General features: G+C 45.4%; 5 protein-coding genes and 3 long non-coding RNA genes across 17 annotated transcripts in view; 3 read left to right on the forward strand and 5 right to left on the reverse strand.

The window, feature by feature from the left end:
* The first annotated feature begins 10,599 nt into the window (after positions 1-10,599).
* ADGRL1 (adhesion G protein-coupled receptor L1) lies at positions 10,600-141,273 on the forward strand. 5 transcript variants are annotated; one of them, XM_081181640.1, is made up of 24 exons: positions 10,603-11,810; positions 75,350-75,495; positions 84,594-84,810; positions 93,120-93,229; positions 105,334-105,351; positions 113,129-113,929; positions 115,638-115,952; positions 116,442-116,545; positions 116,670-116,855; positions 118,614-118,652; positions 120,033-120,216; positions 122,931-123,053; positions 123,191-123,396; positions 123,705-123,875; positions 124,294-124,503; positions 125,093-125,313; positions 126,071-126,137; positions 126,923-127,014; positions 129,314-129,482; positions 130,445-130,573; positions 130,717-130,813; positions 131,191-131,319; positions 131,823-131,840; positions 133,577-141,273. In XM_081181640.1, the coding sequence occupies exons 2-24, from the start codon at positions 75,426-75,428 to the stop codon at positions 134,353-134,355; spliced, it is 4,455 nt and encodes a 1,484-aa protein (XP_081037766.1). In that variant the 5' UTR covers positions 10,603-11,810; positions 75,350-75,425; the 3' UTR covers positions 134,356-141,273. The 5 variants fall into 5 exon arrangements, with proteins under 5 accessions (XP_081037769.1, XP_081037766.1, XP_081037767.1 ...); XM_081181641.1 differs by having other exon boundaries at positions 105,337-105,351; XM_081181644.1 differs by having other exon boundaries at positions 131,823-131,871; positions 133,577-133,796.
* LOC308580328 lies at positions 135,184-144,099 on the reverse strand. Its single transcript, XR_014004803.1, has 2 exons — positions 142,879-144,099; positions 135,184-135,947 (listed from the first exon to the last, which is right to left on the reverse strand). It is a non-coding gene; the product is annotated as an uncharacterized lncRNA (long non-coding RNA).
* Positions 144,100-163,697: 19,598 nt separating this feature from the next.
* Positions 163,698-209,820, forward strand: ADGRE5 (adhesion G protein-coupled receptor E5). Of its 2 annotated transcripts, XM_081185331.1 has the most exons (19): positions 163,698-163,848; positions 184,558-184,614; positions 186,920-186,976; positions 187,884-188,003; positions 188,884-189,018; positions 190,674-190,817; positions 193,842-193,888; positions 195,399-195,491; positions 198,505-198,673; positions 199,132-199,245; positions 200,446-200,675; positions 201,013-201,186; positions 202,850-203,041; positions 203,842-204,062; positions 205,077-205,143; positions 205,739-205,830; positions 206,142-206,310; positions 206,602-206,709; positions 207,464-209,820. In XM_081185331.1, exons 1-19 carry the CDS (start codon positions 163,812-163,814, stop codon positions 207,494-207,496), a joined length of 2,259 nt encoding a protein of 752 aa, XP_081041457.1. In that variant the 5' UTR covers positions 163,698-163,811; the 3' UTR covers positions 207,497-209,820. The 2 variants fall into 2 exon arrangements, with proteins under 2 accessions (XP_081041457.1, XP_081041458.1); XM_081185332.1 differs by lacking the exon at positions 188,884-189,018.
* A 556-nt stretch (positions 209,821-210,376) lies between these two features.
* On the reverse strand, positions 210,377-222,251 carry DDX39A (DExD-box helicase 39A). Its single transcript, XM_081185333.1, has 11 exons — positions 222,101-222,251; positions 218,376-218,586; positions 217,615-217,742; positions 217,267-217,359; positions 215,510-215,693; positions 214,981-215,099; positions 213,375-213,506; positions 213,175-213,284; positions 212,797-212,941; positions 212,301-212,448; positions 210,377-210,669 (listed from the first exon to the last, which is right to left on the reverse strand). The coding sequence occupies exons 2-11, from the start codon at positions 218,581-218,583 to the stop codon at positions 210,653-210,655; spliced, it is 1,284 nt and encodes a 427-aa protein (XP_081041459.1). The 5' UTR covers positions 218,584-218,586; positions 222,101-222,251; the 3' UTR covers positions 210,377-210,652.
* An 8,148-nt stretch (positions 222,252-230,399) lies between these two features.
* LOC308582033 (UPF0575 protein C19orf67 homolog) lies at positions 230,400-243,080 on the reverse strand. 5 transcript variants are annotated; one of them, XR_014005456.1, is made up of 8 exons: positions 241,112-241,266; positions 237,980-238,281; positions 236,860-237,004; positions 234,567-234,667; positions 233,367-233,552; positions 233,008-233,130; positions 230,625-231,129; positions 230,400-230,570 (listed from the first exon to the last, which is right to left on the reverse strand). XR_014005456.1 is itself a non-coding variant. In XM_081184843.1 (7 exons), exons 2-7 carry the CDS (start codon positions 238,255-238,257, stop codon positions 230,955-230,957), a joined length of 1,008 nt encoding a protein of 335 aa, XP_081040969.1. In that variant the 5' UTR covers positions 238,258-238,281; positions 241,780-243,080; the 3' UTR covers positions 230,400-230,954. The 5 variants fall into 5 exon arrangements, 4 of the variants coding, with proteins under 4 accessions (XP_081040969.1, XP_081040970.1, XP_081040967.1 ...); XM_081184843.1 differs by lacking the exon at positions 241,112-241,266 and adding an exon at positions 241,780-243,080 and having other exon boundaries at positions 230,400-231,129; XM_081184844.1 differs by having other exon boundaries at positions 230,400-231,129; positions 236,860-237,001; positions 241,112-241,285.
* On the forward strand, positions 239,995-254,554 carry LOC308582036. Its single transcript, XR_014005458.1, has 2 exons — positions 239,995-240,134; positions 254,339-254,554. It is a non-coding gene; the product is annotated as an uncharacterized lncRNA (long non-coding RNA).
* Positions 247,689-254,742, reverse strand: part of LOC308582035 — a 33,900-nt gene continuing 26,846 nt past the window's right edge. Inside the window, exon 2 of the long non-coding RNA XR_014005457.1 lies at positions 247,689-249,205. This is a non-coding gene — a long non-coding RNA (uncharacterized lncRNA). The remainder of the gene's footprint in view (positions 249,206-254,742) is intronic.
* PKN1 (protein kinase N1) overlaps positions 247,689-254,742 on the reverse strand; it is a 33,306-nt gene continuing 26,252 nt past the window's right edge. Inside the window, exon 21 of the mRNA XM_081184845.1 lies at positions 247,689-253,128. Within this exon, the coding sequence (XP_081040971.1) occupies positions 252,925-253,128 (204 nt within the window). The 3' untranslated portion in view covers positions 247,689-252,924. The remainder of the gene's footprint in view (positions 253,129-254,742) is intronic.

Genomic DNA, 254,742 nt, shown 5'->3' on the forward strand with positions numbered 1-254,742 from the left:
GCTGAATGCTTTTACTTTAGCTTTTATGCACCTGACCTCTTTCAAGCAAATCTATCCTCTAAATAAGCTGCTGCAGACAGACTTATAAACTAGCAGAACAGCAGTACAAGTCAAACAGCAATAGACAGAATGCAGGGCATTGGCATAATATTCTCATAAATGCAGTTCTCCAGCCATGTTCATAGTGCCAATTCAAAACAGATACGACACCCTCAACGCTTAAGAGGGGTGTGTGCAAAGTCCCTCCATAGAGCTGAGTTACTGCTCCCATGACCACTGTCAATTGGTTCAAACTCAACAAAGAGTATTTTGTGGCACCTTCAGCATACCCTCCAACATTTTTTCTATGAAAATGGTGACATCCCATTCCATAATGATAATTTTACTATTTATACCTCACACAACTTACTGAGGTGCCCCAGCCACTCTGGGCAGCTTCCAACATATATCAAAACATAATAAAACATTAAACTTTTTTTTTAAAAAAACCCTTCTCTTTACAGGATTCCCATCAGATGGCTCAGGGTTCGGATAACTCCATACCCTCCAATATTTCTCCAATGAAAATAGGGGCGTCACAAGGAAAAGTGGGACATTCTGGGATCAAATCAGAAATTCTGATTGCTTCTCTAAATCAGGTAAGGTAAAGGTAAAGGGACCCCTGATTTTTAAGTCCAGTCGCAAATGACTCTGGGGTTGTGGCGCTCATCTCGCTTTACCGGCGTTTGTCTGCATACAGCTTCCGGGTCATGTGGGCAGCATGACTAAGCCGCTAATGGCGAACCAGAGCAGCACACGGAAATGCCATTTACCTTCCCACCGGAGCGGTACCTATTTATCTACTTGCATTCTGACATGCTTTTGAACTGCTAGGTTGGCAGGAGCTGGGACCGAGCAACGGGAGCTCACCCCATTGTGGAGATTCGAAGCGCTGACCTTCCAATCAGCAAGCCCTAGGCTCTGTGGTTTAGACCACAGCACCACCCACATCCTTCTAAATCAGGTACCTCCTTGGAAAATAGGGACACTTGGAGGGTCTGCTTCAGGTGGGAGTCTACTAACAATTCCCACTAGCACAAGCTTGCGCAAGGACTTCCACTCACACAACAAGGCTTGCTCTTCTCTGTCCCGCCCTGCCCATGCCCCCCAAATTGGCTCTGGGGTGGGGTTGGGAGAACACCCAGAACCACACACAGTGGGGAGGAGGATTGAATCTTCTGGCAAGCTAAAATGTTTGCACTGACAGAACGATTGCCATAGCGCCATGCTGAAATCTGCCCTGAACAAATAACAGTTTTATGATGACATGCAATTTAGTGGACTAGAGTCCACTACATCAGATACAGCTGATGAAGTGGACTCTCATCCATTAAAGCTTGTGCCATAATAAAATTGTTAGTCTTTTAGGTGTCACCATAATGTTTTTTTATTTTATTTTTTTGCAACAGACCAATATGCCTGCCTCTCCAGAAATTGGTTCAAATTGCTGTTGTTGCCACCACCACCGATTAACTGGTTAACTGAATACTCAATTAAAAACTCAATACTCCATCATGTCAGCACAAACCCCTGGGACTCCATCCAAAGAGGAATTGCTTTTCCAGTCCTGGAGGGATTCTACGTGCTCATAGGGAGGCAGTCACCCACCCAACATAAACAGCTCCATCTATACCCGAGAGTTCCTGCTACGTAACTTATATCCTGTACAGCTTTCTGTACCACAATGCAGGAGAAACCCCAACTGGGAATACAATCACTTTTGCCTGTAGTTTTGGCCCTCTCCTCTGCCTCCATCAACTTCATGAGCACTCAAGACTGGTAAGAGTGTTTTCCCCAGTATGAATCATCTTGAACCCTGTGATCAGCGGGTGAGGCCTTGTTGGTGGCACTGCCATTGGAGGCTGCCCTGGTTGGCTTTTCAGTGGCAGTTCCCCATTTGTAGAATGCTCTCCCTAGTGGGGTGTGTATGTATCCCTCATTATTAACTTTCAGGAGGAATTTAAAAACATTTCTGTTTATTCAGGCATTTGATGGCTGAAAGACACTGTTCCTGGCAACCTTGAGGTCACTGGTTGAGATCAAGTTTTTAGCTCTTCTTAGAATGTTTTAAAACTTTTTAGATTATTATTTGGGGCTCCCCCCCACCCCCGTTAATGGGCATGGCAATTCAAATAGTGCATGCATGCTATATCTTGTGATTGACTACGCGGGTGGGGCTTACCTGAGTCCCCCCAATATTTTATTCAAGTTGGCACCCCTGGTAGCCAACAATCAAGCTTTTCAAGTCACAATTATACTGGCCAGGTCTCAGCAACGGCAATGGCAAAGAGCAAGGCTGTGATACACTGTAATATATTTCTTCAGGTGATTAATCTAAGTTAATTACAGTAGATCTTTGCTTTCTGTCCTAGTTGATTCTGTTACTGAAGTCACACATAGCGGGTCCCCCCGGCTATATTTCGGGGGCCATGTGCTTTGCCCAACCCCTTTGGCCTCAGATGAGAAAGTAGAGAGCTCCAATTCACCATCTTCCTCCTCCTCCTGTCCACAAGTTTCCTTTTTTTCAGGTGGGGATTATGTAATTATGACACTTTTCTATTTGGTTCAACAACTATGAAAATCTGATGTTGTAGCCAGCTAAATCATTGCATCATTGCAGGCATGGAACAACTTCCATGAGTAAAACAGAAATTACCATTCCTCTTTCCTCTGCTTGGATTTCCACTCACCTTCCAGAGCAGATTGGTGGGGCGGGGGGCATGGGTGGGAGGAGGAGTTCCATTGCACTTGTGGAACTCATTCTGCTTGCACAGGGACTTAATTGAATCCAGCCCCTGGTGTTAACACCAAGGAAATAAGAATGGAGGCAATGTTCACACATAACGAACATTCAGATTAAGAATGTAAAAATAGTGCTCATCAGGTCTTCCATAGGTTCATAAGATAATCTTGGCTATTAGATTCACGCCCTTTTTCTGAGACCCCCTTTCTGTTTGGCCCTTCACCCTTACGCAAGAATTGCTCTAGTCTCATAAGACCATATCTCACGTGGTGCATTTGCTCACTTCCTACCTGAATGTTCTCTCCCCAAATTTCCAGAATGTTGCTCTGTAGTAGCCACCTCTGGATCTCTTACCAGCACCCTTTCAGTCTCCACATTTCTAAGGCAGGCCACTGTGCCACATCAATACTTTCCAGTGTTTTAAGACTTATAATTAGGGCTGTCAGCCTGTTAGAGAACTGTTAGTTCATTACAATAATCAGTCCTTTAGCCGATCAGTTAATTAATTGATCGAATTTAAATAAATGTGCATATTACCAAAAAACCTCAATACAGATGTTTTTGAGATATTGACGGAAGCATGAGAGAGGTAACAATTGAATAAACAAAGATTGTGAGAAGGAAAGGTCATTGTTTATGTTTCCCACCCTTTACATTTCCAGAGGGGTAGCCATGTGAGTTTGCTGCAGCAAAAAACAACCAGGAGGCTAACATGCAGATCATGGAACAAGCTTACATTTATTTATGTATTTTTATTTGCAAAAAAATAAAATCATTCTATGCACCCTCAAGATTAAGAAAATAAATTGTCACGGCAGTGAACAGTATCAGATCAACAATAAAATTATAGTCATAGAACAAAGACAAAATAAATCACCAGTCAGTAGATCAGACTGATAGATTCACATAGCTGGATCACCTCCCTCCAGGGTAAACTGACCATACCCTGCTGGCTACATTCAATAAGCCAGGAGGGACAGTTATCAGGAGAGTAAATAATAGAGCACATTTACTGCAAGCATCTTCTGATGATATCAGGTCACATAAACCAATCCTACATAACAAGGAAAGATGTGATATTGCATGCCTTGCTAGGAGCTGCCAAAGCCATGGTGTCAAGATTGCTCCAAAGGTGAGCCATTGTACCTTCAAATTCTTACACAAATATGTGTCATAGTGCGCCTTCAAGGGTCCAGTGGTGTCTTCCAGGGACAACCATCTCCAGAGCACCCTCAAGGATGCAACAAAGTATGTCTTCTTTGCTATCCTCACTGTCACATGATGGTGCAATTACGAGCTCTAACCAGTGTTCGGTCAGTCTCAGAACAAGATTTCCACCACCTATGCTCTGGTTGCAATCCAGGCTGTTTTATTACCATAATAAATCATACCTTAATAAATTTGTTAGCCAAGAGACTCTTATTTTTTCTTTATAAGTTGAGCTAAGACACCAGAATCAAAATAGCATAATGTCTGTGCTCCCCTTCCCAACCCCCCCTGTGCTCTCAACTCACATTCTGCTAATTAAAACTTGCCCCACCAGTTAACCATTTTAAACTTTACTCTGATACATGTTTGATAATTCAAATTGCACTGAGGAACCTGCACCAAGTGTTTTGATACTTGATTGGAAAGGTTAAGGAAAGGCTAAGCAAAGGTGTGGCTTATGGAAAACTAGTATTGTATTCCAGGATTAATGAAAGGTATAAAGGTATAAAGGTAAAGGGCCCCTGTATGGTTAAGTCCAGTCAAAGGTGACTATGGGGTGTGGCGCTCATCTTGCTTCAGGCTGAGGGAGTCAGCGTTTGTCCACAGACAGCTTTCCGGGTCGTGTGGCCAGCATGACTAAACCACTTCTGGCGCAATGGAACACCATGACAGAAGCCAGAGCGCAAGGAAACGTCATTTACCTTCCCTCCGCAGTGGTACCTATTTATCTGCCTGCACTGGTGTGCTTTTGAACGCTAGGTTGGCAGAAGCTGGAACAAAGCAATGGGATCTCACCCCGTCATGTGAATTTGAACTGCCAACCTTCCAATCAGCAGGTCCAAGAGGCTCAGTGGTTTAGACCCCAGTGCCACTTGCATCCCCTCAAGGATGAATAAAGTGTTAATGAACATGTATGCACCCCAAGAGCCCTCTTAAAAGTCCATGAGAAAACAGTGGGATAATGATCTGCAAAAACAACCCAACTTAAGCAACACTATGGAATGCTGTTCCTGGCATTGAAGGTATTTGGTGAAGGAAAAAATTAATGTGCGTATTTGACTGTTTTCAGCTTTTAGTTTGATTTTGTGATGAATTTCTGCTGCTTTATTCTCCACATGGTTTATGTACACTGCTTACAAATGCTAATGATTAAGTGTTATATAAATGCCTTAAATAAATAATCAAAATGTTCATTTAATCCATCTGCTTTACATTGCTGGAAGACTTGTTCAGAGGGTTGTTCAACAACATGGACTTGGCAGAAGAGCAGCTTGGCCCTTTGGTAGAAGCTCAAGTTCAGCAGGCAAGGGCAGAAACCAATCAACAGAAGGATACTAAGTTTGAGAAATGAATGTAGAAGTGTTGAGAAATCCAAATATTTGTTTAAAAACCAAGGAGGACACAAACTCACCCAACCCTTTGGCATTATTCTTAAAAAAATTGGGCAAGATTCTCCTAATGAGCCCCATCAGCGGGTGCCTTGCACAAGGACTTCCGCTTGGGAAACAGGGCTTTCCCTTCCCCCTCTTTTCTTTCCCAGGCATTCCCCACAACATTGGTTCTGGGGGAGAACACATGGGGGGAGCAGAGAGATAGGATCATTCTATCTGGCAAGCAGAGATGTTTGTGCAGATGGAAAGACTGGAAGAACACAACATTGAACTCTATCCAACATGTTCTTTTGTAACAACATTCTTTGAGTAACTTGAGTGGTAACAGCTGTGACAGAAAGGTGGAGGTCATGCATGATGCATCTGTAGAGGCAGCCCGCCCCTAGGAAGGGTGGGGAACCTCAGGCTTAGGGGCCAAATAGTCCTCTAGGCCTCTCTAGCTCGTCCTCCTCTAATTCCCCCTTGAGTGCTTTTGGTCTAACTGGGATGTGCTTTTGAACCATTTGCCTCTTGCTTGCCCAGCTGTAGAGACCTCTGACTTGCAGGCCCAGAATTTAGCCTACCCTACAAAGGCAAGAGCTCCATCTATTGTTCTGCCCACTTTTGCCTCTGGGAGGAATTCAACATAGTACTCAGGAGACTGTCTAGTCAGCACAAGCTTGCGTGGCGAGTTCCCGCCCCCCACCAAGATAAATAAACACACGAGACACCATAATTAAGGTTAATTGGGCGAATTAGGCCACAACTTTATTGAATTCAGGAATGAGAGGCATTGGCTTAGGCATTGGTCCTAACGACTATCCGGCTCCAGCCCATTTGCTGGAGACACGGTGAAGGGTTAACACTGATTGGGGGAGTCTCCCGCCGAGGCACGTTGACTAGGAGCTCCCCCGGGTCACCGCTCTGGGGCGTGCCTTTGGCCCACACCTCCATAGGCTTCGGACAGGGCCATGCCCCCCGGAGTCCTTTAACGGACCACCCTTCGTTCACTGGGGGGAGGTGATGGCGTTCCTCCCCCCCATCCTCTTAACCCCTTCTTACCAATGCCTACCGCCAATGCCGAAGAGTTGTGACGAGTTGCTACGAGGTAGGCGAAAAACCAAAAGGCTGGAAATTGCCAATTGGAAAAAATTCCTACCATGCCCCTTGCGGCGACAGGCCGAAGCCCATAGCAAAGTCAGACCTACCTAAAGCCCAACTAAAGGGAGGGAGGGTGGGGAAACGTGGGGCTAGCCGGAGAAGAGAGGGCGAGCCCCCTCCGCTCCGGCCCTAAATAGGGCAAGCCACGCCCCCTCCAGCCAGCCGATTGGCTGGCCGGGAGGCGTGGCCGGACGGGATTCCCCTGCTCTCGCGGGGGCTGAGACCAGCCCCCGCTCACGTGGGGAAGGGCGTGATGCCCGCAACCCCACCTCCTGGGGCAGGCCCGGAAGTGGCTTTGCCAGACAAAATGATCTTTCTCTCCCCCCCCATGCTCTTCTGGGGTTTTCCCCCTGACACACACCAGCCAACTGGAGAAGGGCATGAGAGGAAGGGACAAAAATCCCCGTTGCAACAGCAGAAGACCTTGAAGACCTCTGGTTCCACCCACCATAAACATGCAACTCCCATAAGGGAATGTGACCTGTGGTCTCAGAATGTTTCTCCACTCCTGCCCTAGATTGAGGGATGTGTGTGAAGAGACTGTCCCAAAAGCTAAAGAGAATTCTGGAAGCTGGAGAGAGGCATGTAGGGGGGTGGGAAAGAAACAGAGAGGAGGGAGGAATTATTCCGAGAATGGGTGTGTGACAAGGGTTAGAGAGGCCTCATGTTTTGCAATCCAGGGTTGACAAAACACTCCTCCTCTCTGAGTGGACCACTGTCATCTCTAAGGAGTGATCTGCTTGGCTGAGCCACTGCAATAGCCTGCAAAGTGATACCACACAGCCAACATGTACTGCCAATAACTTATTCCCTTCAAAGGCTGTGGCATATTTACTCACATTGGCCTTAATCATCAATGTGCTCTGCCTGTCGATCTGCAAAATAGGAAAGCCTTTGAGGATCAGGGTAGATTGTCAATAAAGCTCCTGTCCCTTCTTCCCACTACAGAAGACACTGCAACAGTGTTCCCTCAGCAGAAACCATACAAGGCTACTGAAGTAACATCTGGATTCCACTGGTGAATTTCCCCTGCCACCAACTACATCTTGGAAAGGGGTAAGTTGAAACCGGTGGCACATGTCACAATAGCTCCCTCCTTGGCCAAAGCAGTAGCTGGATTTGCTGGGGCTTCCAGGTAATGGCACATACAGCTGTTGTGCATTCTCCTTTCCTTCTCCAGATTATACTACAGATGTGTTGCATCTTCTTTTAGCAAACCTGGTATTTATTGTGGGAAATACTAGCATAGAAGAATTGATTCCCCAAGACTACATAACCATGACTTAGCCCAGATCTTTGGAGGACAAAGTGTATTATGTGAGCATCTCGGATTCATTTTTTAAACAAAATGAATTTCTAACCCTTGTGGCAGCAGAGAAAAGCTTGAAAAGGTGAATCCAAATGACACAAAAAGGGATTGGTTTAGTGGAAAACCTGGACCGGATTTGTAAGCACTGGACCATAGAGAGAAAAGGACTTTGCCTCCAGCAAGCAGGAGGGAAAAAATGGTCTGGGTTTCTCTTGGTGGGAATGAACAATGATGATAAAAAAACTGGCATCATTTAGGTTGGCAAGGGAATTACAGGCAGCCCCAGTCCTGTGCATGTTTACTCAGAAGCAAATCATAGTGAGTTCAATTAGACATACTCCCAAGTAAATGTGCATGGGACTGTAGTCTTAAAGTGGAGATAATAAATGTTTTCAGACATTTTAGTTTTGGAAAGCATGTAAGAGAGATGGGCTGTCTGATCTTTCATTTATTCGTGCTATTGGATGGAACATTTAAAGAAGGGTTTTGTGCCTGTGTGTGTGTGTGTGACAAGTGCATGTGGGCAGGGTTAAATGGGTTTTACAAACACAAAGAGCTGCCTCAGAAAACCAGATTCAGCTTCCATATGCCACTTCTTTGTAGAGGTTTGCTGAGACTTCTAAAGCAGATAAGCCCTGATTAGAAACACAAGTAAAATGCCTCGAAACAATATTGGTGGAGGGGGGAAAAGAGAGATAATGAGTCGCACTATCCAAGACAGGGAGATGGATAGTGGTGTTGATTTTAAAATTCTCCCTATTTTGTCATCTTCTAGTTACAAATAACAATATTTCTTACAACTCATTTATGTGAGATGACGCTTAGCCCTCGGAAACTACCTTGCACTTTTCACTTCCTTGCTTCTAATTCTGCAGCCCTGCGGAGATACACCTGGGAACATACACAGTGAGACTTCTTTCCACATATATAGGCATAGTGTGGTGGCTTTGTTTTCTAATACAGGGATGGGGAGCCTGTGGCCCTCTAGATGGCGTTGGACTCTCAACTCCTATCAACCCCAGACAGCATTGGGCAGTGGTCAGGGATGATGGGAGTTCTAGTCCAACAACATCTGGTGAGTCACACCTCTTCTAATGTTGCTGCTCCCACCACCATGGCATTTGCTCCAGCCAAAATGACTCGAGGCATTTTCCTGGAGTAAATGGCAAGTAAGACATGCCCAGTCTTACTGAGCATGTGCCTCAGATGCAGACTCACTCCTCAGCATTGCCAGTTTAAGTAGCCCTGGAAGCAGAACTGGGATAGCTATGCAATTGCTACTGAGGGTACCTTTACCTTTTTATGGCAGATACAATAGCTCCTGTCTATCAATTGGACTGCAGCATATTTCCCCACAAAAATTACTAGTTACGTGTTTCTCAAATCTGTGCTTTATCTTGAGAGAGGCAATTTATAAAAGGGCAGGTAAGACACTCACTTCACACTCAGAGGTTAATAACTTCACCTTTCTCAGAGAGCTCCTGGGAGCATCTTGTTTGTCACTTGGCATCAACAATGTATACAAAATGGCACTGAATATGCCAGGGATTGAACTCTGGGACTCTCTGCATGCTGTGAGATACATAGCACCTTCCCATTTCTGTCCAGAGGACTTAAGGTTTGGGGAGCCAGTGCCCCCACAAGCATTGTTTAATGCGAGTTTCAGTAAACCCCAGTAAGCATGGACAACAGTCCGGAATGACAGGAAATGAAATCCAACAAGATCTAGAGGGACTATCAGGGATGGACTTGCGAAACATGCAAGCAACCACCAAAACTATTATGTATTAAAAAATGGTAAGCTAAGCCACAGGTTTCTGCAGTGGTGATACCTTTGTGCAGAAATTAAGAAGCTGTGAGTCTAGCTTTAGGCCAAACACCTTTGGGTTCATGGAGAGAAGTGTGGAACATGGAATTCTTCCTTTGGTCTGTCAGTGCTCCTGTTCTGCTGACAAGCAGGCACAATATGCACCAACCCTCCACTAGCTGCCATGCAATACTGCAGCACAAAGCAATTCGGAGAGGGTTTTCCTTTGTCCCTGCCTCTCACTCAGAGTCCCACAGCTTGTGAATTGGGAACAGGCCTTTCATTCTCTTGTTACCCACTTGAGTGTTTCAGCCAGGTAAAGGAACAAGCCCAGACCATATTTTGAACCTGCCACCTTCCCCTCCAAGCACATTTGCCTGAGTGTCCTCTAAGTCTAGCCAGGGTAAACCCAGTTCTTATGATTTGCTAGAAGTTAGCATTCACCTGGCTGGCTCCAGTCCTAAAGAGAAAGTCCGTCTCTCTCTTTTCCCCGCCCCCCCTTTAAATCCTGAAAGTCCAGTGTCATGGTGCCAGCCCACTCTGGCTCTCCCGCTTCACACCTGACCTGAGCCACGGTCCCTTCGCCGGCGGCGCGAGGTGGAAGTCCACTTCCCTCTCCCCTCCTTCCCCCGTTCACTTCCCGCTTCCATACCTCTCCAGTGCCGCGTTTTTGGCCTGGCTGGCCTTATCCCTCCTCATCCCTGCCGCGGACCTTCCCTCCGCTCCCCCATCTCTTTGCCCTGTTCTCCGGGCTTCCTCCCCTCCCCGCCGCGCCATTCCCGGCCGGATCTCCTCAAGATCTCTCCTTCTCCTCTGAATCCCCCCTCCTCGGTTCCGCTCCAGATTTTCCTCCCTGTGCGGATGCGTGCGTGTGCACCTCCCCTCGGCCTCCCAGGTGTATCCGTCCCTTCTGGAACCCGCTCCGCTTTTCCGTTCCTGCCTTCCCCAGCTCGGAGTGAAACTGGCTGGCCCGCCGCCGCGTGCGCAAAGTAGCAAGCTTCTCCCGCCACCCCCGGAGCATTCTCGCTGGAGGCTCCTGGCTCTGAGGCCCAGCATCTAGCCGAGGGCGCCGGACTAAGGAAGGGGGCTCGCCGCCGCCGCGGAGCGCCTCTGCGCGCCTTCACCTTCCTTTGGCGAGCGAGTCTGCCGGGAGGGGGCGCCCCAGCCAGAGGAAAGCGAACGGTTCCTTTGGCGAAGGGGAATCCGGCGGCAGGCGAGGCAGCCGAAGCCCTCACGCCGCCGAGAGGCACCGGGGGCCGCTGGGACGCTCGAGGGCGCAAGGCGAGGCCCGGCGGCCCGACCTCCTGAGGAGCACCGAGTCCCCCCCCCTCACCGCCCGGGGTTGGCGGGGAGCGCGCGTGTGCCTGTTTGTGTGCACCGAGGCGGGGGAAGCGCAGGAGAGGAGAGGAGCGACGAGCAGGCAGACGGAGCCCCCACCCCGCCGCCGCCGCCAGCGCGCGCGCGCGCGCGTGTGTGTGTGTGTGTGTGAGAGAGAGAGAGAGAGAGAGAGAGAGAGAGAGAGAGAGAGAGATCGGGGGTGAGGGTGGCTCTCGCTTCGCTTGCCTCCACCGTCTCCAAAATGCCCGGACTGCTTTCCACGGATGGATATATTTTAAGACTTCCTTTCGCATTGCTAGGCGAGGCGGTTCGCCGGCTGGAGGCGTCCGCCAGTGACATCTCATCGGGTGAAGGAGGGCTTTGATTTGGCCCCTTCTCTGCCTGCCTCCCTCCTCCTCCTCCTCCCCCCTCCCTTCTGCTATTTTGGGAGGGGGCGGCTGCAAACAAAAAAAATTTAAACCCCACCAAAATAAAAAGCCAACAAAAAGGGACGGCGCTTGATTTATAACAGAACGCCCCATCTCTCTCCCTTGTCCCTGCTCTTTAACTCGCCGTCCCTCCAGGGGCAAAACAATCCGAGATCAGGACGCGTCGTGGTTTTTGTGTGTGTGTATGTGTGAGTGTAGGGTGTGTGTGTGCGCGCCCCCCTTTCCACGTTTCTCTGAAATCGACGCCCCAAGGGGGAGCAATCGGAAGAAGATCGAGATCGCGCATCACGCATCCGATCGCCTCGTGTTTCCGAATACCTGAGGGGGCTCAAGCCCTGCCGTCCTGGCGGCGGGATGGATTAGGGATCCCTGAATGGAGGAACCCGACGGGGCTGGATCGCAGAAGGTAAAGACGAGGCTTGTCTTCTCAGGGGATTGCGCGTGGGGTTGGCGTGCTGGGGGGGGGGGGACTGGGCTGGCGAGCCTTGCCTATCTCCACCCCCACCCCACGGTTTCTCATCGATGACCCTTGCTGGCTTCGGACACCTGGCTAAATCGGACTGATGGCGAGGCTTTATTTGAGAGGCGGGAGGTGCTGGTGGCTTTGGCACAGGTTTCATTTTAAATTGGGGTGGTGGTGGTGTGTGAGAGGAAGTAGGAGGTGCAGTCTTTTTTATTATTTGTTTGGGAACCTGAGCTGTCCTCGCCTTGAGATCTGCCCGCTCCCCGGTGGTTTGGGTCTATGTTGGTGGACCTGATGTTTGGTTAGCGTTTCTCACAGACAGGCTTTCTTTGCGCTACAGAGACTTGGACGGGGGAGGGGGGGTATGATGCTGACTGGACTACGAGGCTGGGAGGAAGGGACCATTTCCTCCTCTTCTCCTCTCTCTCTCCCCCTCCGCATTTTCTCCGGAGATTTTGTGATCGGACAGGCTCTGCAAATGCGGAGGTCCTTTTTCCGCCCACGGATGAGGCGGACGCTTGTCCTCCGCTGGGTCTGCGTATTGCTCAAGACAAAGCCATCTGCAAAAATAAAATTAAAAAAAAAATTCCTTCCCTTCCCCTCGTCGCGGTTACTGCGGTATTCCTCCCCCCGCCACACACACACACAACAGCACGCCTTTTGTATATATGTGGCGGGGGTGGAGTTGGGGGGGGGGGTTGAGAAAAAGAGCCATTACCCTCCAAATACCGTAATGCACAAAGAGGAGGGAAGGGCTTTTTCTCCAGATCTTGTCTCTGTTCTTATCCTTGCCTCCCCACCCCTCCACTCCGGTCAATTTTGCTGCAGGAGGGGGGGGGGAGCCGGAACCAGGACAGGTTCGTGGTAGTAGCTGCCCCTTTGCCGTCCCCTGTAATGTTTTTCCCCTCCTCCAAATTTCCCTGATACGTGTCTTTATGTAACAGACACGCTTTATAGGAGGCGGAGGAGGAGGTGGCGGACACACATACACACACGTGCGCGCGCGCGCATATCCTTTTTCCCACGTACAGTTTCAAGATGGGAGGAGGATGCAGGCGGAATGGTTAATCAGGCGGGGGGGGGCGCATTGGCTTGCTGCGATGGCTCTTGGGCTTTGCCATCCACCCCCCTCGATGCCCACCCCGCCCCCGCAGCCGACGAGCATCTCGCTCTGGGGGCGGGCTGATGTGCCCCTTACTTCACCTCAGGCCAGGCCCTTCTGGAAGCAGCCCACCTTCGGGGCGGCTGGTGGGTCCCCTGAGCCGGGAATTTGTCTGGGAGTCCGATTCTGTGGCACCGGGGGCCCTGATCTCATTCTGCTCCCTCTAGTCAGGATGTTCTCTGAATCAATGGGCACCTTGTATAATGTCTCCCCGATTCCCACTGACCCATGTGAAGGAAAGAGCCGGCAAAGAATTCAGGGAGGGAGATAATCGAGAAGAAATGTACCTGATATTCTTAAATTACTGCATCCACAATCATATAACCATCCCACCCCCACCCCCCTCAACCATTCTCCACGAGTGTTGGCTATTCACATCTTTCCCTGCCAATAGCTTTCTGGTCTAAGGCTGCCTCCTATTTCAGAAGGACAGGAGATTCTTTTAAACTAGCATTATTTCCCAAAACCAGTATGGTGGAAAAAGCAGAATGGTTAGATTGATGATTGCTGCAAACCCAGTTAGATTTCAAATTCTTCCGAAGGGGTGGAAGGTGGAGGGAGGTGAACAGCTCCAGCCTTATTATGATAGGATGCTGGGAGCTCTTCCCTCAGTTGGGAAATAAACAGGCTGGGGAAAGATTTATTTATTTATTTATTTATTTACCATTGGGAAATAAGATGGATCGAGAAGGGGCTCTCTCTCTGTGTGTGTAGACACAGAACGATTAGCAAAAGGCGAGTGAGAAGAGATTGACAGATACAGACGTGGAAAGGGGGGGATGGGGGGAAGAGATGAAGGATGAACAGATGGATGGATGAAGGGGGAATGGATGATCAGATAAAGAACCTGTTAGTAATCGCTCCATCCTCCTCTCTTTTCTGCCTCTCCCCAAATTTATTGTCCATAAGGCCCTCCCTCCCGGACCAATTTCCTGTGGTTGCTTTCTGCTTTCAGCAGTGATTGAATGGTATATTCGCCCCCCCCCCCCGAATGTCTCTTCACAGTGCTGTCTCTCTTGGCAAAGGTGAGTCAAACGAGGAGCTGTAAAACATCTTTGGGGATAGCAGAATATGAGGGTTGTGTTGAAAGGAAGGAATTTCTAGCAGGAGACAGAAGTTGGCTTGGCTTGATGAAACCCTCTCATTTTGGCACTTGGAGAGGAAGAAAGGCAAGGCTGCTCAGCACACTGCTAAAGGTTTTAATTCTGCTCTGATTTTCCACCCCCCCTTTTTTTTGCCTGGGGAAGAGCCATAGTTCAGTGGTAGAGCATCTGCCTTGCATCCAGAAGGCCTCTGGTTCAGTCTGTGGCATTTCCAGGTAGGAGAAACCCCAGAGAACTCCTGCCAGCCAGTGTAGACAGTACTGAGCAGGATGAACCCCCCCTACCCAATGGTCTGACTCGGTCCTCTGTTTCCAGTCTTGCTCCTCATCTTAAATCATCTCTTCACAAAACAAGGAAATCATTGCTTGGACCGATAGAGTCTACTTGCAAGTCTCCACCTGCAAGTCTCTCGTTTGAGAGTGTCTCACAACATATTGTATATCAAATATCCATGCAGTTGAACCCCTGAGAATATTGGTAAAGAGAGGCACCAGTTCACTGCTGTTTGAGCATTCCTAGGGTAGTTAGAGGCAATGCAGTTCAGGAGATGCTTTAGAAGCTTTCAGAACATTTGTGTAGCAAAACAACAAACAAACAAACAAAAAACCCAGGGGAAAACCAAGAAAGACAAACACCCCTTCTAAAACCCTTCTGGAACAAGAATGATCGTGGGCTAGGCTTCACTGGTTGGATGACATCTGTCTGTCTCGAAAGACATATTGAGAAAAATTGTGGAATTTTCGTTTGGGTTTGGGAGATTTGGAATCCAGAACACCTGGGCTCCTTTTGAATTTCTTAACAGGCAGGCTGTTGCTATTGCCAATCTTTAATTGCAAACATCAGATGCGCTGGGGTTTAAGTGTACCTGGGAGTTGTGACTCCTAACCTGGAAGTTCTTCCCTCTAGTGTGATTCGATTGGCTGTATGGAGTCCCTGTGGGGTGAGGGAAAGTTACTACATTTATCATAAGATCCAGAGGTTCACCCTGTATAATTGAAAACTGGTTAAACCCTGAGCTCTATGATATTGGGTGGGGTGGGGGTGGGGCATGTTTTTGGAACAAAGGCTTGGGAAGTATTTTGCAAGTGTTGCTCAGAAAGTCCCAAACACTGAGTGAGCATCAAGAGGAAAACTATATTAATGGGTACCACTCATTGGAGGTTCAGAGGCAGCATGCTCTGAAAACTAGGAGCTGGAGTGTCCTCCTTGCGGTTATTATGGGACATAGGAAGCTGGAATAGATGGGCCTTTGGTCTGATGCAGCAGGGCTCTCTTCTTATGTTCTTGTGGGAATGAGACCTTCATTCTAGGTGCCCCCCAAATAGTAACAGGGTTTGCTTTTTTACCTCCCCCTTTGGATGTTAGGCTGCTGAGCTGCTTTTCTTTACCCATGTCTTGCTTGCATTGGCCTTATTTAAGAAAGTGATGGGACAGAGAGGTAGGATCATGTTATTTTTGTTATTTATTTAATTTCTAACTGCGCTTCGCCACAGGGCAAATTACAATATGAAAACACAAAAATACACATCATAGTAATACAAACATGCATACCATAATAACAAACAAAACAACCCCCCCCCCAATTTAAAAGGGCATAATTGTTTAATTAGCCAAAGGCCTAGGAGAAGAGGAATATTTTTGCCTGACATCTCAATATTTGTAATGAAAGGGCCAGGCAAGCCTCCCTAGGAAGAACATTCCACACTGCAGAAAAAGCTCATTATCATGTTACCACCTTCTGGGCCTCTCATGGAGGGGTACACAAAGAAGGGCCTCAGATGATGACCACAGGGTCCAGGCTGGCTCATATGGGGAGGGGTGGTCCTTGAGGTATTGCGGTCCTAAGCTGATGACTTGTCCTAAATACCTGGAGATCTTCTGGGGCAGGAATGCCAATCTGAATTGGGATGGGTAGTTCCAGCCATGAATTCCATGCCATGGGCCTGTAAGGCTCTACAGTGCCGGCCGTTATTCATGTTCAGTGACTCCGATAAGCTAGAGGGGCAAATTTTTAGGTTGGGCCTCATTATGTCAGAAAATATCTGTAATTGATATAAAATTGGTCATATTTCCTTTCCTTCTTTCCCCCTCTACTCAGGATGTATATTCCTTGAGATCAAAGATGGTCTCTTGCTGTGATAATATGGCACCAATTGGAAAGATAATCTAGGTGCAACTGAAATTCAAGTAATAATCCTAGCCCTTTTCATATCTGCAAACTCATTGAAAGCAGCCGATAAACATCCTAGTATGATGAGAGGAAGGGAGATTGTTTATACCTTTACAGTGTTTTTGGGAGCACATCCCTGGTTTTTGGAAGCCCCGTGTATTTATCAGATGCCTACAAAGCACATAGTACTTTTTACCCACCAGAAATCTAATGGAGGAAGATGAGTGAATCTCTTTTGTCCTGTAATATGGACAAGCATATGCCCACCCTCCTTACAAACCACATTTGCCGTGGCTTAATTGTACCCCAAGTACTGCAGCTACTTTTGAAGGTGCTTTGCTGGGCATAGGCCCCATTCTGTTAAATGAGTCCAGGGAGCTGTGTGTAAAGGGCCCTAAATGTTGTTTGCATGGAGGATGGGGATATATGGGCCCATATTATAAATTTTCAAATTCAGCTAGGATGTATCCTGCATCTAGTGTATAATATGTGCTATGTGCTTTGGAGACAAACAATAAATACATGGAAAATGATATTTTTAGATAGACTCTTTCCGGTGATAAGCATCCAACTTAGCATCCAGAGGCCAGGAAGATTTCATTTCCCCCCTTGAATATTGTAACACTGGAGGGTGTTTCCATGGATGCTATTTATTTCCCTTGGAGGTGTACAGTTTCTTTTTGGAATTGAAAATAGTGTTTGGATTGTGGAAAACAAGTCCTTTCCAAAGCCCCTATTTGCTAACTCCCATCTGGAAAGCAGCAGATTCTTTCACTTTTAGTAATATGGTCCAAAAATGGATTCCCCCAAGATTTCCTTTGTTCTAGTAGGGAGGAGTTCCATAACCCAAGTATATGAATGTATTGGGGTGGGGGTGAGAAAAATGCAGGCCTGAAGTAAGTGTCCCCTTCCATCTGATGCATGGATCCATTTTGCCCTCTGAAAACCATGCCTCCGTTTTTGTTGCAGCTGTGGAGTTTGCTGTATGTGGTAGGTACAAGCATAGTTCGTTTTTGTAGCTCGGTGCAAATGGACCCTGGCCCCAGTTTGGTGTGAGTTGGCTTCCCTTTTCAGGAGCCAATACAGCTGGGTCCCCCGGCCGATATAAATCAGCATTGCCTCTCTTAAATGAAAAGAAACTGTGCTGATGAACGCCAGCTGGAGGTGTGTAGCCTTTTGCCAAGCACCTTTGTGCTGCAGCCCCTGTGACGGGGCCTTCGCTTACGTGAGCCTGTGGCATTTGCCCGGAGCCAGTATCCTGTTATTTTTATAGAAGGCCATCTTCTGAAACTGACATCGCAGCACAAAAATGCCTCTGAGCAGGGAGCTCTTCAACCAAATCTAAATCAGCATCTCCCTGCATAGGCACAACCTTCCCTGAGAAACCTCACCAGCTCCTATAAGCCCAGGGGGTTGTGTGTGTGTGTGTGTGTGTGTGTGTGTCCGTCCAGAGCGACTGATGTGACAAGAAGAATTCCCTTCCATGCCTGATCATGTGGGATGCAGATTCCTACAGAGATGTCAGCCATTTGCAAGCCACCAAGTGTTTCCTTTGAGTTAAGGAGTTTGACTTTCCAAGAGAACAGAGACAGCAGTCTGGCATCTGATGGCTTGTTGTGCAGACAGACCATGGGATGCAGGCAGGGGAGGGGTAGGGAGCAATTATTTAAATAATAATAAAGTATTTTCTCTTCCGCCGTTCCTACAATGTGTGGGTGGCTTTTTCTTAGATTGTATATAGAAGAGGTTTTTATTTTAATGATTATTATTTAGCTGGGGAGCGTGTGGGCGTCTGCAGCCAATTTCTGAAGCTGCGCTACCTGTCTCGTGTTCAGCATGGGGGGGATATTTCCCCCGAGGGCCTTCTGCAGTGGCACTGAATATATTAGTGACTGCTCACACGCATGCCTACATGATGGTGTGTGAGTGCACGCACACACAAAAATGTGCAACTCCACCCATGTTCTCTTCAGCATACATGTGCTTGTGTACATGCCCTCCATCACTCATGTGTATACACTGTCTCTTTTGTCATGCACTTTCCTGTGATCAGCACAGCAGAGGAGTCTTTCCTTTTCCCCCCGTGTCAGCAAGTGCTTGGGGATTAGAAGAATATGCTGGGGATGATTAAGGGATGGCAATCTGCTTGGAGGTGATGCAGACAAATGGGAGGGAGGGGATAGCCTCATCCTCTTCTCCTCCCCTGTCCTGTCTGTTATCACCAGACAGTATCTAAGACCAACCTATCCATAGCCAGATCATCTGTTCTCATTGTCTTCATTTTTAGTCTTCTCTTGTAGTTTTCAACCATTGTGGTAGTGGGCTCCAAACTCCCATTCTTGGTTCCACACCCCAGATCTTTCAGCAGGGCTGGTGTTGTCTTCTGGCACCCTCGGGCAGCTGCTGGAGAAGTCCCATGCCCTGGCAGGGCCCACCATGGACCTTTGTACTCCACAATAACAATAACAACCCCAAACCTTTTTATTTTTGTTTTTTGCAGGCTTGAGTCAACTATTTTAATTTCCTGCAATGTACCAGTATAACGCCATGTCAGGGGCATTGTGGGAAATTTAAATGGAAGCAGCTGCCGGCAATGCCTGGAGTGCTGTTCAGAGTATTGTGGGGGTAGCTCTTGACCACGGCTGCCTGCCCTGGTGGAGCAGAACTGCAGCAAAAGTCTTCTGGAAGGAGAAGTGGTGGGGAGGTAATGGTGCCACCCGTGAGCTGTTTCTCACCCATGGCCCTCTCAGACCAGGAGGGGGCCTTCTCAAAGACACTCATAAATGCCTACCTGAACCTTAAGATGCTCTTTTGATCTCTAGTCTGGGTGCCCCCACTAAGTTAAATGGAGGGGGCCTGTCAGGGAGCAATAGCCCCCTAGCTATGGAATATTCTCCTCAGAGAGGCTCACCTGGTACCTTCTTTATGGTGAAAAATACATTTTTATTCACCCAAGGATTTTCATTGCATTTTGAATCTGAACTGTTTCGTGCTGGCCCTATTGCAGTGAAAGTTTTTTTTAACCCGTCTTTTGTTTTGTAATGTTTATTTTAATTCTTATATGTTGTATTTTTTACATTGATTTGTAAGTCACCCAGTGAATATTTATTGATGGGCTGCTATATAAATGCAACAAATAAATGAAAAACAGAGAGAGGAGGATAGAGGGACTATTACCTTCCTACAACGATGCATTTCACTGCGTCAGGTACCACTAAAGATATTTATGGCTGGCCATGGAAAGGATAGTGGTTAAGTTAGATCTTCCACTTCACTGCTTGACACATTGGTTAGGATCTACATTCAAATGAGTAAGGCTTCTGTAGTACTTTCTATCTCATATTTACACTTTTTTATCATATCAGTGATATTCACACGTAAGTACAAGGAGCATGAGAGGTTTCAATATGTGCTTTTGGTGTCAGTTTCCCTTTTGGCAAACCCGATCTGCCAATACCTATGTATCTTTGCATCTCTTCAGGCAAGCAAGAGGTTAACTTCCTGCAAAAGGATGATTAGTTAAGGTTGTTATTGCTCTAAGAAGAAGAAGAAAAGAATTATACTATTGCTTATTTGCATGTGTTGATTATCATGCATGCAAATGTGAAATTGCTTCTCGCCTAGCAGTGATATTGAGTTTAAAAATGCACCTGGTTCAGCTGAGTCAAAACTGGCCTGATGGAGGCCCCTAATGATGACTGAGCTGTAGGATATGGGTGAAACCTATTTAGTGTGGAATTCTAAATTCAGTCCTTCCTGCTTGCTTTGGGATCTCCATCAAAAAGAAGGGGAAGGAGAAGAAGAGGCAGAATAGAGGGATATGGTACCTATGGTCATTGCTGATCCAAGATGATCCTAGGGAGTGTTGTGCTACAAGTAGCCTTGGAGGATGCTTAGAGATGGTCTCAAAAGTTGCTATCTGTCACAAGCTGTTTCTAGTCCGTAGGGCAGTATGGTGAAGCTACCTTCCTTTTTGTAGGAAGTACTGCAGTTGGCCCACTGACATACCAAAGAAATGGAGCATAATAGAAGAGATACTTAAATATAAGGCCAATGAAAAATTACGGTAAGCCTACCAAACTTGTGACTTTCATGGTATGGTCTGAAGGCAGATGAGGCTCCCATCTTGCTGAAGCTAAGCAAGCCTGAGTCTAGCCTGTACTTAGGTGGGAGATCACCAAGGAGCTACATGTATACCACCTTGGAGGAAGAAACGAGGGATATAAAGTGTTAGGAAATCAATACAATGTGAATGTGATAATGAACATGAGACACCTGGATCAGACCAAAGGCCTCCTGGTCTAGCTTTCCCTCCTGTGGGAAATTAGGAATATCTTTTTGTCTCATCTATTTAGCAGATTTACGTACCACTTTGGGTGGAAATCTCTTGCCACAGTATTGTCCCAACAACACATTTACACTAAGTCACATGGAACCACATTTGCCATGTTATTGCCCATTCACTCGTTTTGGAGAGAAACATTTGGAGCTAATCACATCCTAAATGATCTGGTTTCATCAGTAAACTTGGCCACCTAGCTGCTCACTCCTAACTTCAGAACGTTTAGGAACAAGATGAAATGCACCAGCTCAAATACAGATCCTTGGGAGGCTCTTATTTCTTACACTATTCCACAGTGGGAAATAACAATCTATTCCTACCTTCTGCTTCCTGTTCTTTACTCAGTTGCCAATTCCTAAGAGGACTTCTCTTATTCCACAACTACAGTGGTACCTCAGTTTACAAACTTAATCTATTCCGGAAGTCCGTTCTTAAACCAAAGCCGTTCTTAAACTGAGGCGCGCTTTCCCTAATGAGGAATCCAGCCCTTCCACCATTCAGTTTCCATTCATAGACCAAGGTAAAGTTCGCCAACTGGAACACTATGTCCGGTTTTGCAGAGTTCGTATTTTGAATAGTTCGTAAACAGCACTGTTCTTAAACCAAGGTACCACTGCACTAAGTTTGGGCACTGGATCAGTCCTGTCCTATGAGCCTCCTACATCACCTCACCATGTGGCACAAAATTGCAATAAGTTGACGTGAAGGAGAATTAGTTGTCCATCAAATTTACTGGGTAACCCCAAGCGTGAGACAGTCATGAGGAATAAACATAGTATATATAACACAAAGTTGACTTGGTAGGATTGCAGTGTTATATAAGTGAACAATATAAATAATTGTCTTAAAAGTGCTTTCCTTTAAGAATCGAACGCTTTAAATTTCAAATTGTCTGTTCTACCCAGGCTTGCAGATTAATCCTATGCATGTTTACTCTCTTAAATCACTGGGTAATGGTTGAGGGCAGGGAGGAAAAGAGAGTTGGGCCATGCTGCTCACCTTTTCTAACAGACAGGAAAACAGAGTGAGGAGCTGGCATCAACTTAGGTTTTTTCTGAGTGATAGGAAGCCACTCCAGTTTGTTCACAGTCGCTCAGCTGCCAATTTCTCCTTGCCACTCACTCCCTTGGCTTGAGTGAGACTTAAGACTTTTTGCCCTGGACCTGAAGGGGGGGGGGCAGGCCAGCTGAGCCTAGCTGAGTCCAGCTCTGTTGCAGCTTGTAGCCACACAATGAAAGGGGGACGTGACAGTCCAGCTCATGGGTAGGCAGACTAAGGCCCGGGGGCCAGATCCGGCCCAATTGCCTTCTAAATCTGGCCCGCAGACAGTCCAGGAATCAGTGTGTTTTTACACACGTAGAATGTGTCCTTTTATTTAAAATGCATCTCTGGGTTATTTGTGAGGCATAGGAATTCATTCCCCCCCCCAAAAAATATAGTCCAGCCCCCCACAAGGTCTGAGGGACAGTGGACCGGCCCCCTGCTGAAAAAGTTTGCTGACCCCTGGTCCAGCTCATTTACACCTGGAGCTGCATGCTCAGCAGCACTGAGACTGACAGCAGCTCAGTCACTCGTGGGTGGGTATGGGGGAGAGAGAGCGAGAGAGAGAATGCAAAAACTCTCTGTCTGAGACTGGTGGCTCACCTCGCCTAATGGTAGGGCTGGATCTGAACTCAAAGAGCCCAACAAAGATAGTGGCGACAGGATTAGCTTTTTCAGAAGCCATGCTGATTTTTCTCCAGCGTGACTATATGCTTAATAATTTTTCCTTTATTAATGATTTCCACCAGGAGAAGGCATTGAGGTAAGTGGCCTATAATTTCAGAGACTCACACTTTTTCTTTACTTCTCACTAGCCCCACTACCTACCCAAGTCCCCCTGTTACATTGATTTTTACAGGCATATTCAGAAAGTGCAAGGTCAGCCTTGTCATTAAGCAGAGTGAATGGTTGCCTCAGGTGATGGACACAGGTGGAGTTGGGGGGTGGCACAACAGATTTGTGAGTGTGGTGTGGCCTTCCCTGCACCTTATAAGTTGGTCTGCTGTCCTGAGGTACAATGGAGGATGTTATCTCACTGTCAGTAAGATTTCACTGCCAGTCGAGTTGACTTCTGTATGTAGAATAGGGGAGGCCATCTTGCCCTTTGCCTCAGGCAGCTAAGTGTCTTGGTATAGGCCTGAGACAGTGAGATCACATTCCCAACTCTTTGCCGTTGTTCCACAATCTGCCTTGGGATGACACAATCTTTGGAGCTCAAATGGGCTCATATCATGGTTAAGGGATTGTCTTTCAACATATTGCTCTTTTCCCCCCAGTGTCTTATGGTGAGTAATGAAAAAGAGACTTACTATACCCTGAGATGTCCCTTAGCTGAGGAAAGAGGGCTCCCTGCAGAGTGAGGGGTCCTGTTTCCCTGGTACCCTAGCAGCAGGCAGGAATATTTTTCGGTATTTACATTTTTCTTTCAGCTTTCTTGCTTTCCCCAGGCTTGGGATAGCTCAGCTGAGCAGACATGCATGGCATTTTAGCAAAGGACCTGTTCTGCTGCCAAAGAAATGTTTGGGGACAGTAGCCACATACTTCTAGCCAGTGTACAGTGGCCGTGCTAGTACTGAGAGGTCACTGTGGCAGCTATGGACCTGACTCAGGCTGGCTTCAGCTGGACAAACTGCACAACATGGCCAGTAGTTCCACTCTTCAGAACAGAGATGGGAACCCCATGGCCCACCAGACCTTGTTGAACTCCAGCTCCCATCAGCCCTAGCTGTTCAAGCATGGCCAGTAGTCTGGGATGTTGGTTGTTGAAGTACTGCTTTAGATATGCCTTGCTTGAACATCTAAAGTGTGGGCATATGAAGGCAGCTTTCCATCTTTAAATGAAAACTCTCTTATAGCAATAAGATACTGTACATTCCAGAATTCTTCCTCTGTATCTCTGGCCCTTTCTTCGATGAAGGGAAGATATATTTCTGAATCTGTATTTTTAAAAATGAGTGAGCTTTTAAGAACTCTTCATGAATAGGGACTGGAAAAAAACAGGAATACATAAGGTGTTAGGAAAAAGGAACCAATATCTTGATCCTCCCACTGCGCCCCAAATTAGCATCTTATAAAAATGTTTAGTATCTTATTTGCAGGTAAAGTGGTAAGTAGATGTGTAACCTTCTACCTTGTGAAGGTTGTGTGCTGGTAATCTTATTAACCAGCCATGTTTTTAAACAGTCGTTTGGTAGCCATAGGAATTGCAGGCAAGCAGAAGAGCAAGGCTGGTTGGCGGAGGAGGAATGGAGCACTCTGTCCCTCCTCTGCATCCAGGATAGAAACCATGCAGGCAGTGAGAGGATGGAAGCCCCCTCCTGCATGCACAGCCCAGTCATACAGTGGGCCGTTGCAGGAGAGATGGAGCTCTATCCCTCCTTTGCCAGCCTACAGCAGGCTAAAAGTATTTCTTTACAGGCCAGTAACTTCTGGACTTATTCACAAGTTAACAGCCTCTATTTATGCCATGGAGGTAGTGGGAAGGCACATTCCTCCATAGCAGTGGGAAGGGAGATAAAAAGTGTGCAGAGCAATAAATGCATCTTTTGCTTTTGCACTGTAGGGTAAATTCCAGCCATGCAAAAGTTAGAGGTTTCCACACATACCCTCCATCTCACACAGTATTTTTATCCAGGCAAGCACCAGGCATTATCTCAGTTAAAGGAAACCTGCCAGCCAGGCTAAAGCAGTCAAGGAGGGCACAGAGCAGGACCAGTGAAGGATGTGGCCTGGGGATGGTGTGTGTGTCTGTATGGAGAGGCTTTCAGGGCTGCAAATGTCCTCCAGACCTCAAGTTTCCCTCTCCTGAATTAGGCCAACCCATTCCTTTGTTTTAGGGAAGACTATACTGCTTTTATTCCCTCCCCTTCTTTCAAGCAGCACATATGGTCATTGCCACACTGTGTTATCATTGTAACTCTGCGAGTTAAGTTAGGCTGAGGAGAGGGGGCAGTCCAGGTAAGTTTGACATCTGAGTGAGGATTTGAACCTGGGTCTCCTTGTTCCTAGTCCAGCACTCTAACCACTACACCACACCACATCCCTAGTTCACTGCATCAACCTCAGCTCAGAGAAGTGACTTAATTCATTTTTATAAAAAAAATTGTTTTGAGTCAAAGCTCTGCCCCCAAAAGTGCTCTGCCTAGCTCAGAATCTTATATCTAGCACTCTGGTCATTAGTTAGCTCAAGAAACATGTTCTTCTGGTTTAGGCTATCTCTGTATTTTAATATACAGATGAGTCTGACTAGAGAACAAAAGTTGCCAGTATAAATTCCTCCAAGGCCGATAGACGCCCATCAGGGTTGCGTGGGTTCTTTTGTATAAATACCTGCCCCAATCACACAGCATGACAGTGGCATCTTAGCAGCGATGCTGACAACTGTAAAGTCAATCTGATAGCTAATTATTGAAAAACACAAACAATTGCTTCTCATTTACCTTTTGTTGTTGTTCTCTTCACCCTCTCCACCTAACTTTTCCACCTTCCTTCCAATCCATCCCTTTCTCTTCCTCAGCAATCTTCCCGTCCATAGCTCCCACCCACTTCTCTGCAAAGGCTGCGGCTAATTGATAGGATAACTGGGCGCAGACGTGATTATGGCGATAATTGGTTGGAGCCAAGCTGGGGAGAAGAGCTCCAGTTTAATTTGGTCAGGGGCTCAGAGCGTTTGGTGGGGGGGGGAGTGTCCTAATTGAGTTTCTGACAAAGCAGCACATTCCCTTCCTGCTGCTGGGGGAGGGAAGACAAGGATGAGCACACTTGTTGTGTGATGTACACTAACTTTCTTTTGTCCTAGAAGGGTGTAAGTTGGAGCAAGAACAACAGAGCTGGAAACTCAGCTCTTTACCACTTTGATACCTTGTGATGCAACTGTAGGTTTTTGTTTTTTTTTTGCAGTGTTTGCCAGTATTTTGCTCCTCAGATTGTGCTGGACTCCGGCTCCCATCAGCGAATAGGAGGATGGGAGCCGTAGCACAAAACACGTCTGGAAGGCCTAACCTATGGCTCAACAGTTTACAGCTGGCAGCATTAGTTGCCAGTCTATAAACAAGTGAGCCGCTATTTTTCTGCAGGCCTGCTTTTGAGAAACGGGGGTGGGGGATCGACCTGCCATCCTGAAAGTGGCCTGTCCATGAAGCCACTTGCTGTATGGGAGAGCTTGCCCCCCACAGTACCCCCATGCCGCATGGCATCATGGATCGTAAGACCCAGGAGCCTTGGCTTCCTTGCCCATTGCCCCTCAGTGCTGGCCCTTCAGTGAACAGAGCCTTGCCTCCCGATCACCAGGACTGCAGGTGACACATACACATTTCACTCCACTCACACATGTGAGGCTGAGAGGGTCATTGACTGAAAACTGTAAAGCCAAGCTGTAAACATTGACTAAGTGCTCCCAGGACCGGTCCCTGCAGGAGCCATGTGGATTAATGAGCATTAATTAGCTCCTGCTTGCCTGTCACCAGGGGATCCCAACTCACCTTGCAGACAGGGCTGAATGTGCTCAGAGAGGCAGAGCGGAAAAGAGAACCTTTCAGCCGAGGCTCTGAGTTCTTTGCTTTCCTAGCCCCTCTCCACCCCCCACTGCTAACCTCCCACAGAGTGGCCTTGGCTTTCAGGACTTCTTAACTCCCTTGCCCCAGCTGCTATCTGTGCTTAGGAATTTGCTCCAGAGCAATAGGATCTGTTTCAAGCATACTATTTGATCTACTCTTAATTACAGTAGCTACCCAGCTTCAACTTGGACTTTTCACTAATTTTGTTGTACAGCAAGCTTCTGATCATGGCAAGATTGCTGGGAACATACTAAGTGCTAAATGTATTTCTGCAGTTGGTTTCTCCTAACTCCACTATGTTGGGCTGTGACCGAAGAATAATTGCTAATGCAAACTACCTCAAATGTGTGAGCACTGCAAGAAATCACAGGCTGCTTTGGCAAGTAATGCTCTCTTTTTTCATTAGTATGATATTTAGAAGAGGAGGAGAAGGAGATAGGACCTTAAGTCAGCATGTGCTCCTTTGCATGCAGGTCCCAGGTTCAATCATTGGCATCTCGTTAGAAGCATCAAGAAGCTCCTGATATGCAAGTCCTGGGGAGCTGCTGCTACTACTCAAGAGTGGAGAAGGTTGGTCTAGGGCAAGTGTTGGGAACCTTGGACCCTCCAAATGCTGCTGAGCAACAACTCCCATCAGTCCCACCAGCAACCATAGCCCATGGCTGTGGATGATGGAAACTGTAGTTCAGCAACACATAGAGGGCCAAAGTTTCCCCACAGCTGGGATGGTGAATAAAGCATCCATCTTTCTATGTCCAACTCCCTGTTTTGAATGAGAGTTTTCAGTCTTGGGGCATCGTCTTAAACTACAGAAGGATGCCATACCTTTTCTGATAAAGTTTTTTGTCTTTGTCATCCTTGCCTTTTGTCTTCAAACAAGACTTGCAAACGTAACTCGGGTTGCATATGTATGTTTGTGTGGGAGCGGCATCTTGTGACTAGCGTAAAGTCCTTACCAAAAAGACACAGTGAACTAAGGTCCTCCATATCTGAACTTTGCAAACATATAAATGGGGAGGTGAGGAAGCAATGGTGCTAGCAGTGTAAGAGCTTCAACCTTCCACATGTGTGCCTCTGGCTCCTCCCAGCAACAAGGGAAAGGGATGGAAAGCCATGTACTTGCAGGACCGCTGCTCCCATAGAGTCAAGCGAGTCTAAGACATTGCTCTCACACCACTTCTTCCCATCTCAGTCCTGTGCCAAGATGTGCTACCTCTTTCTGTTTCTTCTCCTAAGTGGTTTGCCAGTTGAGCTGACCCTGAGAAAGGGTGCCTTTGGGCACACAACAGAAGCTGCCCCCCCTCATTGAGACTGGGGTTTGAGCAAGCCAATGTTGTCGTTTCCCTGGTGTAAGGTGCAGATCTTGCAGTGAATATCAGTTTTCTCATCCTTGGGTTAACCTTTCCAGAGATGGACACTTTCCAAGGCTTGGGTTTTGCAAACTGATTTAGCCTGTTGGGCCACAGTGCCAGACTCTTTGGCTGTATCTGTCACAAAAGGCTGGAACTCTGCAGATGTGCAGCTATTTTCCAGCTTGCTTGGACTTTGGCTGGATGTCAGAGAGGGCAATTCTGGGAAGAGTCTGTTGCAATGCGTTCCTGACTTTCAATGGGATCCTTTCACTCTTAATAAGTTCACCCCCTTATTGTCAATAATATCATTCACTGCCGAGGCACAAGCAGAAGCAGAGATGTCATCTCTTCCAGCCCACTCCCCAGTGAAGTAATATTTCAGGGAAGTGATATTCCACAGCGATAGGAAAGTCTGAGGGCTAATTTGGACGAAGAACATGTTTAATTGGGGCATAGATGACAGTTACAGCTAAATTCTTCTTAATGAAAAGGCAAGGGGGGGGGGAGTTTTCACTTTTCTCTTGCTTAGCAAAGAGTTGTGATCTGCTACCACACATCCCCATAATCTCTCAGAAAAGAAGCCTCCTCTTTAAGCTGGCTGTGTATAGATTAGAAACCCATCGATCTGCTGGCTTCAACCCCCTTTGGTGCTTTGGAAAGCACCATAGCTCACAGGTGGAGTATCTGCTTTCCATGCAAAAGATCTCTGTTCAGTCCTCAGCACCTCCAGGTAGGGCTTGGGAGGAAAACCTTCCTGGAATGCCATTACCATACAATGTTGGCAGTACAGAGCTAGATGCACCAATGGTATGACTCTGCATAAGGCAGTTTCCTATGTTCCTTTGTAAGTTGAGAGAAAAGAATGGGTATTGGCAGAGGCATAGCGTGTGCGGGGGCATTGGCCTGGATGCAAAAAAAATTAGGGGCGCACCACTGCAATTGCCATCCCAGCCGGAGGTGCTCCCCTTCCCACATGCCTCACCTGAGCAGCATGCCAAGCAGCAGCTGGGAGAGGGCGAGCTCTTACATCCCTCAGCCGTGCAACATCCCCAACCAGTGGGAGACGCAGGTAGACAGCAAGCCTTGTGGTGGAGCCCCAGCCCAAGGAGGTGCACACACAGGTCCTGCTGCTCTTCCGCAGCTCCGTCCGGCAGTATGGAGTTAGGGGCTGCAATACTTGCCTTAGGGGGCAGAATACTTTCCTTGCCCTGGGTGCTGGCATCCCATGCTACGCCACTGGGTCTCAGGAACAGGGGTGTACAGGGGAGAAACAGCTGTGGGTTGTAGCTTGGAGGCAGCCCCCAGGCTGCTCAGTGAAAGCAGCTGGGTTAGTTAAATATTCCCAGTCTGATGATGGTTGGAGCGCGTTATGCTTTGCTCTGATTTACTTTCTCACATATACCAACAATCCACAAACAACTACTTTTAAAGTAAATTATACCCTGCTGTTGCCCCACCGCAAAGGAGTTGCTCAAAGCAGCTTACAAATGGAAACATAATATTTAGGCCAGACTCATGATACTTTAGCCATGCATTGTTTGGGCAGCTTGTGCAAGACGCTGGGTAGGTAATGGCAGAGCTTTCACACACACTTGTGATGCCCTGTGGATGATGTAAAGCTCATGGCTTCCTCCTTCCTAGCTGGACTGCCAACCCACCCTCCCCAAGTATGCAGGGCAGCTTTAAATGAAAGTGGTTCCTTCTGTCCACTGCAGAGCTTTCAAACAGTATTGACCTTCTGTTTCACTTTATTGACACTTCACTCCTGCTCTTTGGGGGCCAGGCGCTAGGCAGGTTAAAGAAGCAACTGCCTCTGGCCCCAAGTCAGCTGGATTATAAAATAAGGAAGGGGAATGATTTTTGTGCATGGTTACGGCCAGAGTGTGGAACAGAATCACAGATCATTAAAGTATGCTCAATGAAGTTTACAAGCAATGCTCTACAACGTGTGCCAATGGGCTCTGGGGTCATTTATAGCTACCACTTGCCCGCCTCAATCCCCAACTGGTTTTCGATGAATCAGAGCACCCAACAACCATCGCCTTTTCATTCTGACACAAAGCAGTGAGCAGGAAGTGCATCTCTGGCAAAAGTCATGGTTGGAAAGCCAGTGGCAACAAAGGAAATTCTCATACGTTCTGTGTCATGAAATTCCTGATAAAAGGGCCTTCGTTAGATTGTGAGCTACTTCAGCAGAGACCTGCTATTTTTATTTTTGTTTTATAAAGGGTTGGTAGAGTAGGAGGTTTGGTGCTACATAAATCATAAATGACCCTAACTCTCCCCCTAGTGAAAACGCTCTGATAGTTACAACAAGCCAGCGCTTGCAGCTTTCCACTACGGAGAGATGTAAACAAGGTTTGTAGTTAGGCTTGTCAATCAGTCTGTAGTTGTCTTTACTTGAGCATAAAAAAGGACATTTGTCACAAAGCTAGGAATGCTGTGTGTGTGTGTGTGTGTGTGTGTGTGTGTATGAGAGAGAGAGAGAATGAGAGAATGAATAACACTCTCTCTGCCCCTTTTCATCATGTACCCCATAGGCCAGAGTTACAAATCATGTGACTGTGCATTAATGTAGAGCGACACAGAACTGGAAAACAACCTACTGCTGTTGGCAATTGGTACAGCAGCTCCTGAAGCTAGCTAGCAGGCAAAGAGTTTGAATCTTACCATTGACCTAAATATGCCAGGGCAGTTGTGGTTACAGTGCCTTCAGATATGATGGCACCATTCACTAATTAGAGTCTCCTCAACAAGCAACAAAGGAACAAGAACCCAAAGCTCTGGATGTTTCCCCACTGCAACCCCCCACCCCCCACCCCCAATAATGAATTCGTTATTTAAAAGCAAGAAAGCAACCCTCATTATCATATCTAGAAAATTACCCCCGCTCCCCTGAACCGGCAATTTGCCTGCCATGCGGCTCCGCTCCGACTTGCCCATTAATTACAGGGATGAAAAATCATTTAGAAGCCAGGAAAGGAAACTAATTGGATCTTCCCCCCAGTAAGAATTAATGAGAGGCAGAGAAGATATAACAAGGTGGGATCCAGAATCCATAGTCATTGGAGAGGTTCAAGGTCTGGTTTACCCTGGATTCTTGCCTCCCTCCCATCCTTTTTCTGTGTGCTTCCTCTCTTACCAGACTTTGGGCTATAATTTCCCTGCCCTTACACTTCTAACAATGATTCCCCCTCCTTCTGTCCTGTGATCTTTACTAGCTGGCTCTCTCTCTCTCCCTCCCCCTGTGCATTCTCCATGTATCTACACCTGACACAAGTGTGGTTCTAGTTGTGTTCTCTCTGGAAAACAGTGGAGCGTTTAGGAACCTCAGAAACATCTCTGGAAGCTGTTTTATGTAGGAGTCTGGGCTCCTGGTTTGACCCCCCCCCCCATGCTAGGAGGAGGGAGTCCTCTCCAGTGGGGTGGAGTGCCACGCTGTCAAGAGTCTTGTGTCTTAATTGTATGCACGTGCGGCTAATCCTGCTCCTCACCCTGCTGAGATGACGCCTTGCATGTAAGGGGCTGCTTGCTCTGGGTATCTGGGTCTGTCATTTGTCTGCACTCTCACTACCAGAAGGAAATGGCTCCAGAGAGCCAGGTTATTCCCATTGTCTTCTCAGGGGCTTTGTTAGCCTCGTCCCCACACAAAAAGCCAGTGTAGCATGATGGGTAAAATGCCTGAATGGTGAACTGGCAGGCCCCCCAGTTCAAATCTCACCCCTGCTATTAACTCGGCAGGGTGCTCTTAGGCAAGCCATTCTCTCTCTCCTGCTCCTGTCAGCCCCGTCTGCAGTAAGTGAATAACTATACTGACCTGCCTTATAGGGCTGGTGCAAGATAATGCTCTCCAAAGTCCTTTGAACATTTGAAAGTGCTATATAAAGCATGTGAAGCACTGTTATTACTATAGGCTAGGCTGGAGATGCATCATCAGACCTCAGAGCAAAGCAAGCTTCATGGGAATGTGGCCAGGTGGCATCGGACAACTTTTGCTGCTTTGGAGCCCTGAGACCAAGGCATCACTATGAAAAGGCTGTGGTTCTGGGCCATGCTGCCCATGGATCTGTGAGCAGGCTTTTCTTTTAAATCAGCCTTCCCCAACATGGCGCCCTCCACTTGTTTTCAAACTACTGCTTCAATCAGCCCCAGATGGCAGGACTGTGGGCCATGATGGCTAGGAGTTGTGGGAGTTCTCAAAATTTATACTGGAGAAAGTTGGGGAAGTGTGTTTTGGATCTAAGCAACTCCGAAGCAGCTCAGTTACAATTAGAGGTGCAGTGCCGTGGCTCAGGGTATTGTTGTTAAGGCATGATACCTCTTCGTTTGTCTTAGAGGGAGCGATTTAAGTTGGCATTGCAGAAGGGTTTCCTCTTCCAGTTCTGCAGCCCTGAGCCAAACTGGGGGCCCTCATAGCTGCTTCTAAGTTTCAAACCAAATGCTCAGTAGGTCTCCCTGCTCCTGGATATCTCATGTGATGCCCAATTTGGCCCACCAAATTGTCATGGGAGATTTGGGCAGGGAACCATTACCTGCAAGGAGAGCTGCTACCTCTCCCTCTGTTCTGATTGCTCCCCTGTGCCCAGATCAGGTCAATGCATTAGAGGTGGCATAGCTCCCAGCTGTGTCCTGACCTTCATTGACAGGAAAGTGCTGATGAGTGGGAATCTGACACTGGGATCTCGGAGGGACAAGATTCATTTCACAGTCCATGCAGCCAGGCTATCTAATTTCCTTTGCCCTGTGCATCTCTTAAGTCGCTCCTTGGGGACCACTGGCTCCATGAGCCTGCAAGTCTGGGGCTTTCTGCTACCAGGCACTGTGGCTGGGCCTATGGACAGGTAAGCCATGGCAGAGAATAATCCAGCTCCTACGAAAAACAGCAGTGACTCAATCACGGAAGAGGCAGTGTGTGTGTGAGAGCACATGTAACGCTATGAATAGTGTTCTGATTCAGCTAGACGGACACAGGCCTCCCACATACAAAGGCAGGCAGGCAGGCATGTGACCATGCTCACAAATTAAAATACACACAGACTTTGTGAGCACTTCAGTTAATTTCAAAATGGATGCACTCGCCTGTATTGTTTGTGTCTAATCTGGAGATATTTCTGTGTGAGCATGCTTGCTATTTGGTTTTCTCTGCTTGGGTGCACGTGTGATGATATCGGTGATGTGGTAATTTGCGCACTTCCCAGCTTACGAGGTGTGTGCGTGTGTATGGGGCGGGGGCGGGGAATGCAAACTTCATTATATGTCTGTTGCAGATCAGAACATAGGCAGCAGCCTTGTACCAAGTCAGACTCTTGATCTACCTAGCTCACTATTGACTGACTGGCAGTGGCTCTGCAGGGTTTCAGATATGGAACATTCCCATCCCATCCCTACCTGGAGATGCCAGGGGTTGAACCTAGAACCTTCTGCACTCCAAGCAGATGCTCTACCACTGAACTGTGGCTCTTTCCCTAAAGGATGAATGTGAGAAGTAGAAATTGTCATCCCAAAGGTGTATAAATGTGTGTCTGTGTAAGATTATGATAGGACAAGCTGCATGAAGATGGATACAGGGAAAGAGGCACTTACCAGGTGTGTGGCTGAAGTATATTAGTATCATTGGGGGCTGTATGTATAAAAAACAAAAAGGAGCGTAAGAGAAACTTACTTTGTGTGTCTAGTTGCATACCTGAAGGTGTGTGTGAGACACTGAAGGTGTACCCAGTGGTCAGGGCATGCATTAATGGAGTCTGAGCAAGGCAAATTTATACTAAGCACACACATATGTGTGCTTTATGAAGCAGCTCATCGGCCTGTGGGTTGCTCTTCCAGCGTGAAACCGTTCCATCATTACAACCTCTGTAAATCTCTTATGATGGCACCTACCCTGTCACATAAGGGTGATCATGACCACTAAACTAGGCAGATTTCTTTCCTTCTTTCTTTTTTAATATAATTTTTATTAAGTACAAATTAGAAAACATACATATTTACAACAAAAGAAAAAGAAAATACATATAACCAAGGAAAAATACTTTGTCTCTTTTCATATTTACAGTTATTTATACCTCTATAAAATACTATTCACAATAAAGGAGTGAAATGAAAGATAAGATATCAGAAAAAAGAAAAAAAGAACAAAGAAAAAATAAAGAAGTAAAAGAAAAAGATCATAGGTGAAAATTTTTTTAAGTAGATAAGTATTCACTATACATAGGCAGATTTCTTTCTGCTTGGAATCCAGATCAATCCATTCCAGACCTTTGTAGAATTGGGAACATAGGAAGCTACCAGGCCTCTGATCCATCTAGGTGAGTCCTGTCCGCATTGACCAGCAGCAACTCTGCAGGGATTGAGGCACAGTATGTTCCCCATCCTACCCAGAGATCAAACCTGGGACCTTCTGCATGCAGATACTCTACCACTGAGCTACAGTTCTTCCCCTTGCTCCTTGTCACAATAATGGTCTAAAGCTCAAAGCAAGGTAAATGTAAGTCCTAGCCAAAACCCTCTCCCCTTGGGGCTCTTGCCTGGAAGAGCTGCTAGCTGGATGCATCTGTTTTGCCTGCCTGTGGGGTTTGAGGTGGCAAGGAGTGAAGACAATAAACAAAATGCCTCTTCCCTCCTTCTCCAAATACTAGGACTGTTGCCCACTTCAGGAAACATTAGTTGATTAATCACGGATTGACCAGTTAAATTTGCATGTGAGTTAAGGAATTGCCCCAAAGCAAGCAAACAAACAAAATGCAAATCCCCAAAGTGCTTGTTAGACTTCCTATCAGGTGTCATTTTTTAAAAAGAGGCATTCCTTCATGCACTCATGGCTGGTGGGGCAATGCAGGTGTGGGGCTGTGTTGTTCTCCTGGCTTCTCAACACTGTAAGTCACTGCTGCTTACCAGGAAGGAGAGGGGCAAGGCAGTGGGTAGCTTGGCCAACCCAATAGTCCTGCTGCTGCACTGTCACCATGCTGTGCTCCCCATTGCTTTGTCCCTCCCATTGTCTTGTCAGCTGCTGCTTCCTTCCTGTATGGGGAACGGGGATGGTATATGTAAATATATAAATGTGTGTGTGTGTGTGTATGTAGTGTGTGTGATGCTACTCACCTGCATGTCTTATAATTACATTCAATTAAAAAGAAACGTGTTGGTTGCGTGTGTGTTTTAAATTTAACCCCCCCCCCCACTTGCCTGATTAATCAGGGCATCTTTTTAGTCAATCAAAATAGTTTTAAATCAATTAAACGCTGCAGCCCTACTGCTAGCATGTCATCACCAGCACCTGCCACAGGTAGAATCATGGAGAGAGAAAGAGGAAGGGCAACTCCCAGGAATGACTGGTTAACACACAGGAAGGAAGGGCCTGTGCCCAACCAGTTTCCTTTGAGCAGGTGCCGATTCCCATTTCCTTTCCACAGAAAAACCAAAGAACAGCTTGACATGCCACACAGACAAAAGGAGATCAACATGCAACCTCCTGACTCACCACAAGTTGCCTTATAGGGACTTTGGCCATCTGCCCATCTACTTAGTACTCCACAACAGCAATGGCCAGTGTGGAGCTGCCCTCCTGACACAGGTGTCTACAGCTTACCTGGAAGGGGGTGGTGCACGATGGCGGCCACACAATCCATTGCTCCCATAATGCATGCATGCTGCCCCAGTCCCGCCCAAATGAGGTGCAGTGACACTGGTCTCGGGAGGGCAGTTCCGCTTCTCTGCCGCACCACACCAGCCCCTACTGCTCCAGGGACGATGTGAGCCCCAGCCAACATGTGAGCCCCAGCCAACATGGCTAGTGGTCAGGGATGATGGGAGCTGTAGCCCAACCACCTTTGGAGGCCACCTTGTTGGCATTCATCTGTCTCGGGAGACAATGGAGGAGTGTGCCTTTGATGGTTGAAGTCAAACAGTTGGAGAATTACAGCACCTGCTGTGGCTGTAGAAACAAATACGGGAGAGACATGTTTTGTTGCAACTGGGGCAGGAGAAGACGTCAGGTTGTGCTGCTGCAGGTGTAGCATGGTGTTTTTTTCCTCTCTCTGCTCCTCCCAGGAGGATGGAGGGCATCACACAGGCTGTTTCTGCTCTACTCAGACTGCCAGTAACTCCACAATGCCTTAGGCAGAGATCTTCCCCAGCACTGCTACTTGAGATCGTTCTGGGGGTGAACCAAGGACCTAAGGCACACGAAAAGCCTGTGCTGTGCCACTGAGCTATGGTCTCCAAGCAGTCACACTTAAAAAAATAATCATCATGCAACTGTTCAGATTATTTCTGTTCCCTTGTTTCTGAGCCTGCAGAATGACAGTATTCCAGCTTTTCTCCACAGCTAGTGGGGCTTGAACACTAAAGTAACAGATGACAAAATTATGAGAATTAACACCCCAGTGGGAGTAAGCTTAGTCCTGCTGATAAAATGCCTTTGAATTTGAGAGTGAAGCACTGAAATCTGTTGCCTTTATTGAGAAGTGAAATTTTATACAAGTGTTTTCAAAGAATGATAGGTTCTATGGGTAAGGTTATATTTGTGCCAGCTATTTTTCAATGCTTACTTGTTTTCGCCGACTCCCACGCATCCATGGCGAGAGCCTTGGAGGGTTTTGCACACACTGCGCCGGTGAGGTAGTCTGATTTGTTTCTTCTTCTTCTTCCAGCACTTCATTGCTTTCATATGGAACAATTATCTATTGCTCTTTGCTTCCTCTTTCCTACTGTAGGTCTGCAAATCAGTGGTGTACTTCAAAAGCCTCACTGGGTCTGTGTAAAGGGCAGAATTGTGTGTGCAGCATAATCAGGCAGGTCATTAAAGCAGCTTGACCGGCACAGACAATAGCTATTTTTTTCTGTCTAGGAAATTGAGCCAACAACTGTTTTTCAGAAGTCTTCTTTCACCTTTTCCCCAAAACGAGGACATTCCTCTTCTAGTTTCAGTGGCAGCCCCCATGTGTCCAGAGGCTAACTCGATAATACAACTCGGAAATAACAAAGCAGTTTATTTTGTGTGTGTGTGTGTGTGTTTTAAAAAGGTTCTTAAGTAGCAGCAAAGCTAAGAAAAGATGTAAATTCCTAATAACAGCTAAGGCAAAACAGCTATCAATCACTTTGCTGAAAGAAACCATTCATAGGGCATACTCCCACAGCTGGCAGAGCACTAAGATAGCTATCATCGGATGATACTTTCTGAAGCCTCATTTTGGTGATTCTTTGAAAAGCGAAGCAGGGGGAGGAATTTGCAAACACATCTAGCTAGATTTTATAACCAGACTGGCAAAATGAATATGCAAATACGCAAGAGTAGTCAATAATTTGCTTCTGTAATACATTTGTAGGTCTTGTGGGCATATCCAAGCATTAACAGCATCCCCAGTGCTATGTTACCAGGTAAAAGTCAGCTTGGACCAATAAGTTATTGTGGGTTTCTAAGCCTTCGCACCACCTGTCCTTATTCTGTATTCCAGCTCATCTCCCTGGTAAAACACTGACCTTCTTTAAAAAAAAAAAATCTTTATTTTCCCTTTCAAGAGCGATGTTGGTGATGTCTTTAAAAAAGCCAGTGTGCGCATGCAGGTACTATAATCCTGTTAGGTCTCTCAGCTCCCTTCTCTGTGTCTCTAGACATTAAATATCTGAGTGGGGATCAATGTATCTTGATTCTTCTCTTCACTGAAGTCAATGCACAAAATTCCTCTGCACTGCTTCCCTTCTGTTCTTCGGTGTAATCTCATACCAAGAGAGTAAATGCTGCTCAATGCGTTTGAGTTTTGGGTATTCCATGATAAACACAGGCAAAAGAACCATTGTGAGATTCTTCTTCTTGTTGTTTTAAAAAAAGAAGTACTTATTTCTGGTCACTTTACTAACACACCTGCTTCAGAAACCAGGGCAAGGCAGGTTACAGCAGAGTCCATGAACACACTATATAGGAAGCGGAAGCAAACCTTCAGCAATGTGTAATGAGAGGGAAGAGTAGGACTAAGGCAATTATTGGCCATTAGTGGGAGAACAGGGATGTTTCATGGACACAAAAATATACTCGTTTGCATTTGTGAAATACTACAGTGTATGTGTAGGTAAACTCTGAGGGAGCTGGGGAAGGTGGGTGGGAGTGGTGGCTGCAGATGGGGGAGTGGGATTGTGGATAGCAGGAGGCCTTTCCTCTAATCTCCAACTGAAGGTTGTGTATTGGACACAGAAGTAGAATCTTGGTGGGGACGGACTACCAGTAGCACATAACTCCAGTGCTTAAAAACTTGCACAGGTTGCCTATAAGATACTGGCCCAAGTTCAAGGTTCTTGTGTTAATTTACACGGCCCTTATATTCTACAAGGGATTCATTGGGCTGGTTTACTTCCCTTCCTTCCCTCTCACAGGCTACAGCCCCTGTTGTCGCAACCTGAAGTCCTGGTGCAGGGATGGGATACCTGTGGCCCCCCAGATATTGACAGCTGCCATCATCCCTGTTCATTGGCCTTGCTGATTGGGTTGGATGGGAGTTGGAGGCACATGTTACCATCCTCTGTTGTAATGGCCACCTGGGCCATGTCTTTGAGATAGTGGGAATAATATAGTTTAATGTGATGGGAATAGAAGGTACCAGGTCCAGTCTCTGACATACCTGGTTAAAAGTATCTCAGGTAGCAAAAGAGTCTAGAAAACTGCAGTCGGTCAGAGTAATAGTAAATGCTAAGTTAGGTGAGCTTGGCAGTACAGGGCATGAGTGTCATCTATCCACAGCCTCCTTGCCAATTAAAACTGAAAGGCAGGTTATGAATATTTTAAAGTAAATTAATAGAGCTCTGTTTGTTTATCTTCTTATTATTATTTTGAAATTTTAAAATTGTGGTGCAGGTAGACAGATGGATATAGAGTTAGACAGGTAGATATAGAGATATTTATTTTTGTGTTGCTTCAGTGTGCACCTTATGTGTTAAAGTCCCTTCATGACCAAAATCTCCTGGAAAGGAGAAGTCTGATGGATGTCTATTGAACAGAGACTAGGTTTGGACCTGGGGTTGTTTGGGACATTTTTAATGCTTTAAGCATGAACTCAGCTGGGAAACACCGGGCAATCTACTCTTAGCCACATAGAATCATAGAACTATAGAGTTGGAAGGGACATAGAGAGTCTCCTAGTCCAACCCCCTGCAATGCAGTCAGCTCTGTTCCAGTAAACTGGGAATAAAAGCGCATAGCCCTCATATGGTTGTATGCCACCTGTTGTATGCTACTCTGGAATCAATTTGGAAGAAGGGCAATTCAGAAATATTTTAAGTACGTAAATAAATGAAATGGTTTTTGTGAGAATGAGCTTTTAATAATAATAATAATAATAATAATAATAATAATAATAATAATAATAATAATATGTGCTCTACATGCTTACAGTCAAATAGAAGTGATTACTAATAAATTGGTGGTTCTTCCTCCAGGGTTTTGGATTGAGTAATTTTGGCTCCTTCCCAGCCTGTTAGCAAAGGTGTTACAAATAGGAGATTTTCCTTAGCCTCAACTGGTTTCTCATTATGGCACTATTTTTAGCTCCATAATGAGGCATACATGGCATTAAAAATACAATTGCAAAGTTGCCAAGCCAGGATCCCCCACCAAAGACTGACAGTCCTATGATGGCTCCCTCATACTGGGGGAATAATCCACACAAATGTCTCCTTATGCTATCATACGTACTAACACCTGATTTATTCTGACATAATTATGTTTCTACGTCTTCAAATATAGTTCTCAGGAGATGGGAGCGGATTTTTTGTTTGTTTGTTTGTTTTTTTAGTGAAAGAGCAGCTGGGAGAGGGTAGTGTTGACTCCTCTCCACTCCTGTTTCCCCCTGCAACCCTCCCCTGTTGCTTTTCTCAAAGCAGAGCACATTTCCAGTCACGAGGGCTATATCCAGTGCTCCATGCATGTAGTTCTGCTGGCACAATGGGAATTCCGTATGCTCTGTTCCGGAGGGCCCCCCAACCTCCCAGAGCCATTTTTCAGCTCAAAACAATCATCTCCTGCACCTCTTACTTTACATGTGTTTGGCAGCAATCTGTATTTTAAGAAATGGATCTACTGCCATTAGGTCAAGGGTGGTTTGTAGGGTGGAGTTGACCTCCCAACTGTGGCCACACTGCTGCTTACTGGGATGGTGTGGAGGTACATCAAGATGGCAGCGAGGTAGGAGCAGCATGGGCACACCATTAGGATTGCCATCTTGGGTGCACCTGTGTCACTCTGACCTCACCATCACCATGCTATCCCGGCAAGGAGCAGCGATCCCGCAGCACTGCTATACCCCACCAACAGCTGCTGCATCAAGTGCCATCTTGCCCTAATTCCCAGCAGTAAGTGGTAATGGATTCTTTGGAAGGGTCAGCCAGAGACGGATGGGAGACGTGTAGCTTGTTTTTCAAGGCTGGCAATCATGCATTCAGGAAGCCTGACTGGCTGCCCTTGTGTAGGCTTTCCTAAGAGGCAAGATGGACAGAACCACTTCAGGCAGCAAATGGAGGGGTGGAATAGGGGTACTCAACAAAGCACCCATCAATGAGTTAAAAACAAGAACAAAGCAAAATGAAAAACCCATCCTTCCAGCATGTTAGGCTCTAGCCTTCCTATAGACACATTAATTTAGCATGTTCAGCAAGGTTTTATTTACATCAGGGAGGGGGATTCTCCTCAATCCCTCACTCGCCGCCTGAAATGGTACAATCCAGAAACAGTGATGTGGCAGAGCTGCCAATGGTTTGTTTTGCCTCTCATGTCTGGTTCAACAAGAAGTTGGGAGCCAGTTTGCGCAAAAGCTTAGCTTGCAGGGAGTGGTCTGCTCATTGGAGCTGGTGTGCCATGCCAGTGAGGTATGCAAGATCTTGTGCCCCTCCTTCTGTTATCCAATAAATTTCAAGTTGCCATTCTCCATTTCACAGAAGGTGAATCAACGATCTCATCTCGGTTCATGCGTGGCACTGCTCATGCAAACCGATCGCTCATGGGCAGAGCTTTTGTGCAAGTTGGCCTCCAGCACCTCACTGGAATTAACTTTAGAGCTGCTGTCCTAAACATGCTTACCATGGGGAGTAAGCCCCATTAAACTCAGAGGGACTTAACGTTTCAATCAACATTCATAGGATTATGCTGTAAGTCTTTTCTGGACCCTGTTTTAAGAGCTGTTTAGCACATTGCGCCAATGAAGCACCAGCTTTGCCAGAATGTACTCTCAGAAGTAAGGAGCTGCAGCCAGTCCTGGCTTGCTGGTGAGTTTGCCTGGGTGATATACGAGATCACTATCTTCATAAGTTTCTGTTTGAAATACTGTATAGTCACATTTTTTAAAATAGTGCATAAGGTGGCTCTTTCCTCTTCAAAGGGGGTTGTTGTGCTCACCTGCCACTCCATCAGCACATGCCCTCTTCCTGAGCTTGGAAGCTGTGCTCAGGTTCATGTCTGATCGCCCCTCCATGATGTAGAGGCTGACTGGGTGTCCTGACACTGTCCGGTGGTAACTGGGCAGAGCAGAATTGAAGGTACCGTGGAGACTTCCGGGGTGGCGCCATCGGTAATGGCGGATTCCCTCTGATTCGGAGGGACTGGCTCTACGGAAAACGGGTCTGTTCCGCTACGGCGAAGCGGGGACCCTTTAAAAAATCACAGGCGGATGAAGCCTGTGACCATGGGACTCGGCGGGCACCTTTCGCGCCTCCTCAATTCGTAAAGGAACCCAATTACGGGCTCTGGAGCGAAGCGGGGCTAGTGGCGCGGTGCTGAGAGTCAACTGCTTCTTCCGTGGAGCGAAGCTGCACAGCCGTTGCCGGAGAGCGCTACCTTTTTCCTGGGACAATTTGGCTACAAAAACAACTACCAGTGAGCTGATCAAATTTGAACAATTGGACTTTAAACAACGATCTGTGAGTAGAATGGAAAATTGGATCAAGAAATTCTTCTTAATTTGGCACTGAAGCGGGAAGGTCTAAACAGGAAGTCAGCCTTCCGTTTCTTGTAGATAGATTAAAGCAAAGACATGGCAAACTAGAGTTTAGAAAATCGTTTGTAAAGGATCAACTTTCATCATCTAAAATTACTGAACCCCCTTCGGAAGCAGGAGAAGAGGGGGGATTTTTTCCGGATTGTTTAAACCTGCAGAAGAGAGTGTAAATAAAAGTAATTTTCCACCGTCTTGAACCTGGGAGCGGGGTGTCAGGACAGACCTTTTTGGGAAGTTCATTGACTATAGACAAATGTTTTTGACAGACAGTTAAAAGAAGAGAAACATAGTGATTCCATTGTTCTCTTTCGCATTTTAAAGGAACAAATATTGACAAAATATCTGAAAAAGGAAACTTTGTTGTAAGATCTGCTGTTAAAAAAAAGAAGAAGAAAAGAGATGGATACAAATAGAAGTTCTTCCCCTAGAGCAGGGGTCTGCAACCTTTAAGACAAAAAGAGCCACTTGGACCCGTTTCTGAAGGAAAAAAACCCTGGGAGCCGCAAAACCATTGCGACATTTAAAACAAATATATCTCCAGAGCCGCGATCTGACAGCGGGTGGGAAGGTGCCATCGGGACCAACGCACGCACCGCCCCCATGCGACGTCACAGCCAGTACAGCGCCTGCCACAGTGGGGAGTGTCGGGGCACACAATGCGCCTCCTCCCCTCGCTAGTATCTGCCCCGGAGCCGCGGTAAAGGTGTAAAAGAGCCACATGCGGCTCCGGAGCCGCGGGTTGCAGACCCCTGCCCTAGAGGGAGCTTGTGAAACTGTTATTAAATTTGAACTGGGGAGCTTCGAAGCTGCAATAGATTAAGATCGTGGGAACAGACTTCTGACCTTGCATAACAATGTACTCAGAGGCTCTGGTGTGTGCTTTCTGCAAGACAAGTGCTTTATTGGAACAGTTACATGAGAAGACGGATTTGATGACTGTTGCGATTAGAAATTTTGGACAGGTAGTGGGTATCTATATAGAACCCACCCAGGAATCAACTCAGGAGTGTGCTCTGACAGATCAGATGAGGGAGGAGGTTGTTGCTGGACCTCAGGTGGCAGAGATGGAGGGAGCTGTGGCCCAGCAGGAACATGAGTTGTTGGATCTGACAAATGAACTTGGAAAAAGCCAGATTTGGAGAGATAGAGTTTTGTTTGGCTTGGAGATGGGGGGCTGGATGGACCTCCCTATGCAGGGATGTCTTGACTTTTCAAGTCTGGCAATGGGCCGTGAGGAGTTTGGGGTTGTGGGGGTCCTCAACTCTGGAGGGACCTTGAAACATGCTTTTGAATACCACATGGAGTTCAGTGTGGACTATGGAAAAGGGGTTGATCTGTCGAGAAGGGACAAAAATACTGTCAAGTTGGAGTTTCCACGAGTGAAAGGATCAGGAGACAAAGTAAAGTACAGGTATAAATATGAAGAAGATCTGCGGAAGGGACATGGAAGAGACTTAAGGGCCTCGGACATAAGATTACCAAGTTAATGAACTAGATGGATGGGATAGAAAGGACTGACAAAACCCGGGACCAGGAGGAAAAGACGTTGGATGAAGATTGGAAGAAAGTTTTAAAATTTTTTATTTAGGATTGTTTTGTAAAGTTAATGAGTATTAGAAAAATGTTGGAATGAAATTATTTGGCTTTAGCAGAAATGTTAAAAAGAACTATGTAAGAATATGTTATGGTTATGAGAAATTGGTATAAATAAGATTTAAGTTTTAAGTTTTAGGGTTTTTTATAGTAAGATAAAGTTAAAGTAGATTAAGGTAATTTAATGACATAAGATTATGAAAAATGGGAAGGATTTGCTGTGATAATTAATAACTAGAATACAAAAAAGGGAGGTGTGAGGAGGTCGATGAAATAAGGTAATGACAGTTAAGGATTTGGGAAAATTGGATCTGTTTTTAAATTTTTGTGGTTTATTTTTGTTTTTTGATTTTGATGTGTTATGTGTTTTGTTTTTGTTGTTTGATTTTGATTTTTATCGATTTGTATTGTTTGATTGTTGTTTGTTTTTCTCTTGTTTTTTTCTTGTTTTTTTCTTTGTTTTTCTGTAATTTTAAAATTCTTAATAAATATCATTTTTTTAAAAAATGAAGGTACCGTGGAAACTGCATGGTTAGGAATGACAGATATCTTGAGGAATGTTAGAGCAGGAAAGATACTGTTTGGTTACTGCCAAGGGAAAAGCAGGGGTGGCAGCTGCATTGTAATGGATGCTAATTTTAAGGTTTGAGAGCAAGCCCTACAGTTCGAAATATTTCGAAATATTTGCATGCAGTGGCAGGGGACGTAAAAACAAAATGCATCTTGATTAATCTGCGTTGGAAAACCAAGCCACAAATGCGTTGCAGCTGCAAAGAGGGCGCTAGCATCAGTTGGCTATATTTGGGCATGGTCTGCCCAATAGGAATAGCTTAAGGGAGTCTTCTGGCCTTCGACAAGGCACTGGGTGAAGCCCGCATATTGTTTCTTGATCACCTGTGTACAAGAAGGGATGAATTCACAGTAGAAAAAGTGCAAAGGTAAGCAATTGCTGTGATTACAGGAATGGATCGTTTATCTTATGTGGGGAGATTAAAGAGCTTGCCCTGTTTGACTTAGAAAAAAGAAAGAACGGCTCAGTGAATATATAATAGTAACTTTTCTGTAATTATTTGCAAGGCTGCGCTGCGAAATTTTGTTGCCATCTAGTTGCTGCTTCAGGTGCGGCTCATGCCTTCTCCCAAGGCCTCCCTTCTTTCCCTGAACATTGCAATTGTAGAACTAGAGCCATGTTTTCAGGAAACTCCCCAAAGTTTCCAGGGAACTAACTGACCGTGTCAGATTTGTGGTTAGGAAGAAGCTTTCTCCTAGGCAAGACGGGCTTGTGGGTTGGCCCCAGAGAAGCTGCTTCTCCTTGCAGCACATGGCCTGGTTCAGTCACTTGGATCCCACAGACCTGTTTGCATTTTCACAATCCGCCCTGCACGGTTCTTGGTTTCTGCTAGTGGTGCACAACAATCCAGAGTGTGTAGGCTTATTTGTGAGGGTCTCGTGGTTGGGTGGCTATGGCGAGGGAACGTGATCTAGGCTTTTGTTTCTTTCAATCTAGGAACATTGGGAGCTACCTTATATCATGCCAGACTGTTTATTCATCTAGCACAGTATTGTTTTATTCTATTGGCAGCGGATCTCCAGGGGCTCAGGCATAGGTTTTGCTCCCTGCTCACATGGCAAGGATTGAACCTTCTGCATAGAAAGCCACTGAGCTTGTGGCCCCTCTCCTGTCATTCTGTGGTCTGCTGCAGGGATGGGGGTCAGGAATGATTGGAGGAGTTGTCCAACCACACCTGGAGGGCCCCAGGTTAGCCACCCCTGTTTCAGTCATTAATATTTGTACATTTTTGCTCTTTTTCTGCCTCGGAACATTTTGCCCTTGCCATCCATCACACCTTTCCTGCTGCAGGAGTCTCTCTCACACATGTACTCCGCGCTCCAGTAAACTGGGCATCAGAGGCGAGGACTCTGTGAGTTCTTTCTCATAGCAGCCAGACACAGGAAGTATTTTTCATTCTTTAGTTTCTCTCGAGAGCTGGTGGACTTGGCCTTCCCTATGTTCCCAGGCATGACAGGAATACAATGCACTGCTGAGAATCTAGAGCCCTTTGACTTCAGCCTCCTCTCAAAGAAATAATACAGTGTGCCGTCAACCCAGACTCAGACTCACACTCAAAGAACAGCAGACCTTGAAATAACCTAACAATGTAGAAAGGTCTGTGTTGAGGCTTAAGGAGGACTGTACACAAGGTTGGGAGAACATCAGTTGAGCTGAGGAAAACCTCCTCCTAGTTTTCGTTGTCATCGTCCTCCTCCTTCTTCCCTGCCCATCTGACTGAGTTGCTCCAGCAACAACATATCAGAACACTACACATTAAAAAGTGTACAGGGCTGCCTTCAGTTGTCTATGAAAGGTTGTATAATTATCTCTTTGACACCTGACTGGAGGATGTTCCATAAGGCAGGCATGACTACCAAGAAGGCCCTTTGCCTGGTTCCCCGTAACTTCACTTCCCACAGTAAGGGAACTGCCAGAAGGCCTTCGGAGCTGCACCTCAGCGTCCAGGCTGAATGATGGGAGCAGAGACACTCCTTCAGGCATACTGAGCCAAAGCTGTTCAGGGCTTTAAAGGTCAGCACCAACACTTTGAATTGTGCTTGGAAACATACTGGGAGCCAATGTAGGTCTTTCAGGAACAAAAGAAGCTGCCTGGTCCACCTAGCTCGGCCTTTCTTACTCTTGGGTCCCCAGATGTTGTTGGACCACAATTCCCATCATCCCTGACGACTGGCCCTGCTAGCTAGCGATGAAGGGAGTTGTAGTCCAACAACATCTGGGGTTGAGAAAGGCTGATCTAGCTCAATATTGTCTCTACTGACTGACAGCAGCTCTCCAGGGTTTCAGACATTCTGCATGCATTGAGCTATGGCCCTTCCCCTTGGAGTGCTCTGTAACGAGGATATTATAGGAACTGGAAAAATGATGGTAAGCACGATTGTATCTGGAGTGACTCGAGCACTTTAAGAGATGCATTATGCTGCTGCTTCCTACCTGGCCCTCACTCTGTATGCAGAGTATGTTTCAAGCAAAGAGAATACCATCCCCCCACCCTGCCTTCCCCCAGCCACCCCTTTCCCAGACAGTGCCAGATCACTCAGTTCCAGCTTTCAGAGAGCTGTAGGTCTTCTGTGGATTTATGATTCTAGTGCCTCCATGCAAATGAGCTATGAGCAAATGCCTTTTCTTGGCACAAGAACTAATCTGCGGTAGCACCATATCACCCACAACAATGGTACCACCGAGCTGACAAGGAAATTTAGCATCTGTTGTGTCCCAGCTCCATTTCGGCCTGTTAGTGAGAAACGCTCCTTCAGGCAGTGGTTCCAGCAAACATAAAATCAGCCTTCATGAGTGCCACAGAAAATGGAGAGGCTGCAGAACTGAAACGTGCAAGGAAATAGACCTGGCCCTGCCTTATTTTAAGCCTGAGCCCCTAGCTTCTGGCGCCCTCCTGCTATTGCCAGTGAACAACATTTTTTTTTAAGTGGCTTCGGTGAGCTGAGGATGTAAGCAGACATAATCTTTGCGTTTATAACCTACGTGAGGCAGGATGGTGGGATGTGAGAGAAAAGTAAGGGATATGATAAATAAGCTTCTTTTAGGTGTTCCGTCCCCCCCATGTGATTCACACTGTATGAGGGAGAGAGCATGGATGTGCTGACTGCCCCCCCATCATGTCCCTACGCCCTGGCCAAGCTGCCCTCCACACATTGGAAGACAAATGCCTGCAGTGAAGAGCCTTGCTGCATTTGGGGACGCTCCCAGTGTAATTTAGGCTTCCAGTGCATGGAGGTCAGCAGGGCTAGGCAGCAGGATAACCATGGAAGGGAAGGGGCCACCCCTACTCTGTCCCTACTCTCCCTCATGCAATTCTAATTTTTGAGGGGACTAACTGCCCCAATAGGCCTGTTGTGGAAATGGGGTTAAGCAGAGGAGAGGCACTGGAGTGTGCAAGCGGCAGGAGTCTTAAGGCGGTTCAGTAAAAGGCATTGCTGGGTTTTGAGGAGCTACTTGATAGAGGATCAGGAAGTGGACTGATGAAGAGGAAAAGGGAAAGTGGAGGAGGCCTGTTTCTGGCAGAGGAAGCAATGTGGGCAGGAAGACGCCCAGCACCCCCACATAAAGTGTTGCCACAGTGTGTGCAGTTCTGGTCACTCCATCTTGAAAAGGATATCAGAGAGCTGGGAAAGTGGCAATTCAATCAATCAGTCAAGGCTTTGGAATACCCTTTCTCCGAGGAAAGGCTAAAGAGTCTGGGGCTTTTTAGTTTTTGCTTTAGTTAAAAAAAAAGAAAAAGATGACTGAGCATAGACTTGACATTATATAATTATGAATGGTTTGGAGAGAGTAGCCCCCATCTTCCTCTCTCATAATATTAGGACAGACAAAATGAAGTACTTCACCCAGTGCATAATTAACTTATGAAATCCACTACACAAGATGTGATGGTGGTCATTATCTTAAATTGTTTTTTTAAAAAATATAGACAAATCCACCAGTGATGGTTCTTTTAACAGCTATTACCTATGTTATTTAAACCAAACCTCTTGTGCATTATTATTATTATTATTATTATTATTATTATTATTAATTACTATTACTATTATTTTTTCTAGTGTTCTTTGGGAGTATAGCTTTGGGTGCTGGGGACGAACAACATTACATTAAGTTAAGGGGCTATCCATCCCCTTCATGACTGATCCCACGGTCGTAGGCATGCATACTCAGAAGTAAGCCCTAAGTCATTCAGTTTGGTTTCCTCCCATGTAAAGGGTGCTTAGGATTGCACCCTTACAGAGCAATCCTAACTAGGGCCAGAGAAGATGGGAGTGCTGAAGTCGTTGCCACATCCCAAGACCTGCTAGCTCTTGCTAGTCAGGACAGAAGGAGATGGGGCAAGGTTGTTGTTGTTTTAGTTTCCATTTTACACTCTGCCAGCTCCAGGGCTAGCGCAGCAGAAGGCCTCAGGAGATCTACAGGGCATTGGATCTACAGAGAGTGTACATTGGGAGTGAGTAGGGACAGGAGTGGAGGATTGGACAGCTTTCAGCATAAGGACTAGAAATGTGGGGTTCATGCAGAGTTACAGAGACTCTAAAGAAGGCATATAGAAAGATGTGGTAGAGGCGAACAGCAATAAGCTTCACCCTCACTTTGAAACTTTGCAAGCATCCTGTCCTGTCCCCGCCCAGTCCCACCCAACCACCTACTGCCTCTGCCCCCCAATTTCTACCTGCAGCGCCACTGCCGTCTTAGCTCCCATACTGGCACTCCTAAATCCTGACCTGCTGGAGCCATTTTTAAGCCTGGGGTTAATTGATTTGAGACCATCCCTCTCTTTTGTCCTTTATTTACTACCTAAAATCTCATTAAAAATAAACACAATGGAAGCGGAAAGGAAAAGCTCAAGGGGCAAAGTAGCAACACCAGGCATTATGAAGCAGTGGATTAAAAAGAACACAGCAAAACAATTTCCTGATTCTTATGTAGCAGAGCAGAGCTGCAAAGCTTCCACCTAGGAGGGGAGCCATCCCAGTGTGAGACGCTGTTGCAATGACACCACAGCCTGCGCTTGCAGAGAGACCCAGACAATGGCGACTTCAAACCTTGCCCACAGACTGCAATTAAATCTCCAGATTCCCTTTCTGGATCTCAGTGTGTGTGAATTTCCCAACGCAAATGTCTGCCAGGAAGGGCCCTTCATGTATCTCAGAGGGACCGTGAGTCACTCAGCTCCCATGCATGTGGGCAAGATTACTTTTATCTCCTGGGCTGCCTTTAAACAAAATCCCATTCTGCTTGCTGCAGGGAGGCAGCCATTTGTTATATTTTATTTATTTTAAACCACTTCTGCACCGCCTTTCTCCTTTAACAAAAGCACTCACGGGAGCTAACAAAATTAAAAGTCAGATATAAACATAAAATCAACAATTGAACCACTAACATTAAAGCAACAACTACGATAGCAGCAAGAGCTTAAATACCAAAAATCAGCAAGGAGGCACGGGAGGAGGAGGAGGAGGAGGAGGAGGAAAAAAACTAACAGCATCAGAATCCGGCTAAGAGCCCCACCCCAAATGCAAGAAGAGGAGAGGAGAAGCAATGAGGTGACATTACCTTCCTGAGGAAGAACCTCCAGAGCAGGGATGGGGAATGTATATCCACACACCCTGATGTTGCTGGACAGTAACTCCCACCGTACCTGACTGCTGGCCCTGCTGGCTGGGGACTCATGGGAGTTGGAGTCCCACAGCATCTGGAGGGCCACAAGTCACCCGTCTCTACTCCAGAGGCTGGGTACCATGATTGAAAAGTCTGTGGTTCACTTCACGTCAGATGGCGGGTGAATACCAAGCAGGGCCTCAACAGAAGGCCAGAGGGAACAGGTGGGTTTGTATGGGAGGAGATGGTCCTTAAGAAAACTTGAACCCAGGTCACTGAAGCAGGGGTGCCAACTTGAATAAAATATTGGGGGCCCCTTGCATAATCGATCACATGATGTGGTTGGTGTACATTCTCCATTTGAATGGCAATGACCATCAACTTTTGGGGGGGCCTGGTCCCTTCAAATATTTTATTGGGAGGGGGTGAAGCCCCCTCAGCCCTAGGAGTTGGCTCCTATGAACTAAAGGTAAAAGCCAGCACCTTGAATTGGCTGTGGAAGCAACTAGGAAGCTGAATTGAAATAATAATAATAATAATAATAATAATAATAATAATAATAATAATAATAATAATAAGACAAACCTTGAGTGGAAGGGACACCTCTTACAGATCGAACTGCTATATATGGACTTGCATTAGCTCTGCTTGCTTAGGAGCCTGCTTTTCTCACAGTTGTGCCTTTGCCTCTGGATAGGCTCTGGCTGCTCTCTACGTCTGCAAAGGTTCTGGTTGCTGTGGCCCAGGGGTGGAGAATCCTTTCTCTGCCCAAGGGTCACATTCCCTCCTGGGCAACCTTCAAGGGGCCAGATCTCAGTGCTGGGCAAGGCCAGAGGCAAAAGTGGGCAGAGTAATGGGCATAAATTTAACCTTTACACAAAGTTAAATTTATGCCCATTGCTTTGCCCACTTTCGCCTCTAGAATAGGCTAGTTTCTGCGTGCACGCCATCCAGGACTGCAAAATGCATTATTGGGGTTTGGGGACACGTAGGCCAGTCAAAAACGTGCAAGGAGGGTAGTCAGGGTCCTGAGAGCCAGAATTTCCATCCTTCCTCTAACCCACCAAAGCACTAATCCAGAAAGGATCAAACATTGCCTGTGTATGATTCCTATGTCCCCCGCCCACGAGCCACTTGGAAAATGGCATTACCAGAGTCAAGACAGATCCATGCCAGTGGTCTGATCTCCTTTGTGCAATGTTAAAAAGCACCCTTTGGGACACTCAAGCCACTTCACAACACCTTGTGGGTGAAAGAAGCACCTCTCATCATCAGGGAAATGCCCTGTTAGTTTCTTGGGGGTAGGATAAAAATCCACATTCTAAGAAGGGCAGGCCATACAAACATGCAAGCTAGTGTGGTGTAGCAGTTAGAGTTTTGACTAGGACCTGGGAAACCAGGGTTCAAATCCCCAGTTAGCTGTGAAGCTCCCTGGGTGACCTTGAGCCAGTCACTGGCTCCCAGCCTACCTCACAGGTTTGTTGTGGGGACTAAATGAGGAAGTGGGGGCGACGCATCTTGAGCTCCTTGGAGAAAAAGGTGGGATATATAAAGAAATATATAAAGAAATAAGTCACACACTCCATGCAAGGGCTAAGAATCCAGCCTCCCTTCTCCACTAGCCCTCAAATATTTTCCCCAACCCACCTGCCAACCTACAGAAAATTCAGGGGAAATCCTGACTCTCAGTCTCATCATGCTCAGCCAGATTGTGCCTCTCCCACTCTAATCTAGCCCTTGAGATGGTTTTTAACATGCCAATAGGCTAATCAGTATTTATGCTGTCATCACTAGAGTCACAACTACTGTTTATGCCACCAGCTCTGTCAGTGGATCTGCTACCCAATTGCCCCATGCTTAATTTTAATTTCAGGTAGGAATAGCTGGTTGATGCAAACGTGGCACCTGCAAGCGGGATGAAGACTACATAGCTGACTTCTAATTTTACACGTTGTGGCTCTCCAATGTCCATCTTCCTAATGGCTTATTATTTAAGTAAAACAGAACCAAGTAGTTTGGGTTTTCTGAGTAACGAACGGCAAACATTTTTTATATTTAAAAATGGAAATTTTTTTTAGAGAAAAGGGAACAGAACACTGAGTCAAGCATATATGAAGAATACAAAATAGCAAGATTGCTTAGCTGAAGCTCTGATTTAGCTGCAGATGGAAAGTGCTATTGAATCAAAGCAAGGTACTTGCATGACGGTGTTTTTATTTGTTTGCTTTTTGGGGCAATCCATTCTTATGGAGCAGTAGTTCTTCTCCAAGAACAAGTTACAGTTTCTTTGAGGGGGGATACTGCATCATCCTCCCAAGCTGCTGCCATCAGCAAGAAAAACGACAACCCATAACCTGGATAGTGGAGTTTGTGTATGTATATATAGCCTCTTTGTGCACTTGATTGTAGTTCCGTTGTTGATGTGGCTGTTCATACTTCGCATCTTGCACTTTCATTATTTTGCCATGAAATGAAATGAAATGAGTATCTCATTTACTGCTCTTCCTTTATCACACAATCAAAAGAAAACATGAAGAGTAACAATTGGAGCAGCCCATATTTTACGCTGTGTTTTCCTCTCCCCGTTCCTCTAGCCACTCGTGGCTTGCAAAAATTGCATATTGCTGCTCTGTGATTCTCACCCTGTCGGTTGTTCTCAATGGATGATACTACCAGCATTAAAATGCTGCACTTTACACTTATTTCTGACCAGATTAATACATCCACTTATGAGTTGGCAAACCTTCTCCGGAGCTTGGCTACACATCCTGCTTTCTGGGATTACATCTTTCCCACTCATCTATCTTTTTATTTTTGTGCTCCTCGTACACATAGACTGTTCCTGGGCTGTTGTAATGAAGATGTTATTTGTTCTAGAATTAGAATTAGCACATTTTGATAGCTGTATTTGCACAGCGCATGCCAAACCTGTGCTTAAGGTTTGGCATATATTGTGCCAGGGAGCCGTCAAAATGAGATGTGAACAACACCAAACAGCGCACTTTCGTTCCAATCCTTGGCCATTGCCAGTCAGGCGTGTTTCTCTTGATGCCTAGAGCTGTCTGTTCAAATGAACTGTTAGCACTGCTTCAACTACTTTTAAGTCCCTAGCAGGGGAGTAATACCCTCATTGATGTCCTCTTTCCTCGTGTGTACATTCATATGGAAGGAGGGTCCATTCTTCCCGCTCACAGAAGTACCTCTGTTCTTTGTACAGAGGGTATGCCTACTTCCTCTGAGGGAATCTCTGGGATATTGCCATGCGACTTCACTGAAAGCTGTCCTACTTAGGAAAAAAATACCATACTCCCTAATACTGTGTACGGCTATTCTTAAAACATGTATGAGCAGTACCATAGTAATATATTCATGTCTGTTTGATAGCCTCGAGGGCAGAGATGGCCAATGTGGTGCCCTCAGTCGCATCAGTCCCACCCAGCATGGTCAATGGTCAAGGATGATGGAAAATGCAGTCCAGCAAGATCTGAAGGGCACCATAAGGAGAATTACTTGACACCATTTCGGCTATATTATTGTGACTGCATTCACAGGAAGCAATGGCTATTGTTTTCTCAGGTGTTTGGTTTAAGGTGCATTGGGCATGTTTGCACTCCTGTCTCAGTGACGCCTATGCTGACTTGGTCATGTTGGCAGGATGGAAGATTGCAGGATCCCCAAGGACATGCTCTGCGGGGAGCTGGTTTCTGGCACCAGGCCCATTGAAGGACCAACTCTGTGCTACAAAGATGTCTGAAGATGTCATGTGAAGGCTGGCAACATCAGCCATGCCATGTGGGAATGCCTTGCAGACAATTGCAGTGCCTAGAGGCAGACAGTCAGGTCATGCATCCATAACAGTGACCAGAAGAGGAATGACCACTGGAAGGAGTGCAGAGATGCAGGAGTGCAGACACACCATGATATATCTGCAGCAGCAGAACCGGACACCTTCAGCTGCCCCAGCTGCAATGAAACATGTCTCTCCCATATTGGTCTGCAGCCACAACAGGCATTCCAACACTTTGACTTCACCCGCAAAGGCACATTCCTTCATTGTCCCCTGAGACAGACGGATGCCAACCTAGCTGTCCAACCCAGCTGTGCAACAAGAAGTTTCAGGAGTATATCATGGCTGCTCAAACCATGCCTGTATTCCCACAACAACCTCATTTTGAAGGCTTGGCTTTGCTTGACCTTGTTCCAGCATGTCTTTCCTCAGCACCAAGAATCAAACAAGTGCCTCTCATGCTATGCTGAATGAAGACGTCTACATACGAACTACTAATGTAGTTCCCACATCAGTAAAAATAAAAACAATCCACAGATAGTTTTGGCAGGAAATAAATTTGGTGAGAAAATAGGAGGAAAAACTCCAGGTGTTTGGGAAAAAAGGGTTTATTACAGGCCCCAAGCATTTCAGAATGATCCTTCCTCAAGGGAAGGTTTTAAGTAGCAATTCTCACCAAGTTCATAAACCATTATAGCAACTAATTTACCAAATGAGTTACTGTAGTGGTTTATGTACTTGGTGAGAATTCCTACTTAAAACCTACCCCCGAGGAAGGATCATTATGAAAGACATAGCACCTGTAATATCCCCTTTTTCAAGCACCTGGGGTTTTTGTTCTCTTTTCCTCCCTGTTAGTGGTGTCTTCCTGGCGTACAGGTGGTTTTTCTATAATTTTGGGGGACCTGGACACATTTCTGTATTAAAGTTGAGTACGCAACAAGCCATCGTTAAAGTTGATGTCAGAGCAGATAGCGTTTCTAGAGGATAAACGACGATCTCTCTCCCCAACATGCCAAGACAGGATCAGCTTGACTGCTGTCGTACAAATGCCTAAATCCTACACTCAGTTAGGCATGTTTAAGCCCACTGAATATAATGAGCTTAAGCGTGCCTAAGATGGTGTTGGATCAGGGCCAATGACTCCAGGACAATGTCCGTATCCAAACTTGCTGAGTTTGTTGCACTTCTGCCATCTCGCCTTGCAGTTCTTCTGTCATCACAAGCAAGACCCTGAAGGGCTGGCAGAAATCTTGAGTCAGAAACAAAAGCCAGGCATTTTCCACCTAGTACCTCTTAGAAATTCCTTCTGTGTTGCTGGCATAAGCCATAGCCTGTTGGCTCTCTTGCTGCAAAATCTGCGAGCTAATAAAACACCTCGACAAGATTTTTCCACCTGTTCTAAACAAAAGATGGAAGAGCAGCCGTGCTGAGCACAACAGGTATCCATCCTTGATGTGGCTGCCCTATCAGTTTGTGCTTGTATAAACACAAACACACACGCTTCTTGGTGTCAGCATGTGTAAACATTGGAATTATGGCAGGACCTGCCTGCTTATCAAAAAAGCCCTTGAGGAGCTATATGGATAGATTGGATATGCCTCCTGCATTGCATGCAATAGCTAACTATCATGACATATAACGCTACTGGTGTAATTAAGTAAATCCTTGTATGGTAAAGGGGTTGTTGCAACTGCAAGGAACTGGAGGAGTGATTTGGTTCTACCTCCAGTGCGGTCCATAGGTGAAAGAGGAGGAGGTCTAGTAGCCCCAAGGAGGAGCACTCTGAGCCTGAGAGGAAACTGGTCACTCATCACAGCATCTCGCATTGGGTGGCCTACCTTACTGAGAACACTCCTCTATTTGAAGAACCGACAGTCCTCTCTTTGAATGCATCCTCTGTCTAGAGTGCAGTCCAGCCCCAGTCCATTTTAAAGAACTCTTAAGAAGAGAGAGCAACAGGACCCCGAAGAGTCATATCAGCAGTTAGGACACGATCAGCAGACTGAGGTCATCTGGTCACAAACGCCTGCACTATGGTGAGATGTGGGTTTCTGTTTAGATTATGGTAATTAGTTCTGTGTTTGCATCAATAGAAACCAGCCTGTGGACATTGGATGTAAGTCATGCTTTGGTGAAGCATTTTCTCTTTTCTGGCAATGCATAAATAAGTGGCTATCCTAAATCTCACAGTCAAGAGATCATCTGCTCTACAGCGACTGTGTGTGAATTCCTCCGTGTTCATGGGAGTCACCAAAGACCATAAAAGAACCCCACAACACACACCTTGACAAACGATCTGATCAAGTGACCATATAAAGCGACCTTCACTCCTTTTAATTTCCCTAAGGAGCCTGCTTTCACAGGGAATGTGTCTAGATTCCAAGAGGAATCAGCAGTGTGCATGTGAGCAAATGAATTATCCAGGGACACAATAATTCATGCTGATGAACCCTGAGCACAGTGATAAATCATCATGCTTGAGGGCACAGATGGTAATTGACGGTCAAAGGCCCTCTATCCCATACAAAAACTCATGCTCAAACCAATTAGGGTCACTTCACAAATAACTTTAAAAAATACACACAGAGAGACCTCATTGTCTGGAAACAAGTTTATACCTGTGTAAACTACTATGTGAGTTGCACAACTGTATGTCTTCTCTGATTATATATTTTTGGAAACCACATTGCTTTCCACATGTGCATAAATGTGCATAATTGTGCTTAGCTAAATTGTATTTAGTTATTTAGACAATTGCTATAGTTCTCCAGGGCAGTGTATATGGAGGTTCTGGGCTGTCCAGATGACAGAATCACCCCTCTTGGCCGCAGGAATTGCCGGAAGGAGGCATACAAAGCATCATTCTTCTCCCAGATGGGCTACCTTTCCAGGTTGATGAGCCCCATCGGCCCCTCATTTCCCTCTACAGCACATGCAGTGACCGCCTTATTGACTGTTGGTCCCACTGTTGGTCTCATCTGTACCACCCTCCATTATACAAGTGATCACAAGGTGGTTTCCAACATGATATGAAAACCGTATAAACAACAATTAAAACACAATCAGCAATAGAACGAGTCATCATGAAACACAGCAGCATCAAATAATACAGGGTCTTTGACAATCTCAATTAGTTTCCTCCAAAAGCACAGGAGAATAGTGTTTTATTTGGCAATGGAATGCCAACAAAAATGTCATCTTCCACAGGTGGGGCACCACAACAGTAGGCCTTGCCCCAGAAAGCTATGCTTACAGGAGGGACAATGAGCAGGCCCCCAGGATCTGGGCAAGCAGATGTGGGAGGAGGTGCTCTGACAAATAGCTGGGCCCCAGACCTTTTAAGTCTTTAAAAATTAACATTGACTTCTTAAATTGAGTCCAGTGCAGGCAACAAGTGCAGGTCCCCAGTGGCGTAGCGTGAGTTGTCAGCACCCGGGGCAAGGCAAGTAATTTGCGCCCCCTAACCCTAACCCCCAGATGGTGCGGCCGGGCCCCCCTGCACCCCCCACGCTACGCCACTGCAGGTCCCATAAAATGACTTCCTGCTGAAGCACCTGTCATTACTCAAGCAACAGCAATCTTCACTGGATGCAGTTTCTGGGCTGTCTTCAAGGGAAAGCCCATGCAGGGCACATTACAGTTATCTAGTCCCTAGGTGCAAAGACTGTCCTGTACCAGGAATAACCAAAGCTAGTGCACCAGCTAGAGATGGTCACAGAGACTCTTTGACAGCAAAACCACCTCTGCAGGAGTATTCTCAAACTATGAATCCACTCCTTCAAGCCATACACCCAGTTTCTAAATATGAGAGCCACTCATTAACATGCCTCTGTTTTGTTAGCAGACCTTGTAGCCTGGGTGAATTAGATTGGAATAATGATTTACAGTTTCTGGAGTTCAAAGGCTTTATTCATGCAGAAACTACTTACAGGGTATTGGGAGTTTAGCCCAACAACATTTGGAGGGGGCCACACTAGTCTGAATTCAGGATTAGGAATGTAATGTAATCTAAGTGTTAAACTAGGAGTTATATTTTCCTTGTGTGTGTTTTGTAGACCTTTTGCTTTCCTTTTGCTCCAGCATATTCCACGTCGTCTTTTGTAAACAGCATCCTTATTTTGCAGTAAATTGGTTTCTTAAAATGCTTCATCTGAAGCGAGCAAGCTATTCCTAAGGGCCCTGAGTACTCAGAGTGAATGAATCCTAAATACTTTGGATGGTTCTCAAGGAGTTCAGTGTTTAAGGTGCATTCCTCATTTCATCTGTCAAGCAACTCTACTAGTGGCAAAAGAGAAGCCTGATGGGCAGATTGACTGGATTAGACTTCTGGCAGCCAGGTTTAATTGCATGGGCTTCAGTGATCAAGGAAGCCACACTTTGAGTTCTGATTTCTCAAGAAAACATCGCGGCTAATAGTGTCATTTGTCTGTCAGAACAAGACCTGGGGCAGTTTATATATAAATTGCCACATAAGGGACCTTCAGTCTTGCCCCTAAAGATTTTGGGTCCAGTGTACATGTAGGTGCATGTGTGCGCCAGTCTGCCACCATTTCACATTATCTCTTCCAGGGTGGATTACAAAGTGAGAACAATTAAAAGAATGAAATCAATAATGCAACTAACCACAATAAAATTGCAGAGCTGTAAAAACATAAACCTGCAGCACGTAGCAGATAAAAGCCAAATGCAGCAGAGATGTTAAAAGGCATGGCTTATCTTTGACTTGTGCCAAAAAGACATAAGAGTTGATGCCAGGGAAACAGTTGTGCCCACTGAGACTGGTAGGGCAGAAGGCAGGGAGGAGGCAACAGTAGGTGGAGCCAATGACAGGTGGAGCCAGCAAATTCTCATTTTGTCCCACTCCCTGCTAAGTTCTACAAGGGCAAACCTAAGACTGGAGGAAGAGGTTGGCAGTGCCCTGTTGGCTCTAATGAACCAGCCTCCACTACCAGGCAAGCACCACAACCGAGAAGGTCCGCTCCCTGTTAGTTCTCCAGCAGACCCCACCTAATAATCACGGAAGGTGAGTCAGCCAGAAAAGAGCCACCAAATGTGATCTTAGCATGTGGGCAGATTGATGTGGTCCCCATATCTTAAGCCATATAAATCTAGGTAAGAACCAGGATTTTGAATTTAGCTTGGAAATGCACCATCAGTCAGTGGAGTGGTTTTACAACTCCTGTTGGTAACCTGACTATTGCATTCTGCACTAAGTGCCATTTCTAAGCAATCTTCAAAGGCATCCCCACATACAACACATTGCAGAAATCTAATGTGGAGGTTACCAGAGCAAGAAGAAACCGACGCCAGACTAGCTGCGTCCACCAAGTACGTTAACATAGCCATCAATGTTCACAGTCCTTGCTCCACCACGTCTAAATTTCAGCCAAGGGAGTGAGAACCGTGGGAGGAGATAGTGACAGAGCCAAGCGTAACTGGAGGAAACGTGCAAGGGCGGTTGCACTTGCTTAGGGTTAGTTTTATTGGGAGACGAAAGCTAAAGGGATGAACTAACACTGGCTTCCCCCATACTGATGCCCTCCAGCCCCAGCCACTGACAGGAAATCTGAGGTTTGGGAAAGGCTGAGCTAATGACTTCTATGGAAGAGGAATGTTTTAAAGAGGAATTTGAATCCATGGTGTGTGGAGGGAGAGAGGCATTAAATAATTGGGTGCTGGGATAGGTGAACCAAAGCACTCCCAGATGTTATAGAGTGTATGTAGGAAACCATGTGGGGCAGTTAGGGACTTTCTTGATGTCAGAGTCCCCCCCCCCCCATAATGATAACCACAAACCTAGAAGTGAACCTGTGAAGACCTAATTTTTTTTAAAAAAAATACCCCTGAACATGAGTTTTTGGGCTGCTGTGGGTTGTTATTCTTACATTTTATAATCCTCTGTGATGCCTAGAAAAGTTATTTTCTAGGGCGCCTCATAAATATATTGGACAAATGAATAAATTGCTCTTCCATTAGGCTTTGTTTTCTCCACAATTGATACGATAGAGCCTTATGGGAAAGGGTTAAGCAACTCTCTCTCTCTCTTTCTCTCTCCCCACTCCTTTGTCTCCTGATCACAGCCTCAGAGGCTCCTCTTCCTTTTTTAAAAAAAATAAATAAATCCAATCCATTAGGGGAAAGAGAAGTGCAACTTCATTTCATGTCTAGTTTGGTCCTTACAAGACTTGAGTCCCAGTGTGTAAAGTTAGGAACAACAAGAACAAATTATCTCCCACCCTATTGGGCTTCTTAATGAGCTATCGGTATTCAATGAATAGATCTTGGAATAATTTCCATAACGTGGTAGCATTGCACAATGTGTTTTTGTCACCAAAATGGGAAATAGAGTGTTAGGGCTTGTGTTAATAAAAAATGGGCTAGAAAACAATACAGAAAATATCCTTATTGCTGTGATCCAGCTCTGGCCATTAGCCTCACTCAAAACCTAGTGATCCTGGATATGGATGTCTATTCCTGTCCACATCCAGTGGGGCCCAACTGAGCACTGCAGTAGATTTTAAAATATGCATCCCAATGTGGATCTGTGCCTGCATCAGCTGTATAGATGTGTCCCTGCTGTGCTATGTGGTTATATCTTGCTGAATTGGAGTATTTTGAGATGGTGCACAACTCAGCCACTCTGCTTTAAAAAATGAAAGAAAAAGGGTGTAACAGAATTGGGAAAAGATCAGGCAAGAGCAATAAATATATATGCTCACACCAAGAAGTAAAAGCTAAAGGACACCCCTTTTGTTTAGAATAGAGACAACTAAGCTTGTAGCAGATTTTGGTGACATACATACAACATTATTCATGGAACTGAGTGGTTTCCTTTTTCATTTAATATCTATCCACCAGATATGGTGACAGGCAATTGTATAATTAGTTAAAAAGGGGCCAAGACAGAGTTGTGGAAGATGGTATCAGCAGCTGTTAACTACGATGGTTAGGGCACTCATTTTGTTGCAGATGCTGACCCTAAACATTAGGTTGTCAGAAGCTGCCATGATTGATAAGAACTAAACAATTCGGTTAGTATCCTTTGCTGTCAGGGGTGCCAGCTGGGTTCTCTGGAACCAGTACACTGAATGTGGATTGGGCCCTCTGACCCACTCACAAACAAGGACACAAAAGATTTGCATAACATTTGCATGTGCTGTGTCATATGCAAATTTGTATTCTCTTTTGCAGGTGAGTGGAGGGTCCAAAAATAAATCAGTGGCCATGCACATAATAAAATGTCTTGACAAGCAGAATGAGGATAGGGGAGCCTTTCCCCCATAATTATATTCCCATAGTAGAAAAGTCTTAAGCTGTTGAACTTCTGCCTGCCACACAGCTGTTAAGGTCACAAGAACCCTGCTTTCCCCCAATGCCAACCCAAAGCCTAGGCTGCAGTTCTGTAACCACTTACCTGGAAGCAAGCCCCACCTAACATACTTGAAGCTTCTGTGTAGACATGTACCGTATGTTAACTGCACAGTGAATTCTTAATGGATGTCTGTAAGTCCTGCACAGCAGGAAATATGCCTAAGCCTCTGTGCAAAGTTTTCACATTTTGCATTTGCTATTGGAAAGGGCTATTATTTTAACACCCACACCCACCTATTGTGCAGTAGGATTTGCAGATAGTAACTTACAGGGAGTGCTTGATCTCAGACGAACCCATCACAGGAAAGATGCATCCTGGTTGCTAGGGGGAGAAGAAGGGCAAACTATGGAGATATCGTGGACTACTTGAATATAAGAATGAAACAGGAAAAATGCACTAAATGGGAGGGGGAAACAGTAGCTTTTGAGGATCCCAAGAATTCCTATGGCCTGCTGTCCAAACAACTCACTTGTCAATCACAGTTCTGACTTCACTCATTGGCTAAAACCATTGACTGGCAGGAGCAGCCAAGCTGGCTTATATCACAAGAATTGTTTAGAAGGTTACCTGCACATTTTGCTTCATAACTTTCTTTCTAGGAGGGCTAGAGAATTGCCTTAAAAAAAAGAAAGCTCGGAGTCTTACCTTTCTGTTGGCTGAGAGTCCAGTATATCAGTATCCCTTGTACCAGATTGTTGGCAACCCTATTTTCTGCTATACACCTGTTTAAGTATGAGGCATGTTAGAGATAAAAATGAGGCTAGAGAGACCATTAGCCCGACACAGTAAGTGTGTGTGTGTATTCCAGCAATAATTATTCATGAATGGTCCAAGAGAAGACTCAGCCTGAACACTTTTGCCCAGGTATTTCAGTCTGTCAGTTGACTGGCAAAATGCAAGAATCTTGTTGTCAGAGCTGCTTCCAGATCCTAGCTCACAGAGGATCACACTAGCCAGCGTTCACTTTATAAAGACTTTATAAAAGTCTTTATTGAGTTACAGTTTCCATTCTCAAGCTGCCGCGTGCAGCTCTACGTCTTATGAGTTAGACCGGCGAAGCTCCGTCTGAGTCTCCGCCCCCTGTACACCAGCTTAATACCCTAGCCTTACTCCACCTTTTCCGCCTGACCGTTCTTCTCTGGGTCCCTCTGCCCCCCCCCCCCGTGGTCTCTTCCTTCCTGGACTCTTCTGACGCTGACCCCCCAGACCCTTCTGTCTCCTTGCGTCGGGCTTTAGGACCTGGCTCCCTTTCCGGGCTGCTTACTGCGCCACCTTCCGGTGCATTTGAACTTGGCGCGCGCGCCCAACCTCCCACTTTCCGCTTGACCGTTTCTTCGCTCCCCGATGGAGGTGTGGCCACTCCTGACTCATGCCCTCCCCCCTGCTGCGAGCTGCCAGAGCTCGATACCTGGCGCCCTTCCTCTCCACTGTGCTCTGTTGGTGACGCTGGTCCCGATTTCCAACTGCTGCCCTCTGAGCCCCCTCTGGACCCTTCTTCCTGGGGTGTCCCCCTATGCTCCCCCCTTGCTCTGGCCACTGGCGCTCCTTTCTGTGAATCTTCTGATTCACTGGAAAGACTCGGAGATCTCGGGTCGTCGTCATCACTCATCTTTTCTTCGGACTCCTCCCCCTCGCTCTCTGTTTCCTCCCTTGCCCTCGCCTCTGCTCCTGAACCCCTGACACTTGTTATTTACGTTCTGATTTCTAAGCTCCCTCCCTTCATAGTGGCATCAAATCTTCTAGCTTTCATCCAGAACAATGATGATTTTAACCAAGCTGCATGTTGATTCTGCTCTCTGATCAAGGTTAGGCAGCAGAGCACACATTGTGTACATACTTGCGCATTCTGTGGAATCCTAGTAAAAATAAAAACATACAGCTCTCATTGACACACATTGCAGTGGGTGGGTGGGGGAGACCTTTCTCCATATGACCCTGATGTCAGTGTCCCTATTCTGTTGACAGGTAACAACTAAGAGCTAAGCTCTGGCCTGCTTGTTTTCCTCTTGCTCCCTTGTATTGCCCAGTGAAATCCAGCAAGGATGGAAAGCACAGCTTGAGGAAACCCAGTACTCTGTGGGTGACAACTGTTGGTGGTTGATTCTGTGATCTGCCTTTACTTTGAAGCCTTATCTCCTTGCTAAAGGCTTGATGACCTGCATCCAATTTAAGACCTACATGCCAGGTAGATAAAGGGTTACACCTTAGCCGTGGCTCTAAGCTGTGTGAGGATAATTTATCAGCTGGCAAGTGCATTGGCTTATATTGATCCATGCACAGCCCCGTGCAAATAGAGTCAGAAGGAGCGAGAATTAGTCCCAGCATGATGGTGACATTACTGTTTCTATTACAGAGCAACCCTGTTTGTGCTCAGGGCCCTGCTGTGCTAGGCAGTGAGCAAATGCAGAACCAAAGGTAGTCTCTGCCCCAAAGTTCTCCCAATCCAGGTAGCCGAGGACAAAAACACCTTCTTAGGGTCACCGTGTTTCCACTGTGGCAGAGGATGGAGAGAGGCTAGAGTTTTTCAGCAACATGGACATCTCTCTGAACTGGGTGTTTGTGTGGTTATCTCAATTAATTCCTGGTGCAGACTATCCCAAATGCCATTCTGAATCTGTATTTCCCCCCTCAGCTAAGCTTCTGTGAATATTCCCCACAATAGATTTTATATAAAATTATATTCAAATATTTTCAAATGTGGATTTTAGGTTCCTCTCTGCCCCCCTCCTCGGTTGTCACATTTCTTTCTATTCCCTTCTGTGCTTTGTGCTTCTCAATTACAATTTGTAAATACTGAATCTGGTAGGAGCTTGCCTTAATTGCTTATTTCAGGGATGAGGAACCTGAGGCCCTCCAGATGTTAGAGGGCCTCCATTAGTTCGGTATGGCCAATGGTCAGGGATGGTGGGACTTGTGGTCCAGCAACTAGAGAACCACAGATTCCTTGCTCCTGTCTTACTGTTCTGAAGCCACAATACTCTTCAATATTCAGGAAGCACCCATATTGTTCCTAGATCTGTCCCCAAACACATTTTGTTAAAATTGGCTCTAGGGCACGACCTGCTTTCAGGGAATGAATGAAGGGCTGGGGGCGGGATGAGATACTTTTCTAGTAATCACTCTACTTTGAGATAAAAAGGTAGCTTTATATCACTCCATCAGGTGAGAGGCACATGTCCCATCTGTGAGACTCTGGGGACAATCCAGGGTCCCAATGTGGGGGAGACAAAACTGTAATCAAGTGAGAGGAAATATAGAGAAGTTGCCAAAAATGATTAAAGGGTTTTAGAGGATTTAAATAAGTGTGATTAAAAGAGCTCAGTTTGTCTAGAGCAGGAAGACTGGATATGCAGAGAGGCAGCCTGGGATCGTTGTAGTATGCAAACTTAACAGGTGAGCAGATGAATGGGGTTTTTAAATTTCTTTTTTCTTTTGCATAGAAAGGGTGGAGAATGTATCATGTGATGTGGGGAAAACAACACTAAGAACCTTTCCTGCCCTGAAGGGACTCTATAGGAGTACAAAATGTCACTACTCTTGTGGGAGGGGAAGAAGGAGAGAGCATCTGCAGCCACTGCTCATTTGCATAGGCTCATCTATTTAAATATAGACAACGGCTGTATTTTCTCCACAGCCATCCGCAAAAGCACTCACCAACAATGCCACGGTGACTTCCCCTCCTTGTTCTGCCAAGTGCCCCTTCCTAATGGATAACACAAGGCTAAGACAAGCTTTAGAGTTTGTTTGCCATTTTGTCTGAATCATCAAACTATCGCTTATCCTTTCCTTGCTGCAAACCAGGATCAACCCCTGATTTCCAATCTTGGTTTGCAGGGCAAGTTCAATTTGCTGGCTTGGACAAAATGGCAGACTATAAGAACATAAAAAGTATGTGTGTGTACTTCAACCACAGAACCTTACATTTGCAGAACCTTACATTTGTCCCTATTAAAATTCATTTTGTTAGTTTGGGCCCAGTTCTCCAATCTGTTTAGGTCATCTTGAATCCTGATTCTGTCTTCTGCTGCGGCATAAGCTGCTGCTCCCAGTTCGATGTCATTTGCAAATTTGATGTGCAAATCCTGCCCATCTAAGAAGTTGGGGCTGAGTACATGCCTGCCCCACTGTTTTATCCTCATAGCTAAGTGGAGATGCAAGCTTAGGCTTCCTTGGTCCTCATCCCAGTGTGCTACCCACTGCAGTCATTATGTGAGCTTAGTGCAGAATGAGGTTGCCTGAAAATCATGGACACCTGCTGGGTTCAGGTTGTGACGTGTGTCCTGATTCTCTGCCTCACAGCTGAAATTATTTCATATATTCTTTAGGCTGAACATTCTCCAGCTACTCCCATGGCCTGGGAGCTTTTCTGTTACTCCTGAAAAGCAAAGAACAAATTTGTGCTGACCATCAATGTTATCCTTTATTGCAATGTTCTGCTATTTGGAAATACAGCTTTGTCTTAATCCTAATTTTGTTGTCAATCACCCTATTCTTGTGCTGAAGCGTGTATCTCCCTTTGCTGGGGGGGGGGGAGATTCTGCCTCCCGACCCCACAATTATCTTGCCACCTACACTATGGATAAAGCACTGCTGTTGCCGAAACAATAGCACTTGGGTTGGTGCTGGCCAACCCAGTGATGTGCTGGGCAGGAGGCAAGAGTCAGGTAGAGGCTTCCACTGGGAGAGGAGCCAGTGCTCTTTCTGGCAAGAGATGATGCAAGATGGCCGTGGAGTCAGGGCGAGGCCAAAGTCAAAGTGTGCAGGACTGCGGACTGGCTAAGAGCATCCAGGCTGGTCATGGGCACTGACAGCAGCTGGTGCAGAGCACTGCTACCCAGTCGGCAGCTATTTACATTTTTAAAATAGTTTTAAATAATGAATGAATGAATGAGTAAGTAAGTAAGTAAAGCATGTGGAGTGCTGCCCCACCCCTGCAGCCTTGCATCTCGCACGTGATGGTGGGTCCTTGCAAGTCGCAGTGGCCTCTTACCTCCCAGCACACCGCTGCACCAGCTGCTGTTGGCAGCAGTAAGTATAAAATGTGGGGGTTTCAATCATCTTGAAAGGCCCCTGGTGTCATTTCGGAAAGTGGCCTCAGATGCTGAACGGCGAGGTGAATTGAATGAGTTGCAAGCTGAGGAAATAGCCATGTATTGCAGCAAGAATACACCCTCCGTACTGTACCAGTTTCTCCTGTTTCTCTTCCGCAGCTGGAAAGGGAATGCAGAAACCCTGAGTTCTATGCCAGCTGTCTGTCTGTGAGGGCTCTGTATTTCCTCCTAATAAAAACTGTGATTCTCCTTATGCAAAGCACAGGACACACCGAGGGGGAAGCAGCTTAATGCCAGGAGTTGCCAGGGCACCTTTGTATTTGGAAGAGGAATCCAGACTTCTGAATGCCAATAAATCCACTGGAGCTGGCCTCAGCGTTCCAGAGGACTCTCTCCCCCCCCCTCTTTTTTTATTTTTGCAGCTCTTTGCTCGGGGCATTGTGAGTTGCTGCTGTTCTAAAGTAGACTATAAGGGGGAGGTGGGACTTGACAGAATGGGGAAAATATTGTCCCCCTGTCAAATGACTTTAAGGGTACTTAATAATTAGTTTGTATCTTTCCCCATTTCCCCCAAATTAGAAACGTAATGCAGCCATTTGAAGAATCAAATATGACAGCTGAGTTAACTTGCTGCTTCTAAGCATAGTCCTAAAACAATGCTAGCCATAGAACCACAATGTATCAGTGCTTTTATGGTAGCAGGTTGATATTTAAAACATGAATATCCCCTACTGCCAGGTTTTGCTTTCAAAATGGAGCCATTCTGTGCACAAAATAGTTTCCAGCTTGAATAAATAGGTTGAAAGTAGGACTTTGATCAGTTTATTCCACAACCAATGTGCAGTGGTAGTTAATTTGATACACAGAACACAACTATCTTCCTACTGGGAAGCACCTTTCTTTCAAGGATAATACATTTTATTGGAGCCCCATTTGCAGGGAAACCAAAATGCTTGTTTACAAAACTATTGTACTACCAACCTTACTGTGTGCTTGTGAAACATGGACCACTTATAAATGCCATCTCCAACTCCTCAAAAGATTCCATCAGTGGTGTATCTGAATTTTTTTTATATATCGCTTGGGAAGACAGGCAGACAAATGTCAGTGTACTGGAAGAAGCAAAGATCACTAGTGTCGAAGCAATGATTCTTCAGCATTAACTTCGTTGGACTGGTCATGTTTTTCGGATGCCTGATTATCGTCTTCCAAAGCAACTACTCTATTCCAAACTTAATGCTGGTGGTCAACAAAAGAGGTTTAAAGACTCCCTCAAGGCAAATCTTTAAAATTGTAGTATAAACACCAACAATTGTGACCTGTGAGCGCTCCAATTGGAGAACAGCCTTTACCAAAGCTGACATGGACTTTGAAGAAGCACAAACTCAGGATGAAAGGGAGAAACAAGCTAAGAAGAAGGCAAACCCTTCCCATGATCAACTCCCGCTTGGAAACCTATGTCCCCACCATGGAAGGACGTATGGATCCAGAATTGGCCCCCACAGTCACTTACGGACTCACAATTATGACCATGTTCATGGAAGACAATCTTATTAGTCTATGAGTGATGGCCAAAAAAGAAAGAAGATTTTCTTGCAGCTCCAAAGTTGCAGGGGAAATGCAGTTCTTTACTTGGGTTGTGGGTCACTGTTGCAGTTTGGAGCAATGAAATGTGATTGTACCTATGGCTAGCGCATGTGATATTTATCTCCTGCTTTTCTTCCATGATGGAATACATCAAGGCAGTGTGCACAGGCACCAAAGTACTGAACAGTTTCAAGAGCTGCTTAGCTTCAGCAAGGTAACTGTATCATGAGCCTTGGGATCTACTCCTGATAAGCAGCACAACTCAGCTCCCCCACATTGACTGCACCACATTGTGACTCTAGCATGGCCTGCATAGGAGATTTTTCATTAAAATGGAAATTGATTGGCCTCAAGGCAAAGTGTGGAGAAGCCACCCAGCATTATCACCACCTTTTATTTAGACATGTGGGCAATTGACCTAACAGGTGATCAGCGGTAGGCTCATGACTAGATTGCAGAGGCACCAAGTCACATAGAATTATAGTGCTGGAAGAAGCTGGGGAGGACATCTACTCCAACCCATTGCTCAGCACAGGACCTGCAGTGCAGGGAGCTGTTACAGTATCCATGACAGGTGGCTGTCCAGCCTCTGCTTAAATACCCCCACTGAAGTTAGATTGGATAAGGGATGTAAAAAGAGAGGATGCTAATCCTGTGTGGAAATAGGTATTGGGCCAGGCAGGTGCTCCAAACATGGTAGCTGAGGCTAAGCTGTCAACCAAGCTGGAGAGAGAGGCCAACTGAATTCCTGTTCTGGGGCCCTTTGCTGCCTACAGAGCTGCCTAAGAACTTGAGACTTGAAAGCAAAGAGGTCTCTTCACATGCTGCTGCCTTTTCAGTCATGCTTAGGAACATAAGCCCCTGCCTTTTAAAATATTTGCCCATCTAGGCCAGTGTTGTCTGCTTTGAACGGCAGCAGCTCTCCAGGGTCTCGATCAAAGGCCTTTTTGATCATCTGCTACCTAGTCCTCTTTACTTTGTTCTTTGCCTGGGATTGGGACCTTCTATGTGCAAAGCATGTGCTCTGTCACTGAGCTACGGTTTCCCCCTCTCCTCCCAGGGACTTCCTTGCAAGGGCTGTATCATGGAAAGCAAATGGCTTGAGTCTGCTGTCTGCATGATGGGGAGAGAGGAGGCTTCCCTAATGGTCATGCAGCAATAAACAGGCATCGCATCCGTGGGTCCATCTTCCTACCGAGCCTTTTTCTGCTTTCGCCATCCAGACCCTACTCATCTTCCAAAGCTGAGAATAAAAGGCCCATTGTTTTTGTTCCAACTCCAGTGTTCAGTCACTGGATCACACTGCGCCAGCTACAGACACGCTACAAATGCCCTTTTGCTTCCCTTGTGTAATAATCTCTTCCAGGCCTACATCTGGCTGCTGTCTCACCCTGGTGTACATTACAGAGATATGTACATCGCCGCCCTCTTGGGGGTAATGCAATAATTTGGCAGTTTTAGATGTAATTAGGCAGTTTCTTAAGAAGCAGCGTCTTTTCCCAAGAGAGAAAGAGTGAGAGAGCAGCCTTGTGGAGAGATGATAAATCCATAATTAGGGAGGGTTTTTGAAGTGTCTTTAATGCACACAGCCCTGCCTGGGGAAGCGTACTCCTGGCCCTGCTTCACAAAGCCCAGAGCAAACAAGGTGAAGTGCTGCAGGACAAAGACATGGGACCCTGCTGAGGCTGGAGTTGGACAGCATTCTCTCAGTAGTGGGAAGGGGCAGCATGGGGGCAGCTTTCAGCCTGCTTGTTAAATCTCTAGCTTAAGCTGGGATTCTTTGGGTCAGTTTGCATGGTGAAGCGGGAAATTAACATGAAAGGCTCTGCAGGGGATAATCTCTCCCATCAGTTTGTGCTGACACAATTGCTGGGGAGTATTGTGTTGCAAGAAGCAAGGGAATGATGATGTGAGGTAGGGGAAAAGGGGGACCAGGCCTGAGAGAGGCACGAACCAGATGCAGCTGCAGGTATTTTCCTTATTGATTGTATATTCAAATGGGAGCGAACAAAAAAGTTTATAAAGTGCTCTGCACTTTAATAAAAGTGCTGCACAAATTGTGGCCATCATGATGATCAATAATACTTCTTTCCAGAGTAGTAAATTGGGTAAGTGCTAACTCCACATGGTACATGGTCATAAGAATGCTAACAGTTATTGAATTCTGATGACAATCAGAGTCACTGGTTGGTTGTGGACACGCTCCCTTACAGGAATAAATACCAGTAAGCATGGTTACATGGTGCTCTTCTGTCAACGCTGATAGTATGTGAACCAATTTGGTCACAGAAACACTGTTGTACGCCATGCAGCTAACCTTTTTTTAGCCTGAGGGCCACATTCATCCTTGACCAAACCTCCTGGAGGCTGCGCACCAATGATTGGTGTGGCCCCCTCACACCTCATATGTAGTTCAGTTTGTATCTTCTCTGCCTACCAGAGTTCTGTGTCCGCTTTAATTGTCTCCCCCTTTTTTTTGCCACTGCCAAAATTTGTGCAGAAGTTAGCCAACTCTGCCATACAGGTTGTAACTATTGTGCCCACAATCCTGATAAGAAGGTAGCCCCACCCATGGTGTATTACCAGTCTTACAGAGTAAAAATATATATGAGTATATGAGGCCTCAGGCAAGAGACTGCTATGCTTTGGGAAACAGGGAGAGTGGTGGGCACTCTCATCCATTGCAAAATTTTAAAAAGATGTAGTCTCCTGTGGGCAAGGTTTAGTAGAATACATTGTGCTGCAAAAGTTTAGCTTGAGCTTCTGTATTGCATATTTTGCAAAGTTGTTGTTGTTAATGAATGCTTGTTTTTGTATGGTCCTGCCTCCTTGGGCCTCAGTTGTGCCTCTTCATAGCAGGCTTTCTCAGGCTGGAGACCCATTTGCAGTTTTATTAGTCCAAGATGTTATTAGTCACTGCAATGGAGTATGGAAGGTGCCACTGAAGTGGGGATTATTTCTGCATCAACTGTTGTTCTGCCTGCATCCCATATTAAATTTGGGCGGTGTAGGGAACGTGGAGAGAATGGCTCTTGTTCAGGACACAGTGTTCCCTGGCTGTGATATATATGGTCCTATTTCACCCCATCTCTTGTCCTGCTCTGAGCTAAGCCATACTCTTTTATTCTATGAGGAAATTTACAACTGCTTGCTCATGTTGTGCCCTCAGCTTCCATGGGGAATCACTGTCTTGTTGCCAGAGACTCAGGCAAGGAAGCCAAGAGTGGGACAGCTGTATCTCTCTTCCCTCTGTGCAGTAGCTGTCAGCATCCCCTTCCAAGTTGGGGAAACTTGCAGGAGTCAAAATGCTCAGGAGGAAACACTCCTCCTGCTGTGATTGCAAGCACCCATCTGCAGCACTAGGGAGAATTCAACAGCAGGGGGCATGGGAGTCAGGGACCACTGGAAACAGCACTTTTATTTTATGTTTTCTTGTTCCCTTGCAGTTCATTAAAAATACCGAGTCCTTCATTGTGGCTCCCTCTGGAAAAGTGACATGCTTTTTCGTATCACATGTGCAGAACTCAAAACACAGAGGGTGTGTGCAAACAACTTGGGATGGGATGGGTCTAGTGTATAGACCCCAGGAGTCGTGACAGCTCCTATCCCCACTTCTCTGAAATCTGGTTCCCAAGCCTTTTCCCTGACACTCCCACAAGATGTCATTCCTCTTTCAGGTCAAGCTGTTCAAACCAAAAATTCCTATACAAGGCAGTGGATATTTTCCTTAGCTTGGCAATACAGTGTACACATTCCCATTATGAGTGGACATTTCCTTGTCCTTAACCTACAAATGAAATTGGCATTGTGGGTCAGAGCACAGGGGGTGGGCCAGAAGATGGAGAAGCTATTGTGTTTAATTCAGCAAAGGCCCCATTGTAGCTCAGCTGGGGGGCGAGTAGCAGCTGTCAGAGCATCTGTCTGCCAGCAGGGGCCTGTTATCAGGCTTGGCTATGGGGATTATGGCTGGGGAGTGGGTTGTTGTTTCTTCTGTGTCAAAAATACTTAATCCCATGTTTACACCCTTCTTTTGGTGAATAGAGACTACAGGACAGCCCAATAATGGAGCAAAACATCTCTCTATATGCCATTCCCCCCAGAGCTGGACCATGCCTGGTTCCTGCCCTCTGTTATCACCACACATTAAATTTCAGATCCCAGGGGTATGGGGCAGGAGAAATATATGAGCCTTGGGTAGGGACTGATCAAGTGTCACTTTAATATTTCCCTTTGACTGAAACAGCACCAGAAAGGCCTTCTGGCTGTGGGCACACTGGATTTCAGGCCCGTTTCCATGGCAACGTGGGTAGCCTAGTGGCCAGAGCAATATCCACCTCACATGAGATTTAGACTCACAGCCTTTGATGAAAGAGGACCACTGTTCAGTATTCATGCAAGAAAGTGTGAGCTGGGACTTCTGATTTCTTTCCCCAATTTATTAGCGTGGAGGGTGATGAACATTTCTTCCTTTATTTCAGTATGACCTCAGTACTTCCAAGGATAATGCATGCTAGGCTCACTCTATACTCAGTGCTCTCCAGTGCTGACTTATCCCACTGGGTTATGTGCTAGTTATGAGGGGAAAGATAACGGTGCATAGTAAGTTTAAAGCCTTTGCTGCCATTGCCTGTTACTGAATTGTATATTGAGATTGGGCCTGCAGAACATAAGGCCGCAAGACCAGAATGTGGCCCTGAGGGAGATTCCAAAGGCCTGTTTGAGGCCTGTGGAAGCAACCATGGCCTATGTAGGCCCACCACTGGTGGTGATGGGAGAATGCACAGATCATATTTTGTGTTGCTGTTCTCCTTAAGAGCCACATAATGGAATTGGTACCACTTTTTCCATCATGTTGCAGTCATGCATGGCTCAGCCTGCCTGCGTCTGATGTTCCCTCAGTGTGTGAATTGCTAGCAGTATATATTGTTACAACAAAACTCAACAAGGAGTAGAAAAGTAGAGGTAGTTGTCAGAAACACAACAACAGATGCTCAATGAAAAAAGGAGTTACAGATAAGGTGCAGAATGTGTACTTTGGAGTGCAGGGAGAAAAAAGGGGGATTTCAACCTTCCAAAAATTATCTGGAGTCACAGGTGAGGTAGCAACTATGGAATATACCAAATTATTCAGGACGGTAGGATCCCAGACAGACTGAGGGGGTGGAGAATCTTAAAGGATGTCTCTAAACTGGGTGGATGGACATTGGCATGTAACATTGAATGTAAATTAATGAAAAGTTATGCACAATGGGATTTAAAAAAAAAATCCTAGTCCTTTACAACACATGAACTAACCATGACTTTGCAGGAAAGAGAAACATAAACTTAAGCTGCACCAATTGTGAAAAAGGCAAATTCCATATTGGAAATTACAAGGAAAAGAGATTGAAAATAAAATAGCAAGTATCATAATATCTAAATCTGTGGTACTGTCAAACTTGAAATACTGTGCTTACTTCTGGTCATTTGTCTCAAACAAAGATAATGGAACTGAAAATGAAAAGCCAAATGACCAAGGGATCAGAACCTCTTTCCTATGATAGCTCAAGTGTCTGGGGTTGTTTGTTTTTTTTCCGTTTAGAAAAAAGGAAAAAGATGATGAAGGGGGACCTTATAGAAGTTTAGAAAATTATGGTGTGGCAAAAGTAATAGGTTTCCACATCATAGTTGAATTTGGGAGTCACCCAATGAAATTGATTGGCGGTAGATTCAGAACAGATAAAAGGAAGTGTTTGTGCAATTAACCTGTGAGCTTCACGGCCACAAATTGTGATGGATGCCATTATCTTAGATAGCTTTAAAAAGAATTTAGACAGTTCATGGAGGATGATAAAAGCCCTCCCCCACCTCCCCAAAAAAGTGATTTAAAAATGGGTACTGTTATTTCTGAGTTTGGACCCATCACACCAAAAATCAGGTGAACTCATGCCCAAGTCACATTTTGGTCCACCATCTTGATTCAAAATGGCACCCTGCATCCAAACTATGATGAAGACAGCTGCTCTCATCTTGGGAACCCTCATGCCAAGTTTGGCGATTATATCTCAAGAGATGTCCAAACACATAAGATAACAAAAAAACAAACAGGTAGACAAACCATTTTCTAAAATCTAGAATAGATGAACAACAGTTATAATGTAAGTCTCTTTGGGTCACCTTTGTGAGGAAAGTGGCTAACAAATAGCAATAGAAGTAATAATAAATGAAGCTTCTGCACACAGAAGTGTATCTCCATATTCCATATATGTTGTGGATAAACAACAAGGCAGCGACCTGTTGCCTTTGTACCCTGGAGGGGGGTGGGGTGGGGACGCTTCCTGGAAGCACTGTTGTTTTGTCCAGGGAGGCAAATTTTCAGGAGTGCAGGGAGAGGGTTGAGGAACAAGAGGACTGAGCATAGCTTTGAGAGGGAGTGGCAGAGAGAGAGACAGACAGGCAGACAGAGTCAAAGTCATGTTAGAGGAAAAAGAAAGCACTGTTGGGCACAAAAAGAAGGGCTGCAGTGTTCCAAGAGAAAACAAGTTGACAGAGAATAGGCTTGGAAAACACTGTGTTAAAATAAGTAACAAAAATGCCTTTTTATGGTTAACGAGGCAGTGTTATTTTCCTGAACTAATAAGAATGTAAGTGTAGCTGTCAGGGTGATTTGAATTGTGCCCCCCGCTTTAAACACTGCCCTGATGGGCCTAGTGGCTATTAACCTCCTCCTGCCCTGGCTCCAATTATCACTCATTGGGTCCGGTGTTTTGGGCCCGGGTGGGGAACCTCAGGCCCCCTCTAGCCAGTCCTCTGAACTCTCCTGAAGCCATGCCTCCTTCCCAAGGCATACCCCCTCTAGATAGGCCACCCCTCTCGTGTTGCAATCATAAACTTCCATTGGTTCTTTACTGTTCCTGTGCAGCTCTTTGCATGTTCGCGCCAAATATTTGTGCTTCCCCTTCTTGGACTGAAAGGGTTGTACTGTATGTAGGCTTGTGTAACTTTGCAGCAAGGCTGGCTTTAATACAAAGTTTTTGAAGCCATCACTTTGGAAAATTCCAGAAAGGGCATCATATTTCTGTCTCCATCTCTCTGTTGTCTTGGTTTAAATGAGCCCCAGTTCATAGTGGACGTCATTGTTGCTCGTGTGGGAAAGTGTGCATGGCTTTGCAGACATTGCAAGCATAGAGAGGCGGGCTGCAGCTGCAGGGTAAGTGGGGTTCTGAGAAAAGTAGGGTAGGATTAGAGTGGAGGATGCCTTCACATGCATATGGTTGGGAGCCATTTCAGGAAGGGCACTGAGAAAGATGCACCACCAAAGTGGGTTTACTTTTCATGCATGATGAAACAGCTGCTACTATGCTGCAGTCTGTGTGTGTGTGTTTACCAGCTCCTAAAATTAGTGGGGGTAAGGGGAGCTGTTCGACAGTGGAATTTGCTGCCAAGGAGTGTGGTGGAGTCTCCTTCTTTGGAGGTCTTTAAGCAGAGGCTTGACAACCATATGTCAGGAGTGCTCTGATGGTGTTTCCTGCTTGGCAGGGGGTTGGACTCGATGGCCCTTGTAGTCTATTCCAACTCTATGATTCTATGATTCTACCTGAACAGAGCCTGGGTATGGAGGACTCTGGGTTTTAAGGTACAGCGCAGAACAGGAATAGGGACACAGCTTTGGGCAGGTCTGTTTTGCAGCTCCTGGTGCATGCCGAAAATGAACCTATTTACCCTGGCCTTTGACAGTTAAAAGTAATTTGTTTTGTGGGACCCACCTCTTTTGGCTTTGGCTGGAACAGTTTTACTTAGTTGCAATTCTTTTCATAGAAAAAAACTTTTGTTTTTTTGTTTTATATTCTGTTGTCTCCTGTTATGGGGTCTTCCAGTGAAGGGCAGATAATAACTGATATATAAATAATTCCTTTCCTTTAAAATTTAAATGATGTATACTTTTTGAGGGAAGTGGCAACTTCATCACCTTATGGCCCTTTCTGTTAGAACCCCCTCTTCTAGAGAAAAGGCTTCCATGATTGTATGGGCAGAGGTAGATGTGTTGAGCTGTAGGGGCTTCCTAGGAAATACACTGAGTGGTGGTGGGCTGATTGGGACAACAACGTATGGGTCCTAGAGCAGGGAAGACAATGCAGAAGAGTTGTGACTTTTACTTGGGGCAAAGTAAGGGCAGAGGGTAAACACTGCTTCTGCTGCTAACCAGACTCAAGACTCTTCTTCTTTCTTCCACCAGGCCTGCTGTTGTGTCCTCCACTCTGGGATGACCAGAGTGGCTCCAGGTTGCTGACAGCTCCAGCATCGAGTGCAGCATGGCCCGGCTCATCCATGCCCTCTGGAGTCTCTGCATCACCACTGTCCTTGTCACCTCAGCTACCCAAGGTAAGGGGAGTTCAAGAGAGGCAGCCCTTGGAAGGCAAGACTTCTTCTTGAGTGAGTCCAGGCCTTGTGATTAATTGAGTCAAGCTTTTGTCTTGCTGCCACAGCAAGGCCAGGAGAAAACAAAACGAAACTCTCATTTGATACAAAATAGAAGTGAGCAATCCTGCAGTTCCCAGAATAAAACTTTTATTTTATTTTTTTCCAGAATAAGCAGTAAGATAATTTTTAGAACAGTATTTAACTGCTTCTGTTGAGCATGTCAAAATATTTTCTAATTAAGTACTGGAAACAGAAGTACTTTATTTAGAAATGTACGGTGCTTTGCAATTACAATTCCTGGCCTTGTCATAGATATATATTGGTGCGTAACCAAAAAGTGCTTCATGTTAAACCTTCCCACTAAGTAGAGGGCAATGCCCCTGAAAGGATTCCTGGGATTATGACTGGCTATATTTTGGTGTGCTTGTGAATCTTGATAGGATTCTTCCTGAACTTTTGGAGTAGGACATGATATGAACAAGTTAAAATTAAGAACCATGTAAAACGGGGTCAAATGTGGCCCTCCAGCAATCTCTATGCCCCTCAAGTATCTCCTCAAGCCTCAGCCCTTCCTCAAGCCACACCTGCACTACAAGCTCCTTGAGGGCCTTTTCCTGGCTGGAATGCATCCTTGAAAGGTGAAATTGCCTCTTCCTTGTCTGGATGGAGAGCAATGTGGGATGTATAGAAGTCTCAGACTTTTATGTGGCTGGAATATGGCCTCCTGTACGTAGGTAAAGAGACACGTCCTTTGCTCCGCCCACTTTTTGCCTCTGTCCCAGCCCACCATTGGGCATGTTTCTCCCCAGAAGGTTGCCTATAAAGGAAGGCAGCCCTCAGGCTGAAAAAGGTTCACCACCTGACACACATAATCTGAAGCTGCTACAGCTTTTGTCGGAGAGCTGTCACTGTAGTGTGGCTACTTACCCATTGCAAAAGGAAGTGGGGGAGAGAAATTTCATATGCATATTAAATGCAGATTTCAAAATATCTGTCATAATTTATGAAATACAATGCATCTCACTAAAGGTGACCCACCTGTCTGCTCTGTCTTACGTTCAGCTGCTAAATGTTGATAAGCAGCATCTCAGCAAATCGTGCCTCTCCCTTTTCCCTAGTCAAGGGTCAGAGTATCTTGGAACATCACCTGAATTGCCTTTTAGGGAACAGTTTATTTCTGATCATCAGGTGGATCAAACATAATCCACACTACTAAGCCGTCTACCTCCAGAGGGTCAAATATATGGGCCTCCAAAACACAAACTGAGGCAAGTCTAAAAATAAGTGGAAGTGGGGTTATTGATCAGTTTTGCTCTTGTTTTATTATGTATTTTGTGTTTACATTTTGTGTTTTTATCTTGTGAACCACCCTGTGATCTTCAGATGAAGGGCTGTATACAAATTAAATTTTTTTAAAAATTAAGTATTTGCCATAAGCTACTGTCTGTCCTGTGGGGAGGTTGCATGCTTTGCCCTCCCTGCACTTTGTTGTTGTTTTTTTGGTTGCATTTACCCATGAGCAATTGTGCATCCTGATCCTGAATGCATCTTACTGGTGCAGCCATCTTGACTTGTAAGTGGTACATAAAGTAATAAATAATAATACAATTCATCATTATCCTATACGTGCTGTTTGCTCAAAAGCAAGTGCCACCAATTCCAATGTGACTTGCTGTCCAGCTGTGTCACAAGTACAAAGCAAGAACACTTGGGGTCTCAAAGCAAGTCATTTCCCCAGACCAAATAAATCCGTAGTTTCCACTCCCACCCCAATTTTCTTCATTTCCTTCAACAATATCCCACATAACTCCTACCTTCAAAAGCCTCCCCCAGTTACTTAGTAATATATTTTCAAGCAATCTTACCCCCAATCAGAAACATAGTGAGCCACTTCTTCCTTTCATTTCCTTTCCCTTGCCTTGTGCAATGCATAGCTTGGCTTACTTGCTTGAATTGTCATGAGCTATTTGTTCTGCAAGCACATGGTTCGTGACAGGAGTGGGGAGCCTTTGCAGGGCAACTGTGACAGGGGCAACCCACCTGTCAATCACATTACATAATTATAACATCATATAAAGGCCACCTGTCAAAACCCAAAGATTGAGAACCTCTGCGCAAGGGGTGTCGCCAGCCATATGCTTTGCAAGCCTCCTTGTGCTTCTCCTTTCTACCTCAGATGTTGGAGGTGGAAAGAAGCTGCTGCACAGAGCAGTGTTGGCAGGGATATGACCTCCAGCAAAGGAGCTATCAGGAAGCTTCTTTAAGCTCCCAGTTGTTCCTTTGCAGAATCATGTTTTGCCTGTGGGCTGGAGGTTCCCCAAACCTAGTCTGTTGGGTTCACTAGTTTTTGCTTTGTGGAACACCATTCAGAGCAGAATGATAGGAACGAGACTGGAGCACGTAGATAGAAGTTCCTGCATTTGGGCAGAATGTTGGGACTAGATAGCCTTTTTTTACCTTTCCAGCTTTCTGATTCCATATATCTTTCGGTCACGGACACTCAGCCACAGCATTCCATGCAGTGAAACCACTTGCCTCTTAACCCTTTGGGTATATGGTTGCATTCCTGGCATAAATTTGTCAGCTTGTCCTGTTTAGTTTTGCTGGACAGGAAATGTTGACTGTAGGTGCAGCCCAGGAGGAAGAAGAATTTGTTAAAAGGGACTGGTCACATGTAAATTAGCATTGAAGGTGGTCAGTTCATTTTTTTAAACAGAATGTTCATCATTTTCTTTGAGAATGGAATGCTCCAGAATCACAGATGTGCCTTTTAAAAAGGGACAAGTTGCAACCCTCTTTGGAGATTTTGCAGATGTAACATTAGTTCTAAGAAACCATTTCCAGCCCGTGTACGAGATGTTAGTACCAATTTTATACAATGCCAGGAACTTATGACTTATCCCCACCCCCTTGAGAGCAGATGTCTCCCAATACTCTGCCACCTCTAAGGGTTTTTTTGGGGGGGTTGAGGGGATGGACTTTTTTTTTAATTGGATCCATGCAGCGCCATCTGTCCCACATTCTAATTTTAGAACCTGACTTGGAGGAAAATGGTGTTGGTTGGAGGTCTTGAGTCTCTTGCATTAGAGGCAATTTTGATATGCAATGAAAGGGTGTGCTTAGCTTTGGCCTTTCAGTAGTCTTTCAGATCCAAGTATCTCCTTCACCAAGGAAAAACACTGGTGTTTCATAGACTGTTAGCCTACCAGGCTGCATCCCAAGGGAAGACACAAAACTGCCAGCTTCCTTTTCGGTTTGTCCTGAGATTTTGGTTGACAGGCAGATGGGCAACTGAGTACTGCCTATTGTACCCACTAGAAGGCAGCTGTACTTAGGCACAGCTGCCTGCACTCATGTGAGAATTGCATGACCACACCCATAATCTCTCAACTAATCTATGTATCCTACCATAGGCCACCTTAAACTCAAATGTGCAAAGCCCCAGCACATCTAAACAGTGGTTAAAAATGCAAAGAAATTTAAAGAAGTCTTTCTGAAGATGCTCAAACTAATGTTGTGACAAAGGTACAGGGAAGAGTTTAAAAATTCGTGAGGGGAAGCCCAAAATTTTGTATATTCTATGCTTTTTAAAAAAAGAAAAGCTTGCAAAAAATGCACAAATAAAATCTGAATCCTATGAGGATCTATATGGATTGTGCGAATTTGCACATATTTGCTTGCTCTGCATTCTTTTCTTCTGCTCCTCATGACTTACATAAATTGCCTTTGCCAACTAGCCTTGCACTACAGTGCATTTGGATGTAGTCAAGAAATGAAGAGGATTGTGGGAAGTGAAATGACCTTGTTTTCTGTAACTAAGGTGATTGCCTATAGTTCTGTGGCCTGGATCCTAGATCATACTAAGCTCTTGGGTCTCTGTTCAACCTGAATGTTATAAGTTTATCAGTGGTGGGAGCTCATACACATAAATCAACGATTTGATTTAGACGCAGCTTCCTTATTCATGCCTGGGTGCATTTATCTTACCACCCCTGGGTTTGGAGAGAGTAGACTCTGCTAAAATAGCTCTTGATCTCTGTAACTTGGAGATTGCGAACATGCTGGCATTTGAGTTCAGCAGCAATATCTGTGCCTGGACAGTGCAGTTGCAAAATGTGGAATACTCACAGGCTATGGGTCTGCTTTTCTACATGCCTTTGCTGTCTAGCCTCAGCTTTTTGATGGTGAACTCAAGGAAGCATTATTTTTTAATCTTAATGCCCAATGTAGAAAATGTGGCCTTTACATATGATAGGCACATTTTGTTAAGGCCCTTCCAAGATCTGTTGAAGTCTTTTAGATCACGTTGTTGTTGTTAATCTATCCATCTTCCCAAAAGATGAAAGCACTTCAGTTTGAGGTCTCTGTATATTCATAATTTCTACCTACCTTGAGCCTTCTAGGCACAGGCAACTAAATAATGAAATCATAAACGTGTAGAAAAATCCTTCTGAAGCACTCTAAGAGTGCAGAGAACATGGGAACGCTGGTACACTTAATATCCAACCAGGGTTCCTGTTCCTCACATTCATCCCCACATTTTCTACCCATGCCCACATCATACCTGGCCATACTATTGGAGATTGCTGTATGAGAGGAGTGTTTGATCTCCCTCCTTCTTTCAGCAGGAAGCTCTAGCAGTCAAAGTCACTGGTGAAGCTCCCATAATGCACCTGGCCTCTCTTTAATCAGTGCTTTTCTGTCCCATGCTTCCCACTTCAAGGCACTATTGTGGCTGCTGCTTCTGGCGTTTCATCTCTCAGGCCCCTTTGTGTTCCCTCACTAGGGCAACTGCATAGCACTTGGGTCCAGCTTCAAAGCATCAGCCACATGGGTTTCAATAGGCAGGGGGTGGCTTTAAACAAAGCCAGTTTTCTTCACTAACCCATGGTTCATTGTATGGCTGAGCTTGGCAGTTTGGGTAGGGAGGGCCTAATGCCCATCATGATGCCCATCAGTAGACAGCCATATATTCATGTTCCTGCTTATGTGGTTAGAGTCAGGATGAAGAGGCCACTGGTACCCCAGGAGGAGCACTGGATTGGTCATTCTGAAACATATTGAAAAGAAATATTTTCATTCCCATTATTTTCTTCTTTTATCCTGCTAAATTCCAAATTGCTTCTGCCATCCAGTGCTGCCTGCCTGGTATACCTGTTTGCAAGATTCCTGTAACGCACCATTGAGAATCAGTGGGCATAGTAGCTGATAACTGCCCATTATAAGAGCATCTCCTTCATCTGAGTAGGTTTATGCTTTAGGTGTTAAATATTTTACCCCTGATAATTGCAGCTTCTCCACCACCCCTTCTGCCCAGTTCCACTAGGGACACATGTCCCTTGGTCCCTACCTTCGGGTGTCCACATACAAGGAATCTGTCTTGGTACTTTCCAAAGTAAACTTACCTCCTCAGTCCCAAGAATAGCCAGGTTTGCCCAGCTGCTAAAGTGGAGTGGTGTGTGGAGGAGCAGACAGACCGACAACTGATAAAAGGGCATAGAGGGGATGTAATGTCATTGCCCTCTTCAGACCCTATTGAGAAGAAGCAAGAGGTTGGGAGCTGTGGCAGCTAATAAAGTAAGGAGCTGGAAGCAAAGTTTTCCCCACAACACTGTGCCCCTGCGAATTACTCAATATGTTTAGGAAAGTCTCGGATCACACCTACAATTAGCTGCAACCAGCTGTCTGCCCTGAAACCAAATAGGTGCCATAGCCCCAGCTCATTGCAAACACGTCCAGATGCAGCTGGGAGACTCTTGGGGCTTTGTTCATGAGCCTATCCTGAGGCTGCCAGTGTGGGAAATCCATGGCTTTTGGCAGCCGTATTTTGGTTTCTACAATACTTACTGCCAAGGTCTGCTGTCCCTTCTTCATTTACTGTCCTCCATTCACGTATCCACTCTCGGCTGCCCTTTCTTGCTCTCTCAGCTCGTACCTTCTGTTGTCTGCTGGGCTCCCCCACCAACACCGCCTGAAACAACCACCAGCACTCGGGCTGTTACTAGTTAGTTACTCAGCTAATGGTTTAATTACAGACTCCCTCCACAGGGTCCTTCCATTAACCCAGCAAGGGGGAAGGAAAAATTACACAAAGAGCAGCTATGACATGCTTGCTTCCCAGTCCCCTCTCTAGCCTGCCTTTAAAGCCCTGAGTGCCACTAATGTATGTTCCCCACTAGGGGCTCTGACTCTTGCCCTTTGCAGCTGAAGTTACAGGTCTCTTGGCTGATTAGCTGCGACAAGCTAAGAGGCTATGTGAAGCCCGCAAGGAAGGCTTAGGTGTACCCACACATAAAACCGAGTGACTCCCCTTGCAGTTTTCTTCTAGCAGTGTACATTGGGTGTACATCCTTCCCACCATCTCCATTTGGGAGAGGCAAAGCTGATGTGCTACCCAATGTCACACAGATTATAATGGCAGAAAGAACACGTCAAAGCAAATGGAGCACAGGCCAAATTGAACGTTTGTCTCAGGGCATTGTCCCTGAAAGGCATGCCAGACAGCCTGAACATAGTTGCCAGTTCACACCTATGCTGTCCAGGTATGTGGCTGCTGTTTCACTGCCATCCTGGTCCTTCTGCCAGGTTCCAGGCCCTGCTACTTCAGCCCCTTGGTTAATAGTGAATGAGGGGTGTGGTGGTGCTGCTTCTTCTATTGCAGGCATTGCTCCTAGAAAATGAGGGGGGCATTTCTTCCCAGTTTAGCATGAGGAGGGAGCCATGTGGATAGAGAAATGCAGTGGTTGGGAGTGGGGCAGAGACAGCAGTAGGCCATTAAGTATGCATTTTTCAGCCAGCTCAAATTGTAGCTGGGGAACATACTACTAGGGTTGTAGGAAACCATAATGCAGTCGTTGCAGGTAGCTGTCCTTCCCAAACTGATGTTTGTAGCATGCAGTGACCATAAACAGTCACATCACTATTCTTCAGTCTCAAAGACCACAGCTGTAGGGAAGCCTGGCCCTAAGACTTTTATTTGTCTCAGGTGGCTAATCATCAAAGGCAGCTGATTGGCACAGACGCCCCACCGTCTCCTTCTGCTCACTCCTGCCACTGGGTTTGCTGCCCTTGTTTTCTGTCTACCTAGTTTTCTGTTTCCTACCAATCCCTCCAACTCACTTGCTGGTACTCCTGCTGCTCCCTCTACAGTAGAAAGCTTAGTCCAGGATGGGGCAGGATCCTTCATAGGAGGCGGAGCATGTGGAAGCCCCACTCCATGTAAGCGGGTGATGAGGAGAGGCCAGGATAGAGCACAGAGCAGCTTCCTGATTCCCTCCAGCCTCCTTTACAGTCACTCCCCTCACAGCTGTGCTCAGTTAACCACTCTGAGCTTTTGAGCATTTGCCAGGGAATAAGCCCCCATCCATGCCTTGACTTCGCCAACATGGAACTGCCAACCCTGAGGTAGAAAAGCTGAGGGAGATGAAGCCCTACCCCTTCTACAGCCAGTATGTTAAGAGGTTTGAGGGAACTTTCTTTTGGAATAGCATCATTTTTAATTGAAGGAGTGGAAAGAGTGTGTTTTCTTTAGTGAGGTGTGAGATTTCTGAGGAGACACCATGCACACTGCAGCTCAGTCTTTATGCTAGTTTGAAAGGAGAAGGAGGATCCTCTTGGACTGTTAGAGCAACTATTTTTTTAAAAAATGAGACAATTTAGGCTCAATTGAATTCAACAGGGTTTACATCTGAGTAGAGGATTGTGTTGGTAGGCCGCAATCTTAAATAAATGCACAGGCCAAGGTTGCAATCCAGCACCTCCTTATCTAGGCGTAAGCTCCATTGAACTCTTGAGTGGGCATGTAAAGTATTGTGCTGTAACTTCCATTGAGTTCAGTGGGATTTGCATCTGGTTAAACATGCTTAGATTTGCGCTGCTAAAGACGGATAGGTTAATTTATACCCACAGTACTGACTCTACCATTAGACAGAATGAGGGGGCTGTCTCAGGCTGCTGATTTAGGATGTCATGAAAAGGCAGCAAATTGTTAGTTATTTAATGCATTATTATTATTATTATTATTATTATTATTATTATTATTATTATTATATTTTTTACTGCTAGGGAGGGGGAGGGGGAGATGTGCATGTGGGATTTTCTGCCTCAGATGCCAAAATGCCCTTGACTAGCGGGGGTGAGGCATTTGCTGCTTTGCCTCAGGCAGTAAAATGTTGGTGGCTGGCCCTGGCTGTGCAGATGGATCCCAGTTGTCCTTTTTCTCCTTCTCATCCTTGTTCAGAGGGATCCAGGAGCCTGAGCTCTCAGCCCGGCAATCGTGCAGTATCCTTCCCATAATAGAAATGAGCAGAAAGCTCAACCATGAATCTTTCTAGAAACCTCCCTAATATCCATGTTCAGATCTCAGTTGGTCCCCCCCCCCTTGTTTACTTCCCATCTCCACCTCTCCAGTCTCGCAAAACCTTCCGGATTCAAAAGGATTGCAAAGAATTTTTCTCAGCACATTTCCCAGACCCTTTCCTCAGCTGCTGTCTCTAAAGTGGGTCACGGGTGGTGCAGGGAGCCAAGAGCTTTATGAAAAACATGTCTGGGTTTTTAAAGGCACATCTGCCTAAGTCTGTAGAGCTTACTCTGAATATGCAGCTCAGCTCAGCAAATGGGGGGGGGCAGATCTCTCTCTCTCTCTCTCTCCTCTTCTTGGGTAGTGTCTGGACAAGCACCCTTCCACATACAAAACATACACCAGACATGCCACAGTGGAGGTAGAAGGGAACCCAGAACCCCTGCTGTTGTTCTCCAAAGATTGACATGGAAAACAGAGACTTGGAAGTAGATTAACATGTTATAGGTCTTGCAGCATGTGTTGAAAATGCAACAGAAAAATAAGAAATCCTGATTTACTAGGTTCTCTTTGTACAAGACTGCAGAGTTGGAAAAACAACCCTGGAGTCCTGCTTTCCATGCTTTAGTCTCATAGTGTGTGCTGTGCATACCTAAGGATTGGTAGGAAACTGCAGTAGTCCATCAGGAGATAAACTGGAATTGCTTGATCGAGTGGCATAATAAGCCTGTAGCCCTGACCCTCTCATCTCCTATCTCAGCAGGTCTAAGCCGTGCTGGCTTACCCTTTGGTCTGGTTCGGCGGGAACTGGCATGTGAGGGCTACCCCATTGAGCTGCGTTGCCCAGGCAGTGATGTTATCATGGTGGAAAATGCCAACTATGGGCGTACGGATGACAAGATCTGTGATGCTGATCCCTTCCAGATGGAGAATGTCCAGTGCTATCTTCCAGATGCCTTCAAAATCATGTCCCAAAGGTAAGAGTAATTTCGTTGTCCCCGAAGGGGGCAATGACAATAAAGATATTATTATTATTATTATTATTATTATTATTATTATTATTATTATTATTATTCTCTGTATTTCAGTGGGGGGGTTGAGGAGGCATTTCCCTTCCCTAACTTCCTTCACCTTCAAATTGCTCCCAGGCCTGTTGTGTTCCTCCAAAGTCACTCTTGGGTTTTTTAAAATATGGGGTTGTGGCCACTGAGCTCCAGTAAGTTTCTTAACCCATTATGTCGTCCTTTGAGCTGCTATTTCGGATTGAACAGAGGGCGGGCAGGCTATAAAGGCCTGTAACAATAAAACAATAATAATAAGAAGAACAACAACAATTAATTGCTAGCTGTCCCAGTCTGCATCTGGCCCAGATTACCATCCAGCAGTCTACTGTCTGGTTCGCTCATTCCTCATCAGCAACTCCCTTGAGATTTCCAGAAGCAGCTTGCCTAGTGGGGCAGAGCCACAGCAGTGGCCTCCCCTTTACCGCAGGGGGGAGGGATAAGACAGCAGCCATATCAGGGCCATGTGGGTGCATTGGCAGGAGTGCGGCATTCACTCTGCCAGTATGCCCATTCAGCCCTGGCCTCGCTGCTGCCTCATCCCTCCCAGCAAGCAGCATCCATGTTGCTGTCAGGTGGGTAATGCCAGCACCTCTGCTCCATTGGATGAGCGTATTCTGAAGTTTTTCTTAGTGTGTGCAAACCACACTGATTTCCAGGGGAGTCTTTCCATCTAAAGATTTGCACTGGAATGCATAGGGAATGTATTTCTCAATATAACAGTCATGTCACAGCCTGAGCTTAATGTTATGTCACAGAACTGAGAAGCTTAGACTGAGTATTCTTCAAACCTTTTCACAGCAGTCATCCCTGAGTCTAGAAAATCTCTCTCTATCCCTTACCAAATACTACTAAAACAGAGGCACCATTTACCTAACTGAGTTGCCATATTTTGCTGGTCTCCAGGCCATCTACTGCTGTGGTACAGACAGGAATTCAAAAGGCGAAGTGTTTTCCAAACTTGAAAGAAATAGTGTTGAAACCCTTACCCCAGAATCTTTTGGTTAAGCAGTATAATACCTGAGATTTAACATGAATCATACTTTCACTTCAACCAACCCAGCAAAAATACATTTGCTGAATAAGCACCACCCAGGAAAGGTTGGGTTGTTGTTGTTACTTTGTGCTAAAGTCACCTTGAAAGAAGGCAGGCTTGGTTCCTTGGTAGTCCGTCCCACCCATAGGATTCATCCCTCACTTTTGCTTAGTGCGTCATGTGCTCTTGCGAATTTTACTTCCCTGCTGAGCAGGATTGGTTACCTGAATTATTTAAAGTTCTAATAGCAGTACTGTCACTAGCCATTTAAAAAATGATTTCATTTATTGTTAGTTAGTAGGATATAGTAAATAATGTTACTCAAGCACTTAGAATACAATTAAGTGCATCTACAGGCAGTTTTTCAGACACTCTACCGCTGTGACACCCCAGCGAGGAGGTGCCACTGTTTGCAGTGCATTCCATGACTGTTTAATGCAGCTGAAATGCAAGGCTGGCAACTTGTCATGAGACAAGTGAGAAACGAATTGGGCTGCACTTGTCATTCATTTTGCCTCCACAGAAACAAAGGGTGGTTTGGAACTGGTTGCAAAGTATGTAAGTGTAGACTCATTTGCTGTGGAACACTGAGAATCTGCTCTTTTATTTTTCATTTCTTTTACAGTTTTACTGAAGTCCTCATGTTGTTGTTGTTGTTGTTTTTAAAAAAACCTTGCATGTGGAGCATTTTTGCTAAATATGGATGCTGCTTCCGTTAGGGCAGCAACAGGTGCATCCTTCATTTGATACGATTCTTAGCTTCTCGTTTTGAGTAGGAAGCCATTTGTAGCTTATGTGTTGGTCCTGCTTAAGGGAAACTGTTACCACTGCGCATGCAAAAGAAACATGCATGTCCCTTAAAACAGCTCCTTGCACCAGTCCACCAAAGTGCTTTCTAAGGCAAAAATTTAGGATGCAGTTTAGGAGTTCTGGTGGGCCACCCATAGAAACCCTGCAAAAATTGGGGTAGCAGTGTGGATGTTGTGCTCTTGTCTGACCCTCTGGGATTGCAGCCTAAATGCAGGAGCAGATAAACTCCATGTGAAATGTGCATGTAGAGCCTTGGTAAGTACAGTGGTACCTCGGGTTACATATGCTTCAGGTTACATACGCTTCAGGTTACAGACTCCGCTAACCCAGAAATATTACCTCAGGTTAAGAACTTTGCTTCAGGATGAGAACAGAAATCATGCTCCGGCGGCATGGTGGCAGCAGCAGGAGGCCCCATTAGCTAAAGTGGTGCTTCGGGTTAAGAACAGTTTCAGGTTAAGAACGGACCTCCGGAACGAATTAAGTACTTAACCCGAGGTACCACTGTATGTAAAACAGAAGAATAACAGAGAATAGGGTGTGATATAAACCAGATTGTTACCTTTGAAGGGGGTGGGGTTAGAAGTTGCAATAAACACACATAATTCTACAATGACATGATATGGAATCTATTCATTTTTCCCTCCCCTCTTGTAAAAGCTTGCTGGGGACATTTGCCAAAAACCAAAGACTAGAGCTGGTGAAAGCACACTACATTCCTCAGGTACTGATTCATACAATGCTTTTAGGGGGCTTGCTTCATAGTGGCATGTAACACACACACACACACACACACACACACACACACACACACACACACACACCCTGCCCATCTGGCTGGGTTTCCCCAGCCACTCTGGGCAGCTCCCAACAGAAAATTAAAAGCACAATAAAATGTTGAACATTAAAAACTTCCCTAAACAGGGATGCCTTCAGATGTCTTCTAAAAGTCAGATAGTTGTTTATTTCCTTGACATCTGATGGGAGGGCGTTCCACAGGGTGGGCGCCACTACCGAGAAGGTTTTTATTTTGCTTAGCCTGCTTTGAATTGACAAGTTGAGACTGCTCATGCGCACAGGTTTGCCACTCACTTAGTGTAACATTTTGCACAGAATTGTGTCTAGACAATCTGGGCATGTGGTAAACTGGTCTGCAAAACCAGTCAATTAATACATAGGTTTTCCTCCAAAAAGGGTTTTTCATGGCTTAATCTAAGCCATATTTCATTAGGGTTCAGTTCCAGAAAACATGTTTTTGGAGCCAGGGCTCAGCCGTGGAGCAAATATAGTCATTATAACATGGGAAACAGTGACTCTGAGCATGTGCTCTCTACACATTTGGGAATATGGTCCCGGCTTTCAGGCAGCTTGATGCATGGCACCTCTGTATTTAGAAAGTAAACACTGGGGTAGTCTTCATGGTTTTGGAATGAAGAAGAATGAAGAATAAAGAATACTTGATTCATTATCCCCACATTAATCACCAGTTCTGGTGCAGTATCTTGATTGATTTTTACCTGCATGCCTTACACAGAAACATCTGCCTCTCTTTCACACACATACATTATTTGACTTAAGCAGCTGTGGCCTCTTGAACATCCCACTCCAAAAAATCCCATCTCACCTATTTTCACACAACTCTTCACCTTTCTAGATTGGCAGAGACCCTGTAGGCTGGTGAGTGGCTTCCTTTACTCCTACTCACTTTTGCTAGTGACTGGCTGCTCGCTAAGTTATTTCTCCTTTTTTGTGCTTCTATCAAAATCCATTGGTGAGTTTCTTCAACAGCAGCAGCAGTGGGCAATCAAGAATCCCCGAGAGCTTTGAGGATTGCTAGCAGATTTTTTAAATGCAAGCTAAATCTAATTGCCCTTAGCAGCAAAACTCACTAATGTTTTAAACAATATTCAATGTTTAATTTGTTACCAATACCATTAGCAAGGCATTTACATGCTGTTTGGATTTTCATTTCTGTTACCAAATATTATCTACTAATTATACAAGCAGAGTTTCTGCTGCTAAGCAGCTATATCTGCTGCCTAAACACCCATCTACAATCCATTTACACCACAGAGGAGACCAGTTGAAGTCAACAAATGAGTTGTAAACTGGGGGGGGAGGCCTCATAGTTGGGGGGGTGTTCATAGGTGGTACAGACCTGAACCCAGGGCATTTTAACCCCTGACTGAAACAAGGCCCTCAAGCGATGCCTGATGGATCAGACAGCTGTTCCATCCAGACCAGCACTGTTCCCCGCTGTGGCCAACAAGATACCTCTGGGAAGCCCCAAAGCAACCTGTTGTCCTTGTGTTCTGCTTGTGAGCTACCCAGTGACATCTAGTTGGCCACTCTAGGAAACAAGGTGTTGGATTAGATGGACTATTACTCTGATCCAGCAGGGCTCTTCTTAAGAATTTATATCAAGAGTTTGTGTCAAGATAAACCGCCCATTTGTTGTGGTCTACAAGGTGCTTGTATGTCAGTCCTATAGCTTTTGTTCCCAGGAAAGCAGCAAAAGCAGGATATTTAATGAGCCTCCCTGGTAGGTTGTCATGTATGACTGGGGAGTCATGTTTTCTTTGACAGGCTAATAGTTGTCCAGGCCTGGCTTAGTCCTATAAATTCCTTTCAGTGCCTTGGAACAAGTGGAGTAATAAGAAAAAATATTTGAATATGTACCTTTTTGCTTTCCCTAATTATGGAGCAACCACAACCAGGGACCATGCAGCTAAGATTCAAAACCAAACTAATTGTTCAGAATTACCGTATGATATGTTTCTTCCTAGCCTGTACCACTTCAAATTGTGGGTTGGCAATTACATGCTTGAATGCTCCAGCATTATTATTTTTTAAAACCCTTTCACATAGAAAATAAATGCATAAGTCAAAAGCCTGGCCTGGAATTCTTTTCCTTGGTGTGCCATCCTTCTCCATGTGTGGAATTTTTGTTACGGGGAAACAGCCAAACTTGCTGTTCCTCATCCCCTTTCCTCTCTCTGCATTCTGAAATGGCACAGTCCAAGGGGTGCTGTCACAAGTAGTACAGTCCATACTAGATGAACTTTTGTAGGAAGGTCTTTCAGGTCAGAGGGTGTGACTTCTAAGCAGGTTTAAGCCTTTGCACACTTAAATGCACGATTATACAATAAAAGGTTGAAAACCCCCCGTTATGTTTTAACACAATGAAGATTTGATCTGGTAGATGCCATGTTCCTAAATTACTAGCATTTTGAGGTTTCTGTGTTGATATGAACTACCATATTTACTTGAATCCAATGCTCACCTTTCTTGGCCAAATTACGTTGCAAAAATTAAGGTGCATGTTAGATTTGATGGAACATTTACATTCACCAGCAAATACTTTTTTTGTTTGTTTCAAGGTTCTGAAAATTGAGGTGTGCATTAGATTCAATGGCGCATTAGACTCGAGTAAATACGGTAATTGATATATGGATTAAACAGTTGAGAAAGTGGCAGAAAAGAGTGTGTCCAAAGAGTGTGCTAAAATCTTTTTAGCACAATTAGCCAAGTCTCTAGGTTTTTGGATGTGATATTTGCCATGAAGCCAGCTAAGAGTTTGAAGGGAGAGTTATAGAACAGGTAACAAGGACAGCTCAGGCAGGTTAGCATAAACTTTGATCCAGTGCAGGTTTGGCAAAATGACTTATTTTATAGTCATGATGCCTCCAAATAAACATGTTCATCTTATGCTGCAATTATTTTTCTTTCTCTCTCTTCAGAAGCTGAGCCATACTAAGTTGATAGGCAATTTTTCTGCCATTTCCAGTGCTAAGGAGAATACACTCTTTGCAGTGTAGTAGAAGTGAAAATTCCCAATTGGGATTGGTTTGATATGGTTAGCTTCATTCCTCTAATCTTACCTCAAATTCTATCACATTGGGTTAGTTCAGGAGTGATAATGGCCATTCATGCCGGACACTGTCCGTACGCACAACCCATGCTTACAATACATTTGTTTTTTGTTCACTGTTCCCCATGAAATACTGGTGTTTAGACAGCTGTTTTTGAGGACTCATAGTCTTCTGTTTCATGGGCGCAACATTCTGTGAGCCAAAAGATGAACCCAAAGTATTTATATTACTGCTTAAGATTTCAGAAACCTTTAAGTGGTGCCAAAGGTACTATATATTTTAATGAAGGTGCTGGATGCACAGTAGGTAAATGCCAAAAAAAGAAGGTTAGGTAGATGTCAAAGGTGCTGCTAGACAAACATTGAACAAATGTAGCTTGGATAAGACTTCAAGATAGGACCTGTTTTGTTCAGATCAATATATGAAACCTCCCACTCCTGAGCTTTTTGGCCTTTCCTGCCTGACAGTTTCCTAGTCTCCAGTGTTCCCTCCCTTTCATTTTTTAACCTGCCAACAGCATGATGTTTTGCCTGTCTCTAAATCCTGGGTGCAGTTTTCTCCTTTGTTCGTTTCCTTTCCCTTTGTATCTCCTCTGCCTCTTACCTGCATTAGTCTCTGTGTGTGCCTCCCCTGACCTGTTTCTCTCCCATTCTTGCTCGTCTGCCCACTGCCTGCTTTGTCTCCCTCATCCTTCAGCCACTGTACTTTAGGGCTCTCTTAACTCCCCAAACCTCAGTCTCCCTGCCTGCCCAACAAATACTGCCTGCTTCTCCTTTCCTGTCAACAGCATGTGTTCATTTGTTTTTGTTTTTTCTTACCAGATTGTACCCAAAGTTGCTTGCATTATAGCAAATGAATAATAATAAATATAAGGATCCAAAACATAATGGGTGGTGTCTGTGCATAATACTAAGCCAAACTATGGCTCCTCTCCCAGTCCTCTTGCTACTGTGAGCAAAGTTATGGTTTGGCTTAGTGTCCTGAATGGACACGAGCACCTGCCACAAATTCAAGAGCAAGCCTTGGTTGCAGCTCCTGGTTTGTCTGGAGTGAGACAAGCCCTGAGGCCGGGCTCAGATAACCATAGTTTAGTTCACAGCACAGCAGCAGGGGGACGCGGCAAGGAGCACAGCAGCCACAACTTTCTTTGAGCGCATAGCTCAAAGATAAGCCATGCAGTGGATGGGCATTCTGCACAGCACCATCTGAGAAAGTGACTAGCTATTGGGTGGGGCTCTACAGAGCTGGAAGCGCCAGCACCTCAACTCTCATCCATCCCACTTTGCTGACAAACTCCGCTTCAGTGAAGCAGGTGGTGGCTGTCCTGCCCCAGGGGCCTGAGTTGATACCGGCTCCAGTTGCTTTGGCAGCCGACAGCCCCTGGGAGTCCCCCTTCCAACCTCCCTTGCCTGTTGCATCAGCCTTTCAAGGGAGAGCAGGTGGCAGGAGCTAACGAAGTGGGAAATGGGGGGCAGTGCTTCTTAGCTCTACCTCTGGACCTAAGCAAGGGTGAGAGGCTAACAATTCTGCAACTGGCTGTTGAGAGGACTGTCTGATTAATCTGCCAGTTGTGATCTGGGTCAGTATTCTAAGAGAACATAAAAATAACCACCACATAGGGATTTCTGATTATGCAGGGGCCAGGTTATAATATTATCTGCCCCCCCTCCCCGCCACACACCCAAGGATTGACTCGCAGTGGTGGGCAAGTGCAAGTTTTCTTCCAGGATGGGATGTTACGGGGCACCATTACCTGGTGCCAGGGGAGGGAGTGCCAGAACCACATCTCACTGCTGCAAGACCGCATCCAGGTCTGAAGGTCTGCAAATCCTCAGTGATTATACGGGAGTTGTCACCTTGGGCGCTTGCACAAAAATGTATTTGATGTCGCCTTTGGGCAAACAGAGGAATATGGTTCACACTCACATTGGCGTCTGCAGACACTCATAAGATTATGGACATGTACGAAAACTGCAGGTTGTGAGTTTAGTTTGAATTTGAAGAGCCATGATTGCACATAAATAAGTCTGTCGGGTTAAAAGTCCCTAGGTTAAAAGAGTACTATAAAAAATAATACAATATACTGTAATAAAAAATATAAAGATACTGATATATACTGATACTGTAATATAATACAGTATCACAACAATCAAATGTTGGTGACAGTCTCTGGCCCCATAACCAGAGCTAACACAGGCACAGAGCTGTGTCTGACATCCAGCAAGTCTTCTGCGGACAAATCCTGGAATGGGGTTAGTAAAGGGCTTCCTGTGAGTGTATTTGGATTATCCGACTAGTAGTTGTGCCTGCTCACTGCTTGCATCAGCTTCATACCTGAGATTATAATCTGCACCCCAAACAAAATTGTGGTGCAGCAGTTTTTCAAAGCTTCTAGGAAGTATTTGCAATACAGTACTAAGTATCAATCAGTGCCACCTAGTGGTTTCCTTTAGAACTTCAGTTTGTGTCAGTAGCTTAACAACATGCCCTTCTTTCTTCTCTTTCAGGTGCAATAATCGGACACAGTGTGTCGTAGTGGCTGGCTCAGATGCTTTTCCAGACCCTTGCCCTGGCACCTACAAGTACCTGGAGGTCCAGTATGACTGTGTCCCCTACAGTGAGTCCATTTCTCATTGAACTCTGATGCTTCATCTTATTTCAGTTATTGCTCCAAATAAGATTCCCACCTGACCCAGGAAGGAGAGAGACTCCACAGACTGGCCCCCTAATACACACCCAGACATGGGAATAGGATGCACTTAGCGGAGACACCAGCTAGACCGGGAACTAACAGAGAACCCTGACGTTTTTGTCTCTTGTGCTGGAGAGGGGTTTCCAATGGCTAGAGTAGAAGTGGACTAAAATGCCAGGGTTCTGAGAAAAGAATTAATTCAAGTGGTTTGGGCCTTGATAACTGGGCAGAATGATTCCTGGTCTGTAATTCTAACTCGCCATGTTTGGCTGATCATTGCCTTAGTTTCTCTTTCTTTTCTTTCTGTACCTGAGCCCTAAGGAAAGAGGACCCCAAAAAGGCACAAGCTGGACCATCCATAAGCTTCCTCCATTTCAGCACCTGATGCTGATTTTAGCCAGGGTAGCTGCACCAGTAATAGGACTATTTCAGCATCTCTCCTCAACAACAACCAAAACCCTTGAAATTTTGAGCAACACAAATCCTCCACAGTAGCACAGACCCACAGGAGAGATACTATCACTATGTGTTTGAACCCCCAACATGATGGTGTATGCAAGGTGTCGGTGCTTGAAATACATGCTGTTTGTGTGCACTGTGTGTTTGCTTGTTTGTGATTGATGAGGATATGTGTGATTCTATAGCCTTTGGCTCATCCTTAGTATATGTACCTACTCGGTGCATCAAATGTGGACAATAGACATGTATATTAGTACTTAACATGTCGTGGATATATATGCATTGCGTCTGTGCATATATGGTCTGTATACCCATATGAATGGCACAGTGTATTTGTATGCACACTCAGATGTATGACCATCTTCATGCTTGTGTGCAGTGCATATGCACAAACTCGTGTGTGTGTGTGTGTGTGTGTGTGTGTGTGTGTGTGTACACATGCATGTTTCAGTGTCCTGAAATGTGCTTCAGGGTGGTTCTGTGAGCCTTTGCATTAGGCAGTTGGTAGCAGAGTTGATATCTCTTCCAAAAGCAAAAAGCACAGCATTCTAAAAGCTGTGGCTATTATTACGGGGCTAGGGCAACAATTCATGTTTTGAATGTTTGTGGGTAGGTCTTGTATGTAGACTGGTATGATTGTGTGTGTGTGTGTGTGTGTGTGTGTGTGTGTGTATACACCTCTGTTATAGAAGTATCTTTATGAATGCTCACATGGTATGGATGAATTCATGAGCACAGGGATATAGATGGCTCTGTCCTTCAGTGTGTGCATGTTTTTTTAGTGTGGCCATGTGCATTCTGAATGTGCTTGTGCCACAATTCCCATGTTTTTAAGCACAAACCCATCTGCACCAAGGCACCTGATATGGAATTTAGCACCAGCATTATTCCTTGGAAAGAAGGAAAATGGCATGTGGTGGGGGACAATCCTAAGAAAACCTCTCCGAAGAAAGCAGTTGATATGCAATTATTTTTCTCAAAACAATATGTGAATTTTGTTTGTTCAAGTCTTCTGTTCATAAACCGAGTGCAGCACTGAATTTGATTTTTCTGGCTTCTGAGATGAAACTAGGGAGTTGGTCACTACAGAGTACAAGTAGCAGGAAAATTGTTAATGTGGTGAAGGGCCTTTATCTCCTGGAGCCAATCTGCTTCATTCCTGTTGATGGAACAAGCCTGGTGCTATGGCTGCCACTCCCTAATCTGGTTTCGTATGTTAGCAAATTGCCATGTTAGGGGGGTTGCAAAGGTGTCTGTTATTTACAATTACAGTCTTTATTCGAAAAGATTACTCCCCATTTCCAAACAGCCGCACAAATCATAACTGAAATCCATTTCTCCTTATTGATGGCAATAGCATTTTGATCTGGCAAGCCTAAATGCAATCTACTGAAGGGCTAGGCTTGTGGTGTCTCTCCTCCCTGGGTCAGTTGCTCATATGCCCTCCTCCTTTCCTTCTCTTGTGTTGCTTGGAGTGTTTGGGAGGTTTGTTCCTTGCCTTTGGTGTCTTGCACACTCTCCGCTGGGTCTAGGGTCCATGTGGGTGGGTCAGCCTCACAGGGTGTGTCCCCTTCCCCTCTCCGCTAATGCCCCTTTGGTTTCTCCTCACAGACGAAGTGGAGCAGAGCAGGGCAGGCGTGGCCTCTTAACCTTTTAACCTTCATTCCTGCCCCTTTTCCTTCTAGCTACCAGGTGGCTTCGAAACAAATCAACACTCATCTCAGGGTGCAACCAGTCCTGACCCCTCACAGTTTAACAGCACTGGGGATACCCCAAACAAGCAAAGGGCACTAAAAGGCTGACCAGGATATCACCTGCATCGTGAAAGTGTCTGCGGGGAGAGGGAGGCAGGGATGGCATGGAGGATGTTGGGATCAGCTATTAGGGCAAATGGCCAGGAAGTGTAACTGACTATGGCAGAGCTGTTGACACTGAGGGTGCCTCTCTCAGTACAGGTTGCATATCAGCACATTGGCAATCTCATTCTTACGTTCCCATAGACATACACATGCACATGCTGATCCCCAGAACCATGTGAAAAGCTATGGACTTCCATGTCTGCATGTTTGACTAGTTTTGCAGGTGAGCATCCTCCTGCACCTGCGCATTGTCTCTCTTCCTCTCTCACACAGTTATATATACATGTGTGGATGTATGTGTGCATGTACATATATTACTCACATGCACATATATATGGTTGCAGTCAAACATAGGTGAACAAAACACTGCTCATGCAATGTGGCTTTCTTGGCACTCTCTCGCCCGCCCCCCCCCCCCCTTCATCTCTTGAAAAGCTTCTCCTGAGGACTGAGGGACCTTCTGGAAGGGTACATGATGGAGTATTGTTGTAGATGGGGAAATTAGAAGAATTTAACAGGGCTGCCTTGCACAAGCAGAAATTCCTTTTCTGTTCTCAACAAGACATCTCTGGATCCAAGCCGGAAGGACATTTGTATACATTGCCAGATATGTAAGCAGAGTTTGTGCTTGCTTGCATACTCTGTATTAACATAACCAGCTATATTTGTTCATATATATACAGTCATACATGTAAACCCTCTTTCCCAGACTCATAAGAACTTTCATTGGTCACATCCTGCCATTCACCCATGGTTTCATAAGCCATAGTTTGTGAATCTATGGATGGGTGCTATGGTCACTCACTCCTACCCTACCCTTGTCTCTTCAAGTAATGGCTTTGGTGTGGGAATCCTGGCTTGCATTAAGCCGTAATTCCTGGTTATGTCCAATACAGGGAACTCTGGTTTAATGTTCAGTAAACAGCTAGGCTAATAAGCCAGGATGGAGAAGTGCTTGTCCACAGTGAAGAAGGAGGACACATTCACAGTGCGTGTGTGCAGCTTTGTAAACCATGAAACTGTGGACAAATGTCTGAGCAAAGCCATTATGTCTTCACTTAAAATCCAGGATCATTTTCACTATTCATTATATGCATAGCTGAGATAAGAATGCTTTTCTGTCAGTGTGATAGGATAGTTAAGCCCACAGTGTGCTCCTATATCCTTTTGATTCAAATCTACTAAGGCTACATTCTCTTTCCAGCTTATTTGCATAGCTTCTTTCTTCTCCAGAAGAGACAGAAACCTTCTTTCTAGCTTTACCACACATTAAGAAATACATTATTTCCTCAACACTGGTAAATATTTGACATCAGTCTTAGTTACATCCAATGCTCTCCCTGCTCCTCGAGTCAGGACTCCTGGGTTTCAGTATGCAGGTGAAATGGAGCCAGAAGCAGGAAACAGTTAGCCCATTCTCAAATTGGCAATGGCTGAACTGAGGAGGAGTTTTCAGTAGTTCTTCACCTTTAATTAGCATAGACATGTTCCCAACTCACATCAGATAGGAGAAAGCATCACCCATCCTGGATGTATCCTGCTTTAATGCCGAACCAGGGTGGCAGTCGTCATAACCATGGTTGGACCTCTTTCATTGAAAAGTATCACGGCTGGGCATTTCATCCACAATGGTTTGTGCTGGATATGTAGCAGAACCTGAACTCAGCTCTTGCTACAGTCATACCTCACTCTGCCTCTGTGTTTCTGCTGCTCCCTGTTGGCTGCCCTTCCATGCTTCTTTAAGCAGGAGAGTGGTTTGATCCAGTGCTGTTGTCCTTGGGGGTCAGGGCTGGAGCAGGTGATGGAAGGGGAAAGCACAGGAAGCTGGAGACCCATGGGGAGAGGGGTGGATCACAGAGGGATGACAGAGGTGGGAGGGGCCTCTGTTGCCAGACCCTTTTGCTTCCTTCCTTTGCAGCTGCCTCTACTCTAACCAGACACTGATCTTCCTTCCTCAGGGTCCAATCTGACATGTGGAAAAACAAAACAATTCATTTAATGTGTCTGATTTTTGGTTTTGGATTTTTAAAAGTGAATTGTTATTATTGTGTCACTATTTTTCAAAACGCAACCTCCCTCTCCCCTCTCTTCTGCCAGCTCCTTTCCCCAGCTTTCCCTTCTCTTCTTTCACTCTGTTTTCTGCTGCTTGCTCTCTTTGCTTTTTCTTAGGCCAGGGTTGTTCTGGTTACCAGGGGTATCACCACTCACACTGGGAAATGGTTGCTTTTAGTGCCTGGATTCTCTTCTAAGAGTGAGTGGAGTTTAATGGGCTTTGCCAGGCAAACACCTCTGGAAATCAGACAAAGTAGTGGGGACATAGGCAGACCAGTCACTTGATGAATCTGAGTGTAGGTGCTTGAATGGAAACTCCAAGATCCAAACAGATATTTGGGGGCCAAGTCTTAGCCAGTCCCCCAAGCCTGACTGCAGCCTAAATAGATCTTACTAACTGTATCCATGCTGTGCAGATTTAGATTGTACAGATTTAGAAAAGGCCCACACTGTCAGCACTTATACACTACGAGGTTGGAAACAAGACAGATCATTTTTAGGGTGAAGCTAAGATATAATTTTTAAAGAGAAGTCATAGGAGGTTCGTTATTCTTGAGGCGAGCTTAGGTTCCTCCTCATTTTTCAGTTTGCATAAGAGACATATATTCTATCTATCAAGCCAAATAATGTATCCTGACCCTCTTGTCATGCTTTAGTCAGATTGCCCACTTTTTAAAAAAGCACCATAAGCACATGTATGTGTTTGGTTTGCTTTGTTTTTAATTGCAAAACATCCCAGACGGGTAGGGGGAGAAGCCTTGGTGAAATTATGCCAATCAGTACTGTCCACCACTGACTTTGGCAGGGTGGTTTGAGACAGTTATTGCTTCCTCTGTTGTGCACTTATTTCTTGTGCCACCAGTCAGGCAGGTTTTGCAGGTCTTCAAAACAATACAAAAGTGCAAAACCTTTCATATAGCTGTCAGAGGGGGAAACTGTTGGCTGCTGTCTAGCCCAGTGCAAACTAGTTTGGGATCAGATTCTTAAACAGTTTTAATCATCATGACTTCTCTCACAGCGACTTTGTGAAATGTCATCATTTTATAAGGTTGCAGAGAATGCCTTGTTAGAAGCTCCCCATCATTTTGGAGAGCTGCATTTCTGAAGATTTCTTGGTTGGAAGCCATGAAGTTTGAACAGGCTTGAAATTGGTTTAAATACAGAGGTGTAGATAGAGATGCCCATAGACATCGCTGGGCACAGCCAGGGGGAAACAGCAAGTCATTAGTGCTGCAAAACCATACTGAGGCATAGTATAGTTTGGCACTGATTAGGCTACGGCAAGAAATCTGTGTTCCATTTTGGGTGCTACTTTGAAAGGAAAATGAGAAAAAAAACGAGACGCTGTTCAGCATCCAAGGAGAATAATAAAGAGTGGAGTTATAAGGAAGTGCGAAGGAGCTGCATATAGCAGCCGCAAGAAGAAAAGATTAAATGGAACATTCTTAACGGTCTTCAAATATTTAAATTCAATATGTCAAATAGCAGTTGCAACTGCCAGTGAGGGTAGGCCAGAAATGAATGGTTCTAAGGAGGGCAGTAGAGCAGCTAAGTGTTGGAATAAATTTCAAAAGGAAGATATAGAGTCTCTTTCCTTGGGAGTGTTACAAAGTGGCTACATCAACATATATGGGCAACAATTTGGCACTCAGTGAATACTAGACTCTATTTAAAGACTTTTTGTCTTTGTTTATATGATAAACATTTATTCAAACTTCAGTATTTTTTTCCTCTGCCCACCTTCAGTGTTGGCATAATTGGAGGCCCTAGCTGTTCCTGCCCACGTTGCTGTGGCCCTGTTTCCTTGACTACATTCGTCATCTTTTGTGGATGTGGTCCCTCTTTCCCCTTGGTTTCCTCCCCACTCTTTCTCCTCCATCTCCTCTGCTGACTACGCTTCCAACTAGGGAGCCAGGGTGGTGTATGGCCTGCTGAGACGTGGCTCTCACAGAGCAGCCTCTGGGCCCAGCTAGCTTGAAAATTCTCTTGCTGACAGGACCAGCAAACTAACTGGGGCATCGTCACTGATTCTGCAACTCACATAAGACAAGATGCATATGTAGACCTCAGTTTCCCCCCAATTCTAAATGAAGAGAGCCTCTCATGCACACAGGAGACTGGTCTGTTTGTTCATTTGTATGAATTTGTGTGCTTCATATGTGGCTAATTCCAGAGTTGTTCATTCATTTGGGGGAAGAATACTTTAAAATGCAGTAGAATGCCCCCCCCCTTTTTTCCTTTTTGCTTGGATTAAATTTGTACATAGTTTGTTTCATCCTTATCCTAGGTTTGCATGGTGGGTCAGGCCCCATTCTTTAACTGGGACATCCAGTTAAAGAAGGTTAGGATTCTGAAACCTATTTTCTCTTAGGTGATTTAAGAGACCGCAAACCTAGCCAAACATCAACTGAAGTGCAGTGGATTCCTTTCTTTTTAAACAGGCCTTTCTTTTATTTCCCACTCATTTCCTTGGCCCTTGTGTTATACAGGCCTGACATGGACAATCTGTTTTCAAATTAGTCCAGAAAAAAGCCTGTCTGGCATCCATGACCCTGCTTGCTTCAGTTTCTCAATAAATCATAGTCTTATAGAGATTCATTTTTATACATACCCCCTAAAGCAATCCAGAGCCATTATCTCCTTTACATACATGGAGAGCTCAAGTACACATATGCTCATAAATGATGGTTATATGGTGACATTCTGGTAAATCATGAAATAAAGTTCTGGTCTTCTGAGACACAAAACGGCTTGCCTATTTAATTTTTCATTCCTTTACTCAGTCCAAATTATGTACAAGTCAGCACAAATCTGGTATCACTTGTATGTTTATTCTGACTCCTGGCATCAACTCCTTTTCTAACTTTCCAGGGTCTCACTGACCCGGACAAGAAAAATATTCTGTCTGGGTTCATTTTAATGTTAAGATGTCACCAAAGTCACAAAGTCCTTCAGAAACTGAATAAAATCCTCAAATCACAAATTTGTTTAAAACATTTTAAGGGTTTTAAAGAATACATTTTATTTCTTAGCTGCTGGGTATCATTTAATGGTAACCCTGAGTGTGAGAAATCCTCTGCTTCCCTGCAAATGGAGGATGAAGTTAACCCTTCATAATGAATACACACAACACCCTCAAAAGAGGATATGGGAGGCAGAGTTTGAGGATACCATGAGAGTCAAATAGTATATCCTCTTTAGATCTCTTTTCCAGTCATCTGGGGCCATGCAGTGTTCCCTGAAGTTTTCAATATAAAACACCACATATAAAATCCTGAGTTTTCTTCAGTGTTCTAAGATGGACTCATCAATGAACCATAACAGGAAATTATCAATAGCAAAATAATAGTAAGGATGTTGATTACTTTGCTTACCTCTGATGACTGGTAGGTGGACTGTATGCACACAGTAAAATTTGTATTAATGTACAAGGAATTTATTGGAATGCTCTTTTGTGCACTGGGCAATCATTCCATTTCCTTCCGGGGCTGTGCCAATTTTTCTGATCTTATCAAAGTTTGCTTTTTTCATGAATTCTGAGGAAACTTTCAACTAGGATTCTATGATTCTCTTCTAAATCAGCCTCCAGCAATCCTGCCCACTTGTACTACTATTGTTAACCCCAAATCAGCAGGAGCTCCACTATAATCTTCTTACATAAGAGCATAAGCAGAGACCTGAAGGAATATAGGGAGGAATTCAACACTGTGCTTTTCTGACCATCCATCAGTGCAAGCGCTTATGCTTTCCAGATGAAATTATTCCCCCCTCTCCTCCCCCCATGTGGTGCTCTGAGGGTTCTCTTGACCCCCCAGATTGGGGGAAAGCGTGGAGGGATAATAATAATAATAATAATAATAATAATAATAATAATAATAATAATAAATAATTCAAAAAATTATTTATACCCTGCCAATCTGGCTGGGCTTCCCCAGCCACTCTGGGCGGCTTCCAATCAAATATTAAAAACACAATAAAACATCAAACAGGAGAGGAGGGAAGCCTCAATGCACTAGCAGAATCTCTTCTGCTGTTTTCTGCTAGTATGCCAGGTTAGTTAAGTCCAGGCCAGACCAATGTTCCATTTAGTCTACCATTCTAAAGTGTTTTCTACTTAGGCCAGATGCTACCAGAATGCCCATAAGGGCTTGAAGGCAACAGCTCTTTGCCTGGCAATTTGTACTTGGTGGCTCACCACCACTGAACCTGAAGATTTATTTTAGTTATGATGGCCAATAGCCATTTATTTATCCTCCATGAATTTCTGTAATCTTCTAAAGCCATATTTACATCTGACATACTTTTATACCCCTTCTCAGGCTAGCTTACTGGAGCAAACCCATGTTACCCGTTCTACACAACAATGCACAGCTGTTCCATACAATCTGGATTGCAGTATGAGCCAGTTGTGTGTTGGCAACCGATAGATCACTGGTGGTTAGTGTGATTGTTGTGCCTGCAGCTGCACAGGTTTGGGAACAGTATGCTTTCACATCCTTCATTTTGCTTCTTATTTTGTGTTTGTGTTGTAACAATTGCTGCAGAGAGTGGAGGCATGTTGTTTCTAACATCTCCTTTTTTGTGCCTCTGCCAAATTTTGTTCATATAGTATTACCATGACACAATGTGGAGGACTGTGGAAGAACATTCAAAGTTACTGGGATCAGCAGAGCTTCTGTTTAAATTATCAATCAGTCGATCCCTCAGTCTCTACCACTTTTGGCCGGTTCTAGTAGCTCTGTCTAGTCCCACCAAAGCTTGGTTTTTGCTCATAGAAAGCATCCTGATCCTTCCAGTCACATATATGACGTAAATCCTGATCATGTCTGATCCCTGGAAAGTTCCTAAGAGCTGCCTGGAATATTTTATTTTTGCTTCTCTAAATTCCACTAGAATTCCAATAATGTAGCCAGTGTGGTGCTCTTCAGATATTTGTTGGACTACAGCTCCCATCATCCCTGACCATTGGCCATGCTGAATGGGACTGAGGAGAGTTGTTCAACAGCATCTAGAAGACACAGTATTGGCTACCCCTGCAGCAAGATACAGGCTTAGAAGTGCAATTTGTTGAGGAAATTTGTGGAGGAAAAGTAGAGTCTGTGGAGGAAAGTAGAGTCTGCCTTCTATCTTGGGCTCCTTGAGACAACTGGTATCTTGGACTCTATAATGGATAATGAAGGAGAATGCCTGCTCCAATTTTATCAACAAAATTGTGCAGTACCAAGCTAGACTGGAGTGATAAGATGGGAGGGTTGCTGTGGTTCAGCAGTTTATTCTCCATTACCAAAACCCCCCTCTTCTTTGGAGCAGAACTGAGAGAGGCCTGAATTTGGTGCTGGGCCAAAGAGACAGACCAGGGATGGTGTTATTTTGCGACTCCCCTGCTGCCCAGCAGCCTCCATGACTGGGCTGGCCAATGTGGTCATTGGTGACTTCAACATTAGGATTGCCATATTTCAACAAGTGGAAATCCGGACTGGGTTTTCCCTGACATTTTAAAAGTTTTCCGAAAATTCTGCCCAGATGCCATTTTTGAAGGGCAAATCCTGACTATGTCCAGGAAATTCTTATAACATCCATGCTGAGGATGCCTTGGGTCTAGTTCAGGATTTTGTGGTCTTCATGGCAACCATGGGACTGTCTCCAATAGTCATAAGTCTAACACACAGCAGGACATACCCTTTCCTCCAAATTGGGAGGGAGATTGTCTGGAAGTGGAGTGGATATTATCCCATTGCCATGATCCAGCCACTATCTAGTGAAGTTTCGTCTTGCAGCAAGTATTCCCGTCTGCAATAATGAGGGACCATATGATCTGTCCTCAGAGGTTGGTGGATCCTGATTGATTTTTTATAGCTCTGGGGGATTTGCCAATGGATAGAGCATTGCTTCACTGTGGAATGTTTGGAAGACTTGGGTCATCAACATGATCACTCCCAACACCTTCCCATTCCCTGGCGATGTACAGATTTTAACTGTTAAAAAACTTGTAGACAGTGTTGCAGAGCTGTATACATCAGTTTTTGTGCTTCACCACGGTCCCTAGTCAAACCAGCTTTGCAGGTTTTGAAAGCACTTTAAAATGTATCCTAAAATAATAAAGATAACCATAACAACACCCACAACAATAAGTAATAATAATAATGATGATGAAAAAAAGATGACTAATGGTTAAAAAGATAACTATGGTTAAAAAGGAATAAAAGGGCAATATACTTTAGGGGTAAAATTGACTAGACCAAAAACTTTGCAACATGGTCTAGTTCAGGCATAGGCAAGCTCGGCCCTACAGATGTTTTGGGACTACAACTCCCATCATCCCTAGCTAACAGGACCAGTGGTCAGGGATGATGGGAATTGTAGTTTCAAAACATCTGGAGGGCCAAGTTTGCCTATGCCTAGTCTAGCTGATTTCACTATTTGGGATTTGAATGGGATGTAGGGGAAATTGCTGTAAGAAACAGGAAAAATTGACTCCCACTCTGCTTCTCTTCATGGTATTTGTATAGTTGTAAAGATACTGGTTTTGGATCAGGACTAGTGGCATAGTAAAGGAAAAGACACTCATTTTGTTCCATATAAATAACTGGACACACCCAGAGAGAGCAATGCGAAGGACTACTTCCAGTGTCTTAAATAGTGGCATATTTTATTTTTGAAGAAGATGATGTGATTTGAAAAGCTATCTAATTGGGGATATAATCTGCATGTAATAGCAGTGGGGTCAGAGTTCATGATTTGTTCTGTATTCATAAAGTTCTAGGGGTCCAGTCCTTGAAGTCCCTAGTTTTTAGCACTCGAATTGACTTTTTTCCCTTAAGTGGCCCTGCAGAGCTGCTGCTAGTCAGTGTTGGACTGGCTCTGTTTAAGGCAGCACCTTATACATCAGCATTGACATCAACAGCTGCAAGTTACGTAACTGCTAGGGTAAAAGAAGGTAGTGAGATAAGGATATGTGTATTTATGAATATAGTACACAGTAATTATGAGTTGGAGCAAAGGAATAGAAACATGGGAGGATTTACAGATAGATAAATAGGCTGATTGATGTGGGAGTGAACTGGATAGGCAATGCATTTATGGTCATGATAGGTCAAGCCTTTCTTAGGGGGAAAAAGGTATTCTGGGATATTTTTCTTTTCAAACTCTTGCTCTTTTCCTTTCTCCCTTTTCTGCTTGCTCTCCCTGATCCTACCTTTCCCCCAACCCCACCTTCCTCCCTGCCAAAATGCTTTGAGCCAGCAACCAACCCCCTTTTGTGTTTTGTTCCTTTGTCGTCCTTTCTGGTTGGTTTTGATTTCTGACTTTTCTTCTGAAGGGCAATGTCGCCAGCACAAAATTAAAAAAACAACAACAAAAAACCCTCCAAAAACTGTAAACCTCAAACCGATCAGACGAAAAAAGAAATGAAAAGTACAACTACCACCACCAAACCCAACACGCTCTCTGCCTTGAAATGATTCCAAAGCGGGAGGGGCTGGTGTTTGTTGGGCTGGTGGGGGGAGGGGAGGGGAGATTTACAGTTTAAGAAAGAAAGAAAAAATTGTTTCTTTAGGGTGCGGGGAGAAACAAAAGCAATTTAATCTCTTTTCTCTTTTTTTCCTTCTTGCACCTTTTTTTTCCAATATATTTTTCTTCTCTCCCTTCCGATGCATAAAGTAGAAGTGGAACAGAAAGGTAAACAACAACATTACCACTGACCCCACCCCTAACCCAGCACCTTGTTTTTTTCTCTGTGGCCATATTTAATGTGACCTTCCTTTACCTTTTCTCCTCAATCCTCCTCCTCCTAACCTCCCACCTCCCCTTCCCTTGGTTTCCCCACCTCTTCTCTCTCTGGTCTCACTAATTCCAATTGGCATCCCCCTCCCTGTCCAGAAACAAAGCTTCCAATAACAAAACAGCACTCAGCAAATAAAGCATATAAAGTAACCCATCTAACAACTGCCCTTCCAAACCTTTTCCATTTCTCCTCGCTCACATGTGGAGTGGAAGCACCATTAATGTCTGGGTCCTCTCTCTGGTTTTGCTTCCTTCAGGGGAAATACACTTTTTCCAACCCGTTCTCTGCGTCTTTTATCATTCAACTGATTCTCTCTGCTCCTTTCTTCGTGTTTCCATGGCAACCAACTGGGTACCTTGGCCTACCTCAACCACAACTTCTCTCTTTCTTTTTCTTTTTCTTTTTTTCTAATCCCAATTCCTGATTTTTAAAAAATAAATGCTTGAAATTTTATGGGATTTACATATAAAAATTTGCCACAGTACAGAAGAACAACGGGGAGGGTGTGTTTTTATTTAAAAAAAATATATTTTATTTTGGGCACTTTCAAATGATACTTCCAGGCCTTCCTCCACATTTTTCGAGATTGTTACATACTTAGAACTTTGTTTTAATTTTTATCAAGGCGCCATTCTGGCTTTAAGCAGCCTGTAAGATTGCAGTGGAAATGTACGTCTTAGATCCTATACACTGCAATCAGTGGGGCTCCCCTCCCCCGCCATTCCCAAAGCTATGTGTTCAGGATCAGGATGTAAGGCACAGAACAAAACACCTTTTTTCTCAGTTGTTGAGTAGAGCAGGGGTCCTCTTTTGAGCCTCTCACCATATTTAATACATTATTGTTTGTGGACTCACTTTTATGTGAGGAACATTCAGTTGTACATGCTGAGTGGTGCCACTTTTAACTAGGGTAGCTTTGTTATCTACTACTGTCTGAAAATCAAAGTGAAACAAATGTGTGGATAAAACTGAGCATCAGTTATTCCACTTGTGATCCATCTTTTAGTGGGAATTTTACCCTAAGCTTAGGCAGTTCTTTGGAGCGAATCCCCCAGCTATTTTTTCAATTGAGTCATTCCACACACACCCAACCTCCAAGTAATGTTCTGACATGTCTTGAAGGGCCTATTTCTCTTTTCTTAACTCTTTTTCTCTGCTCTACTATCATGATAATGTGAGAATCAGATAAACCCATAGAAAATAACATTTTCTAGAATACATATACATTAATTATACCAATATACTAACCACTTTGATGTGGGAATTTTTAATTTTCTTGCTTACTGTTTCTTTTTCTTTCTTTTCTTTTTAAATTCCTGATCAATCCTGGGTGATTTTATTTGTGGATCTTTCCCCCCTTTTCTGCCTGTTTTGGTTTTTTTTATAAAGAAAGCTGCAGTCATGATCATTGACTATCTGTCTGTTATTGGGGAAGATGGGGGTGGTGCATGAAAGAAGTGGGGGTCAGTCAATGTATTTTTAATTTGAATGTCTTGGCTAGATCTGGAGGTTATATACCTAATGTAAGTATCAGGACTCACAACTGCAATGAGCCTGTCTTAACAAGGGACAAGCTGTCAGGTTAGCGCTAGGAATCGAGCAAATTAATTAATTTCAAAGTAGTAAAACTCAAAAGCCAGGCTTGATTCCACCCAACCCATGTCTCTCTCTTTTTCTTTCTTTCGCTCTCTCTCTCTTTCTCTCTGTTTAGTTTGTTCTAAAAGCGCTGTTGATTTTTCCCCCCCCCCTGCATTGGTTTGGAATTTTTTCCCAAGATTGGGGATGGAGGCATATACTTATTCTTTTCTTTTCCACAGGTTTCCATGGTTTTGGATGTGGATTTTTACTGATTGTTTCCTTCTCTGTTTCTGACATCTTCTCCCCCAACCCCAGAGCACAGTTGCCCCCATCCCGACTTAGAAGGCTGAGTCGACACTGCCCCATCCATGAGGGATCGGAACCAGTTAACGCTTTGTGCTGTCCCCCCCTCGCCAGCGCTTCATTCTTTAATGGTGTGTTTCTCCTCCCCGCTGCCAGGAGTCATCCATCCCACCCCACCAACCCAGATGGGAAGCTGGGCTGAGCCGAACCTGTGAGACTCCATGAAGCTGCTTTGTAGCGACATTGTCAGGCAAGGTGTTCAGAGCAGGCAGGCGTTAGGCAGGATTAGAAATCTGAAATCTCTTGGATTTTGCTCCCATCCAGCTGCCTATCTGTGTCCTCAGCTCATCATACGTAGGCAAGAGAGGGTGGCATGTACATAAAAATAGCACAGAGGTGTATTTGTGCAGTGTAAACCATAGAGACACACTAATCACACAGCAGTAACAGTCACCCAAGGAACCGAAAGTAATGCATAGAAAAGTCCACATGAACACAGCCATATTGATAGCTCTACATTCAGAAAAAGATAGAGATGTATGATTAAACACATGCACTTGATAGCACAAACACAGATGCATTTAACACACATTCAGGAGCAAACAAATGCCATCTACACACATACAAATCCATAAGACAACACTAGCCACCTTGAGTGCTTCAGTAGTCTGGTAGATAGTACCATTTAAAGCAAAGTGCACATGCTCCTGAAAGCATCTACAGAAATAGAAATGTGGCTCCATCTCCACGAGCACATCCTGGGTGTCCACTGACTAGACCTTCACCCTTTGGCAACTCTACATGCAGCCTCTGGGCACATGCACTGAATTATGGCAAACATTGCTGTTTCCATTCTGGAGACTTCCTCTCTCTTGCCAAGCCACTGCTGTCCTTAACTGGTCCTAAGAGTACACTTTGAGGAAGCTAATCAGAGAGTGGCTCCAGACAGCCTATTCACTCTAATGCTGCTCCTTCCCAACCAAAGCAATAGACAGCTTGACCTTGAGAGAGAAATGAGAAAACTCTGCAGTTCATGGCACAGTATTTAGGTGAGCTACATCTAGGTTACTGGGATGGTGGTTGCATCCCCTGTATTTTCCACTCAGGTGGATATCTATAGATAGAGAAACCTGTGAGACTAGATAGAAAGAACCATAGAGGGCTTTAGGAAATGAAAGAATAAGCTGACAAACCATGATTCTAGATTCAAGTAGGTAGCCATGTTGGTCTGACGCAGTCGAAATAAATAAATAAAAATTAAAAAATTGTCCAGTGGCACCTTAGAGACCAACTAAGTTTGTTCTGGGTATAAGCTTTCGTGTGCATGCACAGTTCTTCAGATACCCAGCTTATACCCAGAACAAACTTAGTTGGTCTCTAAGGTGCTACTGGACAATTTTTTATTTTATTTTTTTACTGACAAACCATGACTGCCGGAGCTCACAGGTTCAGGCTCCACACCCTGGCTTGATGATGATGATTTTTTCAGTTCCCAGCTGTTTCCCTGAAGCATGACCATCAATTTGCAGGGAGAATTGGATGGGTATGGGCATGATATAAGATGGGTCCCTGGCCATGTGGCAGCTTTGATCCCCCGGGAAATAGGGAGGGGAGCTCTACTGACCTGGGGATTCAAACACTTCCTCTTCCCAGTAAGGAAAAGGAATGACCTTCCTTTCTGAAGGAAAATAAATGAGGGGTCATGATAAGAGAGTGATAAAGTTAGCAGGCCAGCCACTTCGACCAACTTGGTCAAATCTTCTCTTTTCCCAGCATTGATCTGGAAGTTCCTTCACACCCATGGGCAGCTTGTTTAACAGTACTGTATTTCACTCCAGCCGTAGACCATCTTCTGGCCTCAAGTCCCACAAAAGTCAACAATGTTGCCCTGTTATTGGCTTGTGGAATGTGGCCTTTGGAAAGGTGCAGAAACGGGGGGGTGTTGTGTGTGAGGGAGGACACAGGTGTCACAAACATGAAAGTGACATGTGCATCCAGCCACTGTGAAGTGACACTGGCACAGTCTTAAGAGCTACGGCTTGAGACTGGTGCCAATAAAAATAAAACCTTTGAGGCGGCCACTTAGTGAGTCTTGAACGCTTTTTATTTTGACTTGAAAGAGACTTACTATGACAAAGTTTGAGAACTACGGACTAGACAGAGATAAATAGCTAACACAAGGGACACCTTGCAGCACTACAAAATCCAACTGCTCCACATTAAGCTGTTCTTGTCTGATGAGTCACACCAGAAAACACTACAGGGATCTTTAACAGACCTTGTCATTAACATTTAGGCTAGGCAGCTCCCCTTCCCCCTGACTCGCTGTCATTCACTAGTGAACCCATCCATCACTTTACATCCCTCTGCACCACAGACCATATCAGATAGCCGTACTGTTTTATGCAAGGCGACTAAATAGATGATCTCTGCACACCTAGTATACTAGGATTGATAATCTCTCTTTCTTCCTAATTAAGGGGGGAAAGACAAGTAATTTACAACCCGTCCTCCTTGGCCTATTTCATCCATGCATTCTTTAAAACAAGTTAAAGGAGGGAAGGCTAGGCAGCTCCTTGCATTACAGCCCCATAGTGGAACATATGAGGACAAAAAAACCAAAAAGACCTCCAAGCTTTTCAAAGGTTAGGGATTGATCAGATACGCAGTTTGGATCCGTAAGCTGCACCACTAAAATTGCAATGTGTAATGCAAGCCTCAAAGGACTTCTGTCTCTCTGAGCCAGGATTCCTGCGTTCTGCCTCTAGCTCTCAAGAGGACAAATAATGTCCATTAGTTAGAAGGTGTTTGGAAGCAAAGAACTCCTGGCTTCCAGACCAACAATTGTCCATCTCTGTGAATCATCTCTTATCTCTTCCATGTGCCAGTACTCCCCCATCACCACGAAAGTTAGAATGTAGAATTTTCCAACAATGATAATAAATCAGTCGTTTATTATTGCTAAGAAGGATGCAACATGCCATCTCCATGGAGACCAAAACACTGTGAATAAGAGTGAACTCCTCAGGTTGCTGACTCAGCCCTGCTTTCTCCCTCTGAGGTTACCCAAGGACTGTGACCATTGGAAACAATGGGAGCAATCTAGCATACACTTAAGCCCACATAAATCCCACTGGTTTCTATGGGACTTAAGCTTGCTTAACTGTAGTGTAGATTGTGCCAGGGTCATGAGACCCAAGTTTGCCTTGTCCTCTCCCTTCACTTAAGCAAAAGTGGATGAGAAACACATCTCTGGCCACTTGTACTGGTATGGCAGCATAAAGGTTCTGTCTGGATCTGGGAGAGCAGGGGGGGTTATTAATAAATGCTCCGTGGGGGCTTGGCATTGCAAAAAGTGCTGTTCTCCTCCCCCATGGCTGGTGCCAGACAATTCCCATCCTCCTGATTTGCCATTAATTTTGGAACCCTTGGCACACCTCATCCACTTCCAGGTGTGTTGTGACAGGGTTTGATGGTACTGACCCCAGCCCAAGGGAGCAGTCTCTAAATTATGCCCATCCCCAATAAGCTTCAGTGCAAGCTGTGTCCAGAGTCATGTGGCACATCATAGCAACTGTGCGTTATTTAGTAAAGCCAGAGCAGAGAATTCACTTCTGCATTCACAGAATATCCCAGACATTCTGGAGTTGATACAAGGCCCAAGTAAAACCCTGCTGACTTTGGTGCGAAGTATATTTGATCCCACACGCAGAAGCAGTAAGCCAGCCCCCAGCAGAAACTGGGTTGCTTGGGATCAGGTTCCACCCCACCCCGCTGGCCCTTGTACTATGACAGCAAACCCAATTTACTGGCCTCTATATCATGAGGCGTGGTTAACAAGCACACTGTGCAGCCTTTTAAAGCCCACAGCCTGGATTTAGTGTGATGGCTCCTATGGCTCCTCTATGGCCGCTCAGTGACACTGTTCTGTAATAGACAAGGTGAATTCTCTGCTATGATGCTGCTCTCCTCACCCCACCCCACCTGCTCCTTCCACCACTAAATGCTTTTTTTCTCCCAGCCTTGCTCCAGCTAACCGGAGGCAGACACTTGCAGAATGCCTAGCCTGATTTGTCTTCCTTTCAAACTTTTTCCTCCCGGCTTTTCCCAAGATTCCAGGCTGCCAACTGGGTGGTTGTGGGTGGAAGGGAGGGCTTTCCTTTCCCATCTGCCCAGGTCTCCCTCCCACTATCACATCACTCCTTCCACCCCCTGCCATGTGCACTAGTCTCATGTCCTTTGCTGATGTGAATCAAACCTGGCTGATAAGTTGCTCCAGTGGCACTCAGGATATGGGGGAAGCAGAAGCTGTTGGTTACTTCATCCTTCTGCTACAATACCTTTAGTTCTTCTTTTCAGAAGGGATCCAGTCCCTCAGCTAATCTACAGCTCTCTGTCCCCAGGGATTGAAAAATAGTCTCTTTCAGCAGGAAGAGGAAACACCCAATCTTTCATATTCAGGGGGATTTTAACTGGCCAAACATTGGATCTTTCTTATGCTTGTTTTTCATTCCCCAACGTCCCGCTGAACAGTGTTTTGATATCAGTAGAGGAAATTTAGGGCTGGAAGCCCCTCACCTTTTCTACCCCCTCCCCATGGGAAGGCACTCCCACAAAGCAGTTCTAAAGTTGCAAAAAAAAAAAAAAAAAATCTAATCCATTCCATGAAAGTTGGAAGGGTTGAAACAGCTATTTCAAGAACACTTTAAGTTTCTAAAATTGAATTAGACATCCCTGAGAGAAATTAGAACTATAAGAGTCAGATGCAAAAATAGGGACCAATTTCCATCTGTCTCAGTGCTAACACAACTGGAATTTAAGTGTTGCATGGCGGCTGGCATAAATTAGCCTTGATCCATAGTGAAACAGTAATTCCCTTTGAACATGGAACAGGATAGCTTTTGGATCATCTTACCAGCCTTAAAGGTACTCCTTTGCAGCTCTAAAGGAGCTCCATAGGACAAGCAACCCCAGCTGCTTCTAGATCAAGTGGAACAGAAACTCTGTAGGAGTCCAGTTGAGTAAACAACAAACATGTCCCTCCTCTAGAGAGACTCATAGAATACTCGGCTCCACCAGGCCCTCAGACCAGATAAGCATACACTACTCAATGGATCCCATAGGACAAACAGCCTCACAGCTCCATACTGAGCCCTTCATTTTTGAAAATTTTATTTCCATACCATTAGGTAGTAATACCCCATTTGCTCCAATGTAGAGCACCTGATTTAGATCATGCAGGGTTTCGCTGGTGCCATTTGCTTTCCCAAAGCTGTTAAACTGTTGCTGTGTTGACTTCTAGAAGGTGATGCAGAACATGCAACCAGAGAGTAGGGGCTAGAATTGTCAGTTCAGCAACACTCCTGCTCAGATTCATGGGTTTCCCAGATGCTGCCACTCAGATCTCTGCAGGGAAACAATCTGACATCCTCTGCTTAATGCCAGAGAATGTAGCAAAAGGAAGGGAGGGAAGGTTTGGAACCCCTAAATTCCCTTTTTAATTTGATCCGGAGAAATTGTTTCTTTCCTCTGATGCTCCCCTGCCCCCAGTATTTATTTAACTTGTCACTGAGCCGTCTCTGCTCAATAACAGATAAAAGTCTCATGATTGCAGCTGCTCTCAAAACTCAGCGCGGATTTCACTTCTCCTGCCAACAGCCTTTTACAAATTTATCCTTTCTTCTCTCTTTCTCTTTCTCTTTCTTTTTTCCCCTCTTGCTCTATCACATTCTTTCTGGATTTCCCCCCTTTTACCCAATCACCCTTTCCTCCCTTACATCCCCTCCCTAGTATTCGTTTGCCCGGGGACACTGCACAAGATCCTGGAACCTACCTCGGCCCATGAATCAGAGCACCAGTCTGGAGCCTGGTGCAAGGACCCTCTGCAAGCCGGAGACAGAATATACGTCATGCCATGGATCCCATACCGGACAGACACACTGACAGAGTATGCCTCGTGGGAGGATTATGTGGGTGCCCGGCACACCACCACTTACCGCCTGCCCAACAGGGTTGACGGCACAGGTTTTGTGGTATACGATGGAGCAGTCTTCTACAACAAGGAGCGGACACGCAACATTATCAAGTATGATCTGCGGACGCGCATTAAGAGTGGAGAGACAGTCATCAACACAGCCAACTACCATGACACCTCACCCTACCGTTGGGGTGGCAAGACTGACATTGACCTGGCAGTGGATGAAAATGGGCTTTGGGTCATCTATGCCACTGAAGGCAACAATGGCCGGTTAGTGGTGAGCCAGCTGAATCCTTACACGCTACGCTTTGAGGGCACGTGGGAGACCGGCTATGACAAACGCTCAGCATCCAATGCCTTCATGGTGTGCGGAGTCCTCTATGTGGTGCGGACAGTTTACGTGGACGATGACAGTGAAGCAGCTGGTAACCGTGTTGACTATGCGTTCAACACCAATATGAACCGGGAGGAACCCATCTCGTTGACCTTCCCAAACCCCTACCAGTTCATCTCCTCCATTGACTACAACCCCCGTGACAACCAACTTTATGTGTGGAACAACTACTTTGTCCTGCGCTACTCACTTGAGTTTGGCCCACCTGACCCAAGTACTGGTGAGACATAATCCTTGTACCTGAACATGGGGTGGGGTAGAGAAATCATCACTGACTTGAAATCATGGGCCCTTGGCTTCTCCCATTTTCCATTGGGTTGTCAAATACATTAGGGGACAAAAAAAGCTGTGTTCATTTGCTTAATGCCCATTTTTAATTGTACATTTCTGCAAATACAGCATTCACTTGAAATTACTTCTTAAATACATGTATATTTAAAATATATACATTATACTAAAGATTATGTATAGGCAATCCCAAATATACTGCTTAAGAGTGATACATTTTCACTTGAGCTAACCACCAACACACACTCTTAAGGTACTCGGCGAGCAATCTCAAGTTATTGAGCCATTGTCTCTCCCAACTTCTACTGTTCAATATCTCTGCCATTCTCTGCCATCCATCACATTTCAGGAAACATCCAACTATATAATGGCAAGTTCATCTTACAAAGCAAGGCTTCAGTCCCAAAGCTGGCTTTTGAAAATATATTTCATTTTTGCCATTTTGCCACAAGCAGGTCTTTTAGTTCCAGTCGTACAGTAAGCATCAGAGAATCTGCTCAGTTCAATTCAAACTCTCTGTGACCCCAAAAGAATTAATGTGTGCCTGAAATTCTGACAGTTAGCATCACGTGGAGTTTAAATTGACAGAGATGGATTGTCTGATGTGCAATATTTGGCAGAAGCCTGGGGTCTACGAAAACTAATTCCTTGAAGCTGGACTGAAGGGGGGGGGGGAATCTGTGCTTATTTTGAATATAGGAAATTCAAGATCAGTCATGCCCAGGTGCAATGGCAGATTCAGATTTGTTTAGTGCAATATGCAGCTAATTTGTTTCTCTGTTCGCCCCCATTGCACAGCTGCTGCCTGTGCAACACTAACGGTTAAACTTGAATAAGGTTACATTTGCATGTACAGGTTACTTGCAGGGTTGGGGTGGGGAAGAGCGAAATGTAGCCTTCTTTTACCTTGGTCACCAGATGTTGCCTTTAAACTTGGGGTTGTAGCAAGAGCAGTCACAGCTCCTGCCACCCACCCCCTCCTCAGACCTGCTCCCTGGCCCCTTCAAACGGGTCTCCAGGTGTGCCAGGAAGCACAACGGATGCTGGAGTGTGTATGCACAACAGGGCTCTGGAGTGGAATAGTTAGGAGAAGCTGCATCTGCCTTTTCTTCCACTTTCACCAGAGATTTAAGAGTTTGGCCAAGGTACCAATCCTGGTCAGGTTAAAGAGAACAAAAGGTGATTACTTTCAGAGTGAACAGAATTTTGCTAAACTTCCCAGATAGAAACAATTCCATTGAAATTGAGCATTTGATTAATTAAAAATATTTGGTTCTGAGGAAACGTCATTCAGCATCATGCTCATGAATACTTCTTTTAACATTTAAAATGGCAAGTGAGGATTTAGCCCTTTGTGTCCCATCCCTTCAGGAAGGACCTGGCAGATATATACTTTCAGAGATGTGAAGAATTTAGTAGGGACTCGTCAAGCTAACTGGTTAGAGACCTTTGCTTTGATGCAAATCAAAAACCAGTGCTACCTAAGAGCATAGGAACCTGCCTTATAGTGCGTCCAACTCTTTGGTTTTTCTACCTCAGATAAGAAAAGGTAATTTTACTTGTGTGTGCAGCATGTGGTGGCTGCACCTGTGGGGATATTTTGTATGTGGGTGGAAATCTATTTGCCTTTCTACCCACAGGCCCTGTCACCTCGACACCCCTCAGCACTACAACCACCATTCGTCCCACCACCATCACCAGCACAGTCTCACCTGCCGCTACAACAACAACACGGCAGGTGCCCCTCACCACCCACCCCATAGGTGCCATAAACCAGAAGGGTACAGAGCTTCACCCAGTCACCGCCATAATGCCCAGCACCCGGCGTCCACCAGCAAACAATCAGCACGTCTCTCCAGAGCTCTTCTGCGAGGCCAAGGAGGTGCGGCGTGTCCAGTGGCCAGCCACACAGCAAGGCATGCTGGTCGAAAGGCCTTGCCCTAAGGGCACACGAGGTAATGAGCTGGCTTCATTTGAGTCCTAGAGAAGATGGGACTCCGGCAGAGTGTATTCTCGCCAATGGTGCAAGGAGCAAATGGGGCTTACAGGATATTGCCTGTGACCCCACAGCACTCAGCTCAAGGAAAGTGTGACAGCTTGAACTGTTGCTATGACTTAATTCATTCACACGACTTTCTGCAATGTGAACTCAGAGCTGGCAATTCTCAGTGGGATGAATTGGTCCTGCCATCCCCTGCTAACAGAACTCATCTTGTTATTGCCACAGTACTAAGCCATTTATCCCTGCTCTGTACTCCTTGCTATATTAGTTAGATGTGAGAACTGGACTGTCTAGGAAGAGAGCTCTTCATTCACTACTAAGGTTATGATTGCTCTCTGAGACCCTTAATCTCTGGTCTAGTGTTGGGATAGGGTGGGGGTGGAAGGGGGAAACCAAGCAGCTGGAAGCTGACTGAATTCTCCCCTTGCTTTCCTGTGCACAGGTATTGCTTCGTTCCAGTGTCTTGCTTCGGAGGGAAACTGGAACCCACGGGGGCCTGATCTCAGCAACTGCACAAGTCCTTGGGTCAACCAAGTGGCACAGAAGGTATTGCTTTCCCCTTCCCATTACAGTGGTCTTCACTCAGACAGTTCACATTTGGGCTTCATGCATGCACAGCTCCTTTTACCTGACTGAGGCCAGTCTGCATTCCTTTCCCCACCTTTGGCAGATCAAGAGTGGAGAGAATGCAGCCAATATTGCCAGTGAGCTAGCCCGGCATACGCGTGGTGCCATCTACGCCGGAGATGTCAGCTCCTCTGTCAAACTAATGGAGCAGCTCCTGGACATTCTGGATGCACAACTTCAAGCGCTGCGCCCTATTGAGAGAGAGTCAGCTGGCAAGAACTACAACAAGGTGCATAGTAGTTTAATGGCTTAGATCAGAGGTTTTCAACCTTTTTGAGTCCCACTGGCCAGCCCCAGAGGAACCATTCACCTGGGGAGCTTGTAGTCAGGGCTGCTGCAACAAACAACTGTGCAAGACTTTGAGAGATGCAAGAAGGCATCAGAGGAGGGAGGGAAGAAAAGAGGGGCAGAGGCCAGTGTTGCCTGTGACATCCCTGACCACCATTCAAGGCACCCCAGGGTGTCACGGCACACTGGTTGAAAGCCACTGGCTTAGACAGTGGTTTTAGGGCTGGCAGGCAGGGAGCCTGACCCCAGTTCATGCAAAAAAAATGGTCTTGGGAGGGGGGATAGCAATTCATCAAGTAAAGCTTTTTGCATGGTGAAGGTGTCACTGGTTGGATTTCTGCTTGTTGCACAGCTTTTAAAAGTGCAAGAGTACAATAGGAAAAAAGATGGCAACATGGTGTTGGGGGACAAGGAGTGGTAAAGGAAGATTGGTGCTTATAGGCCTTGGGAGCAATGCATGTTGAGGCAGAAGGATGCCACTGAGAGTGAAGGGTTGGAGCTAGAAACGATGAACCTGCATCCAGGTTTTACAATAACCATGGGAGCTAGAAATGAAAGCTGAGATCTTTGATCTTTAGTGAAAGATTCTAGTTCTGTAATGCAGTGTTTTTCAACCACTTCCGCGGCACACTAGTGTGCCGTGAGATGTTGCCTGGTGTGCCGCGAGATGTTGCCTGGAGGGAGGCGGGCGAGTCGGGCGGCGAGAGGTGGGGCGGCGGCGGCGAGGAGAGGCCGCCCAGCGCGGGGCTCTCGCCGTCTGCCTGCCTGGCTGCCTGCGAGCTCGGCGGGCAGCGCCTCTGTCCGCAGCGCCCGCCTCGCGGCTCTCATTCCCTGTCCCTGCCAAAGCTCACCCAGCCAAGCCGCGCTCTCCTTCCTACCTCGCTTTGCTGTCTCCTCCCCCCCCCCCCCCAAAGCTTGGAGGTTCCCCGGCAAGGGGGAGGGAAAAAATTGAAACTTACACTTTCGTGCGTCCCTCCTGGCGTGACGCTGCGCGCTGACGTCACGGGGCTGTAATGGTGGTGTGCCTCGAGATTTTTTTCATCAAACAAGTGTGCCTTCGCCCAAAAAAGGTTGGGAAACACTGCTGTAATGGATGCCTTATTTCAGGGTTTGCCAACTCCCAAGAGACTGCAATCTACTCACAGAGTTAAAAACTGGCAGTGATCTACCCCCTTTTTGGGGGTTCAGGTCAAAGTTGTTGAGCTTCTTTAGGGGGAGCCAGTTATTTGCCACAGACGTCCAGTGATCTACCGGTAGATCACGATCTACCTGTTGCACATCCTTGCCCTATTTTATGCTGTGTGATGCAATCCTAATAACAAAGTTCCCTATACCCACTTCTTAATAAATAGTCTGATGTGAGACTATTCAGCTTACGCTGAAAATGGCTACTTTTGAGGTGCAGTCCACCAAATACTGCTGCTGTACAGCCACTCAAACAGTCTTTCTAGCAAATGTAAATAAATCTTATCTAAATGTCCAATAAGGTGTTGCTTTGGATCTACACTTTCATTCAGGATATGCCTTCATTATCTCTGCCTGTTGATGAGTGACTTCATGGCCAGAGCAAATGTGCTTAAGATCCCCACTGAACCTATCCCTGTGGACCCTTCTTGCAGAAATTACGTTCTAATCATTTTCTCTCTCTTTGTCCACCTGAACCATTGCTCACTTTGGGCATGGATGTATCTCCCTGCAGATGCACAAGAGAGAAAGGACATGTAAGGACTATATTAAGGTGAGTGTGTCCTGTGGTTGAAACCCAGATAGGAGCTGCTACCCAAGAAACAAAGTTTTTCTCAGTTTTGAATCTCACAGAGCAATCCAGGTCCCCGGTCAAACATGCTTGAGTGGAGCAGAGCTGTCCCCATGGGCAAGGCATGTCCCAGAGCCCCTGTCCAGATGATGGGTGGGCTGGTATTAACCAGTGGAAACTCCCCAAACACAAATGGGGCAGGACCTCAATGGAAATGGGCCCAATCTGGGCCTCTTTAATGCATCAGCATGGGAGCTGTCACAACATAGGGCCATTTTAGAGTATGGACTCATCCAGACTGCATTATTAGGCACAGGTCTGCACTTTAAAGTTCTGTGTCTGAGCATTTTTTTATTTTTTGGTCCTAACATTTTCCCTGGGAAAACCCACCTCCACCTTCCTATAAAAATCATGACAGATGCCCATTCCATAACTGGAGGCGGGGGAGGAAGAGAAAACACATAGATTCAAAGAATATAACAAAATAATATTTATTTTTTATTTTACTCTAAGAACACCACATAAAGACAACTCTCATAATACTAAAGGAAATCATGGTACATTATCATTATATTTCTGGTTCCAATAATGTACGAATAATAGCAGTTTTCAACAGTACTATCCATTTGTTGTTGATTTTCTTTTACTCTGATATAATTGGATAGCTTCATCATTTCAGCTGTTTTCCATAACTTCCCTAAATAGTCATCAAGTACACAATAAATTCAGCTACATTTTAAAAAGGAAAAGCACGAAATGACGGGGCATTTCTGTGGGCACATGGGCGATAAATACATGCTCTAGTGAAGAAATAATACAATGGAGAAGTGTTCAGACTCTAAAATGTGAAGGGAGAAAAGCAACCTAAAACAGTTACAAATGGCATAGACATTTAGATATGGGATTGTTCTGCTCATCATTGAGCTCAACAAAGGCAATTTCTAGTAGGTGCCTGTGCAATACACATAACTGCATTACCAAAGGCAGTTGATTGCAATGCCTGTGCTGTTCAGGGGAAGAATTGCTTTTCCCCAGCTATGGAATATTTGGAAAATACCATACCCCCTTACAATGGAAGGGCTGCTTGGAGGGAGAATGTCCAATTCCTATACAACAAGGGAGTAACAAATACGTGGTTCATGCACAATTTTTTAAAAAAAAAATATCCCAATACTACTTGTAAAATTATACTCAAAGCAGCCTGGAAAGAATTGTCAGGTGGTGACAGCAATGCCACCACACAAAGACACATGAATGTTTTCTCTCCCTGAGAGGAGGCATCTGTAGCTGGTTTATTATACAATGGGAAGCTAGAGGAAGGGGGGTGCTTCCATCCTCTCTCAGAGCTCTATGTCATTCTAGGCTGTGGTGGAGACGGTGGACAACCTGCTGCGACCTGAAGCTCTAGAGTCATGGAAGGACATGAATGCCACAGAGCAAGTGCACACAGCCACAATGCTCCTTGACATCCTGGAGGAGGGAGCCTTCCTACTGGCTGACAATGTCAAAGAGCCAGCCCGTTTTGTCACTGCCAAGACTAATGTGGGTAAGTCTTTGATGCTGGGCTCATACAGAAGAACTAAAGGGGGAGGAAAGGAATAGAGGGGCTGGGGGGACAAGGAGAGGCTGTTATCCCTACTCAGAGACCCCAACATTTTGCTTCAAAATTTTGCATTGAATGGGAGCAGACACAGTGCCTGAGCCTTCTAAATGTAGAGAGGAAGAAATATCAAATACTGGTAGTAAAGGGAAGAGCTGTCATTTAAGTATGGGAAAAGCCCTTATTTATAAGCACTGGGATTGTCCTTAAAGCACGTCTACTGCTACCATGCAAATGTACCATGGAAATCTGTTGTGTAGTGCATTGGACAAATTTCTTACCTAAACATTGCTGCCATTTAGAAAGTTGCACAGATTCTGATTCCTTATGAGTTCCTATATGTCCAGTAAGAGGTATGTGTGCATTAGTTACTCAGGACAATGTATATGTGTGCACACACCATTTCCCTTGCGAAAGCAATGTCTTTAAGAGAAATTTGTCTTGTGAAAAGTGGTTCTTTGGACATGAAGCTTACTCAAACAAGTCAACTTCAGCCAACCTACTTGACTAGATTGTTATGATGAGAAGCTGATGAGAATTGGAAAGTGCTATAGAAATAACAATCATAACATAATAGATCCAGTTCCCTGGGTTCCATCACTTTGTTGTGCTGTAGAGTGACCAAGATATATACTGCGCTTTGTAGACATTGCTTCTTAAAACGATGTGGAAGCCTGGCCACTTCCAGGGGAAGGAAGCCCCCTGCCACTTCTGGCCACAGGAGTAGAGCTGGCTAGAACTGGAGCTGGGTTCTTCCCCTCTTGCCTGTGAAGCAAGGTGGGGGGGGGGCTGGCTTAATAGACTACAGTATAGTGTAAACATAACTTTTATATACACTGGGAAACAAAAAAAAAATAATTTGTGTGATTCACTTTATTTTGGTGGCGTGGAAACGAACCTGCAATATCTTCAAGATATGCCTATATTGCAAGCACGAGCTTTCAGGGGATGGAAAGAGGCATTGTATTGAAGATGCATTGTCTCTGCACCCCAACCCAGGAACTAGCTTTGGGTGGGAAAGCAGTTGAAAATGCATTGCCTTGAAACCTGTGTGAGTTTGGGGAGGCAGAGTGTCTAAGCCACCAATAGGAAACCCGTGGCTCTCCAAATATTGTTAGACTACAACTCCCATCATCCCTGGCTGCTGGCTGTGGTGGCCACAGATGATTGAAGCTGGAGTCCAATAACATTTGGAGAACCATATATTCCCAATCCTTTCTCCTTGCCTGCTGTGACAACACCAAACCATACTGTTGTACCTGGAGAACCTTCTTCAGAGCCTCACTGAAGAAATCCAACCCTAGTGCTACACTGAAGACAGTTCTCCTGGGCAGCAGAGTGAAGAGGTGCAGTTTGAGGTGCTGAAGCAAGTAGAGAAGAAAAGGGCAGGAGGAGCTGGAGCACATGGAGGGAAGAAGGCTGGAATTAGGGGAGGCAAAAAGGGATAGAGTAGGCGGGCAAAAGGGTGAGTAATACGAGGAGGGAGAGATGGATGCCCTCTCCGCCCTCCACCCTCCTAGTGCATTTCCCTGCACACATTTATATAAGCACCGGTCTTGTGTGGGTCTCTTGTTCCTGCTGGATTTCCAATGCAGCTCTCTTCTATGGCTGTGCACACACTGAAAGTCCCACATACCGACAGGCACTGTACTGCTTAATAATACATGTCAGTATCTGTTGATGTTCACTCTAAATTGTTTGGCTCTTGCACAAGAAGAAGGAACTGCTTATGGCAGAAGGTAAGGCTGAGGCAAAAACTATAAAATTACATCAGGGAACCAATTAAGCATGTTAGCCTGCACTGTTGAAGGAGGAAAAACCCACCCATGTTTTATGCCTTGGATAACCACTAATGAGATAGAATCCATTAGTACAACTATTGCCAAACCTTTCAACAGCATCATCCAAACCATTTTATTACAAGTGAGCATTCTACCAGGTGTTACTAGCTTGGTCAGAACTGTCAAAGAATCTAGACAATTATGGTTGTGCAAGCTAATTCTCTTTTGTGCAGACAATTCTAGTAGTCATGTTCTTCAGCACTATAAACTGACAGCTTTCTCAAGCATCTTCGGGGGGGGGGGGGGAGGACTTTCATTTCTGGTAGGAAACCTAACCCAAAGCTCTTAAAACAAAACATTAAAGCCTAGTCTTCTGAAAATCCTCTCTTGTATGTCACTGCTGCTTGGATTAAGTGACCCCAGAGCAGCAGTGCAAGCAATAAAATTCCAAAATAGCTCAGGCTATTTAGACAAAGAAAGAGAACAGCAATTCATAAGTGAGTGGAAATAACAAATCAAAGGAAGAAACAGGCAGGAGTGGTACAGATGCCTGCACAGAATTTTTGCATTTAGCACATTACTTCACCATAGAGATGTGGGCAAAACAAAACAAAAACTATCACCAAATATAGTGTTAGCAGCCACAAAATAGGGATGGCAATTTGGTGTCCACAGAGCATTTTGAGGACAGATGTATAATTTGAAACAGGCTCGCTCCATGGCTGCTCAGGTAGTCCAGAGATGAGGTAACATGTGAAAGGTATACGCTCCATTTATGGGGCGGGGAATCAAATTAAAAAGAGGATAATTAAAAATTGTTCTGAATATTGTGCCTATGTTTCCTGCTTGTATTCATCTCGCTCTTTCTCCTCATTGCAGTGCTGGAGGTGTCAGTGTTGAATACAGAGGGGCAAGTGCCAGATATTGTTTTCCCACATGAATATACCACCAAGAATTCCATCCAACTGTCAGCCAACACTATCAAGCAAAACAGTCGTAATGGTGAGCGGGGAACGAAATTCGGGGAGGGAAAGGGACGCCAGGATCTCAAAGACCTTTTCTCTAATGTGATGAGAACCACATTTGCCTCTTTTTGTGGTGCAATATCATGGCCCTGATTCCCTTTCTTCTTTCTTCAGGGGTGGTCAAGGTTGTCTTCATTCTCTACAAAAATTTGGGGTTTTTCCTCTCTACTGAGAATGCCACCATCAAGCTGGGTAGTGAGGTTGGTTCAATTAGCCCCTCGCTTGTTGTCAACTCACAAGTTATTGCTGCCTCCATCAACAAGGAATCTAGCCGTGTCTTCCTGATGGACCCCGTCATCTTTACCCTCTCCCACCTGGAGGTGAGACTTGCGTGACATCTGGAACCAGTGTGCTCATTCCCCCATTTTTGGCACATCCTAGGGCATGCCCCACTATGGCACTTGGTGGTCTGTGTCCTATTTCTGCACACATACGCCCAACATTGGAAACTCTATGCTTTGTACGTGCATTGACGCTGATGTTTTGATTATGTGCCAATTCACTCCCATTCTCTCCAGAATGAACCATTTGCCTGTATCCCAACTTCTCAAAGCCTAGGGCCCCTCTACTGCTCTGGCTTCACCCCATGTAATTGATGATTCTTACAGGCATATTTTTTTCCATATAGGAAAAGAACCACTTCAATGCCAATTGCTCTTTCTGGAACTACTCAGAGCGCTCCATGATGGGTTACTGGTCCACACAGGGCTGTCGGCTGGTGGAGACCAACACGACCCACACCACCTGTGCATGCAGCCATCTCACCAACTTTGCTGTGCTCATGGCACACCGTGAAATTGTAAGAATATCATTCCCACTGATGGGGGCTGAGGGAAGATGCTCCAGAATGGTTGGGGGGCAGAGAGAACTGGTTTTCTGCCACCATCCCCAGCCACTGTCAAGGCCCCCCTTCCAGTTCATTATGCACCCAGTATCTTCTTGTCCATATGGGTAACCCAGAAAATCAGGGTGGTCATTATTCTTACATGAAACACTGGGAGTTGGTTCTTTCCCTGTTCGTAATAAAGATGCACTGGATTAACAGTTACTTGGAGGGTGGCAGTTTATTAGATGGAGACAGTCCATTGGCAGAGGACGGTAAATTAAGTGCTACCAGTATTACAGTCAACCTAAAATTTCAACTCTACAACAGGGGAGAGTATATAACAGGAGAGGAAAGCTGTGCACATCCAGCCTCATTCCGCTTTTCCTTTCAGTACCAGGGACGCATCAATGGGCTGCTGTTGTCTGTCATCACGTGGGTGGGCATTGTGATTTCCCTGGTCTGCTTGGCCATTTGCATCTCCACTTTCTGCTTCCTGCGTGGGCTGCAGACTGACCGCAACACCATCCACAAGAACCTCTGCATAAACCTCTTCATCACTGAACTCCTCTTTCTCATCGGCATTGATAAGACACAGTATGAGGTGCGTGACAATCTCCCCTCAGAGCAACACCAAAATCACCACGGCATATTCCTCTGCATGGAGGGAGTTGAGAGTCACCAAGGGGCATGTGGTACAATAGGACAGGATGGAGATCCCACTGGGGAACATTTGACTTTGCCAAGTCAGTGCAGCCACAGAGGGGAGGGGGTAACAGGAATGGGATATCTGCAGGAAGTTTCAGCTCACTCTAGAACAGACTCAGTTTACCAGGCATGGGCATGTGCTTGTTCGTGACAGAAGCAGCACCTGGAAAGTGGACAGTTAACACAATTGTTCTCCTCTGCTTAAGTCACCACTGCTGCCGGGAACAGCCAGCTGTCACAGGCATGTCCAGTTGTCATGAGGAGGTACTGCAGACCCAGGGATGAAATTGTGTGCCTTTGCAGGGTACAAGGGTGGGCATTTTCCCCTTGTGGTTACTACACAATTTTTAAAAGTGCAGCACCTTTTCCAATCATCACTGCCTTAAAAAAAATAATTGTGTGCTGTTTAATTAATTCAATAAATGCATTACAAAAAGAGGCATTGTGCTGATGGGATTTTTTCTGTCTCTCCCCTTCCATCCCAGATTGCCTGCCCCATCTTTGCAGGGCTGCTGCACTACTTCTTCCTGGCAGCGTTCTCCTGGATGTGCCTGGAAGCCATCCACCTTTACCTCATGCTGGTTGAGGTTTTTGAAAGCGAATACTCCCGCAAGAAGTACTACTACTTGGGGGGCTATTGCTTCCCTGCCCTGGTAGTGGGTATTGCTGCCGCCATTGACTACCGCAGTTATGGCACCGAGAAAGCGTGAGTACATGGAAGGCCAAAGGGAGAGGCTAGTGGAGGGTGCATGGCAATGATAAAAACAGGAGGTTGAGGCATAACTGGGGGATGGGGGGAGAGGCTAGTACACTGCACACATAACTCTACGCTTAACGGTGGGAGGAGGAGCGCCACAGTAGAGGTTGCCAATGTGACACTTAGGGACACCCTGGCAATCTTCCCCTGACACCCATGAAGCTTCTGAGCTGCCCTGCCCCTTGATCATGAGGTGGTGAGGATGATTACCTTCTTCTCTCTTGAAAAGTACATAGTAGGAAGTTGGAAGAGTGATAGTCTCCCCCTTCCTCTTTTAGTTCTATGCTCTTTTTCAGGCTTATATTTTCTACTATAGCTGACTTCCCCAGACTTCCTCTCTCTCTCTCTCTCGGGGGAGGCAGGGCAGGCTGGACCAAGGGAGTGAGGAGAGATGTGGCCAGAGGGGATGGTGCCCACAGCACTTGCTCAGAAACCCAAATTTGCCCATGAGCCTGAAAAGGTTGGCAACAGAACTGGCAAAACAAGATTAGAGGTGGGTTTGGGTGACTTGAAAGATACGGGATGAGAAGTCCTTTAATGGATGTTATGACAGAGGGGCAGGGCAGAAGAATGAGCAGAGAACAGGCAAGGTTTTGACAGCACATTTCTGGGTGAGTGTCATCTCGTGCCAATAAGCACTCAGGCAATCAAGCCTTGAGGTGTTTTTCCTGCTTCCATCTGACACTTCCCTGCTCTCTTTTGGCAGATGTTGGCTTCGAGTTGATAACTACTTCATCTGGACCTTCATTGGGCCTGTCTCTTCTGTCATTGTGGTGAGTCACTAGGGATTGTTTGGGAATAGACACTCAAGGATTTCCCTTATCAGTCGATCAGAGTCTCAAAGTTGAGGAGAGAACTGGAGCCCTTGCTCTCCTCCTCAACCCATCATTAGACCTCCCTTTTTCTTCCCAGATTTAAGAAGAGTGCCTGGGTGTAGGGTGTGTTTTCAACTTTCAAATTCCAAATATGAGAGGTGCTTAAAAGTTGCAACATGACTTGGGAATTCAAAAGACATTTTGGTTACATAAATATAATTTAGGTTTTCTTGGTAAGCAGAATGTGTGTAAAATTGTGTAGAAATCACTGAAAGTGGTTGCCAAGTACTTGCAGTATTATTATTATTATTATTATTATTATTATTATTATTATTATTATTATTATTATTTATTTACATTACCTGACATTTTCAGAAGGTAAAATTAAAATTCTTTGGTTATCTGAAAGCAGTTTAATTGCTTCTTCATCAAGTGTAGTCTTGCCAAGCTGAATGTTGTCCAATCACAAAAATAATAGAAGATTTGAATTCCTCACACCCCAAAGCTTATTTTTAAGGCCCCTCACTGAAGAAATTTGCAAAAATTAAGTTTCATCTCCTAAAATGGCATGTCCTAGCCTGGGATGTCACATTGCTCATTCCTTCCCATCACACACAGACAATGACACTGACAAACCCTTTCCCCTGCATCTGGGGAAAGCCACTAGCAGGGGAAAGTGGGAGGTGCTTTTTTGCAGAGGACTCCCTTTCCCCTGCTCACATCCATCTGTACACATCCCCCAGATCAACCTGGTGTTCCTCATGATCACTCTGCACAAGATGATCCGCAACACGTCGGTCCTCAAGCCTGACTCCAGCCGACTGGACAACATCAAGTGAGTTTATGTTTGGATTCCTTTTCATCCTCTGGCTTAAATCCAAACTTCTCCCTACCTTAATAGCACACTTCCAGTGCCTTCAGATTCCTGTGGTGCCTTGTATTTGGTTCCTCTAAAACAGCTTAGTGGGACAAAGCCAGAGCAGAGAAAACAGACAACTTAGGGTTTAAAGGGACCGGACTCTTGCCCAGACCATGATATCGAGGACCCCATCTGTCTCAGGGGTGTCTCACTCAGCTGAGTGACCTACAGCTGGGAGTAAACAGGCTAGAGGCCAAAGCATAGTGCTTTCTGGGCTCAGATGATCCTTTCAGAATGCTGGGATATGGGTTGACTCACTCAGCTTACACTGGGTAACATTATGAAGCTTTTGTTTGATCACTTCACCAAAGGCTTTGGACTGCTGGCCATCTTTATGTAGAGTAGATCTTTCTTTCTTTTCCTCACGACCCACCACGCTGCAAAGGCTCCTGTGAAACCAGCATTCTCTCGTTTTAAGAGAGTGTCCTTATATTCAGGAAAGGAATTGTCACCCTCTCAGATGAATAGAGAGAGGCTGCTTCATTCAGTCAGCACAGTGGAGCTGTCTGAGTCAAGCAGCAAATGAGGTTAGAGTTCTGACACTTTGAGGGAATTTGTCAAGCTCAGTGCTGCAAATAGCCTGCAAATGCCAGTCTGTCAAAAGCCATGCGTTACTCACAAGTTCACATCTTCTTACACTCATTCATACAAAATAATCTAGAGGTGGGGAGAACACCCTGGTTAATGCTGAGTTAAGGTTAAAAAAATAATACTCATAGCTTAAAGTCTACTAAGCAGAGAAATGCAGTTCAGCTAATCCTAACAGCTTTATAAACTACCTTTACCTTGCCCAAGTGACCCAGAACAATACTTAACCCAGGTAGCTGGACAAGTGCTGTGGACAGAGGAGGCTGCTGAACCTCTCAAGGATCCAGAGGAGCCCAGTAAAAAATAAAAAAAGAGAGTTGGGAAGCTCAAACATTAATGAAAACTGAACTAAGAAAGTATGAACCTCATGGAACCAAGGAAGGGGGGAAAGGGTAGACCACACTTTCTCTGTGCTATTGCCCTGATCCAAATCACACAGCCCTCTGTATGGACATGCACACAAACGGTTGCTCTTTGTTAAAAAGAAAAATTAAAGTAACAGAACTCCAAGTCACATGTATTTTGATCCTAATTTGCAGGTTACCTCTTACAAAATTTATTAGAGCCTAACCATGTAAACATGGAGTAAGCCTTACTGATTTAAGTTGGCTATATTTCAAAATAACCATATTTTTGATTGCAGCCTTAATTTTGCTAATTAACACTGTTACCGGCAATATAACCATTACTTCTATCTACCAGCCCAGTTTTTACATGCTTCCTTATCCTGCTCTTTTTAGTTAATTTACCAAAGAGTTCCGGTGCATTTGTTTACTGCTGGTGTGGTTTTGCAGCCTGCTTCCTGCCATCTTTCTGTGTTTATTTTAGTTGCCAAATCTCAGTCAGAAATAAACACAGCAACACTTTGTGGTTTTAGTTTTGTCTTTTTCATCCGAAGTACAAATAGACAGTTGATCACTTCTTTCCACTCAAAGAGCAAAGATTGGGAGAACTGACAGTAAGAGGATACTCCTGAGCCAATCCTAACCATGTTTGCTTGGAAGTAAGTCTAGCGTCCGTCTCTTGGGCACCTACTAGAGAGTGCCTTTGATCTCACGGCTGACGAGTGACAAATATATGTCCATGCCATTTCACAGCCTTTCATTTTGAAAAGCCCCTTTAGAGTCTGAGCACACTCAAGTGTGGAAGTGCTTATGAAGCTTTAAGAGAGAGAAAACAAAAAACAAGCAAACGAATGGTCGAGCGACCACCAAACTAACATTTGGGACTATGGTGTGTTGTTAGGAAATGGCAGGTAGTACACAAGTCCCATGATTTGTGTTTGTATTCAGCAAATGGAAGCCCTTTGTAACAACAAAGGTTAGGTGTAAAGGAGGGAGTTTAGTCAACATTTCTGGGCCAAGAATAACTGGAGGTCTGTAGTAACAATTTGGCTGGTAATTCTTAGACATACAACTCCCTCACTAGCAAACTATGGGAGAATCTCCCACATGCTGACTTCCTTGCCCATCTTTCTCTCTCCATCCCCCTAACATTGTCTCACTGTTTCTTTCATGCCAGAAGTTGTACAGAGGCATCTATAGCATAACAGCAGGGAGATGTGAGACTAGTTTTGCTCTGGTGAGGACTCCCAATTCCCTGAACTCACTAGTGTCTCTTTCTACAGGTCTTGGGCACTCGGGGCAATCACTCTCCTTTTTCTCCTGGGCCTCACCTGGGCATTTGGTCTCCTCTTCATCAACAAGGAGTCTGTTGTCATGGCCTATCTCTTCACCACCTTCAATGCTTTCCAAGGCATGTTCATCTTCGTGTTTCATTGTGCACTTCAGAAAAAGGTGAGTACAGTGGTACCTCGGGTTACATACGCTTCAGGTTACATACGCTTCAGGTTACAGACTCCGTTAACCCAGAAATATTACCTCGGGTTAAGAACTTTGCTTCAGGATGAGAACAGAAATCGGGCTCCAGCGGCCCAACAGCAGCAGGAGGCCCCATTAGCTAAAGTGGTGCTTCAGGTTAAGTACAGTTTCAGGTTAAGAACGGACCTCCGGAACGAATTAAGTACTTAACCCGAGGTACCACTGTATCTGTAGTCCAGAACTGAAGGACAACACTTTTTGCTTAAAGTTGTGGAGAACAATGGGAGCTGGTATTCTGAGGTGCTGGCTGAGGGACTTAGGAGACCCAGGGTCATTGGGCAGAGCTGTCAACCTTGCTTGCATGTTGGGGGTGCAGGGGCCTTAAAGAGAACCATTGACTCTGCAAAGGACTTTGGGTCCATATTGAAAGGAGTTGCATAGGACAATTGCCTGATTAAAAAACAAGAAACACTGAGTCAGTTAAACAAGTTTTAGTCCATTAATTAGTTAATTAATCAATTAAGTTTGCATAAAAGTAAAGAAAATAGTTTCAGAAGGAAGATGGGTCTTTGTCTTTGTTTGTAAATAACATACCCATGTATCATAGCAGGCATCATCTTAGAAGAATCATTCCCTCCTGTGCGTGAGAGAAAAGGGGGGAGTGCCCCTTTAAGATGAGGCTTGCCACCTGCAGTTTTTAATAAGTATTTGTATCTTTAGAAAATATCTGCCTGATTAATTGTGACCCTTTTTAAGTAAATGTTTTAAACTCATAAATTTAAGTAATTAATTGATGGAACATTGCTGCCCTAGTGAAGGTAAAGATTGTGACAAAAAGGCTTAGCTAAGAGGGCAGAACCAGCCTGAATGACCATGTTGTAGCCAAGACAATTCATGCCTTTCCCCCTTCCTTGACTCTCCTCCCTACAATGCGCCAGGTTCACCGGGAATTCAGCAAATGCCTGCGACACGCCTCCTGTTGCCTACGGAGTCCGCCAGGGGCCACACTGGGCTCCCTCAAGACCTCAGCCATCCGCAGCAACAACCGTTACTACACTGGGACACAGGTACCATTGGGCAGACTGGGCTGGGGGGGGGGTGCTGCTGTTACTGGTCTGGAGAACAGGAGAGGCTGGGGCATATTCTTAGGCCACAATACCCCTGGGGGTCTAGTTGCCCTACTGAATCCAGAGTGGGGCTGTCTTTTCAGAGCCGAATCCGGAGAATGTGGAATGATACTGTAAGGAAGCAAACTGAGTCCAGCTTTATGGCGGGTGATCTCAACAGCACTCCCACCCTTAATCGAGGTGAGCAGTCACTCTGTATTTTCCATCACTTCCTGCAACTCCTTTGTGAGCCAGAGGGCAGGCCTGTACTAAGAGGTTCCTGCCCCACCCTTAAAGCTGCTCCCCGGCCCCTCTCTCTACAACCAAGCAGATGAAAGAGATCCCTACCAAACACCACTCCGTATCAGTTTCTCCCAGAGAGTCACCTTTTCTCCTCGGCTATCTCTGGTGGCCTCCAATGTAGTTCTGCTCACATGGCCATGACTCCCCCCCCCCCCGGAGCCAAGCTACTCAGTCTCCTCTCCATCTCCAGCCTTTCCTCCAACCCCAGATGCGGAGGCTCAAGTCACTTTCTACCTCCATGGTGCTAACACCTTTGCCTATACTACTTTTTGCAGGCACAATGGGGAACCACCTGCTGACCAACCCCGTGCTGCAGACACGGGGCGGGACCAGTCCTTACAACACACTCATTGCTGAGTCCGTGGGCTTCAACCCTGCCTCACCACCTGTCTTCAACTCCCCAGGTAAGGGCATCGTCACCCAGGATAACATACTTTCCCCTCTAGATTGATGCCCCAGACTGAATTAGGGTTCCATTTGCACACACAAACACATTTTCCTTATTGAAAACGAGGGTAGGTAGAAAGCAAAAAGAACACCTGAGATTTCTGCTTTTGAATCTGGTGAAAAAGTAATTCCTCGAGCCTCAGGTGCTGGGAGGAATGGGTCAGGAGAACTGGCAGTGGGAGGAGCTCCTCCTTTATTCTCCCGTGCATAAGAGCCTGCCTTGTACTGAGACAGACCATTGGTCCCTCTTGCTCAGTATTATCTACACTGATTGGCTGTGGCTCCCCAGAGTCCCAGCCGTACCTAGAGATGCCAGGGAGCAAACAGCTGGTGCTGTGCCACTGAGCTATGGCCACAGGGAGGATTTGGGCCATGTCTTATTTTGCATTACTGGCCCCAGCCACCTGGATAACCCTCTTTCTCTCTTTTCTCTTCCTCTCCCAACTGTTGCTGCCTGCAGGGAGCTTCCGAGAGTCCAGTACGTCCCTCCTTTCCAGTTCCATTTCGCAGTAATGTTTCCTTCATTGCTAGTTTGACTGGCAGGCTGGGGGTGGGTGCAGCACAGACGTGAGCCAAGTAGCGGGTGTGTAGGGAGAATAGGAAGGAGTGCTGGCTTTTTGGAGGGAACTCCTCCCTTACTCATGTTCCCATTTCTCGGAGGGTGGTGGTGCAGCATGGTTTGCGCAATTCTGGCTGTGGGCACTAGATGGAGCTAAATGCATCCGCAGAGCTCAGCGATACCCAACCTTCCCATCCCTGCATGCTGGGTTGAAACCATGGGCCCGTTAACCTAGTGTGCACCCCGTGCTCTAATGGGCTGACTGTACTGTCTCTGACAAATGGTCCCTCCAGCCCCAGAGGCCACCTTTGCTGGGGGGAGACCGCAGGCTTCTTCCATTGGCAGATCAGATAACTTGCGTGCTCCGTGTTATGCATGTGGCTGTGTGCGGCTCAGCAGCCATGCCAACATGGCTATTCCCTCTCACGTCACCTTAGAGGTTATGCCTTAGTTGCACTCTTGCTATCTTACTCAACAAACCACATTCCTCTTTCTCACACGAGTATCAGTACTTTCACACATGCATACCTAACTCACATGTAGTTGAATCCTGCGCTTATTTCCACACTAGAAAATAAAAAAGAGAAGTGAACTGCAATCTGATGCTTGTTGAAAAAAAAAGATTAAATTTAACAGAAGAGTATCCCAAAGATCATCAACAAATACATCTTATTCAAGGACAATAGTTCTATATGTTCTTTTTAAAACAAACAAACCCCAAACCGAAGCCACATCTTACCATGTGCATCAGAGTCCTCCTATGCTTCCTATGTAGAAAGGAGCAGTGTCTGGCTAACCCTGTACTGACAAGAAGAGGAGAAGAAAGATAAGTGGCTGTTGCTGCTGCTGCTGCACAAGCAGCCCTGCCCCATTCTGGCTGGCTGTGCTATCCTGCTGGCAAAGGCAAATGCTAGAATTCTGTATATAGCTGTGGCACCTTCATCTGCTCCCTGGAGAAGAGCTAAAGCTTGAAGAGCAGCTCGGTTAGTGGCCAATTGCTGGGAGCCTGCCTTCTTGATCTGAACTGGGCCCTGGTGGAAAAGGCTCTGCCTCCCTTCCCCGGGATTCCGAAATGAAGGAATGAAGGGGATTTCTGATGCACGTGGTCATTGCCTTGTTATTGTTATTATTTCATTTTTATTAGATTTCTATACCGCCCTTCATCAGAGGTTTACAATATAAAAACACAAAAATACATAACATAGTAGCAAACCGAAACAATAGCTCATCCCACAGTTATTATTTGTGTGAATCAAGTCTTGGAGAGTACCTTGTCAATATAGGAACTCTCAGAGAAGCCTTACTTGCTTGAAATGTGCACTGACCCTTTCAATTCAGTTAAATAAATTACCCACTCATGCAGCCTCAGCTTCAGGTTCATCTCTCTTAGCTTCTTACCTCCATTTTTGTTGCTGCCATCATTTCCCATACACACAAGCCAGTTCTCCCCGTGTAATAACCCTACATTTTTCTTACACACACTTCTTATCTGCTCTCTTCCTCGCCATACACACATACCACTTGAGCGGACCGTCTGCCCAAGTGGAACTTAGTTCCCAAGTGATGGCTTCTGCTCTGTGGCCTAAACATTAGTTGCTCATGACCTCCCTCCTGCCTCCTCCCGCTAATACCCATCTATGTGCCCACCTTTGCAGAGCACCCCCTGAACAACAGCCGAGACGCCTGTGGCATGGACACCCTCCCGCTCAATGGCAACTTCAATAACAGCTACTCCCTCCGCAGTGGCGACTTCCCGACCGATGGCACCAAGATGGCCGACTGCCGACGCAACCTGAGTGACGCCGCCGCCTTTGAAAAAATGATCATCTCCGAGTTGGTGCATAACAACTTGAGAGGGGGAGGCAGTGGCGTGGTCAAGGGGGGCGGGGGTTCTGCCGAGACCTCCAACCCCCCTGGGCCCCCTCCCCCTCCCAACGTAGTTGCAGGGGGAGGGGGTACCAACAATGAGGATGACGCCATTGTGCCTGACGCCCCTTCCTTGACCCATGAGGAGAACATGGAAATTGAACTCATGTATAAGGCCTTAGAGGAGCCGCTCTTGCTTCAGAGGGCACAGTCCATCCTCTACCAGAGTGACCTGGAGGAGTCGGAGAGCTGCACAGCTGACCTGACAGAGGGGGGCGATGGCCAAGCCCCTTCCCCCAACAGGGACTCTTTATACACCAGTATGACCAACCTGAGGGACTCCCCATACCCGGACAGCAGCCCTGAGGCAGTTGGGGAAGTGCTTCCTCATGCCCAAGCCATCAATGAAATCTACTATACCAATCGGCCAGCCTTGGTGCCGCGCAACCAGCTCCAGGCCTACTACCAAGTCCGGAGACCCAGCAATGATGGCTACTTGGTCCCAGGAAGCTTAGAAAACCCAGCAGTGGAGGGAGATGGCCAAATGCAGCTGGTGACCAGTCTCTGAGGGGCTGAGAAGGGACTGAGGGACCATAACACCCCCCAAAAAAACCCCCAGTGCGGCACTGTTGCCGTGACCTGAACATTTTAATTTTTTCCTGGAAGAAAGGGTGGGGAAGAAGAGAATGGCACAGGGCTGGGGAATGAATGGAGAAGAGAAGGTGGAAGAAAGAGCTGAGTGAGGGAGAGGGCTTCTCCGAGGAGAAGGGAGGGGCAGCCATTTTGTCCGTCTTTCCTTCCATCCAATTAGATTTCCAGACAGAAAGTGGCACGTGGCCTATCTGGTTATGTCCGTTTTCCTTCTCCAGGCAAATAAATGCAGTGGAGGAAAGAGAGCTGAATCTAGGCAAAAGGATCAGACTTATTTTGACAATACCTTCTAGACAATTGCGGGGGGGGGGGATGAACCAAGAAATTGGGGGGGGGGAGTTAAAAAGTTGACATAATAATTTTTTTTTTTTAAAATGTTACGAAAATCAAAGCCATGAGGGTTCCACATGCAGAGACTGGGGCACCTGGGGAAATGCCCTGCCCTGCTCCCTGGCTCAGAGCCTGCTCCCCACCCCTCGCCTCCCATAGCTTAAGAGCACGAGGGACAAACAGGGCCATGTGGCACTCGGCCTAGTCGGGGTTGAGATTCAACCGTTGCCAAAAAAGAGAGACAAAAGATAGAGAAAGGTATGAGGGTGGGGGGAGAGGAAGGAGCTGTTCAGGTAACGCTATGCTGAGAACCTGCCTTCTAGTATTTGTTGACTGTCACAGTTTAGCAACAGGGTTTGCATCAAGTTCTTCAGCTCTTTCAGATTGGCAGGAAAGGTTTGCTTTGATTCTTTCCTCTCTCTCTCTCTTTTTATTTTTTAAAATTAAAGCCCACATAGGAATGTTTGAAATGCACCATTGCTTCTGGGGAAGGAGGAAGTAGCACTGAGGTGTGGCTGTCCTTAGATTTTTTTTCATTTGTATGGCCACACATGGTGGCCTTTCCCCCTCCTAGTTGCTTTAGGGCCACCGAGCCTGACGTAAAATTGCACAAGAAGTAAGAGATGATGAGGGATGGGGTGGTGGTAGCGGAGGGGGCTTTTCTTCCCGTTTCACTCAGTTCCACCAGTCGCCCCCACGGCCTGCTAAGTTCCAGCTCTAGACATTTAGAAAGTGATGCAAGACTGCTCTCACCTTCCTTCTGTTTCATTCCTGCCCACGAAGACGCAAACGTCAGGAGTATCCTGCAATGCAAATATGGCTGCCGTCAGAACACATTTGGGACTACATGGGAGAAAGTAGGAGTGTTGAACTCTCCCCCGCCCCCCAGACTGGATGGATTGTCCTTCAGAAAAACAGACAAACAGAACAAAACAAAAAACAGCAACAAAAACACTAACCCAGACTGCACTTTTTTCCACCCAAAGGAAAAAGAAATAGCAAATCTCCCTCTTCAAGCACAACTCCGACTTTTCTCACCAACTCTCGGCCTGGGAGAGTTGGGGAAGCAACCAGTCTCACCTAGAGGCACCATATCTCCAGGGCGGGCGGCGGGCGGGGTCCAAATGGGTTGGGAAGCGGGGGATGTGATACCAATTGAAATGCTGTAAATATGAAAACCTAAAAACAAATCAGAGAATTGATTTACTCACTTGAAAAAAAGGAAAAACAAACCAAGGAACTTTTCTGTCTGGGTTTTAAATATATCTATATCTATATAATATATATAGATATATGGTACTCAGCTCTGCTCTGGCCCCATGTGTGGTATGGGAGCATGGAAGGGAAAATGGGGGGAAAAAATCCCTTCTTTGACAAAGACACCTGGGGGAAACCCGCCGAGAGCAGATTTTTACAATCAAAAAAGAGGAAAAAAACATTTTGGCACAATTTTTATGTAATATATAACATATACTGCGTCATTTCTGTGACCTTGAAGCATTTCCCCTTTCCTGCCGGATGAGGTACCTTTTTCATACATCTCCACATGAAGTTGGTTATTTTCTCATTAACTGCCACTTTGGAATTGTGGGTGGGGGAAAAACACTTTTACTGCAAGACCCAAAGATGCTGTAATGCTGTAGGTTACAGAAAAATCCTTCGCTTTTAAGAATTTTAAGAGGGGACAGAGTAGTTTCATTTCATCATCACCATCATTTTTAAGCAGCCACGTCTTACCTATTTAGAAATTTCCAGGCTAGATGTCACGTTATATCAAAAAGGGAAATGGTGTGTGGTTTTGCCACTTGGAGCCTTGAAATGTTTGTTCTCTTGCTTTTATTTTATTTTAATTATTATTTTTGCATCTTTTGTCCTCTCCCAGTTAATGGAATTGCTAAGAGACTTGGTCAAAAGCAGAAGGCGAGGGTTTGGCATTCTTAGACGTGTACCTTCCTTGGAATAGGCAGGGGCTTCCTTTCTCTGTGCCATATTGTGGCAGGAAAGAAGAGCCATCGTCACTCCTTGTTGCCTGCTTACATCTCTTACCCCAGTGCCACAAGCTAAGACCCAAGGAGCCAATATTAAATTGCCCTGTACAGTGGCAGCACAATCAATCAAGTCCTCCTTTTCCATCAGGAGACAGCACTAACCCTGATGACAGTGAGCTTTCTTCTTTCTTTCAGTTTCTTGCTCCGTGTTCGCCTGTGTTATCATTGTGCTAGGCCTGTTCATATGGTCGCTTCCCCTAGCAACTGCATGTTTGCAGCATCCAAGAATGCCCCTTGATCATATCTGGTAAAGAGAAGCTTGTCGTGTGCCCATATTGATATTTTCTGCAAAGAACCCAGTTAAAGGCTGGCCACAAAGAAAGAGAAGAACAAGCGTTGTGTAACCCTAAAACCCAATACAGCTGTAGCTCACAAAGCTTGATCTGACATCATTTAGATCTAGGGACATGGCATAGACTTTTTCACCTAGAGCCATCTCCCCCTCCACCCAACCTAATGTAATTATACTTGATTCAGAGGTAGGGACTAATGGTTTTCAGAAGCATTTTGTTTTATATCCGAGTCATACTTTCAAAGGGCACAGGGAATTGGGTTGTGGGGCCTTTGACGCCCTTGTTGCTGTTTCCACAGGTTTGGGTTGTATTCTTCATTAGGATCTCATTGCATGAAAGTTGGAAGGTTAGTGTGAGAATCCTGACAAATCCATGTTGGCTCAAACTCCTTCCTGCCGCTGTTTCGATCTTGGTCCAGAACCAACTTGCTCACTCTCTTAGATGGACACCTTACCCTTGTGAGGACAAGGCCCCACTCCCGTTTACCTGATTCTATCACCAAACCATGGTTCTGATCAATCCTTTCCCCAATACCAAATGGCCTTATTCACCCCACTTGCATTTGCTGCATTGGCCCAAGGAAGGCCCTGTGTTCAGGAACTGCCTTGGCATAATCACCAAGAGGTACCTCCATTTGGAAACCTCACGTGGAAAACAAAAACAAAAAAACCAAAGACATATCTGCCCTCATCCATCCTGTTGGAGCGAAGTGGTAGAGACTTGAGTCTCTAGCAACCCAACCTCAAGGCTTTGCGCTTTCCAGCTTCATGTTAGCTATGAGCAGTCCACACTGTACTTGAGATTTGGACTTTAATTGAAGTGAAAAGATTGACACGATTATGAAGTAATATCAGTGTTATGGCATGTTCTGTCCTGGCACAAGAGGAAGGGGGCGCTAACACTATTGAAGTAACCGCTGTAATAATAGTCTTGGAAACCAGCCACTAGAATCAGCCCAGATGCTCCCAGGTGCTGGGTAGTGGCAGCCGGAATCCATATGCGTTGAAGGTGTGTTCATGCTAGTTGCACTTTGCCATTGCCCTGTTTCTTTTATTCCTGCTTATCTTGGTGCAAGGAAAAATCTTGGAGAGAGCTCTGTAGAGGCACACCCCTGTTTTAACTTGGACTACAGGTATAGGCCAAGAAGAGTCCTGCAGCCATTACTGCCACTGAGAGAGGTATGCTCACTTGTGTGTTAGTATGCAATAAGGCCAGCCCTAGATATGAGGGGGCCCTTGGCAGACCACCTTCTGGTGAGCCCCCCCCCCAACTAGAGACCCCTTACAAGCTCACCCACTGGTAGTGGTGCCAGCAGAACTTCTGATCAGTGGTGTGTTGTCCCCAGCTGGAGAGCTCTGAGATCTGCCACAAGGGATCCCAGCAGCTATCCAAGGATGCTGCGTGTGGGTGCTGAGACTGTCCTCTTCTAAATGTGTGCTCCCTCACTTGTTGTCAATTATTGTTCACCGTTCTCATACCCACCTCTGACAAGAGTGTGTGCATCCAGAGAAAGTATAGCTGTCCAGCCCATACTTGAGAAGTAAAGCTGCCACTGGGATAGAAGGGGGCTGCCCCCTCCAGTTACAAAAATATATATTTTAAAAAATACCCTGACTGGGCTATAATTATTTTGAGATGTTATTTGTGCTCTTCACATACCTTCATGATTTCATAAATCTCTTCCCCTAACTCATCTTTTTGTTTCCTTTGTGGGGAAGATGCTCCAACCCTCTGGTTTTAGCTGCCCATTTTAACCTATTTTCAACAACTTCCCTTGTTAGATGAGAGCTGCATATTGTATTCAACGTATGGGTGTGCCATAGATATCAAGAATGCTGTAGCGCTAATTGCTGGTTTGTTTTTAATCCTTTTCCTAACATGGAATTTACCTTTCTTCTTTTTAACTCTCATGATATCCTTGCACTTTCCATTTTGACTCCGAAGATTACATTCTTGTGTCATTGCTACCCCTTTAACCAGTTTTAGCGTTTTGGTAGGGAACTGTAAGTTCCCCTCATATCCAACAGTGATAAAAACAGGCTTTTCTCAATTCACAACTTGAAGGAAATGCCCTATTAGCTTAGAGCAAGAATTCAGAAACTGTGACCCTCGTGATGTTATGGGACAGCCCACAGCCCATCCAAGACTTGGAGGGTAACAGTATGTTCTGTACATTTTTCTTTGGGTCTGCATGGTGCAGATGCTCCAAACGCCATCCAGCAGACCTACTACAGAGTCCAGATATTTTGAACGTAAGTGGCATTGTCATTCTAGGGTGGAATGGTGGGCAAGGCTGCATATGTCTGCTCTAGGCCTTGCACAGATTGACTTCTACTGAACTTTTGTACAGAATTCATCTTGTTTTATATCATTGAAGTCTCAATCTGTGGGTTACAGAAAGGAATGAAAGGTATCAAAAGTTTGAATGTGAAATCTGTAGGATAGTAAAAAAACCTAGGGGGCATCACATTTATCGTGAAGCTTCAGGAGCCAACAGGTGCCACTCATTTTGTATGGCCAGAGGGGGCTCAAGCTTCCCCATGGGAGACCCTCCTCAGCTTCCTAAACAACTCCTGCTGACACCTCCAGCCATCCTGGGCATAGCCAGAAGCCCTCTTTGCTTGCACCCCCATTAAGCCGAGGCACCTGGCCTGTCGTTCTTTTTCTCTACCCATCCATCTAAGACTTATGCAAACCCATGAGCTCAACTCACTTTAGCAAAGTACTCCGCTTGACTTCTCCAGAATTACATCTCCTTGGCCCAATGAGAGCAGTTGGGCAAGCTAGCCCAAGCTTACTCCCTCTTCAGCCTTCAAACCAGAATAGCATGGAGAGCAGGATAAAATCTAGGACAAGAATATGGCCCATGATTCCTGTGCCATGAAGCTAGTTGGGCAAATTAGCCTCTATGCCTCACTTAAGTAAACTGCACTCTGTTCATCTAGGCCATCTTTGTCTTCTCTATAATTGGCTGTCTACAAGCCAAAATGAGGGGCATTTATGCATAAGCTAGTTCAGGACAGCACTACCTCTAGGGCAACATTTAATCTCCAAATCTGCTGCTCTAAATGCCACTCTGAGCTTAATCCTCTGAAGCAGCGGCAGACATGCCCTGCTCCCCCCCTTGTTGGGGGAGTGTAAGACACTCCCTTCTTTGCCAGGAATTCTCTCAGGCTGCCTCCAAACTCCTCAAGCGTGGTTCTTTCGCAGAGTCCGTGAAAGGACAGATATATCGCCTGAACTAGCAACCAGCAGAGCTCCGAAGCAGAGAATCGTCCATCTTCCCCAAACTGCATGATCAAGGGGTGTGCTCCAATGCAATGGGGCCTCCCAGTTTGTGGGGAGTGAGTTTTTGCATTGGGCTCCCTGTCAGCTAAGGGACTCCTTATACCAGCAGCTCCTTGCTTGGCACAGGCCTTCGCAAGGCAGCCCTGTGCCCTAGATTGGGTCTCCCCACTTCCGTGGGCAGTGGTGGCCTTGAAGGGGTTGGAACAACATCTGTAGGGCCTCCTAGTACCAACTGGTGGGCCCAGACGCCAATTATTTTCACTCAGTCATTCCAGTGAAGGTTTGAGCACCAATATGCCACGCCCAGCAAAGGTAGAGAATGAGTGAGAAAGACTTGTGCTGGAACAGGAAGTGGATGCAAAAAGGGAAAGGGATGCCTAGCGGCATAACGGGAAATGCCACCCTGCTTTCCATAGCTGCTGGCTGGTTCCCTGGTCAAGCCACACTGCCTCCTTGAAGCTGACCCTCCCTGCTCTCCCATCCTCATTCCCAGCTCCCTCCAGGTTTAGCAGTGAAGCTGTGCCTTTCGAATGGCAGCATGAAGGCCTGAGCCCAGGAACCCAGGGCCTGCTGAGAAGGTTTGCGATTCATTCTCTCCCTTGGCCCCTCAATGTCCCCCTCCTACAGGTTGGTGCTGATCCATTTCAATCTCCACACCGTTACTTTTTGCCTCCCCCCCCCCTCCTCTTTTCCATTTCTCTTGTCTTTCAGTCCCCTTCCCCTCCTTTCAACATGCCAAACCAATTTTGGGTCGAGTGCATTAAACAGAAAAAAAAATATAATAATGAAAATTTTAAAAATATTTAAAAAAATGGAAACTTGTTGAGTTACAAAAAAATAAAAATAAAACAATAAAGAAAATACAATTTCTTGGAACTGCTGGTAGTTGCGAATATTTCTTTGTGGCCAAGATGTACATAAAGCGAAAACACAGCCATGGAAAGGGCCTGATGTGAAAAATCATCCCAGGCACTTTGAAGACTGTCCATGGAGCTAGCTTCTCTGTAACCAGCCACTGCATTTTCCTTTACTTATTTACTTTCACAAAATTGATTAAAATTGTATAATAAGCATAAAATTCCTGATTCTCCTCATCCTAACTCCTACATGGGGAGGAGCAGAGCTGAACTGAGCAACGAGGGGGACCATCCCCACATCCAGCTTAGCTTGCATCAGCTAAGACAGAAGGTGTGTGTGGAGGTCCCATTTTTTTCCTCCCGGTTTTTTTTTTTTTTTGCCATGTGAGCTCTAGGCCCAGATCAGGCCCATTACTAGCAGTTGGATCCACTTAGGAACCAGCTAAGATTGGTCTCCTCCCTGTCTTAGACAGACCCATTTTAGATACCGCTGACAGCTTCCACCCAGCTGTGTCTTCAGCAGGTGCAGTGGCAATGTCCACAGTGATGGAGCTCCACCTACCCACCCCTCTCAGCAGACCTCTGACACTTCCCAATTCCACGCAGACAAAACAGATTGGTTCTGTTTCATGGAGCAATTATAGCTCCTAAAGAAAAATTATGGAAACAAAATTCCGAATCTCTCAGAAAAGATAATACCACACTCCTTTAAAAAAAAATTTAAAAATTCCCATAGCATCAATGGCTACAGATAGAAAAGGTACATTCTTCACAGTTGTGTGTTTTATCTTGTGCACCAGCAGAGATTACCATCTCCTAGGTGGACTTTATTCATATGTCTCGTGAAGATATAACCCAAATAATATTCTCTCAGAACTTTACACAAAGAACAGCATGTAGTTATATGTGCAAGATAGTCTGCTTAAGATGCTTTAAACCACTAGGACAGGCACACTCTGAATACGACCTGTCTTGTATCTTCTAAAAAAGCAGAATGCATCACACTTAACTGAGCTAGTAAAGGCCATCCTATCGCTGAATTTTAGCAAGTCCTTTAAACAACAAAAGGAATGTAAGGGAAATTCTTATATTATGGTGCTATTTTAGAAACAGATAAGAGTTGTTTTATCCATCTGGAGGGATAAGTCAAGCAGTCTTTGCCTCAAGCTTCACAGCAAACTCTTTATACAGGATTCAAAAAAGCCTAATTTCACTACCAGAGATAATACAAACACTTCCCTAGTGTGATTGTTCATTTCCTCAAAGGCTATCCTAAGAGGGCAGCAAGGCTCACTGAAGATAATTTTAGCCATTAGTTTCACACAATCTTCACACAAACTGTTTGTATTGCTGCTGTAGCCATTTCAGCTCTACATAAAGCAGTCAGTGTGGGCGGCGGGGTGGGCGTGCGTGCTAATAATCACAAAAGTCTGCTGTGAACTGTCTCCTGTGGACTTAAAATTCTCAGAGGCTCCACCTGCGCTCCATAAAGACATTGCAGGGCCACCTAACTTCCATAAATAAATAAAAAATAGCAGTGCCAGCCCAGGACACATTCTTGGTGAAGAAGTAACAACCCTTTGTGATCCCGATAGAATCAGATAAATTTTCCATGAATGCCTACCTTGGCTGCTGCCAGTCAGTGTGCAGACAATTGGTCTCACTTGTCATAAAGCTGCTTTCTACAATACTAAGGTGTGTGGGTAGGAAGGAAGTTGGACTAGTGGAATTAATCCAGCAGCAGAGGCGCCAAGTTGCATCCAACGTTGGGGGGCATCCTGCGCAATGCGCATTGGGAGGAGGCTGATAGTAGGAGGCCACCGCCGTGAGGCCTGCCACCATCACTACGAGGCCTGGTGCCACAAGGCCCGGAGAGGCCAACCGCCACAAGGCCCAGCACCTCAAGATTGGGGGGGGGGCAGGGCTGAAAACACCTCAGCTCTATAGAGTTGGCACCTTTGTCCAGCAGGACTCTTTCTATGTTCTTAAACAGGCCCAAGCATGCTATGAAGGGAAGAAGAGCAGTATCTAATATCCAGAGAGGTACCAGAATAACTCAGGCCTGCGTGAGACGCTTGTCACCTGCCTTGCAATTCTCAGAAATAAGACTCAGTATATTATTTGGACCTTACGGCCCTGTAAGTATGCCTAGGACTGCAGCTGAATGTGTAGGCTGCAGTTTCCTCAGCAACTGTAAGTGATTAGGAGTGCTTTCCTTAAGCAGGAGAAACATGTCAGAGTGTTGCATTTGCATTAATTAGAGGGTGCTATTTGGGTGTATCTGGTATTGAAGCTGAAACATATAATTGTGCCCTAGACCTGTGTGCAAAATGTAAATAGCAGTCGTGGGTGGGAGCTGGGAAATATTGCAGGAAGGGAGAGTGTAAAAACATATATTTATTACATTTATATCCCGTCTTGGGTTTATTGGAAGAAAGGCTGGGATAGAAACATAATAAATCTTCCAGTGAACTCAAGATGGCATGCATGGCTCTCCCCAACCAGCACATTTTATCCTCACAACAATCCTGAGAATTAGATTAGACAGAGATGGCAATTGGCCCAAGGTCACCCATCAAGCATCATGTCAGAATGGGGATTTGAACCAAGATCTCTCTAGCCCAACACTCTGACCACTACACCACACTAGCTTCCCATTAACTTCCTCTGTGGCACAGAGAGCATTCAGGCTGCCTAAGCTGCTGTTTAGTCTAAATATGCAGTTGGAGATCTGGTCATTATGCTGCTTCCCCCCAACCCTGGCTTTTGATAAGGAAACCAACTACTCTTTCTCTATATTGAAGAATGTCAAGGAAGCTCAATTCAAGAGGGGAAATGAGCATCTTCATCACCTGGCAAAGTCCAAAGCAGCTGAATCAAATCCATATGCCCCCTTCTCCCAATTTGGTTGTAGGCAGTGGGGTGCGGTGGCAAGGCTCACATGGCCTGCAGTCAGTCATGTAGAGGAGTGTGACCCCCCCCCAGTGGAGACAATCTGGTGCTCTTGCTGGCGTGTTTGCACCACACCAACCACACCACAACCTTGCCCCTCCCCTTCTACCTGTGAGCAAGCAGCAGCAATCGATTGGTGGCCAGGTGAGTACTGCTGCTCCACCACAGCACCACGGCTACTGTTTGTAGACCTACTTTGGCCCATAATAATTTGGCGTCATCATAATTCAATGAGCTCTGACAGAATGAAAGTCTCAAAAACCAAGAGGGAGATTATATTTTGCTAGGAGGACAGATAGAAAACGACACACTTGCAGGGAGGTGGAGGAGAGATTTAGAGCAAAGGAGGATTAGAGATGGTTTTATCTTAAAGCTGGAGGGGGGAACTTGGAGAATTCTGGAATGAAACAAGAGAGCACGGGTCAAAGGATTCTTAGATCCTGAATCTCTGAGTTCTGCTTTCAGTTTTGGTAGAATATAGTTTTGGAGGCACATCTGATTGAACAGTGTGCCTTGTCATCTCATTCTCTGCCTTTCCACTCACAGTAGAGCAGTTTTAGGCATAGCGAATCAAAGCAACAGCATACAAAAGTAAGGCTGCGCATGAGTGGCTTGAAACACAGCCAGGTCATCCCCTCCCACTGCGTTTTACATTGCCGTACTACTGTATGCGGGGGCGCGGGTGGCGCTGTGGGTTAAACCACAGGGCCTAGGACTTGCCGATCAGAAGTTTGGCGGTTCGAATCCCCGCGATGGGGTGAGCTCCTGTTGCTCAGTCCCAGCTCCTGCCAACCTAGCAGTTCGAAAGCACGTCAAAGTGCAAGTAGATAAATAGGGGAAGGTAAACGGCATTTCCGTGCGCTGCTCTGGTTCGCCAGAAGCGGCTTAGTCATGCTGGCCACATGACCCGGAAGCTGTACCCTCGGCCAATAAAGTGAGATGAGCGCCGCAACCCCAGAGTCGGTCACGACTGGACCTAATGGTCAGGGGTCCATTTACCTTTACCTAATACTGTATGCACCAGAGAGGGGCAGGCATGTCTCTGCCCAGTGCACACTGCCTGAACTGGGAGCCTACAACCCCTCCCACTCCAAACTTCTCTTCCATTAAGCTGCACATGTGCAATGAGTGTCTGACATGTACACATCTCCATTTAATCACAGTTTCAACTCAGATGAAAGCTCATTTGGGGGAAAGGGCATCAAACAGTGATTTCTTTTTTAAAAAACCACACACAACCTATTAGTTACTTATGAATTGTGGCTAATATATGTGTGCTTTGCTTCAATCACTAGTGGTGGGAGCACACTGGAGTCAGGGTAAATGGTGATGTGTAGTCATCCTAGGGAATCTGGTTACAAGGGCATCTCCAGAGGCTGGAGTTGTAGGGAAAGGAATAAGGTTTACAGTGGAGTTCTGTGCATGTCTGCTTAGAAGTAATCAGTTGCATTCAGCTCAGTGGCTCTTGCTGCAGAGTCCCAGGTAACTGTGCATTGAACCAAGCCTTAGCGATGCTCCTGATCTCCACTTCCCCCTTTCGTGGCTCCTTGTGAGGAAAATACCAAGTTACGGAAGTGACCAGGATTGAACAGCTGAAATTGTTTCCCTCTAGAAAACCAAGAGAGTCTTTCTTGTTCGTTATTATTTAGAGAAGGCACACAAACATGCTGAATTCCTCTCGGCCTTTGGATTCTATGATAAACATCAGTTACCCTCCCCAGAATGCAAAAACAATGCGGAGCCATGGGGTGAAGCACACAGTCCACTGAGCACATTTTCTCTGTGACTTCTACATTGGAACGCTTAACTCCTTTCTTAAATTAGCGCCGTCATTTTTCATGGGGTTTAAAAATAAGCAGGTGGCATGTGCTGCGTTGCTGGCCGCACGCATTCAAACATCATGACAGATGGTCTTTGGAAGCAGGAGATGGGCTTGAAGTTATTTTTAATTAGTGAAATTTGGCTCTTTGTTTGGCTGAGCATGTGGGATCTCAGTTCCGCAAAGAGGCTGAGCCATTGAACAACTGGGAAAACTTGTAAGGCTTTGGGGGAGTCTGGAGCCTTGAGAGTCAAGTGATGGCTTTAATTAAGCTTTCTTCCAGATACAAATTACCTACAGGTGCTACTTGGCTGTCTCTCAACAGATGCTTTTCTCGACCTTCATCAAGCCTTGGTTTTTCTTAGTCAATTTTCTTGTTTAAAAAAATAAAAATCAAGATGCTCCAATTTTGAGAGAAGCAGTGGTACTTCAGTTGTATTTCAATTGAAGCTGAAGCAGAGAAAGGGATGTTTAACTGGCCTGCATCTCTCATCACTGTATGTGCATTCTGCTTTCCAAATCTAGGATGCACATGCAACTGAAACTCCCCCAAGCCCTGCAGTGGGGGGGGGGGGGAATGCAGGCATTCTACATGTACCAGTGCCTTTTCCACTGTGGGGCCAAGTGAGCTGGGGGGGGCGGCGGAATTAGGTCTAGAAAATAGTGCACACTGGAGCTCTCATGGATATTTTAAAGTTTTGTTTTTTAAAAAAGGTATCAGTATATCTGATTATGAGACTTGGGCATCACATATGGGTTATGCCTCAGATCCTTGCCAAATCTGTATCAAACAATTATTTCTGGGGCTGGAATTAACCTAAAGGTCATCCAGTCCAATTCTGCATTCAAGGTGGGAAGACTCAGATCATCCTTCCAATCTCCCCATCCTAAGCTGTCGGCTCAGCACCCTACAAATGTCACAAGAATTCAGAGATCTTAGGACTTGCTCTATGATGTCACATGAATCTGGTTTGTGCTGAGGATAAGGAAGAAAAATGGGGGGAAATGCCATCTCTAACCTTTGACTAGGCATGTTAGGATCTAGTTAAAGTGGGTTTCTAAAGAGAGGGATGAGGTTCTAATATCTACTGACCAGCCCCCTGTGTCAAACTTCATTGCACCCCTACTCTACACTATCATGACACAGGTGGTCAAGAGTCTTTGTGGTTTTTATTTCTGCATTACATTTGCATTCAGTAAATCGGGATGAGATACATGGGAGGTTTATCCCATTTTCATACAGCAAACTGTGAAATAGCTTAAGCAGAAGATAATGACTGGCTCAAGCTTCATAAAGGAGCAGGGATCCAAAACAGATGCAGTGTTGCTCAACTACAGCTCCCATCAGCCCTGACCATTGGCCATGTTGACTTAGAATCACAGAATTGGAGGGTTGGAAGGGACAAGGCTCATCTAGTCCAATATTCCTGTAGTGCAGGAATATTTTGTCCAACATGGGGCTCGAACCCACAACCCTGAGATTAAGAGCCTCGTGCTCTACCAACTGAGCTATCCACTAGGGCTGCTAGGGGTTGGGAGTCCAATAATATCATTGGCTTCAAAAGGAGTTTAGGCAACTTCACTCCCGCTGTGACAGCTTTGTAGCCAAAAGCACAAGAGGCAGGAACCTGCAAGGTCAGTCTCAAGCTCTGCACCATGCCGTCGCTGCCATTTGAAAAATGTCTTACCAAAGAGCTGCCTCAACACCGCAGATTTTGAAACTGCACAGATCTGTACACAAACTGTTGTTCTTCTCAATGTGTTTTTTCTTTTAGAACTGTCAGAAATTGCACTATAAATAGCTAGGTCACTTCGTGGCAAAGGCACTGTGAAGGTCCACGGTGTTAGGAAAGTTTGAAGTAAACAAGGCACACATCACAGCCCATCCTGGGAAATCTAAATGCCACCTAGTTAAATTCCCACTATATAATCAAGCCCTTCTATACTGGCAGGCAGAACACGACAACCATCAAGAGGCCCTGTGCCACAACTGGCATAACTGGATACAAGGACAGTTTTTGGAAGCAAGCTGCCTAATCTGTCTGATCAACAGCTTGTACAGGGGCCATAGAATAATAGATTCCTAGAACTGTAGAGTTGGAAGGGACCATGGGGTCATCTTTTTCTTGCAAAGCATGTGAGTCACAGCCAAATATTCCCACCTCTTCAAAAACATTGTCTGGAAGTACATTGTGCACTCACTGGAGGTACAGGCAATGCTTAATTGGGGGTGTTGCATAGGAGGGCAACCATTTTCCCTGGTGGGGGCAGGAAAGGTACTTAACACCCAGATCTTTTTATATTTGTAAAAATAGAATTTGCAGGTTAATTTATAGTGATAAATGGGCAGTGCTAAAGAAAGGAAAGCTAGCAATACAACACAGACTGTGCCAGCAGCATTTCCCCCCTTCTGCTTACACTACTGCCTTATATAGATTATTAGAGACATTTCAGAGAGCTGCAGTTCCCTTGTAGGAATTCCACAGAAGCTCCTGTTCTTTTGGTATTTTGTTTGTTTGGGGGAATTTTGATCCAACAATCTGAGCCGCAATTGAAGCTCTGCAGAAAGGTAGTTCCTCCCAGGAGTGGGGCTGCGTTGCTGACTTTGCTGCAAGGCAGATTTTTATAGTGGGCGAGTACAGTAGCATCCCATATGAGGGCAGCAGAGGATAATGCAGCTCCAGGCCAGAGTGCTGTAGCCATAGAAAGTATTTGTGGTGTTAAGAGTGGCATGTTCCCCTTCAGGCCCCAAGGAGGCCCTCTGCTCACTAAAATCAGTTTCACACAGGCTCTGCTGGATTATTTGGTAGCAGTTCCTGCCCTTGGGTGGCTGTGCAATCGCTTCAAAATGGTCAAAGCCTATTGGTGCTGTGTGTGTGATTGATCAGTCCTCTTTATATGCCACTGGTGGGGATGTGAGAATAAGAATGGCCGCCTCAATGCTCTAAAAGCACAATGTGCATGATAGACAGATGGATAGACAGGCGCGCGCACACACACACACACACACACACACACACACACACACACACGGAGCTACCTTATACTGAATCAGACCATTGCTCCATCTGAGTAATGCCTGCACTGATTGTCAGCAGCTCTCCAGGGTTTCAAGCAGGGAACCTTTCCTAGCCCTACCTGGAGATACAGGGGATTGAACTAGGTGCCTTTAGCATGCAAGGCAGATTCTCTACCACTAAGCTATGGTTCAGTTACGTATTCTCTTCTCCATCCCTCTGGTGAAAGGTGAATTCGAGATCCCCTTAGACACCACAAGTACAGGCTGAAGCTTTTCCAGCTGGCCCCCCACCTCACAGCCCCACTGCTGTGCACTATCATCATGTCTGAGGGAAAGTTGTCATTGGGATCACACTTTGTGAGGGAGAAGAGATGGTTCATGTTTAAAGGAGCAGTGTGATTCTTTCGTTGAATCCTGGATTCCAGTCAGGCGTCGCTTTAAGCAAAACTATATTGACATGACCCATTTAACTTATTCGAAAGCAATAGTATTCCTTTCAGGTTTCAGGCCTGAGCACTAAGGGAGCCCTTCTAGGCGCTACCCAGAGTCTAAAGTAAGAGTGAGGGATAGGAAAGAATAGGAGGCCTGTTGCAAAATGGGCCTCATTGTTGCCTTTCCTGCCTTTCTTCTGTACTTCATGCCTTTGGGATGGAAATGAGCCTGGTGTTATTAAACAGGAAATAGTTTGGATTTAGTTCTGACTACTAACAGCTATTAATGGCATAGGGCTCTGCTTTTAATTATAGTGAGGCCCAGCGTAAACCACACGGACCCTGATGCCCTCCAGCTTCAACATATCCATTTATGAACATGTAAATCTGGGCCATTAAGTAGACAACCAAAACTAATCTCCTCTTAAAACCTATATGTTACTTGGGCTGACACACAAAAGCTGTTTGCCCCACCAAAAAAATCATCATCATCATGTGTGCGGCATAACTATCAGAGCTGCTGCCCCCTGATGCCTACATGTTTGTGGCACTGGCTGCAATTTGTGACTTTCTGCTTCTTCCTCTGGCTTTATAAACACTTCTATTTTCTACCTTCCTCCTTTCTAGCTGGGGGCCACCCCCAGCTGGGAGCAAGCTGGCGCCATGCAAAAGGAGAAGTACACAGTGTCCATGCTTGAGAAAGATATATGAACAATATCTGTGCACAAAATCCACATGGTGTGGAACACACACACATATATGTATGTTTTTCAGCTGTGGGAGGGGTAAGACCCATACAAATGCAGGCAAGGAGCAGCCAGAAAATGATCACATGCCTCAGTTGTGTTTGCATTAAAGAATAGCCCCCCCCCAAAAAAAGAAATACATGCATGGGCACATTGCATCTGATGCGGTGTGCATCTGTTTTGAATGTGGGTATTGTACCCAAATAGAAAAACTGGAGTAGTTCTAAGCATGTGGGAAAGAGGTTACCCGCTAGGAAGAGACACTCAGCACATGCTCAGAGGCACTCCTTCCTCATTAATATATTTCAGGACTCATTCCTGATATAAAAACCAGATTCCAGAGCTGGTTCCAAAGCATCAGTTATATCCCAGCCGATTCCATCACAAATAGGCTATAAACAATGCAAGCAGAAGCTCTTGGGCTGGTACAGAAACTTGCAAGAGAAAACACCACTTGGAAAGACACACTGTACTGCAAGCAGCACATGGAAAACAGGCAGGAAAAATGTGTGAAAGCAGATCAGAAGTCCCTGGTCTAGGGAGCAATTTCACTGAACACCAAACATCATGAATGGACTAAAAAAAGGAGAGGTTCCCAGGAGATCATGGTGCAGGCTTGAAAAGTGTCACTCACCCCTGCCCACCCTGTTCCTGGGTTGGTCAACAGATGCCCTGTCCCAACAGAGTCCTAAGTAGCCTGACTTTCTTCAGTCTGTAGGGACTTCTGCCCAAAGGTCTTATTGACAATAAAAGCAGCATGCAACTGAGCTGGCTGATCTTTCCACCCCATGATTCTCTCACTCTTTCAGTGAGTTCCAGCCTCAGCCATTGCTTTGTTAAAAGCAAAGACACAGTTATGACATAACCCATCCTGTCAAAGCCCCCGTTGTACTTTCTCTGGAGCCTTCCAATGTGAGGCAAGAGGCCAGGGATCCTCTTCATAAGGGGAGTGAACTATAAATAGATTTGTTTGTTTTTTTAATATATATTTTAAGCCTTTCTGTCGTTAAAACCAGCTGAGATCACCCACAAATCCCCATCTGTCAAGGCCCATTTGTGTGTACTCTTGGCTCCCGTAAGTCTGATGAAAGAGGAAGCCAGAGGGGAAAGGTTGTGGCACAGATTGAGCTGCAGCAATCAAGTGTGGCATGAGAGGGACGGCCGGGTCGCAGCAGGGCTCCTGAGTCACTTATTGCAGCCACACCTGTCTATGGAGAACTGTGCGCCAGTGCGCATTCAATGCGTTGCTGCTTCGGAGAGCTGAATTAGTTTTGATTCAGCCTTGGAAGGATACAGAGGTCATCTGCAGACCTATAAGCAGTGCTTTTAGGGGGTACTCAATGGTACACAGTACCAGCACATCTTCTTTGGTGTTAAAAAGTGTGACACTTACTGTAACAACTTCATGGTGAGCACCGGCACCTACTTTTCTAGAAAAAAAAGCAGTGCCTATGGGTATTGTTGTGTCCACCCCAATCTCCGAGCAACAAGAGACTCCAGGGGTGTCCATGCTTACCCAGAGTTCAGTTCCTTGGAAAGAAGGCCAATGGAGACTGTGGTGTCCTTAGGATATATGGTTTTATTTATACATACATAGCAGGCATGTCCAACCAGTAGATCAGTAGATACCAATAGACCAGTAGATACCAATCCTGGTAGATCGCTGGATCCTTATCTATCACGGGCTTAAATAAAGTGTACAAAAAGTTAACTAAATAAAAAGCTCAAAAATTCTTGGAATCATCCCCCCAAAAAGCTCAACAACTCTGGGCAATCCACCCATTGCATGCAGGCTCCTCCTCCCGCCAATGACAATGGGTAGATCACTGCCAGTTTTTTTTAATTTTGGGGGTAGATCACAGTCTCTTGGGAGTTGGACGTGCCTGATATATACCATAGAATGGAAGGGCTCACCACATTAACACCCCAACAGGTCTTGCTTCCCCATCAGGTTTCCAGTGAAGCCCCAGTCTCCGCTTTGGACCCAGCACAGAGCAAAACGTGCCTCTGCCTCCTCAGCTGCTAGAGCTTCAGCCAAACTCTTTCTCCATCACTCAGGCCACCACCCCCTTGGCCTATTGTTCCTCCTCCTGGGATGACTTGGGATCCAAACAGGCGAGCTGGGAAACGGCTTGCCCGTTTTTCTCCATGGCAGCATAGCTAACTCTTTGAGATGCTGACACTTTGAGATGTGCTTAACTGGCCAGCTAGGGTCATTGCCTTAACCAAAGGAACCACACAAGTTCCCTCTTGCAGGTTATAACCTCAGAGTCACAGGATCACAGATTTGGAAGGGATCCACAGGTATCATCCAGGACTTCTCCCTCCCCCCAGAAAACACCCCTATAACACCATATAAAATCCTTTCTCCCACCAACACTGTCAGAAACAGCCTGGCCATCCCGGACCCTGAAGGGATTGTAGAAAGGAGCAGGATACAGTGGTACCTCAGGTTAAGTACTTAATTCGTTCCGGAGGTCCGTTCTTAACCTGAAACTGTTCTTAACCTGAAGCACCACTAGCTAATGGGGCCTCCTGCTGCTGCCGCCGCGCCGCCAGAGCCTGATTTCTGTTCTCATCCTGAAGCAAAGTTCTTAACCTGAAGCACTATTTCTGGGTTAGCGGAGTCTGTAACCTGAAGTGTATGTAACCTGAAGCGTATGTAACCAGACGCACCACTGTATAACTATCAGTGTCAGAAAGGTTATTCGGGAAGAGAAAGTGGTAGCTGGAAAAATCACTTGCTGCTTAGCTTGGTATTAAGTATTCCAGATGTGAGACTTACAAATAGGGTCAGCATGTAGGAGGGCCATCCCACTCTTTTCTAACCCTGCTAGGCTCAAAACTGAAAACAGGAACATGGGAATACTGTTCCATCCCAGCAGAACTTGGTGTTTCCTTTCTCTCCCTTTTTCCCAAGCTTAAGTGATGGTTTCCTGTCACCAGAGTCGGAGTTTTCAGCTTTCCCTATTTTTTCTGCTTGCTGAGTCTCAGGGGAGGGTTATGGCCAGATTGGAAACTCTGAGGAAGCAGCAATAAATGAAAGCAATTAGACAGGGATATGCCTGTCAGCCAGTCAGTGAAGCATCTATGAAACAGAACGTAGGAATTCTGGGCGCTGTCATTCCTTAAGTGGTCTTGGGAATTGTAACTCTGTGGGGGTAAACCACAGTGCCCAGAATTCTGTGAGGGAAATAATGTGCTTCAGATGTGCTTTAAAGGTAAAGGTGTGTGTGGTGTACTGTACACAGCCTCGAGTCAGATCATTGGCTCCTTTACCTCAGTAATGTCAACACAGAGCATTTCTTTTAGTGTTTTGGGGTGGGTGGGTCATTCATCATGGACAGCTATGCCCCCTCCCATGCCCTCCACTTCCTCAGTGCTTTCATTTCTTTTCCAGCCATGCTCATAACAGTTTCTGGTGTAAACAGAAAACTGCACAAGCAGAACACATAAAATGTCTTCACCAGATAATGAGCAGCAACATCAATCTGAAAAGTTCCCAAGAATGTGTGTATGTTGTTGTTTTTCTTATGATCAGTCAGATTTGCATAATCCCAGATTTTTAATGTGTTTTCCCAGAAGCAAAACACATTACAATTGTGTGCTGAGAATTTACAATTGCCTGGCTGTTTGCTTTTGTGCACTTTGGGGTGGGTTGTTTTGTTTTTCTAAAATACAGCATATGGTTATGTAAGACAAATCCACTAGTACGATCTCCCTCTCCCACATAGGCCTAGATGGAACTGATGCCTCTCGCTTCTCAGTAGGAAGGGAACAACACTGAGCCTGTGAAATTTTTGAAAAATGTTCCTTCAGCATTTCCCCATAAGTTGACAGAGAACATAAGTGTCAGTCACAATCTCACCCACATCACATGGCAGGTGAACTTCTGTAAACTCCTGGCTGTAGTTGACAAAAGGACAAGAGGCCTATAAGCCACAAAGTACCGTATTGACTGGTGGATTCATTGGTATCCTTCACTGGTTGCTGAGGTCTTTTTGGGAGGGGTCCCTCTGTCCTATCTATAATACTTGTTTGTATCCTTCCCTCAAAGTATTCAGAGCATAGTTTTAGCTTCACAACAATCCTGTGAGGTAAATTAGACCAAAAGTGCCTCCAAACTGTCACTACTTTCAGGTGCAGGTAGGTAGCCGTGTTGGTCTCACGCTGTCGAAATACAGTGGTGCCCCGCAAGACGAATGCCTCGCAAGATGGAAAACTCGCTAGACAAAAGAGTTTTCCGTTTTGGAGGTGCTTCGCAAAACGAATTTCCTATGGGCTTGCTTCGCAAGACGACAATGTCTTGCGAGTTCCTGCTGGTTTTTTCCCTCCCCCCCCCCTTTTTCTAAGCTGCTAAGCCGCTTATCAGCTGATCCGATCAGCAGATAAGCCGCTAAAAGCCGCTAAAAGCCGCTAATCCGTCAATGGGCTTGCTTCGCAAGATGAAAAAACCGCTAGACGAAGAGAATCACAGAACGGATTCTTTTCGTCTTGCGAGGCACCACTGTACAGTAAATTAAAAAAATTAAATAAAAATAGTCTAGTAGCACCTTACAGACCAACTAAGTTTGTTCTGTGTATGAGCTTTTGTAAGTGTGCATGCACACGAAAGCTCATACCTAGAACAAACTTAGCTGGTCTCTAAGGTGCTACTAGACTATTATTTATTTACTTACTTACTTACTTTCAGGTGGGATTCCATCACATACCAGCAAATTCAGTTGGACAACTGTAGCTGATTGGGAGGTCTTGCACAACCAACCTATTTCCTTAAAAGACTGGATTTCTTGTAATGAGGAAAGTGGTGAGAAATGCAGTGGAATAACCCTTGCTTTGAGGCAATGTCATCCAGCCTCCCAACAAACAAGCTGGAGTGAAAGATGCTCATTAAACAGCCACTGGCAAATCAGGATGGATGCTCTATAACCATGTTGTCTGGAAGCACTCTAAAATACTTGCTCAAGGGCCATCCAGTATGCTTCATGGCTGAGCACGGATTTTAACCTGGTATTCACTACCGGAACCATCACTCAATCTGTATAGTACTACTACATCACAATGTTTTGGGGAGTCTGAAATCCTCCCTTCAAAGAATCACAGAATTGTAGAGTTGGAAGGGACTCCGAAGATCATCTAGTCCAACTCCCTGCAATGCAGGAATATGCAGCCATCCCAAATGGGGATTGAACCTGCAACCTTGGCATTATCGGCACCACACTCTCACTAACTGAGTCCATTAACTGATCCAGAGATTCATCACTGATCCACCCTCCCCCAACTCTTCCTGGGAGCTCAACTCTTTCAATGCAGCAACACACAGACTTGGGCAGGTCAGTCTCTGTTTTGTGGGGTTTTGTTTTTTTAAAAAAAGGTTTACACACAGAATCTTGCATGATTTAGGATAGACCGATACAAACAAAGATAGCTAGATAGAGACAGGTAGGGATAGGTAGGTAGATGATAGATCAACAGGCAGGCAGACACGCTAGATAGATACTGAGCTTGAGGTTAAACCCCAAAATCTTCAGGTCAAATGAGTCTAAGTCTGTCCCTGTTTTCTCTCTTGCCTCCTTTAGGAGGTGGTTCTTTAAGCATCCTGGTCCTAAGCTATTTAGGACTTTAAAGGTAATAACCAGCATTTTGAATCATACATGGAAATGAGCAAGTAGCCAGTAAAGTTAGTATAACAATGGGGTAATAAAATAGCAGCACCATGGAGCCATCCTCACAACACTGGCATTGCTGCAACATACCTAAATAGAAATAGGGCAGGAACCCTCCATGGTGAGTGGGGCTCCATGGAGGCACCAGCAGAGCCAATCAGGTGCTCCTGTCAATGTCTTCGCACAGCCCTGACCTGCCCCCATCACATCAGCCTCTGCTGCTCTTTCTAGGCTTAGTCTTTGATGGAGGCTAATGAGCACATATAGACAATTTGCCTTTTCTTTCTCTAAAGCCACACGGGACTGAGCCACAATCATTTGTAGAGTATCTCCCTCCATTGTTCCCACTAAAGTAAAAAGAGGTTGAAGGAAATCACCATGAACACTGCAGAGCTGCTATATTCTTCACTGTGGTAATCTGATCAAGGCACGAGGCTGACGACAGCACAGCAAAAACCAGAACATAAGCCAAGGGAACATGTGGCCAAGGGAACTTTCGTCATTTTCAGGAAATATATGATATAGCCCAAGAACTTGTGGTGAGCTAGTTTGGTGTTGCCAAGAGACTGTTGTGTGCTTGTTATGTTTATGAAATTGTGTGAGGGAATTAACCTTATAGTATGCTTTGAAGACAAGGCTTGCTCTACTGATGTCCACTGAATCAGTCTGAAGCAGGTGCATGAAAAACCAAGTTCCTTTTGTTGGTCACAAGGGCACTTTTGGACCCCACAGCCAGTGAGCAAGGGAGTCATGACTGGTCACTAAAGCAGGGATCTAACACAGATAAACCAGTACGCAGACTGTTGTCAGATTTTCTAAAAGTGAAATTCACTTCAGACTGCAAACTTAAACTTTCTTGCTAAGAAGTAAGTCCCATAGTTCTAAGTTAATGTGTTTAGGATTGATCTATAGGAAAAACCCCTTTCAGAGAAGCCACTCACACATTCAACAAAGCTGTGAATTTCACTACAGTGCCGATTACCAAATAGGCAGAGTAGGCATCGGCCTATGGGCCCCACACCTCTTAGGGGCCCCGCAACAACAGATCAAAACAATATTGAAAGAAAATTACAAAAAATGTAATAGGATATAATTGGCATGGTCCGCCCCCCACCCTGAGCTTTCGACTACTTAGGGGCTTCCACAGGGTTTAATCCAGCACTGCTTCACTACCCTGGCTAACCATGCCCCCAACATTCCCCTCTGGTCACACTCAGCGTCTACACATTCAGTTGAACACATGTAAGGGGGCCTCTATAATGTGAAGCTCTATGTGCACTGAAGGTTCTCATGAATGCACAGTCTTTAAGGAGTGCACCACTTCGTGTATGGAGGATAACCTCATGTGCTAATTATAAAAAGGGAGAAGTCACAAAAGCTACAATGCCAGAGTAATAATGGATTGGTTAAAGTGACTCTTGAACTTAAGGGGAAAGTTAGACATCTCAGGCTGGTGCACAGGGCTACACTTTCTCAAAACCATAAATTATTGCTTCTTACTGCAGCGAGGTCTGGGAAGACTGGTCTTCAATTTATTCCTAAGTGGGACTCAGGAACAGATCCAAGATGTAAATATAGCTGCATTTCAAGGAAATAGATACCATAATGGTCAAAATCCAAAATGTGTAGACAAGGAGACTCAAAGGGGTGGGGGTGCGGGGGACATTCTACTTAACAGTTAACTTTCCACTCAAAGGGAACAATGCAAAAATGAGGACACTAATTAGAAGACAATGCGAAGGAATAGTTTATAAGGGAATAAATCCCTCAGGAATGCACGAATAGTGTTTATAAAGATCAATATGACCATATATAAATTCCAGACAGCAGAAAAAGGATACTGGAGTTGTTAAATAGTGCAGTAAAAGAAGCTATTAAAAGCAGACTTTAAAAGAAAAAAATCAAAGTCTATTCCAAATGAGGGCAGAAATCCTGGACATTTAGTGAAACAAGGCAAAGATGTGGAAACTCAAGTGATATTTTGAAAGTTTAGGAAAGATACCAAGAACAATGTGAAGAATGCATTTGAATGTAGAGACTTTAGTTTGATTTGTTTGTTCTATCCTCCCCATATATTTATGACTCAAGACGGATTATAGTATTTTGAAAAAAATATTTTTATACTCAGCTCCTTGCAAAATGTCATGAGCTACTTTTCATTTTTTTAAAGAAATATGTTGGCGCTTTATTTTATTTATTTGCATTTCATATTAAGCTTGTCCGTGAGCAATTCTGAATTATTCAATGTTTCCATATGAAACTTCAAAAAGCACATGCCTTCTTTGGAACTCCAACCAGCTCCATCAGCAGAACCCCTATGCAAGAGCTTCCACTTGTGCAATGAGCCTTCCTTTCTCCCCTCCCCTCCTGCAATTGGCTCTTGGAGGGATCAGGAGAACCCCCAGAACAGCACATGGTATGGTGGGAGGAGAGAGGAAATCATTCCATCTGGGAAGCTGGAATTCTTGTGGAGATGGAACAATCAGAAGAGAGCAACACTGAATTCAATCCCTTGAGTCTTACACATGTGCAGAAATGCTCACACAATCAGGCAATATGGCTCCACAGCACTGTATGCAAGGGAAGGGAGAAGAATCTTGAAGAGAGAGGTTCGCATAAGCGAAATCCCCTCCTACTGCACCAACCTCTCCTGTTTTGTGCAACGCTAAGTCCATACTCTCTTCTACAGCTCCAACCCACCTACTCAGTGTTGATTCAAGAGAGTAAAACACATGGAAAGGAGAATTCCCTGGATGCAAAGATCAAGTTTGCGGCAAGTACTCTTTGGTGAGAGAACCCCAACAGAGATTTAAAATCACAAAATATGCAGCAAAGTGTTGCAATATAGGCTGTTAGACCTTTAAAATACAGTATGCTCTTGTGAGTTCCAAAACTTCTATCTTCTCCCAGCATAGGAAAAGAAGGCAGGTTTGGTAAGTTAAAAGTTGGTTTACTTACATGCTCTCCAAAGGTCCTGTTCAGGTGCTTTTCCATACACCAGTCAGAAAAGTTGTACCGGCAGTAAGATGTAGTTTGGTTCCAAAGTGGTAAATTATTGGTATAGGAACATAATAATGGCTTGTGAGCAAACCAGCTTAGCCTCTTCACGTGCTGAGTTTATCAGGTTGACTGAAGGAGAACCATAAGCTTGATTACCTAGTTCCTCCCAAGGTAAGGGGAAGTGGACATAGCTGAGCCTTGCTGGATAGATTACTCTATGGTATTAACCCCTTCATGCATTAATTAGGCTTAGCATGTTGGTTATATGAGGCTGGTTATGCCACACTCAGCATACTGGGAATATTAATATATCATTGAAGTGTTGCTTCCCTCCTAATTCACAGACGAGCTTCAGCTGACGAGTATTTCCTTTGATGCAACTCTCCATGCAGCAACACCTTCCAACTGGAGATGCACTGAGGGACAGCCCTGCCAGGTGCAGCTCATAGCATAAGCATTGTGAAGGAGAAGATGCAGCACCTGAGGAAAAATGTCTCTCTGATGTAAGTCTTTTGAAAAAGAGGTTGGAAGTGGCATTTGAGCTGTGAATGGAACTCAGAGGCAGAGCATCTGAATTGCATGCAAAATGTCCCAGGTTCAATCCCAAAATTTCTCCAGGCAGGCAAAGCTCTGGGGTGTCACTACTAATCAGTGTAGACTAGGGGTGACAGTGGAAGGTATCTGGATGGTTTGAAGTAAAGCAGGAAGGAGTTGGGGCTCTCAGTTGTTTAACAGTGACAACAGAATAAATCCCACCCAACACACGCTAACTCTGAAATGAATAGAGCCAAAGGTACAGGGAGAATCAGGAGTGGATATTTGGTTTGGAAGGACTGAGCTCAAAAAACAACAACCCTAGATTTGAGAATATGTTAATCCTAAATTAAAACCATTTGCATCTGACTCTGTAAAACACAAAATAGATCCCACAAGCCTAAAGTCCGCCCACCCCTACTGGAGAAAATACTGAGCTAGCTGAGCCAGTGTTCTAACATGGCATAAGACAGCTGCCTATATCCTGTGATATGGTTTCTCCTTTTAAATATGATACTACGGCAACTACTGTATTTTTCGCCCTATAGGACGCACTTTTCCCCCTCCAAAAATGAAGGGGAAATGTGTGTGCGTCCTATGGGGCGAATGCAGGCTTTCGCTGAAGCCTGGAGAGCGAGAGGGGTCGGTGCGCACTGACCCCTCTTGCTCTCCAGGCTTCGTGGACCTCTCCGCAAGCAGCGGGAGCCCAGCGCTGGGCTCCCACGGCTTGCAGAGAGCTGCCTGTTTGGGGGCTGGGGTCGGGGGAAGCTCGGGCATCCCCCGTCCCAGCCCCGCACCTGGGAAAAAAATATTTTCCCCCCTTTATTTCCCCCCCCCAAAAAAAAACTAGGTGCGCCTTATGGGACGGTGCGTCCTATAGGGCGAAAAATACGGTATTCCTTTGGCCCATTTCTCCCCATGCCCAAGCAAAATACACTCTTCACATGTTCAGAGTGACTGTTTCCTTAAGCCCTTTGTTTTTGTGAAGTGTGTATGGGGGGAATTCAATCCATAAAGCAAGACCAGTCTTCTATTGCCCCTAAGCTCCAGCTGTGGAGGAGAACCTCTAAGTTTATCTGCCAGCATCCTTTATTCCACCATCTGCCCGCAGGGTTTTCTGGTTCTCTGGGCATGTTTTCCAGACTTAAAAAAATTAAAATAAATCCCTATTTGGCATTCTGTTCCTGCCTTCTGGTCCTTATGGAAGAACTCCAAAGGAGTTGAAATGCTGTAAGAAACAAAAACCAAAAACCAAGCAAGCTTCTTAAAAAAATGTGCTCGTTTATTATGTAAAATTGTTGTGTCTGCCTGTGACACCAAGTTCCAAACCATCTGCAGCCGGGGCCTCACAGCCCCCACATACCACTGTCATTGCTGAGCCAATATCCTTCTCACAGGCGGACCCAGACCTGGGGTGACAGGACCATGGCGGAAATCACTGAACTAGCATTCACACAAGCACCTCATTTACAGCAGATGCCACCACCGTATGCCTACTTATATTCTTCCTTTCTTTGTAAGAGGAATTTGGGTTCTTTGCATCTTCGCCATTATTTAGTTTTTCTTTGTTCCGTATCCTTGAAGATATTATTTCTGCCTTTGTAAAACTTGTGCAATGCGGCTGAGAGAGGGAAGACTTCCATTTCTCATTTACGGATTGACACATTTCCCCACCACCACCACCACCACTCCACCCGCTGAGACATAAGACAGTCCCATGCCTGTGGTGGTTGGCAGACAACCCTCCTCCTCCTTCTCAGACTTCCATAATGTGTTCCTCTCCCACCTCTGAGAATTCTGTAGACCATGTCAAAAGCCTGTAGTACATTTCCCAGCTCAGGGGAAGTAGAGAGATATTAATTAATCCCAGGCTGCAGAGGAGTAGTGGCACAGCAACTGCTGCCTCTTGTCCCATTAATTCATTTCTGCTAATAAGTTAGAAGAAACGGAACACGTATGGAATGAACACAAAGTTACCTCAGAGCCAATACACTTGTTATTTGTTGATTTATCACCCTTCGCCCAAAAGGCCACATAATAAGCAGACGTGCCCAATTATTCATAAATTATTTCAGTCACTGTTACCCTCTGGTTGCAATAGCTCTCGCCCCATCCAGAAAAACTAGTCATAGGCAGTTTTTGGGAGTTGTTTACAACTCCAAGATGACTTCCAGTGTATCGTTATTTATTTAGGCATACATATCCTGCCCTCCAAGAAGGGTCCCAGGGCAGCTAACAATATCAAATTATCTGAAGGCAGCCTGTTCCGGGAAGCTCTTAATGTTTGGTATTGTAGTTTTGTTTCTGCTATGAAAAGTGACACCAGGGTCGATTTCACCCCACTCATGTAGAAGTTTAAGCTGCAGGGGACCATACTAGGAAAAAGCCACACAAAATTCATGTTTGGATTTGGGATAGAGAGTGATACGGTACCTATAAAGATCTGTTGCAGAGGTTCTGCTTAAGGTTCTCTCAGGCTGGGTGAGAGCGTGGCCCGGGGCCTTCTCACCTCTGGCCCCATTTGTGTAGAGCTTCCTGCCTGGATAGACTTACCTTAACTTCTAGCCTGTAGACATTCAGGGAGAAAGGTACAGCTTCCTGTTTAAGTGGGCTTTTCACTGTCTTTTGGATTGCATGGTCTTTTGTTTCCATTTTTTATATAGCATTTGTATATAAGGTTGGTGTCAGTTTGTCTCCTGTTCTTAGTTGGTCACCAACACCACTAACAACTTTTATTATGTGGTCACAGACCTGGTAAAACTCCGGTCAGTGTTCGCTTTGTATCATATTCATGATTCTTGGAAGTGCTGTGTAAATGTTTTGAAAACAGCTTAAGGTTTTGAGTATTGTTGTAATTGACTGTAAGTGACCTTGTTTTTATGGGAATGCAGGACCAAAACTAAACTGAACTAAAATGCTGTGCAATTATAAGGGTGTATCATGTTTTAAAGTACCAGAATACTATTGATGTGGGCTGCCAGGCAACCAGAATTTAACCAACCCACCCAGTTTTAAGGCATCTTCCCCACCCCTTGTATGGTGATTTTCCCACCCGTCTGGTTTCCCCCACATTTTTACATTGTCTAGAGATGTATGCCTGCATCGTGCATGTATGTGTAGTGGACAGGGAAAGGTGTAGAACTGGGTGTTTGAACATAGAGTAGCTTGTGTGTAAAATTCAAATGACTTCTGCACTGTATTGATCACTGTCTGTTTCCTATTGAAAAGAAAAGTGCCTGAAGGGTGTGACAGAGCTGAGGAAGGTATGGCGGGAAGCAGGGGAGGCTCAGCACCTCTGCATCCCTTGTGATGAAGGACCAAGTATTTCCATCAACATGAAAGAACCCTAGCCTTCGTACTTTATGGGGGTCAGGCACCTTGCCAGTTCTCCTTCTGATTCTGCATCTGTTTCTGCAAATACTTGCAACCAGAAAAACTCACCTTTTTCCTCTGTACAAAGCAGTCCTTGATCCTTCTAGGAACACAGGACGCTGCCTTATATTCAGATCATTCACCCATCGAGTGCAATACTGTTGACACTGACCAGCAGCGGCTCTTGGCTCTCCAGCATTTCAGGCAAGGGACATTCCCATGTCCCAGTCTTACCTGGAGATGCCAGGGATTGAACCCATGGCATTTGGTTAGGGAACGCAGAGGCCTGTCTTTAACATGGTTTTTGTTTCTCCAAGAGAAAAGGGGAGAGAAACAAGCTGTGTAAAGCAGGGCAGGATCTTTTTTTCAAGCCTCCCACACCCCAAAATGGAAATCCAGTTACGCACAGTATTATAAGGTCAAACCCCTTCTAGTTAGCACTCCTTTAAAACGAGGCCGTGGCCTCTCTTCTTTCAGGTACAAAACATTTTAGCCCCATAATCCCACTCAGGATACCTCAAGACGCAGCCACGCGCCAGACTTCAGCATGGAAATGAGAGGCGTAGCCGAGGGCGCCTCACTTTCAACCTCCCTCCTTCCAGGGAAGCCCTGGAGGACCCTTGCGCGACGGCTAGTTTGCGGCGAGTCGAAAGCGTCGCCCAGGGCTGCTCTCTCCACCGTGTGCGAGCGCTGAGCCGTGTCCCGGACCGCAGAGACCACGTTATTCTAGCACTAAGGCCTGGCCCGGGTCCAGACACGTTTCCCCCAATCACCCCCGCCCCGTCAGCTGCCATGCCTTGCGAGAGGAGGAGGCGGCGGCTTCGGCTGGATCCCAGCCTGGGCGATGCCTCTCGCCCCTCTCTCTGCCCAGCCCCTGCGTGTCTGGGCGGGTCCTGGCGGGAGTAGATGCCGCCCCCCGCCCTGCTCCGTCTCACTTCTCGCTTCCTTTCTGGCCGGCCCGGAGCCCTCGCTCGCAGCACCCGGCATTCCCCGCCCTACGCGCTCGTCGAGCAGGAGCATGGCGCTCTCCCCGCGGCTCCGGCCGCTGGCCTTAGGTGAGTCCCCCGGAGTCGGGGAGCCCTGCGTGGCTTGGCCCCCACTCAGATCCGGCGAGGCTCGTGGCCGCCTCTCTGAACGCGTGCCCGGGGGTTTTGTGTAACTGCTAGGGCTCCACCTGCACCTCTCAGGGACTTGTTGCTGCTGCGGGGAGGCGAGACTCGGTTCTCGCTGCCTTGGGGTCTCGCTTCCCTTCGCCTCCGCAGGGGCTGTGTTAAGGGAAACTCCCCGAAACTTCTCCTCTCTTCGGCTGCGCTAACTCTGCGTCGGTTTGCAAATGCCGTTGCCGCCTTTTTCTCTTTTACCCCCCAAGTGCATCGCCAAGGCACTTGGGAAATATAAATCCCGCGGTAGCAGCAGAAGCCAAAGGATTTCTTTCATTTCGCAAAGCAGGCTACCGTTGCTTTTTAAAAAACTGCTATTTTCCAATAAGGAAAGTGACTTGGAGTCATCCCCCACCCCAGCACTTTACGCACATTGTCCCAGGAACAGTTGCAAAACCCCGGTGTTGTAAGCCTGCGCTACTATGACAGGGCACCATTAGACGTGTTTCTCGGGGGCCCGAGGCAGGCGTCGGGTTGAGCCGGACGCAGGCGAGATCCCCTGCTTTTGATCCCCTCCTCAGCCCTCGACCCCGCTCTCCCAGCTTCCAGTCAGGAAGGAGAGCGGCCGCAGGTGTGTGTGGAAGAGAGAAAGCAGCGCGGGATCGCTGATTTTGGAGGGGATTCAGTGGTTGGGAAGGGCCTCGGTTCCCTGCCTCGTGAGGAGTGATAGAATCAGGGCCGGCAGACTGCGGTGGCAGCTTTAAGCAGTGGATGGTGCTGAGATATTGGAAGATGGAGATGTGGGTGCTACTCCCGCCTGCCTGCCCTGGGCTGCCCAAACCAGCCTGCAGACCTGAATGTTGGTGGATGGTGCTGCCTAATTACCACCTGGAAGTAAGAATCAGCTGCCAGCCCAGGGTTGCTTCCCGCTGAGCTGTTTATTGAGCAGGCATCCTGATTTGTTTGCACAAAGTTTGTGTGGAGGTTCTGCGACCTTGGCTGTTTATTGAGCATTTGATTTGAACTGTTTGTTTCATCAAGTAATTGCTATCCTGGTGTGTTTTCCCATTGCTTTCCTTATCACAAAAAGTCTAGATTTTTTGTGGGAAGAGAAGTGGATTTGTTGTTTAAGAATTGAATCCCGCCCAAAAACAACAGTCTGGAAGTGCCATTATTAATTTTTGTGCATTGAACTTGTCCGCCTCAGGCAGCAAAATGTCTTTGGCCATCTTTTGCAAATGAGATCACTCCATGCATTGGGAATGGGGGAGCAGGGTTGGGCCTTTCACCACCCATGTGCCTAACATGTTCTGGGCAGCTGTGAGAAGGAAACCTCAGTATAGGCCAACATGTTACAGTGGTACCTCGGGTTAAGAACTTAATTTGTTCTGGAGGTCTGTTCTTAACCTGAAACTGTTCTTAACCTGAAGCACCACTTTAGCTAATGGGGTCTCCTGCTGCACTGCCGCTGCACGATTTCTGTTTTCATCCTGAAGCAAAGTTCTTAACCCAAGGTAATATTTCTGGGTTAACGGAGTCTGTAACCTGAAGCGTATGTAACCTGAGGTACCACTGTATCGTAAAGCTCTTCCATGCTACGAAGAATCTTGGGGCAATACTAATCCCCCCTTGTGTGGAGAAGTACAAGCCCTGAGATAAACACATCATTCTTGAGGTGACATTATGCATGAGGGGGTTTTCTGACTCCCCCAACCTGGGTGTCCTCCCCTCAACCTCAAGCCACCATCAGCTGCTTAATTGATATAAAGAAAGCTCTTGAAAAACATCTTAGGGGGCTGAGAGCTTAAGGCAGAGTAGCTTGTGTATGCCTTGGCCAAGTGTGGGGAACCTTTTGTGCCCCCAGTTGTTGCTGAACTACCACTCCTGCCATCCCTAACCATTGGTCATTAGCTGGGTCTAGACTGTCCAGTGAGTTAATCACGTACCTGAGATTTGAACCAAGCTACCTAGTTCATACTTCTAACCACTAATGTTTAATATTAATAAAGTGGTTGGGAACATATGAAGCACAATCAGTAGGGTAATTTTATGCCAAGTGAGAAAATCTGTTGAAGCACAATGAAAGATTAATTTCTATAAAACTTTACTGGGGCAACTGCGAAATCTTCCCATACAAATATAATGAAATAATTAGTAGTTCAATCATTCTTTTTTTAATGATTTAAATGAATAATACTTGGTCACAGGTAAAGTATTATACCAAATGAAATACTGTACAACGAATGCCTTGGAATGCGTAATACACAGTACTTAAATTAGCCGTACATAATTTCAAAAAAATGAGGGTAACCACTCAGAAATGCAAATTATAATGGTTCTGAAAACCATCAAACTTTAAACAGAAATGTAGCACAACTTGTTAGAACAGTACAGGGCATTTTGATCTTGACCAAGCCTTTTTTTTTTTTTTTTTTTTTTTTTGCAGCTAACTGCCCTTTCTATATCTTTACTGAAAGGTAGTACTTTTAAATAAAAATGAAAGACTTGTATGGAAACAAGACACTTGCAATCAGATCTGTTGAGACATAAATTAAAACAAGGAACACAAAACACATTGCTACATAATAAGCATCAGACGGCTTAATAATGAAAATATTAAGGAACAAACATGAAACACACACCCTTGGGCTCTCTCACTCTCTTTGTGGCTGCATACACATTACTGGCTTAAAACACAGCTTGGTCATTTTTTTCCTCAATTTGAACCAAAGTTGGTCTGGAGGGAAACCATAGCATAGATACGGAATATGGTTAACATTGTGTGTAAGCCACTTCCCAAACCATCTGTGGGAGTACACAGAATGCAGAGTGAACAGGAGAGTGTACACAGCCAAAGGCTACAGCAACCCTATGCACACATCGGGGAGTCAGTCCCACTAGACTCAGTGTGGCTTACTTTAAAGTAGACACACATGCCTGCGCTGTAAAATGTGTTATTTGTTGCAGTCCAACCAAATGCACACATACCTAGGAGTGAGTCTCACTCAACTCAGTGGGACTTTCTTCCAAGTAGACATCTATACGATTGCAATGTAAATCTCCTATTGTATGCCGCTTTTGAGACTTGCTGCCTTCTTTGTGTTCCTCACCCTCTGCTGTTTCCACTTCCTTAAAAAGTAAAAGCAGAATCTCGTTAGATCTGGGGCACTGCCCTGTCCTGTATACGTTATTTTTCGTCCCATAGGACGCACCTAGTTTTTTTGGGGGGAAATAAAGGAAATTTTTCCCCCTTTATTCCCCCCCCCCCCAAAACCAGGTCAGGGAAACCGAACCAGGTCGAGGAACAGCGGGATGGCGGCGCTGCACCTCCCTGCTGTCCCCCGAGCTTGTGAGGCTGGCCGATGTCTGCCCGGCGCGCGGGGCTCTCTGCTTCAGCGCACCCTGCCCGCCGGGCGGCAGGCTGCTATCCGCAGCGTGGGGAGCCCTGCGGGGAACTCTTGCAGGGCTCCCCATGCTGCGGATGTCTGCCTGGCACGAGGGGCGCTCTGCCTCAGGGCGCGCCGGGCGGCAGGCTGCTATCCGCAGCGTGGGGAGCCCTGCGGGGAACTCCTGCAGGGCTCCCCACGCTGCAGTTGTCTGCCCGGCGCGAGGGGTGCTCTGCTTCAGGGCGTTCCTCGCGCCGGGCGGCAGGCTGCTATCCGCAGCCTAGACAGCCCTGCGGGAACTCCCGCAGAGCTGCCTAGGCTGCGGATGTCTTCCTGAAGCCTGGAGAGTGAGAGGGGTCGGTACGCACCGACCCCTCTCGCTCTCCAAGCTTCAACGAAAGCCTGCATTCGCCCCATAGGACGCACCCAGATTTCCCCTTCATTTTTGGAGGGGAAAAAGTGCATCCTATAGGGCGAAAAATATGGTAAGTTATCAGAGTCGACAAAGGCACAGAATGGGCAACCAGATGAAGAGGAGAGAGAAGCCAAGAGTCCTGGTTTCTCATGCTAACCTCTAGTTTGACCCACTAGGCACCACTCTCTTCCCATGGCTAGGTCTATGTTCTTGGCATCAGTCAGGACACAGTTGAGTGGGCCCATGACACAAGCCAGGAAGAATTTATTTTCTACTTTAAGGAGTATTTTGATATTTCTCATGTTGAAGCTTTACTGGAATTTCACATTCTTTGACCCTAGTTGGTCCTGCCAGCTATGTGACATCTAGGGGGTGGGGTGGGTGACATCAGACTTGCTTTAGGAATGACTGGGCTTCTTCACTCCGTAGAAAACATGGGCCAAAAATTCCAAACCTGGGCACCTTTTGTTATAGTCTGAAGTCTAGTCCTGTTTTCAAACTGTGGCTTGGTTTCTATAGGAGTGACCATCAATCAGGATGTCTCTCCTAGCCAGTGTATCAAGTAGATCTAGATGCTGTTTCTGGACCACACTGTTAGGTAACGAACTGGGACACATTTCCATCTATCTCAGATTCTGTTCTCAACAAATGTTGCTGTTGAGAATTAAGACTGTCCAACACAGGGTGTAGCTTAACTTGGCTACTACAACAAAATCCAGGCATGGAGCATGTGTGTGTGTGTGTGTGTGTGTGTGTGTGTGTGTGTGTGTGTGTGTAAAACTTGTAATGAATGCAATACTATCTGATGTCAACCTAAGATAAGATTATTTTTAAGATGCTTCATTTTGGAAAGTGTCTATGTTTGTTCCCCCCGCCCCCAAAAGGAGAACTGTGTTAGGGTCTCAGCTTGGGATGCTGTGCATGAGCTTTGATGAGTTGGTTTTGCACATCTGATTCTGGGAAGCCACATGCCACTCTCTTGAATTGCCCAAAGTGTCAGACAGGTGAGTCATAGGGTTATGTATATGACAGGCAATGTTCATAGTCAGGCAAGTAATGTATAGCATGCCCTTCACCACCACAATACTGCATTTTCTTTTGCTACTAGACATGAAAGCAAAAACTGGTTGATTTTCAATGGAGAGTGTGGCTGCTAATCAGGAGGGTGGCAATGTTTGCAGAGGTTGGAGGGGAGGCAGATTTGTTGCGTAGTAGTGGCAAATCCATTTTAATTGCGCAACCTGAATTGTCTGCTGTGCCACTGAATCCTACATCAAATTAGTAGCCGCCAGGAAGCGTCTCTTGCTCACATACACACCAGGCTGCTGTTAAGATACAGCTGTAGCAGAGTGTTGAAAAGCTGACAGCTCTAGTTGTGAGATCTTGGAGGTAGGAATGGAAGGACCTGTCAATTTTGGTTCTCTCCGTTTCTCTCTTTTTATCTTAAATTCAGTTCTCCACATTTCTACAGCAATCAGTGACTTTTTTAATGAAAAAAATGTTCATGAAAATTATCCAGCATCTTAATGTGAATTTCTCCTAACGAACACATTTTTGTGTGTGGCTTTGATTAATTTACATATTTTTTGCAAGCAGTTTTCCATGATACAATGCATTGTTTCATGTTTTTTCACCAATATATTCATTTTTATGCATATTTCCCCCTAATACATGTATTTTTATAAACATTGGTTGGCTGGCGAACTACATTACAACATTTTGAGAACTGCAAATTTTGGAGGATAGTTGTATTTTGGGTTCCCATATTGTTTTGGTGCAGATTAAGTAGGTCTGCCTTTAAATGCAAACTTGAGTTGATTTTCTCCTCTGTCTCTACCTGCGAGAACAGCCAGCCGCACGAGTTGGGAAGCAGTTTTATGTGAGGCCCTGCTTTCTGACTGCTGCTATACTTTGGACACAAATGTCGCAGGCTTGAAATGCAAAGAATTCAGAACGCCTCCCTGCCGGCTGCCAATTTATAACAGCAGGGAATACCCGCTAGAGGTCTGACGTCGGGACTCAGTGCTATTTCCAGAGCCTGGATTGATGTCTGCCACACCTGCTCACATGGCATGTGCAGGCCCAGGGGGACAGCTGAGTCTAGTCAGCATCCACATGGCTGAGAATGTGATGTGGGGGAGAAGTATTGTGATCTTGGATAGGAAAATGAGCCCTGGCCTCCCACTCATTCAAAAAGGAAAGGGGGTGGCTGTTGGGTATTTCCATGGCATCAGCTGCAAAAGACTTGTTTTGTTGTGACTCGATGTCTCACTTTCAGGATGGGATTTCCCTCTTGAACGGAGGCTTGAATGAAATCTCACGAGCCAGCTTCGCTTCAGTAGTTTCCAGATCACTACATTTGTAGTGCAGTGTCAGTCCTGGAGAGTGCTGCTCCTCCTCTCTGGTCCATCTTTGTAGGCTTCCTACAGGCATCTTGCTGGCCACTGTGAGAACAGGATGCTGGGCTAGATAGGCCTGATCCTGCAGGGCTCTTCTTATGTTTGTAATGGGCAAGGAGGCCGGGGGGAAAGGGCAGAATGTGAATGTCTGCTTTCAGGATATTGGCTTTTTGTGTTAAGTAACTCAATGAATCAACTCAAGAGCTGATCTGACTACTTATATAAATGGTGCCAGCTCTGTATCTAGTGTAGATCTGCAGCAATTCTGTTAGGGAATGTTTTCCACTGGGAGGAAGTGTGGGCTGGCCTGGGAAGAGGGAGAACGACAGATCTGTCACTAACAAACAGCAACCTGCCATTGTAGCAGCCTAGCCGGATTTGGCCTTCCATAGTTTATTCATATATAACGCAATGCAGTGTGGGCCTTATAATGCAGGTGGCCTCACAATGTCTTCCAGGCTCTCTTGCAAAAGGAAGTATCTCTTTGGGGGCTTTGTGGATACCGCGGTTCTTGTTTTTCCTGCCCAGAAGTAAATTATGCTAAAAACAGGCCATGTGGGTGGAGAAGCATCTGGGTTTCTCCACATACCGCTTGTTAGTTCTCTTTTCTTCACATCACTCAGCTCAGGAAATGAATCAGCCTTGCCAAGTGGGTTACACAGTGATTCCATAGCTACTCTGACCCTCCTCTGCCTTTCCTCCTGGAGTTCGATGGCTCATTCTCAAGTGGTGTGTATTTACAATGAATGAAACAGTGTGCCTGGGCTCATAAGCAGATCTAGGCATGGAGTTTTCCTTCTAAGATGCTCATCGAACTTTCAGTTTTCCCACCAGGAAGCCTCTGTCCTCACTGTAAACGGAAGCTTTTCTCACATCACCAAGCCAATTCACCTTACAGCCATGGCTCTGTATGAATGAGGATGTGTAAGTCACAGGAGTCTATGAATTCTGATGCTAAATACTCCAAGATGCCTGTGTTTACATGTTTACTGAGAAATAATCCCCCCTGTATTTAATGGGACTTACTCCTCAGTAATAAAAGCCACAGTGTGAAAAACAGGCAGCAATTCTTGCACAAGTAACTCATCAGCTGGCTGGGGTGGTAAGTGAAGAGGGAGTATGAAGAGTGCATGAAGAGCTTATGTATGCCAGCTTTAAAAAAGGGTTTTGTTTTGTTTTGTTTTGTTTTGTTTCCACTTAGCACAAGCAGATCTGGCAAATGACTAACTAGCATGGGTTTTGTCATGTTAATTGGTGTTGTTAAGACGTTTTCAAAGAATGTAAGCAGAGCCAGCCAACTCACTCCCTAACTTTCAAACTAGCACAGATCCAAACTCTTGATTGTCAGGGGAGTATTACTATGTGTAGCAGGCTCTTCTCTGGCCTTTGCCTCCCCTGTGATTCTCCCTGTGGGTTCACATGGCCCACCACTGCTTCCCTTTCGATTTGCTCTCATGACAAATACTGAGAGGTGAAATACCGAGAGTTTTATTTGTAACAAAAAAGTGCAAATGCTGCTTTCAGTCTCGCCTTTTCTATTTAAAGTTTTGCTGGGTTCCCCCCAACCCCAAGGTCGGAATGCCAGTATGAAAAATGGAATGGTAAATGCATTGTGTTCTTGACCAGGGTGTATTCTCACGATACATTTAGGGTACTATGATAAACAGTTGTTGCTTTCCACAGTGAAATCTGAGAGATATGGTTTGTTAAAAGTTCTGAGAGCTGTTAGGAGGCCCTTATTCCCATCCCGGGGGACGCGGGTGGCGCTGTGGGTTAAACAACAGAGCCTAGGACTTGCCAGTCAGAAGGTTGGCGGTTTGAATCCCCGCTACGGGGTGAGTTCCCATTGCTCGGTCCCAGCTCCTGCCCACCTAGCAGTTCGAAAGCACGTCAAAGTGCAAGTAGATAAATAGGTACCATATAAATAGGTACCATAGGTAGCTGCAGCAGGAAGGTAAACGGAGTTTCCGTGCGCTGTTCTGGTTCGCCAGAAATGGCTTAGTCATCCTGGCCACATGACCCGGAAGCTGTACGCCGGCTTCCTCGGCCAATAAAGCGAGATGAGCGCCACAAACCCCAGAGTTGGCCACGACTGGACCTAATAGTCAGGGGTCCCTTTACCCTTCACCTTTACCTATTCCCATCCCAGAGATATAATTTCCAGAGTCCCCACGAAAAGGGATTGATTGTTAAACTGCTCTGGGAGAGGAATAAGAATATTGTTTCCTAGGTTCATATGAAACAGGTGGTTCGGATTGTTTCCTGCAAATTACTATCTGGGATCCTCTCATCTTGGTGAATGAACAGAGGACATAGTGAGGATTCTTCTTTGGCTTGACATTACATGTGGGTGACCCCACAAACTTGTCCAGTCCACCATGTTCTTCCTCCACTGTTGAGGGCGGTATGCTTCTGAATACCAGTTGTTGGAAACCAGGGGAGGGAAGAGTGCTGTTGTACTACATTTGTGGTGTGATGTCATTCACAGAGAGTGCTGCTCTGCTCAGGTCCTTCTTGTAGGCTTCCCACAGGCATCTGGTCGGTCACTGTGAGAACAGGATACTGAACTCAGTGGGCCACTGGCCAGGTCCAGCAATCTATTCTTATGTTCATCGATCAGCTTTGTTCTCACCACATTCTACCCACCAGCAAAGAAGAATGAAGGTAATCCCAGCTCACACTGAATCTCCCAAAGAAATACGCCCCTCAAATAGCTTTCCTGGAAATAACTTCTCAGGACAATGATAGAGAGGGTAGACTAGGGATAGCAATGAGTCAAGGATTTGACTCAGTGAACCCTTCAAATAAATAATCAAATTAAAAGAAAATCTAAAAGACATTTTCACAGACTGAGTTGGCTGACTCCAGAACTTTTTTTGTTGGTTCTTGGGCAAGAGACCAGCAGTGAGTCTTCACCAGGCTGAAACCTTTGCATCCTGTAGCTGCTTTGGTAGATGAAGATTCATCTGCTTGCTCTTCAACCATTAAAGGCACCAGAGCCCGGCCCCAAAAAAAAGGGGGGGTGATGTGGCAGCTCCAAGCCAAGTTGGATCTGAAAAGGGGTAAGCTAGTCAGTTTCAAGCTGCTGTGGAGCTGAATGGAGTCATCTCAAAAAGAGCTTATTTCTGCTCAGCTTGGCAAACCTGCTTTCCTTCTAGCAGCCTGTTGGCTCTAATTTCCCTACAACCCCCATATCTTTGAGTGGCTGCATTGTGGTTCATCAAACAGAATCAAATGCCCCAGTTGTGCTGCTGCATGCTATGGAAATGTGTGGCCCGGTGGTTTCCGCTAGGGCTTTCTGACATCTGCAGCTGCTTTTCTCAGGTACATTATGTAGTGCTGGGTTAGCACTGGGAAATCCCAGTCTTATATGTGCATATCATACATACGCTGTATGCTAGCGATATTGTGAGCTGACCCTGTTAACAATCCCTGTGTGTTTAGCCAGCCAAATAAATGCAATCCAGGACATGCACCAGCACTAACTACAGGTTAGCATGCCAAGTGGGAACAAATAGGACCTATTAAACAGTTGCCACTATGCTTTCATAACATCGATTTGCGTTGGATGACATTTCCCAGGTCACCTGAAATTTAAATTGACAACAGGGAAATGATGAGGCTGAGCGGTTAGGGTACAAGGTTATTTGGCTAACGGGAGAAAATGTCTCTACGATAAAGGCTACAGCTGTAGACACTGGGCCAGGGACAGAGAGGGAGGGAATCTCTACCCTGCAAGTTTTGAGCTTAGCTACATGTTGTACACAAACATGTATAATGATGCCTCTGTTGCCCATATGCTGCTTTAGGAGTGGGGACCTGGGCAGGGAGAAGTTGGAGGGGCATGAAGTAATCCCTATAACCTCCCGCTATGTGTTTCTCCCCATGACTCTTCTCCACTCCAGCCCCTGAATTCCAAAAGTGTGTTTGCTTTACACCAGTAACCTTCATGATCTGTCATCTGTTGATGGTGCTAAGAACTCACCTGTCTCCCCACCCTACTCCAGCATCCATAATTCTCCAGAGAGCAGGAGCAGAATCATAGTTGCAAAGGGGCTCCGAGGGTCCTATAGCCCAATGACCTCCAATGCAGGAAGATTAAGCTACTTTTAAGTCTGTTATATAAAGAAGCACAGTTGAGCGCAGCTTGGGAGGTTTGAAACCAGTAGGATTCTTTTTTGGTTTGTATCGAGTACTTGGACTTCATCAGTTTGTAGACCGCAACCTAGAGACGGATGTGCCCTTCAGCAACGTTTGAATTTTTTCCCAGTAAACTGGGACATTTGGTTATCACAAGCAGCATCATTCATGCTCGGAGTTAGCTTTGCATTTCAAGCATGCATCAGTGCCAGAGTCATTATTCTTTCTCATCCTTAGAACTATGTGCCAGTTCTTCGCAGCCCACTGAACTTGGCCAACTCTGGCCGCTGAGCAGCCTGGATTTTCCCCTCATCTTCTGGCTTAGAAATCTCCTCTTGTCTGTTACCTTTTTTGTTCTGTTTTGTTGCTTTACATGCCCCACCTATGGGCTTTCCCTCCTGACTTGCTCACTGTACAGTGGTACCTCGGGTTACATACGCTTCAGGTTACATACGTTTCAGGTTACAGACTCCGCTAACCCATAAATAGTGCTTCAGGTTAAGAACTTTGCTTCAGGATAAGAACAGAAATCGTGCGGCGGCAGCAGGAGGCCCCATTAGCTAAAGTGGTGCTTCAGGTTAAGAACAGTTTCAGGTTAAGAATGGACCTCCAGAACGAATTAAGTACTTAACCCGAGGTACCACTGTATTTGCCCTGACAATAGGAAGGAGAGCTTGGTTGCCTAGCAATGAAAACTATACTGATTCTTCTTCTACAGCCTTACGGGAAAAAATACTCTGATCACATCCGCACATTCCCTCAAAGAATCCTGGGAACTGTTGTTTGTTAGGGGTTCTGGGAATTGTAGGCTCTGTGAGGGGTCTCCTGGCAACTTTTAGCACCCTTAACTCGCTTACTGAATTGTACTAGTGTTTCGAATGCGACCTCTTCTCAAAGTAAAACTGGAAGTTGCATTGCAGCAGCAGCCGTTCTGTTATCATCTGGTACCAGAACCTCAGTTGATGCAGGTCTACACACTAATCCCAGGGTCTTATTGCCAGGGCCTTCCTCTCAGACATGGGCGGAAGAATGTGTGCGGAAGCTCCTTGCCGAGTTCCCAGGGCCCTCCACATCATGTCACAACTTCTGCTGCAGCTGTGATATTTTCTTTTTCTTTGTTGACATTACTTGCATCATGCAGTTTTGAGAACTTCCGAGAAGATAAGATCACATACTACCCAGAACCCTTGTGACTCTCTTTGTGACAAACTAGGTGTTTACACACAAAGCGTTGAGTCTTTTTTGCAGTTTAGGGTCCCCTCCCCTACATGTGATTATAGATAACTGGTACTACAGAGCATCATCTTGCACATATTGAGTACATTTAAAGCACATTGGCCCCAGCCAAAAAAAGATTGTGGGAACTGCATTGGTTAGATCATAGAATCATAGAATAGAATCATAGAATCATAGAATCATAGAGTTGGAAGAGACCACAAGGGCCATCGAGTCCAACCCCCTGCCAAGCAGGAAACACCATCAGAGCACTCCTGACATATGGTTGTCAAGCCTCTGCTTAAAGACCTCCAAAGTAGGAGACTCCACCACACTCCTTGGCAGCAAATTCCACTGTCGAACAGCTCTTACTGTCAGGAAGTTCTTCCTAATGTTTAGGTGGAATCTTCTTTCTTGTAGTTTGGATCCATTGCTCCGTGTCCGCTTCTCTGGAGCAGCAGAAAACAACCTTTCTCCCTCCTCTATGTGACATCCTTTTATATATTTGAACATGGCTATCATATCACTCCTTAACCTCCTCTTCTCCAGGCTAAACATGCCCAGCTCCCTCAGCCGTTCCTCGTAAGGCATCGTTTCCAGGCCTTTGACCATTTTGGTTGCCCTCCTCTGGACACGTTCCAGTTTGTCAGTGTCCTTCTTGAATTGTGGTGCCCAGAACTGGACACAGTACTCCAGGTGAGGTCTGACCAGAGCAGAATACAGTGGCACTATTACTTCCCTTGATCTAGACGCTACACTCCTATTGATGAGGCCCAGAATTGCATTGGCTTTTTTAGCTGCCGCGTCACACTGTTGGCTCATGTCAAGTTTGTGGTCAACCAAGATAGATAGCTCTTGACGTCTTGCGGTGCAGGAAGCTGGCCAGTCGTGAACTTCCCACTTTTGCAGAACTTAGCATAAAGACCAGTGTACGACCTTTGATACTCCCAGCCCTAGTAGAGAGAGCTCTGTGCTTGTGGAGTGCACAAGACTTGCTGGTCAGCTAGCTGCTTTGTGGCCTCGAGGGGTGTTGCTTTCCTTGTGATGTGCTTCTCTTCCCCCTTTCCTTAAATTTATTATGGCAGTTCAAACCTATCTATATACCTGTTGCTGAAATGTGGAGGAAGCAAAAGACCTCCTTAAGAGCTTCAGGGTGTTACAATTGGGCCCCAAGGCGCTGGACTGGGCTGCGTGAGGCTTGTCAGTATATTTTCACTCCCCCTCCTGCCAGTTTGCAGTGGGATAGAGGGAGGGGGAATTGTAGAGGAAAGCACAGCGAGTCTCCCTGAAAGTTCAGAAATGAAACCCAGCTGAACGAAACTAGCCTTGGGGGACTTCCAAGGAGGGACAGAGACATGCAAGTCATTTTTAACCTCTTGTGGGGACAGACTTGGTCTTCGTTGATGGGGGAAAGGGCATGGTGTTGCTATTTCCAGAGCACATCTGCTTCCAGGCACTCTGTGGCGCTGGGGGTTCAAGTTGCCGTCCCCTCTGACTACTCTGGTGGAATCTCCAAAGAAGGCCGGCCTAGTCCATTTTCCCAGCTGTCCCCTTGATCAAGTCCCACTGACCTCTTCCTCTTCCACACCCTAAAATCTTGACATATTTACAATTACAATAAATTTGTAGGTAGTGCTCCTCAGCGCTCTCTGTGTGTGGCATTGCCTCCCTGTTTCCCTAAGGTGGCTAGCCGCATTTCCCTTCTCAGAACTAGGAGGCGGAACTTTCTCTTTCCTGTCACCTCTGGGTTGCTTCAGAATTTCCCCAGAAGAGCTGGAAGGGGAAGCCTTACTTCTTCAGGAGGTTGGGTATCTGGGTGGGGCTGTGTGTGTTTGTGTGCATCTCACACTTTCACATGAGGCCTAAAAGTGCGCGGGGGGGGGGGAGCATGAGTGACTCAGGCTTTCTCTGCCACCATTTCTGTAGGAAGTGAGGTTTACCTTTCAAACTTACTGCCTCAATAAAGCTTACGGACTTTTGAAATGCACATTCCTTTTCTTAGGCCCTAAGAGAGATTTTTGTTGTTGTTCCTTGGAGACCATTCCTGGCGCTGGGTGCTGGTCTAGGCACAAAGGAGGCAGACGGCACCTCAGCGGAGGGAATCATTTCCCCCTCAGCAAGGCCTTCAGATCCTAAAGAGATAGCTGGAATGGGGGGGGGGGCAGTTGTGTTGTGCTACCGAGGAAGCCAAAATGCCTGTATGCTTGAAGTGGGAGCTTTCCTGGGCCCTTGATTCCTTATCTTTATTTTTATTTTTGTGCACTGCTCAATTTTACCTATGGAATATAGCATGGATGGGGGACCTGTGCCTCTCCAGATGTTACTGAACTACAGCTCTCTTCATTCCTGTCTGTTGGCTGCGCTGGCTGGGGCTGATGGGTGTTGGAGTGCAACATGTCCTGTCCCACTGTCCCACCCCATGTATCATTTTACTTTCTTCTCCTTTTTTTAGCTTTAAAAAACTCTGTTTTGAATGTTGTTGTTGCATTCTTACATGAAATAATACTGATTCTGACAGGTTGCATTTCATACATCGTATGAAACTTTTGTCCTAGAGTTCAGTTTGATTCAGGTAGCCCAGCATATTATCTTACCTTTGGCATTCTTAATTTGTTAACCATCTTCAAGAACAATGATTGTGTTGCTTTGTTTAGAAAGTAGTACATGCTAGATATTTGCATGAGCAGGGTGGAAAGGCAGGAGTGGTTTTCCATACTCCCAGGGTTGTTTGTGAGGAGCATAGAAATTTGATCTTGGAGAGGAGTTACTAACAAAGGTTACGATAATGGAAAATACAGCTGTGAGAGGTGATCTATGTCCATAGGTGGCTGGTTCTACAACAGGGGCCAACACCAAACAGGGAGGAGTCCCAACGAGTTTTCTTACCTTGGCAAAGGCTTACCGTATTTTTCACTCTATAGGACGCACTTTTTCCCCTCCAAAAATTAAGGAGGCTTTGCATTGCTTTCGCTGAAGCCTGGAGAGCGAGAGGGACCGGTGTGCACCAACCCCTCTCACTCTCCAGGCTTCAGAGATAGCCGTCTGAAGCCTTCGGAGCGCAGCATGAGTTCCCACTGCGTTCCGCAGGCTTCATGTTCCTTTTGCTGAAGCCGGGAGAGCAAGACTCTCCTGGCTTCAGCAGAGAGGGAGAGCTGCGCAGCGCCCCTTCAGCCAAGTGAGAGGAGAAATGGAAGGGGCTCCGTTTCTCCTGCTGCTTCGCTGAAGGGGCACTGAGCAGAGAGGGGGAGAATTTTTTTTTCTTGTTCTCCCCCTCTAAAACAAGGTGCGTCCTATGGTCGGGTGCGTCCTATAGAGTGAAAAATACGGTACTTCTAGGACAGGCAAGTTTTGCCCCCATCTTCAAATTGCTTTCTCTGTATGCACATATGTGTAATGAGCTTGTTTGCTGCCATCTCTTTCTCATTTCTGTGGAATATCTCTTATTCTCTTGAATAAATGTATTACATTTTTACCTTACATTGATGTGCACTAGTGCAGTGTAATGAAAGAGATGCTGTCTTGTTGGTATGTTGACTCCGTCACGGCCTTAATGAATGCTAAGTACTTCAAATAGGTCCCCATGGTCCAAGATCTACTTGTTGCTTGACTGGGAAGACTGAGGTGGAGGCAAGGGGTTGTGACCCAGAAGAGGTCTGCAAAGCACAATTCTCTTACCCGTGTCTCAGGGAACAGGATGTCTGGGCAGCATTTAGGTCCTGAGGATGTGCCACGCTTGCCAAATACAAGGTTGAGAAGGAAATAGGTCAGCGCAGGGGCGGAGGAAGGGGTGTGTGGTAGATGTGGGCCGCCCCGGGTGTCACCACTGAGGGGGGGGGGATGAGAAAATGCCGGGCGGCACTCACCGTGCCAAACAGTCCACTCAGTGCCTCCCCCAGCTGTAGGGCGGCTGAGTGGGAGAAGTCAGGCAGACTCCAGAGGCCCAGTGGTGCACCCCGCCCCAGGTGCCCGAGCGGCTTCCTCCACCGCTAGGTTAGTGTGCTGGCTTTGTTGATTTCTTGCCTCTGGTTTATTTTCTTTTTGCAGGAAGCACTCCAAGGAATAGAGCAGCCATTTTGATGAAAGCATTGTTTGCTGCTCTTTGGCTTTTCATTCCGTGTGCAAGTTTGTTTACAGCTGTTGAAAGAATGTGAGTGCATGACCCATCAACATCTCATTATTACTGTTAAGCCTGTTCCAGGCTCTGTCTGTCCCACGGACAGCAGTTTCCTAGGGCCAATGCACTCAACTGTGATGGAGAGGCAAATTCAAAACCTCCCACTCCAGTCATGCAATTCATTGCCAGTCATTGTCACCTGTCAGCATGGTCTGATAAAATGCTATTTCTTATGTGTCGATGGGGATGCCCAACATGGAGGGCTTTAGAGGGACCAAAGCACCTTATTACATGTGGCACTTGGTCACAATAAATGTTTTTCATGAGGCAAACATTTGTGCATAAAGGGGGACAGACACATCTTTCCCTCTAGATCTTTCCCCCTTCTTTCTTGATTATATAAGAGCTGAGGGGTGCTCCTAACTTTTCCTTAACAAGGCAAGAAATAGCTAGGAGGGGGTGGTTTTGATAGGAAAACCAGCCTGCAGGGAAAGTGGTGAGTATAGTCGTACCTTGGAAGTCAAACTGAATCCGTTCTGGAAGTCCATTCGACTTCCAAAATTTTGGAAACCAAATCGCAGCTTCAGAAGCCCCGTCAGATGTTCGGGTTCCAAAAGAATGTTCGCAAACTGGAACAGTCACTTCCGGGTTTGTGGCGTTGGGGAGCCAAAACATCCAGGTTCCAGGACATTTGGGATCCGAGGTACGACTGTATCCTAATGCACGTGCACTTATGATCAAGGTTGCAGCTTCTTCCAACTGCTTGTTTGTTGTAAACAGACAAACAGAAATAAAAATCATTCCTTTGGGGACAGGTATGTTGCTGAGCATCAATAATGCTTTGACCTTAATGAAATTGATGCTGCTCTGTATAGTAGATCTTACAGTGTGAAGATTGTGGAACCTGTGTGTGATTATTAATCATATCTAGAAACTGAGAGGATTTCCATCAATTGACCTTGAAGACAGCCAAGGACAATCCTTCTGGGCAGGCAAGGAACATGAATCTTGTGATACCTATTTGTTAGCTCAGGTCTGACTCAAAGCACTGGCCCTCTCCCCTCCCATTATTGAGCATAGTAAGCCTGATCCTTGGCAGGATAAGCACAATTGCCAGTGTTAGCCAGCAAACCTCTGAGGTCAGTCCCAATGGTAGAGTTGAAGAGGAATATTTGACACAGAAAAGGGTCCCTCTCTACCTTCATTTTTTCTGTTGCTTATGGAAAAATAACTGTAAAATGAAAAAATGAAGCTAAACCTCTCCGCATAGAGACATTTACAAAAGAATTCTTTCTACAACACATAATGGGAGGTGTTTTTAATTTTATTTCTTCTCTCCAGCAAGTAATAAGAGGGAGAAAGATATGGCTGTTTTGCAGTCTGCATACAACTGTGTGATAGCAATCAAGGCAAGTGAACTGGAGATTTCTGTTCAGTCAAAAGATATACCCTGACCAATAATTTTTGATATGTTAGCTGAAACCTAGGAGAGATAAGTTTGTAAAGGAAACAAGAGGGGCAAGAGATTAGAGGAGGAAACAAGAGGGGCAAGAGATTAGAGGAGGAAACAAGAGGGGCAAGGGGGGCAAAAGTTAGAAGAGGAACAGAGGAAGATATGAACTAGAAGAAAGAGCAAGATAAAAAGAAGATAAGGCTATTCTATTGGTCTCATTTCAAAATACGTTACAGAAACTTGATGATAGAATGAAGGAATGTGCAAGTAATGTGATGGATAAGACATTTGAGACATAATGTGGGCATGATGGAGTGAAATATAAGCATGTGCTTAATCTCTTCAGTTGAAGTTGCTTGGACTTACAACATATTGTAATTACTGTACAAGAAGTAGAAAAATAATGAATATAAATCAGAATTGATAAAAATGAGAGCAGAGGAGATCTATAATGAAGGCTGAAAGAAATAAGATCAGAATCAGATGAGTGCCTGAAAGATTTGACTGACTCTCCAGTAACATTTATTTCATTTTTAATTTGAAAGACCCAAATGTGAGATGCATAAAATACATACTTGGAATAAATTCTGCTACTCCGAAGGAAGTGCCACTGAGTTCAGTGGGACTTACTAAGCAAATGTAGGCTTGCGGCCTAAATATACTGTATTTTTCTGTCTATAAGATACCCCCATGTATAAGACACCCCCTATTTGGGGGGACTCTGATTTAAGAAAATGGGGGAAGATCTATCTGTGTATAAGATGCCCCCAAATTTTGGACATTATTTTTTAGGGGGGGAAACCTGGTCTTATACATGGAAAAATATGTACTTAGCGACAATATAGTAACATTATAAAGTACTAAAGCTAGCTTTCCTCTAGTACTTCAGACAAGAAGTAATATCAGTTAATCTACCCAGATGATTCCTGGTTTTAATCCCACCATTTTAATTCTGTCTGAAGAATTTAACTTCCTAGTAAATTAGTTGAAAGAAATGAACGCACACTATCATTGGGGAATAGGAACACAGGAAACTGCCTTGCCCCATGTCAAACCATTAGTCCACCTACCACAGGCTGCCCAGAGCTTCAAAAAAGTGCCCATTTAGAATCAGTTTTCAGCAGTCTTCTTCAGCTGCTGAATACAGTTGTTAGAGGAAGGAAGAAAAGAAGCAAATGTGAACCTGGGATGGAGATCCTGTGGACCTCCAAATGTTGATGGACTACAATTCCCATCACCCCCAACCATTGACCAGGCCTGATGAGAGTTGGAATCCAACAACATCTAGAACGCTTCCTCACCCTGTTGTAAATGAAGATGATCATGGTCTCTTAACTGTAAGTAGAAGCTTGATTTTCTGTTTCAGCCATGCATCGGAAAGAGCTCAGAGAAAAGATGGCAGGCATCAAACACTCTGGGTGGTATTCAGCTAAGTATTGTTCAGAGTAGACCTGTTGGAATTAATGGACCTAGCCATGTGCATTAATTTCAGTGGATCTGCTCTGGAAAAAAAAAACCGTAGTTGACTTCCACCTTCTGTTAATAATAATAATAAGCTGTGTGTTGGGTTGCAGAAGATGGGGAGGGTCTGTGCTTGCCAGTACTGTATGCTGTTGAGTCTTTCCAGGACCAAGCATCAGATGCCTGTCTTTCATCATCAACTAAGCTTCTAATATTGCTGAAGGATTTTGCCACTCTCTTTTGCAGCCCCAGGCTTGGCTAAGCAAGCTTCTGTAATTGTATATGCTTAAGTTATTTATTGACACATTTTCGGGACTTGTGTTTGAACCGGGGCTGAGCGCCAGAACTTGTGAAGTAACAGTAGAGAAGAAAGTAGCTAGGAGCCCTTGCAGGCAGCATTTCACATACCACTGTGTAACCACAGCCTGCTCTGGTCTACCCTGTATGTTGACTTCTAGGTGACAAAGTGTAACTTACAGGGGGGTTGAAGACCAGAAACCACTTCTTGGAAATTAACCACTTGCTTGTGTTGGTTATTACCCTGCACAAACAATTGGCCCTCAATTTGCACATTGGTTCTAAGCAGAAGAAAGAAACGTTGCTGGATACGCATGAAACGAGAATCTGTTGTGCTTGCAGATGCCGTGTTGATTGAATTGCAATACAATGAATAAAAATACAACACATGCGAGGCAATAAAACAACATCTTAGCGCAATGTTTGTAAATGTTAGGAAGTTTTTAAAAGGCGAATCAAGAAATGCAGCAGACATCTACCAAAATAAAATAAAATCACGACCATCTGTTTCTCTTTATTAATATAAATGAATATGCCTCATGCCCTTAAAATTCCATGCTTCTTTAACTATCTGTAGGGGAGAAACTGCCTCCTTGCCATAGAGGAAAGGACAATTTGGGTTTGTTTGTTTGTTTGTTTGTTTGTTTGTTTGTTTACATGGGGGCATGTTGCACTCCAACACCCATCAGCTCCAGCCAGCACAGCCAATGGACAGGAATGAAGGGAGCTGTAGTTCAGTAACATCTGGAGAGGCAGTATAGAATGTTTTAAATATAAATTTATGACTCGACAGTCAGTGAAATGGTCGCAACACGATTTAATTAAATCAAAAATACTGGGGCCTCTTGCCACTGAACTCCTTTCCTTGAATCTGTTGTCGATTCAGCCTTTTATTCTGGAGGGCCTTTGACTGGAGGGCTGTTCTGTCTCAGCTGCCAAGATGGGAGTCGCTGTAATCTGTTAGCAGTTGTGTAAGCCATCACTTGAATCTGGCTCGCCTGACGGAGCTGCCCTCCTTTGAGAAACCACTGCTTCCAAGAGAGCTGTGCAGTAAGGGGAAAGAAGGGCTGGAATAACCATGACTGGAAATTATCTTACTATTCATTCAGAGTCAGCCACAGAACCAGATCCAAGGATTGCATTCTGATGTAATAATATGAAGAGCTGAATTCCTAAAGAGGTCACCTGGTGAAATACAAATGTGTGCTTTCCCTTATGTTATCCCCCTATCTCTGAGTGATGGACAGTCCTGGCTGATATTACAGATCCTGGCTTCCTTCCTTCCTTCCTTCCTTCCTTCCTTCCTTCCTTCCTTCCTTCCTTCCTTCCTTCCTTCCATAAATGTCCTGGATTTAGACAGGGTTTTAACTGCTGTACAGGCCTTCAGAGGCACCCTGCCTCCAACTGTGAAGGTAGAATATAGCCATTGTGGCTAGTAGACACTGATCTCCTTGCCCTCCATTAAATACCCATGGAGGTGTTTGTGAGATCCACAAAGCTTTTACTTCCTGGTGGGACCGAATGACCTGCCCCATGAGTTCTGAGAAGGCTGGGACATGCAGGTGAGTAGAGCCAGTGTGGTGTAAGAGGATTAGACTAGGACTGAGGAGATACAGCTTCCAATTCCCTCTTAGCCATGGACCTGCCTCATCTATCTTCCAAAGTAGTGATGTGGCTAAAGAAAGGTGGGAAAGAGAACCATGTGTGTTACCTTGAGCTCTTCCAGAGCAATAGCAAGGTATAAATTAATGGTAAGTCTGACACTGGGGCTCTCTGTCTTTCAGGGCTCTTCATAATCCTGATTCAGTCTAGAGGTGCTACCCAGCAAGAAGGAGCAGAAGGTGAGTTCTCTCTGGATTAAAAAGCCTTCAGAGACGCAATAGAGGGCCAGTTTAAAACCACCGCTTTGCCATGTTGTTTGTTTGCGGAGGAGTGCAGCGTGTGCTGAGGACACCAAAAGAAAGAGCTGCTGTATGGCTGGGTGCAGCAAGCAATCCACAAAGCGGTGGTAGCCAAGACAAGGAGAACATCCTACGGGTCAGCATAGCACTGTGGCTGCATTTTGAAGAAATGTCTTTCCATCCATCCATCCTGTGGGTCGGTGATTTCCATGTCCCAGAGATAAGCAAGTTATTCGTTCTGGATGGAGTCGCTTCCCCTTGAAGGAGCAAGTGCACATCTTGGGGGCACCCCCGGATACATCTCTTGTCACTAGAGGCCCTTGTGTCCTCTGTGGCTAGGAGTACTTTTTACCAGCACCACCTGGTTTACCAAGCCACGGCTGTTCCTGGACAGGGATAGCCTGGCCATTGCAGTGCATGCACTGATAACCTCGAGGCTGGATTATTGCAGTGCACTCTGTGTGGGGCAGCCCTTGGGCCAGGTTTGGAAACTATTGCTGATGCAGAATGAGATGGCCAGACTGGGGGCACATGACCGACACCTGCCCTGGCTGCACATTTACTACGGAGCCAGGTTCAAGGTTCTTGTATTTGCAAAGCCCTGAACAACTTAGGTCCAGGGTACTTTACGGACTGCCTAAACCCTATAGCCCAGCTTGATCATGGAGATAATCTGCGGGAGCATTGTTGACAAGGCTCATCTGACAGCAACAAGAAAATGAACCTTTAATGTCATCTGCCCAGTCATGTGGAATGTTCTGCAGGCACCTTCTGGTTTTTAAAATTATTATTATTATTGAATTATTAACCAAAAGAAGTGCAATCATAACCAAAAATAAAAAAATGTAAACCATAAAGCAACCTGGAAGGCCAAAACTACGAAGGTACAACCCACCTCCAAAGGGAAATAAAAAGGCACCTTCTGTTTTAATCTTTAATTGTCTGCTGGAAAAAAGTATGCTGTCAAGTTTTTGCAGGCAATTAAAAAATGTCCGTGATAGTTGATCTCCAATTTTAAATGTTTTTTATTGTATATTTCTAAGTTGGTTGTAAACCAGCTTGATAGTTTTAAAAATATAAATAGCAGTATACAAATATTTTATGAATACATAAATGTAAGGCAGCTTTCCGTGTTCCTATATCCTTTATATTATAGATAAACTTCCTTACAAGTGAAATAGCAAATGCTTAGGTACTAGTCGAATATATTTAAATATTCCATATTGTTGCACAAATTTGCTTAATGCAGTGTTGGCCAATGATTTGTCACCTAGGACCACTCTAGAAATCTTTGCTAATGTGCAAACATGAAGGCTAGAAATTTGCCTTTTAAAAACATGTTTGTATTTTACTAACTTTTACTTAGAATAGACCCATTGAAATTAATTGACCAAAGTTAGTCATGGCTATTCATTTCAGTGGGTTTGCTCTGAATAATGGTTAGTTGAATGTAACTCATAAATGTATTAGGGGCTCTCATGCCTAAATGACTTTAGATCCGTCTCAACTCGGAATGAGAATTCCCTGGCCTTCCAAGCAGCTTTTTTTGCCTCAGGTTTTCCTGAAGCTACAGGCTCATCCTCCAGATATGTTAAGGATTACCGTATTTTTCTGTCTATAGGACGCCCCCATGTATAAGGACCCCCCCACCCGCACCATTTTTGGGGACTCAATTTTAAGAAAATGAGGAGAGATGGCCCAGTGTTGTTGAGCTCCCCCCCCCTCCATGCAGCTGTGGACAGGAAACGCTCCCTGGATCGTTTCCCACTCACTGTGGCATCAGAGGAAGCCACACTCCTGCCAGTGGGGTGCCACTTCTCCCTCCCCCATGCCACTATCCATGTATTGGACGACCCCAGTTTTTTGACATGATTGTTGAGTCAAAAAACCTCATCTAATACATGGGAAAATACAGTATTGTTTCCTGGAAAAAAAGAGACTTAAGAATAACTAAATTGCAAACTCTGGCACACATGAAAGCTTGGATTCTCAAAAAAATGAAAGAAATAAGAGTTCTGGAGTTGCTGCTCCTGCCATAATATATTCTGACTGCAGAATATTTAATTCCCCACTCTGCATGGATGGACTAGTTGTTTTGGAAGTATGTAGTGGGGAAAGGGGAGGTCCGATTTGGGGGAGGTGGGCTTAAGTGTTGCTTCTTTGGAAGGAAGTGAGAAGAATGGGAACTGACTGTATGGCATAGATAGAGACTCACCAGTTGCTGTTCTCCTCTGTGTCCTAACAGACGACCCACAGAAGAAAAAGGTTGGTGGCCCCTATAGCTCCTATGAAGATGAGGACGGTAAGTGTTGTGGTAATTAGACTTGCTTCCCAGATCACAGTAGTGATTTTAAAGTAAAATACATTTGGGGGGAAAAACCCAACCCCAACAACTTTGCTTTTTCTTTTCTGGCAGTTGCTCACAATGAAGAAACAAAAGCAATTACAGCAACCAGTTGGCCACCTTAAATGATCTGGTCTTAAATATTTATAGAATGTATATGTCATATATTTAATCTTGCCACGCTCAGAACACCTTCTTGGAGCAGCACCCAAAGCCAACAAGCTCCCCTACAGGGGTCTGCAGCTTTTGGCTTGAATAGCAGAGCTAGCCCCAAATTATAGGACCCTGTTTTAACAGGAAATGTTGAATATGAAGTCCCATGCACACATACCAGAAACCTCTTGCCTCAGTGTTAAGAGAAACATTGCCAACCCTTCGTCCTACTAAGGGCGCTCACTTCCAAGCTCTCAGTATGACTTGATTATTTGTGTGAGGATGTGGGAGGCTACAAAGGAGACACCTCTGCAATGGATGCTTTAGCTTAGTTTCCTGCCTTGCAGGGAGTTGGATTAGCTGGCCCTCGGGTTCCCTTCCAACTCTACAATTCTAGGATAAAATATTGTGTTCAGCACTCTTGGGTTGGAGGAATCCCGTGACCCAGCTATGACATAGAATCAGATTCCTCAAACCCGGGTCAGAAAACCTTTGACCCTCCAGATGCTGTTGGATCCCAACTCCCATCATCCCGAGTCAGCGTGGCCAACAGTCAGTAATGATGGGAGGTGTAATCCAACAACATCCGGGGGGAGGGGCAACACAGGATCCATACCCTTCAAAGGAATTCCCAGGCTTCAGCCATTTGATGCATGCAGGAGACGGTTAAGAGCCAGATTGCAAAGTGTATCCTTGTTTGTTGCATTCATAGATGTGGATCTATGCCTTGAGAAGAAATTAGACTGTGGATACCATGCCAACTGCAAGAACAACTCCTGTATATGTGTAGATGGATTCGAGAAGGTCCCCGAGAAGGGAGGTGCCTGCGAGGGTAAGGGCTTTCTTGCTTGAGATGCAGCATGTTCGCTCCAGGCACGGCACTGACGTGACGTATAGAGCTGAGAGCTACAGCAAGGGCACAAGTCTGGCTGTACATGGGGCTGTGCACAAGTTTTACAACCAGCACCAAACCTAAGTGTACCATCTGGGAATAAAAACAGGAGGGCTTCTTTCAAGCAAATGCAACACTCCTCTCCTGGGAGTGGGGAGCCTGCACCCCTTAGCCTAAATGGGGAGCCAGTAACTGCTGAAATTTGCTTGTTGGGGGAGATGTCATAATTTAGTCTTCTTAATTTACTTCTGGCAGCTAAGTCTGTAACACAAGAGTGGGGAACCTCTGTGGGGGACGGCACAAAAAACAGCAATTGCTGCTGCATAGTGAGGCAAGGAAGACGGCCACGTTGTTTCGCAGCATCCGCATCACAACATCCTCTAGCTGTGCCTCCAGTTCATTACCGTCTCGCTTGCAGCTTCTGTGGCTGAAACTAACCTAAAATCTTGACTTGTTACTCTCTCACCCTCTAAGCTGGAGGTTCCTCGAGTTGTTCCAGATGGCAATTGCCGTTGAAATCTGGTGTACTCAGCAGACATCTATTAACGCTAGCCATTTTTTTTACTTGAATGGGAAGCCCTCTTGTCCCTGCTAACAGCCTGGCATGCCAGCTACAATGCTCTTGCAACCCAACACTTGAGAATGGCTGCTCTAAGTGAATGCTAACAGCATGCTTCTTTGAATGGCTTAATCAAGGCGGATTTTCTAGAATGGCTTGCCTTTCTGCAGCCATAAGCAGTTTCCTGCTTATCATGATGTGATGGCTCAGGTTGGGGGCCAATTTGCCGTGTTTCACCTAGAAGCAGATTTCTCATTGCAGACATTGATGAGTGCCAGAAAAACACTTCCATCTGTGGACCTTATGGAAGTTGCATCAACACCAAAGGGGATTACCTTTGTAAATGCAAGCCGGGATTTGCGAAGAGCATACAAGATGACAAAAAGATATGTAGAGGTACAGCTCAGAGAGAATGCAACATTTCTTTCTTAGCCGGCCAAAGGAATGCATGGGCAATGGCACTTCTTCATTTACCGCAGAGTTGCAATTAGCTAGTGATGTTAAATATGTTGGGGCCAGAGGATGATCTGAGCACATCTGGTGCTAAAGCAAAACAGACCTCAGCATGACCAGTACTTGGAATAGAGATTGCTTGGAGGGCTGTCTAAGCCAGTCTGAGCTCCCTGGATGAAGTTTGGTGTACAATTCACTGATAAAACATGTGAAGTTGAGCTTCTGTAATGGGCATGTTTGGTTGTGGAGGATCAATGAGGCCATATGACTGTTTGTAACATACCTGTGCACAAACCTACCATATGTAAGATTTCTGTGTTCTTATATTGGTTATGTGATGCCAGAACAATCATCTGTCTTCACTATCATATGCACTGTTACACATTTTACAGGGGTTAAAGCTTTTGTGCATGTAAACTGTGGATTTCTGCATGGCATAATTCACATGCAGTTGCCTCTTGTCAAGTCAACACAGTTTGTAGAGTTCCTGGGGCCATATTCCCCAGTTGGATTGCCATGTCCTCCCTTTCTGTGAGCCTTTTTGAAGGAAACCTGGCAATAGATGGCTTTAATCTAGGTCATTTTTTTTGGTCCTTCCTATCTTCTCCAGTATCCTCATTCCCGTCTGTTCATGAGGTGCTGTAGGGATGAGAAACTTGCTTCTTTTGCCAACTGGGCCAAAACTCAAAGGAGAAGCTGCCATCAGGGTTGACTCCAGTGTACTCAAGAGACTTCCATTGTGTATGTGGAAGTTTGTGCACACAGGGACTTTCCAATCCTATCAACAGGAGAGGATTTGGCATATTCAAATGGGAAGTCCTTGTGTGAAGCATCTTCCAGGCTCAAATAATAACGCGGACCCTTCCTTTGTCAGTATCATTCTCACCCACATGACACTGGAAGACCATCCCACAATAGTTTTGCAGTTCAGCATCAAGAGGCCCTTCTGATGGAGAACTAACGGTTCAAGGCATATACTTTAGCCTGGGTGCAATTCATGTGGCTGCACTACACTGCAGATTTTTTGGCACCCAAGTTGAAAACCTATCTTTTCCAGAAAGCCTTTGTAGATGCCTATTTAACTACCCCGAGTCTTAACTCCATCTGTCAATGTTATTTTATTGTTTATTTGTTCTGGATCTGCTGTTGCTGTATTTTTATTTTAAGTCTGTGATTGTGCCCTGGTCTGACAGCATGTTCTGATGAAGGTCAGGTGAGAAATCTAAATAAATACACTGTTTTACAGAATCATCATAAAAATGTTATATGGGGTGATAGTCAACTAAGTTTAACTCAGAGTAGACCTATTGAAATTAATGGGCCTGACTTAGTTGTGTTCGTTAATTTCAGTGGATCTGCTCTGAATAAAACTTAGTTGAATTTCAGCCACGGAATAACGCGGAATGCATTGCATCAGAACTGAATTCACACAGTTGCAATTCTATCTAGTTGCCTTGTCCCCAAAGACACCCCCGGTTGGCTCAACAGATTGCTGAATGCTAGGAGGCAACTTGGTTGTTTCTTACTTCCTCCTCCCGTTTCCCTTTTCAGATTTCTTATTCTCATGTTGTTGTTGTTTCTCCCCCACTCCTTTTCAGATATTGATGAATGTAAACAAAATATTTGTCATGAAAGTGCCAAATGTGAAAACGTCGAGGGGAGCTTTCTGTGTACGTGCCCATCAGGGTACTTCCAGTATATGGATGTTGGACCTTTGGGTAAAAACATCACAAAATGCAAAGGTATATTCTGGTGGAAGAGGCTAGGAAATGGGGGAGAGGGCAGGGGGCCATGTTCTAAGGGGAGGGGGGAGGTTGACATTGTCAAAGGCCACGATGTGTAATAAGATAGACCTAGAGTCTCGATAATGCAGGGTGGGGAGATGCATACATTTGCCTTCTGTTCTTACTTTAATGTAGCACTATTCCCAGTTTAAATCCGCATGGGAAGAATTGCAGAAAAGGTCCATTGATTACTTCAATATACTGAAAACACTTACCTTGCCTTCCTTGCCTCAGTCACTGGCTCCCTGCATGCAAAGACAATTTGATTCCAGATGTGTTAACAGTGATCATTTTCTGCTCAGACAACATCTAACTAGGCTACCCAGGTGCATTATTTCCTTACAACTTCCATCAACGGCTCATCTCCACAGGGGTGTCTAGTTTCCACTCCCCTGGAACTCTGCTTTGACAGATTCCCCTTCCAGCCTGAGTGATTGACTGACAACAATTAACCACCCTCTGCTCTCCACTTCTTCAGGCTCCTTCAGACCAGGCAGGGATGAGGAGCTTTGTTTCAGCAGCACTCCCGGGGCTTGTGGCTCCAGAACAGCCAGTCCTTGCTGTGTAGGGCCAGGTGTATCCCAGGGGAAAGAGGCCTTTTGCCAGCACTCTTCCCACATCCCCAGGTGTGTGCAGCAGCACTAAGCCAGGAACTCAGCAAACCACAACGGGAGGCCACACGCCACCCTTGAAGAGGGGAGCCTGGTGGGAAGGGTGCAGAGCGGGAGGGGTAGAATGGGAGCCAAGCTGGATGGGGAGCAGCGGAAGGGGAGGGGAGGCCTCTGCAAGTGGTTAGACCAGACATCTGGTAATGGCTGTCTGTCCTGTTCCCTGGCAGCCCAGTGTGTGAGGAGGAGGCAAGAAAGAAGAAGAGAAGGAAGGGGGTAGCAGAAACAGAGAGAAAGGGGTATGCCGGCATGTGGGCCCCAGCTAAAAGAAGGATCCCCATCTTTCCCTTCGTGTGCTGTCGCGGTTCCCAGCCCATCCTTAAAAAGTTGGGGCTAACTCCTCCACCGCTGTGGCCAGCATTTGAAAGCATGGAAACAAGGTTCCATGGCTGTGAGTTCTGGTAGTCTGAATTCGTCCACATGTGCTGGAACCTGTAGGTCATTTCTAAACAACGGACAGCATTCGCCAGTGGATTTATTTTATCCTTTTCTTGCTCAAGTGTGGAGGATTCAGGAGAGACCAAGGGAAGTACTTCTTCACACGGCATCATGGCTTTTGCTTCCGCAAGAGGCAGTCGTGGGTGGCTTTAAAAGAGCACTAATAATAATAATAATAATAATAATAATAATAATAATAATAATAATAATAATAATTTTTTATTTATACCCCGCCCTTCCGGTTCAAAAACTGGGCTCAGGGCTGCTAACAACAAATTTAAAACACTTAATTGTAAAAGCAGCATAAAATACAGTATAAAAACATGAATAACAATAAAATTCAAAGTTCAGAAATCAATTTAGTGGAAATCCATCTAATAAGCATTAGATAATCACCAGGGCTAGCTGGCTGAATTAGTCCTACTTGGGCCAGCGAGGAGGCCAGGGGAGAATAAAAGGGGAGGGGGAGGGAAGAGAAGGGAAATAAAAGATCAGGCTGAATTCAAATTAAAGGCCAGGTGGAATAGCTCCGCCTTACAGGCCCGACGGAAGGAGGTTAAATCCTGAAGGGCCCTAGTCTCATGGGCCAGAGCATTCCACCAGGTCGGAGCCATCACTGAAAAGGCCCTGGCCCTGGTGGAGGATAGTCTGACTTCCTTAGGGCCCGGGACCTCTAAACTATGGTTATTCATGGACCTTAAGGTCCTCTGCGGGGCATTAGACAAATTCATGGAGGGGAGAGGGCTATGGGAGGCTCCTAGCTATGGCGGCTACGTTCTCCCTCCACTGTTGGAGGCAGTATGCCTCTGAATGCCAGTGGCTGGGAATCGCAGCCAGGCAGAGCACTGCTTTGCTCAGCTGCTGCTTTGGGGCTTCCCATAGGCATTGTGTGAGAACAGGGCATTGGACTAGATGGGCCATCAAGGAGGCTCTCCGTAGGTTCTTAATGTTCTCCCAATATGTTATTTTACTCTTTTCTAAGAAACAAAACCAAGCTGGCTGGGGAAAGACCCAGAGCTGGGGAGGGGAGGGGAGTAGAGGTGGGTGGGAAGGAGAGTCTTTCATTTTGAAAAACAGAAGTTGCTTTCAATCACAGTGAATTATTTCCCCAATGTTCTATAGTCACAGTGAATAGGGGGATAGCACCTCCTCCTTGTCCCCATTTTTGACCAAAAAAAGGAGGGGAGAAAATTTCTCTTTTCCCACCCCCCAAAAGTAGTCTGCCATTGCAGAAGAACCACCACATATATATTTCCGAGATTTGACAGGCTTCATCCCCACAGAAGGAACAAATAAGCCCTCAATTTGCATCCAATTCTGGCAGAAAATAACAAAGGTAGAGACTTTTATTCTTTAATAAAAAAGCAACCTTTAAATGTTCCTTAAACAAAAATCTTGGGATGGATCTGCCTGAAATTTGGCAGGCCTAACCCACTGTGTAGGGGTTCATTTTCCTGCAAATTTCATCCATTTATGTGAAAAGGGAAAGAAATTATAGTTATTTTTATATTCCCCATTATAGTCAACGGGGACAAAGCAGAGGTTTGGATTTAACAGATCAGTTTTGGACCTAAAAAGTGAATTAAATTGGAATGACACAGAGCAGATTTGAAGTAGACCAATCTGCTTCCAAGCACTACAGAAACAAGCTGAATCTTGTGGTCGCTGCATAGCTCTAATACATATCCGTTGTTGGGTTCAGACATATTTAGCTACTGCCACTCAAACAGGAGATGCTGGAACCATTATGGGTTACTCAGTAGAAGGAACAATGTATTGTGCCCCTGGCTCTTAAAAACAGCAAGCAGAATGTGAAAGGCTTTTTGGAAAGGGGTGGAGAGCAATACCTTCTGATAATTTGTCCTTCTTTCACCAGAATTCAGCTGCCCGGAGCCTTCAAGTGATAACTGTTCAGATGAACAGGTGAGTCCCTAACATTGGACCTTGGAAATCAAGACCAAATTAATTACATGCATAGGCTTTCTACTGACTTGGGTAATTGGCTGCTGTGTCAAGAACTGCATATATCTGGTTATTTGAAAAAAGAACCAAATCCATCAAAATTCTCTAAGGAAAGCTGCATTGCATTGCATGTATAAATGATACAAATTGTGAAGATTTGGATATAGTGTTTAATTGGCATACTTTACATTAGCTATGGGAAGAGGCGAAAAGTTGTTCATGGCACCCTGTAACCATTGGAAACTTGGTTGCTGTCATACACTGATGGTGGAAAATCCCTCGAGGTACTTCCCACATACACTTAATCATGTTTGCACTGCCATCTTAAGGACTAGAAACTTTACCAAAAAAAACTTAGCTGAGATTCTCAGGAAGCTACATTTCTATAGACAGTCCTGTCCTGTTTGTCCATTGAGACAGGGCAGAGGGGGATATTCATGACTTTTAAAATAAGAGCTTGTGGAATTTGAACCGCAGGAATTTCCTACAAAGATAATTAGGTAAAGGTAAAGGGACCCCTGACCATTAGGTCCAGTCGTGACCGACTCTGGGGTTGCGGCGCTCATCTCGCTTTATTGGCCGAGGGAGCTTCCGGGTCATGTGGCCAGCATGACTAAGCTGCTTCTGGTGAACCAGAGCAGCGCACAGAAACGCCGTTTACCTTCCCACCGGAGCGGTACCTATTTATCTACTTGCACTCTGACGTGCTTTCGAACTGCTAGGTTGGCAGGAGCAGGGACCGAGCAACGGGAGCTCACCACATGGCGGGGATTCAAACTGCCAACCTTCTGATCGGCAAGTCCTAGGCTCTGTGGTTTAACCCACAGCGCCAACTTTCATGCTAATGCCCATGAAACTACCAATCCATCCAAAGGCTTTATGTTTCAGCTGAGGGGTAACAATTAATCCATGAGTTATGTAGCCACAGAATTAAAACATCTGTGATTTGCTTCCCTGAAAGCACCCTCCTAAAGCCCCAGCTTACTGAAAGTGGGAACGTTTAAACTACTTTGGAGGGAAATTTGAGCATTGCTGTTAAATGTCAGAACAAAATTCTGGCTGTCACTTTGTGCCCACTTGTCCTAAATAGGTGTTGTGCGCATGTAGCTGTGTGCTGGATTATAGCCATTTGTCTTGAATCTCGCTCTCTGCATTTCCTAGGGCCTCTTTCCTCTTGCATTTGTGACGCAGCTGCTCAGTCTGCAGCACTAGCCCTTTGTAGCTTCCCTCTCATTGCAAAGGGCTGTTGTGGGGGCCGTCTGTTCAGTCTGGGAGTGAGGCCGGGGCAAAGGACTTAAAGTACGTCTCATGCCATGATCCTGATCTGGATCAGAGTCTCCTGGCGCCAGCTGTTTGTTATTTTAAAAATCAAGGGTACCAGCACTAAAGAGATGTGAATGCTGCTTCCTTGCTTGGCCCGTAGGCTTAAACAGGCGCAGCAATTTAAAGTTTTGTGGGGATTGTTTTCCAGGCGCTCCTCTGCGACTTCAGAGCAAAAAGGAAGCATCTCTGCGATTCATTGCTGGAAATGCAAGGGGCAACAGACGCAAAGAAGCAGCTGCAGGTATGTTTCAAGCTGGTTTCGCCTTTGCCTTCTTTAACACTTGCCCTTGCTCCAAAGGTCAGAGCTGCAGGGCTTAGCAGAATGTGCTGCTCTAAAAATAAGTGGAAACAGAGGCCAACAAGTAGTGCTTTCTAGCCAACCATCACTTCCCTGTAAGAAAAATGGTGCTTCGTACATTTTCCATGAGGAGAGGATAGGTTTTCCCACTGAAGCAGTAATTGCAACAAATGGGGAGTCTCTGCAGGGTGTATCCATATTGCACAAGTCTGCACAGTGCAGGAACACATGCAAATGTTGCACATGAAGCTGCCTTTAAGACCATTTTAGTAAGTGACTCTCAAATAGACATACATACACACACACACACACACACACATACACACATATATATATATATGCGCATTTCCTGCCCCTGTAGAGCAAGCGGATGAGGGAAAGCATATTTGTTTTTTTAAAATGACCTGGTTATACTTTCCATTTCACACTAACATTAGTTGCAAGTGAAACATCCCAGACCAAAAGGTTGTCTAAACAAAATGGTTGTGGTCTAGTTCTGGGTGCAGGACCTGTGAGCCCTGCAGACATTGCTTTTGACATCAGCTGCCACATCACAGACCACTGGCCATGTTGACTGGGACTGACGGGCACTGGAGTCCAACAACATCTGGAGGGCTAGAGACACTGGTGCTGGGAATGTTTAGCAGTGGGTCAGATAGTGCTGTATTTTGGTATTATTCTATCAGTGATTAACGATTCTTCTTAAATTTTAAGGGCAAAATTTCATTCAGTTTTCCCCCATGCACATGCGCAGCTGTGCTTTTCTTCTCACACATGCTGGTTGTGACCTTCCCTTCACTGGCTGTTCTGCCTTAATGCCCTCTCCTCTCCAGCAGCAGTTTTCCCATGTATTTTACTTTATTTATTGCTGAACTATACACAGACTTTTAGAACATGAGTGGTGTACAAAATTTTGGGCCGCCTCCAATGTTAGTCCTACTCAGAGCATACCAATTGAAATGATTGGATATGACTGACTGAGGTCCAGTCTTTTCAAAGGATCTTCTCTTGAGTATAATTTAGCTGGAAACAACCCTTCATAAGTCGTCGTCATCCAGTTAAAGCCATATTGTTCTGACTTAACCCTAAATAATAGCAGCTAAACACCAGCAGCAATTAACAAAAGCAGCAGCCATTAAAGAAGTATACTGAAACAAAAACATTTTAAGTTTACATTCCCTACCACCGCACTGTGTACATGTTTATGGAGCCCTCCACCCTCCCCATACTCATGCAAATGTTTGCACAATATTGGCAAGACCAGTTCAGTTTACAGGGCTGAATTAGATCAATCCCAGCTGCGTCATTTTTTGTTTATTTATGAGCATAAAAAAAATGGTAGAGAGGGTTGGACAAGATTCAGCTGGTAGTCAGTAGACAAAACTTCTATTCGCACAGCAAAATTTGGTGCATTTCCATTGGTAGCTAAGAGGTTAACAATAAGCCACCATTGGAACAATTAACTACCAGAAAGCTATTGCTGTTCACAACATGAGTCAAAATAAACATTACTGCTTTAGTCAATTGTATTTCTTCTGAAATGCAAGACATCAAGTTAGATAACACTCAGACCATATGCTGGAGGTGTAAATGACTATCAGACTTTGAAAAGCTGGTATTAGTGGATCAAGTTCATTAATTTTGTTGAATTAATTAAACAAAATAATTCAAATTTAATTTTGAATAAATGTTCAAATAATTGTTCCTGTATTGAACTTTATTGTGTTATTATCTTTTTTTAGTGGGTTGTGTAAACCAGTGTTTCCCAAACTTGGGTCGCCAGGTATTTTTGGACTACAGTTCCCATTGTCCCTGACCACTAGCCTTGCTAGCTAGGGATGATGGGAGTTGTAGTACAAAAAAAAAGCTGGAGACCCAAGTTTGGGAAACACTGATGTAAACCGCTATTCTGAATAGTTTTTTTGTAGGGTAGTGGGCACTGAGGATGAGTTTATGGAGCCAGGGAGGCAGTGGCCCAAAGAAGAGTGGGAACCAATGACATAAATGATACAAAATTCTATCAAGAGCGTAAAGGAGGATGCAATGTATAAGGGTAGGAATGCAAAAACCTTCTGTCCACACACACACACACACACACACACACAAACACACCCCTACCCCTCCTTTGCCAAGTGGTTCAGTGGCTTCAGACAGAACTCTGCTCAACGATCCTGTAACTTGCAAATACAAAATATGTTGCAATCTGCTGTAATGACTTGGCAGCCAAAAGTGCCTATAACCCAGTGGGTCCCCCCCCCAACATCACTGAAAATTTCAATTTGAAATCTTGCTACATATGGAAGGATGATTAGAACACTGTCTACCTCCTATTAGTATTTAACTTTTTGTGTAGTGTTTTTTTGGGGTGCAATCCTGTAAGGTAGTAAATTTGACTGAAACCAATGGGACTTACTCCAAATTAACTATCTTTGGAATCAGGTGTTACTATGCAGAATATTTCCTAATCCCTCCTTTAAAAAAAAACAAAACCTATGCTGCTTTCTCTAAAGTAAAAATAAAAAAACCTGGAGACCAGCATTTCTTAAGATGGGAGAATTAATAGTTCAAGAGGGAAGTTCTGAAGTGGTTGTGAACAAGTCACTGCCAGTCGTTGCCATGTGGCATCTACTGGGCCATGCGGGCTCCCAATCCTAATTTCCACCAGAATCTACACATTGTACACTGGCTCAAACTGAGAGCCAACAAGTGTTTCAACAAACAAACAAACAAAAGTGTTTCACAAGTTCACAGAACTACCTTCCCTTTTCCCATGTGCTGAACAAGCAACACACAGTCGAAATCTACCCTCTCAGTGCTTGCATGCACTTGCTCTGATGACAGCTGATTAATCAGACTAGCGTTGACCATCTCTGCTCTGTGTGTTTTGAGTATCTGGACCATAATGGTGGCAGCTTTTTCCCTTGAGAGCTGATGACATCCTATCTTCCTTCTCAAGAGTCTGCTGGCACTGCTGGATGACCTCGTGGCTCTGATGCCAAGTGGGAACAAGGAGCAGGGGCACCGTTTCGTCACTGAGATGATGGAAACTGTGGAGGTCCTGCTCAGAGTTCTAGCATTCGCTTTACCCAAAAACACTGTGAGCACCGGGAGCAGCAATGGAACAGGTTGGTGTGCAGAGCGTTTGCAGATGACCTGAGGGTTCCCTCGGTGGCAGAGGTTGGGATTTTCCTGTTTCCCCTCTCATTGCAGGTGTACCTACCCTATCTCCCAGGCGTAGCCTTCCAGATGTTGTTGGGACTCCAACTCCAATCAGCCCCAGCATGCAATGACCCAATGACCAGGAATGATGGCTATTGGAGTCCCTAAGGCATCTGAAGGGCACCATGTTGGCTCCCTTGGCTGTGCACCCTGTGACCCTTTCAGGGTGGGAAAGGCTGGCACTGGAATCATCAGGAACGTTTCCCCCTCCTTTCCCAGTTCTTCTTTGTGGCATGCAAGATCTTTCCCATGCTGGGAGAGACTACAAGTGGAGTAGCTTTTGAGGAAAGTGACACATGTTCCTGGGGTGTTATCTTTTCTGCTGGCTGTCAAACTCGGCCTGGGTTTTTTTCATTCACTCCAGAGTTGACCATGGACATCAGGACAGCTGGGAACCGAAGCCAGAGCCCAGCATGGCTGCTGCAGGATTCTATCCAAATGGAACTAAACTGGGAAGCAGCAAGCAAAGAAGGTGAAGGTAAGGGAACCCCATGTACACCACAAAGGGGCTGGAGTACAGATGCAGCTGTGGCCCGCAGCAAGAGGCCTTCAGCGGACAGGAAAAGCTGAGAAGAGGCAGTGGAGAAGAGCCAGCTTCCCTGAGGACACAGCTTCAACAGCCAGACTTTGTATTTTGTGGTGGGGTAGGGCAATAGGGACGCGGGTGGTGCTGTGGTCTAAACCACTGAGCCTAGACTTGCCGATCAGAAGGTCGGCGGTTCGAATCCCCGCGACGGGGTGAGCTCCCGTTGCTCGGTCCCTGCTGCTGCCAACTTAGCAGTTCGAAAGCATGTCAAAGTGCAGGTAGATAAATAGGTACCGCTCTGGCGGGAAGGTAAACGGCATTCCTGTGCGCTGCTCTGGTTCGCCAGAAGTGGCTTAGTCATGCTGGCCACATGACCCGGAAGCTGTACGCCGGCTCCCTCGGCAAATAAAGCAAGATGAGCGCCGCAACCCCAGAGTCGGTCACGACTGGACCTAATGGTCAGGGGTCCCTTTACCTTTTTAGGGCGATAGAGATGGGGAATCCACATTTCAATGCACAGCTAATTTATGTGTGTTCACCATCTGCAGGTGATGTCCACATGCAAACAAGCATGTGTATGCCCGTGGAGCTCCATAGCTAGATCAGGACAATGCCATTTCATTTTATTGTTACTATTTTGAATGGTACTGTTTTGAGGGCTGCCAGGTCATATGTTTAATATCTCCTCCTCATCTGCTAGGGGTGATGGAATGCAGCGCTTAGAAATCCCTATGCCAGAGAGTCAACCTGAGGCGACTGTATCTTGTTTTACAAAGAATGCAAAGTTCCCCCAATGCCAGGGATGGGGAGCCTGTGGCTCTCGAGGTTGTTTCAGCCCCCCACCAGCGCTAGTTAACATGGCCTGTGGTCGGGGATGATGGGACTTGTAGTCCAACAGCAATTGGAGAGCCACAGGTTCTCCACAAATAGCTCTATTGCTGTCAAGCTGTGGGATGCAGGTGGTGAAAGCTTGAGAGCAGCTCCCTCGATAGCCAGTCTGAGTATGTGTTGGGAGAAGCAGAAGTGCTTGGGGCATTTCAACTTATGAGACAAAAAAGAAAAAGATAACTGAGTGGAAAGGCCTGTTAAAAAGCTTTATTTTAAGAAAAACAAATGGTATGGAGAGAGTGACTAACACTTTTGTCTTTTCAGCTTTGGGCCTGGCCGGCCTGCTCTCCTACCACAGGCTGGGGCCCATCCTGGCTGATGCTCACGTTGAAGGGAAAGAATGGGAGCGAGTGGGGAAGTCCCCACAATGTGCACAGGTGCCAGGCAAGCCCAACTATGAGGTCCTGTCCACAGTGGCCTCTGCTTTTGTGGGCCACAACGAAACCACAGCCTTGAGGGCCCCTGTCTTTTTCAACTTCAGTCACCGGACAGCAGTGAGTACTTAATTCTCCATTTCCTCTTTGCCCTCCCTAGCACCAGCCATCGCCAATACTCTGTGCGGGCCATTTTTCTGTTCCAACCTTGCCCTTTTACACGAGGAAGCAGACATGCCAGAAAAGAAGGACGTTCTCAGTCCTCTTCTCTCCAGCTCCCATGAGCAGATGTCGACATCTCATTGATCCATATTATCAGCATTAAGTTCAGACTGTTTATGCTTCCTCCCATTCTGTGTACATGTTCATGTTTGTAGTATCAAGTTACCTAGAATACTACTCCGCTGCTCCTAACCTCCAGGTACCTCAAGATGCTTTCCTCCCACTTTCTCCTTAGGAATCAAAGCCTGACCTGCAGGTGATTTGTGCCTTCTGGAAGCCTGTCAATGGCAGTGGGCACTGGTCTCAAGAAGGCTGCACACGCCTGGACACCAGCACTGACACCAGCACACACTGCCGGTGCGACCACCTCACCAGCTTTGCTGTCCTGATGGCCTTCTATGATGTGGAGGTGAGTCCAAAAGCCCTTTCATTTTCCTGGCCACTGACACATCATCTTCCCATGTACTGCAGTCAGGAGGAGACATTAGAGTGGGTTGTATCCAACACTGCATGAGTGGACTTCACTTTCTCCCCCTGTATGCACTCAAAATATTTCCCAGAGTCCCCCAAACCTCTGGAGCAGAGTTTTGAGGATTACAGTGGGGAGAAGAGGAAGGGGAAGTCCTGTTGCATAAGCAGAAGCCTGTTTCGCTCCTGCAACAGCAGTGTTGGATGCAAGCAGTGATTCAGAGACTTCATATACGCTTGAGAGAGGTGGAGTGACAGAGACATTACAAGAAGTGTCAAAGTGAACATGATTGATTCACTATTTGTGTTCCCAGAGGAAAAAAATCTAAAAGGAAAACTTGCGCACCTTTTCCTGTGCTGAACTGCATACATGCCACACATACTGAGTGACCACAGCAGTTTCAGTGAAGCATCTCTCCACAGGGGAGATGTATATCTTCCATTTTTGTATGTTATACCACAAGTGTGTGGGAAGCAGAGAGCTGTCCTTTCTGTTTGAGGGCTGCATCTGAAGTCGCCCTGAAGGAGCTGACTTTGCAGGGATATGAGAGTTTCTTCTCTTGATGTCACATCAGCAGCGCAGATAATGGATGTGCATCAGATGACTTTTTAGCAGACACAGAGTCAGCTGCTTGGCTCACACAAGCACCTGCTGGGGTCCATGGGGTGAAGCGCCGGCTGGAGGCATGGCCTGCTATCTTTCTTAGTGTTGTGCACATGTTCAAGCCTGCACACAAGGCAGAAACCAACAAAGAGAAGTGGGGGGCACACTGTGAGGGTAGTGGCATTTTTTTAACGGTGGGAAGCAGAGGACACTTGCCTCAACAAGCAACAGCTTCTGGAGCAATTGCCTCGCTTGCTGCTTGCCTGCCCTTCCATTTCCAAGCCCAGAGATGGGACGCCTCTGGCCCTCCAGATGTTGCTGAACTCCTATCAGCCTCAGGCAAAACGACTAGTCATCAAGGGGGAGATATTTGAGGCACCACAGGCTCCCCACCTGTGCTCTAGGCCACTTGCCTGCCAGCTGACTTACATGGGGCCTAATCCTCCACTGTGAAGGATGGGTGAGTTCAAGATCAGCCTGACAACAGCAGGAGGAAGCAGGGATGCTAGCTGGGTACAGAGAGTAAGGACTGGGGGACGACTCAGAGGAGATGCTCATGCTCCTGGCTTTGGCTCAGCTCACCTGGCTGACTCACTTGGGAGCCTGAAGACAAGAGGTAAGGAGGGAGTGTATGCAGTGAGGGGAAAGAGAGAGGCTGCAGGTACTCTGAAGCCCAAGGACTCACAACTGTTTGAGGCTAGATCAGAACCAAGTTATGGTCCCTGATGTTTTGTGGAGATGTAGGAATCAAAGCAGGTTGTCCAAAGAGCAAGGAGAGGTTCAGCCTAGATAACAGGACTTCTGACCCTTCTTCCCATGGAAGTTTCCAGTGGCTTCAAAACGTTGCCTCCTAGATACTAGGAACTGAGACTGCAGTTCAGCTTATTATTATCAGTGTCTCTGGTGGGGAGGTCCTTTTTGGGTAATTGGCTGGTTATGCCAAATTTCTCCTAAGACTTGGCTTGTATTGCACGGGCTCAATCTTTTGTCATTGTGGCAGGACTGGGGCTTGGATATCATCACCAAGATTGGGCTGGTTGTGTCTCTGATCTGCCTGTTCCTGTCCATCCTCACCTTCCTGTTCTGCCGTGCCATCCGAGGTATCCGCACCACCATCCACCTCCACCTTTGCCTGGCCCTCTTCGTTGGCTACGTCATATTCCTCATGGGTGCCGGGAACACTGGCAACCAGGTAACTGGCCAGGATGGCCTGCTAGCATGCACACAGGGAGCTATTTGACCAGAGCTGTTCCAAGGGAAACAAGTGGGGGTGGGGGTGAATGGGTAGCCCAGGCCCTTCTGATAGCTCCTGGCTTCTTACTCAGGCTAGTGAAAATCCCATGACTACAGCCCTTGCTGACAGCACTACAAAGACCCTGTGCTTGGGAGCAGGAAGCTAAGGAGACTAAGGAACTGATGGCCACAGCAGGCTGTAGGATGTGGCAATGATGCGGTGGGAACAGGAAGCACCTTGCAATTCCTGTTTTGTCATATTTCCATTTTTGCATCTCCCTCTGTGTGTGGGGGCCTTCCAATGTGGGACAGGTTTATAGGATATGGACACCATGCTGAAGGAGAAGCAAAGAATGCTTTTGCAGAAGGTGAAGAGGTGGAGGGACAAAAGTGCAAGGCACTTGGCTCAACCTGTTCCCCTTGCATCGTCATCATGTCCAAAGCTGATGATAGAAACGAGCTGCATTGTGAAACCTCTATCAAAACGGCAGGGGCATTTGCCAGAAAGGCAGTTTGTGTCACAATGTCAAACTGCAGCTGCCATATCACTTAGAGGCAAGGGAAGGGTTGCTTGATACCGTGGCGTGGTAGCAGATCTCCAGTATGGACCATTTCAGTTTGCAAAGTACCAATTCAAGTTCTTCCCCAAACAAGTAGGCAGCTGGATTTTCCTCCCTTCGGATTTGGGGACCGTATGCATTTCCCCCCCAACAAGTAGCCCCTTTCACAACCTCCCCCTGGCTCTGTCTCCCCTCCCAGACAACTTGTGCTGTAGTGGCTGGGCTGCTGCATTTCTTCTTCCTCTCGGTCTTCTGCTGGATGCTGCTGGAAGGCATGGAGCTCTACCTGATGGTCGTCAAGGTCTTCAATACTCACAGCCTCCGGCACTGGCACATCTTCCTTGTAGGATATGGAATCCCAGCCATCGTGGTGGGCATCTCAGCTGCTGTCAATAGCGAGGGCTATGGCAACCTAAGAAAGTAAGTCGTGGGTTTTGGTGTGCACCCATGTGAACTAGAGAGTAATTGTCCAGTAGAACTCAGGATACCAGATCCAGAACAGAAATGGGGACAGCTAGGTAGCATGTTAGTAGTGTGTAATAAAAATGTTTTATTTTACACTGAGGTAAGAGCATGGACAAGCAAAGCACAGCTGTTGTTCTGGGGCACCAAGCAGTGAATGACACAGCCTCTGTATGTGCATCTGAAATAGCAGGTTCTCAGCTTAGGAATACTCGTTGATCCAGCTTGAGCCACAGGTGGCATGGAAGGCCTTTCTAGCAGCGTATACTACTTTGCCAACAGCAACCCCTGCAGGGCAGGGAGTGTTTTTGCACTAGGTATTCCAGAGTCTGGTACAATTTCATTTAAAGTATTCTAATGGGGCTGCCCTTGAAAACGGTTGGGAAAAGGTAAGTAGCTCAAAATGTAGCAGCCAAAATTTTGATTAGGTACAAGGTATGAGATCACAGCTGGCCAGATTTGAGAGGTACATTGCTTATTGGTTTACTTCCAAGCTCACCTCAAGATGCTGGTTTTGACATTTAAAGCCCTTCATAGTTTGGGACCTGTAAACCTTAAGGACAACCTTCTCCCACATCAAACTGACTGTGTTAAAAATTCCATGAAGGACGTTCTCAGTGTACACTAGCAATAGGTGGCAACAAAGCAGAGGAGCTTCTCATCTGTAGCACTCCAGAAATATGGGGCAGCAACCATATTTTGATAATTTCATGCATTTTAATTGCTTGTATTTTAAAAAGTACCAGGAAGTTATATTTCCTACAGCTGTATTTTAAAATACATTGTAAATTGCCATGGGATAAATAATTGTGATGGGTAGTATACAAATAGCTGAAATAAATAAAGGTTTAGGAGTGAGATCACATGTGAAGGACAGTGCTTTTCTAAGAGGACGGGGGAAACAGATTCATAATACGCAGAAGGTAAGGCAGTTCGATCCCAAACGATTCACCCTCTGCCTTTCCCCCACAGCTGCTGGCTTAAAATGGATAAAGGGTTCCTTTGGAGCTTCCTGGCCCCCGTTGCCCTCATCATCATGGTAAGCTTAATGTATCCCAGGAATAGCCATTTATTCTTCTTTCCTTGATGACAATCTTTACCCTTTCCTTGCATGTATTAGCACACTTCTATCCAACCCAACCCTTTACAAAGGCATCAGTGAGTGGTGGGTGGTTTTTTAATTCTACTTTGGATACAATTCTCCACCTACTGCTTTGAATCCATTTCTCGTCAGTTTCTCAGCTGTCTGCAGTTCACTCTTTCCCCACACTGGCAACCAGAACTGCCTTGATTCTCAGCTCCATCCACTTTCCAAAGGCATGGCTTCCAGAGATTGGGGGTGGGGAGAGAAAGGTGATTTTATGTATATCAGGGAACATTTTTTTCCGGCCAAGCTGTGTTTCGTGACAAATAGTACTCACCAAAGTAACTAAACCCCATTGCAATCATCCAGGCAACCCAACCATTTGATCCATGAGTTTTGGCTTACAGATATATGTAGGGGTAAATTGTGTACATTGTGTGTGAGAAAACTGGCAGGGGGGAAAACTCGTGTGTGTGCAGCAGATGCAGCCCAAAGACCAGCTCTTATCTCTGCGTCTTGCTAACTTCCATCTCCCGTCTTTTCTGCACAGCTGAATGCCGTTGTCTTTGTGGTTACTGTCTGGAAGCTCTCTCAGAAGTTTGCTGACATCAATCCCGATATGAGTAAACTGAAAAAGCAGAGGTAAGCAGCCACAGAGTCCCCCTGGAGTCTAAGACGTCAGGCAATAACTAGCAAAAGACAATAACAGCCCTTCCATGTAGCAGTAGGATTACGCTAAACAGTTTACTGGGCTGATTGGTGGAAAGGGATGTGATATATTTTTCAAAACTACACTAATTCTACCTTGGCTGTGAACAAGTGAAACACACGCTGTTATTCTAGGACTGTCTCAAGTTGCAGGCCCTCTCTAGCTCCTCTGCCGAGGCTAATCCTTACTGTGTCCTCTACAAGTCAGCACTTAAATTGTGTTCCTTTTCTTCTCATCCCTGCAGGGTACTCACAATCACAGCCATTGCCCAGCTCTGTATTCTGGGTACCACCTGGGTCTTTGGCCTGTTTCAATTCAGCAATCAAACCCTCGTCATGTCTTATATCTTCACTATCCTCAACAGCCTGCAAGGACTTTTTATCTTCCTCCTGCATTGTCTGCTCAAGAAACAGGTACCTGCAATGGGTGGGAAGCCATCTCCAGTACTGCAGTGCCATACACAGTTACCTGAGAGTAAGCCCCGTTAAACACAGTAGGACTTACTTATGGAAAAATGCACATAGGATTGGCACTGCAAGTTTGACAAAGGGTGGTTTGGGCAGGTTGGGGCTGGGACATGAAACCCAAAAGGCAAATAGCTTATGTTTGTCTGGCTGTAGAAGGGGTACCGTACAAACATTGGAACACCATGAAGACAATTAACAACATGAGCCTGTCAGCTGCAATTTTACTTTTGTGTCTAGGTGCGTGATGATTACTACCGCTGGTTCTGCAAGGACAAACATGGCAAGCCCCACAGCAGTGACAAGTATTCCAACTTCAGCTCCACAGTAGGTTCCAACACATTACAGGTAAGCAAACACAGCAGGTGCTGTGGTATAACCCCCCTCTCCACAGATCATCACTCTTCCCATCGAGCTTGCAGTTGCCCTGCAACAACAACATGGCTCTCAACCTGGCACTTGCAATTCTTCTAAAAACTACCCCACATTTTCCCCACTGTTCTTCATTAATACAGCAGCTTTCCTGAAACAGCAATAGTTTTCTTTCGGACTTTACAGCTAAGATCCACTAGGGGGAGACAACCAATTCCCTTAGAATCAGAGAAGTGAAGAGTTGGAAGGAACCCTGGGGGTCATCTATTCCAACTCTCTGCAATGCAGAAATAATAAATGACTGCTTAAAAACCTCCCAGGAAGGAGAGTCCACCACCTTTCATGGGAGTCTGTTCCACTGCAAGGAAGGATTTATGAGCAAACAAGCAGAAACAGTTGGTTGCATGTTATAAAGCAGTGCTTTCCAAACCGTATGTCGCAACACACTAATGTGTTGGCTGCAGTTTGTAGGTGTGTCATGCAAATGCTCCCCATGCTTCTCCTGGGGCTGCAAAGGAGTTACTTTAACTTTGTTTGCTAGTAAAACTGAATTGCTGTGTAAAAATGATGCATGTGTAAAAAGTGTGTCACCAACATGAAAAGTTTGGCAAGTTCTGTTATAAACGATTAATGAAACAGAAGATGGGAATATACATGGGCTATGCATACGATGCTGACAGTGATAAAGTGCTATTAAGACTCCTACCATTGCATCCTTTCTCTCTTACAGGCGCCCAGTACTTTGAAAGAATCTGGAATTTAGCAACCAAACTTTGCAGAAGCAAGTTTCAAGAGTGCTGTTTGGAACATGAGAAGCATATCTTGTTCCAGTAATCTATCTTCTGGAAGAGTCACCCACTAAGATGCAGCAAGGACAATTGAACTGCCAGAAGGCTATATAGGGACCCACTGAGCAAACTCAATAACTGGACCAATGTTATTAAGCTGATGTTGGCACAGCCTCTTCCGATTGGGCTCCTCCTTCCTCTACACCAAGACTCACCTCTCTCAAGAAGAAATGGAGCAAGTTAAAACGGTACTTTGCACACGTGACACTTTTAAAGAGGTCCTTGCAACAGACATTGGCTAACTCTAGTTCTAGAAAGTACACAGGCTGTGTACCTTGCTGTTCAATCATCATTCACCAGCTGTAGGTGTTCATCAAAAATCTGATGAACTTTGCACATTTAGTCCAAAAAACTCATTGAAACAATATGGTGGGGTAAATAATCCTTTCCATCCTCTCTCCTTGTTCTCTATGGAATGATCTAGAGACAGCCCTGATCACTGTGGTATTTTCCAGTTATCTTGTTGCTGGCCAGTTTGATAGCAGTCCTTCCTATCAGTAGCTTGTCTTTTTCCACATACTCTAAGCAGCAGCCTAAAATAATGACTGCAACACAAACTGGTCCAACAACCATAGATGAAAGAAGAGCCTCACCTAGGAGGGACAAGGCTGTTACTCGCTTCTCTTGCCATCACTTAACCTATGAAGACTTAAGAAGAGCCTGCTGGAACAGGCCAGTGGCCCATCTAGCCCAACCAGATGCCGGTAATAAGCACTGTGAGCACAACAGTATTCAGAGGCAAGTTAGACCCATTTGTGCAAGGAATAGCAAAAACTGAAGCCTAGTATCACTGAGATGATACAGGTCAGCACATACTGCTTCAGGCTGCAGGTGACAGCCCACATGACTGAAGATATATAGAGCACCAACATAACATGAAAGAGGAGGATGTGGGGGCAATGCCTAAAATCTGCCTCCTCCCAAAGGCATCTAGTTTTCTACATCCAATAATTTATTTATTTATAATAGGAGAAATGTTCAAGCAGTCTCCAGCTATAGCTTAGACACATTTTCTACAGGATTCAGATGCACAGAGTCAATTTAGGCAAGGAACAATAGTCAAAGTTGTGTTTGGGTTGCCCATAATCTACTGTTCCCATAATTCAGATTCAATAGAAGAAAGTATCCACATCTCATGGTTACTTCACACTCAAAAGTATCTGGTTTTGGTAGGAGAACAAAAATGCAATAATGCTTCATCAGTTGATGATTTACACACATGAGCTCATTGCTTTCCTCGTCACCACTTTCAGGGAAGCACATGTGCCCTTAAACTCAACACCTCACTTTTGTGTTTGGTACACTGGAATCCATACTAGAGTTGGAAAACGTCAAATGACTCTTCAGGTTGCCATCATCAACAACAGAAAACTGAAGCATGCACAAGTAGCATTCAGACAGGAACCCCACTGCTATAAAGGTCCTCATACGCTATTTCCTTCTAGCTCCATATTCCTCAGCTTAACAAGGAGATGCACATTTCTATGCTTTGTCCCCCCCCCCGCACTGCTATCCCCCAGGATTTCTGCGCAACGGCAGCAAAAAACAAGGGCACAGCAAGCAGTGTAATCTCAATCAGAAAACCCACCAGTCAAGTAGCAGAGAGGCTCTTGTACAAAGGCTAAATGATAGCAGCACATATAAAGCAGCAGGAAGGAGAGAAAGCAGACAGTTTTCTGGAAGCCGTTAGTGAAGTTAATGGAGACCCATATTGGCAGTTCACATCAAACACTGGAGCTTTCAGAGCTTCCTGTTTAGACTAATTTATTTAGGACTGTTTCCAGTTTTGCCAGATTCCTACTGTTCTTGCCAAAGAGATTGGCTATGTATACTGCAATTCCAGATGCTCTTTATTCCTAACGTGTGTGGATAGCCAACGCACATTAGCGTTAACAAATCTTTATTTTATTTAGTTTTAAATCCTAGTTGAGAAAGAAAAGGTGTTGCACAGCAAGCTTTGCATGCACCTGAACACCGGGTTTTGCAGTATTCAAATCAGTGCAATGGATTCAAAATGTAGCGATGTTTCTAATGCTGTGTAACTGTTTCAGAACCTACTCTACTATGAAATATATTCACTCTAAGGATGTCCTTAGGTAAACTTACATGTGGTTTATCCAAGCATCTTTGCACAAATAAGCTTATGCTCCTCTAACTACCCACCCCATTATTTGAAGCAATTGTCTCTCAACCACTATTTTCCCCTAACGTGTACATTTAATTAAAATATATTTTGGAATTCTGAGTTATACCATCTTTTTAAGCAAGTAACTTTTGGGACGGGGGGTGGGTGGGGAGGGAGAAGAGCAATATGCAATGCAAAGGAAATGGGTAATTACTTAAACACACCACTTCAAACACCCTACACTTCATACGTAAGCAACAGGAGATAAAAAGCCAGGACAGCTGACACTCTCTGATTATATAGAAGAGCAACTATCTCATACAAGGGTATGTAGAGACCAATCAAGGACATACATATCAATAGTGGCTGTCTTGTTTTCTCCAAAAGGAAGATCTGTTTTACATTTCTGTTCTGTAAATGGGTTTGCAATGGAGACATGTCAAACAAGCACACTGCTCAAAGTCAGGACAAAGGTGAAAAGTGGTAGGTCTTGGTAAAGGAAGATGTAGGACATAGGAGACTAGCAGGCAGCAGAAAGAGTATCTACGGCAAGTTTAAGAAAATGCACAATCCTGATACACAGAAAGTGGGAGACATAGCAAGGATGGAAGGCACCAAGAATGTAAATACCCACAACCTGGCTCACTGTGCCTCAAGAACAGCCAGAAAATGACATTTGAAAAATTCATTTATTACGAAACTTAGCCACAGGGGTTTACTATTCAAAAAATATAAAAGTCTAATTAAAAAAAAGCCCCCAGGCTACAGCAGAGGCAAAATACCACCTGGGCAATTTGTAGGACATTCATTTAACATCAAACACCTCTATACGTTTAACAGTGTGTTTTTTAAAAAAAAGTAACATTCATCTCACTTCACCAGAAGATAGAGGTATTGTGTTCCATCAGGTTCCATTCTGGACCAGGTGGGAAGGATCCACAAACAGCTACCGACTCTGCTCAACTGCAGGAGACAAAACAGTCAGTCAATACTCCTCCCTAGGAAAGCCAAGGCAAAAAACTTGCAAGCTATCCCTGCTATGGAGAGGCATTTTGCTATACCCATCACCAGTTCTACAAAGGTGGAGTGGGTATCTCCACCACAACCAAACATGTCCCTCCCCAGTCCCCTGCATTTCAATGGGGCTTGAAAAAGCCTACTGGCTCCCAAAGGCAGCTTTTTTCAATCCATAAACTTGCAAGGAACAATGAGAGGATCTTGTGGGGCAAATGGGGATGCCCCACAACTGCATCCGGCCCACATGCTCCTCAATCCTGTACTAGGGTTAAAGTTATTCAGGTAGCCTAATGGTAATTCGCGGGAGGCAGTGGAAGACAGGAGTGCCTGGCGTGCTCTGGTCCATGGGGTCACGTAGAGTCGGACACGACAAAACAACAACAAAGTAACTTTTGGGATGGGGGGGGTGATGGTAATTCAGAGCTGTCATCCCAAACACTTCAGCAGGCACTGCTCCCAGCATAGTGCCCTGCTTCCAAGAACCATTGCTGCAACATGTACCACGTACTTCACATTCCACCTCCTCACCCCAGCAGCCTCTCATTGGCACCGTAACAGTTACCTCTGTCCCAACAGCTGCAACACATCTGCCAGAGCAGGGGTTTTTTCCTATCATGTGCCACTGACTCATGGGGCGAGGAGGAAAGATAGAGAATCAATTGGGGGGCAACTGAACCACAACTTCAAAGGTCTTGCCCCCACCTCTCTGTTCCCTTTCAAACATTTGGGGGAGGAAAGACGCAAAAATCTAGTGCTTATTAAGAAGCCTCCCACTTTGAAGGTAACAACTGATCAGATGAAACTAAGCAGCAAGCCAGAGTCAGTCTAGAAGTGTCCCCAAATCCATGCCCTACAACACAAACAGGGCACAAAAATGGGAACAACTTCCACAAGTGCAATAGAAAGTCTCTCCTCCCCACACTCCTGATACGGTCCTGTATAACTGAAGGAGCGTCTCCACCCCCATCGTTCAGCCTGGACACTGAGATCCAGTGCCGAGGGCCTTCTGGCAGTTCCCTCATTGCGAGAAGTGAGGCTACAGGGAACCAGACAGAGGGCCTTCTCGGTAGTGGCGCCCGCCCTGTGGAACGCCCTCCCATCAGATGTCAAAGAGATAAATAATTACCTGACATTCAGAAGACATCTTAAGGCAGCCCTGTTCAGGGAAGTTTTTAATATGTAACGCTGTACTGTTTCTAACACTGATTGGGAGCCGCCCAGAGTGGCTGGGGAAACTCAGCCAGATGGGCGGGGTATAGATAATAAATTATTATTATTATTATTATTATTATCATCATCATCATATGATATGCTCTGGAGTTTCCCACAAGCCTCTGGAGCCAATTTGTGGGTGGTGGGGACACAGAAGTGAAATTCCATTGCACTTTAAGACCCAGCAACATATACTATCGGTACAGACGAGGATCCACTCAATGGACCACTTTGTCTTCCTTCAGGTTCCCAGAAATAGTGTATTCTGCAATGGCTACCTTGATTCTCCCCCACACTTAGGCAGGGTAGACAAAGAACATGCCATCAGGAAGAAAAACCTGTCCAAGTCAATTTCTAGTACATACTATATGTGGAGATGTCTATCTCTTCAGGGAGCTCAGCGACGTTGACCTCAAAACGATCCTGCACTTCATTGAGGATTTTGGCATCACCTTCATCTGACACAAAAGTAATAGCCAAGCCTTTTGTGCCAAAGCGCCCAGCTCGGGCCACCTGCAAAGAGAGGTTTATATCAAGGACACACAGAAAAAACATCCTTATAATCTCTTAATTCATCACCCCAGAGGTACTATCTCTGTCCTGCACCCTGTGACAAGCTCAGAATGCAGGCTGCTGCTCTTTTCCTCCACCCTGGAAACTATGTAGCCTGATTGCAGAAACATTTGCAACTAAACTACCAAAGTTAAATTATCAGAAGGGATGTGACTAGGAACTAGCCAGGACCTGCAATGGTTAGCAGCTCCCTGCCACAAGTATGAATGGCAAGGTATTAGAACAAATACCTTCCAGAGAAACAAGTCTGACTGTGCAGTTCATTCCCCATCCTATAACCAGACTCACTCTGTGCAGGTAGGTATCTGAGTCCTCAGGCATGTCATAGTTGAAGACTATGTTGACCCGCTCTATGTCCATCCCACGGCCAAACAGATTAGTGGCTACCAGAATCCGACGCTGGAAGTCCTTGAACTGCTGGTACCTAGACAGTCTGCAAAGAACAAAAGAGACATGGCTGACCTCCCCTGAAAACATACAGGAGCTGTATGCAGTGCACAGCCCATTATCTGTAGTGCATTAACTTTCTAGATCCCCTCTTCCCCTTAACACACACAACTGATGTCAACAAGCCACATTCCATGATAAAAAAGTGAACTCAGAATTCATGTTCTGCACTATAGCTGCTGCTGCCCTCTCCTGACACAGCCATCTCACTGTACTCACCTCTCCTCCTGAGACATGCCTCTGTGAATAGCAATGGCTGGGAAGTTCTGCTCAACCAAGAGCTGAGCTAATGCCATGCAGCGTTGCACCGACTTCACAAATATAACAACCTGCAAGGGGTGGGAAGAGGGAAGGGGTTTTAACATGGAAGCTCCAGGGACTCCCAGGAGCCCTGCTTGTCAACCCTCGCTAACACAGACCTGGTTGAACTCCAGCACATCCAGAAGGTCAAAGAGCTTGCGGTTTTTCTCAGTGTCCTTCAACTTCACGTAGTATTGCTGCAGGCCATGCAGAGTCAGCTTGGTCTCATCATCCACAAAGACCTCCATGGGCTGCGAACGGAGAAGAAAGCCAATGTGACCTTTTACCGGCAAAGACAGCAAAATCCTCCAAACATATCTAGACAAGTTTTTAAACACCACTTTTCATGTTTAATTGATAGATGTAGAAAATATCAAATTCCCACAGCGATAGGCATTACTTTGATCACTACAGGGAATGTTGGATGCTGGGAGCAGAAATAGAACTATTTCATCTGTAGAACTGAAGATGAATTCTCTACATGCTCAAAAGCTCCCTCTTCTGCCAAGCACTGAAGGGAGAATTCCCACTACTGTTAATTATCTACAAAATTGCTTTAAGTGCCTGGAAGGAGAGAAAGCTGACTTGGTAGGCATTTATCATGCATTTCATCAAGGTCCCGAGGTAAACGTTCTCTAATCTACTGGGGAAACAATGAAGACAAAGAAACATTCAAAACTAGTGGGTCAACTAGATGAGATGCCCCAGTGCAGCTCTCCTTTACAACCAAAAGCATGTAGTGATAGCACTCAGCAGCTGTTGGCATCTGCACAGCTTCAGACAGAATTTAACAGTGGCAATGAGAGACTGGTGGTCACTTTCCACCCTGAGCTATATACCTGAACGTGCCTAACTTTCTGTCTTCTCTGGCTGCCATGGTACACTATTCCAATCAGTGGGGCAATCAAAGGGAGCATGGAGTGACATTCACTTGTGCAATGAGACTATCCCCTCCCTCCTCTTTCCATATGCACCCTAAGCCTGTTCCATGGGGTTTCCCAACCCTCTAGAGCAAGACAATTCAGCTCTAAGGGAACTTCATTTTTTAAACTTTATATGCCAGAAATATCAGCCTCGTTAAGCAGTGTCTGCATTTCCAATACTATTGACATGCATTCTACCAGGACTTGCAAAAAGGGAGAAAAATGCCACTGTGGTTCTATAGAGAGATGAAACAGAAAACAATGTGTGTTTGGGTTTTCTAACAGCCACGCTAACGAAGCATAGGGAACACAACAAAGTTGAATAGGGCTATGATTACTAACTTCCCTCCACCTATCGTCACCTAAGAATATGATATGAGCTGCAAACAAGTCAATGCCTCCATGGGCATAGCTGCCCCCAAAATCAAAACAAATTAATACAAATTCTAGGTTTGGCCCCACCCCACCCCAAATCCTGGCTACACCCATGACTGCCTCATACTACCAAGCCTTCCTTCAACATAAGGGGTCCCTTTTGAAACAATGCAGTAGGGCAAAACTGCCTCAAAGGGGCCTCTTTAGCCTAGTGTGGAAGGCCCTTTCCTGGATCTCCTACACTAGTGCAACCATCTAGGACAGTTTCTTAAACTTGGGTCTCCAGCTGGTTTTGGACTACAACTCCCATCATCCCTGACCACTGGTCCTGGTAGCTAGGGATAATGAGGTTTGTAGCCCAACCTGGAAACCAAAGTTTGGGAAACTAATCTAAGGGGAGGATGAAATCAAAGGTTTTAGGGCTTACATCCTGCATGAACTTTCTGCAGACAGGCCGGATCTCCTTGCTCAGGGTGGCACTAAACATCATGCATTGCTTTTCATGGGGTGTCAGTCGAAAGATCTCCTGCACATCACGACGCATATCTAAAAGAACAGTAGGAAGAATCAGGTTGCTGTAATTCACCAAATACTGGCTTCTGAAAAGGACATACCAGTCCGAGTTCCACCACCTTCCTCCACTCTTGGTATCCAACATGTCTCTGCTCTACCACGTGATCTGAACAGGAACAGAACCTCAGGCTGTAGAAACCGTCCCTCGCTTCCCCATGTTCTTGAAAGAGATGGCTGACTTCCTGACATGCCTCAGGGCAGATTTTTTAAGCAACAGTGCCCTTCCTCTAGGCTGGCTGCTCCTCAGTTCCTTGACTTGGAACTCAAGCACCAGACTTCCTCCCAAGGACAGCAACTCCCATACCCAGATGGATGAATAGCCCCAGACCATGAAAACGCAATACATTGTGTCTTTATTATGCCAGCCCCCTCTTGTCTCTTACCCAACTGCTCCAGCATCTTGTCACACTCATCCAAAACAAAATGCTTGACATTGCGCAAGTTGAGGGTCTTGTTGCGCACCAGTGCTAAAATGCGGCCCGGGGTCCCCACCACAATATGTGGACAGTTTTTCTTCAGCACCTCTTCATCCTTTTTGATGGAAAGCCCCCCAAAGAAGACTGACACCTACAGTACAAACAGAAACTACTGTCAGCCATAGAAAAACCCAACCACCTAACCTTCAGAACTTCAATAACTCCCCACCAATTTACTTACGTCAGGGACAGTCAACATGGTACACTCTAAATGCTGCTGGCCTACAACTCCCATTATCCCTGGCCACTAGGCCATGCTGGCTGGTGCCGATAATGAGTTGGTCCACCAACATCTGGAGGGCACACCTAACTTGTGCAATAAAGTACTTGCAAGGGAGAGTACAATTAACTATGAGTGCGGCATATCTATGCTGCTTCTCACCTCTAATCATAGAATCATAGTTGGAAAGGACCATGAGGATTATCCAACCCCCTGCAATGCAGGAATATTTCACCCAATGTGGGATTTGAACCCACAACCCTGAGATTAAGAGACTCATGCTCTACCGACTCTCCTCCATAATATAACACTTCAGATCAACTATTGTTCCAAACCCAAGAAACAAGGTTTCCGTCCCCATGAAGCAATCAGGTGGTGCAGGGAAGCAGGCAGGCTCTTTCAGAATATAGGGACATAGTAAGCTACCTTAAACCAAGTCAGACTATTGGCCTACCTGGCAATAGCTCTGAGGGTCTTGATGGTCTTAGCTGGAGAAGCCAGGGAATGAGCCCAGTGCCTTTCATATGCTCTACCAAGTGTGTGCTCTTCCAATGAGCTACAAGCGCTTCCCATCAATTTAACTGGGTCTTAAACTGACAACATTAGCAAAAGCCTGGGTTCCAACAGAGCTTCCCACCCATGAGCTTTCGTTTTATCTGAAGGTAGGTTTGAGTTTTAGATGCAGAAACTGTCAGTTTCCATTTCTTAGTACAGAAAGTATTGATCTGATGTGTAGAGATCTTTCCTGCTCTACTTAATTCAGGAGGGTTCTGGAAAGTTTTCTTTCTATGTGAAAGAAACAGGCAGAAGGTTCTTGTTTGGGTTATTCCTTCAGAGAAGCTGAGTACAGCTGGTTTAAACTGGTTCTGTTATCTTTGTGATTGTATTGAAAATGTATGATTAAAAATTCTTTTTTATTGGAAATTAATAAAAAATAGTTCAAAAAATAATAATAAACTGGTTCTGTTATCTTTTGCTGACTATATTAGGGAGGCCAGGAGGAGCCTAGGTTCTCTCTTACTTTCTCTTTCTGTCTCTGTTCTGATGTGGTGTTAAGGTTTAGACTTATTATAAGTTATTGTACGTTTTATTGTAAGTGCTGCAACTGGATTTTTTATGGACTGTGCCAATCCTGATTGTATTGGATTTGTGACCATTATGCTCATTTGCCTTCAGTAGCAGTAAAAGCTCTGCTGGATGAAGCACAATTGCCTCTGATCTATTTTTTCCCCCTTCACACGCAACGTGTCAGAAACATCAAAAACCGTTCCCACAATAAGGTCACTTCCTCTCTCTCAACCCTCTCTACAGGCTCTTTCCTAAATAATTGCACATACCATTTCCATAAGCAAAGATAGCCTTCCACCTTTCCCTGTCATACAGCAATAGCCTGCATTCTGTATTGTATATATTTCAGACCTAACTGCAAAAGATTTTCCCTTACCTTGACAGTGGACATATACTTTGAGAAGCGCTCATATTCTTTGCTGATCTGGAAGGCCAGCTCCCGGGTGTGACACATCACCAGCACAGACACCTGTCAGAAAGAAACGGACAAATTTGTACAATAGCAGCAAGAAGGGTTTAGGACTCCCCACTGCTCCTCCCTTCTTCACAACCACAATGAGGACTTGTTGTAAATTAGTTTCATTGTCAAAGACCACTGGCTCACAGCAGTTCATGCAGATGATAATAAAACATCATTTAGTGTTACATGTAAATACAGCCTATAGCTCCAAAACAGAGTTGCGCTGGACATAAGCACAGTACAGTACTATTCCCCATTACATACCTGCCCATCCAGTGGCTCAATCTGCTGCAGTGTAGCCAATACAAAGACAGCAGTCTTGCCCATGCCCGATTTGGCTTGGCATAGGACATCCATGCCCAGGATTGCCTGTGGAATGCATTCATGCTGCACTGAGAGAGCAAGAATAAGTAACAGTTTAGACAAGCCCTAAGCAAACACAGGAAGCCAAAGTAAATGTACCCCCAGAGGACTTGACCCCACCTCTCTTCCAACCCTTTAAATCCAGAAATTCCACACCACACCCTTCCATGAGGTTAACTTTTCTGCACACATACTAGGGGAGGAAAAACTCTTCACATCCAATAGCAGCTGCTGCACAAGCACTGGGATTTTCCAGGTTCATCAGCCTGAATTACAAGTTAAAATGAAAGACATGGCTGTGGAATAGTCATCCTACAGAAGCTTCTTACTAGCACACCCTAAAATCCCTCCTTTCTCTTAAATGTTAGATCACACCCCATTCCATGCAGAGTCTAAACCCATTTCCTATGGCTAATAGGGTCTGCTCAGCTAGACTGACAATTACGAAGTCCCTCCATCCAAAGTGAACTCCATTTCCAATAAAGTAGGGCTCTAGAGAGCTATACTAGGCTCAACAAGGACATCCCAGCATAACCCTCCCACCCTGCTCCCTGCAGCCCCCAGCTCTCACCCTGCACCGCATGGCACCACTGGCAGTTGCTCCCCGGTGGGTGGGCTGGGCTGGCTGACGAGGGGGCCAGGGGCCTTGGCTCAGCTCCTACCTTCTGACGGGTGCTCAAAGCCGCAGTCCACAATGGCACGAAGGAGCTCTGGCTTCAGCAGGAAGTCTCGGAAGCCAGAACTGTGAATGGAGACATAGGAGCCCTTCACATCTTTTTTATTGGGGACGGGGGCAGCATCAGTCACTGCCTGAGGCTCTTCATCCTCCTCATAGTCCAGCAACTCATTCTCTACATCCTGTTCAGCCATGTCCTGTAGAAAAACCAAGAGGAGGAATAAAAGGCTTGAGGAAAGACCACTAAGCTCAGGAGTAAGAGCACCCAAAGAACAGGAAAAGTGAAATCTGGATGAGTTAGGAATTGCAACTGTAGCTGCATCAACTGAAGGATCATCAGCTCAAAGCGCTCCATCCACATCCATTAGCTCCAACTAGCACTGCCAGCTAATGGTTGAAGCGGATTGTGCCATCTTTCCACAGTTCTCCAAGCATCTTTTAAGGCTTTCTAACATTTGCATCACACATTGCTTTTTATAGCCAAGTATTATTTCCTAATTTAGAATAACAGCTGAGAGGGAGGCGGCAGTGAGGCTCCATGCAGCGCGCCCTGCCCCAACTCACTCTTGCCCCCCAGACACAGGGCGTGTACCACCCCAGGCACCCGAGTGGCCAGCTATGCCACTGCCTAAGCGGGCTCCATAAAGCAATTATGTCAACATCCCAAGCCACTTGAATGTTCCAGAGGCTCCAAACCCATTGGATCCATCAGTCTCTGAGGGACAACCATCCTAATAGGTCCCCTGCCACTGCAGAGGGGGAAAGGTGCTGAAAGCCTAAAGGCGATATGCAAAATGGCCCAACAAAAGTGCAGTGTTTCTAGATAAGGTGTAGACTTTTTTTCAAATCCCTTATCAAAAACTGATACTGCCAGATTATTATTTTTTAAAATTGAAAATCTGCCCTGCCTTTCAAAAAGGGCCTTAAATTGGATTAAAACAATTGTGTGTGATAGTTATTGTCATAAACAGTACATTCTGAATACCAAAGAGCACAGCTGCACTTCATATTCTGATCGCAGGCATCCCATTGGCCACTGTGAAAACAGAACACTGGACTAGATGCGCCTCTGGCCGAATCCAGAAGGCTTTTCTTATGTCGTTAGGGCAGCATATAAACAAATTTACCCTTTTCTTAAAAAAAAAAAGTTTATATACAAATAAGGGCCTGTCAATCTGTGTCTAAATTTTATCGTACATCTATTAGAGGGTCTACCGTACAGCAACAACTAAAGCACATTATACTAAGCACTTGCAGGTAGTTCTTGTGAAAATCTGGTGATGTAGAAAGAAATAGACCAAATTGGCAAACAGCAGCCCCAGGACCATCATTGTCCAGTAACAAGGCCCTCCAGCCAAAGCAGAACCAATGCAATCTGAAGTCTTGCCATAGTCTGAACAGGACATACTGCACCTTATGAAAGCCTTAGAGCAAAGGCAAGGCTAAAGACTGACTGCAACCTTTACTCCAATACTTTTATACCATGCAATACACCCTATTTTATTATGGCAGGGCTTCAAACAGATTATGAAAATACCTATGCCTGTCTTTTTGGTGTGGAGTGTTTGTGAATGATTAAGAAGCATCAGTTATTAAGAAGTACTGAAGAGACTTATTGCATGGGCTTATTGCCCCAGTTCTATTATTTTCATCGCCATGATCCTACACAATCTCAAAGGGAAACTCTCCACCAGAGTAGAAATCATATATTGAACAGATGGAAAGCTCTTTAATCTGAGTAGGCTGAAAGCAAAGAGTAAGGTTAGCATAACTTCCATCATAGAGCTCCAGTATGCTGATGACAAGGTAGTGTGTGCACACTCAGAGAATGACCTCCAAACCATCCTATATATCTTTGCAGTGGCCTATCATTCAACATCCAAAAAACCAAAGTGCTGCACCAACAACCACAAAACATCCCCTCTGCAGTGCCACAAATCCAATGGTGAAACATCAGAAAAGTGTTGATCACTTCTCCTACCTGGGCAGTTACCTTTCCACAAGGGCCAACACTGATGCCAAAATCCAGCATCGCATGAGCTCTGCGAGTGCAGCTTTCTCCTGATTAAAGTGCACAGCGGTTGAGGACCAGGGCCTTTGCATGGAAACCAAAATGCTTGTTTACGAAGCTATTGTACTACCAACCTCATTGTATGGACCACTTATAAACGCCATCTCCAACTCCTCTAAAGATTCCATCAACAGTGTCTTCAAAAAATTTTACATATTGCTTGGGAAGACAGGTGAAATAATGCCAGTGTACTGGAAGAAGCAAAGATCACCAGTATTGAAGCAATGATTCTTCAAATCAACTTCGTTCGACTGGTCATGTTCGGATGCCTGATTTTCATCTTCCAAAGCAACTACTCTATTCCCAACTCAAGAATGGGAAGTGTAATTCTGGTGGTCATAAAAGAGGTTTAAAGACTCTCTCAAAGCAAATCTTAAAAGTAGTATAAGCACTGATAACTGTGAAACATTGGCCTGTGAGCACTCCAATTGGAAAACAGCCTTTACCAAAGGTGTAATGGACTTTGAAGAAGCACGAACTCAGGATGGAAGGGAGAAATGTGCTAAGAGGAAGGCACGCTTGGCAAAACCAAACCGTGATCAACTCCCACCCAGAAACCTAGGTCCCCAATGTGGAAGGACAGGTGGATCCAGAATTGGCCTTCACATTCACTTACAGACTCACTGTTAAGACTGTGTTCATGGAAGACAATCTTACTCGCAGGGCTGGATTTAAGTTTGATGAGGCCCTAAGCTACTGAAGGTAATGAGGCCCTTTATATGTCCAACTGTCCTTTGTCAACAACCAATTGTCGCTGTTTTTCGTGTTGAATATATGCTATATGGTAATTTATGGGCCTAGTAGGTATCTAAATCCATTTGCACATGCAGAATGTGAGCACCCTATACATAGAAATGAGCAAACCAGTGATATTTGGGGAGCTGGCTACCAGGAAGGGCCCATTACAGTACTTACATCATAGGAGCCTATCACAAAACACTGTTGTTGTATGTAGGTTTCATTTTATCTGTTTTATATCTTATACTTTGGAAATATACATCTAGGTTTTTTCCCCTTTAAATTTTATGGGGGGGCCCCAAGAGAGTGGGGCCCCAAGATATAGCTTGTTTAGCTTATACGTAAATCCGGCAGTTTACTCGGCAACGAGTGATCGCCAGAGGAGGAGGAAGAAGAGAGAGAGGCGGGACGTCGGCGGGGGCGAAAGAGAGCGCCTCCTTTTCAGGCGCAGGACCCCCAAGGGAGCCTCGGAAGCACAGCCAAGGCAGTCCCGGGTAGGCCCGAGCGCTGCAGCCACGAGGCTGGCGCGGGCGGAGGGGAGGCGCCGCGACGGCGCCTTCAAGTTCCGCAAGCAGCCGAGGCGTCCCGGACTTCCGAGGCGCCTCCATGCAGGTCCTGCCCTCCCGAGGGCCCCGCCGGAGCAAAGCGACGTATGTGAGGAGCAATTTCGCGCGTGGCCAAAACGGTCGTCTGAATGGGCCGGCGAGGAAGGAACCAAGAGGCGACCCAAGCAGAGGCGCCTCCTCTCCACGACCGACCGGCCGGCGCCCGCCCACCCCACCCGCCGCCGCCGCCACGAGAAGGTCTGAGGGACCAGGCGGCAGGGCGGGAGGCTTGCGCCGCCATGGGAAGCCTCCCTCGCCCGCTCCTCGCCGCCGCCGCCCCACGCAGAGCCCCCTCACCTGCTCAGGTCCGAGTTGCCGAGTCGCTTCCCGCTTCGCCTTGTGCACACCGCGCTCCAATTCGGATAGGACGGCCCAGTACAGGAAGCACCTTCGATTCCTATTGGCCGCCGCCGCCGAGCGCGGACCCGCCTCTATACGAAACCGGCGGAAGGAAGCTTCGACTCGTCTTCGCGCCCGCCAATCAAATGACGTTAGCGCTGCGCCATTGGCTGGATTGAGACCCGGCGATTGAGAAAGAGAATACAGATAGGAGAAGGGGGCAGAGCAAAGCTTCCAGAAATCTATGGTGAGATTGTAGGAGGAGACTCCGCCATTTTGGATGCTGGCGGGAGTCGTCGCAAGCCCTTTACTGTGTAGGTTTATTTTTTAGGCGCCCTTTTTCTCCGCATACATTTTATTATAGATCAAGGTCTGCCCCCCTGAACTGTTCGGAGGATGAGTAGGATTATAGTGCCATAAAATAAACGCTGCTGATGCAATCTTGCCCCTGCCATTGAACTCAAGGGGACTTATTCCTGAGCAGGATTGTTTAAGGCATACACTGAGTTTAGTGCTTCATGGGGCTACGAAAGCTCAAGTTGCAATAAAATTATGGCTTGTTCTCTGACCGCAGCACGCTACTGCTAGCCCTTTATAATATATCTAGGGGTGGTGAGCCGTATGTGGTCAGGAAAAAGGGAACCAGTGCTGCTGTCTTGAATGCCGAGTACATTGTATATACCAAGGCATAGGTGTCAATGAACTAAGGCTGTGTGCATAGACAGGGCCTTCTCGGTATTGGCGTCCGCTCTGTGGAACACCCTCCCATCAGATGTCAAGGAAATAAGCAGCTATCCTATTTTTAAAAGACATCTGAAGGCAGCCCTATTTAGGGAAGTTTTTAATATTTAATGCTGTATTGTTTTCAACACTGGACTGGGAGCCACCCAGTGGCTTGGGAAACTCAGCCAGATGGGCAGGGTATAAATAAATTATTATTATTATTATTATTATTATTATTATTATTATTATTATTACCAGTTTAAAATGCAGCCAGGTTCTTTTTCTTAAGTTTGGATCAAAGCTGGTTTGGGGTGGGGTGGGGGGAACACATCAAAATGCAGTATTTCATGGCTTTACAGCAGAATTCTTCAAGAAATTCAAAGAAACCCTGATGCCCTAACCCACCTATTCAACGACATCATAAAAGGGGCCCCCATCCTTAAAACCTGGACTTCTTCCAAAATAGTCTCTATCCCAAAACCACTCAAAGATACCCTCAAGAGTAGAATCATACCACCGGATCTCTCATTGATAAACCAAGACTGCAAGACTAAAAAAAATTTTCCTACACAAATTAATTGCCCCAGACCAGACTGGCTTCGTCCCTGGTCTCAGTATAACAGACCCCATTAGGAAATTACTGAATTTGATCGAACACAGCAAAGCAACTCAACTCCCACTGACGATTATGTCCCTAGACCATGGCCCCCTTTCCGACCTTCCTGTGCCGCCCCATAGACATAGTCAAGGGGGGGCAGCTGCCCCCCCAATAAGTAGAAATCAATACAAATCTGAGGTTCTACTCCCCCTAGCAAACACCTGCCCCCTAACAAAAATCCTGGCTACGCCCATGCCCTCCACATCCTACCAGTAGAAAGGTAACTATTTAAATATTTTGTTTGTAGATAGAACATTTTTAAAATAATTTTTATAATTTATACAAAATACAATTACATAAAATGATATGAACATAATGAAATGTTGTTGAAGCAGAAAAACATGATATCATAGAGCTGCTTAGAAACCTCTAAGGAAGGAGTCCACAACCTCCAGAGGGAGATCCATCTTGCATGTATTATAAAAAGTAATCAACACCTATGTGACCCCAGTTATTTGATTCAGTCCAAAAGGCGCACAGGGAGTTCTGTATATATGGGAGAATTTTAAAAAGCAAGTGATCCTCACTGACCTGGTGCAAAAAGATCTTGGCATCCGGAGAAGCCCTGGCTGCCTGGGAGTAAGGCCCACTGAACTCAGTGCGGCTTTCTTCTGATTAGACACTTGGTTATTTACTAGATACAAGTCAGCAGCATCAGATGACCCCCCCCCCCTCCAGCTAGGCACTGGGGTGGATTGCATCCTGCACCTTGCAGAGTCAGGCCCAGGCTGCCACTGGACTCAGCACTGGTGGCAGCAACAAGCAGCTCGGGCTCACCCAACCCTACCCATTGCCACCCCACCACTGCACCGGACCACCTGGGGGTTCTGGGTCGCAGACTTTACTAGACAAAACAAAAGCCTCAGTGATCGCCCTCTCCCGTTGGGAGACTAGGACTGCGCCAAGAAAATGCACATGGCAAAAAGGAGCGTGATATATATATATATATATATATATATATATATATATAGTTGTTTTTTTCTTCACTTCTCACTTCCCTCTATAGTCCCCACACAGCATAAAACTTCCAGATAAAAACCTGGCAAGCCAAAGGCCTATATCACCTAGCAGATTTCTACAAAACAGCAAACCCATATCAACACAAGAAATACAAGACAAACTAGGGGACACCCAAATACCCTGGCTAACACACCACCAATTGCATGCCTTCTTAAACAATTCCTCTGCCTGGTTCCCTGTAACTTGGCTTCTTGCAGTGAGGGAACCGCCAGAAGGCCCTCGGCGCTGGACCTCAGTGTCCGGGTAGAATGATGGGGGTGGAGACGCTCCTTCAGATATACTGGACTAAGGCCGTTTAGGGCTTTAAAGGTCAGCACCAACACTTTGAATTGTGCTCGGAAACTTACTGGGAGCCAATGTAGGTCTTATGTTGTCTCGGCGGCTGCTCCCAGTCACCAGTCTAGCTGCCACATTCTGGATTAGTTGTAGTTTCTGGGTCACCTTGAAAGGTAGCCCACATAGAGCACATTGCAGTAGTCCAAGCGGGAGATAACCAGAGCATGCACCACTCCGGCAAGACAGTCCACGGGCAGATAGGGTCTCAGCCTGCGTACCAGATGGAGCTGATAAACAGCTGCCCTGGACACAGAATTGACCTGTGCCTCTATGGACAGCTGTGAGTCCAAAATGACTCCCAGGCTGCGCACCTGGTCCTTCAGGGGCACAGTTACCCCATTCAGGACCAGGGAATCCTCCACACCTGCCCGCCTCCTGTCCCCCCAAAACAGTACTTCTGTCTTGTCAGGATTCAGCCTCAATCTGTTAGCCGCCATCCATCCTCCAACCGCCTCCAGACACTCACACAGGACCTTCACTGGTTCTGATTTGAAAGAGAGGTAAATCTTTAATAAAAATTATTTTTTTAATAAAAAAATATAGTATTTCATAAGAAACCACAGGAAAGATGCAGGATAGATATGGATTGTGGCTATTGCGTACATGGCTTGCCAAACCAGCATTGGGGTGGGAGCACACTGGATGGAGAGTATACAGGGGTGTGGGCACAGCATCAGTGGGGCACCTCTAAGTTAAGTATGCTCCATTTTGCACCAAAGAAGCTCTTTAAAGTTTGGGATCTCCAGGAAAGTCCCCTCAAGATCCACCAGGATGAGCAGCTTAGAGTACAGCAGATCTTCAGTTTAGCTGGCTGATGCTCAGCTCAGCTGGAATTAAGTTCCCAACCCCTCAGCTGAAGAGAGGCCAGGGCTAAGCCAAGGCTAGTGTAGGTTCCCCACCCCACCCCCAAAGGATGCAACAGGGATGGGACCAGAGGGGGAGGGGGACTTTGGCCAGATCTGAACCAGTTCCAATTGTTGTGCCTGGACACTGAGGTCCAGCGCCGAGGGCCTTCTGGCGGTTCCCTCGCTACGAGAAGCCAAGTTACAGGGAACCAGGCAGAGGGCGTTCTCGGTAGTGGCACCCACCCTGCGGAACGCCCTCCCACCAGATGTCAAAGAGAAAAATAGCTACCAAACTTTTAGAAGACATCTGAAGGCAGCCCTGTTTAGGGAAGCTTTTAATGTTTATTGTATTTTAGTATTCTGTTGAAGCCACCCAGAGTGGCTGGGGAAACCCAGCCAGATGGGCGGGGTATAAATAATATTATATTATTATTATTATTATTATTATTATTATTATTATTATTATTATTATTATTATTCAGCTTGGCCATATGACCTGGCAACCCAGCACAGAACGCTATTTCAAAAGCTTGTTTTCCCTCTGCCAGGTTTAGGCAGAGCAGCTGCAGCAGCCCTGCTGTGGAATGGGGTTAAGGATCTTGTGCAACTTTACGCCAGCTTACCTTACACCAGCTTGCTTCACACCAGCTCCTTGAGCATAGTATTGCTCCCTTAGTGATGACTCACAGACATCAGGGAATTCATGTGCTATTTCATTAAAAACATTAATCCTCCAAAAAGCCAATCCATCGTGCAGAACCGTCTGTGCTATTTTTTTCACTGGAATGCATCCAGCTCTAATTGAGCCATTATTCAGCCTTCATTCTTGTGCTAAATGAAATACTATTTCCTGTGCTAAATGCAGTACTATTTCAGCCCACACTGGATGCTGGGCTGGAAAGTCTGCCAAGCACTTAGCAGAAATTTCTAAGCCTGATCACATCCCCTTTAAACCAATCCCTTCCCACTGCAGCAGAATTAGGTGGCCTCAGATTGAAAACACCTGTCTGCCCTGTAGAAGTACCGGTAGCTTGACTACACTTGGAACTACTTGATGCTTGGTTTTGCTTTTATAGCTGAAGAGTTTTTGCTTTGCAGATACAGATCTATATTGCAGATTATGTGGGCTGAGGTTGCTGTTCTTCACTGTTCAAATTTTTTTTTTGAAAATCCTGAACTGATGGCGAAGATAAATTCTTCTCTTTCTTCTAGCAGGTCCTGGTTCACAGCTTGTCCATTCCTATACAACTGGATGAGCAACCTCAGAATTCTCCCCTCAATATATGGAGAGTCTGCTCCCTGACAGGCATATCTTAGCAAAGAGGGTTGATCTCTTTGATCATTTCACAAAGAGCGAACATTTGATGCTATAATGAAGACATAAAAAGTGTGGCTTTTATTTTGAGGCAGTGCAATATGGACAATGCCTGTGTACACACTCCTAAAAGAGCTACAATTCCCAGCAGCCTTAAGAAATTATGGTTCCCAATATACTTGGGACAGGGGGAGTCAAGTGCTTTAAACTATGTTGAAGCCACATTCAAAATCTGGACACATCTTGGAGTAAACACATCTCTCTTGCTTTGCATTACACTGTAAGCAGGGGGATGTGGTTGTGGCAACTATATTGTCTTACTGTTCACTAAAGCATTTGATCTAATGTTTGTGTGTGTGTGTGTTTTCCTAAACTATTATGCTAAGCAAAGATGTGCAGAAGTGGCATCCACAGGTGTTCTTTCTGTGTATCCCACTCTTGGAGCATCTTGGAGAAAGATGGAATTAGCTGTGTCTCTTTATACTGCTGCTGGTTAAAGACACAAATGAAACTATGAATCATGGGTGTTGTCCTTAGGGGAATTGTTGTGATCAATCAGCAATTTGGTTATTTTTTCCACATGGAATAAAATATCTTTGCAACTCTGAATTTCTGAATTCTATTATCGATGTTTATTTTAATGTTTACATATTGGTGCATGTTTTTTATCCGAGCACCAGTATAACCTAACTTTGAGATACAGATAGGTAGCCGTGTTGGTCTGCCATAGTCAAAATAAAAAAAATCCTTCCAGTAGCACCTTAAAGACCAACTAAGTTAGTTCTTGGTATGAGCTTTCGTGTGCATGCACACTTCTTCAGTGAAGTTATCTGAAGAAGTGTGCATGCACACGAAAGCTCATACCAAGAACTAACTTAGTTGGTCTTTAAGGTGCTACTGGAAGGAATTTTTTTATTCTAACTTTGAGATATACACTTTGGGCGCTAGATGGCAGGGCTTCTCTACTTCTGTTTACCTCTGCCTTCTAACTGCGTTCTTTCTCCTTTCTGCGAAGGTCCCTTCTGCAGGTTTCCCTAATGTTTAACCAGGAATGCTGCTGGAGCAGGGATTGCCCTCTCCACCAGCTCCTCTATGTTGGCTGGCCTTCCCTGTTCTACAGGACCTATTATTCCTCATACAATAGTTGTTTTAGCTGTGGGGTTTCAGGTGTGAAATTTTAAAAATCCTTCTCACCAAATCGCATCCATTATTACGGCAGGTGAAGAAAATCCAGTTTTTCTGCAAACTGCCCTGAGTTTCCAGGCATGGTTTGAAGGTGCTAGCACTGACTTATAAAATCTGCTGGTGACTTTTAGCATTGGCACGATTGTTTTCAATTATTGTTTTTCATGTTGATCTGGGTGGTTCTTTTAAAAAATGGATTATTGTATTTTATTATTTTCTGTTAGAAGAAGAAGAAGAAGAAGAAGAAGAAGAAGAAGAAGAAGAAGAAGAAGAAGAATTTGGATTTGATATCCTGCTTTATCACTACCCAGGAGGGAACCTTTGGGATGAAAGATGGGATATAACTGGAAATAGGAGTCTGGGAGCTACTTCCCTAAGAGAACACGTCTGCTCCCATGAAACACCCAGCCTGCTTCCCCTGAGGTCTCCGGATTATATCCCATTCAAGGTTCCACCAAAGCAGGAAGTAAGAATAGGAGCAGGATACAAACACTGCTTTTGGCATTTGCTAGAGAAGCTGACACAACAAGCCAAGCCTGTTTATGTTAATATAATATTGTTATCAGAAAATTCATATTTAGCGCTTGCATAAAAGTGATAGGATTTTTGAAGCTCTCAGATTTTTGAGTGGGGGAAGAGACATGCTGAAACTCAGACCACCCCCTGGGACAGGCTGTTTCCATGACCACCTCAAAGCTCTGGAAGTTCATCCTCAGAAGGGTGCAAACGCCCAGCTTTATGGGCTCGCTGGAACCACTGCAGGCATTTTTGTATTGTCAAGTGCTTGAACATACAGTGGTACCTTTGGTTACGTACTTAATTCGTTCTGGAGGTCCATTCTTAACCTGAAACTGTTCTTAACCTGAAGCACCACTTTAGCTAATGGGGCCTCCTGCTGCTGCCGCACCACCGGAGCACGATTTCTGTTCTCATCCTGAAGCAAAGTTCTTAACTCGAGGTAATATTTCTGGGTTAGCGGAGTCTATAACCAGAAGCGTATGTAACCTGAAGTGTATGTAACTCGAGGTACCACTGTATATTACTGCTGATTTTGGGGGGCCTATTTCTTGTTCTCTTATGTTAATTAGATCACATTCTAGATCTGTTCTAAATATTTATTTAGACAGCTTTCTAATTTTGTGCACCACCCTAAACATTGTCAAAATGAATTGCCAAGACTGAAACTGAAAGGTGAAAGGATATTGAATCTGAACGTCTCACCCCAAGATGGTTGTCACCAATGGAAGCGAAGGCTCAGAAAAAACTCAATATGGAGGCCAAATGGCCTAAATATTGGGAAATTCTGGAACAAGTGGGAGACAGAATAAAACTGCAGAGCTTTGAAAAATTAAAAAACAAAGTGCGAGATTGGCTCCATTATTACCAAATAATGGAGGCATATAATTTGGATAAAAAAGGTATTTAAATATGCCTTCCTGAAGAAACCAGAGGCCTTTCTCCTGGGCATGTTCGGCCAATTGGTGAGAAAGAAGGATAGAACTTTCTTTATGTATGCTACAACAGCAGCAAGAATACTTATCGCAAAGTATTGGAAGACACAAGATTTACCCACCCGGGAAGAATGGCAGATGAAGTTGATGGACTACATGGGACTGGCAGAAATGACGGGCAGAATCCGAGACCAGGGAGAAGAGTCGGTGGAAGAAGATTGGAAGAAATTTAAAGACTATTTACAGAAACACTGTAAAATTAATGAATGTTAGAAGGATGCTGGAATGAAGTTATATGGCATTAGCAGAAATGTTATAAAGAATTAAGTAAAAATAGACTGTTAATGGGCCAAAGGGGGAAAAATAAGGTTAGATTGTGTTAAGATAAATTATAGGACAAAAACTGAGAAAGATGGAAAGGATTTGCTGAAATAGCTAACTGAACTAGAATACAAAAAAGGGAGGTGTGAGGAGGTCGTCGAAACAAGTAAATGAAAGACAAGATATGAAAATATTGGATGTGTTTTTAATTGTTTTTGTTTTTGTTTTGTTAAGATAAGCAGTGTTTTTTGTTTTTTATGTATTGTATTGTTTTGCTTTGTTTAACTCTTTTTCTTCTTTTTGTAATTATTAAATTCTTAATAAATATTATTTAAAAAAATAATGAATCTGAACATCTCCAGCACCCTTCTACTTCTGAGAAAAGTTCCACACATCAGTAAAGTTGAGCCTGAAAATAGTCACCACTTCTTTATTAAGAAAGCTATACATAGACATTTTAAAAATAAAAAGCTTTCTAGATGTCCCCACTTAGGTATTTCAGATACTTTGACCTGCCTTAAGCCACAAGTGACTAGAGCTCAGAGGGAAACAGGGAATTCAAAGGCAAATGTGACTTCCAGCTCTATCCTGCTGAACCTTGTAAGGAGGCGCACAAGAGCCTCAGTACTTTGGTGATATGGCTTATCTCAAAGTGGGTTGTATCTGTTCAGTGGCCAGGCATAGGAAGCCAGCAGAAGGGCAGGCAAGTATATTCTTGTTCAAAAAATATAACTTACATCTCATTGCAAGCACAAGAGGATTAACATTAGGAAGGGGGGGACCTCAAAATTTTTCAACTTCAACACAAAAATCCTAAACTGGCATATCTGCATGCCAATATCTAGCATGACCTCACTGTGCCTAATGTGAAGGTAGCATCTTATGCAACATATGTGACATTGGTGGTGACAGGAGGCAGTGGGCTGCCCCTTGGTGGCATACCATGAAGGTACGTTTTTCACTGCACCTGTTCCCCTGAGCTCACCCAGCAGGAGGACTCGCGGTTCAGCAGACCGGCGCTCTGAGCACTGAGCATCTGCACCAAGAGGTCCGTGGCGAGCGTGTGGGAGGGTTCCTCAAACCCAATTGTCAGGAGCTGCTGGTAATCCCCCATGGGCTGGCGGCACAAGACCCTGTGGGAAGAAAAGGCAAAGGGGGTGGTGGCATTCCTGGCATCTGTGCTATTTTTAACGTCATTTGAAATTAGTTTGAACTCATCACTGCTTTTATTGTTTTGGGCTCCTATATACCACAGTTGTGATTCAGTGGTACATAAATGGTTGATATAAAAACCTAAACATCCAGTTCAGCCCCCTGATTTTAATGAGCAGTCACTACAGCATGGCTACATAGGGTTGCCACTTTTGTTCTGACAAAATACAGGGTTGTGGGAGGGGGCGATATTATTATTATTTCCATCTGGTGCTGAAGTGACTTCAAAGCAATCCATTACAATCTATTGCAGCCTAACAGGATGGCCTCTCTGGAATTTGTTACACACAAAAAGACAAATTTGTAAATCTGTCTGTTTTTGGCTACCCAGAGCTTAAATACACGACCTTTCAAACACCCTTTAAAACACATGCACTTGGAGAGGATCCCTAACTTGAGAGAGAGAGAGAGAGAAGACTTGAAATACAGGACAAAGCTGTATCTATATAGGACATAAGCATTTTACATTGAAATACGGGACAACCGTGTATTATATAGGACAGGTGGCAATCCTACCGGCTACAGAAATACACAGGAAGGCATGTATAAAGCCACAGGGGAAGCCAATGTGGTCTCCTTCAGATACTTCGGACTACAACTCCCATCATCCCTGACCATTGGCTATGCTAGCTGGGCTGAAGGGACTTGTAGTCCAAAACATCTGAACGGCCCCTGGAATACCTTCACTCTGCATGTCACCTTGCACTTCAGCACACAGCTATGACTAAGCTACATTCCACATTTGCCACTGTCAGAATGTGCCCCTTACGAGTACATCTTTTCTCAGAAGCAAGAGGAAATTCAGTGTTTGAAGGTGGTTTGTGGTGGTGTTTTTATTTTCATGCTTGTTTCTTTGCATTCATTCTTACAGAAAGCACAAACCAGCATTCAGGCATCAGTCTTCAGTCATAATATTGAATCAAGTGCCAGGCATCAGCTGCACTTGTATTTACCATAGTAGAAAATGTGTGGGAAGTTTCAGCCCACTCATCAGATAAGAGAGAAGTCGCTTGCCATGCACACATTTCGAGCTATATCCCACAATGCAGAAATGCCTTAAAATTACAACTGTGTTGGAATCTGGAACTGCTGTGATCCCTGGTTTAAAGTTCTTCCTGAATAACTTCCTGTTACATGTCTGGGAGGGTGCCAAAGATAGTGCAGACAGGAGCAAGTGTATTTTTCATAGTGTATGTGTCTGCTTCACTTTCAAAGCTTAAAATAGGGAAATGATGTTAGATGCTACAGCTGGGCATCTTTTCCAACAGTGTTTAACAGAATCAAAGAATGAAGCCCATGATTTCTGAAAGAAAGGCACGTCCTGAAGTTAACTCGTGTTGCTTTAATAGATTAAATAGATTTTAATAGATTAATAGATTTAATAGATTAAATAGCTATTAGCTTTAATAGATTAAAGTGGTGTGCAGAAAGAAATAGTCCGGCAAGACTGCTGGTTGAAGGTAAGTGTAGGTTTTAAATGTGGCCAAGATAGCATGGGATAGTGTTAATCTATTGGCTCCGATTCATACTTGAAGAAGCAGGAAGGAAGTAAAGCCTGAAAGGAAGCAATCTGCTTTACCAACAAGTACTAAAAAGAGAAGAACAGGTTGTCTTTCTGTCTGTTGCCCCCACCGGGTTCAGGTAGGTTATTGAAAGCTTTGGTGCACCCCCTGTCTTACTTGTTAGGAGATCTTGAGTATGCAATATTGTTTTGTAAACATAAAGCGCATTGGGAGACCACACAAGACTCAAGTCAGCCCACCGCTGTTCTAGACAGCACTTCCCTGCTGCATGCTTACCAGGAGAGCACATCGGAGCTGTGGTCACTGTCAGGATCCAAAGGCACCCAGCGCCCAATGGACCAGAGCTTCTGCATCTTCGCTGTTGTCTCATCTCCTGTATCCCTGAAGCACAGGAAGTAGCTACAACAGAAGGACAAGGTTGCAGTTAGGCAGTGAAGAATGGGGATGGCCAGTCAAGCAAGCCTCAGGAAAAGTGGCAGTGGAATAAAACCACACCAAGACCTGCATCAAGTAGCCTTGAAGTGGTGGAGCAGAGGAATAAGGTGGGGAGAGGGGGGGGGTCAGTGCCAGATATGGCTCTCAATTCAGGTCCCCTCCACCTATACCCCATATCTCCAGGGTGTCCTGCAACTCACTATTCTGTCCGGGGTGTTTGATTCCGGCAAGCAGAACCTTCCAAGATATCGAGGTTCCAGCGCATCTTCTTATAGAGGTTGCGGGGAATATGGGCAGCTGTGTAGGGTGCTGGGATGCAATATCGGAAGATGGAAACTTGTCGCAACTCATTCAGCCAGAACTTTCCACAGAAGAAGCATGAGACACTGGTAGTGATTGACAGACAGACAGGTAAGAGCAGCTGTGCATGAGATTGGAGGTAGAGCACATAACTTACAAAACACATGCAAAAAGCTAATGATTACATTTTCCAGTTGAACCAGTTTTCCAGATGATTTGCAAATATAAAGCTAGATTGCTATAACTGAATGTTGGGTTTGAAATATATTTGCTGGAAACTGAAACCCAAAGCTAAACAATTGGGGAGAAATGTGGGAGGACAATGTAAAAAAGTAATAATATTAAATATATTTTGAAGGAGACTTCATTTTTAAATCTGCTACTTTCTATCTTGGGGGGGGGGGGCAAATCTAACTGGAAGACCTTATTGGTACAAAGACTCTCCTCCTGCCTTTGGACTGAATCTTGTGTGCTTCATGGTATGCAGAGAGCTGATTTATTTCAATGCTGTGCATTCTATTATTTAAAAATTAATATTATTGTTTGGCATTTATAGACTGCAGGCTGGATCCAACGTAGACCTAAGTGAAAGCCACTTAGCAGTATAGTTGTTACACTGGTGAAATGTTTACGGCAGTAGAGTATTGCTGTGTAACTGAATGCATAAGCAGGTTGCTGGCGACTTCGTTGCACAATAGATTGCACAATCTGTTGTGCAATGACTTTCCGCTAACGCAACTGCATTGGATTCCCCTGGTGCATAATATGAAAACTTACCCATTCCCTAATGCAAGAACCTTTTGTGCTAGCAGACAGGGAACACCAAATACAGTCCTGTGCAATTAAGCATGTGCCTCTGGGCAGCTCACAAGATGAAATCAACAACAAGCATCAAGCAGCACTAGCTCAAAAATTAACAAAAGCAGCATGGAACTAATAAAACAGCACTAAAAGCCAGCAAGGGGAGAAACAAAACGGTTGTAAGAGCTAAACTCTAGTGACTAGCAGGCACCGATTCCAGAGCAACCTGTTCCTGCTAGCACTCTGGGGCCACTTGTGCCACACTTGGGCACATGCAAGTCTTGGAGACTGTCTCCTACCTGAATGGGTCAGTGTCTTCTAAAGAGACAAAGCTGAAAGAAGCATACATCAGCACCAGTTGCTCAAGCTGGCAGGCCAACTGCTGGGAGATCTCCAGGAGCTGTGGGGGAAAGTGCAGAATTACAAATTCAGGATGCACAATCTTAGCTGATTGGGAGTTTGTGCACAACACATCCACTTCCTCAAAAGTTTAGACTTTTTGAAGTAAGGAAAGTGACAGGCAAAATGCTCTGGAGCATGTGGGATTTGACACAACATCATCTAACCTCCTTGCAAGCAAATTGGGATGGGTGCTCAATAAACAGGTTGTCTGGAAGTGCCCCAAAGGCTTGAAAGGGCAAGTTCTTGAGCAGTGGGAAGTGAGAGATGAGACCTCTGTCCTTCTGGTTGCATACCCGGACATGCCCCTAAGGGTGAAATGTTTTGTGCCAGCCAAGCTCTTCATACCTGGATTTGTTTATTTAATTATTATAAAGGTATACAGTGGTACCTCGGGTTACATACGCTTCAAGTTACATACACTTCAAGTTACAGACTCCGATAACCCAGAAATAGTACCTCGGGTTAAGAACTTTGCTTCAGGATGAGAACAGAAATTGTGCTCCGGCAGCGCGGCAGCAGTGGGAGGCCCCATTAGCTAAAGTGGTGCTTCAGGTTAAGAACAGTTTCAGGTTAAGAACGGACCTCTGGAACGAATTAAGTACTTAACCCGAGGTACCACTGTATATCTACCTTTCTAATGCATATATATTATTCAAGGCAGTGTATAGTAATTATAATCACAGCAGAAAAATACAATAATAATTATGAATGTAAAAATAAAATACAGTAACAGAGACAGGCATGGCTGATCAAAGTCTTCAGTAAAAGGCACTTCGACCTTCAGCCTGCCCAAACGAAAACAGAAGGCTGCCAGAGAGGAGGAGGAGGTCTTCTAGATTTCATGAGGCAAGCTGTTCCACAGGTGCGGCTACTGAGAAAGCCCTATCCCTTGTCCCAAGAGCCATCCTTACACAATGGATGGGTATCTGCCAGAAGCACAGAGGGTGGGAAACACAACTAAGTCCAGCAGAATTTCACCCTTGGTCAGCTATGAGTTTGTAAAGGAAAGTGGGTGAGAGTTCATCCCTTTAGTCTGCCTCAGATCTTTGACCAACCCAGTTGCTGACCTTTAATAATAATTAAAAATAAAAATAAAAATTATTGTTTTTACCCTGCCCATTTGACTGGGTTGCCCCAAACACTCTGGGCAGCTTTCAACAGGATATACAAAAACACAGCAAAACAACAAACAAACAAACAAACAAACAAACAAACAGAATATCACACATTAAAAGCCCTTATATTGAAGTGTATTCCTCCAGATTGTATTGGGGGTCTGAGCCATCCCTGCTCTTTGTTGATGTAGGAATCAAATTTCACATGCTAAGGTCATATTACCTTTTCCCATTTAACATATATTGTGTTTAGCAAAGAACCTGCTAGATTCCTTCCTTTCTAAAAGCCCAGCATAGAAATCAGAGTTATAGTTATACCAAAACTATGGGTGGCATTCTGTTAACAAGTCCAATCAGCCCAAGGATTTATGTTGCACAGCTGGGTTTCCTTCCCCCTCTCCTCCCCCTGCATGCAGCCTGTGCCCTCTCCAAATCTGCTCTGCAGGGTTGGTGAAACACCGAGAAGAGAGAGAATGTCCCATGGCACAAGGAGAAATCTTTCTTCAAGGAACTACTTAGCGCTACATTGAATTCCATCCCAACGCTCTTCCGATTTCACTGATTGCCCACTTCACCCTGAAATAACTTGTTTCCATAGATTTCTTCTTCCCAAACTACACACACTTGTAATGGGAAAACAATCTATTTGCACAGTTGCTTCAATGAGTAATATGAGATTTATTATTATTTTAAGCAGAAAAGAAAAGACTCTACGACTGTGAAGAAGAAAGGGAAGGGCATTGGCCAAAGATGGGCTGGATGCGGACGAGAAAATTCAGGTGCAGTTTTGGAATGCCATACAATAAAGTTTGATTGCGAAGGGGAGGAGGGAGCCCTGATTCAAAAGAGACTTTTAGTGTTAATTTCAGTTCTTTTTCCAGAGCCAAAGATTGTAGCCCTTTGATTCCAAGCACTTCTTCCATAGAGCCTCCCCCCCCCTCACTTTTTTGGGGCCTTTTCAGATCAGTTCTGCAAAGGTGCAAACAGAATGTCATGTAAGCTTTTTGAACCAGTTTAGATGAAGTGATTGTGCCTCCCAACTCTATGGGGATTTCCCTCCTTGGCCCAGACTCACGCGCCTCCTCACTGGTTCCTGTGGGGGTCTTAAATAAGGAGTGCAGCTTCGCGCTGTGGATTCCAAGTAGTGGAAGTAAGGCTGGCACATCTGCAGGAACGTGGGCATGGCTTTGGCAAATTGCTCCTTCTGCATTCTGTCTCTGCTGGAAATAGGAGGCCCACAATATGGTCATCACACTGGGAGGAAATGCAGTGACTCTCTTTGCTCTCCACTCCAGGCCCCTCTTCTTGCTGGGCACATGCTAGACCCACACTGCATATTCTGCTACTGGGGAAGTGCATCATGGCAATAACCCAGGGCTGACTTGAGGATTCTGGCACCGTCCAGCTGCAAAACTAGACCAGACAGCCCCTTGGCTTGCTATCTCTCTGGCAATAATGTAGTATGGAAACTTTCCTCCCAAGCAGCCCATCAACTATAGAGTAGCCCAATAAGCCCTGTGCATTTTCCTGGTCACTCCAGTTACAGTGGTACCTTGGGTTACAGACGCTTCAGGTTACATACGCTTCAGGTTACAGACTCCGCTAACCCAGAAATAGTACCTCGGGTTAAGAACTTTGCTTCAGGATGAGAACAGAAATTGTGCAGTGGCGGTGCAGTGGGAGGCCCCATTAGCTAAAGTGGTACCTCAGGTTAAGAACAGTTTCAGGTTAAGAACGGACCTCCAGAACGAATTAAGTACTTAACCCGAGGTACCACTGTATTTTCCCCGATCAATTTGGCCTAATTGGGGGGGGGGGTCCCAAGAAGAGGGCAAGCCCCTGGAGGAGGAAAACTGGGTGTGTAAGTTACACACCCACACCACTGTGGGAGATTAAGAGTTCTCCATTACATTTGCCACTTAGCAAGAATCCAAAGGGTACACTGGTACTCACTCTAAATCAAGTCCCACTAAAGCGGAGATTCAGCAACCAGAAAATTTGAGGGGATCTCAAATTTTGGGTTTCACTAGGACTAGCCCAGCCAGCCAGTCAGCCTCCCTCCTTCAAGTCCCTGCTCCTCCCTAATCTGCAGTGGCTTCATAATTACAGTCACCTCAAAGTGTCTCCCCACCAAACATGTGGCCTGCCCAAAGACTGCCCACCTCCTCCCCAGCTTTGACTCAGCCCCCTGCCACCTGTACAGCAGGTATGTCTGGAAGTCCTCTGCTTTCTTCAGCAAATACTTGAGCTTTTCCGTAATGGGAGCCAGGAGTTTCTCCAAAGTTACATTCATTTCTCCAGGCGACTCTGGCTGGGGTGGGGCGCTGCTCAGCCAGTGGGTCTCTGCTGTGGGTGTGGAGATCAGGCAGAGCCCAGGGCTGTGAGGACTGAGGCTCAGGGTGCCTTCAGGGCTGGAAGAGGGAACATCCAGTGAGCCATCAGAGAGACAACTGTACCCTTGCTTGCTGGCCATCTTCAGTGACCAGCTTCAGGGAAACTGCCAAGAGAAAGGAAGAAAGTTAAGCAACAGGACAGCTTACCCATTCCCAAAAGGGCTTTAGGTTTCTAGACCAGTCCTTTGCCCAAGCCCCCTGTTAGAGCCAGTGAGGTGTAGGGGATAGAGTCCTGTGTTCAAACCCTGCATGAAGTTCACTGGGTGACATGTGGCTATTTGTCTTATCTCAGTATGTAGAACCTGTGCATACTGTTCTGAACATCCAGTAGTGTTACAAATGGGTTAGACGTTTGACATTTTTATTACGTGTTTCTTACAAAAGATATACAGGCAGACCTGCAACATGGCTTTAAATTGGGATCCTTTATATTTTATTTGTTAGAGATTTCTTAACCTCCCCTTACAATAAGGTCCAAGGACGGCTTACAACAATAAAGCACACTATTATTAAAACAAATAAAACAGTTAAGAGCATAAAACAATAAACGTGCAAAAACAAATAAAAACAGTTCCATATATTTTTAAAAAACCAACAATTAAAAACAGTTAAGTTTATAAAAAATTGAAAGAAGCTCCAGTACAGATGCAGACTGAGATAAATATCAGACAAATTCAGGAAGGATCAGGCTGCCCATGGCTCTGAGCTTTGGTGGTTCCAGCACCAAAGGCAGAACACTTCCAAATACTAGTTCCTGGGGAACCAGGCTGCTCAGGTGATGCTTGTGAGCTTTCCATAGGCATTTAGTGGACCACTGTGGGAAAGAGGGTGCAGATAGATAGGCCTTCAGTATGATCTAGCAGGGCTCCCCTTATGCTCTTAAAATTGCTTTACAAATGGCGACTGCAACAAAATGTTTCAGTGTATCCCCCCCCCCCTTCACCCGGAGTCCTTGTCTAGTCAGAATAAAAAAAGGAGCTTTGTAGGTCTCTGATGGGGGTGACCCTCAGGAGTGGAAGTATACCCATTTCTGTTCCCACAGCCCAACTTCTAACACTTTACCTGTGTGACCCTAGAGGCCTGAAAGACTCAGACCCGGGCATTTTTTAGCTGAGGTTGTAAGATTGGGGCTTAGTCATGAGAGGGTTAATAGACTGCTACAGGAACTGTTGGGAACTTTCTGATTGTTGGTGGACAAGTGGTGGAGCCCTTCATTTGTTAGGGAAATTACAGGTAAATGACACACAATGAGGAGGTGCTAGCCGGGGAGATAGGCAAGAGTCATTTTGGCCAAAGGCATCCTTTTCTGTCTCCTCTAATCTAATCTGTGTCTGGGAAAGAGAACAAAGGAGGTGGGCTGAGGTTAGACTGGGGTCAGGGGAGACACACAGGGAGAAGGCTGAGCTGAGGTTTTTGGGCTGCTTAAGCATCTCTGGGGATCTGACATGGGTACCTTGGCATTTGCTTTGTTGGCATCTTTGTGCGGTCTGCCTTTACCTATCAGTTTGTAAATAAACTCAGGTATTAGTCTCCACAGCAGAACCCACCTTTAAATGACAGTTCTGGAACTTGGGAGGAAAGCTCTAGAATGAAAGTGCTCAACTGAAACTAATTAAAAAGTTGAATTTTATTCATTTGGGTCTGAATTGAGACAATGGTTTCCTGTCCCGGTGCAAGTGCTCATTTACTCAGATGATTCTGTCGTCACAGCTGCTATGATAGGCCATTTTGCAAGCATTTACATTATGCCTGAATTGTCACAGAGTGTACTTGTTACATTCTATTCTGCTGCCATTTAATGCCTGCCTTTACACATACACCCCTTTGAATTAGAAATGGTGAGCCAGGCCAAAATGGTGAGTGGGACAAAAGTTGATAGGGTATAGGGCCTCACACTGAGACTGCCATTTCTCCCTGCTGGCAGGCAGCAAAATAAAGCAATCAGAGCAGCAAACAGGTAGGAACTGCTTCCTATCATTGTATTTTTGGTTTCTATGGAAGCCACCCAGAGTGGCTGGGGAAACCCAGCCAGATGGGCGGGGTACAAATAAATTATTATTATTATTATTATTATTATTATTATTATTATTATTATTATTATTATTATTATTTTCATACTAGTAAATGGTTAACCGGCTGAATTTCTGCCTTTCATACAGCTGTTAAAGGAACAATAATTAATAGATAAGGTTGTCAATGGCTGCCATCTATGATGGCTGTGCTCTGCCTTCATAATCCACCTCAGTACTTGATTACTGCAGTGCACTCAGTGTGGAGCTACCCTGGGACCTGTTCCAGAAGCTGCAGCTGTGGCTCAACTGTTGGTGGGGACAGACTATTACCACCAGCACATAATTCCAGTGCTGAAAAGCTTGTACTGGCTGCCTATACATTAATGGGCCAAGTATTAACTGACAAGGCCCCTAACAACTTGGGTTCAGGATATCCTTACTTAGGGGCAGACATCGGTAATCTTTGGTAACATGGCACCCTGTGCGAGGCCAAATTTGGCCCCTCCAAAAGGATCTTCTCAATTTTGTGCCTCCTTGGCTCGGGGGAACGACCTGTATTGTCCTAAATCTGGCACTGCCTTATTTCTTATATTCTGGAGATATCACTGTGATCTTTCGAGGGGGTGTGTGTCTCCGTTAGTAGTCCCCCATGGTTCAGAGGAACGGTTCGTCTCCACCAGGAGCCATGCGAGGGTCCAATTCTGTGGAACTCACTCCTGACTGAAAATCAAACAATTTCCTTCCTTGTTGAACTTGCTTTCTGCTTCAGCAGGCATTTTAAGTTGTTTGTGCTATCTATGGTTTTCAGACTGATAGATTGTTTTAGTGCTTGTGGTGGGGGAAAGCAGGCTAGAAATATTGGAAATAAACAAAATATGCAAATCCCCCAATTTTAATGCCTACCCCCCTTTACAATACTCACTACAAGGTGTCAGAAGCCTGAAGAGGCCAATGCCCTCCCTCCCTTTGAGATGGGTGTTTTTTTAACTGACTTCCTAACATTCTATGTTCAACTGCTCTTAACCATAGAGTTAAATCAATAAGCCTGCATAGGCTTCTGGTTTCTTTGCAGCCTCCTGCCCTCCCACCTGCCCGCTCCATCTCTGTAGGATTATGGAGCAGTACAGTGGTGCCCCGCAAGACGAAATTAATTCGTTCCGCAATTTTTGTCGTCTAGCGAATTTTTCGTCTTGCGAATCACGAAATCCCATAGGAATGCATTGAAAATCAATTAATGCGTTCCTATGGTCAAAAAAAGTCCAAACAAAGCCAAATTTGGTACAACAACAGTTTATTAACTGCTCTTTAAAGTCACACATACTGTAAAGAGCAGTTCAAAAACTGAAGGGAAAATAAATTAACTTTATAAACAAAACATGTCTTTGTTTTTAGACAAAGGAAACAAAGCCGCGAGACGTTTTCGTCTTGCGAAGCAAGCCCATAGGGAAATTTCGTCTTGCGAGGCAAATCGAAAACGGAAAAACCTTTCGTCTAGCGAGTTTTTTGTCTTGCGAGGCATTCGTCTTGCGAGGTACCACTGTAGATATCTTTGTGTCGGTTGGGAACCTGTTGAAGAAAATGGAGACATACCTGCCGCAGATACTGAGAGTAGTCCACACACTGCTAAGGTTATAACTGTGATGGCCCCACACTTGGCCAACTTGGACTTTTCTAGAAAGTTATGACCATCAGGGTTCACCTGGAGGGGGCCCATCCCAGCTAATAGCCTTTTTGCCACCTCTGGTGGCAACATGTTCCACCCAGGCAGGGCTTCCTCCTCCACATTTCAGAATCCAGAACAGGTGACACAATCATAGTGATGAGAAAGGCTAGACGTATGGCTGCATGTGGACCACTCTTCAAGAATGCAAGTGCACAGCTAAGAAACCCGTTTTCTCCTTTGAGTGTCAACATATTGTCCCTGCCGTGGCTGAACAGCTGGAAGGCGGCTGGGTAATCCTGAATCAGTCACACCTTTACATGCTCTGCATCCTACTGTTCCTGCACTAAAACAGAATAGCTTCACCCAGCACCACCTAATAACTGAATTATAAAAAGGAAGTTCTCTCTGAACAATATGACAAATACCTTCATGGTCTGTTTGTATTCACTGCAGCTTCCCAAAGGTTCACAGCCGGGACTTGAGAGTTATCAGCTTCACCATAACTATAAAGCACTAATGGCCTAAGTAAACACTGCATAAAAATGTATGCAATAAAACTGTGGTGCATGGAGTTTTTAAAAGCAAGAAGTTGCTTTAGGGGGAGGCAGCTTAGAGCACCGGGGGAAGGAAGTGCTGAATTTCTTTTCCCCACCCAGTCTTTCTCTGCTGCAATCAGCCACTGCTGCCCCAATCAGCTGCAGCTCCTCCTAGAATCCAGGTGTGCTTGCAAGGATAAATACATGTTTGGAACTCCATGATGGGAGCCCCTGATTTGGAATGAAGAAGTGGCAACATTTCCTCCACCTGCTGAAAATCCTCTCTGAAGTTGCTTTTCTCTTTAAAAATCAAAACAGAGAGGCTTTGTTACTCCCACGTCTTGGTGTGTGGCACCAAGATTGGCTCTAAGTAAAGAGAGATTGATTCCTCTGGCCACAGATTGAAATTTATAGCAAAGGGCCAACTCTATTGTCTCAATGATGTATCAACTTCCTGTTTAGGTAACAGGTCTAATTAAAACAGCAGCAACTATCCTGGGATACATTTAGATCCAGCAGGAAGGCAGAAGTGGGAAAAGGCAGACATGGAGCGAAACCCATGACCAGGGCCATGCACCCCAGCAGGCATTGTTCATGTACTTATGCTCTGCACATGTGATGCATGCTGGTTGGCACCTTGTAGTGTTTGTTTGCATAGGTAACATGCAGCCATCAGGCAGCGTGGTGAGGGAGCTGCATTGAGAAACTGGAGGCTGGGGCTGTGTGTGCCCTGTACCCAGTATGGTGTAGTGTTTAAGAGTGGTAGTCTCGTAATCTGGGGAACCGGGTTCGCGTCTCCGCTCCTCCACATGCAGCTGCTGGGTGACCTTGGGCCAGTCACACTTCTTTGAAGTCTCTCAGCCCCATTCACCTCACAGAGTGTTTGTTGTGGGGGAGGAAGGGAAAGGAGAAGGTTAGCTGCTTTGAGACTCCTTCGGGTAGTGATAAAGCGGGATATCAAATCCAAACTCTTCTACTCTTCTTCTACCTGCCTCAGCTAAACTGCTACCTCCAGGAGTGATGGAGAATTCTGCTTTTATCAGGTGTTGGCAGTTTAGTTCACTTGGCTTCTGGACATGGGGGGTGGACACATTTTCCTTTACTTTCAAAAGCAAAATGCTTTGGAGAAGTAGTGAGGATGTCACAGGATTCAGATTGAAAAAAAGGGGGGCGCGCGCGAATTGCTAATTGATGTTCGCTTATTTACCCAACTGGAAGTAAATCCAGCGAATAAGATTTGCATTCACCGTTGTTATGGTTTTCAGCCTGCAGATATGATTGATGATTCCTTCCCCGTTTTCATTCCATTTCCTTTGCCCTGAAGTGAATGGTGTGGAGTAACATAACTGAATATATAAAATTCTGCCACAGTGGGCAAGGAGCCAAACCACATAGTTTTTGTCAGAAGACGAACTACAACAAAACCAGAACCAGCACTGCATACAGCCTTCACAGGTTGGAACTGAAATCAATGTCTTCTTTCATCCCGAGAACAAATTTTGTTCCAGTACAGTGGTGCCTCGCAAGACAAAATTAATTCGTTCCGCAAGTTTTTTCTTCTTGCGAGTTTTTCGTCTTGCGAAGCACGGTTTCCCATAGGAATGCATTGAAAATCAATTAATGCGTTCCTATGGAAACCGCTTGCCAGGCTGGCGGTGCGGAGAAGGGCTTTTCTCCCCACCGCAAGCCTTCAGGACAGGTACGGGAACAGAGGGGAAGGGGCGCAGCGCTTCTCCTCTGTTCCCGGGGCTTGCGGTGGGAGGAGGGTTTTTCCTCCCCACCGCCAACATTCAGAACAGCATTCTGAATGTTGGCGGTGGGAAGGAAAACCCTCCTCCCACCGCAAGTCTTCAGGACAGCCTTCCGAAGGCTGGCGCGGGGAGAAGGGCTTTCCGCCCCACCGCCAGCCTTCGGAGGAGGTCCGAGGACAGTGGGGAAGAAGCGCTGCGCTTCCCCGCTGTCCCGGAGATTTCCCTATGGGCTTTCGTCTTGCGAAGGAAGCCCATAGGGAAATTCGTTTTGCGAAGCGCCTCCAAAACGGAAAACCCTTTCGTCTAGCGGGTTTTCCGTCTTGCGAGGCGTTCGTCTTGCGGGGCACCACTGTACCTCACTGAATTCGCAAGGGGAAGTGTAGCAGGGAAAAGTTGCATAGGTTCCACCCTGCTTATATCTTGAGCAAAATAGGAGCCAAGCATTCATTTCCCAACTTCATCTTCCATAGAAGAGGAAGGCAGTGGAGGTTTAATTTGGGATCTAAGCCTCTGGTTATCTCCTTTCTTTTCTTGTATTATATACTAGCTGCTAAGGGCTGAGCTATCACAATGACAGCGTGCACACACTGTCCCTTTAAAGCACATCCAAAACACATTAGTTAATGATAATTAAGAGTAATAAGAAATGCAGAATAAGTGATAAAGAATGGGAAATCATCAGAGGTGTTGACGGAAGTCTAAAATATTGTATAAGACAAGAAGTTATGTTATATGATTGTTGGAAATGATATGTTAAAAAACCCTAATAAAAATGTATAAAACAACAACAACAAAGAGTTACAATTCCTAGCAAACCCTTAACAAACTAGTGTTCAGAATTCTTTGAGGGAAAGAAGTTGTTTTGGATGTGCTTTAAAGGAATAGCATTTACAGGTTTTAGGAGGGTGGGTCTAACTTACATCTCCCAGAATGCTTCCATGAACTTTTAAATTTGCATTTGAGCCCTTGCTATGCAATTTATGCAAGCATGTGATGATTTGTAATGCAAAGGAAAATGTGTGTGGATGGGAAGCAGTTATAATCTGAATAAGCATCCTGTGTATTTTTTCATTCACATTGCAAAGTGCAGCATAGTTCGATCCCAGGAATATTCAACTCGGAAGTAAGCCTTGTTGTGTTCAATGGGATGTACTCCTGGGATATAGCTCCTCCCACCCCTGACCATTGGCTGAGTTGGCTGGAGCTGATGGGAGCTGGATTTCAGCAACACGAGGGGGTGACACATTTTCCATCCTTGTCTTTAACCTCCAGGTAATCAGTTTCCTTATGTGCTTTTGGTCTTTTCACAGTCCGCTTTGGGATGTGGTGAACCAACATTTTCCAGCAAACCTGTGAATACTAAAGTTTCTTTCAGGGAAAGATACAGACATGCCATGCTTTCTCCTTTTGGATGGCTGGGGTGAGGAGTGGGGGGGACATCATGCTGCCCAATTGCAGAGAATGAGCAGCTGTCCTTGCTACTGCTCTAATGCCAATTTCTATGGCTTCAATACTAATACTATTCAGGATGACACATCTGAATGCAGAAGGAAGGTTGGTGTAGAACTAGTACTCCCTTACACTCACTTGACGATGGGGGCCAGATCCGGCCCAATAGCCTTCTAAATCCGGCCTGTGGATGGTCCGGGAATTAGCGTGTTTTTACATGAGTAGAATGTGTCCTTTTATTTAAAATGCATCTCTGGGTTATTTGTGGGGCATAGGAATTCATTTCCCCCCCTCAAAATATAGCCCAGCCCCCCACAAGGTCTGAGGGACAGTGGACCAGCCCCCTGCTGAAAAAGTTTGCTGACCCCTGAGTTAGCACTTGAAAGCAAATTGTCCTATGGGATATGATGGGAGAAGCATAATGTGATGGGGAATATCTTTACAGGCACAAAAAAACCCTCCCCAAGCAACTGTTCTCATGTGGAAATATATTGTGTACGACAGTGTTTGTATGTTTCCATACTTTTTAGCTGCTTGACCACTTTTTCTTTGTACTTCAAAATACTTGCAACTTTCTACTACATGTGCTGTTCTATATCTGTAAAGCCGTGAGACTGCCAGTACCTGCTACAGTTGATTACCAGTCAAGAGTCCTTTTTGAGGGTGGGGAGGACAAGGCATCATCCTGCTCCAGGATAAGGAGAAAAGGATCTGAAGGGTGGCACTGACCATGGGTGGTGGGGAGTTGTCTAGCCCTTCATAACCATTCATTCCCCCTCCACGTGAGGAGGCACCCTGGGGTTATCTGAAGAACCCCCAGTGAACAACAGGTTTCATCGTTTTTCATTCCTCTTACCAAAGCTGCCAAGCTTTGGTCACGCCATGCGACGCTTGTTGAATTACTCCAATCTGGACTCACATCTATACTCCCAACAAGTGCTTGCCTTTTCTCAGTAAGCAGCCACTGTAGTAGTTGTGCAATCTAGTTCTTCACTGCTTCAGCATTTTTTCCTCCCATCCAGCTTTAGTAAGAGTGTTGCCAGGTGGTGTTTACTGTGGAACTAATGCTGCTCATGCATTCAAGGGTTGAGTTTTTCTTTCTTTCTTTGCAACATCCACATGTCGTTAATGGCATCAAAATGCCAGCCTGCATTTTTATCCCTCACTTAATCAAGGTTTAAAAATTCCGTAGAAAATCTGATGCTAAAAATAACCTGTTAACGGTGGCCTGTGTGTGATATATGAATGACTCACTTTGCAGAATTAAGCGCCTGTCTAGATACGCCATCATCCCTTAAAGCAAGCAGAGGCAGATCTGACCTTTTCACCCTTGCTGGATTCTGAAGAGGATAAAAGAAAAAGAAAAGAACAACCTCTTGCAATGGGCTCCATGTCAAAAGGTGGCTCCACCTACCTCACACTAACAATGGGCATAAAAAGTCAGTCATGTGGTCCCCAGAGCATAAATATAAAGGACAAGGTGGTCTAGCCACGCTACCGTCCCCTGAACCTTTTCACAGTATGGATACTGGTTATTTAAGCTTTCATCTTCCAGCCTATTGGAAGTGTCCTGCAGAGTTTTAAGTAGGCAGGAAGATGAAAGCTTCACACACATAACTTGGCTTCACTTCAGTGGTGGGAAAGCAGGTAGCAGGGCTGCTGAAAAACAGGACTCTGGTCCAACATCCTTAATAGTTGCATGGAGGAAGAAATGCTAACAGGGATGTAGCACACCTGCTGAAATTCCTTCTATGCAGCTCTTACAGGTGCAAAGTACTGCCCTCTCTTATAAGCCACCATATCAGTAGCGACTATGTCTTATTGACACAACCAGTTCAAGCCATTTATGACTCACTCCAAATGGTGGCCCAGCATGGATTAGCTGGGGCATTAAGCCATTGATAAATTCTGTGTTTTTCCTTTAGTAAGTCATATGCAAAAAGGAAAAGAGGACACAAAGAAACTTCTGAACACCCATTGCTGATAACTGCCAAAACATGATGTGTGCCGTGCAATAGAGGTATCACAGCAGGTGGGCTTAATAATTTATAGACCTGCAACATGGACAAAGTCTTTAAAGATTAGGCATCAACCTCTTCATTGAGTCAAATGAGTTTAATCTAACAGTGAATTTCCATCATCCTACAGCTCAAGCTGTATACAGAATACAGCACATTAGGAAGGAGACCAGAGTGAGCAGGTATGAAATTGGTCCGAAAACATTTTTCAAAGTGGCAACTTCAATATCACACAGATGTACAGCGGTGGACAGGGAAGGAGGTGCTAAAGTTTAGCCGAGGCACATGGGAAGAAGGGGCTTTCTAACCGCCAGTGACAGGAAATGGCTACGTGTGCTATTTTGCTTGATTGCTTTAGCTAATTCCCTACACTTTACAGAGAAATGTTCTGTACCAACAAGAGGTTGCAGATGAAGCTGTCCACCTTGGGAGGAATGATATACAGAGGAATGATGTCCACAGAGATGGCAATCCATGTTATCTTAGTGACACTTTGGAAAAATTAGCTTCAGCCATTAGAATAAGGTAGCGTTGTCTAGTAGGGGGAAAAAGCAGACTCGTTTGATTTAGTTCTGTTAACTCCAATAGTAAAAGGACAGTTTACATGAAAGGAAATACAGGCCAATAGCATAAAGCAATTGTACACTAGCCTATCACCATAAAGTCACCTGCTACAAGACTCTAAGTCATCCCGGCTGCCCCTTTGCATTATAAACCAGGCACACAGATCAAGCACATTTGTAGGCAGAGACGGGAAGGTGAACACAATCAACTTCAGCAAGATTCCCTTTCATTCAACTCTACTCCCAACATCCTGATAGCCTGCTAGTGACTGCTCTGGTATCTGATTATGCTATTTGCGAGAATAATAGGGTGCCAAAGGTCCAGTGAGGAATCAAAGGCTGCTGGGAGCATATCTTGCATGGTAGGATGACTGAAGATGGAAACAATCATGGGATGCAATCTTTTAATTTCTCCTCTATAGTGGAGTAAGCCAAACAAAGTGGACACAGAGTTGAGCCCAGCAGGGGGCAAGAGGGTTTAAAACCAGAGGGAAGTTGACCCTGAGGAATCAGCATTGAAGAACTGCACCCATTCTTTCAACTTCCCCACCATCACCCCCCAAAATGTCCCCACTAATGAGCAACAGAACGTGGAACTTTCTGCCCCTGCTGCACTCTCGGTCTCCCTCCGCAGTAAACTAAGCCAGGGCTATGTGGGTGGAGCCTGTGCTTAAAATCAAGATTCTGCACCAAGGTAAGCTGAATTCTGTGAGCTGTATAGATCATACAAAATACACAGATTTGTATGTATTTACTTGCTTTGAACAGGCAAAGAGAGCTATGCAGAAAACCGAAGCCCGGGTTACTAGAAATCTTTCGCTTCTCCTTTGGCTTCTGAGATTTCTGTAAGACATTACGGACATGCTTTCAAGAGCATAACTGTGACATTAAGAATTAGAAACTTGATTTTAGAAAATGAAAGCTGAGGTTTTAATGTGCTGGGGTCTGTGTCCAGAATCAAATTTGAAGCTTGCTAACACAGCCCCAAAATCCAGACTGCCCCAATGTTTCACTGCTTTACTGCAGAACACACTATCTGTGCTTACTGCAACACTCCCCCCCCCCCCTTTCCAGCCTATAGTTTTAAGACTTGGGAATCATGGTGCTCCATATCCAAATATTGCACACTATCTATAAGAGCCTCCTCCACCCACCACCCACCGCATTAGCTACCCCTCTTCTGCCAAAATTTCCCCACAAAGTCAGTGTTAGAGTTAAGAACGGAACCCAAGAGACCTTGGATCCAATTCATGGAAGGGCTGGAAACAGAACTGAGTCCTGCCTTTTGCCCGAAGAAGAGCTCTGCTCACTTGCAAGGCTTTTGGTCAGATGGCCTCCAATATGTTAAGGACTAAGTCTACACTTTAAAACTCAAGCTTTATATAAGCAGAGAAGTGAAAGATCCAGACAGCATTTTGTGGCCACAGTGCGATTCTGGTCAGGCAACAGAGGTAGTTACAGTAAGGTAGGAGACTCAGTAGGCAAGACGGAGTTTCAAGTCCACAGCATGATGGTGTCTCCTAGCACAAAATCCATACAGCTACTAAAGTTTGGACGTAGCCCTGTGAAAGATGTAAGAGGCAATGCAAGCAAAGAGGCACAGAGGAAGTTAACAGTGTATCTGGGAACAGAAGCTACTACTCTCTTTCCAGAGTACAGGCTGAAACGCAGAAGCCTTAAAAGCAAGCCCTCCCAAATCTAGGACAGAACAAAAAGCCCTGACTTTAAAGCAGGTTGCACTGCAATTCAAGACAAGTAGGCTCAAATTTGTCGATTGTGTTAAAAGGAAAGGAGATCAACCAGCATGAATCCAATATACATACAAGGGCCAAAAAAGAATGAAGAAGAAAACAAACTGCAAGCTGCTTCAAGAAGCCACATATGCTTCAGTTCAGGAGAGACTAAGGGGCAGAGCAATACCCTCCCCATACAAAACACTAGACAAAACCCTGGCCCTAGTTCTCCTGCGGCAGCAACTTTTACAAAACCCTTTGGTACCCCTTTAAGAGGCAAAGCTGGAATTCTCTCCCTCCAACCCCTGTGGGACGGGACCTTCAGTTCTTTCTTCAAATAGCCCCCAACTCCTGTGTTTTGGTCTCAAAACAGAATTGCATGAGCCTGGTAAAAGCTGGAGTTGAAATAGGGGAAGACTGCAAATAAGAGGAACATCCCCTGAAAGTAAGCAGGAGGCTGCAAGTATGTTCAGGAACCTGCCCTGTTCTGAAGGCATCAGGAGGCCATGAGGCCTTGTGCTGATACACTAGAAGAGGAGATGTCCGCTCTAACCTCCTGGCCAAAAAGACAGAAATGGATTTGCCTTTTTAAGAATGCATACTCAAAGAGTAACTAATCTGTGTTCAATGATCTCAATAACTCTTTGATACATGAAACCGATGAGAGTACTGTAGTAAAAAAGGTGGGTTTCCTCATTCTTTTCACATAGGTTTATGGGCAGAGTGAAACTTCTAAATCTGTCTTCCCCAACCTGATGGCTTCCATGTTTTCTCTGACAACAACTCCCAACAGGCCATGCCAACCTGTATTAGAGGAGACCAGTGTGAGTTGTGATCCAAAACACAGGGAGAGCACCAGGTTGGGGAAGGATTACTAATCAACATTAGAAACCCAAGTAGAGAACCAGGTAATAGTAGCTATGCTAAACTGATCACACATATAAAAGGGTATCATAGCGGTCGTGTGATATGAGCCACAGAGCATTTATCTCAGATGCAGCTCACAGCACCAGGCAAGAGTTTGCCAGTATTTTTAAAAATATGTAATATCTATCTATATATAATGAATCTCAGGAACATTAGGAGGAAACGAACAAATAGTACTCAGGACAGATTTCTCCAAACAGCCTTGCAGAAAAGAGCAACGTAACTCTGCAGCATTTATGCTCAGGATATTTCCATCAAGGACCACTAATGGGGAGATGTTGCCTCCATCAAACTTATTGCTCTCATAAGAGAATTTGCTTGGGGCCCAGGCAGAGCCACACTCACACCAGCAAGGGCTGTTCTCAAACTCTTCCCTATAATAGGTGCACATTGCCCCTTTCTCAACAAATCTCTGAACTGCCAAAGCTCAAGGCCAGGCAGAACCCCTTACTCACCCTTCCGTGAGCTAATTTCTCCCTAGCAGAGCAGGGAAAGGAGGATGTTGTCAGCACTCAAAAGGGGAGGGTTTTGGTGTGTTTTTTAGAAAGCTACCCTCCAAAATAAAAAGCAAACCAGGAGCGGAATATGGGGATGGAGTTCCCAAACCATCACCTATTCCCTTAGCATGGCAGCTAGCAGATGTCGCTGCAAAAGCTGGGACATGCGATGGAAATAACATTAAGACATGATGGTGATTTCCAAGTGGTAGATTTGAATTAATAAATGTTGCTGAAATTCATTATTACCTGGGCTCAGTGAACTATTCTGTCTAGCTTGCAATACTTGGCTGTATTATGAATCAAGTGTTGTTTCCTCCTGAGAAGTTCCTCTCCAGCTTTGTATGTTAAAACAGGACTCTTGAGTGTGCATGGCCAGCAGTCGGCAGAAGAAGTGCCAGAAGTCAGCTGCTGTTTAGTAGGCACAGAAGTTATTTAATGTTAACTGCTACTTCATGATGAAACAAGCTCTCGTAGATTGCTGTAATCTACGTGACCAAGCCCACCCAACCAAGCAGCCTTTCGTTTGGCAAGTGTCACCTCTACCTGGGTCAATCAATGATCCTGACTGTTTCTTGCAAGCACGTTAGAAGCCCCACCCCCCGCTTATCTTGACCTAAAACCCTCCCTTGGCCTCAGGTGAATTTGTTCAGGGCATGTTAGTGTGCTTGAATTTCTGCCATGGCTGGCACTGGAGCAGGTGAAACCATTCTATGATTCCCAGCAAGGGCAATATAACAATGCACCTATGCGTTGCGCTGTCAGCACACATGTGCCAATGGAGAGAATCTGGGGGGCCAAAGCAGGCAAGCTTTCCTCCCAAAAGCTTACACATTCAGAGCCAGTTCCATTATAGAGCCAAGGGGAATTTGTCCACCACTGAAGTTTGAACCACCAAACCTTTACAGTACATTTTTAGAGAAAAGATGCAAGACAGTGGTGCAAAACAGGACAAAGAAGGTTTCCCCTTCTGGGTTAGGAGTTCAAAACATTGGGTTTCAACAAAAACGCCAGAAGGGCAAGCCATATCTTTGGAAGATTTTTTTTTTTTAAGGAAGGGAAAAAATCTCAGGCATTTGTTAGGTCGGGGAAAGGCCTTTTGGCTTCTGTGGCTCCAACACCTATGGATTTCTATTCGTGGGAAAGCCTATTTGCTCATTTTTGCAGGCAGTTTGGGAATCAGTGGATAAGCACATGCTATCGCAGAGACTCCTCTGCCCAAGTCTCGGGGCCAACAGCGTCTGTTCTATTGGACTTGGCCGTCTTTCTTTCTATCTCTTTCTCTGCCCCTCCCCTAGAGCTAGCCAGTGTCCGAGTGTCTGCATGAATGATACTGTGTCCTGAAGGGTGCAGAAGTACTTCTGGGGCTTTCGCGGTCTAGGCTCAGAGCTGGCATATGTCGGTGAATATTAACTCTACACCCATGAAGTTGGCAGTGCTGCTGGGCTGTCCCAGCTCCACTCGCGGAGCTAACAGCAGGGCTAGCAAGCGTCTCGAGTCACTGGTGGAGCAGAGCCCTGCCCCATACAGGGCTGGCAGTGGTGGTGTTTTTTTTCTTCTTTGGGGGTGGGAATCTCCTTGCCCCCCAACTCCTAGAGCTAGCAGGCATTGGAAACATAGTCAAAGTCCTTGAAGGCATCCTGCTCCTTTTGGGTGAGGGGCCGTGATTCACGGGGCGGCGTCAGCATAGCCGCTTCGGCTGTGAACTCCTCGTCAAAGTTGCTGATGTCTTCGCGGCCCTTGACTACTGGCACAAACGGTGGCTTGATCTTGCGGGCCAGCAGGGCTTCCCAGTCAATGCTCTGTGGAGATAAGAGAGGAGAGAGAGAAAACCATCAGGGACTTTTGATAAATATTCCATGTAGGGCTGTGAGAGAGGCTGCATGGTACTGGAATGATACAGCGGACAATGCAGTAGGAACAGCAATATAGACCAGCACACATTTAAAGCAGTACCATACTGCTTCGGTTATTCCCAAATAATTGTGGGAGCTATAGTTTGTTAAGGGTTCTGAGATTCTGAGAGCTGTTAGGTGACTCCTGTTCCCCTCACAAAGCTACCATTCCCAGAGTTCACTGGGAAGAGGGACTGATTGTTGGACTATTCTGGAAACTGTAGATCTTTTGAGGGGTCTCCTAGCAACTCTCAGGACCCTTAAGAGACTCCACTTCCCTGAGGAGCCAGGACTGTTTAAAGAGGTACAAAACCCAGTCATCAACATATATAAATCTTTGTTACTAGCAAACCAATTTGATATACAGGGGTTGAGGGAGGAATGAATAAAGAACGAGAGATCTCAGTTTCAACCACACAGTGAAAAAACTGTTTTAAGTGCTATAACAAGGGTGTCTCTGGACCTTAAATTGAGGCTCATACAACAAAAAATATTTAGAATATACTGTTTGTTAAAAAAGGGCTATCTAAGGTATCTAGCTGTTGGAGATGCAATAGGGATAATGCTTCTCTAAAACACATTTTTTTTCAAGTGTCCTATATTGAAAGATTTTTGGCAGAAGGTAACTGAAACTATCAACAGAACTGTACGGAACAGCCTTATGTTTACAGAGCAAAATATCCTTTTGAATTATATGTCCAGCACATGGAACCTTACAAAAGGACAAAATGAGTGGACTCTCTGTGCCCTTACCACAGCAAAAAGACTGATACTAATGAACTGGAAAAATAAAAATGTGGCTCCCTTCTATGATTGGATTGAAGGCTTATACTGTAATAGGTTAAGATCTGGTGAAGTACAATAACAACTTTGTAAAGAAGAAGAAAAGTGGTATGATACTGCTTTAAATGTATAGTGTGGATGAGCATGCTCCATGCTGCTCCATTGCACACCACTAGGGAATGCTGTTGTGCGCATAGAGAAAGGAGCAGCTTCTTCCTTGGTACAGGTTTGAGACAGGAAAACCGCTAGCTAACAATGCTGGGGTTTTTCTTTTACACAGCATGTGTTTTGAGTGTTTCACATAATAGGATAATGTATCCGTAATCCTTTACAGCTCTAACATGACGAGAGCCAGACTTGAGTCTTGGGGACAAAGACAAGGTCACCACAAATGCATGAGAAAGAGAGATGGCTCTGCAGCACCTTTTGCAGACGAACATGTTTATCACAGCTTTTGAGGACCCGAGTGACCTTCATCAGATGCATGGGGACAAGACTCTGGGTCCATGAAAACTCCACAATAAATTTGCTTGAGCCTTTCAGAAAAGGACCCACAAGTCTTGCTCTTTTTCTGTTTTCTCTGTGACAGATTGACACGGTTGCTCCTCTGGAAGAAGTGGGGTAATCACAAAAGCACCATCCCGGTTGTAATATTAGGCTGCCGCATAGTCCCAATGAAGGCCGGGCCCACAGTGGGTGCATTTTAGATGCCAAGAAGCTGTGGCAGAGGCTCTCTCA

The sequence above is a fragment of the Podarcis bocagei genome, assembly GCF_964188305.1.
Source record: "Podarcis bocagei genome assembly, chromosome: 2".
NCBI lineage: Eukaryota > Metazoa > Chordata > Lepidosauria > Squamata > Lacertidae > Podarcis > Podarcis bocagei.

Coding starts and splice junctions, on each gene's coding strand:
- ADGRL1 (XM_081181640.1), top strand. CDS start 75,426: ATGGCCCGGCTCATCCATGCCCTCTGGAGTCTCTGCATCACCACTGTC. Junction 123,397..123,704: donor TTACCCTCTCCCACCTGGAG/GTGAGACTTGCG, acceptor TTTTCCATATAG/GAAAAGAACCACTTCAATGC. Junction 130,814..131,190: donor CACTCCCACCCTTAATCGAG/GTGAGCAGTCAC, acceptor TACTTTTTGCAG/GCACAATGGGGAACCACCTG.
- ADGRE5 (XM_081185331.1), top strand. CDS start 163,812: ATGGCGCTCTCCCCGCGGCTCCGGCCGCTGGCCTTAG. Junction 163,849..184,557: donor GCTCCGGCCGCTGGCCTTAG/GTGAGTCCCCCG, acceptor TCTGTCTTTCAG/GGCTCTTCATAATCCTGATT. Junction 205,144..205,738: donor CCGTTGCCCTCATCATCATG/GTAAGCTTAATG, acceptor TTTTCTGCACAG/CTGAATGCCGTTGTCTTTGT.
- DDX39A (XM_081185333.1), bottom strand. CDS start 218,583: ATGGCTGAACAGGATGTAGAGAATGAGTTGCTGGACTATGAGGAGGAT. Junction 217,360..217,614: donor TTGAGCCACTGGATGGGCAG/GTATGTAATGGG, acceptor TCTTTCTGACAG/GTGTCTGTGCTGGTGATGTG. Junction 213,507..214,980: donor GCAGAAAGTTCATGCAGGAT/GTAAGCCCTAAA, acceptor CTCCGTTCGCAG/CCCATGGAGGTCTTTGTGGA.
- LOC308582033 (XM_081184843.1), bottom strand. CDS start 238,257: ATGGCCAGCAAGCAAGGGTACAGTTGTCTCTCTGATGGCTCACTGGAT. Junction 233,553..234,566: donor GAAGACACTGACCCATTCAG/GTAGGAGACAGT, acceptor AATCACTACCAG/TGTCTCATGCTTCTTCTGTG. Junction 233,131..233,366: donor CAAACACCCCGGACAGAATA/GTGAGTTGCAGG, acceptor CTTCTGTTGTAG/CTACTTCCTGTGCTTCAGGG.